Source organism: Synchiropus splendidus, chromosome 6, assembly GCF_027744825.2.
Source record: "Synchiropus splendidus isolate RoL2022-P1 chromosome 6, RoL_Sspl_1.0, whole genome shotgun sequence".
Classification (NCBI taxonomy): domain Eukaryota; kingdom Metazoa; phylum Chordata; class Actinopteri; order Syngnathiformes; family Callionymidae; genus Synchiropus; species Synchiropus splendidus.
Genome location: NC_071339.1, coordinates 4,930,996 through 5,187,500, shown reverse-complemented (window position 1 = coordinate 5,187,500; position 256,505 = coordinate 4,930,996). Strand labels below are relative to the sequence as shown.

Below are 256,505 nucleotides of genomic sequence, written 5' to 3'. Positions count from 1 at the left end.
CCCTTGTTTTCCTCCTCTTCAGACTGACAAAACCAGGGTTACCACCAGTGTGTGATGTGACCCCGGCGCACGGGGGCGGAGAAAGAAGTCGAAGGGCTGAATCTGCCACAGCGCATGTGATTCATAACTCCAAGAAGCATTTTGGTTCCAATTCATCCGGCGTCGCTTCGGCTGTGTCTGTTTCAATGACCGATATTTATAGAGAGCGTGGTAAATAATTCATTCGACTCTCGAATTAGCCGACTGCAAACGTCACGAGGCTGCGAAAGAAAAGCCCGATCAGACAGACGAAGGTACTGGAGCAGAAGTTTCTGACAAAGACGGATGCGGGCGAGAGCACGGTCGTCCCTGGAAGTCTGGAACCGTTCACCCCTCATTCCTCTTCCCAGTCGCCTGAAATCCACCGATGTTGGTCACACAGTCCCAAATATTTGCTCAGGTTCATTCAGGCCTGGATGAAAGCGCCGCTCTGATATTTTGTGTTGGACATGGAAAGTCTCAAAAACGCCACATAAATATTCCGTCTGTCTGAGATGGACAACAACAGCTGCTCCCTCACATCTCCATCCTCTCACATCCTCCTAATTCTGGCAATATGTTAATTGGGCATCTGTTGCCTGGAGAGGAATTCACCATCTCCTCTCGCCCCGCCTCCTCATCTCTCACGCTTGCTCCCTCTGACTGGCTGAACTGTCTCCGGGGTGGAATAATGCCTGTCCAGGCACCATCAGCAACACAGAGCACGAGTGCCATACGCTCCCCTCATGCATGTTAAGTCTCCCCACGTCTCCGCCGAGACGCCCAAGTCCAGCTGAGGAGGCTGGTCGGACATGTTTGCGATGAGGAAAACCTCATGTGACGTCCCCACTGCTGGCGGAAAAACACAATTCTCTGACAATGAAACTCGATGCTCAAACCGCTCCTCCATGTGTTTCATTTAACAAGTGCCCAGACCGTCGTCCACGCTCAAGTCCGGAGATACTTCCTCACGATTTGCTCAGGATCAATCTCATGTTTAACATGATGATCATGTCCATATTTGATGCAATGGAAGAAGCACAAATTCTTGTCTGTTTTGGATTTTGCAATAACCTCTTCTTACACATTTACTGGCATGTTGAAAACTTCTGTCTCATATTGGGGCTCATCTCTAAGGTTGGGGTGACTTCAATTGCATGCAGTAATAACAATAATAATAATAAAGCTTTATTTATATTGCAATTTTCAGTGTGCTTTACAGGCAAAACAGCATGTTTGCACTTGCTTGACCCTGACAGTGGATGACTGGCAAAAAAAAAGTTAGGAGGTTATTACAGCTGGTAAAAGTGAGGTTTTTAGCAACGATTTAAAGGTAAATAATAAAAAAAATATTTGGGTCATTTCTTTTGAATTGTTTTTTTAAATGTGAAACATGGTCCGTAGTGAGAGCAACTACTCTCCATATCCAACTCTCCCCACTCCTTCGACTCAGGTGTCGAAGTCCTCTCCATGACGCAGTGATTCCCTCATCATGAAGATGCTTTGTTTTGAAGTCACTGCTCAATAAAGTTCTCTCCCGTGAAGCCAAGGCTCCAGTCACGCCACATTGGGTTCCATCATTTAACCAGGATTAAACTCAAAAGCGGTGAAACTGATTTTGGAGACAGACTCCATTCCAAGTGTATTTTCAGACCGGGGACAAGCCAGTGACATCATTGTTCTTCGGGCTTTTTCAGTGAGAGATTTCAGCTTCCAAGTGTGGAGTTTTTGTGACGTTAATAAGCAGAGGTGGCTGACAGTTTCCTCCTGACCAATCATAGCAAAGTGGGCGTGGCTGGGAAACCTTGTCTAATACTGAAGTGTTCAACAAGGGTCCTATGCCATTTTAAAAGACAGTAAAATTGTCACATTAGTTCCTCTGTTCAGTGAAGTTCCTTTTTTTTAGTGGCAGTTTGACATTCTACTTTTCTCCGGGGCCAGACATGCCGTTTGTTGCCAGGCTGGTCTGCATGTGGCTTCCCCAGCTCTTCCTGGGCTCCAGTTATCTTTTCATAAAAACAGCCCAAATGGACTTCCAAGCTCTAATTTGTTGTGTATAAATAGCAAAAATGCTCACGTTGCTCCAGCGCGCACAAAAAAAAAATTGTCCTACTTTCCTTCATTCTGAAACAGAATCTTCTGCCTTCTTTCACGTTGTTGCATCACAACAAAGACGTTTTTGTTTACAGATGCCTCTGTCGGAGACGCACTTTGTAGCGTTCTGAGTAAAACCATCCGGTTCTGTCATGAGACGTTTGGCAGACAGACGGAGAAATGAATGTGCTGAGAACAAAGGCGCTGTTCCGACACTCTGTGTCAAAAAGGAAGACACTGGTGCCGTAGCAAGTCTGCTGACGTGACCCCAGGTTTAGGATGAACCAAGGTGCCCTCTGTGAGGAGTCAAAAGATTCTCTTTGTGTTTGCTCTGTCTTCCTCGCTCTCGGGTTTTGTCCTATTGTCAGCAAACCTCCTGAGAGAAATCTCAGAGTTGTCTGGAGGAGTGAGTACATGACTATATTTTTAATTTTTCCCTCATTTCTGGCCCTCTGACCGGATCCTGGCACTGGACTGGGAGCTGGGCTCAGTTTTTGACATTGCAGAAACAAAGAAATTCTTGAAATAAAAGACACTTCTAGCGATGATGACTGTCAAGAGAAGGTCTTGGTGAGTAGTACAGGAAGGTTCGTCTCTGGTACTCTATAACCGGTCCCTTTTCCCCAGGCTAGTCATGTGAAGACCAGTGACCAGTGATGTATTATTATTATTTTTTTGTCTAACAACGTGCCTTGAGTTTTTGTTTGTCTTTCTGTTGTGGCGAATGATCACAATGAACATGGCGTGAAAGACAGAATGACCCCGAAACAGCAGAGTCTCCTTGGTGCTCTGCTCGTGCTACGGATGAGTGCTCATTGTGTAAATGAATGGCAGAAGACAACAACACGTTATTACAAGACTTGTGTTCATCTAACTGGCAAACAAGACAATGAAAGTCAATTAATTTGCCCGGCTGTCTGTCCTCAACATGCGTGACTCAGGACACGTGTCGCACATCAGCTAGACAGGAAGTCGGTGCAATGAGCTCAAGAAATGTCTTCACCTCCTCATTGGTCCTGTTTTGTTGATGTCTCTATTTGTCATGAATTGAGTCTGACTTGAGTTAGATTTTGCTCACTCACTCCCGCCCAATCCAACACATTCTCAGTCTTCAGCATAAAATGTTTTTTCAATGGACTGAAAGAATGTTTTCCTTCCGTAGCATTCCAGTTGGTGCGGCGCGGATTGTGCGTTGCGAGAGGTGGCATGGAGCATCAAATCCAGGTGCGGGTGTGGATCACGAGCAGCACCCGCCGAGGCGCAGGGAGACGCTGAAAGAGACCAGATGTCACTTGCTATTTATAACCCCTTAGGTGGCCCTCGTCCTGCGTGACGATACGAGTCAGTTTGAGTGGAACGCCATCCACAGCTTATCCTAACGCCAACCTTCATGTCGCACAGCCAACGCTTCAACATGCGACGCTATAGGCAGCCTTTATCGCCAGCATAGGACGCAAAAAGGCAGCTTTCCCAATGTCAATATATATATATGACGCCATGGGAGGGAGGATGGGTTCAACACCGCCTTATCGGTGGCGCCATTGGGCAGGTCAGATGTAGCTGTACTCATACTGGCCATGTTTACTGGTGTTTAAGAGTATAACCATAAAGAAATGTTTCGTAACCTTGCACGAGTTAAGGTCGATACCAAGGTCACATGGCTGCCATAGTGAAACTGTGAAGGCCTCTTCTTCAGGTGCTGCAGTTGGAGAATCTTCTTACACTTTTGCCTATGCAGTCGGTTAGCGACTGGCGCCCCCTACAGGCGACCACCATCCCTCTTCTTGTGCTTGGATCCAGTTCTTTATGTTAGGAGTGCCTTTGTTCTGAGTTGTAGACAGCTCATTCTTTTCATTATGCACCAGCTTAAATCCTCCTCCTGATGCTTGATTGAAAACTCTCGTGCTGCAGATCACTGTCGAGCCTTCAGACATCGATGCTGGTTATTAAATCATCCGGCTGGTGAGTCCTCTCCCGGCGTTTGAAAACATCATTAGCCATTCCTTTGACTCCCACTGACTCAGACAGAGGAAGACCCCGCCTGTCTGAACCTCTTCCGTGGATTCCTCTTTCCCCCTTTCTGAAAACTCAAAACTCCAATTTGCGTTGAAGAGCATCGCTGTAGGGAGCTGGGTGGGAAGCCTCCTCCCTTTCAGAGTCTGCATATATCAGGGGGCAGACCAGGGTTTTTAGAGTAGCTTTGTTGACAGTTTTATTTTTTACCACCGCCGTTTTTCAAAGTGTTGCTTTTTTTTTCCTGCTGTCGACTCTTTACATCATCTCTCTTCCGGAGCCTTTGAAAGATTCTCTCTCTCCTCCTGCTTTTCAGTGAAAGCCCACACTTCCCCGTGCCTCGTGCCACATCCCCCTGAGCTCTCAGCTGTGTGCCCTATTTTTAGAGAAGCACTCTGGCGATTTAGCTGAACAATGTGCCAGAGTCTTACATCCACTGCCATGTGATCTGGTGGGATGTCGACTCGCAGCCATGGCAGGATTGTGAATAGCTCATGTTTATATGGAATTCTAAACAATGTGAGTATGTTCTCTGAGCAGGCAGCGACAAAATATTGGACGCATGAACAAAAAAAAAATGAAAAAAGACACTAATTGTTTAGAGCATGTGATTTTATTTCGATGAAGAGCTCAGTCACCGGCTCATATCTTCATCAGTCTGGAAGCAGATTCAGGAGGTGGTGAGATGAAATCTTGGCTTGCACCATCGGCAAGAATAGTTTTACAATGACAAAAAAAAAGCGACATAAAAAGGTCTTCTTCAAAAAGTAAGTATAGTGGTACCTCAGTTCTCGACCACAGTCCATTCCAGACGGCCGTTCGAGAAGTGATTTGTTCAAAATCTAAAATCGATTTTTCCCATTACAATGAATGGAAAAAGAAACAATGCGTTCCAAGCCTTAAAACAGACTTTTGTAGGAGTGAATGTAGAGTGTCTGCTGCAGGTGGCTGTTCCTCTATGTGTGTGGCCGCTGCATGTGGGAGGGGTTGCCGAGTGAGTGAGGTCTCTCCAGAAGTGAAGAGGTGCCCGGTGCGTGTCCAGCTCTGAATGTGCGCTTCTGTGCAGTTTGGCTGTGACAAAGTCATAAACCAAGTCACGCTCTGTCCCAGACTCGCCTCATCCCTGTCCCAGCTCCAGCCCACAACAGGACATCAAACCCTGGAGTGGAGGGAGAGCGAGCACCTCCCCTGTGACACTCTACCACGGTCCAGTGCGGAGACAGGAAAGGTTTTACACCTCAATATGAAGAAAAAACAGTCAGTAAATGGAGCTAACGGGACACGTCTGCATACAGAGGCTGCGTTATACACAATAACAACGCGCGTCGTGGGTCAGCTGATCGGTCCGCGCACGTTATGTTTTTTCTGGCTTTTTTTGGGGGCGTTTGAGTTCTGGATTTTTGTTCGAAATCAGAAGCAAAAAAATCTCGAAATTTTTGTTTGAACTCCGAGCCGTTCGAAAACCGAGGTACCACTGTAATTGCCTATTTTAACCTCAACCTCAAATACCGTCTTCTGAAGATCAACTGCTTCATAGTCATTATGAACTGTGTGTAACAGGGGTCAAAAACAGTTCAGATCTTCAAAATCTTAACACCCCACACAGTAAAAAAGTCTGCCGTTGCACCACTTGTCTCACAGTATTCACATAAAGATTCTGGTTCACCGCTGACCAAGGATCCTCCAAGCCACGAATCTTGCAAGATCATGAGTGATAGAAGGAGTGAATATCTGAAAAACACAACTACTATATAAAAGCGCATTGGGTGATTTGTTTTTTTACAGTAAGAATCCCTGAGGATCATAACTAAATTACTGTATCACATTTGGTCCTTGGGGAACTAAAATCTGTAAACATTTTTCAGAGCCAGTTATCTTGAAAAATTCACTCCAAACACACCTCAGACATGAGGAGTCTTTCATCGGATAATGCTATAAGACTTCGGGTAATCGCGGGTTTACCATCCTGGGCCGGGAAAGAGGAGTCAATACTTTCCAGATCAAGAGAGAGGAGCATAAGGTGACTTACAGAAGTGGAGGTAGGAGCACATCTTATGTAGACAATGTCACCTGAAGGAGATTAGTGCTTGTAAAGTAGTAGTGGGTGGGAGTGTGGCCAGACAACACGGGATGGTGAAGAGGGCAAAGGCAGAGAAGGAGACAAAGTGGCGGAAGCTGAAAGAGGAAGAGTCTTGTGTTGCTTTCAGGGAGGGATTGAAGCTGGCTTGGGGTGGCCAAGAAGGACTTCCGGATGACTGGACAAATACGACTGAGGTGGTCAGGGAGACAGGTAGAAGAGTTCTAGGTGTCTCACCTGGAAGAAAGGTGTGTACAAAGGCCCAGCAAAGGACCAAGGAAGCGGTGTCAATAGCCAAACAGAGGGCCTATGAGGACTTGTATGCGAGGTTGGACAGTAAGGAGTGAGTGAGAGGATTCTTGAAGAATGGAGGAGAAGTTTGCTGGTACCCATCTTCAAGAACACTATAGAGGGATAAAGTTCATGAGCCATACAGTGAGGGTGTGGGAAAGAGTAGTGGAAAGTAGACGGGCAGAAGTTAGCATATGTGAGCCACAGTTTGGCTTCATGCCAAAAAAGAGCACCACAGATGCAGTGTTTGCTTTGAGGATGAGAGAAGGTCAGAAGGAGCTCCATTGTGTCTTTGTGGATCTGAAGAAAGTGTACGACAGAGTGCCAAGAGAGGAGTTGTGGTATTGTATGAGGAAGTCTAGAGTGGCAGAGAAGTTTGTTGGAGTGGTGCAGGACATATATGCCAGGTGTAAGACGGTGGTGATGTTTGCAGATGACATTGTGATCTTTGGTGAGAGCAGGGAGCATGTGGAAGATCAGCTAGAGAGGTGGAGGTTTGCCTTAGAAAGGAGAGGAATGAAGGTAAGACAGAATACATGTGTGTGAATGAGAGGGAGCCAAGTGGACAGGTGAAGTTACAGGATGTAGAGATAAAGAAGGTGGTGGAGTTTAAGTACTTTGGCTCAACTGTCCAGGGCAATGAAGAGTGTGAGAAAGAGGTGAAGAAGCGGGTGCAGGCAGGATGGAATCATTGGAGAAAAGTGTCAGGTGTGATGTGTGACAAAAGGGTGCCAGCAAGGATGAAAGAGAAAGTGTCCAAAAGGGTGGTGAGGCCAGCAATGTTGTATGGTTTGGAAACAGTGGCGCTGAGGAAAAGATAGGAGGCAGAGCTGGAGGTAGCAGAGATGAAGATGCTGCGCTTCTCTCTGGGAGTGAGCAGGATGATGATAGGGTCAGAGGGACAGCACATGTGCTCAGGTGTTTAGGAGACAAAGTCAGAGAGGCTTGATGGAGATGGTTTGGACATGTACAGAGGAGAGAGAGAGAGCCAGTACATTGGTAGATGAAGATGTTGAGGTTGGAACTGCCAGGCAGAAGGTGGAGAGGAAGGTCACAGAGGAGAGTTATGGAGGTGGTGAAGGAGGACATGAGGTTTGTAGGTTTGAGAGAAGAGGAAGCAGAGGACAGGGGGAGAGGAGGTTGCATGGATGAAATGATGATGTCACTGAGCTGTACAATCTCCCGTCAATGTCCGTTCAGTGAATCAAGTCCGACTCAGTCCACAAGCTCTTGTGCGACTTCAGGTGAATCATTCATGAACAATCAGGATGGGTTAATGAAACGGAAGCCCTGTCGAGTCCCATAACTCGAGCTCAATTAACCAGCCAATTAGTGAGAAAGCCTGAATAAAACATGCGACGCTGCTTCGCGCCCCATTTCCTCTCTGGGTTTAGGTCCTAATACGCCTAATAGAAGTGCACAAAATTCATGAAACACAAAACTTGTTTCTGCCTCGGACCAAAAGCAATTCAGTCATGTACACGGTGGCGTCTTGAAGCATGTCCTCCGCCTGTACGTAAATAAAGCCGACGCGGAAGGACTGAGGCTCTGAGGGGAGAAGAGCGTGATGGGGGTCGCACAAGTGGCAATGACAAAATGGCAGGAAGTGGGATGATTATCAGGAGAAAAGACAACGTGTTGGAGGTGATGGCTTTGCCCTCCAGCAGGTGAAATGCAGAGCGGTGGGAGGAGTTGACTGCAGATGGGGTCTTTTATCATCGCGCCGCAGTCACGTGTCACGAGGACCAATGAGACTGGAGGAGAGTGGGCTTCTTTATGTCCTTCAGCATCACACCATGTTACATCAGGCAATGTTAGAGACCTGGGTTGAAGATTTCCTCTTGTCATTACAATCCACATGCGCACCACACAGATGCTTTTACTCAACTTGTAGACTTGACTTGTACAGCAGTCAATGGCCTCCAGCCGTTCTATGATAACCACACCAAAGATGCAGCCATAGCATTTACATTTGAAGAAGAGTTCATATTTGTTACTGCAGCTTGCTTCATAAGAGTACGTTTTTTTTTGCGTGTTTCCATTTTGGAGTTCATTTATTTAGTAGTGCCTTTGATGGGAACGCTTCATCATTCTGCCTTGACGGTGAGGTTTTATGACACAGTACTGAAGTTTCGACAAAGTTTCATGAAACAGTGTCCTGGTTTTCAGAGGCCACTAGATGGCGCTGCCTGCTGTATCATGTTTGGACTTGAACAACTAATTCATTGAGACCTCACGTCGTATCTAAACCAAGAGCGCCATCTAGTGGCCTCACAAAAGGCCACTGTTTCACCAACCCTGCAATACTGTTTCATGATACCTCATCTACCTATCACTAGTGGATGCGCGAGAGGAACAAAGAAGCTACACTTTTGACCTTGAGTGCGGCAAAATGATGTGATCACATGACAAGTGCGCAGAGTGGCTCTGTAATTCATCGTATGTGACCGACATAAAAGACAGCGGTTGTGGCTTGGGTCGAGCTCTGTCCAAACCCCAACCCTTCCTTTTGGAACATCGCACCTGAGAGGAAACATTTGACTCTCTAGTGGATGTTACGGAGCCATTTCATCTTGCTAACACTGAACACTCTTCAAATATGGAAAGGCTTAACAGGTCCCCTTTAAATCAGAACTTTACTTTGTGACTCTGGAGGGATGCTGCAGTGTGTTGGAGCTTCCTGCGGGGTTGGCACGAGGTGCCGTTTACTCAATTCATACTGATCTGCTCTGGGACACTGTGGTTAAGGATAAGGCTTTAAACTTTCAAGCGCTTTACAGATGTCAATATCTGCCCAAATCCTCGGCTTCAAATTGAAGTGTGTTTGTCACAATGTCAGAAAAAGATTACCCAGCAGTGTTCTGCTGATAATAATGATGACAGAGACGTATAGAAGTGGAGAAGCTCGTGAGCAGCGTGGCATGCGCCGAAGTGTCCGTGTCTAACGTGACACTTGAACAGCAGAACGTGTCCTGCCATGTCAGTTCCACTGGTGTCAGTCAAGCCAAATGAAGTCCACTCCTATCCTACGATCCATTCCCATGACAGATGAAGGCCAGTCGTAACTCCAACACAAGCACAACAAAACATCGGGAGTTATCTTTCATAACATTTCTTCTGTCTGGCTGAATATTCTTTCCTGTCAGTCTGTGATGGCGAGTGAGAGTCGGACCACGAATCTGCTCCCTGAAGGCGTAACACGGGCTTGGTGACACAAAGAGCTGTGTGTGTGCGTGGTGGGCTGGGTGGGTTTCAGGGGGGAGAATTAGCCTTTGGAAAATGTTTTTGATCTCCCTTGTGCTGCTGTCAATGTCCATCCATCCTGTCTGATTCAGGCTCCTCAAAGAAAAAGCTTCACTGAAGGCCAAAATGACACGGAGGAAGGTGTATCAATCATGTCCATTCTGATGGCTCCCTGCCTCCGTTCACAGATCTCATGAGGTGACGGATGCTGAAACGTAGACACCAGAGCAGTTCAGGAACGTTGCCGATCAGTTCGCCAAGTCTGTCGTTCAGCTGGTGAGAGCAGTGAAAACACATACCTGTCAATAACTCCCCCTATAAAGCCGTGCAATTCCCCTTGTAAATAGAAAAGAAACCTTACAAACACAATCGCGGCGCATTTTAATCTTTTATTATTACTATTTACATCACCGCAAGATAGAAAATGTACCGGAAAATGATAACATATATAAAAGCTCTTGCATTACATTGACCATGTGGAGCATGTTTTAAAATAAATCATTCTTCCTTGTGCTCTTCTCTTTTTACTAGGTGGTAATTCCGATTCTTTCATGCTTACTTCTATGATTTTTCTCTGAAGGATTCCTGTGCGATTGAAGATAACTTTTGCTAGTATGATGTGCCGACCGTTGTCACCTACCAGCGAGACAAGACGATCCGTTTTGGATCCGAAATTGGCGGGTCGATATCGATGTGGCCTGAAACTTCAGTGGGAATTTTTTTGTTCTAATGTATTTTTCCCCGTATAAAAGTTGTTATACGCCGTACATGATTTGAAATTGTAAAAAAAAAAAAAGTATAGAGTACGGGGAAAACGTACAAGTTGACAGGTATGGAAAACATAGTATAAAGACAACAGACTCCCAGACTGTGAAGGAAAGTTTTGCCTTTAGAAGATGCTGAACAAGAGAGGACGTTGTGGAGGAAGTGAGCGCCGTCCAAGGACATCCGTCGCACCGTGGCGTGAGCAGACGCAGTCGTCTCATCACAGTGTATTTTCGTCAGTGTGTGAGAACTGTCGCGCTGGAACACTTCTGCGAGTAGACTGAGAGATGGGACTGCACTAATATGACAAGTACAAACTGCCCATCAGGTAGAATTACAACGTTGTTCTCAAAGCTCCCCATCCAAAAAGCTTTACTCTCATTGAGGCCAATATGGATCTGTGGTTCACTGTCACTTTAATTTTCAGTGCAAACAAAGTTGCTTAGGTATTCTACTGGTCTGATTTCTGTAGCAAGATGAGCAATAATAAATTGTCTGGGAGCTTGTGTGCACGGAACCCAAGTGCGAGCGGTGACCGCCAGCACAGAAACTCCATCACAAGAACAAGAACGATTCATTAATCCACGCAACACAAATGAACAGACAGAAGGAAGAACCGAGGGCGTCACTGAACCGGGAGCAAACACAAACACAACCAAGAAATAAATCTGGGAACAGAGAGAACAATCAGAACACAGCGTCACACGGCAGTCAGGAACACAAAATACACAACAGTCAGACACTCATGGTGAAATACAAAGTCCAGTAAAATACAACAGAAAGTTACATGGTGGTCAATAACACAATAGGTGCAAACAAAAATAAGCTTGTGGTGGAAACACACACGCTGAGAAAACAGCGAGAACAAAGGGAGAGAAAGTAGAACTGACTTAACGGAGAAATGTAACTATAAAAGCTCCAGGATGAGGACTCAAACATGAAGGGAAAACGGACAAAGAATAATCGGGAAAGAGCCAAGTTACCTGCATGGAAGCACTGAGGATGGAAGCAGGTGAGCTGATCAGTCCCAGGTGTGTGCCATTTGCAGAGAATAAAAGCGGATCATGGCACAAATGAATCTACTTGTTCTTTTCCCAATACAAAGACCTCTTCCCTTTTCAAGGGAATAATCTAAAAGGCTGTTCAGTACTATAGTTTTAGCACTGTCCTTGATCCTTGTTGTGCTGGGTGACTAAAGGTGGCCCAATGAAACATCATGTGTGCCAGTACGGCACTTTTTTTTGCACCGCATCAAGCAGCATCGACTGAACTGGAACATCTGGGCGCATGTGAAAGAAAGGGACTGTTCATCCCTGCAGTAGTTGACACACAACGACACACCTCTCAGCTGTCATGGGCACAATACTGCGATGGGTTTTAAGTCTTCTGACATGAAGCTCGAGACCCGTGACAGTCAAACAGCGTGACAGAGCTCCATTCACCATGGTGAAGGTTGCATGTGTCGCCGGCATGCAAAGGCGACCGTCCACCGCCTTCACCAAGTCATCCGGCATCTGTCGTGACGTGGTTCCATCTTGGACATGACAAAGAATTCTTTTCCCCTGAAAATGATAATTGCATTTTGCCGCAGATATAAAAGGTGAAAGGCAGCCGACCGTCGCTTGCATAATACATGTGACGTCCTTGAACAGGCAGGAAATGGTCTTTCTAAAAATATTGGCTGCATAAAGGGAGACGGTTTGAACAGGTGGTGCGGGATAATTGCGTGTCCTTGATGACTGATAGCGGTTTTTATTTTCTACTATTCCTCTCGTATTTTGAAATGTGCAACTGGCAAAATGATCCAGAAAAGGTCAGGAATATTTGGAGGATGTTTTACATATGAATTATGGTGTGAAACAGTGGAAGATGTTGCTCATTCAAAGGAGTGAGTTCGCAGCAGCAGAAAGTGACACAAGCCAGTCCGACACCATTTGTAAGGCTTTGTTTTAACCTTTTAAGCTAAGTTTTTGTCCCCATTTTGCTCCTTCCTGATCAACAATGCTAACCCCCCAATCATCGTAGCTGTTACACGACTAACCCATGAGAGAATCCTTCTGTCTGGGGTGTGTTGAGAGGGAAATCATGCCGCTAATCCCATCTGACAACTGGGTAAGTTTGGACATTTATGCAAGTGATGACATTAAAAACCCTAGTTTTTAAATCATGGAAAGTCAATCTGACTCCAGTCTCAAAAGTGAGAATGGTATGTGTTGCCTTGGGAGCGAGAATGTGTTGGATTTATCAAGGTTTTATTAATCTAATTCCAAAGGTCTGTTCTTGCTGTCTCAGAAAGATGGAAACACACAGACACAGACGTTGTATTTCTATCTCTGTGAGGACCGCTCATTGCATTCCCCAGCCTCTCACGCTTAACCTGACCATCCAAAACACATGGCTAACTTTAACCAGGACTCTGAACCAAACTTAAACCCAAATAAAATGGCCGCCTTATTTTGATGTTTTCATCCTCACACTGAGGCTGGTTCAGGCAAAAGGTCCTCACAAGGAAGTGTTTTGTCAAGAATTGGTCCCCACAAGTAAACTAAGTACACACACATACTTGGATCTCTGTCCTGACATCATACTTTGCCCAGCCTCTCCTCCGAAACCTAACCATCCAAAACGCATTTAGAATGTTATTTTGGTGTCTTCACCCTCAAAATGAGGCTGATGACAAACAGCATTTTGTCAAGAATTGGTCCCCACAAGTGAGGATCAACCAGATCCAGCACGCGCACACACAAATGTGTGGGCCTGTTTAGACTTAGCGATTTGGAAGATAATTCTCGGTTCCAGAAAAGAATGAAAAGAAACACATAGATAGAAAAAGCAAGACAATGCTGACGTGTCTTTATTGAACACATTTACTGACAGTGGAACAGTTTCCCATCTAGAAGTGAAAGCTTGAGTCCTTCAAATTCAGGCTGAAGTCACACCTCCTGGCTCTGGCTTTTAATGCACCCTTGCATTTTTTTTATTTATTTTATCCCTGTTTTCTGTCCTATTTGTAATTGAATACGTGTTTTGTCATTGTTTGGTCGGCACTTGCCATGGAAATGTCCTACATAAATAAAATTGATGTTGACCTTGACCATTTACGATGAAACCTCATGGTTAACAGTCAAGATGCACCCAAAAAAATGGATCTCAACTGCAGCAACTGATGTAAAGACAGGGGATATGGTTCTGCATGTGGGCTGGTGGCTTGTACTAGTTCTTTTGACTCCTTAGTTTCAGAGTTTGCTGCTCCATGTTAGGCCACTGCGCCCAACACTTTCACCCAGCTCAATGGCATTGTCAGTGTGTTCCAATGAAGGTGAATGGTGAACTGCTGTAATGTCAGGGTCACGCGCAGACACACACATCTGTTGACTGTGACTGCTCCAACAATGGAAAATGGAAAACGCCATTCATCAGCAGAGACAGCCTTCATTTCTGATGCTCATTGTTGAGATATTAGAATCCAGCCTGGCTGCTCTGCCAGTCTAAGTCAACAATTGCGGGCACAGTCCTGGATCCGCCGTGCTTCAGAATCAAGAGCAAGCTGCTGGGGCTGCGCTCATTAGCATCCCACGAAACGATCCGCCGTGTTTACCCACCCTGCGTGTTTGACATGCTCTGCAGCCTCTCAGGATCCACGTTTTGATCTTTGCTCAAGCATTCTTCTGTGAAGAGACACAAGTGCACGCACTTAAGACCTGATCCCATTTTAAGATGTGACAGCGACAGAGGGCAATAAAACAAAAAAAAACGTAAAGTTTTGTTACCTGCATACATTACACAGCGTTCCTCACAATCTAAGAGACGAGGAGGGAGAGGAGAGGGGGAGGAGGATTGTCTTCAACATACAGGAAGTGGAGAGGATTCACCAGGCTTGGCATCTACGGAGCAGAAAATATGTGCGTTTCCAATAGGCGGGAACACTGACCTTCATTTTTTTATTTTGAAAATAAGACACCATTTACTGTTTACTGAAACCACCAGGTCTCTGTGCATCCATTTCCATCCATGTATCAGATGCTCCAAACACTTCAGAGAAGTGGGTGAATACAGAACAGGGAGCGATGAGCCAGTGTTGCCTCGCAGGAAAGGAGGATACGTGGAGTGCGATGCAACAGTGACGGCTGCTTGACGTTGGAGGACACAAAACTAACAGAAGGTTCATCAGAAAACAACGCTGTGTTGAGGAGGTACCGCGTCTTTGGAGTACATGTGTATCATTAACTTCTTTTTAATGAGATCGGTTTGCATCTGTAATGAAGTAAACATCCTGAACAACCTCTGCTTAAAAGTTTTTGTTGTTGTTGTTGAATTTATTACAGCGGCTCCACTCTTTCATCCTGCAGCGAAGCATGCAGATCAGTCTGCTGGACAAGAGCGTCCAAACCAGGCGCTGGGAAGCGGGAAGACAGCTGTGTGGACTTGGGTGGGTTCCGTGCAGGCACTCTGGTTTCCTCCCTCTGTGCAAAACAGAGGTTAATGGAGGACTGTAGTGTCAAAATCTGCTTTTATTCTGGCTCATTCTGTTTGTCCCCCTCCGTCTATATCTCTGTGAAGTTAGTAGGCAATGGCACACAGCTGGAACCAACCTACAGTCAACATGGCAGCTCTCCTCTGTTTCCAAAGCTCTCTTGTCTCACATTATTCATTTCTCAGTGCTTGAGCTTCTTATTTGTATTTCAACTGAGAGCAAGTGACTTCCTCTACTGTGTCTCTGGTGGGCTTTTGTCCTTCCTTGAGCTGACCTCCACCTTGGTTTCTCTTCTTATCTCTCGCTGTTACTCTTTATTCTTCACCTTCATGTGTGTTTTCAGATGTTTGTTTGTGACTGCTTGTACTATCCCTGAGTGCCTGTTGACGGCTGTGTGCATATGTGCCTTTGGAGCTGTGTTTTGTCTCTCGTGTGTTCGTCTCCCAGCTCGCGGTCATCCTCCACTCTCCTTCCTGCCCGTGGATATTTCTTGATGAATAAATGATCAGAACTGTCGTTGTCTGGCTCTGACCACCACACGTTCACCACAGCTGTAGCTGTGAGTCTTCCTTGCTTGTATCTTTGAACTAAGGGCGATGGCTCAACTCTTGTTTTCTTCAGCTCTGTCCAGATGTTGGAGAAAAAACTGACAGCAACATGGAGAACAATGATGAAAAGTCAATATTTTAGATGCGACCTCATGAAAACAAATAGGGTTTTAAAATGAATAACCTGTGTGAGGAAGACAGAACATTTTTGTGCTTTTTTTAAATTATCCATCCATCCTCACCTCCACCATCTCCTTCATTGGGGATGTTTTAGTCATGACACCACAGTGCGTAACGCTCAAATTGTGCTGTAAAAAGTTAGCCTTCAAATATCTAAATCTTGACTGTAGATGCCCCTAAATATTTTTCTGGATTTTCTAAGCGTCAGATCAGGAGTTGCAGCCATGACTTCTTCATGATATCCAAGCGCTCTGGAGCATCAGCAAGGTCTCACGTATGTGGAGACGCCTGAGAGCCATTAGTGACCATTACCTGGCCTTGTGTCTGCAAGGCTTGAATGTGACATGCGTTTGTGTAGTGGTGCATTTATGAGAAACTGTATAATACAGAGATGTGACCTTGAATGGGGGTGTGTTGGTTGTCCTCCTCTGTTACAGGGTTAATGGATGAAGAGACTTTGATATTGGTGAAATGTTTTCGCCCATGAACCACTGGACAGTCAAAGCAATTGAAGATGAAAAAGTATAGAAGTTGATCTGATATTTAATAGTTGCAACAGCTTTATTTTCTGTAAGTGGCTGCGTTGACACCAAGACAAGACCTAGAGAGACCTATATAAACGTCTCAAAAAATGGACCTCAACTGCAGCAACTGATGTAAAGTCAGGGGATCTTGTTCTGCATGTGGGCTGGTGGCTTGTACAAATTCTTTTGAGTCCTTAGTTTCAGAGATTGCCTCTCCATGTTGGGTCACTGCACCCAATACTTCCGCCGTGCTCAAATGAAGGTGAATGGTGAACCACAAACTGACCCAGAAATGAGTCTTCAGACACCTGGAGTCTGGGTATCCTCCTGATCAGTTGCACCCACTGTGGCTCCTTTGCGGATCCGTTTGGGATCCCTGATGAATATAAAAGGAAAACCACAACAAACCTGAACAAACCTGAGTAAAAATGACCCTAAAAATGTCGTCTTGAGAACGGTCTCGAGACCAAGACCAATCTGGAGTAGTAGGACACCACACTTGCCAGAGGTTTGGCCTCTGTCTCCGTTATGCAGACTGTTTTTTTCAGAAGTGCTTCATCATCATCACCCGAGTGAAAACAAAAAACCATTTAAAGCATTCATCGGTGAGGTCTGACTGATAGGATTTTAAAACAAGTCAGTTATGCAACAAAAGTGCTTCAAAGGACAAAAATACAATGTTTTTGTTTCTTTTTTGGTACATATTTTCCTGTCTCACTCATAGCTATTGATAGTCAAATTGTCAAGTCTTTCTAAAGTATAATAATTTCACGGGATTCCTTGTTCCTCAGAATAAATTACTGAAATAAGTATTAAAAAAGAACAAAAACAAAAGGCAGGGTGATGTAGATCAGCGACGATGGCAGCATGGAAGCAGACGACACCGGATTTATCTATATATTTCCAATGTTTCTATGTACTTTCCTCAACAATACAGTGCTTACTAGAGAAACTGACCAACCTTCATCTCAGGGAGGAACATTGAACTTCCTCTGGACAAAAAAAGGAAGACGAACGCCGCAGCTGCTACTCCATCTTTTCTTTCTACAGTTATCTCCAAGGCTGTTTGGAGTGTTACGTAAAGAAGGTTTGGGCTTGTGTTTTGGGATGGAACTTTAGATGGAAGCCATTATTCGTCACTGCCAACCAAAGACCTTGCGACTGCTGATTTTCTTGTGTCATCTTGCAAAGTGAAACAATTCAAGGAGAATGTTTCTCTTTACAGACAGGAGGTTGTTGTCATAGCGATGTTGCGCACAATCCTCTGGTGACTTGTTGCCGCAGTGCCAGGCGACTTCAAAATGGCTGCAGAAAATCCCCAAAATCCAACATTCCTTTATTTGTAGCTGAAAGCAGAGAACAAGGCTGCAGTGGGTCGAATGAAAAGCTTTATGAATATTGCAGTGCAGTGATGCAAATTCAGGATATATTTTCCTCCCGCTCACTTACGCAGGGTGTTTCATTACTATATTCATGTCGAACCTATAAATCTCTCTTAACAGGGTGGAGCCTGCTCTGGAGCAAAGTTTCAATGAAATGTTGCATCTGCAGGTCACGTCACATGATGGATCCTCATCCTACTGAGCGACACCCCCCCCACACACTTGTCACCCGTCGCGCTCGCAGGGAGACGGATCTACCCACGGCTGGGTTGATTGATGATGTCACTCCGCAGCTTGTGACACGTCAAGCATCTTTTTTTTTTTGTTACGACAGCAGTGTGCGTAGATGTAAGTCAACTTCATCACACAGGGTAAGCTGACTGGCAAAAACGCTCCATTCAAACTGCGCAATAAAACACCTTTTCTTGATCATGAATCTACTGTACAGTCTGTACGGCTCAAGACTCTTGGCACCAATGTGACCCGGCATTATGAGGCTGTGACATGTCACTCAATATTAAAGTTTAACGTTACAAATTTGGAGAAATATGGTTTCACATTTCACTATATTTACATCCTAAATCTGCATTTAAAAATGTAAATTTTAACTCAGTCAGGAGGCGCTGTATTGGTTTGTATCTGTTTACTTTCATGACTTACATATTGAAAGAGTTTCAATGGTAAATACGACCAGCACATGAACAAAACACTGTATTTCTGCAGCCTGTGAATAATGCAATTCCTCAAATAAATAAAAAAAAAATCTGACCCACAAAAACAACAATTGAGCCGTTGTTGATGTTTGACACAGAATAAGCAGTTGGATCTGTCCTCCTACCATCCCACCTCTACTGTCTCCTATCGCTGGGGTAACACAGGTGTGTTCCCAGTCCAGCTGAGAGACATGGTCTCTCCAAAGACAGCTCACCAGAGAGGCATCCAGGACGCCCAAGTCATCTCACACCAAGCGCGAAGGTGGTAGTTGGACAAAAGCGTCAGCTTCCCAAATTTAATGCATTTTTTATTTGACATTTTCATGACTGACTGTTTTTGTGATCTATTTCAATAGTTCCAATACCCCATACTGAACGAAAACCAACACTGAAACCAAGCATTTTTCAAAAAGTGAAACTAATGAAAACTGACCAACCCACACTAAAAACGGATTGAAACTAACTGAATTTGAATTTGAATTTATCGGTGGCCGTAGCTGTGTCATATTTGTGTGGATGTGTGTCAAGTTTCCAAAGTGTTGGAGGATGGTCCTCACTGGAAACAAGCGCAGCCCATGGTGGACCTGACTCTGACACCTGTCGCCTGGTTTGCTCTGGAGGGCTCATGTAGCTTCGTGACCAAAGTATTCGCTTTAAACCTTGCATGGATCAAGAACTACTGCTGAAGAGCGCGACAAAACTTTTTTGCTGTTCTTACCTTTGGCACAGTTGAAGTTGAAGAGGCGTGAATAAAACATCACTTCATATGATCAAGTCCTTTTTGATCTCATAATAATAGACCTCGACAGGCACTCAACGTCGCTATTGTTGCTCCTTCATGAAAAAGCCTGGAGTCACTCCATAGAGAGGAAGACTGAAAAGAAAACGTGGCCTTCGAGGCGGAGGATGGAGACCTCCGGAATAAAATGTTTACCATCAACAATGATGGAAGTACGAGCCGTCAAATGATACGTCACTGGCATTGTGGGGAAAGTTACATCTTCACGGACAGAGGGGTGATGCTGGTGTGAGTGAGTCACAGGGTTGGTGAATGGCGAGCTGCCTTTATAAACCAGTGGCAGGCGGAAAAGAATGAGTTTGAAGGCCACGTGTCTCGGCACTCTGTCACATATGCAATTGCAGCAGAGCCCTGCATCCTCACTGTTCGCCCTGAGGGACGCGGGAATACAAAGACAAATCATCAATATGAGGTCCTGTTTGCTTCTGCTCTTCTCGCTGCTTCTGGTGTCCCGCGGCTCTTCGGCAGTCATCACTGGGGTAAGTGCAGTCAGGATATTATATCATTAAAATGCAGCTCATTTCCATTATTTCAATCCAGATTTAAATAAAAGTATAGCTATAGTCAGTGAAAATAAAATGAATCAGTCTTTCTTTCTGTATATATTTTTATTAGAGGACAACAAAGAAAAACAACAACGTTAATATGTCATTCTTCCATTTTTTTTAACCTAAAATAGAACACACAAACTAAATAAATAGTGACGACAATAAAATAAACAATGATACATAGAATTAAAATAAATATATAAAAAATGGAGGCAGAGGTTGAAACTGGAGAAGGAAATCTTGCGCATCAAAAACAGTGAAATAAAAATCTCTGACCAGGAATTAGTCTAAGAAGAGGGAGTCAAGTGAGCTGAAGTAGGAAAGAAACTTTCCAGTATTACTCTTAATTGTATAGGCTTTTTTTTTCAACTTGAATGGAGAAGAAGGAAAAGCTATGACATCCTGTTGATCAGATGTAAAGTGCCTCAGGAAGACCAAATATAGTTACTTGAGGTGGAAATCCAAGTGTTATGGAAAATATGTTGGACATCGTTTCAAAGTAATTTTCCCAAAAGCGACACAGTGATGGACAGGAATGAAACACATGAGTTACATTACAAGGAGAGGTACTGCACTTATCACAGTGATGTGAGATGGTCTGTGGAAAAATTTGAGGTAACCGTGCTTTAGAGAAATACAAGTCATACTTAGTTTTAAGTTGTGTTTTCAATATTCCGTCTTGTTATTAATAACACAAGCAAAAAAACAATATAAATAATTAAATAATTCATATGAATAATGGAGACAAAATCATATTCCTGGATAGATGGAGCGAAATCATATCACACATTTTTAGCCTAAATGAAAGGCAAAAAATATTATTTTGAAATAATTTGGTGTCTTTTTAAAAAGCTGAAATGGGACTAAAGTGATTTTTTTTAATACTTAAAAAACAACGACATTGTATTGTACATTAATTTCAGATATTTATTTATTTATCATTCTGTTTTGTTGGTTATTATTATTTTTACTATTATTTATCTTGATAACTCTAACTATCGTGAGATGACACCAATGATGATGATCAAATAAAAAGCGTAAGGTGAAGCAGTATATCTCAAATAGACAGAACTTCATGGCTGAACTGGACTCTTGTTTGACTGACCGCCAGGCTTTCCTTGAAAAAGCGAAATAAAAATCATTTCAAACCTGTTCCAAGGGTGTGAATGATTTGTACTGTAGGTGCTTATATGGTGAAAATACTTCTGCAGGTGTCTACAACAGTGTGTGTGTGTGTGTGTTTTTGATCAAGGCCTGTGAGAAGGACACGCAGTGTGGAGGAGGGATGTGTTGTGCGGTGAGTCTGTGGATCCGCAGCCTGCACATGTGCACTCCGATGGGACAGGAAGGCGACGACTGTCACCCGCTGAGCCATAAAGTGAGAGATGTTCACACATCTTTTACCATCAACACGTTAAATGCAGATAAATATTCCCTTCTAATATTCTATATTTTATTACTATTTATTATTATGTAACCTAATCTCTTGTGTGCTTCAAATACTTCTTGTATGTGACTTATGTCAAGTCATTGCGTGTTTATAACTAATAACCTTTGGCTGAGGAATGATAATAAGCAACATTTTCATAACAAAACTAGGAAGTGTTTTGTTCATTGATAATTCAGGTCAGTGTTATGGAAACATTGATAAAGTTAACATGATACACTTAAGTCATAAATAAATCAAATCTAGTTCAGAAAAGTGGTAGCTATAACTACACAGAATGGAAATATTAACTTGAGTACATGTCACAGACAGAATCCAGTAAATATTTGTCGGTTAAGAAAGCACTCGCCTTGTTTGATGCCGTCATCACGCAGCAGCTCTTGCTCTCTCCAGATCCCCTTCTTTGGGAAACGACTCCATCACACCTGCCCGTGTCTGCCCAACCTGGAGTGCATCACCGTGGAGGAGGGACGATCCAAGTGCGTGTCACCACAGCAGTACCCAGACTATTTCCTTTGAGGACACGCTGGCCTTCCAAAGCTTGTTTCAACTTAGGTTCAAATGTATTTTGATTAAAAATATCTATATTTCATCGTGTTTGACGTTTGTCATTTGTTAGGCTGCGTCGAAGAGGAATGCCACGCCGGTCACTGAGATCTAGGAAGGAAGTCTGAATCAAAATGAGCTGGATTTTAAATATCAATATCTTACAGTCCTTCCACTTCATCCTGTAAAACTATAGCTGAATGGATCACGTTGTAGCTCATGGTGTTTCTCCACAGTCAACAAATAGCCAAAGTTTGATGCTCAGTGAACATGTGATGTCGTTGCTCCAAAAGGAATCTGATCATGGCAACCTGAGTAGATGAAAAAAAAAAAAAAAGGACGTGGTGTTTTATCATCTCAAGGTCAATGATCAGGCTACGTTGTCATTTGTGACCCTTCACTTGGTGACTAAAGACATGAACCGGTTGTATGTCGTAGATATTGTGATCGTATTGGATTTCTGATCCATTATTTTTCCATTGAATATTGTTTGTTATTTGGACTATTTCACTTTTGTTTTGAAAATATCCACCTGAGATTGGTTTTGACTTGAATGTCTTCAACTCACATTCTGATAAAGCATGTCAGACACCCAATCCCACGGTTGATGAAATTTGAATTCCATTTTTGAGTAGAATCCCTGAAATGACGATTAAACCTCACATTCCTCATTGACTACCTTCCTCACTGAAGTAAAAAAAAAAAGGACATTTTGGAGCAGACGACGGAGACTCACCTTGGCAGCGTCTGAACTCTTCATCAGCGCAGGAGCAGCAGTGAAGCAGCCATGAAATTAATCGCTGTCAGACGATGATTTAGAGGATTTGTTCTGAGCTCAAGGCGATAATTAGATTTGTCCAACGTGTAAAACAATAGCTCCCATCAATTTTATGCTTTAGCGATGGTTGCCGCCAGTTCTCTGGCTTCAATGTCAATTCATTCTCGATGGATGAACATTTTCCCGAAAGTTAAATCTTTTATGGGATATAAATAAAGTGGCCAATTTCAAACATTATATATAATATTATATTAAATATAATGCTTCGACCTAGCTGAAAAATAGAGCAAAATATGTGTTTTTGTTTTTTCAGAGACCTTTATTTGTGCATTTTGTCATCGTATTATTTCTATAAGTTCATTGGAGAATTGCAGCAGGCAGTGCAGACAGGAACGGTCCAAAAGGTTGAGCCCTGATGCACTTCACCCTGTGGCCTTCCAGTGAATTACATCGCATGTGACGCACCCTCTGAAACAATGGCGCAATACATTGCCGATGTCAAAGTCGACATTTGCAACCTATGATGACCACAAAGGAGGCCGTCTGTGTTGCATGTTGACGCATAGGTGTTTCAATGGAGTAAAAAACCTGTCCATCGTTCCATGGTCGGAGACAGAACATGCTCCAAGTGAAAACCTGATGTATCAACATGTGACGCTGAGTCAGAATAGAGCACATAAAAGTCCATGGGGGTGAGGACGGTTTGAAGCAATTTACCGATACCCCACCGTAGTTATGGGTTTTCATGAAATAACGTCCTCATTTTCAGAGGCCACCGGTTGGTGCTGTATGCTTTATAAACTTAACATTTTAGACGTGAACTTGCATCATTTTTTTAAACCAAGAGCTCCACCTTCTGAAACTAATGACACTGTTTCATGAAACCTCATCGACCCGTCACAATTTCATAGAGAGATATGATTATTTATAGAACACGGCTCGCGACACAGGTGAGTTGTTTTCTCTTACAAACTATACCACTCTAAAATAGACACATGACAGTTACTGTTTTCACAACTCTTGAAAAGGCGTCAAGTAAAGACACAATTTCTTTCGCTCCTCCTCACTCACACTAGAAGAAAAATCGCAAATTCACTGAAGAAAAAGTGTGAACTTGGGGCCCCTTTCTCCCCTTACATTTCTCCTTATTGTGTCCTCATTTTCAGGAACTAAAACAGATCTGACATGACAACTCACTAAATGACTTGAATACAGATCAAAGTAGCTCTTCCCTGCACATTATATATTATTTAGAAACGTGCCACACTGAAGTCCCTTCATCGTTTGGATCCCATACTCGAACCGTGGAACATGACACACACCACTGACTTGTCAAATTCTGTAAGGAAATGCAACTTTCAGTGAGGAAGAGCGTCTAGATCCTCACTTTAAGTTCTTGAGATCAACTGAAAGGGTCAATGAAAGTCACCACTCCACGGCATCACAATGAAGCCCTGGAGTGATGCACCAAAAACACTGGCCCTGTGTTCACGTGGCAGGAGGAACACGTGCCGTTGGGGCAGCTCCAGCAGCCGAGGAGCATGGTGAGACCTCACCGGCACGCAGCCAGCTGTCAGGAACATGGAGGCATGTTGGGATCAAATGGTTATGGACACATTGAGGAGCAACAGCACTCGGGAGACGGAGTTGTACAACAGAGCTCATTAATATTTAACTGGAGAAACATATCCGGTTAGAAACACTGCACGCTTGCCAGCGTCTGTGTATCACCGACTGGGGCTGAAATGGACTCACCTGTTGGTTCTTGGGGAACAGTTTTCATTTAAGGTATTATGGAGTTGTCAGTATTTGTTTTCGCTTCATGAAAAAGGCAAAAAAAGCCCAAACTTTCCAGTGTGGAAACACATCTAAAGGCATCCTGAATGTCACATACCTAGAATTTGGACCTTCATTCTCTCATTCTACAAGTAATGAGACAGCTTGACAGCACCAGTGGAGCTGACACTCACTTGTCGTCCTCCATGGTGTCCAGGTAACTCAACATCCACCTACTGAATATAGTGTCCTTATGGAATCCTTCCGTCCAGCTCATTCCAGGAACGTGCGAACGATGCATCGACTATACTAGTGTTGCGCCGGCGTCAGGCTAATGTTTGTCAACTGCACTGTTTTAAATGATATCGAACCATGTATTGCATGACATCATCCACAAGCAACAGCACGGACACATTTCCTCATTCGTCATTGAAAAGGTTCATCTTTTTTATGGATATAAAACTAAACGTGTAAAAGCTGTATTGTTTAAAAAAGTTGTTCCAGACACATTTTAAATTTCTACAGAAATATAATCAACATTAATAGCAATAACTTTTAGTTTATTTGCCTTTATGGATTATGCCACGATAACAGTATATGTTCTACATAACTGTATTTAAATTAATATTCCGGTCTGTTTTGATATTCCACCATTTGTTTTCAGCTTATGCTAGTGACTGACAAAACAAGATGGAGGCTCAAGTGGTTGAGTTTTCTTCACAGGGTGGTTGGAATCTTATAGAGCTGAAGAACCACCACTCTTCCACATTGAAAGAAGAAAGTTGCGGAGGCAAGAGCATCTTTGCTCCTCAGGACAGAAACAGGTCATGGTGGAGGGAATGGTGGGGAGTCTGGGCTTCTTTGTGCCGGAGGCTGCTTCTGCAACCTGACCTTGGAAATTGGGTGGAAGATGAATGGTGACTTGAACGATTCTTCAAACACATTTTTCCATGAGAAATCTAATATAAAAAGTATTGTCCGATACGATGAAAAAATGTAGGTTGTGTTGCGAATCATAATATATCTGCAGATATGACATTCAGACATAAAGGGAAAAATGTTATTTAACAAAATACATTACATTATAGAAGACAAAAATCTAAACCAAAAAAACTCGTCATCCATTTCTCATTTATTTGCTTAGAAATATAAACAATCCAAGACGACTGGTTCCCAAATTCCCCACATGTCCAGCACTCCTGGACAAGATCGCAAACTGTTCCTCTCTTCACCACGACTGATAGCATTAGCAAAATAGTTCTTAAAGTGAATGCATCAGCTAACACAGCTCTGTAATCAACAATCATAAAAAGTGAAAAATGTTGAAAAGTACCTGTGTTGTTTGTGGGATTCAAGTGCGTTTCAGTCATCCAACCTTTAAAACACCACTGCAATATAGTCGCCATGATAAAGAGAAGTAAAGCGATACTAAACAGATGTTTCTTAAATACACAAATGTCAGACCAACATTGACTGTCAAAAGGTTTCCACCCACAAACGTCCATGGCATTTCAGAATATTGAGGAACATAAATGAGCCACAGATTTGGAGTAAATATACCGACATGCAGAGTGAAAAACAGGTCCGCGGCTGCGCTCACATGGACAGTAACAACCTGGGAATCAAACCGTTTCTCCTTCTACGTCCAGTTTACTCATGAAGGAAATAAATAATTGACCCACTCCCAGGGTTAAATTGGTCCACCATATGTTTCACCATATGTTCGTAACACTTATTAAAAGATTCCTGTTGTTTTATGTAGCTTTCCAACGAGTTACAAGCACAGCAGCTTGATTTTATCATCAGACTTTCACATATTAGAGGTGGATATTTGTGGTGTGTCTCTCGTATTGAGGTGAGCTACTTGAAAGAAGTGGCCAGAATATACATTAGCAACAAGCATAAGAAACTGTGACACCATATGGTGTCATTCTCATGGTGTTGTGCGCATCGAGACAAAAAACAAATGTAGTGTTTTTGCTGTGGGGGATGTGTGTGTGGTCATCAATGAACTGGTAGGAAAATAACTGGACATAAAAGTGAATATATGTATTGCCATTCATATTCATGAACGTCTGTGCGTCCATCGTGCCCCAGCCATCCACCATATGTTGGAGGAGGGATTACTGTCATCGCTCACGCAGAACATTAATCCTATATAATGGTGTTAATGTACATTAGTCTAAGAAGGATTTCGACTGCACTGTAATCGCTGCTGTTTGTTTCCGGGTCTATTTTGTTTGACATGGTGCCACTTTTCACACATGGGCTTGTCAAGTGCGTCATGTACACGCCTACAGCACTCCTCTCAGAAAACACCAGAAACACGGACGCTGCACATGGACAGGCTAAAACAACTCAAGCTCAACTTCACATCTCACTTCTTTTCTCAGGTATAATAGAGACTGGCGAGACATACGCTTGAAAAGCTCGAAATGTGTGAAGTACTTTCGGGTCGAGTGAGACCTTGATGATGGATCAGAACTTAAAATGCAGTCTGGAGCTACTATAACGCGGTTTTCCATGAACCCTTTGGGTTGGTTTAAACCTTCATTTCACCATTTCAAGAGGCTATAGCTAGAAAATATTTAGAGATGATGGCATGCGGTAAAAAGAAAACTCTTCAGTGTGACCTAAAGTGGGGCATGGAACTTTTTGCGGCAGGACCGTGAACTTGGACCGTGCAGCCTCTGCTACGATTCGCAGTGTGTTTTCACCCGCACCTGCCACTATTCACTCTTTCTTTTTTCTACATTACACATCAGCTTTGACCGCTGTAATGCTAAATTTTAGCTTAATCTGTAGTTTACCATCTGCTCTGTTTCATTCAAAACAATCTTCTATTACAATGATGTTGAAGATTATTTGTTGATATTTGAAAAACTGACTGTCGAATGGCATTTTTGGTTCACTGTAAATCAGCACTGAATTTAAGTGGCATCCACTTTGCATAGTTAAATTTGCGGGCCACTTAAAAGGGCCTGGTGGCCGGGATTTGGCCCGTGGGCCTTGTGTTTAACACATGTGCGGTCATAGTAAGTGTTATCTGATGTGAAAAAAAATAGGTTATATATAGGTTACATATAGGTTTCCATGTGAACGCAGCCACTGACACCTCAACAAAGAGTGACAACCTCCGATGACACTCAACGTCCTTTCGTAGAAACTATTTTGAATATGCCAGTCTGGTATGAATAGTATTTTTGGGTCGACACACATGGTATGTGCAAGTTAGTGTACATTCTAACATGAGATTTCCTGGCAGTGTGTGGCGCTAAATGACACAGTACGGCTCCATGGGAGTCTGTGTCCCGGGGCAGCAGGGGAAACCGGCTCTCAGGCGCCGCCTCAGCTCCTTGTTGAAAAGGAAACTGATGATGGGGTTCACTCCCGCTTGGACGAAACTCATCCACACCGCTGCGGTCAGGTAGAGCTGCGGGACCGGGGCCCCGCGCACGAATATCCTCAGGTAGCAGGCGATTATATACGGGGCCCAGAGCAGCAGGAAGCTCAGCGTGATCATGTAGAACATCTTGCCGATCCGCTTCTCCATTTTAAACTCATCCAGCACCAGCAGCCTGCGGTTGCCGGGGTGCGCGGCCTGTCTGATGCCCACCAGGGTCGGCGGGGTGGGCCCTCGCCCGAAGCCAGCGATCCAGTTCGCCGCGGCTTGTCCCGTGGCCCCGGGTCCGTGGAAGGTCCAGTTTTGGCTGACAGCAGGAACCAGCTGCGCCGGCTTCATTTTGCGGTGATCGTAAACAAAACACAGCATCTTGATGTAGACCACGTGGGTGGCGCCCACCACGACCACCAGCATCAGCATGAAGCCCAGCGTGTCGTTGGACTTGATGAAGCGGTGCTCGAAGATGCACTGCTCCTCCTCCGCGATGAACTTGTAGGTGCCCACGTCGAAGACGGGCGGGAAAGCCATCGCCGCGGAGAGAGTCCACGCCACGCAGATGACCGCCGCGCACGTGCACGCGCTCATCCTCTTGGAGTAGAAGCGGTGGTGGGCGATGGCCATGTAGCGGGACACGCTGACGCACAGCAGCAGGAAGGCGCCGTGGAAGCTCAGCAGCACCGACACGAAGGCCACCAGCCTGCAGCCCAGGGAGCCGAGGGGCCACGCCGAGCCGCCGCCGACGGACGCCATCACAAACGGGAAGCAGACGGTTGCGCGCAGCGCGTCGGCCGCGCACAGGTCCAGCAGGAAGAAGTAGGGAGGCTTGCGGAGGGAGCGGTCTCTCAGCAGCAGCACGGACAGCAGCACGTTCCCCAGCAGGCTGACGCCCGTGATCAGAGCCAGCGAGGCCAGCTTCACCGCCGAGGCCGCGGGCGCCAGGTTCTGCAAGGACGGGATGCTCTCCCGGAACCCGCCGCTGCTGCTGTTCGCCATGGTGCGTGTCGCCACATCAACGCGTCCGCGCTCGGTGCGCTCCTACCGAGACTGGAGCCGCCGGTCCGTCCGCGCCAGACGACAGATCCGCCCCCACCGATCCGCTGGCGGCCGCGTCCATGACCCGTCGAGAGAAAACGTACCTCAGCTGGAGTCCGTGATGCGTTCACGTACCGTCGGAATCTCACCCATCCCGCGGGGTAAATGAAGGGAGGGAGGGAGGAGATGGGACGTTGACTGGGGCGGGGGGTGGGGGTGGGGGGGCTATGCGTGGACTCACCAGTGGATCTGGATTCAAATGGGAAAAGTTGATTCGAGGTCGAAGTCTAAAGAGGCACAAACACCAAACATCACGGTATATTTAAACAGCTATGGAAAAACAGAAATGTGTTTGAAATCATCACAAACATGTTGAGGTTTTACGGTCAATGTTAGGGTTCAGACTAAAACTATCCACACACGTTGTTTTGGCTTTAAATATTCTTTGACGACGATAATTGACGATAATTTATAAAAGTACAAATTGGAAAAAAATGTGAGCCACAACGTGGAAAGGAGAAAAAAAGCAACGTAAAATCAATTTTTAGATTTAACGAGGAAAACTCAAACTGAAGTCCAGGATATGTTGAAAAATACTTTTTTTATGATCTACTCACGGTGTCGGTGTGATATAATTACAGGCAGGAATATGGAAAAAAAAGTCTCTGAAAAAAGGATACGAAACATTACAACGATATGACAAATTTGGAGAATAAAGTAGCAGTAGGTTAGTAATTACAACGGGTTTGTGTGTCGTCTGAGCTGCAGTAATGTAGTTATAGTCCCATCTAGCGGCCAAAGTTGAAATCGCCCGAGGTTTTGAGCTGTAAAACTTGAAATAAACAAACCCGATATATATATATATATATATATATATATATATATATATATATATATATATATATATATATATATATATATATATATATATATATATATATATATATATATATATATATATATATATATATATATACTGTACTCTCATTATAATTCGTTCGTTATTCTGACTCCTGTCGTGCGTTTTCAGCCTCGATCGACATGGCAAAATGTATCTTTGGAAAATCTGGCCGTTGATTTCTGTGAATAGAACGTTTTCCATAGTTTGAGATCAGGTATAGTTTGAGATCAGGTGCCTTTCCTGTAGTGATTCGACAGCACCCCCTGCTGTCAGCTTTGTATAGCGTCATGGTCGAGAGCGTAAAAGGCCTCCTCACTCCGACACAAATGCATGACGCCTCTCATCACTTTTGTCTTGCCCCTCCTGAAGATTCATGACGTCAACCCTCACTCAAGCCACATTGCCTTTAAAGAGAAAGGTAAGAGTGTCATGTGAAATCTTGTGTTTCGCGATGTCATAATGCAGTAGGCGAACACAGTCATATTATCTCTCCAGAGAGCTGCAGCCGAGGGTCATGCTTTTATGACTAATCCAGTGGTGAGGCTTCATGATACAGTGCATTCTTTTTCACTGGCCAGTAGATGGCACCCTCTGCTCTAAAGCCTTTGGATTTGAATGACTATTTCAATGAAACCTGCAGCAGACACTCTACATTCACTCCTACAAAAGACTATTTTAAGGCTTGGAACACATTATTGCTTTTTCCATTCATTGTAATGGGAAAAATCGATTCAGATTTCGAACAAATCGCTTCTCGAACAGCCATCTGGAACGGTTTGTGGTGGAGAACTGAGGTACCACTGCATATGTTGTTCGACTTGGATTGCGATTTTTCCTCATTTTCAGAATCAGAATCAGAATCAAATTTATTGCCATGGTCAGTGGGGATCCCACCAACTAGGAAAGTGCTTTGGAATAAAGTGCTGACAAAAATATATATATAAATAAAATAAAATAAAGACTGATCACAGGTTTAGTTAGTCAACATGGACTGCTCAGTGTAATCAGTGAGAAAATAAAATGAACAGGTGACAAATATGGATTCATACTAACATATTGTGCCGTTTTTCTGTTCTGCTCATGGGCCTCCTCAGCAATGACTGATGTATTTCGCTTTTTATGACAGGTGACGCGCTTGACAGACGCGGTTTGACAGTCCTTCCTCAGAAATCTGTCAGAGTGATGCCTCTTCTTTCCTCTTCTCCTTTGGCCCATCGGCGGCGTCGACTCTGCCCACTGACGCAAAGACGTCAGCAGTCGGGAGGCGGAAAAACGGTTTCTGTGTGTGGCGATAAAACACTAACCGGGTAGTTTTGACTGCGGAAGCTCGCGCTGGCTCCCTTGGCCACAACATAGCCGCCTGTTCCCTGCTGAAATGTCCGGTTCCGCCGGTCAGGCGGAGCTGCAGATGGACCGCGGCGCCCTGAGCAGCCCGAACCTTCCCCCACCAAACATTGATATCGACGAGGAAGAGTTGGAGAACATCACGAAGAAACACCGGGAGGAAGACTCCGAGACCCTGCCGCTGCACTCACCCTGGACCTTTTGGTTAGACAGGTAAAGCCTCCTCCAGCTGCTCTTGACGGAGCATGGCATTCAGGGCCGTCGCTTTTCAACAAGCCTGTCGTCACCGTCATGTTTACTTCAAGCACATCGAGGTGTCAGAAACCCCCCCAAAAAAGACTCAGACTTTTGTTTTCAAGCCAAACTCCCTGGCGCTGTCTGCGTCTGCCAGAAATCGTTTGTGGGTAATTTTAGCCTTCCTGTTATAAAACACTGACACAATTTCTGGCTCATACAACACAAACTAGTTTTGTTTCTCCAAACGTGAAACTAAGTTTGGATGTTCAGTCTGCGCCCGAGCTTCTATGGAACAAACAAAAAGTCAAAACAATTGACTCTTGTTCGTTTTGCGAACAGCACCAGGTTGATCAAACCACATGAATCAAAAGTTGCACTGCTTTTATTTCATGGGTTCAATTCGCTGTGACCTTTAAAGGCTCCTCTACCCTGGAGAAATAGGTTGAGTACAGACGCTCGGGCTTACGTTCCCTTCTTAGACCACATTCAATTGCATACGGTGGGAAATGTTTTTATGTATGAAGCTGCAATGAACAGATCTTTACAGGTCATGATCTCCCCCACAGATCATTACCGGGCACAACAGCTGCACAATGTGAGTCAAATCTCAAGAAGATCTACACAGTCCAGACAGTCCAGGTGAGTGTCCTTGACCAGCCACAAGTGAAGAATGCAGCAAAACCCAATCGCCTGTCGGTCATACATCTACTGATGGGCCAGTCCACATTTTCCATTTACTGCCCCAGTCCAATGAGAAATCACGCACATGTACTGTCATTTAAACTTATGTTATTAACCTGGTTTGTTGTTCCAGATTGTAAAACAAACAATGCTTGATGGTTCATGAAAACAGTTGTGAGCGTTGCATGTTAAGGTGAGGTGTTTTAAAACAGTGTGTGCTACCAACACCTGGGACAGTGATCATGTTTGTTCATGCCAATATATTTAACGCCCTTGTATTTGCACACCACTTTCAACACCTGCCGCCACACTTCTTTTGTTGCATGCAGCATTGACACTGAAACAGCTTTGCCTCCATGTAGCAAATGTCAAGATAAACTTACTGTTTACTGGAACATGTGTAGTTCTTCATTTGCTTAAAATTTCCTGTCCATTTTAGTGGCCTATGGAACATCATGCTTTAAAAACAATTTCCAGTCGTTTTGAACCGGTTGGATAAATAAATTGGACATTGTTTTGAAAGCAAGTATCAATGCATTGAAATTAATCAATATTAAAACAAGTAGAGTTGGACTCCAGTTGAAATTAAATGGCTTAGTGCTGACCTTTACCATTGAGGAGCATACATTGAAGAAGACAGAGTCACACATGACAGAGCAAGTATCGGCGCGGGTCACTCATGTCGAAGCATGCATGCTTTTCTTTCCTGAACAGACAGTGCCGTATGGGACCGTTGTGGCCTTGCTTTCTTTTTTGTTCTTTTTCATTGACTTCCCCAAAAATGTTTGCATAAGTACAACATTTCAGCCCTTTACATCCAATATCCCAATGAAGCAGTGAATATATGTATAACCTTGGCCAGACTGCTAACTTACTCACATAATGTTGGTTTTTTTTTTTAATCTACGGTATGTAATTTGATACATTTTTGAAATATCATTGAATGCAATGAGCCAAATGGGCGGCAAGTGGCGGCAGCTTTACTTGCACATGAATATTTCACTGGTAGCCATTGACTTGCAGTGTTTCTCCCCAGTAATTTTACTGAACTAGGCCAAAATTTGCCAATTGTCATGCCATCATAGACCCACGGCTTCTTGCACTTGTCCACATCTTGTGGGTCATGAGACTTGCATTTGATTGGTCGACGAGGCATGGAGGGTCACTGTTATTGGTGAGATGTCTGACGCGCCTTCTGCACAGATATAGTCACCAAATACAAACTTGGGGCACCCTTTCTCAACATCCTTGCTAAAGTCGCAGACTGCTGAGGCTCTGGACCGTCGGCACAACCACATTTTGAGCAATTTTAGTGTTTCAGAACAGCACTTAACACTGTTTGTCTTTAACATTTGCAGCACTACGATCAGATGAGTCGTGTTTTGTAACCTGCACATGTCGTCGGCTGATATGTTGACTAATCATTAAGACGTGACAAATTCTCTGTCAATAGAGTTGTAATTCAACACATAACAATTTACATACATTTCCATTTCCTCATGACTATTTACGACACAAATATCCAACAGCTTTGTGTGTTTGTGAACCTGTACACGCCAGTCGCTATTTTGACATCATTTGGCTCCGGCGGCGACGTGGGCAGACGCATTTTGTTTACTTTAACTTTAAATAATACCAACATTTAAAGTTGTGTTTTGATGTGAACTCCCTTTATTCACATCCCCTACCCTGCTTTTCCAACCCTTTTTTATACACCAACTTTGTCGCTAGTTCGAATGGCTATGCTAATATAGCACGTCTTGCTCTGCCATCAGGTCCGGTACAAAAAGAACCCTGAGTGAGACAGACAGATAACAGTCACAACCATGACCAGGCATGATCAAAGGGCTAACAGCTTCGGACACCAAGCCTCTTCACCTCTTCAAATCTGAGCAACTGGCCATTTAGCTAACTGACTCGAAAGGAAGTCAGGATACAGACAGAATCCACTTTTTAATTAGTCGAGGAAACTGACCTTTACCATGCGAACCGATGACATTTCCTTTATGCTCTCGCTCTTTGGCAGTAAAACCTGTTTTACAGTGGCAGTAAAATCTGCCACCATAGACATAAACTGGACAAAACTGTGAGGAGGCACGTAAGCGATGCTGTCATCCATAAACATCCATAAATCACAACAGCAGGTCACACAGAGCAAATAACCGATCGGAACGCTGCCACCAAAAATGAGCGCAAACAACAGACTAAGTCGCACTGATGGATTGATAAGAAGAGGAGTCTTCAGCTCCTTCGGTTTGTCAGATAGAAACTGCTGGTGATCAGCAGATGGAACACAGTATGCTGCTTTTTTATGAAATGGTTTGATATTAATTTGGAAGTTAATTGTTTTCCAGAGCGACCATATGTGCCAGACGATTACAATATGACAGCAGCATTTATAACAACAATTAACTAAAAACTATTAAATCTGAGCTGCAATCCGTCTCGATAGGACCCAGACATTCACGGGGTCGCATCGGTGCATTTATTTATTTTCTTGTTTTGATTCTGAACTGTGATATTTTACCTTAGTGAACGAATTTTAAGTAACTTAATTTATGATCACATTATTAGTGATTTTCAGAGGTCAGTAGGTGGCGCTCTTGGTTTAGTACACAGTGTGTGTTATAGTGTTTCATGAAACCTCATCTCTGTGTCACTACTTGCCTCAAGAGCAATACTAATGCGTTTCTCGTTGTGCAGCTCTTCTGGAGTGTCTACAACAACATCCCTCCGGTGTCTGCCCTGCCCCTAAGATGTAGCTACCACTTAATGCGCGGGGAGCGACGGCCGCTCTGGTGAGACTCTGCTGAACTTGGCACACTAATGTTCTGACTCTATAAGAGCCATCATTAAAAGGAGGAAAATCCGATAATGGCCTACAGTATTATGTGAAACAGTGTTTTACTTCACACTCGCCAACAGAGAAATGAACAAAATGACTCCAGTATACAGAAGTAAAACATAAGTGTTAAACACGTCACAAATGCAACAGTATCTATGTATTAAATATTCATATAGCCAGCATAAATATCAAGACAATATTACACAAATATCAAGACAATATTGTGCAATCAAGTATCGAAATAACTGAGCATATTGACATGATCTTAAACCGCTAACAATAATAGTACTCGTAATAGTACTAGTAAGTTTCAACGCTGAACCCTCTGCATTTGCATCCACATTTAGAATAGAATAGAATAGCCTTTATTGTCCTTGTACAGTGTACAACGAGATTTGTATTCTATTCTCGAAGTACTAAAGCGCATGAGTAATGATGATTCCACGAATTGTATAAGCCTGTTTCCATGAAACACATCCTTATACTTTCTATACAGAGCAAGTCACTTGGCCTGGCAGAGCTTTACAATGCGCTCTGAAAGTTTATAAGGGTCCTAAAATGCACCACTAAAATTTGTGCCGCTGTTTCGCGCCAGTGGTGACAGGTACCACTGTGGGACACCCAGTCTTTTATTGTACTGTTTGGTGAGGAAAGTGAATGTTATTTATGCAGCCGTTTAAACACCAAAGGTTTGATACTGGATTTGTATCAAATTTAACACACTCTCAAAGCCCACATTGTTTTTGCCTTTTGCACCAAGACTAGATTATCAATGCAACGATAAGCAGTTGGAAAAAGTTGGCAACTACAACCTTCATGCTGTCATGTGACCGCAGCCCTCAGAAACGCCACCTCAGTGAGTGATGTGTGAAACTGACCCCCACAACACAGATTTAAACTTCAAATGATACTGATACTGATACTTTCAATTGTTCTTCCTTGTTGAAGAGATTTGCTTGTTGAAATTTAGGCAGTTAAGAATTTGAAATTTGATGTTTGAGGGACCAAATCAGCGTGCTATGCCATGACATTGGTGAAGAAAATAAGTTAGAATCTTTGCAGATGTGACGTTTTTGCTGACGCCAGAAAGCGGAGTGATGGAGAGACCAAGAAGATCTTCTTTTTAAATTGAAAAGTATCACCCTGTCATGTTCTTGTGTCTGTTGCTGCGACAGGGAGGAGGAAAGCAATGCAAAAGGAGGAGTGTGGAAGATGAAAATACCAAAGGAAAGCACAGTAGGTGTTTCTTTGATCCTTGTTTTTTGGTTAACTGATTGCATTTAAATGTTTTAGCTCTGAATAGAGGAGATGATCATTATTATTATGGGGAATTATTGTGTGTATTATATGTGCAATGTCATTAATAACAATACCTGTAAATGATCGGGGAAGTGTGTTCAGTCGTCTTCTACAAGGATGCAACAAAATGCAACATAAATATACTATAGATATTACCACTAGTGTCATGCAGGGTTTTATATATTCATAATTTAAGAGGGAAAAAAAGTCTGCCAGACTTCCATTATATCAAGATTCATTATTTTATAGCAGATTATTGTAGGATGTACATTGTGTCTCAGAAGTATTAAGAGCCATAAATAAAGGCTAAGCTGCTAATTTTATGACGCCTTTTAAGGTGTAACGGGAACTAGTGCACATAAAAACTCGGATCAATCACGATGTGTCACCTCAAACTTGGGACATATTTATAAGCTCGACATTCTTATTGCCGTGTGAGTTTTTCCTAGAAGAATGCTTGAATGGAGCTCAGTGGAAATGAAGGAATGAATCATGGAAAAATGTTTTATTATAGGTAGTTTAGTGATGCAAAAAGTTCACTTTAACATGCACTGTTTTGGTCAAATTGTTAATTCTCAGTTAATTCAGTTATATTTTCAACACGTTGAAAGTCTTTTTGGAAGCTGAAGATTATTATTAAGTGTCATTTAGAAAATTGGATTAATAAGTTTTAACCCAATTTTCTGGGCTCTGAGTGTATTTGAGTTATGAAGCAAGGCATTTATGTTTCAGTTAAGTTGCCCATGTTTCTCATCATATACAAACATTTTCGTTGCAAATGTACTTCATGTTTTTACTTGGGGTTGGTCTTGATTTAAAAAAAAAAATAATAAAAAGAACAATAAGAATCTCATTGCATTTTCATATCTGGCACCACAATGATCAAAATGAAGTTGAATCTGTTTGCAAACTTTGATCTCTTTGAGGCATAAGATACTTGTTTTTATGCTTCCGTCTTTGTTTTTTTTAACTTGCATTCTACATCCATCAATTGGAATTGATGTTCCGAAAAATTTCCCAGTGAAAGAAACTTTCTACGTGATTAATCTCTGTCCTTTAGATGGGTTTGGTTTTGGCTGTGATAAATTCATCTCAGTTAATCTCTTAATGTGCCATCCCTGAATCTGAGTTGGATTTTCTGTGACGGGTACATTGTTGTTGAATTCTTCACGCCGCTGTGGTGTCTTTGGCGCCATTCTCGGCTAGACACCCTGTCCTCGAAACCACTTCAGGATTCTTAAATATTGCATTTTTAAGCAACGTTTCTTGCAGCATTAATGGCTCTGATGTGTGCTCTCCATTATTTATATCATTAACTGTTGGATAAAAAGGGCTAACTCTTGCACCTCTCCTCCTCCAGCCTGCAGTTTGGAAAGAATTGTTACTTGCCACCATCGGGGAGCAGTTTGCAGATTACTGTGCCGCAGGTAAATATAGATGTTTCTGCCGATGGAGTTATATTTACAGCTCTGTGAGCTCTATTTGTTTTAACCCCCTAGACGACGAGGTTGTCGGTGTCAGCGTTAGCGTTCGAGATCGGGAGGATGTTGTTCAAGTGTGGAATAGAGACGCCTCTCTGGCTAATGAAGCGACTATCTTGGGAAAGGTCCATGAACTCCTGCCGTGTATTTCCTTTAAAGCTGTATTTTATAAATGTAAGTATGCTCTCTGTCCCACATCCATGTGTGCTGCATGTAGTTGCTTTCTTGTATCAGCCCTCTTAGGAATAATTGTGCATGAATGTGTGGAAAAGGAGTTTGTTTTATGGAACTGGAAGCTAGTTCAGTGAGCGCAGGGCGACCGGAGTGATGAAATGCCCCAGAAATAGACTGGTCTTGCCCCTACCTGCTCAATATTCCTCATCCACTGTGGATTCTTCTGCAGCAGATGAGGGGGAGCCTGAAGTTTGAGCTCCTGTGAAGCGTGACAAATGGATTTTAAACTATTTAAAAAAAAAAGTGTTCAGCCAAGCCCTCCAACAATGACAGCAATTATGCAACTTATCTGTTGGAATTCTTCGTTGTTGTCATCGTACATTGAGTTATGCATTTCAATAAATGAAACTAGAAAAACACTCAGAGAGTTCAGACCGCTGCCAAGAGCAGAGTCATGAATCCTGCGTCGGTCACACAAGCTCCTTAGTGGACACTAAAGGAAGTCAGCAACTGAAAACTCTTGTTGTAAAGTAAATTTCAGTTATGGCTTCCGAATTTTAATCTCAGTTAATCGCACTACAGCTGAGTTGACTCACGATTAATGGCAAATTAATCACACATTTTGTATCTGTTCTAAATGTAACTCAAAGGAACATGTTATCAATTCAATTCATGCTAAATGTTATTTATATTTTTTTCCTCTTTTGATGATGAATTGTGTGCAAATTACTTGCCGCCAACTACCAGTAGTAGTACGACTACAATGTGTTCATGCAGCAGTGGATAATTAACAGATATTATTACATTTACATTGAAATATTATCATTTTAATACTGTCATTGTTGGTAGTAATAGTGTACAGCGACAGCCTTAGTATACGCCAAAAAGAAGTTCACCTTTAAATCATAATACTTTTATCTGGCTGAAAGTACTGAAAATTGTTACATTGTTGAAGGGAAAGTATTTTAACTTTCTACCTATGGGATTTACTGATGATATAATAGCAGTAAATACTCTTTTTAAATGTTGTTAACACTGGGGCTAGCAGTGTGTTGTCGCTGACAATTGTTTCTACTGAGATGTAGAAAAGGTCACCACAGATGCATATGGTCCTCAAAAGTTGGTGTTTTTCCAAGAATTTGTCCCCACAGGTATAGCAATACAAGGACCACGGACACACGGACACACGGACACACACCCACACACCCACACACACACCCACACCCACACACACACACACACACACACACACACACACACACACACACACACACACACACACACACACACACACTCTTGGCATAAGGTCCTCATAAGGAAGTGTTTTGTCAAGAATTGGTCCCCACACCTGAGGATCAACCGGACACATACACTCTCATACGACCATAACTCCTGAAAGAAAACAGACCAGAGTAGAAAATTCTTTTGAAATGTTGAGAATGAATCCATGTTTGTGTTAATGGGTTGCTGTCATTTTTCAGGTTGATCCTCACCATGAATCACTCCTTTTTTTTTCAGCACACATGGAACATCATGCCTTCGAGGGAGGCCGCTCAAGACATTAGATAATGCACTTTAAAACAAAGAGAAACCTTGACCTCTCCACGACCTTCACAAGGGTATTATTTTATATTCAATTTTAAAAAAAGTTATCAATATATTTTTATAGTTATGACAGACTTGATGCCTTGTTTTATTTTCACCTGGGTCCTTTTAGAAAGCCTGTTCAGCACAAATCCATTTCATTTAGCGTTATCATAAATGTAGATTTAAGGGGTAGCCATTCTTTTAGTTTTCAATATGCTACTGTTCTTTGGCACTAGTTCTGCTGATTATGTTCTTTATGTATTGAGAACTGAGGAATAAAATGTCAGATTTGTGTTGCTTGACAGCACAGAGTTCTCTAGAAATGGTGCCTCAATGAATGTTCACAGGTTTTCAATAAACTTCTGAAAGGATGTATCTGCTTTTCCACTTGTTATGTTATGTTCTGTGGTATTTCAGTGACATGAAAATGCAGATTCGTCTGGTGAACTGATTCAAAGTAATTGAATGGGGAGAAAAGGAGAGGGAAAAAAACACTTGACATCAGATGGCATGTTTTCTAAGGGATGAGGTGCACTTATGTGGGTCGATTAAATAGTTGCTGCTAACTCCGGATTCTTCTTTGACTGACTTGAATAACTCTGATGTGAACCCAGGCAGTGAGAGTGTTCAATTCATGAACATTTTGAGTTTATTTTTTTCTGCACTGTGTATATTGCTCATGATTTCATTCACAGGTAAAAGTCCACAAAAATCCATAAAAATCAAGTGGTGTATTTGCCCAATTCCAACTTGCTTGTTCTCCCATCTTCGGAAACAGTAATGTCGATTCTGGACTATAAGCAAACAACGTGGCTAGTAAATGGATTTTTATGGTGAAATGAGCTCCATGTCGTCAAAATATTGAGCCTGGTCACATCAAACCAGTGAAATCACTGGCATTTTATTTAGCTCAAAATACGTTTTTGCCCACATGTCCTTCGTGACTGCCTGTGGTGCCGGAACTTTGGACTCGTGAGCGAAAACCGTGCATTTTGAGCACTATTATTTTTACTATTGCCGAGTTTGTGTCAAGAATCGGTCTCGATGCTGGACCCCGTTTTCAAAACGGAGCATTTTTAAACCGGGATCGTGGAAAATCATCATCCGTTTTCCTTCTTAAATTTAGTGCGCCATATAGTCAGCATTTTACGGTACTTCTTATAAGTACCGTATATTCCGGGCTATAAGCCACTACTTTTTTCTCGCGGCTTATACAACGCTGCTGATATATGGATTTTTACTAGGGATGCTCCAAACGATCGGCCACCGATTATGAAAGGCTGATCTCTGCGTGATCGGTGAATGCGATCACTGCCTGTCATTGCCGATCACAAAATCCGATCACACGTGACAGCCGGCGGTCTGATGAAGCACCGCCCGCGGTTTGTGATGCGTCGGCTCCTCCTTGCCGACTCACCACTCGCTTGGCATCAGCATGTCTACTGTGGAGGTTTTTTCTGTCTGTCATGTAAAGTTTGGGTCCAGCAGCACATGCACGTTAAAAGGCTATATTACAGTTTATTTTACAAAAAAATATATATTTTACTTAAAATCTTTTCGAAACATAAAAAAGTACGGATCCATATTAGATTCATTGAATTACAGCAGGATTTGTTTATTTAAGTCCCTTCTTCACTTTCAGTGTTTCTTTTTTTTTTGCATATATTTGAAAACAATGCTTGTGTAATTGTCCCTTTCAAAATATTAATAATTCATTTTTATTATTTTCTTTGGTTCTAATAGTATAGGATAAAGTTTAGATGACGGTTTACTTTTGAATTAATTGTTGCACAACAATGTGTATTTCCAGTCATTTTTCTCGTAGTTTTCTCTGCCAGTGAGAATCAATTTCACTTGAAATGAATTCCTGCTCTCTAAAAACAGAGTTGCTTCACCAGACGTTAAAGTTCTAATGCCTCATCTTTCATGTTTTCCTACCAACATCTCCACAGGTATCGCGCCACCCCTGTCTCATGAGAAACTAGTGAGTGGCCACTTGCCGCCAGTTTGGTTCTCCTGAGGTTTCTGCCTCACTACCACGCTCCCTGTCAGGCTCGCTGCAGTACTGGACGGCTGCTCTGGTACCAATGCATCTGCTGTGTGCATCTGAACAGGTTTTTCAATTGAATTTCATGGGAGCCTTAAATGGATAAACCTAAATAGACTCTCCTCACCTACGTGTCGAAGGCTTCGGCCTCCAGCCTCGGGGGGGAAACACCACAAATCACTTCATCCCCTTTCGAACATGAAGAGGCGCTGCTGTTCAATTGCTTAATTACCTAATTAACAAGGCGCTAATGACTTTGTTGTACACATGCTGAGTGTGGAGAGGCTATCACATAGCTGATAGGGATCCTCAATTAATTTGCGGCTACACTCAATCAAGTCGCCGCCCTTAATCCGCACCACACAACAGCATCAGACAAAACATGCTAATAAATTCAGAGCGACACACTGAGATGTTGGGCTCGGCTGAGCTGAGAGATCCTGTGTTGACATGCAGATCAGGCCGCCCAGGAATTAGACGGCTCACATGATGTACTACATTGACTTCATAAATGCCTCCATATTCTCAGATTAATCGCAGGAGACTTTTGGGTTTACAAGCGTGCGTAAACACGGGGGTGATGACTTTCATTCAGTTGCTTTTCTGCACCGAAACACAGATATGTGTTGTGCTTTGAAAGTCTTGCGCTGTGGCTTCAGGCTGGGGAATTGAAGGTCTCTGAGGACTGGTGTGTTTCTTGGCACTTGGCACGCAGCAATTGTGGTAATGTAACTCATAGTTCTGCAGCGTATACGCTAAGAGAATTTGTCATTTTAACTCACTGCAGGGTTTATACTATCCTTTAAAAAATGGAACGAAAATACATCTTAAATGACCTTAGCTTGACACTGTGTCTGTGTAATTACAGTCAGTGGTGCAGCCATCCTTTCCTTGCTGTAATGCCTATTTTGGGACGACGTTACATGGTTCTTACTCAAATGTTTACAAACTCTAAAACTGAGTTTGGTCGACTAGTCTAAAAAAAAAAAGTAACATAAAAAGAAAACAGTCACTGTGCTTTAACATTCAACTCTTAACGTGTGCCTGACACTTTCATTCAAATAAAGAACCTGTTAACAGAGCAGATGCTTTACGATTGACCTTCATCATTTCCCATCAGGGGTTGCTACGGCCAGTCAGTATCCTCCACTTGAACCTGCCCTCCCTTGTTGCATCGATCCTCTTCGTGTCCTCATTTACCACATCCATGAAGCTCATTAGTCGTCTTCCTCTTCTCCTTTTTCACGGCATTTTTCGTCCAACCCGTCTCTCCTCTCCGGGTGTCCAAGACAGTTTGACCTCCAAACGTCTCCACATGACCTTCTGCCTCTGACGCCATGAAATGGCATGCAAATCTTTTGTTTTGTTTTGTTCTTTTTGGATTTGAAAACCACAGATGAAGCACTTCTCCGTGGGGAAAAACATGATCTTTGATTTCTCACTAGCAAACACTTGTGAATGTTTTAGTTTAGTTTATGAACATCAAACAATGATACACTGAAGGTATTCTGGCAATAGTTACCATGTTGTTCAGGTGTGTGCAGTCCATTATGTCAACATCCACTGCTCTGTTCTAGATTGCGTGACATAGAAATGATTATAATGGAATTTCACTCAACAAAACAAAGACTGTCCAACATGTTTTGTTTGACAACAGGGAATGTTGTATTAAAGGTATAATGCATTTGGTAAGATAAATATTGAGACTCGCCCTGTGTCAACATCTTCCAGTCCACTAGTTAAAAGCACAAGTGAAAAAGGGATTCAAATATGTACGTGTTTAGTGTGAAAATAAATAATAAATACACAATTTATGGATAATAAGAATAAGAAGTGGGTGATAATGTAAGCATGTGGGAAACAAAACAAGGGAAATGTGAAGCTTTTGATACAAAGATTGAGGCTCATTGCTGTTTATTGATTCTAATAATATGAAACATGCATTACTGTCAAATAAAAAAAAAGTTTGAGAGAAGGAAAACGTTGACTACGTTGTATCTTTTTATTATGCTGGGTTTTGGTCAGATGGTGGCGCTGTCTACCAAGAGAAAGGTTCATCTCGATTTCACCGGTACATTTATCACAGACGCCGAGTCGTAAAACAAACCCAACTTACTTTTATTTTTGTCGCAAATGAAGGTTTTGTTTGAATGAGATGGAAACATAAACAGTCAGATTTGATGTGTTCATTTAATATGCTGGAAGAAAACGGTTATAGTCTTAAATTGAATGACTTTATTTCCCCGGTTAGTGCCCCTTAAAATTAGACTATGTGGTCTATGATCGCGCTGCATGGTTACTAATCTCCATGTCACGGATTTGCAGCACAGTTGGAGCAAAAGAATGAGGAGGAAAAGAGTGAAATATTCGTCCGGGCTGTAATTAGTCAGCTCCTACATGAGTGTTCCTGACAGCGCCCCTCTCTGCTGTCACATTTGGGCCAAAAGTAAACGCGCGTCGCCAGATTTCCCCGCAGAAAGCCGCTCCTAAAGTGCTTCATCTCGACTCCGGACTTTTCTCGGAACACGACGAGCGCGACGTCTACCCCAGCAGGTGGATATGACGTCACGGACTTCAGAAAACAACAACAAATCCGCGAGTTTTCCTACTTTGCTCTCCAACTACTTTTCCCTGTTTAAAGTTTAACACAAAAAAAATCGCGCACTTTGGTGAGGAAGCGAGGGAGAGACCCGTTTTTTTCTCGTCTTTTTCCGCTCCCCTTGGGTGAGTCAAGTTAGTTACAGTGCCCCCACCTCAGCGGCCAGCGCGGGCGGAGTGATACCGTCGCTGTTTACGGTTGTGATTTGTGGTCGCATGATTCCGGTAAGTTGAACTTTTCACGTTATAACGTCCTCACTCACGCCTTTCTTCCGTGGTTGCACTCGTCATAACCGCGGTGTTCCGACACCGACTCGCGCGTTTGGGTCGGTAACTTTTCCTAAAACGACACACAAGCACCTGTGTTGCCGTCCACCAGCTCACCGGCGCGGGACGAGCCGCTAACGTTTGCACACAAACCTGTCATGAAACCACATTGCTAGCGACGCAGAACCGCTGAAGAACTTAGGAACGGCGGTTCCAAAGTGGACTTAGCTGTGATTTGAGCAGGGAAGAGCACGGCTCCTGTCCACGTGTTTACCGGCCCCACTGACTTCCCAAGTCGGCAGCAAGGTACAACACACATTTGGCTCAGTTTTCAGGCTTTGAAATGGACGTCTTTGCCTTTTGAAGCCCTCTCTCACTCTTGAGTGTGTTCAACCTTAGTTTCTAAATTACTGCTCACATTTGTCGTTATTCCTTAAACCTAGGTAAAAAGTATATCAAGCGTCAGCACATAGTATGAGCCCAGAAATATACTCTTGCAGTGCCATGGTTGAGGAGTGTTTAAAAGGGATGCAAACATGCACTTATTCATCTGCTTAACCGTTCTAGAAGTTGCTGACGGTTTAATATTCTACCTTTCATTCACTAGTTACGATGTAGCCCCTCACAAAAATGTTAGTATATATGTATATTGAACTGTCATTACCACCACATCTCTAAATAGAATGAAAGAATGTATCAATGCTCAGTTCAATGTTAAGTTTTTAATGTTATGTCATTTAGAAGCATCACTATACTTTGACAAATGTAACATTGGGACGTTTCAAATGTGTTTTTTTCTATTTAAATTGAAATGAAAACTGCTATTTATAGATACATTGAAAATAAAACGAATGTGCTTCGTATTAGAGCACAAAAATCTATTATTTTAAATGGCATGTCATTGTACAGGTAGGTTGTATGTTTCAGAATGCATTTCACCTTGTTTATATGGATTCAACTGACACCACATTTATATTAGCAGGACTGTGTGTTAGTAGGAGTGAGTGTGTGTGTGTTTGGATCAACGTTAAAGCCTTATTTATTGCACATTAAGCGGATAAACAGCTGAAAATTAACTTGAGTAACGCTAAGGCTTTGCGGATTATCTAACAAAACACATATTCAGCGGTCAAATGAAAAAGGTTTATTTTATTTGGCTGATATGATTATTTTCCGGGCTTTGCTTGTGTTCATGTTTTGAGTTGTGAACAGGGGTAAATGTTGAAAGAGTGACATTACCTCACATCACAAAACACACTAAATGACTAAAACAAGAAAAGTGTGATGCAAACAATTCCAGGTGGAAAATCATATGTGTGGGACGGAAACCTTTAAAAATCAAGTGTGTGATCCACAACAGGTCTCCTTTGCTCACTGGATACATTCCTCTGCTGAGTAATGCCCCAGACCTATTGTAGGCTGGAGATCTGTCCTCCAAATTACATTTCAGTCAATGATGATCTGTTGCATAAGATTTACTAATGAAACACGCCGATGTTGAGATGCCACCGAGCATTTAAGATTTAATTTCACGTACAATAGAGTGTTTACTGCCCATAACGGTGGAAAGAAAAAAGCAGCTCTAACAACACTATTACTCCTCCTGGGTCCCAGGATTAGTCATTGTCTGATGGGGAGGAAGAAAACACTTTTTTTGTGGGAAAAGTAAAGTAAACAGCCTCCAACAAGCGAACCTTGACAACCCAGATTAAGGAAAACATTGGAGATCAAACAGTGCTGCTGCCGGGCTGTTGTCATGAGCTGCCTGCCTGAGAGAGAAAGCTGTGGACTATTTGAACAGGCGTCCGTGTGCTCACTTATGCAGAAATGGACCTTCGCAACTGCTGACCAAGGTTTTAAAATGAACTTTTCTTTCGGGCTGCAGTTTGACACGGTGATTGCATTCGACCACATTCTTCATCTGCCTGTTAACACACACACACACACACACACACACATCTGGGTTGGGTTTTTGTCGGGGAGCAATTGTTTGTAGTTCAGTCTTGTGTTGTGAGGTTCAACTGGTAAGAAAGTAATCAGTCACTCATGCATTCACTGCGAGGACTCCTGGTCCCTGAGTGGAGCCGCCGTCTCTTTCATGTGATGGCTCAGAATTTGTGAACACACACTGAAATGCCCTGTAGTGGGAACAGAGAGGCTGTAAACTGCCGGTGCACTCCTGCTCACAGCTGAATGATAAGAAGTTATTTTCAGTCCAGTGTGGGAATGAGCCAGGGCATTCGCTTTATTGTCCAATTCAGTTGAATTTCATTTTGGTTTGGTGATGCCAGGAACCCACTTCCATTACGGCGAGTGAGAGAATAAAGAAAGCCACCAAGATGTTTGGTGATATTTGTTGCAAAAACACCCCTATTAGCATGCTAGCTAATATTGACTCACTAAAAGAGAAGATGGGGAAGATATTTACCTGAAGTTTGACTTTTTTTTCTATTATTATTTCTGCAGTTAAGGGTTTCACATGTGGCTGGTGGGTGAAGTTTACTGGCTGTCCCTGAAATAAACAGTGCAGAGGTGTGGAACATGATGACCTTGAGGGGCCAACATGTAAAAATACAGGTTTTATTTGGGGATGGCAAATTCCTTTTTATTGACCACAGTACTCCATTGGCATGCTCTTTTAAACATATTCTAGTGACGCTAGAACTACGTTTTAAAGTTGAAACAAGTCCACTCCTACAAAACAGAGAGACGTGCTGCTAACCAAAACACAAGAGCAGCACAACCAATTGTAATCACAGAAAAACCCTGTCGTTCTCAGTTGTTGTTTCTCGATTACACAAGAATGTCAGAGCGCTTTAGCTTAAAGAGCGGAATTCTCCATCGACTCTTGACGACAACACTGAACAATGACTGAACACTCAATCTTGGTGTAGGGGGTCTAAATCCCTGCTGAAGAACTGGGATGAAGCCTGCTCTTGCTCCTCTGACATGCACTGTCCTTAGTCTGATATTTCATTTCAAACCTTTATTGAAACTTCAAGGGTTTGCCTCATTGTTTGCTAGTTGGCTTCAAACTAAATGCAGCACCAAATAAATGCAGCCGAGATTGTAGTCCAAAGATGGTAACTATCAAAGAGTGAGCTGAGATCATGAATGGAAACTCCCCGATGCTAGAACCCAGTGATGCGCTGGAAGGTAACCCAGAAAATGCCTGCAAACTTCAACGTTTCCTTTTTTAAAATCGCTAGTCAGACCCTGACCCCCAACTATTAAAATCTGTTGTCTGGCCTTATTTGTCTTTTTAAGCTACCAAAATGTCCAACGTTTTTTTTTTAGGAGTGCTAAATGTAGCGTCAGCCAATTATGGAATGTAAAACAAATGCGCAACAGCGATGTGCTGCCCAACATTTTGCCGGCTTGTAACGGCCCCGTGTGACTGGACAGACTGTTGGTCAGAGCTGGGTCAGGGTCAGGTGTGCTCTGTGCTGCTCCATAGTCTCTTCTGAGATGGCGAAAAGGGCTCTGAGCAGCAATTGCCTCATGCAGCCATTAATTACTGTCTTCTGTTGTCATCTGTCATCAATAAACTCCGAGATGTTCTCATAAATTATCTTTCCTCAGCGCAGAGGGAGGGGACACTGTGTAATTACTATAAATAAAGTTGGACATCTCTGTATTTATACGAGAAGGTTTGATTTTTTTTTTGCCGGCGGCGCGGGGGTTAGAGGACGGAGGGGTATTCTGGGTGTAAAGTTGAGATGTGATCAGGGATGTCCTGATAGCAAGTACTGAAATTCGAGTACTTGCTGATACCAATACAAGAAATGAATACTGTAACAGCCATTTTGTTGCCACACGCGATGGTGAAAGCAGGGTAGCGCAGATCATCAAATAAAACCAGAATCTCTGTAACCGCTAAGTCATTGTAGAGCGTTTTTGTGAATTAAACACTTTTAAAATTATGATCATGAAAATAAAAGCCTCCATTGTGAGTCATTTCTTTCACAGCAGCTGGAGCAGATCATAAATCAGCTGATCAAAGACGCCGCGTCTGTAGTCTCATCGCGGCAGACACTCGGGTGGATCTCATCCAATCAGCAGTGTAAACTGTTGAGTTCCTTGTGTTAAAAGCACAGTGAAAACTATGTTCATGAACTCTTGCACACCACAATGTTCCAGTTGCTCTTTTACAGTAAAAATAATCTTCAAATTTTAATTTTCTCAGATTCATATCACTTTTTACAGGCTGATTTCCTGTCTGTACAGTCCCCGGGGGATGCGCCAAATCCGTCCTCTAGTGGACTGCGTCCTGGCGATTGAGTTAATGGAACTTCAAATGAAGGATTTAGATAACACTTTCAACATTTTTATCAGCAAAAGACTATATGTTCAACCAGGTCCCTTGCTTTGCAAATTCTACTTCCTGATCTGACGATGAATGCATCGTGATTGGCTGTCATGTACCACGTCGGCATCCGACCAGGAAGTCGCCTGGGCTCATTCCATACGTGAAGTATATTCATTGACATTGACATTTTTCACTATTAAGTAATAAATGCAGGGGTGAATAATTAAGAAGTAGATTCCGATTTTTTGTGCAGTGACAAATGCAATGTAACATATATATTTTTCTTCATTAAAAAAAAAAAAAGTGCGATATGCGCAAGTAAAATAAATGACATTGTTTGAGTGTAATGTTAACAAACCATTAATCAATTATTGCTGCCTTTTTCATGATGTTTAACATAAAAATAGATGTATTTTTGCGACTGTCTTCGTAGTCACAATCACAAGTCAACTTGCCGCTTCCAAACCGATGCTGTTCTCTTTCTGATCTTGTCCTTCCTATATCCTGCCTGTGTATCAGTGCTTCTGTCCTCCCAAGCTTCTCTGTCACTCTTGCTGCATTTCAGTCCTGTCTCCACCTGTTCCACCCTGCCTACACTTCTTTCTACACCTCCTTTGATGTCTTTCCAATAAGATGGATAATTGACCACACACACTAGACTTTCTTCTTGCATCTTCACTCTTCCTCCTTTCTCTCTTTCACACACATCTGCTGTGTTCCTTTACTGACTTTCATTCTTCATCTCTGGCTTCTCCTCCTTCCTCCCATTCCAAATTACTGTGTCATCTGCAAACACCATCGTCCATGGAGACCCCACGGACTCGCAATGTGTCCTAAAATGACGTATTCTTGTGCATCTGTTGCTGTGGAACTCCCTGGACATCAAACTCATCTTATAAAATTTGACCAAATGAAGTGCTAAGTGACATATTCAGGCTTGTTTATGTTTTTAATTCTTGAAAAATACCTAGAGGATGCACAGTTTGGGGAGCGAAGCAGGTATGCTCCAGTCATTTTGATTCAGACATGAGCAGCTGAGCCATATGCTGGAAGCTGCGCTCAGCTGCCAGGCGAAACCTCCACACCTGTTTCTATCAGCTGTCCAGTCGGTATATTTGTCTACACATGTTCCCCTTGCATCTTTATTGAATTCTTGAGACATATTTTATGAAACATGTATCTTTTTGGTGTGTGTGTGGTCTCATACACCTGTGTGTTTCCAGGACAACATGGAACAGAAGTGACGTTTGCTGCTCCGGGAAAGCCACGAGTCATCAGAATTGTAAGTGTCTGGTCTCACTTCTGTGTTAAACTTAAGTCTGTAGCATCTCTCTGCTTCTAGGGAACGGTCATTCTTGGCTGTTTTCTCTAGTATTTGCAAGTAGAAGGGAGAGGTTTTTATTTCTTGCCTCCTTCGTAATGGTTTGAATTTTGGTGGTGCAGCTCCTTTTCTGAATTAGCCACCTCATCTCCCCTGGAACCCTGGTTTACCTGGACAACGTTAATGAATTAATGAAAGAAATATGTTCAGCTGTGCTACAGTGATTGTTTTGTATGTAAACATACCATCAACATGTTCACTACAGCTTACTCAAGGATATATCTCCAGCAACAAAATGCTCAACATAGTTTAGGTCCATCCTCCAATGAGCACAAGATATTACTGTACTGTATGTCCAAATGAGAATCAACTTTATATGGTGATGTACAGGCATGTCCCGATCTTTTCACTTGCAGTTGTGGACAAACTGTTCAATATTTTTACCCCCTTGATAATCTTCATGACTTATGACTCCAATCTCCTTCCAATCTCGCTCTCGTATTCTTATGGAGCTAATGGAATCACTGTGCACTGGAGTCTATCCCTGCTGCTTGGGGGTGAGGCTGGCTACACCTCAAGGTCTGTACTTTTATTGGTAACAACAGAATTCTGTGGGCATTAACAAGTGACAAGTAACAGGCGATTTTCCGTGCCGGACCTGAACTTTGTAGCGCAGCTTGTCTGGTCCTCACTGTGCAGCTTTTCAGCACGCTAGCATTTAGCCTCAAAACCTTTTACACACTTGTCCACTTGTGTGGGATTACTTCACACTTGCGGGGCGCAGTATGTATAGTATGGTGTATGTCACTCAGTTGGAACCCAAACTACATGTACTTTGTTCCTATGAAGTGCGATGTCTGGTGACGGCCCTGGAGAAAAGGGGAAACAAGTGAGTGCATGTTGGAGTGACAATGCAAGTGAGACAATATCGCGTCACCTGCATGAGAATGAGATTTTATTATTCAGTAAATAAGCATTTATTACCCATACCTCTCAAAAGGTGACGTTACCAGTAAAAGTAGTTTGCCGTCCTCACTCGGTCCGTCTCTTCATTTTGCCGGTCAGATGCTCAACAGAGTTCCGCGAGCAACAGACTTCAGTCACAATATTTCTTTCAGGGTTTTTCTGTTAAAAACATGCAGAAAATGTTAGGTTTTATCTGTGTTTCCACTTCGTTTTAATACCTTTGACCCTGTCAGATTTCATCATTAAAAAGAGTTTTTTTTTCTGACGGCATAGAGCCACAATTGAAACCCTGAACATGTCTCTGCCGTTTGCCACGTGAAACAAAACCTGTTGGTTCAAACCTTATGATAATCTGTCAGCTTGAGAATTAGCGTGACAAACTTCCTCACACTTGTAGGAAACTGCCATGGAGCATTAGATAAACTGCTCTTAGTCGTAACAGTAGTAGTGTGTCTGATGTAGGAGAAGGTTCTGGAAGCACTTTTTTGAGGGCCTTGTCTTTGACTTGTTGGCAGTGGCAGCCTAATAAGAAACGTAACATGGCAGGGCCTGCTCTTCCATCATCATAGCCGGTTGAAAAGTTGCTGCTCTTTGATCATGTCTTTTGGGTGCATCACTCCAGCTTAGCCTGCTGCTCGCGATGTGATAAGCCATCGGAGCACTCAGATTCGAGCCGGCAGCGCCGAGAGCTCCGAGAGACAGGAGTAATGGAGATGAGGAGAGTGCAGCAATGCAAATTTTGTTGACAGACTGTTGCTGCAGCTGTTCTACTTCCCTTTGATTTCTGCTTCACTTTAAAAAAAAGCCCATATTTCATTTTTAAAAGGGCTTTCTTGTGGTTTTCATGTTGCACTCCTCACTTGGTGGCAATTAAAACAGCCTTTTTTTTTAAACAAATGTGCTCATTATTTGTCTCTAAACGCTTGTTATTTTACAAACAGTTATGTTCATATGCACTCTGAAGTTCACTTTGAAGCTGAAGGCTCCGCTTTCATACCTGTCTGCCTGTGTCTGTACATAAAGCATCATTTTGAACCCCTCGGTATAAAGGCTGCTCCTAATTGACGGGTTTGTTGCTTGTTTATTTGATATATATTTACCTGCTGGGTGGTAATTGGAATGCCGTAATTACCCAAGATGCTTCGGCGGAGGCGCTGCCACGCTGATGAGTCTACAGCGCAGATGAAAGTATACAAGCTACTATCATCGTCCAAGCGTGCTGTTTAAACAGCTGACAGCAGATAGAAGGCATCGCTAACTGGGCCAACCCAGTGCTGCTTTTATCCTTGTGCTTTTAACACATGTATAATTGTAGGCATCAGTGAAACACATTTTGTCCCCACCATCGACACAAATTAGTCACTTTTTCTCACACAAATTATACTAAACCTGCGGTCATTTACTGTATGAGTGAATGTAAGTCTCAACCTATGGCTGCCCTGCGTTATAACTGCATGCAAGAATAATAGCGCATGCAGCTTTGGGAATTTTTGTAGACCTGTATTTTTGCATTTTTTTTTCTGTTAGTTTCATGTGACCCATGATTTTAAATTTGAGTACACGCGCCCCAAACCTTTCCTGGGCCCACGGTTGGGGAAAGGTTAACATTTAGCTACAGCATGTAAACAAAACCACATTGAAACTTAATGTTTTCAGATGTGCATTTTCAGATGTGGTATTGTGGGATACTTTTCTCAGCCTTGGTCGTGCACTAGATTTTTATGCACCGTTTTTCTGCTCAGTAGAGATGGCCCACCCCATTTTTTCGTTTTCCATTTTGTATTTCTTCCTTTTTTCAAAAATTTAGTGAAACTTTATGTATAATATAAACACAGGTCACTTGACATGCATAAATCAGTGGAATGAACTAGTGTTCCTGAACTACAAATACTTGTTTTGAGCTCAGCTCTGCATTCACAGCAAATCGAGGAAACCTGCTGCGACTCCCTCCCTCATAAAAGTCCTGTGCCCACCCTTTGTGTGTGTGTGCCGGCAGTTGTCCCTGTAGATCCCTCGACATTGTTGTTTTTGTTTGCATGTGTTGGTTTGAGTCTGCGCTTGCAGTGGCACCAACTCCTTAGAGAGGGTTTGTTCCTAACGTTAACAGGCTCGGTCTTCATTCCCAAACCACATTGTTGATGTTCTCAGCATGTTATACAGTTGATAATCTATGTTGTATGTTAATCTACGTTTTATATGATAAAACAATGGAGTGATTCATTTTACTTTCAATGATTAACTATTGTTAACAGAGTTTTCAAGATCATAAAAATTACGGACATATTGCATTTTTAAAATGCATATTTATGTTGCATGCTTATTTCACATATATTGTCATTTTCATTCTCATTTAAGGTAATCCGATCTTGGGCTTACTTTTTAGGAAGTCTGTCTATCACAACACACATAGAAGGTTTAGAGAAAGAAAACACAGTTTAATATTGAAGTCATTTTGACCACAGAATCTCACCTCATGATTCACTTTATTGTCGTTATTAATTCAACACAGTCTGTATTATTAGGTATTGAAATATACTAGGTAAATAAATAAACATAAAGAAGTCATCTTAAATATACTTTTTATTGTTTCTTTTTCCCCAATGATAAACATTGCAATGCCAAATAATGCAAACTCTGTTCTGGCTCCATCGACTCCACTTGCGAGCTGCGCTAGCATGAAGCACAGTTTCTGTTTTACACAGCCTCTGTACAGCGACATCAAGATGTGAAAGTTCCAACTGGCTGTTGCCCTCTTTTTGTCAGCTCAGTATTTCGATGCTCCTCCTATGACCACATCTGTTCTCCATCTTTGCAGGTAATTAAAACATAGCTGCCGCACTTGTTTCCCTCCCAGCACATTGGCATTTACCGGCGAGTTATTACGCCGTTTTGTTTGTAAATGACGTCCATTTTGTGAGCCATTTCCTGTTGGCTGTTGAGGGAGAGACAGAATTTGTCTTTCAGTAATCGATGCCTGGCTGAATATACAGCGAGATATGAGTAGGTCACTCATTTCTCACCAGGTAGCAAAGCTTTTATGGACCTTAACATAATTTTATCAGGTGATTACGGCTGCAAAAGCTTCAGTCACTCTGACCAACTCTGACCATGAAAACTATGACAATGTAATGGTTGATTTAGAAGACAAGATAGATTGGGGTCTTAAACCTGCGGCCTGCAGGCCATTTGCAGCCTGTGGTGCTCCACCACTAGGTATCCAATTGTAGCGTAGGTGTGGCCCCAACAGCACCATCCCTCTTTGTCCAGTGTGAGACACACTCCCTGTATTCTGTGTTAAAGAATAACACGTGTTAACACCGGGACCTGCCTGTATTCATTGCAACTCTTTGAGTAACATCCAACTTTTTAAACCCATATTTTCCTGCATTAAAGTTCTAATGTGCTTTTAAGTGGTGCAGCCTCACGGCAAGAGTTTTTGAATCCAGCCGGAGGAAACTCTGGGTTTGCAGTGGACCTGGGTCCCTTCTGTGTGGCGCTCATCCGTTCTTCCCATGCCTAAGTGGATTTCCTCTGGGCACTCTGGTTTCCTTCCACAGTCCAAAAACAGGCAGAGGTTTATTGGTGACTGCAAATTGACAGTTGATGTGAGCGGTTGTCTATATTTTCCTCTCGAGATGGGCCCAAGTAGCTGAGATGTGCTATGCTGCCACATGACCTATAATGGGAATAAGCGGTTGGAAATCTGATAGTGATAGCTCTGATAGTGTCGTATGTTTTCACCCACTCTTGCTCTGAGCCAGGCCAATTCGTTGCTACCTTTGTCAGCATCATACTGGTCCCAATTTAATTTTGTTCAACAGCCTCTTCTCAAACATATATGTTTGAGTTTGCGAGGTTCAGGTCTTACTCAATATTCTGCCTTCCAGCCACGGTAGTAATTGTTGCAGGACTAGAAGAGACACATCATCGTGTGCTGAAGGGACAGCCAACAAGCCGGAACAGACAACTTATTTGCATGTTATATGCCAACATGGAAGTGTTTACTCTCCATATGCCTGCTGTTCAAAATGAAACAAGGGCGTGACTTTTTGTGTAACTTGGTGTAACCATACAAATACTGTAGGTCAAGTCAACCCTGTTTTGAAAGCATGCAATCAAACTCCACTGACTGAACAGGTTGTACAAAATTGAAAAGTGAGTTGCAAAAACAGATCTTCCTCTTCCACTTCCTCTAACAATGTGAAATCTTATTCGAAACTGACTTTTAACTGGCATTCAGGCTGTTGTTGTGGATTGTATACAGACGATTAAATAAAGCTGTTTTTAGAGTTAGACACAGTTCCGGTGACCACCCAGCCAAGAAGCTGGGATTGTGCCGTTGAGAGTGTTTCTGCCGTGAAAGGTCAGGACGCCCCACTTCCGTCCCCACGTCTATCAGCAAAAATGTAGAGTAACTCTTGAACCAACGTTTTTTTTGAGTAAAATCGTTCGATTTAAATATAATTTGGGTTCCAACTGACTCGTATTTGCATCAGTTCCGAATTTAGTCACTCACTTTGTCATGCTGTGATGTGTTTCCCCACTTCCTTGTTAAACTTTGTTCCTTTGACCAATGACAACAAAGGGGTGTGCTCAGGGTGATGCAAATGCAAATCAGAGTCAATTGAGGTACCGCGAGGAGCATTTGCGGCTGCTCATAGGTTTATGCACTATTTTATGAAACAGAACTTAGTATTGTTTTCTACTGGGAGCTAATTGATAGTATCACAGAGTAGGAAATTTAAGTCATTTGGAACAATTGGAAACGGGTCTGTATCCACTTTGTTGTCCTGGTAACTTCCTATAACATCAGTGACAATGTGTACTCTTGGTGGTGATGTTAACCTAGCTGCCCGGTGCTCCCCAAATGTTCAAGGAGAAATACATTTTATGCAATTCTGTTGAGCATCCACACCTCGCAATCTTCAGGGATATCCATAGCAGCAGATTTGAGCCGTGTTGGGAAGACTTTAGTTATGACCTGTGCCATGATCCACAGCTAGCATTCTCATCCTTGCCCCCTGTTCAACGATGAGTTTGGCTTGGTCCTTTGATTGAAGCTGAAGTGCAGTTTGCTACTGACTCTAAATATCTTTGAACAACTGCAGCAAAGTGGGGTCCGCAGTTCGCTGGGTTCAGTCAAAGGTTTCCTCCCACAGGAAGACTGCATTGTTGAGCTACTTTAGGCATAAATTAGTCAAGATGCAACAGTTCTGAGAACGTTAAACATGTATGACACCCCACACGCTTGTGTGTATTGGAAAAATAAAATTGTCTTTACTCAACTTTACTTCTTTAATACAATAGAGATGAAGACATTTGTTGTATTTCTTTAGCATCTCCTATCTTTATAAAATCTTCCTTAGATTCGACCTCTGTCAAAACTAGGTGAACAACAACGCTTAGGTACGTTTGATCATTATTTGTTAAAAACATAACGGAACTCAACATTGCAGCGCCTGTTTTATTTCCAAAGCATTTAACAGTGACACACTTAAAATGAGGAACATGTGAAACTTGCTTTGAAGTTGAGGCAAGTATGCATCCTGGAATAGTTTAATTTAGGCACCACAGCCTTGTTAGAAAGATTTTCTGGACGGCAGTAAACAAGTGTTTTGAATTAAAGCAGTTGACAGATTTGGATTCTGGCAACTTTCTCCTCCGACTGCAGTCATTTGGCATGACGCGGCAATGGTGAGGTGTGATCCAGCTGCTCATAGAGGCCATGTCGAAGTGTTTTTTTTTTTTTTTACCCTTCATATTTGTGATTGTTGTGAGTAGTTAAGTCAAATATTCACTGTGTTTTTGTTGCAGATTGGGCTGCTTACTGATGAAAGTGTCATGCAATGTTGTGACCTGCCCTTCAACTCTGTAGAGCACAGCGACAATTCAAGTCACTTAAGTCAAATTTATATTGCACCATTTGCCAAAAAGACTCACACCAATTGTTTTAAAACGCTTGAGTAAAGAATGACCCCAAAATGGAATGCATTTAAAAAAGACGTATGACAGCACAAAGTAAGAATTATTTTCTCATGAAATGGATATTTGCCATAGGTGTGACGTGTTAAAAGCAAGTTAAGAAATGCACATTAGCTACAAATGGATTTTTTTTCTACTTCTACTGTTTAACTAGATATTGTGGTTAAGTATTGAGATATTTTGTGCATATCAATGAACACTTCCCTTTCTAATTGAAAGTGATTATGTATAAACAACATAAACAGATTTAGTTTTTACTATTGTTACTTGATTTGGCTGGGTTGCAAACAAAGAACACACATCTGCAGCTTTAAGAAGTGGCCCTGACTGTTGCCAAAAAATGCAGGTCAAGTTTATCTGGTTGCTGTTCCCGAATGTTTGGTTTAGAACAGTTGCTTGTTTGTGCTGTCATTTAGGTTGTAAACGGTGACGCGCTCTGACACTGTGACTTGTGGAACCCACCTCATGAATTGCTCATGTCCTCGCCTTCACATGGAGGTGTAGGCTTTTGGTTGACTGGTCTATTACTCAGCCTGCCCGTCACAAGCTGTTCCGCTTGTCACAATAAATGTCTGCCTGCTCATTTGTTTTATTATGAAATGACAATTATGGCTTTGTTTTGGGGTGTTTTGGAGCCGGGGTGAGCTGCCAAAGTGGAGCTGAAGTGTGTGAATAATGTAATCGGTGGGTGACTGCCCGTCATTTGTATGTCCAAAAAATTATACAGTCCAGATGGGTACATTTGTTTCCACTGGAGGTACACATTTACTCTTGGTGTTTGTGACACATTTAGATGGAAGGTTTTTATTTATTTTTCTACTTAATTGTGACTCACCATTTTCAAGTGGTTTTGAGAAAGTAATTCGATTTGCTGCAGGGTTGTCACAGTAATAAACAGTAGTCATATCCAGGAATATATTTGATACTTGACAACAAATTTTCTATCCTATGGAGACAAATAAAAAGACGCATGCTTAACTGGCAAAAAAAAACAAAAACATGACCGCATGATGAGTAGTCTCACATTTCCACTTACAAATAATGACTTTCGATCAGATTTTTACAGTTTTTCAAACAGAGAAGTTGGCTGTAATTTCGAGTTATGTCAGAGCTCCCCCAGATTGTGAACTCTTGCATCAAATTCAGTGTTTTACACTTTTGACTGAATAGTTGCTGCGCTCTGTGATGTTTCTTTATTTATTAATAAAGTATATAAAAACGGGGATGAGGTCTCATCATAACTACGTTTTATCACAAATAGATGGTGATTGAGTCTCTGGTTGATCTCAATGAAAAAAACCTGATCAGAACATCCTTATTTTATTGATATTAAAGCACTCAATGTTTATTTCTGGTCGGCACTTTCCACTACAGCGCCGGGAACACATTTGGGCGAACATTCAGCACTTAAATGGAAATAATACGCCTGTCATTTCAATGGTCTGATGTGATGGGTCTATTTATATTGGCGACATGATGTGGATTCAGAACATCGCTGAGTTTATTTTTATTGTCACTGTCGATGCTGGACCCTTTTCTCAAAACTTTTTCAGAAGTTATGTCATACGGCACAGACTGCACCACTGCACCTGCAGCTTATAGACCGCCGCAGGTTGTGTGTATGGTGCGCATAATACCAAATCAACCACTGTTCATTGTGCAGCAAGCTAAATGCAGCGAGCACAGGCTACTATAGCGCCAGCCACAGCTAATGCAGCCAACGCCACCATCCAAACTAGCTTCACTAAGCTGTCGGAATTTGCCATTAAAGCCAAGAAGCTGTTGTTAGTGTTTGGCTGCTACGCTGCTTGCAGAGTGTGTACCATACCAGTATTTCATAGTATACGTCATACTTTCTGTAGAATCAGTCTTTTCTACAATGTCAACTGAACAGAAAGTAGGAAACGATTTGTGTGTGTAGTTGGTTTCCAATTCCAAGGTTGACTCTGCTGCTGAACACAGGACGCTCAAAAGTGCTGGTAACATTATAATGAAATGTATGACAGTTGCTTAGGCAGCTGGGAACAACTATTGAATGATAGTTTTATGGCAAAGTCGTATGTATTGCTGAGGTGAGGGATGTTTGAGAGACGACTGTGACAAGTTGCGTCACTACCCATGATGTGCAATTTCTGACAGTTTGTTTCAGTGCATCAAGGTAATAGATATGAATGGATGTGAACTCGAAATGATCTGGAATTGTGACTTAAATATTTAATTCTTATTTAACTCAGGTGTAATTGTTTGAGTAATAATGATGATGTAAGATAGAGTAAGGCGATGATGACATTGCTGTTTTCAAACATCTCATCTCTTCTTTTGCAGCGTTCAATAGCCTCAAGTTCATAAAAATCTTCTGAAACGCTTGACTTTGCTCACTAATGCCCTGAGTAAGCTCCAACTGCTACTGCTGGTGTTTGTGAAAATACTAATAAATTTTTTGCGTTCTGCACGTGGGCGCACCCCAATGATTTGTGTGGAATTTGTCCCTTTGCGATTGCGCCTGTTTGGATTCATTGTTGGATCCAAGCCAATTGAATTTTCTGCTCCTAACATGCTTTGAGAGCGTGGAACCTGCTTATTGGGCCTACGGCTTCATTCCTTACTTACAGCCCTCGATCAGGTTGCATTGCTGAGAACTTTTCTGGGGGATCCATAAATGATGACATGAAGATTTCATTATGATTATTATATGTTTCCCGTCATGGTGTGAGGATGGATGGCGGGTACTGCGTTATGGTACTGGCTGTGCATGATTTCAGTCTCATTTGGATGAGAAGATGTAAAGTCATGAATCTATTGTGCACAAAGGTGAATGCATGTTAAGTAAACGTTGCATTTCATCCCTCCTTCCCTGCTGTGTAACATTGGTGTCTTGGGAGTTTGGCTTGCCTTGGATAGGTAGTAGCCAGATGGTGTTCATGGTTACACAATGATCCAGGGGAATAGAACGCGCAGCTACAACAACCAATGGGTCAACTGTGGGGCTTGTTGCTGTAGTCGCCTGATTGGTGAAATTGGTCCGTGTTGTGCCACACTTGTGGAATTCTGTGGAAGGTCAGCTTTCCCGAATGGACTGTCGAGGATCTCTGCTAGTAAGCGAATGGCTAGTGTTGAGCGAGGTGAGTGACAACCTCTCAAGTGTTGATGGCCTAGTGATTTCTTTCATAATAATAAAAAAAAAAAGGCTCCCTTGTCCTGCTTTGCAGCTGTGCATGCTGTCTGCTGGAGAAGTGGCGAGCTGTGTCATCTCCAGCCTCTAACAAGCAGCAGCTGTAGCACCAGCCGCTGCTGCGGATCCAGGGACAAAGTGGAACTGATTTTCTAGCAGTGAACAAATAAACAAAGTGAAAAAAGAGAAGCAATGCTGCAAACAACACAGAGCTTATGTAAATGGGACTGAAATGTGTTCACGTATTGATAAGCGTTATTTGTGTACACTGTGGGTTATACTGTTGGACAATAGTGACCATTGACTGTATTATCTGCTGCCATATCACAGAACATCTGGTTCTTGTCGACCGCAGATTAAAGCCATAAATTATCTTCCATACCATATAGTGTTTATTGTCACGAGACAGCCCAGATCTTATGAGCATGTTTGTTTCTGGAAATCCATAAAGCATCCAGATGTTCAAAACAAAGTTTCCGTCACTGCAGCAGGAAAGAGGTCAAACTGTCAGTGGGTTAAAGGTTGAACTGCAGTAGTGCAGTGGCTGACAGCATTTGTGGAGGAAAGCATGTTTTTGTCATCTGATCCTGTATTTTGTTTTAGGCAAAGTCTGTTGCAGGATAGCCGGCCATGTGTCAGGGAAAAAAGTCTTTCACAGAATGGTTCTCATTTAAGGCAGAACAAATTCACTTTAGAAGCTTAACTGCTGATCAAATAATTATTGAATCATTTTCATGTTGTCTCCTGTGTTCACATTTTCAAAAGTAAAAGTTTTATTTTATTTAAGATAAACGTTCTGCGACTGACAATCATAAAATAGATATTGATACCTTGTTGACTGGTGGTCCCAAAAAAAAAAAAAAAAAAAAAAAAAAAAAAAGGAAAGGCTTAATGCGATAGGCTCATGAGACTCCATGAAACAGTGTCTTCATTTGCTAAGGCCAGTAGGTGGCACTGTCACTGCCCTATTTGCTTCTTCATCCCGTTTCATCAAGAGAAGCAGAATTTGAATTACTAAAGTACTACGCCGACGTATTAACTGTATTTTAACCTTATTTTATATATATATCACTACATTTGACTTGTATTCAACAATTCGGATATTTTAACAAGATTTCAGATAAAATAATTGGATCAAAGAAGAAATTACGTCTTGAAATACCAATGTGCGCATGCGGACAGGAAATGACGTCATAAGCCTGAGCCCTGGAAGCAAAACGGGATGAAGAAGCAAATAGGTCAGTGACAGGCACTATGTGCTCTAAAATATTTGGATTTGAATTACTATTTCAATGAAATCTCACACAGGTGCTGCCTACGGACCCTTGAAAATCTTTAGTGAAACCCCGTCATCCTGCCATTACTTGTTGGTTAAAGCTGATAAAGTAATGGAGAATAGGGAAAACATTAATCTACAGTTTCACCAAATACAGCCGGGTTTCTTCATATTTCCATAATGATACCAACTAGTTATACGATTATGGAGATTTGTTAAACAGTGTACCTCATTTTTAGAGGCAATATGCAGCACTCTGTCTTCTAAAATATTTGGAACTCAACAGCTATTTAAATATATATATATATATGTATATATGTATATATAATTATGATGTTGAAGTTGAACAAATCATCTAATTGTTTTTGTTTTATAGTTATTTATTGGCAGCCCCAGTATACATTGACTGTTCACACAAAATGACTAGCTTGTATTTTATAGATTCCGACTCATTTTGGATACCTTGTCACAAATGACAATGTCTTATATGTCTTTTTTAATGTTTAATTCTTGAAAAATGTTAACTAACAGTGTGCCACCAAAGTGTCAGAATGACACAGCTTTGACAGCTTTATTCTGGACAAAACAATTCCAAAAGCCCTTGCATTACATCCTGTTGCTGCTAACACGCTTTCTTTTGCATCCGAGAGCGAGAAAAATGAAACAATAGCTTGACCAGTGTTTGGCATTTCCTCCCAGTCACCTTGTAAATGTTTCTGTGTCATAAGCAGCTATTACTATTGCTAGAAAATGGAAATGCTTCGAGAGACTCATCCCTCTCAGAGTATGGCTCTCTATCACACTCTCACATTCTTTTAAAAGGGAAAAGGAAGATGAATTTTGCCCATAAAGGCTGTATCACAAGAGCTTTTTATCCTAAATGGCTCTGGGGATTGTTATCTGTGGGAAGTGTGTCCTGCCTCCGTCGTGTTCAATCAAGTGTCCACTTAGCTGTGACTGGGAGTAATTGTTCCCAAGTGGGCCACACACTGACCTGTTAATGTCTGCGTTGACCCTCTAACCTTGTCAGCACATCTTGGGGAGGAGTTTAAATCATGTGGATCTCCGTCGTGTCTTTACGCTACCGGGTCAAGTGGGCGTCGGCCCTGAAAGACCACTCTCTTGTAATTGTCCCGAGCATCATGGGTCAGCTCAGGGTGTTTCCGAAGACCACCTCTTATAAGATGAGCTACTGGGAGTGCTGTGGCTTAATGGGTCAAGCCATTGATCTGGTGGGAGAGCCGTGTCCCTCGAACACCCTCACTTTCTCTTTCTATCTCATCCCATATTGGAATTGGAATTTGAATCAAGACTCATAGTGGGTTTTTCCAGTCGGCTATGGGTCCATTTCACAGGCCGATTGTTTTCGGTTGCTTGTTTTACGAGTCCAACCACAAGTGCAACAATTGAAAAGAGCATTTATATTCCTAAGCAATAATATATATATATATATATATATATATATATATATATATATATATATATATATATATATATACCTTTAACCCTTATGAAAAAGTTCAAGTTTGGTTAGATGCACTTTGTCACCATGAGCCAATACAATTCTTGAGTCTTGGAACTCAGGAATGTTTCAGATTCCTTTCATCCACCATTGCTACTTCTATGAAGAGAGAAAGAAAACAACCGATGAAATGCAACCGGCAAAGACACTCATTCAACTCTGAAGAAGAATGGATTGAAGATGGATTATCTCTTCATTACTTTCCTGAAATGTGGCAGTTGCTGTCCTCCTGTTCCATAATTGAGTTCTAAAATGTGGAACACTTTTTTGATTTTGTTGAACGGTCTAGTCGTCAACTGAGAACATGTTGCATGTCTATATTTTGATACTCCATACTCCAGATTTAGTGGTTCATTATTGGGTCTTTGTATCAAGCGTGTTCTTATGGTGCAACATTGTCATGGGACATGTGACCGACGCAGCAGGGAAGCTCTTCTTGGGTCAGTGTCTTCTGTAGTTTCTTTGTGCCTGTTTGTTAAAGTAAGTCTTCTTTTGGAGAGACACAATGGTGCAGCCATAAATCCATGTGGGGAAAGCTGTCGGTTGGGATCAGCATATTTTTGGGAGCAATGACAAGCATGCAACCAAGTAATCAGAGGGGTCTTATCTGAGGCCAATGGCGGGCCCTGGAATGTGGGCAGGCTGTGGAAACAACGGCTGCACTAATAGGAATGGTTGGCTTCTGCGATAGTAAATGATGAGGAGTTTGGATGTCGCAGCTGCGGTTTGTTGTGTCTGGTTTGCAGACCGACACCACCACCACCACCGCCAGCCAAGCCCGAGTCTTACATTTGATTTGTGACACGCTTTCATAAAGCAGGCCAATTATCGGGGACATGGATATGTTTGCTGTGCTGCAGCCATATTAAGCGGTACACAAATACATCACAAGACAGCCGCAGTCACACACGCGGCTGGTGTCAGCGCAGTGACGGGGAAGCGTTACCGTAAGCCATCAATACTGCGACCTCATTTGCATGATCTGAACTGAATCTAGAAGTCATTAGCGTCTTTCCACTTGTGTATCTGTCAACAAATTAATACTTTTCAGCTTCGTGCCGTCTTCCCTGACAAAGTGTTGCGTGGCGATGCGTTTCTCACCACGTATGCATCGCTTATGTAAATTCCGCGTGGGAAAACTATATGGAGGTGTTTTAAAATATTTGGGTTATTACTTAGACACAGGGTTTTTAGGTCAGCCTTTTCTTGTGCTTGAAGAATTCCTGTTTTATTTTTATAGTTTGTGTCCAACGATTATCTATTATAGGTTTGTTTATGCGCACTCCAGCGGGTATTTAGTTCACTGAAAATAAGTCGTTTCTGATGGATATTCTTTCCAAAAGCGACCTACTTGGGGAGTTGAGTGACTTATGATGTAAAAAAGTGAGTATTCTCATAAGAGAAATTTTAGACACCTGTACCTGGGGTAATATTTTTAATGTGTTTTTTGCTCCATTTTGGAGTCTTTGAGGTAGAATCCATTTCAATTTCAATTATATATCTATCTATATCTATATATATATATATTTGAGAGAAGCTCCAAAATTTTGGCAGAATCTCAGATGAGCTGGGTGTTTTTGTGGTACAAACAAAACCACAGAAACATGAGCATGATGCTAATCTAGAATAAATTCCTGCCGTAAATATCTAAGAACTCAGCTGGAATCATTGAGTCATAACGCCTCAAAACGTCGTGGCCCAGAATGGTCACATTTACAACCTGTGTGTCATTTCTGTACTTGTCTTCGTGGATTGCTGTTGGGGACTTTCCCAACCTTTCACTTCCTGTTTGTAATCGTCGTATCTTTCCGCTTCCTTCTCTCTTTCTCTCTCCCTCTTGCTCGCACGTCCTCTTTACTCTCTCCGTCTGGCTCCCTCCCTCTCAGACTGAAAACTGACTTCTGATTGGAGGAATGAGGTGCCAGCCAGTCCAACGCGAGTGATCCGGTATGTCAAAATCCCTTTTAATTAATCATTGTCTGCATGATTTAAAATCATTTACTTTATAGGGAATAGCAAACCAAATCATTCCCTTTTTGCTCTTTGAATTATTTAATTTGGAGCGGCATGTAATTTAAACAACTTTTGTTTCATAACTTTCTTGCATTCCATGGTTGTCTTTTTACCTGAAGCAGTGTGAAGCTATATAACGTAACATAATCTGCACACTTGTGACGACACTGTGTGGGATCTCATTTGCATCGATTGTTAAATGAGTAATGTCATTGTCTTATGCTGCGCATGGAGTATTATGCAGCTGCATCTGGCTGCATGTGCAGGTATTGTTTCAATTCACGACAGTTCAGTGAGATTTTATTTCTTAAAATGAATGAACAAATCTGACATTAAAACCAAGCAACACCCTATTTCTGGATGAATAAAGTTTCAGTCCTAGAAATCAGAAACAGTTCTTAATAATGTGCTTCTGGATCTCTCCGTCCTCTTCCTCACCTTTTGTAGCGTGAGTGGCACAAGACTGGGCTCGGCAGTCTGGCCACCGGCCAGTCATGCAGCCGATAGCTGCTGCGCCCTCTGATCAGATGTGAATGTGACATTTGTGCAGAGGTAATGGAATCTGCGTGCAATTAAATCTCTGACTGTGAAAAGGGGTCTATGTCCTCCTCGCTCCTTTATTCGTAGCAGCAAGGGCCCGGAGGGTGGGCTTGATGATGAAACTATCCCAGCATGCCCCTCACTGCACTCTCTTCTATAATATTCATGTCAGGTTGTGTTTTTTTCATCCACTCATTTTGGAAATGAATTTCAGAAAATATCTTTGAGGACATTCTGGTACTGTTGTGGCGTGGTTCTGCTAAACAAAAGTGAAAAGCATAGAATGCACGCTATGAACTTTAAGTAGTCAGTTCAGGCATGTACCTTACCCTGTCCTGAAAAAGGTACAGTAGCAGGCAGAAGGTTTCCCATAGTTGAACTCCTGTCTGTATTGTTCTTTCTTACCGAATGTTGACTGTGGGTCACAAAGTTTTGAAACATGAGGAGCACATGTTGGTTGGGAGGAAAAAGCTGTCTTTTTAAAAAAAATTGAAATCCAGGTTTTTTTTATTTGGACCATGAGGAAAAACATGAAATCAATTTTCCATCTTCCTATGGTATTTACGGCACCCTCTCTTGTGTGCTGCCATAGTTGCTCCCCCATCGCACTTGCCAGAGAACCTCCAGTGACAACACTGAATAACAGTAGCATGCCACACAAACCAATGATTTTGTTGTTAAAAGAGGTGAGACAAATCAGCGTGCACTAAATTTCTGCGGTCCAACAAGCTGCCATCAAGCTGGACCAAAAGCCTGGTGTGCCAATACGCCTGTTTACGCGGTAGACTGGTGACTTCACGGTCGATCCAGACCAGAACCTCCGGTCACAGGAACAGCGGCCGTCCGACTGTTGAATTCGTGAACAGCCTTGTTGTTATTTTATTTTATTTTACTTTACTTTACTTTACTTTACTTTACTTTACTTTACTTATTTATTTTTTATTTTATTTTATTTTATTTTATTTACTTTTTGACTGCACGTTATTCAAAACACTTTCCTAGTTAGTGGGCTCCCTACTGACCATGGCAATAAATTTGATTCTGATTCTGATTCTGAAAAGACAGTGCTAACTCTGGCTGTCTTTGTCCAAACTGCAGGATTGTAAACACACTTTTGTCATGACATGGAAGTGTGACGAGACAGGACCAGGTCCGGGTGACCGGCTCTTTCAACCAAGCAAACTTCATTCAAATGATAGGAAAACTGAAAGTGCAACACGTCAAACATCTTGATGATCTTCCACTCATTTGATCTTCTTCTGTCAGCACCAGTCAGACCTGCAGCACCGGGCACCTCTGCATGAAGCACAGAGCCGTCATCAATTTGAGCACCTTGTTAAGTACGACATGCCACGGTGTCTGCAGCAGGCAACACTGACCTGCTGTGCTTGGTAAAAGCACTAAAAATCTAAAATTAATGGAAAATTGACCTTTCAAGGGGAAGAAACTGGGATGTTGTTTTCAGGCAAAATGGCCCAGTCCTACTGTCAACTTGAAGTAGAGCCACCAATGTGGTCTCATAGCTTCGCCTCAGAGCAGCGTTGTCGCACTCGGGTCACTCAAGGGTTTTAAAGTTAAAACTCAGCCCAAAGGTCATTGTTATTTTGGCTGCACTTATTCATTTGAGACACTTGCAGGCCTCATAAAATGACTTGGAGGGCTGGATCTGGCCCACAAGCCAAGGCAGGCCGGGAAGTCCCAGATCAGGTCCTACAAAGTCCTAAACATGAATTCACAGTCAAATCTTTTTTTAAGGCTTGGCAATATGAGGAAGTTTGCTAGACCTTAAACAAATTCTGCCATTAAGTTATGATAGTATTTCTTACTTCCAACACGCCTTGACTAGAATGTGTTCTGAGTGGCCCGAGCAGTTGCAGGGATGGTCAGTTGTCTCTCATGTTCCATCCCCACTGCCTGCTGCTACACTTAACGCCTCATTTGTGGTTTTTGTGGCCAGTGGCTTGAGTCTCTGAACAGTCGCCATAAAAGGAAGATTTTTTTCCTGTCTGCTGATGAGGCACTCAACTGTGCTGGCACATCACCCATCCAGAGGCAGAATCTCGCTGAATGGAAATGAGTATGACGTGCGATTGCTCGTAAGCAATATTGTTTTGTCGACAATTTTGAGGAACAAACATGTATTTTAGTTTTAATCGAGCTCATGTCTGTGCGTCAGAACTGGAGTGGCTTTATGGTGCTGCAGGACGTCTGGATGATTTGATGTTCACAGCCGTCTAAACATTCGTCGGAGAGTGTTGTTTCTGATAATAAGAGGCTGACTGTGACTCCTCTTTTCTCCGTCCAAGGGTTAAATGGATGGACATTCTAATAACAAGCCATCCTCCCCAATTCCTTTTTGCACTGTGGGTCAAAACAATATCTTCTTGCTCTTTCACTTTATTCACCAACATCCCGCTAAACAAATAAAACACTTCTGCCCTGGGCCGCGTCTGTTGCCGATGACTTTTCCTCTGTGTCACACAAAGACTGCTCGGGGAAGGAAAGAGAGAAGGAGGCTCAGTCCATTAGTGTCATTCGAATGGCAAATTAGATCAGCCTGACAGATAGATGCGGAAAATTGTTTTAATTGTATAATTATGTGTGGTTAGCCACTTGTGCAGAAAAGTGCTGTGATGTGGGTGAAAGCCGGGGATGAGCACATTTTGGCTGCCATGCGCTTATTTTGTCTTTGCGCAGGAAATGAACAACAATCGGGGATCCTGAGGATAAAACATAAACACACCCAAACTCACAGACACATGTCCCCCAGGCAGATGATCTCAGCGAGATGCTGCCCTTTAAATCATGTGTCTGGCCAGTGAGCTTTTTCTCCTCTGGCAAAGAGGACGACGTCTTAAATGGCTTTATCAAGACAGCGAAGCTTAACACCGATCGAGCTGCGGCGCTCAACTCGCACTGAAATCTTCCATGTGGCTGCTTCATGTGCTAATGTGTCGCAAAATGCAATCGTAAAGGTACAACTCAAATTATATATATATATATATATATATATATATATACCAGATATATATATCAGATTTAAGTGAATTTATTCGCATAGGCTTGAACGTCGGGATGAAAGTGCTCCTGTGATGTGCAAACTCTTCGCTCATTGAAGTGCACAGAGCAACATTTTCTGATTCTCTCCGGATTTTAATTTCCATCTGGTCATCATCTTATTTAGTCTCCATCGTGGATGTTTTGGTTGTGACATTACATACAGTATAATATGGTGCACCTGGAATCGGAGCACTGGAAAATATTCCCTGTGGAAGAGAGCGTCATTTGCATCAATATTATTATTTTGTTCAGAAATAAAAAAAAGGAATAGAACACAACCAAACAAGAAGTGATAGAGAAACAGTGACGCAGAGGGGAATGTTTTGACATTTACCGAATTAGCGACAATGAAAGTGCTAGTTATTAATAATGAGAAGTAAATCTCATCGTCCTCAAACGGTCCGTCTCTTTATATGTCCAGCCAGAATGCGCGACTTCAGTTCCGCCATTAACTTACTTCAATCATAATGATGTTTCTTTCGGGATTTTTCTGTGAAAAACAAGTCATGATCGATGATGTGTTATTCGTTTATACGTTTGATCATGTGAGTTCATCTTTAAAAAGAGATCATTTTCTTAAGCCGTGGCAGTGCACCATGCCTGTTTCCATGAACTGAAACACTGGAATATATTACTGTTCCATGATACTTTTAACTCGAGTCAATGATTGTCCATGTCTGGTAGTCTAAGTATACTTGATTTCATTTTATTTTAATTTGAATCGAATAATTTTAAATTTGATAGTGAAATTGTTGCCAAAATGAATTACCATCTACAAAAAAATTGACCAGCTTCACTTGCAGGGTCGTGTCACAACAGTCACAGTGTACTGGACATTTAATATTCAATAGATTTTAAAGCTTCAAAAATTTTCTTTAGCCATGAAATGGAATCTTGAATTTGAGCGCGACCGCTTTGATGTGATGTGATCACTGCTTTGGTGATGTGTGTCCAGCACGTGTGCGGTGGCAAGTATTAATGCACAACTTTGTCCGCTTTCATATTGCATGGATTTTGATGGATGAAGTGTGTGGGATTCACAGGCTTTCCGTGTCGCGCTAATGTGAGTCAAATATTCTTTCTTTATTGCTAAACAACAGAACATATGTTTCTTTATTAGTCCAGCGCTGCAAAGGTAAATACACATACTGTACTTATTTATTCATAGTGTATTGTCTTCTTACAGAGCAGTCTTTCACACAGTAGGTCTGCTGATGGGACTTCCAGTCCCGTCTTGACAGATCAGTTACTGAATGAATTTTCAAGCCTGGTGGGCAAAGCGGAGCTCAGGCTGATGCGCCGCAGTCAGCAGCTGCATGCAATTTCCAGCTCAAATCATTCAAGTGTAATAAAACAAAGCAAGAAGCGCTGGAGGCCTGGATGCGCTCTTGAAAGAGAAGTTGAAATGGGAAACAGAACAATTATATTTAAGTGGCATATTTTTCGGCACGGTTGCTAAATTTCACTTGTCGTCCTTTAAACAAAATCATCGATCACAACAGTGCGGTCTAAACGCTGTTTTTTTTTTTTTTTTTTCACCCCGTCTTGCAACGATGTGTGATTTATAGCAAAGAGCTTGTCATGTCTTTGTTGTTTTGGTGTTGTTCTGCTATTCACTCGTGGCGTCTGTGAAAATGCTCTGGAGATTAGCATGTAACAAGGCAGCAGCGCTCCACTGAGGGTGTTGCACGTGGCCTTGAACGCCTCGCTCTGTACCACATAAATGGAGGAGGGCTACCACCAAATGGTGTTTTCCCCGTCCCTCTGGGAGCCTCCTTCTGGATAATGTGGTCATCAAAGGTGACAGGAAGGACTGCGAGTCTGGAACCAAGCCGGGGCAGCTGGTCAGAGCAAGAGAATAGGAAGCCGCGCGCAGCCGGGCTAGAGTGCAGTGAGAGGCAAATTAAAGCTCATATCTGCCGCCTCCCTCGCCTCCATGCACTTTCCTGTTTGGACTTGAAGGTGATTGGGAGCCAAGGCGGTGACAGTTGACGGAAGTTGTGCGGAGGAGAGAGTATTTATTTACAGTCAGCTTCTGCGATGCTTGTTCAGGATGCGGTTTCACGCAGGATGTGCTTTTACCCCCCCCCCCCCACCCGCCAACACATTCACGTACATGCACGCCTCTTCCCATCTTCTCTCCCGTCTCCACCCTCTGACTTCAATCGCCAGGTTTGATCAAGACTGGGAAGTAGGTTGTTGGGAGGGAGGGACTGTTTGTGTTGTGTAACGGTGGACACCACTGGCTCAGGCCTCACTCAGCACACCTTCCTGCCTGACTCAGAGTTGGGTACTGAAACCAGGACAGGTCACAGAGGGAACAGAACATGGAAGAAACAGCATGTTCCGTCCAGACGATTGCAAAAGGGTTGGTGCCCTGTTTTGATGTCAACGATGATGATCCTGTCAGTCATAATCAATATCAAAATATGTGTTAAATGTGACAAGATGAAAATCAATAGAGATGCACAACATTAAGCTGAAATGCAATGAAAAGAATGGTGTTTAGTGGAGCTTGCCTCCTTAACAGTTCTCAACTGACGGTAAGGGAGGGCTGTAAATGCAAGTGACACTTCACTACATGTTGACAAACAGCAGAAAACCTCCTGTGCCTTGTCTCCCTTGTCTCTTCACATGTTTACCTCTATTATATATTTATCAGCATAGATTTTGATTTATTTTATCTATTTGTTTTTTTTTACCAAGTCAGCGAATAGATATTTTGCGATGATAGTGTATGAAGTATGTGAAAGTACCTTTGAAGTTGATCCAAAACGGTGTGTGCAGTCTGCCAGGAATTCCACCCTCTCCACTAATGCTCCAGCTTTGTAAAAGTCAATAATTACAGAGTAGACTCCAGTCGCAGTACAATTACAATTTGCCGTTACCCTGCAATACATTATCCCCATTGTTGTAAAGTCTGCATTCATAAAAGGTGCAAGTGTGGACAGCATAATTTCATACCACCCACGTGCAAGTCTGCCATCACCGCTCAGATGCGTTCCATGAATGTTGGGCGTGAAAAGGTAAAAGCTCTTACCTGGCCAAGTCTCCCAATCATCAGAAAACACACGCGTGAAATACTACATTAATAAAAGTGAGCTTGGCCGCACTGTCATGTTGGCAATAATTTGCCCAAAGTTTCAAAGGCAGGTTTTATGGCCTGCCTTACGGCCTCATCTATGTGGACAGCGGCATTTAAACTCTGGAGAACCTGCCACATAAAAAGCACATCTGTTAAAGCCTAAATAGTAAAACAGGCCCGCGTGTCCGGGCAGCGCTGAGTTAATAATACACTCAAAGTACAGTTTTAAACACAGCCAGAGTGTAGCAGATGACAATGCCAATACACACACTCAGGCAAGGTGGCCAGTCTTGTCTAGGTCTATACACACAAAGAAAAAACTGTCCACTGTGCTTCGCCACTTAATGCTGAAGAGCGTCCGACGCATCGGTGGATCACGCCCAAGCTGACTGAATATACTTAAATGTCCAGTCAATGTGGCCATTTTTACTTTTGTAGACCCACTTCCCTCCCTCAACCTGCTCCTTTCCTCCGCGCCCTCCAGAGGCCACCCACCCTACTTAACAGAACTGACCATCATTTTCATCAAGCTTCGAAATTGCTTTATATTCCCTGTTATTCTATGGCTTAAAACAGATGTTTTTCTCATGAAGTATAAATCTTCCCTTTTTGTTATTTATAACCATGAGGATGTAATGAATGACAATGTCAAAGTCAGAGACTTCTATGACGTTAGCGAGTTGCCTGTCTTGAGATGTCATATGTGCCATGCCATATCTGTTTAATATCATGACTGGCTTCCTGCCTCTAGCCAATGACCGCTGGGAGAGGCTCCTGCATTCCCTGCAACTCTGTACTGGACTGAGCCCTGGTTTGCTGAAGCCGAATGGCAGGATAGTTAACGTCATATGTGTCTTGAATTAACTTGTTGCTTTTGACACATAGAGGTTATAAAACACATAAGAGAAGTTTCTATTGTTGTTTCCTAGTGTGTCTTTGTGATCAAAGCTTTGAACCTTGAAGCTAAAATGGAGCAGAGCAACAAAAACACAATGTAAATCACTGGCCTGACAGGAGGTTTGTCCCAAGGTTAACTACTTTTTTGACGCGCTGAGGTGTCAGTACGCCGTTAAATAACAGGTTTTTTCAGTGTATTGCTCAAAGAAGTCTCGGGGGGTAATTTGAATACAGAATTCCCACCTGAAATAAACAGTCAGAAAACATCTTGAGCTGATTGAAAAGTTCAAACCATCTTTCAGTTTCAGTTTGAGTGAAGCAAATGGTGACAATGATTTTGGTAGAAATTTACCCACAAACTTTAATCTATCTAAATTTTCATCCAGAAGGAAAGTATGGAAATACATTTATTGAACGTGTATTTCATCATAGCAAGTAAAACATGTTTTGAAACCCAACACTTTTGCCACTCCATTTTCCACACACGTATGCACCGACAAATCAAACGTCTTCCCCCTTAAATAACCCAAGCTGAATTGTTTAAAAGGCTGATAATATATGTGCAAGATTGATCAGTGGTGACCGGCGATCCCATTATCTCCTGAGATGGTAATTACACGATGCTCTGCTCTCACGTACGAAAGCAGATAATTGAAGGAGGCAAACGATGTGTCACATTTTTATTTATGCTTCACTTGTTGTAGGTTTTTCTGTCATGTATCTTTGAACGTCCATCGCTCCTCTATTTTGATGTTGGCATGCAGTATATAGATTTGTTTCACTATTAGTCATTGATGCATTTTTTATGTGTACACATTTGGGTTTTAATTTGACTGTATTATTATTGTTATTATTGTTTATAGTAACAATTTTGCAAGTGTGTGAAATCAATTTCAGATTATTTAATTTCAGATTGTTTTCTAAATTAATACAATCCAGAATTTTTTAAGTTTTATAAAATTTTATTTTTATTTTATTTATTTATTTTTCATTCTGAAAGCTGATTTGTGGCAATTCAACAAACGACAAAACTACAAAGCTGTCAACACATCGAGTAGATGATGTACTGTATAGACCTGAGCCTTACTAGTGGATTATGTGTTGAAAAAATATGTTGGATACTGTAATTTTGCTTTTATGAAGGCACCTTTTAGCTTGCTTATTGTTCGAGCCTCCATCATCCAGGACTCATATTTGCACAGGAGCGTCGAACTGAAATGTCAGTTTCGTTTTAAGGGGTATGAAACTAGCAAGGAAAAGTTTAGGGTCAAACACTTTTGAGAATGAAGTGCCTGATGTCACCTTTTGCTTACTCATCTCAATTCTTTGCGCCACTGAAGCATCTTTTCTGCTAGAATCAAAGCACAAGATAAGCCTTTGTGGGTTGGCTGCAGGGATGTAGCCAACAAATAATGTCGCATTTTAATGTAAAGTTGCTGCTTGGAAACAGGAGGATTGTTGGCTGGTGACTCATTTCGTTCTGTATGTGAACGCCTGAAACATGTTACCGAAAATCCCTGTCATTCAGATTAATAGATTTACCGTAATGGGATATTAGTGGGATCCAAAAAGGGATCCCGTCACTACCGAAGAGGGCGATTGTACCATTGAATTTGTCATCACCTGAAGCCACCGCACATGAATCACACATTTCCACAGTATTGAAACTGCCGTGTGAGAAGGGGTAAAGTGTGTGATGTGTCACTTATGACTTTGGAGGGACTTGCTAACTGACTCTCTGTGGTATGAAGGGGTGGACATCTACGATTCTGTGATCAACCAAGCAAGTGTGCCTGAGGTTAGGCGCGCTGGGTTTTTTTTTTTGTTCTACTGTTCTTTAAGCTCACTTGACTGAGTTCTCTGTAAACTTCCTGTTGATGGTGTTGCTGAGAAGAACACTATGTGCTTGAAAATAAACATTTTTTTTATTTCTTGAGAAGGCGTCACTCGTGTTTCCTGTGGTTTGTCTTGGAGATCTGTTATGCTGCATTGGGCGGCTAAATACTCAAAAGCGCACGCACTTACATGCTCATTCCGACCTTGAAGTATAGGTTGAAGCGTATTGTGGCGCAAACTAGCAGATAAAGAAAATAAATGAAAGACTTTGTTGGTGTGGAATCTGGTCTCTGAGATCACCACTTTGCCCACAAGATGTCCCTTTTAAGACATTAATATCTGGCCACCAGTTTCTCTGTATTGCAAGTAAATCTGTGGATTCTTTAACTCAGACATTCACCATTTTTATTGAGTGTTTTTCTCATTTTGTCTTTGTTCGCCAGACACACAGCCCTGATGGTGAAGATGCCATGCAGCGGTATTTTGCTGTGGTAGTCGCCTTATCTGCACTTGAGGTCTCTGCTTTAATGGGCTTTATTGATCTAAACAACATCAGAGGTTGCGGTGATGTTATTAAGGATGAGATAACTTCTGTGTAATTCCACTCCAACAATATATTAGCCTTTTATTGGTCTAAATAACTTTGCCTTTTAGACAGTAATGCACCAGTAAGTCACGGCAGCTTCTCGCGTCTGCATGATCTTAATAAAGCATTTCCTCTGGACATCCTGCTCCAGAGAGAGTGGAAAAAAAACGACAGGTTAAAAGGCATGCTGGGAAGTTTCCCTGCCACCGCTTGAATTTATCTTTTGAATACATAAGGAGGACAAGAATGCAGCTGTGAATTGAGTCGTTGGTTCACAGATATTAATGACTGATCATGTTTAGTCCGAAAATAAATTTGAAAGCGAGGTGGTCTGTGGTTCACCGTGTGGGTATGAGTGAGAGAAGGTGAGAAACACCAGCCAGACGTCAGTGATACTATTAGACTAATAGAACTACATTGCTGCCCATGATCAAGTGTAATTATGGCAGCGCAGGATGTGTGACAGGTTTATGTATGTGTGTATATGTCACAAACTATGAAATCACAATTGAAATTTTATCATTAGGTCATAATTATTCCAGCTCCAGCACTTTTGGAACATATTACTATTACATCTATTTTCTTCTTCTACAAAGTAGACATCATGACAGATTCCTAACACATATTGTGCGCCAGGAAAAATACGTTTTGGCAACATGCTTTGACTGATCTTGCTGTTCCCAATAGACTACTGTGATTTTGTTTTTCTTCCTCTTATGGTTTTTGGCGGAGCCGCATTACTGCCCGGCAGGTCACACACAGACATTTGGCTTAGACACTGTAGGTTATGTATCAATAAATCGCATGATCATTGCCAGCTGCCCCACCCAGATAGAGAAAGGTTGTATAACTGACAAGACGGTTTGCTCCGTACACCGGTCTCAAGCCCTTGGGTGCATTCGATCCATAGCAGAATGAACACTGTGAAACCTCCTGTCAGTCGTCTCTTCGTCTTGCTAGCAGCACGAGACTCCTGAAAAGCAACGCAAGATGGTTTTGCAAAGCCACAGGCCCCTAGTGGGGACCTATTGTGCGAATTTGTTCATAAGTCGTGACCACACGAAAAAGCAGTCCTGCATGTGCATCAACTTTTGCAAAGGGGTTTCAAAACTATGTTGCTGTTCGCGCGGAAGCATTACCTTCAGATATCATGGCCCCTTCTCACTTTCCATTGGAGGCCATGTTCCATGCTGGTGGATTTCACCCTATTATTGTGTAATTACAACACACGTACTTATGATTGTCCAGTCTCAACAAAAGCAGCGCCTAGAATGTGGAGTCAATTTGTTATACCCTCCTCCCAAAAATAATGATGTTTGATGAAGTGTTCTGGTATGTGCCTCTGCTGAAGCTCCCAAAATTCTGACTCAGCAGTTGCATGATCAGTCTGGCATGGGAACATCTTGGAAGCCCCAGAACTTGCTGGCTGGCCTTGGGTTTTCAAGTCCCAAACTTAATGGGGCAGTGGATGCTTTGATCTGTGAGGATTGATCATAAACAGATTTCAATTCATGACGTGCGAATACAATCTGAAGGCCAGTGTTAATATGCTGTATTTCTCATCGTCTTGTGTGGGTGAGATGTTCTTTCCCCAAACTCTATCCCTGGTAATTGAGATATTTCTGTCCTCCGAAGGACGGCGCATGTCAAATATTTATAAGAAATAAAGAGCCCATTTTCACATTGGTGGAGGCGGGGGGGGGCGGGGGTGGGTAGGTCTTCATAATTTGCAGCTATTTAAAGCCCCGGATTTAGTAATGAATTATTTTGTCATCTCGCCAGTGATGAGATTCATCTTTAATAACTGTAACAATTATTTTATTAAAAAGAGAAGCCATGCATTACGGCTATCTCGCCGAGGTCTCAAGCTGGAAGGAATTCTCATTAAGAGCATTATATTACCCCGGTGTGCTTTCACTTGGATGTCCCGCTGAAATTACATTAGGTGTCAACAATGTTTGTGTTGGAAGTAAGCAGTCATATTTACAGGGGCCAGCTTTTTCATTTGTGGCTGACACTGGGAGATGTATTAAAAAAGATACCAATGTTCTGGATCTGATTAGGCTCTTACAGAGCAACTTGACTTTTAATAAGCTCCGTGCGCTCTCCTGTCATCGCCCAGGCCTAATTCTTTATTCACAGACACAAAAGTTCTTATTAAGCTTGAGGTATTTTATGTAACTTTTATTGAATTATCTTTTTTTTTTTTTGGGTCTCGATTAATCGGCCACATCAAACACGATCCAAACTTGAGCATGTGTATCTGTCGTGATTGATTTGTGGTCGGATTTTCATCTCCAGCCTGTTTTTCGTCTAATGGTTAGCGTGGAGCGCCGCGTTGTGTTTTGCTAATGGTTTCAGGCCCAGGGTTGCTGCTAATGACATGGTTGTAATTGTTTGTCAGTGTGATAATGTGCGATTTCCTATTTCCATGTGAAGTTGGGCATTTGATGAAAGGGGGATCTTGTCAGGAAGACAAAGTGCTGCCATTTGTCACCAGTGAAATGAGCTTCTTTCCAGTTACCCTCTTGGCTTTCACTGCCTCTCACTCAGTTTTTCATATAATGATATTAAAACGAGTTTTTTTTTTTTTTCGCTTCCCCTTGTGTGTATTCTTTTTCAGTCAAAAGCGGCATGGACACTCTTCAAAGTTACTCTGTGATGGTGAAATCTGCTGTTGCAGAAAGACAGAAGTGAAAGTTTTTTTTGATGTTAAGGTCCTCACTTCCTTAAAAAGTCTTGAATAGAAAGCGTTTCATCATTCTCTGCGGAAAGGCTGCTTGATTTCCTGCTGTTTGGTAAACAGAGATGTGTGATTAAGTTGTTGAACGTCACAATAACGTTCGCCGTTGGGCAAGAGACAGACGTTTGCAGAAAAAATGCTGCTTAACTTCTGCCATTTTTTATGCAACACCTCAGCCCACATACGTGGTCATTGAAATGGCAAGCCAACTCTTATATGTCACCCTGCCTCTTATATGAAGTTTGAGTGATCATTCTTTTTTTTTTTGCCCCTGACAAGCGCAATATTTGACCAGTGTTCTTTCTGTTATGCCTGATAGCTGTGTGGCCAATAATCTTTTTTTTTGATAACTGTTGACTTTTTTGAAAGTAAATCTACATCCTGTTAGCTGAAGGTGTATTTCATTGAGATGTATTTGGCCTAAATTAAAGATCAATAAGAGCAGCTGATACATTCTTCAGGCCCATATTACCACAAATATACATAGCCGGCTAATATTAGCATATCAAAAAACCTGTAGAAGTAATCTATAGTCAGAGAATATATCATTATGTTACCTGAAGTGCCGTTAAACATGATTTGAAAGTCAGTTACGACTCATTTAAGACTAAATTAATCGTACATAATCATGATTTGCATTGTTGAAGGAGCAAAGATGATGCCCAGGTATGACCAGGTATTGACCTGGAATTCCCCTTTTAAGTGATTGTTCTTTTGTTCTTCTTGTGAATCATACCGTTTAGTCATGTTTGAGTAATTTAAATCATTTATCATCAAGATCTCGAGCGTTCACCAGATCAATATTTTTTTACTATTAAATCTCTTTGTAAAGGGTGTCGCCCCGTACTTAAATATAAAACTTACGCATTCATTTTTCTCACCATCATCATCTCAAAATGGGGCCATTTGACTAAATAAATATGTATTCAGGGAGATATTATTTCAACATTATCCTGTTACAATGTACAAAAACAGCACTGTTGTAACTGTCTTACACATTCACTTCGAAGAGGAAAATATTTTTGCCTGGAAAAAGTAGAGTTAAATAAAGACATTGTCAAACCGAGGGAAAGTACTTCATATTAATGTGGAGTTTGATAGATGAATTGTGTTAGTATGGCACATCACCCTTTATTTTTGTGGTGTTTACGTCCTGGATTTTTTTGTCAAGTAATCATGAGAAGTAATCTTCAGATGTTTGAGCGGGGTGCGCACACTTCTTTTCCGCGAGCAGCAGTTCCATTCCAATTTTCCATTAAAGACTTAGCCTTAAACCATAAGCATGCCTCCATGTAGCGTGTTGTGTTTTCTCATGTAGCGCTGCGACAGAATCTTCGTATGTGGTGGGCGATCAGATGTTATCGGGATGCACCACGGGTGTAATGACAAAACACCAGAATTTTCTTGTGCCTCACCAGGAAGGTGTGACTCAAGTGAATCTAATTTGAATGTTCCGTACATGTTCAGCGACAGCAACTTTATATTTAAATGAATGATTCATATCATTTGCAACTTCTAAAGTCTTATATTTGTGGAAAGGAAACCCTGCATTCTTTGTTTATTTTCTCATGACAGAACTATTATTGATCTCTTCTGCCGGTCAGTGGGTTATAGTTGTCAGGTATTTATGACTCCATGGGGGAGGAATTTATTCGGACACAAGCTGTGCCGATTGATTTAAATCTGAATTAGGTGCTTGATCAAGTAAATGTGGCTTTTCATTCTTCTACTACCTGGATGCTTAACACTGATTTTTCCTTCAAGGACAAATGCTTTAGGAGAAGGCCGATCCTGTGTGAAGTCCCTGAGCTCTGGCAGAGTAGCAGATCCCTTTTCAGCACCAGCTGTTCTCTCAGATACACCAGGCCGTGCTGAAATTCTTTTAATATAATCCCGTGGACTCAAGAGAATAGTGCAAAACAAGCGTGCCAGCGAGGAGAATGTTGAATTTTTCATCAGTGGGCCTCAACTCGCTGAGTTAGTGGGCAGCTCCCTCATTCATGAGCAGATGTTCAGCGCAGTAACACTCTGCAGTTAATGTGAACTTCCTGGCCTCTTCGCCATTGGCTGCAAGGACGTTGGCAGCGACCTGGCATCGGAGAATTACTCCCCGTAAAAGAAGCGGGCTTGGAGAGCACTGCCTTTGCCTTTTTTTAGCCACTTCCCGACGCAGGAGCTGGATCCTGAATCGGGGAAGGTTCTGACAGCTCATCCGTCTTCAGCCCGACAGTGATGAAACGCTCGCCGCTCAAATTCCTGTGATAATTTCCAAGTTCTGTGTTGAATCTTTATGACCAGTAAAACAGCTCTGAATAGCTTTGAAATGCTTCGATAGGAAGTTACCTGTAGCGGCTTGATGCTTGGTCCCTAACTGAAACCAACTGGAGCCGTGGTCAGCCCAGACGATGGTTTCCTCTCCTGAGACACACTGTATGTGGCTGCGTTGCCGAACTTGGATGTGGCAAAACTGGTCTGTAATAATTTCCTTCAAACCGAGCGGAAGGCTGTCTGATGTGTAGCGCCGCTCGCTGATGGAGAGTGTATGTGACATGGAGTTTAAGCGACAGCTTGCCAATCTCCGCGTACGTGCTTGAAAGTCACATCGGAGTGAAGCCGTGCATCTGGGACCGGAGCTGGTGAGACGACGATCCCGTCGTCCCTCCGCACGTCTCATTTCCACTTTGTAATTGGTCGTTTTCAGGTTGACTTTACCAGAGCAAAACTAATTAGTGTTTCTAAATTCAGAAGGAAGAAAAAGTCTGCTAGCTTGATTGTTCTGGTTTCCTCTCCAGTGTCAGGCGCTCAACAATCAAATAAGGGCCAAATCGTTTTCAAAATTGCTTGTATGTTTAAACCTCGGAGCTGAATGTCACTCCCGGTCCCCTGGCATTTTGTTTGGCAGGAGCAGGGAACAGCGGTTGCCCTCTCTTTGTGATTTGTAGGAAGTTTGGACTTGGGGCCGGTGGAAACAAAAACAATGTGTTGTGTTTTAGGTGGAGTTGTTTCTGCTTTGATTGGGAATGTCCTGCTGACAGCAAGTTTACAGTAGCTGTGACATTGCTGTTACCTTTATTCAAAGCGCTCCAGCTGCAGCGAGCCCTCAGGAAGACCATCACAGGCCCGCTCGGGCCGCCGGCGGCCCACAGAGAGGAGGAGAGCCCTGTTTGAGTTGGCTGTTGAGCGCTCGCTGGGAGCTTTTGCTGTCTCTGCAGAAAGGCCAGCGACGTCTCCACTTGTAGGCCGGCGGTGATTCTAGGGACAGGATGGGCCTTTTCCACCTCTGCTGTCTCTCAGGAAACACATTTTGCCGTTTGCTCCCTCTGTGTTTGAAAATGGGGGGAAGGAGTTAGGTGAAAGGGCATGGAGCGGTGGGAATGAACTTCAGCGCCATTAAAGGACTGGTGGCGATTGAAGATAGACGTAAAAAAGAGAAAGGGAAAACATGACTTGAATGACCTCAAATCACAAGTTTATTCTCTCTATTTTATTGTTTTATTCACTTCTAGATTGTCACGACTCTGAAAGTGCTAACTCAATACTCCAATACTACACCATTTTTAATACCGTTTGGATAAAAAATATTATTTTTTGAACATGAAAAACCATAGAGTCAATTCTAAAATTGTGACATCATCAGAAAATTGGCGGGCGAAACAAACAAAATAAAACAATACTTTCACTCAGTGAAATGAATACAGAATAAATAACCAATATATAAGTTATGGCTACTGGTTCCTCCCACGGACAGCTGTGTTTATGTTCAAAGTTTCATACAGTAAAGTAAATGATGGGAGCTTCACTAATGTTTGCGAGAATGTCGACTTATTATGGGTAGTATCACAATGGCGATGAAATCGAATCGCACAAAGAAACGCAATATTAACCAGAATCTCAATATAAATCGAATTGTCACGCAAGCATCAGGAAAATATCGAATCGGGCCAAATGCATATCTTCTCAATGTGTATAGAGACGCTGTCCATATCTTTCCGAAATTGCTTTGACACGTTTTTGCACCATTTTACAGCCAGAGATGACATGGAAGAGTGTTGTCATTGATGGATCAATTTCAATGCAGATGATGCCAGGGTTGACCATGCCATCCATCCAGACTACCATGGAAATGTCCAATATCAGAGAATGAAACTTCAGGCAGGTTAGTGAGCCAGGAAGTCCCTGCAAAAAACATCTGATATCTGCCATGGAATCCAAATGATGGAATGCTTGAAAAGTGAGTTAAAGGCTGCTTTTCATTGGACCAAAGAAGTTTTCTTTTGACATTTTATCATTAGATCGAAACTTCAAAAAGAGCCCTTGCTCAATCCATACAGTTTTGATAGCTTCAAACATCTGTGTGTTTAGCGAGTATTGTATTTGTTTGGTTTCGACTCTGCAGGGATTCAGTTCACAGTCCAGTAATTAACGAATCCATGATCTACTTAGAGCCACAAATTATTTGTGGTACCAAGGGAGTTCAATGTATCTACATTTATAGATAACCCATTTAGTTCTATCTATAGACAGTCAGTTTAAAATGACCTGTTTTTTTTCCACAATTATTTTCACTACCGCTTCCCATGTGACACACACACAGAGGAGACTTTAATGCTGATAATTAATTTGCTTTATGAAAGGTGTCCGTCCATGTTTATGTTACCAAGCATTTTTATTGTTTCCCGCCCCGTGTTTTTTCCTCTCCCTGCTTCTGCTCAATCTGCTGTGTATCAAAGCATCCGAGAGTTACATCCTGTGCATCTACAGGTCAAAGTGGGACCTCTTTGCTTCTGCCAAAAATGTACTTTTATTAGTCGCAGGTTTCGCAGTGCTATAACACATCCCACTAGATAACAATGGCGAGAGTCCAAGTCTGTATGAGTACTCATATTCTGGACCCTGTCTAAACAGCTACTTACGTAGAAAGTAAATAAAAGTCCACATAGTGTGCTGGATCATGTCTGGATCTATCCTAGAAGTCATTACTCCCTGTATGGTGTATAAACACGTCAAAAACAAACTATGACCCTGACTCCCTGGTGCAAAACAACTTCAAAGCTTTGCAGTGTGGTGTAAACACAATACATGACTTTGTTTCATGCAGGAGACTTCACCTTAAACATGCTCCGAGTTTTATTGACCCACAACAGCTCAAAGATTTCTTTACATCACAGTCCTAACCCTTAACGTCTGTTTTAGGACTATATGTTGATTCATCAGTGGGACTTTTATTGTTCGTCCGGAACCATTTAATGGCTTACCATGCAGAAACTATTTATTACAATGCATATGTTTAATGCACTCATTTGTATAATATGTTGTGACATGTTGAATTTGCTGATAAATTACTTTTATGATGAATGTTAATTGGAAAATAAGCAATAAGCAAAAAACTTCTGTCTGTCTGTCGGTTGGTCGGTCGATTGTACGTATATCATCTCATGTCTCTAGGCAGTTTATTTTTACTACGGACTAGTCTGGACACATTTCCTAGATGCTATAAAAGAAATGGTCATTTAGTCTGATGCTATTCTCGAAATATTTATACTAACTGTCTGTCCTTTGTCTTGTGTGATGAAAAACCTTTTCACAATTCTCTCTCCTAAATGGTTGCTTTTCATTTTATTATTGAAGATTTCACTAATACTTTGACCGCTTTAGAATTTGTTGATGGTCCCTAACTGATGCTGGGTTGTACCATTGGAGCTTCCTGTGAGAGTGTGTCCGCGATCAGTGAACCCTAATGGAGACGCGGAAGAGGATGCCAAAACCGGAGCGGATTTCCGTCCAATATTCAACTATTTTCACCGAGCTGGTGCCTCGGCGGGAGACCTGCATGTGTTCATATGAACTAAGGCAGACGACCGCGTCAGAGAACCTATGAGGACCACTCCCTCTCATAACATAAACACAAATCCAGAGACTCAGAGCCGACCAATATCATGATCAAAGATTCCCTGTGTTAAAAATAAGTTTAAAACTATGATCCAGAACCAGAGTCCACCACACTCTCCGCAGCTGTCACACGCTGGTGCAGTGAACGAGCCGCGTGTTTATCGTGAGATGCAGAATTGTCATCATGGAGATTGTGTTTGGCGGTATATTGTGTACGATAAATTATTGCCCATCCCTACTATCCATCTATCTTATCTTATCCAAAATTGATCAAAATGTAAATGACTTTAGAGATGAATAATGCCAAGATTAGCGAAGAGACTCTGTGCCTTTGTATATGATTTAGAGTACTTAACATTTGACAAAGCTTTAGAGTTTTATCTTCTCAAGACTGGCCATTTCAACCAAAATTAAATCCTAACTTTCAGGACCAACAATGGATTATGTGTACTTTGTTTGATGTACAGTGTATTGTGTTGTAGAGTGCAGGTTTGTATTGGTCATTTTGATTGAAATTTGATCTGGAAAAAAAAATGTAAATGCCGTATTTACATGGCTTCAAAGCTGTTTAAGACTCATATGCAGCCTTCACCTATAATCATATGAAAATGTCTTTTTATTTCTGATCGCAGAAAATGACAAACATAAAATGAGACTTTAATTTTCATTTCAACTCTTGCATTTGTTTATAAATAACTCAAAACATTTACTGTCGCAACCAAATGCAACTCTCTCGGTAGCCAAATGTGACTTTCCCTTTGATCTTCCTTAGCTAGTCCTCTCCTATATCTGGAGATAGATTTAGGCGGTAACACACATGTATCTAGAAGCACTGACACACAAGTTTCACTTCATTGTTTTGTAATTGCCAACTGTCAAAAAGAGAAATATGTCGACAACGAAAAAAGATGCCTGACTGCTTGAAGGCGAATGATTATGGTAAAATGTGTCATTTCGCTTGAGTTCTCTGTTTCAACCTCTCAACCCTGTGAATGCTCAGAATCTGTTTGTAGTCTCTGAGGCAGAGAGAATAATGACACCCAATATACTGTATTTTTCAAGAGTAACATCGTGAAAAGGTCGTATATCACTTCCATCACTTGCTGTGTTTCTTTGCAGAGCAAGTTCCAAATATGTTTTAGGTCGTGGGTGATTTAGAAAGCTAACTTGCGTCCTAAATAGCAAACACTTGAGTCGATTGAAAAAAATTGCTTCATGTCCTGAAATAATAGTAACTTAGTTATCAGAGCAATGTCTTGAAAATGCTCAGGGAAAGGTGTTGGACTTAATTCATGCCACTTCTACTTCCAGGAGCATTCAAATGAGGCCATTATTACTAATGACTGAAGAAGCCATTGTCATCTCCATGGCAGTTATTCATCAACGTTACAGTGGTGAACTATTTTCTGGCACAACTCAGTGAATTTAATTACGCGGTTATTTTTCAAGGCTGTTCCATCTGTAGGTTCCGCCTTCAACCGTCACTGACACTGAACACACCCACCATGAGAACCATGAGACATCAGCAAATGTGTTGGAAAACACAACCATATTCTCCAGAACAATATCGCTAGTTTTCTGCCAGAAAACATGTCATTTCTCACAGTATGATGCATATAAAAAGATACTTTGCTTTGTTGCCGAATGAACCCTTTAGTGGCAGAATAAAGTATGGTTACATGCAGTCTGTAAATATTGATGGCTCACATCATGAGCACAAGGTCCACACATAAAAAATACATAATCAAGTTCTTATTCAATAAACAGAGCTTTCGCACACTGCCCGGGGTGACTGTACACCAATGTGAACTCTATTTTTTAATAAAGCCCAGCTGCTGAATGATCAAATAGAGCCTCTAATTAAGGCCTAAGTGTAGACCCATGTAAAATTCTCTCTGGAATGCTAACAACCTGTGATATTTCCAGAGGAATTTACTGTGCAGGTCTCAGAGTAGGGCAAGGGGAGCTGAGAGTCTTTGGGCTCTGCAGGAAGGAGGGGCGGTGTTCATATGGCGGGCCAACATGTTGTTCTCATCCATGTCAGATTGAGGCTAATGAAGGCCAGGCTGATCCTTGGATGCGAGCCTTAAGTAAATGATCCCTCTTTGAATATATTAACGCCTCAGTAGCAGCGCCTCGATCTCCCCGTAGTGCCAGCGATGCTTGGTGTTGTCTTGTGGTGAGTGAGCCGCTCCAAAATGGCAGCGTCGACTCCGGTTCGCTGTCTTACAATTGATCAGACACATGAAGTGGTGAGACCCTCCGCTCACCATGTGTTTCCAAGTTAGTGATTCTGCAAAATACATTGGTTGGGAGCGGAAAGTATGAGCTTCACGTCATTTGACAATGTAAATGAGGCATTGACGTGTTTCCCCACCCTGCTGAAAGAGGTCACATTTACATAAAAGGGCTCTGGATGGAAAGCTATTGTGGAAACTTTCATTGGTTAGAAGTCATCTTAATTATAAATAATAGCTTCTTATTTCCTTGTCTCTTGCAGGCAACACTGTAGCTTTGGTTGGGTGTTTTTGGTTTCAAAGATTTTCCTGTGGTTTAATCTGACATAAGAGCCATCATCTCCCTTTTTAGATCGTTCACGCTCACCATATCTATCTAAATGTTATACACATGGCCATAGTGTTTTGTATGAGACAATAAAGATTTAAGTACTGTCGAAGCCAATAACTATCCTGAATTAATTCAGTCACATGAAACATTACAGTAAATTCCAGACTATAAAGCACACTGGAATATTTGCCGCACCCACTAAATTTAAGAAGGAAAATAGATCATGTTCATACATGAGACGCACCGGTCTATAAGCCGCAGGTGCAGTGGTGCTGTCTACGCTGTAGAAAGGTGCACCCAGCTTAAAAATGCACGAGGATGGGTTCTAAGATAGTTTTGAAAATGGGGTCCAGCATGGAGACTGACTCATGAAACAAATGTTTTGAACTTGAATCTGAACTTGAAGCTGCAAAAAGAGTGTTTTAAGGGCTCAATATTTTGTTGCCATCAAGTTTGTTTGCCTTCACTAATGTAATCGATATATTACCTGCGTCATTGTCGTTCACAATGGGAGAAAAAAGTTAGTTGCTTATCGTCTGGAATTTACGGTGTATCTCATCTAAAAAAACTGCATGACAACACTCTTGCTAGTTCATTTAATTGAACCACCAGAAATGAAGGCTTGAAAAAGGAAGGAAACTAAACTAAGGAGATGGTCCTGTTAAAATGGCAACTAAAAAAATGAGCACCACATCCTAAGAGTAGAAGCCATGTTTGTTATTTAGTAGAAGCAAGTTTTTTTTTTCTTATTTGATTAAATACACTGCACTGACCCTTTTATTCACTTTTGACCTGCGTGTAAGTTACGTGGGTATAGTGCAAATATTTTTAGAAAATGCGGGGTGCGGAACACTAAAGTAAGTAAAGATGAATACATTTTGCCGACTGCAATTTACAACCATGATGGTACTTATCTTGTAACTGAATCCTAAACATGTAATTACCAGGCACTTTTGAATATTGATTGGAAAGACAAGGACATGGAAATGAAGCACTTGTAAATGCAGCGCTCTTACGCCACTGTATCATCCCATTAATAAATACCTTTCTGGCTCTTTAGTGCCGGTCTTTCCTTCTCGCAGTGAAACAATGTCGTTTGCTTTCCGCTGATGTAGCATATGCACTTCATAGATGGATGGATTAGATGGATCCAATTAGCCGTGGTCATCTCTCATATATTTAAGCTGACAGTGGGAGTCTTGCATAGAATAGCGTTAATTTTTGTAGTTTTGTGAAACGCTCTCAGAGAGTACTTTGAAAGGCCATAAAGAGCGTGCTGTGCAGAATGCGTCCTTGATGGATATTTGATTTACGGCCCGAGTAAATTTACTCAATTAAACATAGAAGGGGAGTAATTGATTTCCAATAAGCAATGTACAGTGAGGAGGAGTCCTGAAAAGATGGGAAAGTAACCAAATTCATGACATTTTTCTTCTTTATTGCAACCAATCATAATTAGCTTTGATTTGTGTCGGAGAGCTTCAGAGGCCACAGAACTGTGTGGTGAAGTCGCTGTCGCTGTAGTAAACCGACTGCTGCGGATCCGGATCACGCTACCTTCTAGTATCAAGTGAGGTTGAAGACCACACGTCTGAGATGACCAGATCAGTCCTAAACGCCTGGAATGAGGTGAGTCCACATGTATTTTGTAGAGCTGTTGCTTCTTCTAGCCTAAGACTCTACATCTTAAAACCCATTCAACGCCCACTCGGGAAACAGAATGATCAAGTGTCTGTTCATCTAACTTAGTACGACTAAGAATGCAAGTAACCATGCCGCTTGACTTGGAAGGCGCATGGGTCAACTTCTATTGTGCCACTGAAATCTCAATTCCTCAGGAAGAACTGAAGTAGGTTTAATAAAATGCTATACTAAACGCTGCATTGGCCCCACAAAGACTTGTAGCTTGTTTCTTTCAAGTCGAGACCCTGCCAGGAGCACACTATCCCTTGGACCCAACTCCTCATTGGGGTGCTGAAAGTAAAGACAAAAGATATTTCTGTTTGTTTCCCACAAGGTCATCTGACCCTGCCGACCGTCTCCCATGCCTGTCTGTTTGTTAGCGCAGACAGCCGAATGAAGAACACATTTGCCGGGTCGCGTTCTGTTCTCAGACAGGCACAACATAACGTGACATGCAACAGATGTGTCACAGGCGCAGAAATCAAAACAGCCGTCGCGCGAGGAGTTGTGCACAACATCAGACATGGATGCCATGATGAGGCAGTGAGCGCTGCCGGCAGATGAGACAAGCGTCTCTGCTGCTCCCAGCTTCCTGTCTGGAAGAGGACAGGCCTGTTTGTTGGCTGCCTTGACACTTTTAGTCACTTCGTCATCTGGGGTGCTCACTACTGCTCTGATCACATGTGCGCGTTGCATTCAAAGAATGTCACATCAGCAGCCTGACAGGTAGACTCCCAATGAGACAACAGCCGTGGGGAATGTCCTTTTCAGTGCACTTTGTGAGTACATATGCTATGAAGAAATGGAAAAATAACGCAGTGTCATTCACCAGTCTTTTTTATCTTTCATCCGTATGATCATTCTGGTTTAGAAAGCTGCCCAGCGTGAAGGCACGAAGGCTGGCTCTGAAACTAAGGCCAAGTCTGAGCCATAGGAACCGGGCTCATTTAAATACTAACAAAAGACAAGTGAGTCCTGTATTGGGGAATAGTATGCACTGTATGGCACTTAGTACACAAGTAGAAGTCAGTGTGCCTGCTAGATATTGATTCTAGAAATCAAATCTCAAATTTTGTGGGAAATATGGCGAGCTCCGAGTTGCTACCCCTTGACTTCAGTCTGATGTGTTTATTTATCCTTCTGCACACCACAACTTTACACTTCATGATTCAAATGCAATGCTTCGATACTGCTACAGTATATCACGATATTGAATTGGACTCAACTCTATAACTGATACAACTCTCTTTACTGATACTGAAGCAGTCGGCAGCCATCCTAATAACATTCACTGCTCGAATGCCCTTATTCCGGATTATTCAGCATGGTCGCAGTGTACCGATCAGAACGTCTCTTTGATGCCTATCAGCACCGTGTTCTCATTCCGTTAACAGTTCTGTTGAACCAGAAGGACGAGAGGCACCTCCTCTCGTCGTGGAGTTGACATTAGTCACTATATGGCTCAATATGGCTTTATCGAGCCTACATTAGTGAGATGGATTCTGGGCAGTTTTTTTCTGATTTTCTCTGAATAATATATTTTTTAAATTGTGTTTTTTGTTTTATTTTGTATTTGTTTGCTCTACATTGATTATCACAGAATCTTTATCAAGATTTTATATAAATGTTGGTATCGTATCGTGAGGGACCTGGGCCTCAAGGAATTACTATTCAAGTCTGCACTTTGATTGTCTCTTGTAATTTCAGTGCAAAAAAATGAATGTCAAGTGTTCGAAATCCAGATGCACATCGATTTTTTTTTTCATTCCAAATTCGTAGCATGAACAGTCATGTACCCAGAGGTTTAATTGTTTGGCAACAATTCAGCATAAATTGATCATTTCATTCAGGAAACATCATTAGGTACAAATGACTTGTTTGTTTTTTATGAACACCACATTATTTAACTAGACAGATACCCAGTACAAAGCGGGGGAGAAAACAGGAAATGCAACTCATGACTTCTCAATGTATTTTAAATGTGATAAACAACTTTTGACAAGTGGACTTGAATCAAGGAACTTGGTCGTCTCTCACAACACAATGACTCGGTAAAATATTGAGAACTATGCTTTCTTTATATTGTTTAACCAATTATTTTATTAAAAAAATTGAATTATTGCAATCCAGTTATTCAAATTCAATTTTTAGACTATAGCTAATTCCCCCAAAAAGAAAAAAAACACATACAAACAAAAACAACAAAACAGCTTCATTATTATTCGGTGGAAGTAGTGTTTACTTTGCGAAATATCTGACAGAGAATAAATGTTCTTTATAGTAGTTTGGTTGACAAGAGTCCCTGAGCAAAGTCATCAGTACTGCATTTTTTGGCATGCTGATCTATGATCTATGTTGTGTCTTGTGGAAGACCCCAACAGGCCACAAGTTGCATTGGAGCGCACAACAAATCAAGAACTGGAGCTGGAAGACCGCTGGTGATGTGTCCTCTCTGTCGAGACTTCAATGTGTGTAGCGAGTAATCTGGCAAGTGCGAACTGAGGCATGCTCCAAGGACATCACTGTTGACATTTGAAGCCTCGCTGAAGCCTCATCTGTACCACTTTGACCGGTTGAAGAACTGCATCACACTGACACATAACATGCTTATAATAGTGAGAGAGGAGGCAGCAATTCTCTGATTTCCTGGAATGTATCCTCAAAATAAGTAATCAGTCCATAATTCTTCAGAACTGAAACTTCAAAAATTCAGCAGCCCCTATCGTGGGGCTTCATTTGGAGCTGTGAGTGGAGAAATCGCATTCCGTTCTCTTAGTGTGACTATGAATGACGGCACTAAGATAGCCACACACTGTGACCCCACATCTGTTTACTACCCCGGCAGTGCCATGACTGTTTATATCTACGAGTGTAATTGAACAATTTGCGTACGGCCAACGGTACATTTTTGATCCGAAATTTTCATGAAAGCATGGGGCAAATTGAACGGCTAGCAATAACGCCCTGCTACAGTGCTATGTAAATACGGCTTATCAGCTTTGTCAAGTGGCAGGTATGTGAGTGATTCACCAAATGCGTTTTTACCTCTCTTTGACACGGGCCACGCACAGAAGACTGGCCACTTAATAAACAGTCTGCAACTTGCATTGTTAACAAGTATGTATGTATCAAAAGTAATCATGAAAATGGTGGCATGTCGGGGAGAAAAAATGCAAATAGACTCACACTGTCTTCAACTTGGGTATACACAGCGTGGATGTGCATTTTATGTAAATCAAATCATGGCTATCGAGATCTAAAACACAGCGTTTAAATATTCAAACGTTAACACCCAACAATATAACGCATTATGGCTTTTAGTATTTGCATAGAATAGTGTGTTTGCTGCTCTGAGCAAAGTGGGATAATAACACGGAAAGCGATAGGAGAAACACTCTCTAGGCTATAATACACACCGCAAATATAATCTTTGTCATTTTGGAATGGTATCTAAAATACAGCAAAAGTTGAGAGTTAATATATGCTAAGCCTGTTTTTTTTTTTTTTACATGGAAGCAAACAGTAAACAACTGTCCCTCCCTCACACTGAAAACCCACGATTCACTCCTGAAAATATTTCATTTTTCAGGTCCACTTAAATGAATAAAAAGTGCTGCTCAAATCCAACAAGTAGTGCAGATTAGCTTGGTACATTTTTACAAGTTTAAATTTAGGTGGTGGGACAATGTTACCCTGTGATTAATAGTTATTCATTTTTCTACATTTCCATGAAATATTTCCGTATATCATCGGTGTTAAACTTCAGTTTTTGTTTGCCTCTACTCTCTCAGCATCTGCAACAAGGTCTGTTTTTCAGATATAATTCAATCAAGACCTCCTGGGTATTTCAAATTTGCTTGTTATAATCCTGAAGTGTGTAGCTGTGAAATGGAGTTGTACGAAGGGGCCTACAGCAAGGGGTTGACCAGTGAGCCAAAGATTGGCTTCCCTGTCAAATAAAGATTAGCCCTTTATTTCACCATCTAATCCCCGTAAATCTCCCATGAAGGAACTTGTGCCGTGAAGAGCTTTTAATGACTCTGAAGCTTCACAGTCTGGGTCTTCTTTATCTCTGAAGTGGAGACAGTAACCCGTGGTCCTGACTCATCCTGTGTACTTAGGACGACATTGAGAAGCAGTTGAGGGACAGCTGTGTGATGAGAAAGTTGTTTAAGATCATGTTTAATGGTGTACGAAAAGAATGAAAGCCTGGTTGTTGTTGTGTTAGAATGTTAGAACTATTGATGAAAGGAAGCTGCTAAACAAGAGCCAGATTTCACTTTTGTCATTTCAAGTTTCGCCTTGGCAATCTCTGCTGATATCTAATACATAAGATTACTACTGGTTTACCTATACAGTGTTCCTTTGTTTATTGCGAGGGTTACGTTCCAGGACCACACGCTATGGAAGGAATTGGCAGCACCACAATGTGAAGTTAGTGCGGGATAGATCAGATCAAAAGTGTTGACTGTTGTGTTGAAAGTGTTGAAGTACAATTAGAAATACGATCATGAACTCTAGCATGCTCAGCTTTGGTGTCGGGTTTCAGACACGTCGCATGTCTTTCCCAGCAAAAGCTCTTCTACTTGCTGTCCGTTCCATTGTGTATGTAGCGGCACTGGTTGGTGGTTGGCCAAGCCCACTGAGCTAGCTAGCAGTTGCCGATCCCCGGTCATGATTCCCTGGCCTCAAGTCTGTTCTGGGCTCACTTGTGACAGGCACTTACCTCTGCAGAAAGGGATGTAGTAGTTCTTAATTCGGCTCGTGTGGACGTCTCTCAGAAACTCACGATGTGCTGATGCATGCTTTCTCTTAAGATGCCATACCATTGGATGTTTCCATCACGTTCAGTTCCGCCTCCGTGTTGTAGATTTTGCTGTCTTCGGTACGTTCAATTCTCAGCTTCGTTTTCTTGGTCTGCAGTTTTCCCTCAACTTGACTGAACATTCTTTTTCATTGCATTATTAATGCCCGTATTGCATTATTGAAAGATGATAATTTCGGTTCAGATTAATATTCACACCCTGTTAAATATTCATGGCTGATGTTAAAAATGTTGAACTATTAATCAAATCGTAAACAGACACTGGAAATTGTGGCAGACTGTCAAATCTTTCCGGACCAGTCCCATTCTTTTCAATGTACTTTGCCCGGAGATGAGTGGAGAAGGGATTGTTCAAGTGCTTGGGGCCAGACACTCGACTACAGACGTGGACGGTTCTGTGCCCTGAGGTGAGGGGTCGGTGGCATATGGCGAAATGAAGTGGTTTGTGTCGTTCTTTCTTCTTCACTCCTAAACTAAACTGCGGCTGGAGATGTTTTGATTTACTCTCTTGCTCGTAACTGCCACATATTGGCTGAAAATCACTCGTAGTCTTCCTGTTCAGGAACACTGGTGTCCTCTTCTTTTTTAATCACCAGTGCTGCCAAAATCTTCCTCAAGAGAACACGAAACCGAGTCTTTTGTCTGCCTTGATTAATATTCCCTGTAGATTAATAACACTCTTGATTCATCATTTGGCATTCATTGCTTGGGTATTTCCACTATTGTAGTCAGAAAATATGGAAATCAGACAGAAATAAATCAGCATTGTGACATAATGGTAACCACCTTGAAAATATTGTCAAATTAATTATGTTTTAAATGCTAATGGAAATCACAATGAGGGCCTATTGAATATCTGACAGCCAGAGAGCCGCACATTATTTCAAATATTTGATATTGAAATGATTTTCAAATGAGCGGAGGCGTGAGAAGAGCAGGGGCGAGTCGGCTCCCCTGGTGATCCTCCGGGCTGCTTTGTTTCCTTGGTGCGTCTCCAGCTCATTTATGTTCCAAGCATGTGAGAGAACCAGACCGTACCCAACCCAGAGGGTGCGAGAGGATGGTGACACCTCAGGCCCCACACACACACACACACAGCCTTTTGAAGTCCTCTGGCTCTTTCAGGATGTGATGGACGCCGAGCCGCCCTGATTAAAATGACAATAGTCTAATTAACTCGACCTTAATGTCAGTGTACTAAAATGGCGTGTGGCCCATCAGTTGCTGTTTGAAAACCTTTTGTCTCCTCATCGACCAAAAATAAGATTCCTTCCCCCCCCTCCCCCGCCTCACAACCCAACTTGAGGAGATACGCTAATGGCAATTATTTCTTATAAGCTAATTAAATCTTGGATACATTTTCCATTATTGTTTTTTTGCTCCTCTTGTGTGAAATTCTCGGTGGATTTCTTGCCGTCATACCGCGCCATTATATAACCTAAGTACAAAATGTTAAAGTGCAGCAATGCAATTCCACTTATTTAATATGTATTTTCATGAAATGTCATGAAGTGACAATCGCTTAAGTTTGCGTTTTTGTCATCGGGATCCTTTACTAGCAACACCCCATCATCTGGATCAGGAGGTGTCATTATGTGGTCTGGAGGTTAAAACGGACAGATTCCGTTTTGGACCTATTTTCCAAAAAGCCACTTCTGATACTTTAACTATCCCTTTTAGATTAAATAATCATCAGTATCCAAATCCTCGGCCAAACTACGCTCCAAACTTACTGTACACGCTAACATGGCAAAAAAAAGTGACTGTGGAAAATACTACTGTGTGGATGGAATCCACATCTTTAGATAGTCAAATTAGTGTGTGCAGTTCATCTGGAATATGAAATATGTGTTAATATTTGCTAGCTAGTTATAGCCATACGTGATAATGTGTATACATATATGATGAAGAATTAGCCTACAGAGTGAACTATCTTTTCTTTCATGTACTGAAGGGTAAAGAAAAGCGAGAGGACGGACTTTCTTTTGAACTTTTTTTTTCAAATCATAATTTGCTCAGAATTTTAAATAGTAACTGTATGGCGGGTGTGGAACAAAGAGATGTCAGGTGAGAGGAAAGTTTTCATCTGAATATGCCTTTACTGGATTCTTCATTTGGTGCCCTCAAGTCAGGCGTTGCTTTTTACTATTGATGGTCTGTAGCATCCAAGTAAAACCAAGACAAGAAACAAAGATTGATATGATATTTACTAGCATTATAAGCACGGCTCTCTTCCAAAAAAGGTGTTTTACACCCCTGTTGATTCATTTTAGGGGTGTCTCTGAGGAGGGGTACCTCATGGTCCTCCGTAACTGTTGACCTTAAAGTCATGTATATCGTTCTCTACTTTTTTAGCACTTGAAATCGAGGGCTGTTCTGGATGTGTATTTCCTAAAACTTTAATTCAAATTTGAGTGACTTCGCTAATGGACTGGCACATAAACTCAGACAATCACAGGACCTCCTTCCTGATCTGTAATGTTCGACCTCACGCGGCTTATTGGATGGAACCGCGAAAAGATGCCTCGTCGAGAGTCCACTGTTATGATGCACATTCTTACGCCAGTATTAAAGTAAAAGAGTGTAAAAGAGAAAGTTTAACCCTCCGCATCATTTGATAGTCCAGTTGTCTCCTCAAGTATGGAAGCGAGCACAACAACAGAAAACCCTAAACTGACTGAAGTAGAAGCTGTTTTTTGTTCTAATATCCTTCTGTTGGTGATTTAGGCCTTTGGGAGACAATTACGCTTTAGACCCGAGTTAATGAAATGAAAACCTTCCTTTTTCATGCTTTAAGAAAGGGCAGATCTTTTGTACTCGTATCTGCCGACATCTCCCACCCTTGACAATGGCAAAGAGAATTCGTTTTGTTTCAAGACCGTGGCCCCTGAGCTGCCTGTCAGTCTGTGGCTGATATGAGGGATCTGTGGGTGAAGCAAGAGTCAGTGAGGTCTGCTTCTGTCCTACTTCCACTTGGCCGCCTGTGAACGGGAGGCTCTCTGGAAAACATCAAATGGAAACATCGCGGCAGGTCATTAGGGATAAGTGCTGATTTGAATAACAGAAATTCCAAAGGAGAAAAATGGCCATTCTAATGACTAGATGTGATGTTTTGATGTCTTTTACCCATCTTCAGCATTTGATGGATGAAAGAATGACCACTCTGTTTCTCTCTGTTTTAGATAGACGCAGTTATCCGGCCAACAGTTTAGAATGATGTGTAGAAATGACATTTTTGGTGAGGGGCCTCTATTCTGTCGTATAGATTAATGGCAGTTAGTATTTTTATGAATTTGTTTATGGTCCTGGATGAGAGGGGCCGCGAGGTGAAGTGTGGAAGTGTTTGATTCAATGAAGAAGAATAGGTTGTGCCTCTGGAATCAAAGTGTTTTTTTGTCCAAACTGCTCCATTTGTCGCTTTCATCAGCGCAGGGAACGAATCCAACAATGTATTCATTTGTTTCTTAAACAATAAAACATGGCTGGGAGCAAAGCCCGTCTCCAATTAGACCACCTCCCTCCCCCCAACGCTGATATTTGTAAGATGATTAATTCCATCTGATCGTTGAGGTCAGTGTTTAGCCCAACTTTATTTGTTGCCCATATGACGAATGCATCAAATTGACTCCATCACAGACCAACATGGGAACCATATGTGTCATTTGACATCAGATGACCCCAGAACTGCGGACCTCTTCTCTGAAGCCACGAAGGTGTTGATCACTATGGTCTGGAGATTCCAAGCCACGTGGCATAAGTTGTGGCCAAAGAGCACATATTATACTGTCCTTGTGGAAGTTCACATCTGGTGTGTGAAGCTGCGTTACTGTCGCACCACCACCCTCCCCTCTTACACACAAATGCACACGCACACACACACACACACACACCCCTCAACAGCACTCTCACATTTCATCATCTGTTCTCCGGCTCCAGGGTGCTCCGGCACAAGTTGGCCGCTCTGGATCCATCTGTTGTTATTATTTTCCACTGATAATTGGCTTGAACAATGGAATGCCTGTGTCCCCCCCTTTCCTTTGAAACCATATACTCTGTTTATTTTCCTGTGCTCTATGTCATAGCACTCCGTTTTTTGCCTCTCCACGTCCCTCACCACTGCCCGACTCGTGCCCTTCACCATTCTGTTTGAGAGGACTTCATGAAAATGTCTTTTTTTTTTTCTGGACAGATCTGTTCATGTCACTCAGCACAAGACGTCAACCCCCTGATTATCTGGCCAGGTTCGGCTGATGGGGCTCTTTCTTTCGCGTTTAGCTTTTTTAATCCCAACTGCCCGGTAGCTTTCATCAGGAGTCTAACCCCCTCACCACTTGCTTCTGCATTCCTTTCTTGAAAATGATGGGGAACTTCATCGTATTACCTTCTCTTTGCCGCGTTTTCTCTTATTGGAATTTGAGATTCATTGTTTCCATGCAATGGGATATACATTCATATTCTTACTTACCAGATGAGCATTTTTCCTCTGAACATTCCACTTGTTACTTCTTTTTTTTTTTCGAACCTGCTGTTTCTCAATGCTAGCCAGTACATCCGCAATGTTATTTCAATGAGCGAAATTGCGGCTTTTATTTTTTTTCCAGATTATTCTTGTTTTTTTCCGATATTTTTCGCTTGGGTTGAACACACATCTGAGTAATCGACACGCTCGCTGTTGACTTATCACATACCGAAACATTCCGCTGGATTGGGGTCAAATGCAAGCACCCGGTCCTTTACGACAAGACACATAAAAACTACAAAGACAACGATTATATTAGCTATATAGATTATAATAGCTGCGAGATTGAATATGATGACGGCGTGTGTATGATAAAGCCGGTATCGTACAGAGGACCGGGTCGGCATTGAAAGGTGGATAAATAGAAGCGTCCAGCCAACAGGCGGTGTAGCCCCCCAGGCTATCTATGCCTCCAGAGTAGCTTCCCTCCTGACTATTTTCGCAAAACACACTCATCTTCCACACAGAAAAAAATCAGTCATTTCCACGATTGTTTCTGTGATTCCGTAATGGTGGCAATTCATCCGGCTCTATTATTCGCTGTGACTTGCATGCTGCGAATGTTATGTGTTTACTCGCGTCTATCCCGAAGTGCATCAACAGCCGCCTCAATATTCACCTCCGAATTTCGTGCCATTGGTGTTCAAGAACCTTTAATCTGTAAAAGGAAGACGACATGCCAAAGTATAATCAGGGGATGTAAAATTTGATGAGCCAACTCCTAAAATGACCCACTTATCCTAATTAATGTGATATTATAAAGTGTAATTAATGTTTAACTCGTATTTGAAAGTCGTCAGTTGGTAAGATTGTCCCTTTATTAAATGTCCAATATAGAATTAACAGTGAAGGTGCAAAATTAGCACCAGACTTTAGACTCTTCAAAGGCAGAGAAGACCGAAAAAAAGTTAAACTTTGCCTGCAAAAATTTAAAGATATATATGAATTAGTCGTGGAAAACACAATTCCGGAAACATTTAAACTTTAAATAGGAATGAAATAATAAATAAATAAAAGTACACATGTATTTTCAGAACGAAACAATTCCAGTTCTCAAGTTTCGAAATTGTGATCATGATAAAAATGCAATTGACAGTGCAGCCCTCATTGTCACCAAAGCGCTTTCAAATATTACTATACTTACTGTAAGAATGCCATGTACACGACAGAAAGCCCAGGGATAAAAAAGTCTATTTTTTAGACTATTTTTTTTACAGTCTCTCAATGAAAATGCCAACAACCAATCGCTGATAGGTAATTCGGTGTGAAGCAATAAACTAATGATTTGCTTTTTTTAAATACTTGAAACATGTGAAACAAGGATTCCAAAATGAAATGAGTTGAAAGTACTGTATGAGTTGGTTTTGGCAGTCCTCGGCATGCGTCATCAAAAGGAAAGCATCCCGCCGCACCGCATTGTGACTGGTGGATCAAGTGTCTTTGGTTCTTTGGTTGTGTCTCTGAGTTCAATTTTAAAACCACGTGAAGGTCCCACAATGCACTGCAGCGGTCAATACAGTTCTCATTATAAAACGATCCAACACGAGCTTATAAAATCTGTCATCATAATTTTTCCTCTTCTATTATTAGATTAGCGTCGTTTTTAGCCTCTTCATTTGTTTTTCTCATTAAGTTCATTCCGTCAGCATGAGCCAGTGTTTTTCCTTTTTTCTCTTGGCTTTTGTTGGGCTCTGAATGTGACCGTGTTGTTGTTCATTTGTTCTGCCTGCTCTTGTCTAATTAAAAGAGGCCAGGACAGGTACGGCTCTCAGCAGGCATCTGCTCTGTGCCACTTCTTCATTTGCTGAGTGTTTGTGTTTATGCAAAGGGGCCTCTTCCTGCATATTTAATCTAGAGCAAGGCACCAGCTTTTGTCGAGTTTCCACCACATACCTCTAGTTGCTCTTAACACTGCTGCTGCTCTGGTGTGTGTGTGTCTCTCCCTCTCTCACTTTCTCTCGCTCCCTCTCTCTCTCCACCTCACACACACAATCAAGCAAATACACTCAAATACCACACGCTACTTCAACTACTTCAAACCTGATACTTTCAGTGGCAGATTTCTCCTCTTCAGGAGTGGATTTGAAAACACACTCACAGCGCGTGTTTGGAGCCTGCATCGATTCGCAGTTCTCTGACCATGGTGAAAGTCTGTTTCACTGTTAGCGGGTAAGTCTGTAAAGATTTCATTATCTTCCCCTGCTGCCGCGCTGTCTGTCTCTCCTCCTTCCTCTCCTTTTATGGAATGCCGGCGGAGACGGTTGTGTGTGTGTGTGTGTGTGTGTGTGTGCACGCATGTCACATGGCTGATAGTAGGTGTGTTCACCTGGTGAGTGACGGCTCACATGCTTGAGGTAACTTTCCCTAGGTTTTATGTTCTCCTTCATGAGCTGAAGGTGAAACTGTAAATCACTTTGTAAATTCTGTAGTGGTCTTTCTAGTTTATATGTGTTGTAACAAAAACAACAATGAGGAAGCACAGCTTGACAGATGTTTTACTATTGTTGCACAATCATGTGTCATTGTGTGGCGAGTTAATGAGTTGCTGGAACTTTGTTGTTTTAAAATATTTTTTCTTTAATTGGTTGTCAATCTCTGTTCTTTCAGTAAGTTTTATGTCAGTTCAGTATATTAAATACCTATTATTTATTTGTCAAATACTCTGTGAAAAGTTGTTCATGAAAATATATAGAAAAAAAAAGATTATTTTTATGTCTCTCAGCTCTTGTAATTAAAATCACAAAGTTGAAAACCACGGCTGAAAGTTGATGGTTAACATTCAGCTTGTAGAGGGAAGAATTGATCAACATCCATCACTGAAGAACAACACTGTCAGACATTTCCTGTGTCTGACTGTGACACCACAAAGTGTTAGTGCTCGCATCATTCGTAAACTTCAACAATCCTCACTCCATTTGTGCATATCTTTCCTAGACTTCTGCACCCTCAACACAACCTCTCACTGGAGCAAAGGAAATGTGATTCATCCCTAGTCATGTGACCTGTAAATTCTACACTTTAGGACAACATTGTCTTACATGTCTATAATTTTGAAGCGATTCAGCTGATTATTTGTGGCACTGTGTTTACTATGTTTATTTCACATTTTATAAATGCCCATCTGCCCTTTGACTGACATTATTCATTAAACAAATTAAAACAATTTAAGAAAAAAAGAAAAAAATAGAATCAAAACAAACAAAAAAAGAGTTTTTTAATCTCAACTTCCTTTCTTCTCTCTGGACCACATTGAAAAGCCCCTGGTGGTTTTGAGTAGTTGTCGATCCATCAAATGAGTGTGTTTAGCTGTTTGTGTGTTGCATATTAAGAGCAATGAAGTTGAAAGTCAATCTGTGCGTGAGGTTGCCGATGCGTGTCACAACAGAATCTTTTGTGGTGGCGAGGACGTCGGCAGCACCTCTCACTTGTTGTTCCCTCTCGTTCTCCTCCGTCTTTGTCTGGGGAAGTGGAATCTGCAGCTTATTGGTATTAATAGCAGACAGGATCTGCGGTTGGAGTGCAGCAGGGATCTGGGTGCGAGCAGGAATGTGAAGCAGACTGACAGTGTGTCTGCTGCACATGGCCAGTTGCATAATCTTCACTTGCGTTTGTGTACAATAATGCATGTGTCTGATCAGGCTTGAACTTTTCGACTGCTCTGATCAAATTTCACAGGAGGTGGGTGTGTTTCTTTTTTAAGTGTGTGTGCGTTTAAGCTGCCACAGCTGTGACTTCTAGCAGAAAAAAAAAACAAAATCAGTTTTTATTTTAAAGATCAATGCAATGCAAACTCCGAGGAGACAGGCAAAGTGGGTTCTGGTGATTTACTTTATTGGACGTTTGGTGGCTATTAACTTATTAAAATGCACAAAAATGCGTCTCCTTTGTTCCAGGCCTGGAATGAAATGCTGCCTCCTTGGTATTAAAGAAGCAAAGCAATGTGCTCTGTGTATACTTTGTTCTTAGCTCAGCAAAACGTGAAAGCAGGTCCAAAGAATCTGGGGGATCAGACAGGCCTGACATTGGCCAGACTACACTGTTGCTTTTAAGCTCAGGAAAAAAAGAGCGGCTGGATTGAAGTCAGGTTTAATTGGTGAGTTTTCAGTGTGTTTGCGTGTCAGAAAGCGGCGTTGTTTACCGTCCAAGTGGGTGTAGGATTATAATGCCAGTATCCTGCCAATCAAATAAAAAAAGAAAACAATGGCTGTTGTTTTTCACTCTTTTTTTTTTTTCCTCTTTCAAGACATTGCAGTGTTTGTTTTCATTGCAACTGCCCTGATTTTAGGGCAAGTTGAAGAGATGAGGGAGGAAATATTGTGTAGTCAGCCTTTTCTCTCTGGCAGACCAGATCATACAGTAAGCAGCTGCATTGGTTTAGAAGTGAGTCATGCTTTAGATTTCCCCACGTTTCAGGAGAGTCACTCGCAAAATCTCCTGCACACGCCCGAAAAATAAACAGCAGTGACCGTGTATATAGATATCACTGACTCTGCACAAATAAAACTCCTCTACGCCCTTTTTCTTGTGCACACAATGCACCTCATACAGATCCAGCACCTTGACAGAAAGAAACCAGTGTCGCAACTCTTTTTTTTTTTTTAATGTTGAACATTCCGAGAATTATCTGAAAAGGCGGCTTCAACCAGACAATGGTCATGACTATCCAGAAAGGTCTCTGATAGTATTGCATAAATAGAGAAGCATGTAGGTCACTTTTTCGACTCCTCTATTGTTTGAACCCTTGTTTATCTTTGTGTAAATCACAAGAAACATGGCTATATTTTTTAACTAATACATAAATGAAATAGAAAAAAAGCCTTTGGAGCACAGACCTCACTCAATGTTGTTGCCCTACATGCATTTTATCTCCATAACTAGATCGTTTTAAGTATTTGAAATATATATTATATATTAGTGAATAGTTTTATATGACCTCAGGTAGCAGGTGGCAGTAGCATTGTGAAACGACAAATGAGTGAATGAAAAGTGAATTTTTGCTGACAGACTGATGAGCGGTGATGGTCTCTTAACCTCTGTAATCTAGGTAATAATATTATTATTACAGATGCTATTATAATGTTACTGTACTCTATGTGCTGTCAGTTGTATCCACAATCGAGGTTCCATCTATAAACATGATGACTGTGTAAATACGGAGCTTCGTGCTTCAACTTTCACACTCCCAACAACAGGAAACCAACGAAGTTCTGCAATTTCTGCTGCTCAAGTTTCTGCTCTCAAAACTTGTTAGATTGATTTGCTGTTTATTAGAACAATGTGTTGAATCCTCTTCTTCCCATTTTACTTTTATAAATAAGTGGTGCAGTTAATACTTACCGTCTACTGAAGAGGATCTACTGTTAGTAACGGTTCAAAACAGAAGTGTTATTGCTGCTAAATGTTCACTAAAAGTGAGTTTTATCACATTTAGACTAGTTTATTTATTTGTTTGTTTTTTTTTTCTCAATAATGTACGGCTCTTGTTGAATAGAGCTATTGACAGCAGGAGCTCAAAGCTTGGGATGTTTGGGATATTTCAAAGCTGATACCTGTCTATTGACAGCTTTCAAAAGCAATGTTAATTAATATGGTAATGCTGTGGGAAGTTTCGTAACAGGAGCAGTTACAGTTGTAAGTGTGCTCAGAGTAATTAATGGAATAACTTTACTTCGTGGTAAATATTCATAGACCCACTTCTTTTTGTCTGAGCTGAGTGAAGAGAGGCGAACGCGTCCATTAGACGAGCTGAAGAGCTGTCCAGCCTTTTGTTGGGATTGGGAACCTTTCAGTGGAGGGGTATTAATTCATATTTTCAACATGCAATCTTACAACAAAGCCAGTGGCAGTGATAACATACCTGGGGATAGAGAGCATATTGTGAAGCTGTGACCCCCCTCCCTCACAAATAGGGAAGTCCACTTCAGAGGTTTGTGGACGGAATGAAATGAGTCTTTGTTCATGCTCATGTGTAACGCAGCGGTTCATTATCATAGTTGGAAAAAAAAGTCTGCTTCCTGTGAAAATGGCTGTTTTCATGTTTCGTCTTCCCCTGGCTGCCACAATAGCAGCATTTGCTTTTGGCTTAATAACGATGGAAATACTCGCGGAGTAAATATTATTGTGTGTTTTCCTGTCAAAGGAAAGTCTTTGTTGTTTTATTTTCCACTTATTTTTAACACAACACTCCCACAACATCCTTTCAAGACTTCACAAGTGAACCTCGCAAAAACATTCTTTGGTTTCCTTTGTCTTTTGAAATTCTTGCATTTGGATTCATATTCTCCGCCGCGGCGTCTCACTGAGCTCGCGCATAACCCACCCAGGTGGGTAATTATCTCAACGAGGAGTTGTTCGAGTCCCTAAAATCACAATGTGGGAGTGTGTGATGGGCTCGCGTTTCCTAACCGAGTGAAGCAGCATGCGCTTGTTTATCCGCGCCCTATGTTCTCCGCACCCCCACTGTTCTAAATGGCAATATTACAGACTTGTACCGTTTGGAATGGAGACAATTATCTGTTTAGGTATTAGGAGTCAGGCATTACATTTCATGCGTTTGGCTTTTACAAGAAAGCATTTGTTGCTTCCCACCGTCCCCCCCTCCTCCCCCCTCCAAACAAATGTTCCGTCATTAAGATGATGGAACATTTCTCCAAATGGATGTCATGCATTCAGTCAACTCATTGAGCTCCTGGGGCTCTTCCAGGTGATGGGAACTGATGATGTTTAGTAGTTTGAAACTCAAAATATCTGTCCATTGTCACCGCAAACCATCGATTTAGGGATCCATCCACGATGAGTTGATTGATGTGCAATGAATCAGTGTAATGAGCCCATTGCACGGGAATGGACAGAGTGATCACAGTTTCAACAAGGCCGCTTAACAGGTAATTCATGACGAGACTAAAGAATGGACTGTTGTTTTTCTCTGTGCTGGATGTTGCTCAGCTTAACACTTGCTGGACTGGTGCTTGACTGTGTTGTGACAGGGATATCCGAACATGTCTTGGAGAGTTGTTCCCCTTCATATTTGGCTACACTTTCATTCAGGTTGACTTTTGAAGTTTTGAAAGTTTGAAGGCATTTGTCAAATGCAGGTCCCCGGGGGCCAAAACCGACACCCCAGGACATTTTTGTGTCCTGCAGCATTGTCTTCAACTAAACTTCAACCAGAAAACAATGAATATCTTTCAGTTTTTTAGATAAAGGGATCACGATAAATCACATTTTAATAGTTGGCGTCTCAATGATGAAATTTTAGATGACTCCCTACTCATAAGCTATACACCAGGGTGGAAGCGCTCCAGTCATGAGACAACTTTTTTGTGCTTCTTTTTTGAATTTCAGCAAAATGTCATTCATTATGACATCATGTTTTATAATGTAGTACACCTGGAACTGGAACACTGACAAAATTCAAAATCTACTATACTCTAACAACAACAACAAACTAATGAATTGCAGACAAACTTAATAATAATAATAATAATAATAATTATTATTATTATTATTACTATTATTATTATTATGTTTGTCTGCAATTCATTAGTGAACATTAATCTCCTAAAACATTAACCCTAGTGCTCCACAAACTACTAGGTGTCATACAGTACGTATCCCGATACAGGAGTGGTGACGCGATACATTGCAATGTACTGTGATTGTGTAAATTCTGCTTCTGTATATATTGTAATACCAACCATAATTTTAAGGGGGAAAATTTGATAACGCAGCACAATATTTTGAGCATGAAAGTGAGTTTATGTTTTGATGTCAGACCAGCTAGACTTAGTTAAAGGAAAGGAAAGGAATGAATCACTCCTTTAATCAACAAAACAACTCCAGTGTACCAAAAGAAAATGTTAGTATAAAGCACATATCACGAGCACGTGACTTTAAATGAGCGATATACTGAAGAAGTGCTTGGCTGCAGTTGACTTGGACTATGTTTGCCATTTCAGCAGCTTTAGCTGCTCATGATTTTCAGTCTTTGATACCATTTATACTTGGTGTTATTCTTAATTTTTCTTTTGTCTTTTGCTTACAGGCAGCGAGGAGACGGTTCTGCTGGACCCCAGAGTTGCTTCAAATAAACAAGTCCCTCAAGAAGGTGAATGCACAGTCAGTCCATTTTTTTTTTTACCGTCCACATTTAATGATTGACAGAATCCTGCATTGTTGACTGTTCTTTTTTTCTTGAATGTGAAGAAGAATGAGACCTTTGAAAGGTCTCTCTGTTTTTTGAACCTGCTGACCTGAAAAGGTTTTGGTCGTAAAAGCAGTCCTTATTGATAAAATATTGGTCAGGGAAATTCGACTGTGAACAGATTTTGTTTACACGTGCTGCACGAGTGCCACGCGGTCGCAGTCAGGTGTGTTGAAGGAGCACTGGATACACTTTCCCTTCTTTGTTGTCCAGAGCCTTGCTTGCTTTCATTTTTACTACTGAAGTGTCATCTATGTAACGTTGCAGTTTATTTTTCACTGCAACATTTTTTTTTTGACCAGCATATGATGGGTATGGGTTGATCAACACCCCAGCACATCTGATCATAGCTTTTTTTTTTAACGCAGTGACAGGTATATTTTAATTTTCCTCGGTATTCAAAAACATGTTTATACATAATGTTTCTGAAATGAATGGCTTAAACAACGTATACTATATATATATATATATATATATATATATATATATATATATATATATATATATATATATATATATATATATATATATATATATATATATATATTGTCTTCACTTCTGCCAGCTCATTCATGAACATGTGCTTCACTAAGACACTTTACTGCCCAAAGGATCTCGACCTTGTTTGGACTATGCACAACCACTATAGCGGTGTATGAAAAGTTCATAATAATCACCAGTTTTTGGAATGAAACTGGTGTACTGTACAGTCCTGGTACTTCAAGTAGGTCACTTAAGAACAGCGCATTACACCATACGACTGGGGATGTTCAGCCATTGGCGTATGCTCACAATACATTGTTGCCTCATTGTAATCTATTCCACAAACAACTCACCTCCGTCCGCCGTCCAAATCAGCTCATTTGAATATGACTCATGCTATAATTGCTATTTCAAATGGTTCAACAAAGCGTCTATTTGAGGGCTATGTTGGGTGGAAATGAGCGAAGGTCTGGGCTTTCTGAGTACTTTGCTAGTTTATGTTTTGTGAAGGGCCCGATAGGTGTTGTGATCAATTGACTTGTAATAGTTACAGTATTATGTATGTGCGTTTTATGTAGCGCAACTGTTGTATTTGATTCTCTTAGATCTTTTGTAAATTCAAAAGTAACATCTGTCTGTAGATCATTACATGTTATTTCACATCAGTTTAATTTGTTTCTTGAATTTCTATTCAAGAGGACCGACATTATCCAAAACAAATTCCACTCTTGTCATTGTCCCTTTGTTGTGGGCACGATGGTTGACACTGTCTGTCTACTGCTTTAAGACGTTGCTTGACTTAATCTATTTTATCGTTTGTGTTAAGAATAAACAAGTATATTCATGAATCGCACCCATCCAAAAGTCGCTTGTAGATTTATGCTGTGAGGGAAAAAAAAAAGAAAGAAAGCTTCTGTTACGGTTCCCCTGACTGCATTTATTGCTTACTTAAAAAAGTAATTTCTTTATATCAGCATCAAGCTGAAAATTGCCATGTATTAGTGTTAGCTTTGGTAAGCTTCTAATTCTCTGGCATTTACAGCCGGCTGTGTTTCCATGCATTTATAGCACTTTGATTCTTAAGAGCTCTTTAATCGCTTATGCCTAGCTTGGAACATAATAAACAACTCGCTGCAGCGGAAAGTGCCACATGGGGGAGATTTCTAGCAGCAAAGTTAAACGCTTCTGTCACTAGCAGTTGTGTTGTGGTGTTTTTTATGCACTGTAAGTACCGTAATCTACTCTCTGAGCGTGGCTGCTGTACTTAAAAACACTGACAGGCGGAATAGATGCAAGGCAAGTGTGGAAGTGAGAAATTATGCTCCTCCACAGACATCACAGTGGAGACAAAAGCAGAACCGGGAGGAAATGGCATCCTCGCGTCTTTTCCTGTCGGAGATCAGAGGATGTGTTGAAGCTTTGTGAACGCCTTCACCTGCTCGGTTATCTGAGTGCCGCTGCTGCACCGGCTGCTATCAGCACCAGAGATCTTCTCTCTTTATTGTCTGGATACACAAGGAGTTGAGTGGATGCCAGGAGTCACAAACCTCTTGAAAACTCCGAGCAGGACATTTCGATAGTTACTTCGGGACTTATATTGCTTTATTCCTACAGTTTCAATTATGGAGATTTTTGGAATGGACAAGGCAAAAGTGTGCCTATCCTTTTCATGTACAGAGACATGAATAAAAGTCATAGTTTATATAGAAATGTTGATTTATGACAGAATTTTAGTGAGAGAGGACCTTTTTTTACGTCCATTTAGGAGGTTGTGATCCTTAGTCTATCTGTATTTTTGTTTGCGAAATAAGTCAATAGGGGATGAACAGATTTAAAGGAAATTTCCATGATGTGTTAATCTTGGGACGAGGAACTGTATTATCATCTGAATCTGTGGCTCTTTTGAAATATTTGTCTCTCTCTGTTGAGTGCTGTAGCTAAGTTAAGGAACGCTGTTGTCACTTGCTGTCTCAATAAGCTAAGTGCTAATGTGGGATGGGGTTCTCTGCAACGCGGACCCTGACACTGAGGTTTTTCCGCTGTTTTTGCCAGCGTGTCTGACCCCATTTTACTGCAGAATCTTGGTCAAAATCAAAGGTGAAGGGTTGTTCTTTGTTCTTTAGAGATCGTTTTTTAGTGGTTTATTTCCCATTCTGCATAGTGAGTTAGCCAAAATTCCCACGCAGCACTATAAAAGTTGTCTCAACATTAAGTATGATCAAGTACGTGTTGCTGCAAAGGGTGGCCCAATCATTTACAGCAGTACCTCGGTTCTTGACCACAATCCGTTCTAGACGGCCGTTCGAGAAGCAATTTGTTCGAAATCTGAATGGATTTTTCCCATTACAATGAATGGAAAAAGAAATAATGCGTTCCAAGCCTTAAAATAGGCTTTTGTAGGAGTGAATGTAGAGTGTCTGCTGCAGGTGGCTGTTCCTCTATGTGTGTGGCCGCTGCATGTAGGAGGGGTTGCCGAGTGAGTGACGTCTCTCCAGAAGTGAAGAGGTGCCCGGTGCGTGTCCAGCTCTGAATGTGCGCTTCTGTGCAGTTTGGCTGTGACAAAGTCATAAACCAAGTCACGCTCTGTCCCAGACTCGCCTCATCCCTGTCCCAGCTCCAGCCCACAACAGGACATCAAACCCTGGCTCCAGCCTCGGAGGTGTGGAGAGCGAGCACCTCCCCTGTGACACTCTACCACGGCTTTTTCGGGGGTGTTCGAGTTCTGGATTTTCATTTGAAATCAGAAGCAAAAAAATATTTTTTTGTTCGAACTCCGATTGGTTCGAAGTCCGGAACGTTCGAAAACCGAGGTACCACTGTATTAGGTCTATGGGGAAATCGCTTCTTCACACAGGGCTACAAAGGGTCAGTTAATGCTTTTCCTTGTTAGTAACTGCCATTTAAAAACTGTTTGTGTTTACCTCATGTACATTTGTTTGATGGTGTGAAACATTAAAGGGTGGCAAACGTGATGAAATTTCATATCAAACTTTTTCACTGCATGTGTCAGTGAAGGGCTATCGGACATTTGTAGTTCCAAGTGGTATTTGGTCAAGAGACTCGTAATGTTGCGCTGTTAAATACAGCTAAAAAAAATACCTCAACCCTTTGATGTGTCATTCGTACCCAAGTTTGAGGGTGAGGGTGATCAGATTTTTGTCAGACCTCCGCAAAAGTCCAGAGACAATTGTCATCATTTGTCCTCATTACTTCAACCTGACTCATCATGAATTGCAGAAGGAGTTCATGCAAGATCCTCGGTCCACCATGAAATCCCATCACAGTGGCGTTTTTCCACACTATTCAGAATTCCAATCTTGTTTTCTATCAGCATCAAACAGGGCACGGTGCTCTCCCTCGGACAAGTGTGCGTGTGAGGGCTTTGATAGCATGGTCCAGCTGGCCAACATGATTTTGTGTGAGATTGAGTGAGATGACCGCCGTACCCTGAACTCATCCACAGCCGAGCTTTGTCTTTCGAAAAAGTGTGTTTTCGGACTCTTCATCAGATTCAGATGTGGTGCCGTTCACCGCAGAAAAACCAATAACTGATTTGTTGTCTTCTGAGCGAAATGATTTTCCTGAGAGGCCACCAGTTCTGCGTCTTCTGGACCTTCACACCCTTCCTCTTCTCCAAAAATAATCAAATCTAACTTGCACAATGGGAGAAAAAGTGCTTCTGACAAACACTGTTTCACACAAAGGAGGAGAAATATAAACAAGAAACGCGCCGGAGACATTTGATGACTAAGTCAGGAATTTCACCCAAACTGCTTACAAGTCACAACAAATTCTTATTTGGAAAGTTTTGATTTCTTGCAATCACTTCCTGTCATGCTATCACTTTGCCAGTTCTTTGCTCCTGCCGTTTATTTTAGAAAACAAATGCCTTTTAGGGATAAAGCACCTGGTGGGGCCTGCTGGGATGCTTTCAGGCCTGCGTAAATAAACAGTGTGCATTTTTGGGCGAGATTAAGAAGGAGGCTGAGAAATGTGAGCCACAACTAGGTGAGGGAAAGATAAACAAAGTCATCACGCGTTCTGGGGCGTGTAGTTGTCATGTCCACGATTGTTTAAATGTGAGAAAAAAAAATATTATTTCAGACGAAATATCAAACAGCTATTGGGACGTAACTGCTAAAATGCTAGATGTGGTTTCCACAATTGAGTTTGAGAGATAAGTGTTATTTTTTCTTAGTTTATGAAGTTTACTTGTGGTAATTAAATTGCCAGTCCTCTACATTTGTCACTTGCAAATCCTTATTTTATGGATTGTTTTTAGTGTTTTGTGTGGTGATGTTTTTGTTTTACCTTTACCCTACTCTTGCCTAAACCTTTGCGTCAGACGTTACACATGTCCTACTCCTCAGACCAATGTTCAAACTGTCTATGCATTGCCCTTATGGACACTGTGTTTGCTGTATAATGTACTGTGTGTACCATGACTCTCATTGTCTGTAGGAGTACCAGTAGTACACTCAGTGTACTCCATTTCATTCAGCTGAATTTAAATTGAAATGAAATAATTATGAATCGTGAATATTACTATGTGCTTTTTGCTACGTTTATTCAGAAGTCTCTTGATTTTGGACGTCTGATTTATTCCATTTCTGTCTTCTATTTTCTGTCTATATCATGAGCAAAAATTTCATCTTTCTATGTTCAGTATTTAGAGCCTCTCACTAGTCAGTAACATTTGTGACCTAAGTGGTCTCTCATTTCTCGATTTCCTTTAGTTTTTGCCTTATGTATGGCATTTAAAAAGTTTCATTCAAAATTGCTCACAGTAAATTATGATCTGACAACGTAGTTCAGATTGATTTACGCCAGAGAAGCATCTTTTCCAATCAGAGTTGTGCAGCCTGGTCATGATGACCATGTAGCACCTTCTTCTAATGCGTTTTTTAAGGGTGTTTTGGGCCCAGCTTGCTGCTGTATCAAAGTCATTTTTCCAGGTCTTTTTACCAACTCAGAGGTTGTTTTTATGTTGTGGTCACTGGCAGCATTTATTCATCAACTGCGTTGTTGGGGCGTCCCAGGCGGGTTCACCTCAATAGAACCAGGCTCCTCCTTGCTGAGGGCTGTCACCTGGCCGTTTTCATACCGTCGGATATGCTGTTGACCTCAGTTCAATTATTCTACGAGCCCTTTAAGTGCTCTTGCTTCTTATTGAATGTGTGAGTTGGCCATACATGGAGTTCTGGGGGGACGACAGTGTGTAGCAGATGCCATTCCTACCGCAGTCTGGCTTTATTTGTGTAATCAAAAGAAAGAGGCCGGGAATTCTTTTTTAGGCTGATATTTATTTACAGCCTTCACTTTAAGCGCGGGTCTGAGCCTTGGCTTGCGAGTTGTTTTTATAAACAAAGTCTCTTTGGTCGGCCAGCGAACGCGCTGAGCTGCTCCGTGCACTAAAAACGGGAATGACAAACACCATTAGCTGAAAAATTTCCATCTCGTTGCAACTATGTTATTGTTTACTTTACCATGTACGTCCTAATATGGTTACCTCCCCGTCAAAGCCGGGAGTAGAGGGGCCCTCGCGGGGGGACGCTTTTAGCTGCCACTCAGACAATAAGAAACAAATGTCACAGCTCGGCTAAATACCGGGCTCACTTCTTTGCCCTCAAAGCTGCATGGCTTACTTGTAGCCCCTCTCCCCCCCCCTTGTCTTTCTTTGTTTGTCTGCATCTCCCCATCGATCTCCGTCCCCATCCTGGTGTTAGCGATGTGTTGGTTGACTGATGGGGCTCTGTTTGCCGTGTTAAGTTATTTATCTGGGGGGTGTTGGAGGGGCTGCGGCCGTCCTCCCAGATCTCCGCTCAGTTCAGCTGCGGGTCACGCCCTGGTCATGCTGATGATCAGATGCTGAGTGAACTTGGAGCGGGGGGGGGATTCACACCCTTATCCCACCCAACAATGTCATTTATCTGATGTAGCCTGAGAAATACAGTGTCTCTCATGTTCGCAAGCCGTGAACGCCTATCAAGCAACTTCTTTTCATGGCGACTGACCAAAATGAAAATAAATATGTCTTTATTTTAACCACGTATCACTCCAGATCAGTCGGGTGGTAGCCAGTTTAGTCAGTGATTAATAAGAATACTCTAACAAGGAATAGAAAACTTCTTGGTATGCAATTGTTTGCCAACTGTCTAATTCACTTTATAATAATATGAATAACAGTAATATATCATTTTCATTTTTATTTTTTTACAGCTAAATATTTAAAAAAGATAGTACAAACTTCCAAGCCCTACTTTTTGTTAGGGATTTGGACCAACCCGATCTACTGTCGGTGTCTGGCTTTCATGCCGTAAGCATTTTTGACTGATCGGAAATAACTGATGAACCTGAAGAGATTTCCAACACATGAGCCGAGTCTGAGCTTCATGTTCTCCGCTGAAATTTCTTCCTGCTGTGCTCTTCATTGAACCTGTGGAATGGATTTCCAGAACGTTGGCAGTAACACACGTCTCTCTTCAGGATCTTCATGCTACAGTTTGCATCCATTTGTCCACTGCGTGGAATTACTTCTCTCCAGGGATGTGTGCTATTCACTACTTACTTTATAGTGTATACAGAGTGTGGCATAAGCTGACGGCCCGTGCAGGAGAGCGAGGTGCAAGGCTCCCGTTTATCTACAATAAACAAACAGTGCAGCTGGATCTTTATATGAATGTTGTTGGACCTCAGACACAGGTCCCATGCAACTCATTTTCAGCTCTTTTATTTCAAACAAACAATTTTTCCTTCTACATTTATCTGTAACAGATTTGATAACTAGTAACTGCCAGTGTGAAACCTTCAAAGTTGTTTCTTGATAGGATTTTTCCTGCTGACACTTGTTTTTCAGACTTTCTTGTCTGGTCTTATGCTTGCCTCAAAATCCTAAAAATCTCCATATTCAGGGATCTGATTGGAATTTTCAAAGGCGGATCGGTGCATCCGTTATTTTTGCTCAGAAGCAGTTGGGACAACCTTCATAAAAATAATTATTTTTAGGCTCAAGTCAATGTCCATTGTGACATAAGTGTATTTTATGACAATTAAAATACTTTTTTTCCCCACAGAGTCGGACTGATGCTGATAACTGCATGCAGCATTTACTTATTTAACTTCATTTAAATGAGTCGGTCATCAAAACTTTGTCTATTTGTTTATTTAAGTAGGAAAGCAGAAACCTTTTTTGACAAGAAGTAGTGCTGTGGAAGTGTGATGGGAGGTACTATGTCACTACTGTAGTTGTGTGCAAGGCCCAGACCCATACGTTAGTGTAGATAGAAAAAGGATTGTTCTGTGCTGGCATGTGGAAGGCTATGTCAGTCTCTTTAAAATAGTCTGCTTTTTTTAAAAAAAAGGACTTGGAAGTTGTCAAGATCAAGGCCTTTTGGAGGTAATGCCAGAGAACTTCTCTTGAGGTTAGTCCAGCCGGTGGAAATCAGGTGCTTTGAGATGCATGGGCTTTCTTTTCCCCTGTTGTTGAAGAGAGATGGCAGCCTCACCTCAATCCTAAAATCCTCACGTTTATGATATTTGCCCAGTATTATCGGTGCCTGTGGATGAATGAGAGGATGGAGCATGAGGAATGTAGAAGGTCATACTGCGTGATTTACACAGAACAGAGCCACAGAATCCCTGGGAAAATACTTGGGCTGGGATCAAACAGACGGCATGTGATATGTTCTTAACACTGACCTTTAGATTCAGCCATTACACTTAAGGTGGATGGAAAATGCTTCAAGGGTCAGTCATTTTTTAACGTTGTTGGAGTCTACATTTATGTACATTTAAATCTTAGCATTTTTCATGATGTTTTTGTTGCTCCTGCAATATCTACCTATCTTCCTGTCAAACGCAAAACATAAGATTTATGATGAAATCCTTGTTTCTGACATGAACTGCTCCAAGTTAAATTGTTTTTGGATCTCCACTTAAGGGGAAGAAAAAAAATATTCTGATACTAGAGCAGTGCTCAGAGAGAGCTTACACCAACCAAGCAACTCATTTCTATCCATTATGTGATCTTTCCTCATGCCATACCTGAGACTGTTGGTCCCCACTGAGATTGTTTTGCGAATGTGTTCAATTCTGCTGTGTGTCGTCTGGTCCTGATCCCATTGCAGATGAGCTACTCATTATATGAGGCTTGGTTCATTTTGTTTTTAAAGAATTAAATCTATGAAAATATACCACTGTACAAACACTACTGTTTTGGGGCAGTGAAACCCCTGACCTGTCCATTTCGCGCCACTGAATGCCTTCATTCACACTCTGTCTCTTCGTCACTCTGGTCTGTGTTGTGGTTGATCTGTGTTTGGGAGGAGGGGTGTGGAATAGATGAGTTGCTGAACCAAAGTCACTTTTTAGAATTTGCGGACATCATTTTCGCAGCGCTCGGCTGCTACTACTTTCCTTCTTCTTGTCTTATTTTGGGCGGAGCCAGTGTTGCAAAATGCTTGTTACTCACTTGTTACTCAAAAAGATGTCTAGACAATTCAGTATGATAGGGTTCTTCCAGTGTAACACGAATATCACAATTCAATCTTGCTAGACATCAGAGCAGAAGATCTCGTCACATACCGAGCTTCCACATGGTTGAGTTCAGCTTTTGTTGATTACGTTTTATGAATGTAATTGTTTTTGTTGCAATACATTTGAGATTAAATCTTTACAGAAAGGTTGTGATTGCGGTTGTAAAATGAACTGATTTCCTGGAAGACCGGAGACAAGAAGCAGTAGCTGAGACCGGCTGTGGTGTCGGAACTTGGGACACACTGGTGAAAACAATGTATGTTTAGTGCTTTAATGTCAATAAAAGATGTCGATGATTCAAGACTAGTTTAGAAGTGACCCTCATGAATTTTTAAGCCAGGTGCAGCACTGACCTTTCTACGGCGCAGACGGCACCACTGCACCCGTGGTATATAGAACGTTGCGGCTTATTCTATCGTCTTAAATTTAGTGGTGGGTGGGGCTAATATTCTGGGGTGCTCTATTGTCACCGTACTTTTAGTACGAATGGCAGTGATTACAGGGAGAAACTGCGCTTTGTAGTCCCTTAAAAAACACTGAAAGTGAACAAAAAGAATTTGGAAAATGACTTGCAAATGCTCATGAACTTGTCTTCTTGGTCAGCCCATGTTAATAAATCACTCGCGCTTCCATTTTTCCACCAACAGGAAGACTTTGATGATTGGCTTTGTTTCCGAGACGCGCAGCAGGTTTTTTTGAAAACACATTTTGTCCTAAATGTAAACAGGGCCACTGCATGGCATATTTCCTCCGTTGTTCATTCATTCCTTTATCTCCCCACTATGACATGTTTAAAGGCTCTTTTGTACATTTGATGTTCACCAACAAAAGACGCATAAAAGTCGTCCTAGAAAGCGTAATGATGTGACTGCTTCAAAATACGAAGCTGGAAGAGAAGAGAGGCAGATTGCACAGCAGACACGGCCCTAGTGGGGGTATTAAATATGAATTAATGGAATGCTGCTGAGGCACATCTTTAGGTGTAGTGTAGTGTTGGAAAATAAAATTTATGTTGCCGGCGACTACCCGTGAAGGTGCATTTGGACCTAGCATCCTTTAATTAGAAGTGAGATATTAGCATTTCACGGCGCTTTCTGCTGGGTGAGGGGATCGGCTGGCCACCGCACCTTCATTAGCCGGCTTCTCTGTGTAATGAGTGCCGTCATTAGCTGATGGAGTGGATTTGCCTCAGCTCTACCTTGAAAGGCACGTCTTTGACGCACTCACAAGGAAGCATGAGGTCTTTCGATGGATTTTTTAATGAATGAAAAAAGATGTCACTTGTTTAAACTTTGATGAGCGCAGGCCTGATAATGTAAATCAGAGGCAGGGATTAGATTCTGTTCAAAATGAAAGGTGAGTGAGGAAAGTGGAGGTAGAGCGAAGAAGAAAGAAGCTGTCTGTCTTAAAAGTGATCTTCAGTCTTTCTACTTTTATCATCAACTATTTGGATTCCGAAGCAAAGGAACATCTGGGAATGATGAGTGAAACTACCCCTCAATCTGAATCACACATATGACTTGATAGGTTTTATAACAAATACTAAACAGGCAGCAAAGGCCTGAATGAGTTCTTTAAGTAAACATTGCGATGTAATAGAATCCGATTTTTGTATCGCAAAGGCTGCAATTTGAAGACCAAGGCAACCCACTCCGCCTGTCAGAGGCGCTGCAGTGTGACTTCAGCAGTGACACCACTTTTTGATGATCAAGCCAACCCATCCTCACGCCTTTGGCGTAAGATATTGACGTTGGGAAAGTGGTTTTCTGTGCCCTGTACGTTGCTTTCTGACACATAAGCATTTCAATGGACTTAAAAAAACGTTCAATTCATTGAGACTTTTGGAAATTCTCTTCATTGAATTATATTGGACGTCAGTGACAGAAAGTCGCTGTGAATGAAACGCACCACTGTTTGAGGTGCTTTAAATAGCAATTGATACATTTTACCGTGTTGAACAAAAGGAGCGCCATCCCATGCCTTACCTTGCCCCAACCTTGCTTTTACTGTACGTGTCGCATGGTGTTACATGTGCCTCAATTGAAAACCTCATGCGTCAACACGCAACGCTGCCTTCTGCGTCAATATAGGACGCAAAAGTCCACTTTCCCAATGACAATACATTACACCACCGGTTTGAAGATGTGTTCACCAAGCAGTAGCGGTACAACAACACCTCGTGCTGTCCATGTTCACACATAGGTGTTTCAATTGAGTGCTACATTTCCTCCTGTTAGATGTTCCAAGAGGCAGGAGTTAAGTCACCATGACTGGTCATTTAAGGCGTTTTACGTACCGAGTGCTACAAGGACGCAGGCAGAACGGAAGAAGCATGGAGCTACCCCTAACCCTAGCCGCCATCTTTCTTCTACGTGACCTGCAGCCCACAGTGTCGGGACAAGACGCAGCATGTGTACACGTGCAACGTGAGAGGCTGAGTTTGGATGCAAAAGTCCACTTGAAAATAGTTGCCATTTGACACCATAGTAATGACAATGTGTTGATATACTCCTACTGTCTCCTATCAAAATGCTGTGCCATGGAGACAAAACCTGAGAAGTCCATTCTCCAAGTTTTCCAATTCATATGCTTCCCGTCTTTAACATTGAAAAAATGTTCTGTGCTGTCCATTGTTAGGTCAGAGCAAGTTTCTGTTGGTGCCAGTGCCGTGGCTCCACATCACAAAAGCACCACATGAACTTGACTGTGAGTGGGCACGTTCAAACAGTCGTCAAAGCTGAGGTGTTTTAACACGATGTGGAAGTCTCTCTAAGCCCTTGGCTGCGGCACCATCCTCAGAATCATGCGTGACGTGATTAGTGTTTTATTGATGAGCTCCTGAAGTGGCAAGTGTGGGAAATTGGATCTTTGATCTCCTGGAGTTTTGGAAATGCGTCCTGAATGTCTCGCGGGCTTGCCAGGTAAAATACTCCCTCCAATGACGGTGATTCATCCGCGCACATCCAAAGCCCGACAGACAGAGCCCACCCCACCCCCTCCCCAAAACACATATTTGTTTAGGATGTTTTCACTTGGAGTCTCGGCAGCGATTACAGATGTTCATTAACAGAATTGGGTATTTGTTTTCAACTTTAACCAATCACTTTGATATGCTAATTACCAGGTAATTTAATTTGAGGCCTGTAATGATGATGCTGTTATTATGGACATAAATGATGCAGTTAAGCTGAGAGTAATCTCATTTGCATACTGTACATGCCAGTAAATTAAGCCCTTCCCTGCTTTGCTTCAGCTTCAATTTTCCACCTCTTTTCACACAGCATCCCTCAGCCCATAACAGGCCGGCGTGTTTGATGTGGAGAGCTGCTTCCTCGCACTAAATCTGCTCACAATATCTCATGCCTAAAGCTTCTAATTATAACTCTCCAAGTGCTCTTTGGAGAAGTTGTCGCTAATAACCAATCCAGGTTTTCACTCTCATCAACAACAAGCCTTTATCCTTAAGTGTGATGAGGGGATAATTGTTCAACATGTTATTTTTACACGCTGAAGCCGTTGCTGCTTAAAGGTTGATAGACGTGTTGGACCAGTGGTGACTTCTGTTAAAAAAAAGCCTTTTTCTTGATCTCAATTTCATCCTCATACCCAAAACTTACTACCTTATCGACAAAATTATTATTATTAATACTATTGTTATTATCTCTGAAGAACCCTGTGTTGCTCAGATTGGACAAATCCATGATGCGAACTCTACACAACAATACGGGTATCAGTCTATGACGTCCCGAGATCCCAGTGAAAGCTTCCAGGGAACTTGCGGAGGAGTTTCACTGTCTCACTGAAGTGTCTTCCTCTGGTGTTTAGATTTATTGGCTGAAAAAAACAATGAAAAAAAACTTACAAACAAAACAACAACAATAATATAGAACACAAAAAATATTATGTATTTAATCTGCCATATAATTTTATTTATAATGTAATTGTAATTTATAATTTTAAAATATTTTGTATATACTGCTGATAGAATTGTGGCATGATTTATTTTATAAATAAACTTTTTTTTACTTTTGCATTTTAAAGCAGAACTGCATTCCAACCGCTGTGTTCCGATGGTGTAATGACAGCCCTATGAAGGTAAACGCGTGTGCCGTTGAGTTGTGTATTTGTGCTGATCAAACATGCCAGATAGGCAGTGATGAATATTAAAGGCCCTCTCTCTCAGTCACCGAAGACCTCAAAACTGTGTGAACACACAAGCCTCATAATAGTCTGGACTTGACCTGCTCACAAACGCAGCCTGACTCGTCCCTGCATCCTGAAGGTGGCTCTGGAGGTTGTTTTATGGACTTCAAGGCAGACAATACAATTGCCCTTCACTGATGCGCCGCCATTTTGGGCCATAAAGAATATTATTTTTCTGCCAGCCAATTTTCTCTGTTAGCCTCTAATTGGCTACATAAATCTCAGGCGTGGAGGGTGAGAAATGTTGCAGTGTCACACAGTGTAATCTTCACCCTTATTTACCAATTCATTAAGATTCATTGATGCAGGATCGGTGAGAGGAAATGACAACATAAATCAGGCCTCCAACATAATGACCCTAATCAGTTGGGAATTGCAGAAAATGTCACCATGAACTATGTCCTTGTATTAGTGCCACTGTACATTGTCATGGTGTTGCTTTACGAGTGGTGCACTTCCTCCTGACAAGGGTTGTATTTAACCAAAAAGAGTTGTTAAAAGCTGAATCCATTAAGATACACAAGTCAGGCCGTTGGGTTTTTAGCCCCTCGCCTTTTATTTTCAGCACAAACACTTGTCTTATTTACACCCCCTCTTTTCTTCCGTCTGCATGGCTGGAGCTTTTAGAATAATGACATGCGTCTAAGGTCGCAATGGTGTCTCTAACAGAGAAGCAGTGGGAGGGCCACACGGGGAAGAAAATTGTCAGAGCTGCTTGAATAAAGTCACATTGTGTTTTGTTGATTGCTGTGTTTTTTGTTTCCTTGCACTTGGTCTTACTGTTGTTACTGACTGGAGCTAAGAATATGTCATTCAAACTATGATGCAGATGCCTTAGCCATCACATGTCCAGTCAGTGTCGGAACTGTAGGGTACACAGTAGAGACACATAACATTTTGAGCTGCTTAGTGACTTTGAAAAACTGTAAAAAAGGATGGGGCTGGGAATAATATTTTGAGATGTTGTAAACCACAGAACCACATTCATACATGTTTCTCTGATTTTTAACATTTATTCAATTTTTTTTTTTTTTTTTTTATCAATTAGCCACTTTTTTTTGTCATGGTGGAGATATTCTTGCACTTCGAAAAACCAAAACTGAGGTAGTTTGCAAACACAAACACAGAAGTCTTTTAAAAAATACAATTATTGCGATGCTATAAACTAAGGCTGTGTCCCCTATCTCACAACACAACACTCGTTTTTGACCCTGTAAGTGCGGTGTGTCCCAATACTCCAAAGACTGAGGGCACTGGCTGTTCACCACTTGAAATGATCTCTTCAAACTGAGGGAGCTCCGGGGCTGACTTGAGACGATGTGGGAATATGGAGTGTGGATAGATTTCCAGGACGCCATCGTACTTTATTTACAATGTTGGACAGGACAACAGGGACATTTTAGTGCCCAGGACTACTCTTCCGTTTACTTTCTCCGGTATCACGTTAGCGACCCAAATGGTCGACCATGTCCGACAACATGAACAATACAACATGTATGTACAAACAACAGTCGCTAGCATCCAGGCTAACGCTAACATCGTCGTACCTCTAACTGATCTATCACCGCAACATGGCGGTGAAGCCGGCTTCGGCTCCGCCCATTTCTTCTCAGCTGGCTCACTAAACCAAGTGAGATTATCAGCGCTGGTGCAGGAGGTTGCAAAAATGTTGGTGCTAGCATTTCCAAGACGTCTCCTACACCGGATATGCAGGAAACCAATGACACGTGGCGAAAACCCCAAACCAAGTGCTAGCGTGAAGTATTAGTGTACGGGTGAGAAGTGGGACCCAGCCTAAATTCCTGTAAATTTAAAACTAGTGTTAAAAGAAGTTAAGATGTTTCAAAACCACAGGTACAGGATGCATATCTAACGTCACACAGTGATGTGTGAAATAAGTTGACCTCTTATGCAAATTTTTATCACCAACACGGCTGTGCCATTCATAAATATGCAGTGTATAAAACTGAAAATTCAGTGCAGTGTTGCACAAATCGAGAATTAGGACAAGAGTCAGACCATGTGGACGTATCATTAGCTGCATTAGCTCTTAGTTTGCATGAACCTGCTCTCCATCCTCAAAAAAGGCTTACAAATCACTCATTATTTGCTGATATTTCCGCAACTTCCTCCGTTTCAGTGCATACTTTGTTTGTTTACATTTTGTTCCTCCAGTCACAAGATGGCGGCGGCGATCGTTCCACTTACGAATCACAACTCATCGTTTAGAGTGACGTCTTTTGATGATGTCACTCTTTTGACAAGTCTAACCCTGCAAATCTGATGGTGTTTGGTACAAACATAAGAATCATAAAACAGCCATACTGTCCTTTGGCCACGAACTTGTATAATGCTAAAGCTAATGAATAAATGAATGCATTTGTTCTTAGACACACCTCAGATTGGAAAGGATGCAACAACCGTTGTTCTGCTGTGAATAGAGGCGGTTTTCCATTTCACTGGTGCTGGAAATATTTACAAATTTGCATTGACAAAACAAGTCAATTCAACTTGTCATCAAAGTGGTTCGTTTTCCCAGACACTAGCGGTCGATTCTAAATGTTGCTGAACGTCAAAAGTTGACTTTTTTATCATTATTTTTAGACGACTTTGCTGAGGAAGGTCTTCTAAACTGTCCAGAATGTTGTCGACGTCCTTACCCAGGGGTTTACATCCACCCAAAAGACCACAGTTCTCACAGTTCTAATAATATTGACCTCTCTTGACATTTGCGTACATTTTTAATTAGACAAGTTCATTAAGGCTAACCTTGGTTTTCCCATGAAAGAGCATCTGACACAGTTTCTCTCAACAAACTCGCACCCCCCTTCACACCCGTGGGAAGATGCCTTGCATGAAGGCAAGTAAGAATGATTAAGTATACGTTAATCTTTAAATAATGTGGCGGACTTTAGTCTTCAGCAGATCCCAGGCGATGCCGGTTGACTGAAAATATGTTGTGTGAGGTGACTGCATGAAAAGCAGTGCAGTGACAGTGGTCACCAAAGAAGTCCGTTACGGCTGTGTATCCTTGTGCTTCCTTGTTAGTGGGTGTGAACCACAAGTGAGCTGGATTATCAAAGTCAAATGAAGGAGAGCGCCTGACAAAGTGAGTGGTAAACTGCTGCTAGATCTCACAATTACTATTCCATTCATGTACAAGCAGATTTCAACTCATTAGTCTTTTCTATTTACTCAGTCTCAATCGGCCCGAGTTGCGCTAAAAATACCGTGGCCTGCCTTACTTTGGCACATTCTGTCATTCTCAGGGCACAGCAGGCCTTCACACAGAGCTGAGTCTCACGTGGCTTCCAGCGCGGGAGGAGAACTGATTTGTATGTTTCTGGAACTACAAATACACTCACCTTCCGTCCTCTGCGGTTATTGATGTTGTTGTTGTTTTAAAGCTTAAGCAGGTGTTTAAGAGCGGTTGGTTTTTTGAGACATCTGTGCAACAGCTTGTTTGGATAGCTTGATTGGATCCTGGTCCTCTCTCACTCTCAGACTGGTTTCTGGTAATTGGTTTCCATGCTGTAGGTACTCAACGAATATTTGGGAGAACTATTGCTTTCTTTAACTGCAGATGATGTGGCACTCACTCATGAGATTATGGTAAAACTCTGGATATTAATGCACTCATCAACAACTAATGTACAAAACTAGGTGCCAAAGCGTTCACGTTGGAATAGTGTGTCTTTTCTTAGTTGCCCAAGATGGACAGATTTCCGCACGATAAACAGTGCAATGCATTTGTTAGCGGATGAAGGAGGCAAAGAATCAGCACGTAACAGAAAGACAAAAGTTGGGCATAGTGTTAAGCCATGAGGTGGCGCTCCTTCCGCTGTCACTTGGTGTACATAGCACTTTATAGATGGTGCCTTTCACTCATGGTCACAATGCCTATATTACAGCACACTCCGTGCTTTAGGCGTTGAGCCACTTAAGGTACTATTCTGTATATACCAAGTAGCAACTCATGACCCTGAACTTGTCCCTTCGGAACGTCACACAAGAGCGGAAAGAAATTGGCTCCATCCAAACACCTGCGACACAGATGCTGACTGTGACGTTCACATCGAATGTGAACTTTTAAAGTTTTTAAATAGTCAGTCATAGTCAGTTATCCTTTTCCCAACAAACAATCGTACAATGCCACCAGCAGAAGGAAATGTGAGCAATCCCCTGGATTTTATTGATAACTCTTAAAGCCGGCTGCAATGTAGAACTGCTGACCACCAACCACGACCCTCAGGTCCTCAGGTGGGTCCTGGCTAGTGGCCCTAAGTCTAGGCTTAGATTTAGAGGTGACAGCTATAACTCTGCTAGCAGACGTTGATGACTTGAAAATGAATTTAAGGCTCACAAAATCAAACTCACAAAAATGTTTATATCCCCAAGCCTCAGGCTAAAACATCTTTTAAAAGAATCCTTCTTTGAGTGAATATTTCCAATGTTTGATTTAAATTCCGGTGAAAATCCATGGAATATATACAAATACATTATTCCACTCATCCATGTGGAGTCATGGACAGATTTTCCTTCTTGCGCAGACATGTGTGCTGTCCTCATGTGATACGACAATAGCTTCATCAGATATTTCTTTGCTGTTCATATGAGAAGTTTCTCACCAGTGAGTATCTTGCACATCACAATCACGCCAACATTGAGAGTCTCCAAACAACTTCCATAGCGGCTGAGATTTTTTTACTTTTTAGCTCAATAACCGTTGTTTTTTTTTGGCCTCACACAATCCTGAACATAGTAAAAGAGATTTTGTCATCGCTGATTCTTCGATTTTGTCTTTGAAGCCATTGTTGCACTCTCACTGTCTGTGATTTGCGCTGTCAGAGACTTAACTTTGGCTCCTCTGGCCAAAGAATGCTAAAAGTCATCAGGACCAGATACAAACAGTGGGGCTGTTCTTTGGCTTTTACAGCTCCACGTTGCCAAGTGGCTCCCAGACATTGACATTCTTCCCAATCTTGTTTTGTGTTTTTTAGATCTCAGGGCCGACTTCTTTGGACTGACTTTTTATCCCACCAAATGTAGTGACACTCTTCAGTTTATGCGCTGCTTGTAGAAAGATTTGTGTCTGTGTGTCTTTCCCTGCTGCTCGTGTAAAGCTCTTTAGGTACCTGTGGATTTTGGAGGCAAAAAAAAAAAAAAGTGTTGACTGAAGTGAAACCTTCTCCTGGGCTGGACAAACAGTACCGAACCATCAAAACACATCAAGTGTGTAACTATGACGATAGTAAAGTAAGGGATAACATTAAGATCTGATTATTACAGTGGTTAAAGTAAGGGTTTTGTGAAATGAAAATGTGTTCTATTCCAAATGAAGGGTGGCAGGGAACGTCATTAAAATGAACAGTGAAGCTCTATCAATATTTCATTCGGTATGGGTAAAGTAGCGTCTGTTTCACCTTGAGTCTTTGTTGTTTGTGTCACAGCATGTTGGGATGATTGCAAGTGCTACATCCCGAAGGCCTCTGACATCTTTATTTCATTTTCCACTAAGCCAGTTAGTGAATAATTGAACCAGGTAAATGTTTAACATGTTTCTACTAGTTTCCTACAATGATGCTGCAAACAGCGGCTGTTTGTAACAGACACATGGTTTCTTTGCTTAGACAATGGCCCGTTTCCATTGGCGACCGCCCTGTCCGCCACCTATCCCACCGAAGCCCATCTTGTTCGCATTCACGGTTGCTTGCTAGCAGCTGCAACACAGCAGCCTAATGCATCTTCAAATGTCAGAAGACTGACTTCTTGTTTATCTTGAGGCCTGTCTGCTTGTTTACTCAAGCTCAAGCTGCTTTTGCATCGACCTTGATTCAGTAAAGCTAAGCCCCCATTCTTCCTCCTCCTAAAACCTGTTTACACTCAGCCTGCCCGAGTGTCACCTAGGAAATCGGACGATCATTCCACCTGGTTAATATTAAATGGCTCTTGCAAGGAGATGTGTTTGTTCATAAATACATACCCCTGTTCCTCCTGTTTACTGTAGCCATGGCAGCAATCGCTTATTAAACAAACAGCTGCTCTGTTTGCCCGTGTGAGTGGTCCGCTCTGCCCTTCTGCTTCTGTCTCTCATGAAGCACTTGGCTGTTCAAAGTAGCAGCTTTAACTTATCTGTGTCTGACCCACGCTGTTACTGAGGATGCCTCAGTAAATCAAAGGAAGAATGACTCACCTACCGGCAGACTTGTTGGAGGTAGTTGTAACCTAAACATCTGTCTGCTTCCTTTGTTAATATATACAGAATGTCCTCATGGAGGAGGGCGTACTTTAGTTAGAAATAAAAATACATATTACCACGTGATGTGCACCAGCTCTTTGCTTTTATATTGCCAGAGTCTGTTGAGAAGTTTTGGAATGCCTTATAGCAAAATCACTCATTGGAATGGAGTGAATTATATTTTCAAGAAACACAACACGACACATACAGAGACCATGACCAATGGGGGGGTGAGACCAAGTTCGAGACAAAACCGAACCCAGAACTGTAGTTTGTACCAATGAAAGCATTTCAGCGCTTGATTTATTTGGAAAAAAAGAGACTGCCATTGCGGTAATAAATTGATATGTTTGTCTGTATGATGAATAGACTTCTGTATTCAGTTTGGGTTTGATCTTGCTCCCTGTATGCCCTGCTCTCAACATGGTCTTGACACAGTCTTGGGACAAACAACTTAAGATTCAGTTTTAGTGATGTCTGGCATAACCTTCTGTATCCATAAATGCTCCTGAACGCTACTGATGTGATCGATGTGATCCAGTGTCGTATCAGGTTCCGATACCATCGTAATTGTGTCAGCCATCTGCCCTGTGACGAGACACCTAATATACTGGTACTTTGGTTTCAAAATGACTCACATATACCGTACATACCTGCTCCCTTAGAGAGAACTACGAAGCATGTGCAGCAGCTTGTTTGTGAAAACCGGCTGTAAAGATTTGCGGCTACCGTCATCATTATTCAATGGTGTGTTCAGGTCTGGCTTGGAAAACCACCTAGTCTTCCGCTCCCTCACAGTTATAAGGATGCGTTCAAGTACCAAAACACGGTACCGTTTGAAGTGAATCAGCACTTGGTAAATAAAGTCATCCATGACACCTTTTTTGTTTTATTCTTACCCTACGTGTCTAATACCCAATCATCAATATTGAGGATGACAGTAAAGCAGAGCTCTGGTGTCGCATATATAGAAAATGGAATAACCGTACTAACATTGGGATATACCAGCCGTCCCACTGAGCTAGTTGGTGATTGTGATATTTCCCGTGTTAAAGTGGTGTGGGATTGTAAAGATGAATGAGAGTAAACCCATAATTTTGGTTTTAAAAAAATCAGTGTGGGTGAAATAAACTGTTAGGTTGCGCTCTCTTTAACGTTTAATCCGACACCAGACTCCATGGGGTTGCTCGCACTCCTACTACATCTTGGTTGTTTACATAAATTCTCCAACTTCCTCAGCAAGAACGCTGTGGCATTATTGTTAGAACTCCTAGCTTGGGTTTGTCTTTTGACACACAAGTCAAAATATAGCAAAACATCTGACCCCTCTGAAACCTTGAGAAGTTTCTGTTTTTGCACCTCCACTGAGAGACATGTTGTCTAGTCTATCGATGGTGCCGCACCTAAACACATCCAAAGTGAAGATCCTGGACTGCTTTGTGTGGCTTTATCTCATGCAAGATATGTTGCGAGTTTGTTGTGTGCTTGTGTAAACACAGGCAGTGTGAGAACTTGGTAAATCGAAGCAGGTGGTTGCTGAGGCTTTACTGTCATGAGCATTAAAGAAAAACAGAACGCGGAGAAGGGTCAGCGCACAGCTGTGCAGGCCGACCTACCTTGAATCCACTGCTGGCTTGTGTGAGCTGTTGAATTCCAGGCAACCATGACAGTGGGACAGGCATTAGATTTCTCGTGTGGGGGGAAGAGACGCAGGAGCGGCGGGGATGAGGATGAGCTCTGGCCGCCGGCTGTTCTTAACCTTCAACCTGTCTAGTCAGGTGGGAAACACATGTGACTGTTGTTTGTACTGTACTGCCCATATGTGAGGCAGAGAAAATAAAAACTGTAAACAAACACAGACTCTGACCTTAGTTTATTGTCCCGTGTCGGCTCCAAGCTCTCACAGCACAGGCAGATCTATCAACAGATGTTCTGTTGCTTTAGTCTGGGTTGGATGTTTTCCCATTTTCTTTGTGAAAGATCATCATAAGCTCGCCGATATCGCATTTCAAAAACAAAATGCAGGTGCACTTTATGAGGTCCTGAATTCAAATTTTGTTCTCCTGGTTTCAACTTGTTGGTCTTCGATTCATTCATTTTGTACCGCTAACCCTGGTGCGCCAGGATCATGAGAAGCCGGAGTCGTGTGTAGGGCATAGGGAGGGGGTCACACAGGACAGTCGAGGGGCGAATGGTCGGGTTTACTTTGGCTGTTGCTCTGTAAATACAATATGTAAACCTCCATTTAAAGAATTTAAATGAGTTTGACTGAGTGTGAAAGTAATTGAGGACGGCATGGTAAGCAGCTAGAACATGGGCAGTGTTTCCATGGACAATACTGTTTAAACAGAACAGAGGCGGAGATGCAGAAATAATATTTTGGTCCTGTGTGAAATATTTCAGATATTCCAGCTTTACTGTTTGTGTTACCATACAGACAATTGTGGAATTTTATTATCTGACTTTGTTTGTTTCTGGACTTCAGGAGCTGCTTTAGCTCTTGGCTAGTGCTGAACTTTCTGGCTGGGTTTTGACCTTTCATGGGCATCTGCAAAAGGAGAAGGCTGTTTGAGCAGCGAAAACAAGACAAGGGCCAAGTCACATGATAGCGTTGTCCAAGGCTGCGCTGATGAAGGTGCCCGCCTCACTGCCTCACAGATTAACATTGTTATCAGCACAACTCTCTAATAAGACTCTGTCCTATCTGCTTGATATTTTTGATGGATAATGCCCATTTTCCATTTTCCTTTTTTCTTCCCGATTTTTTTGTCGGCGCTTTGAACGATTCTCTTGCAAAATTAATGAGAAAGTAGATTTATGGCTTTCATTTGTTTGTCAATTCGAAAATTAATTGGGTGTTAATTTTCGCTATCCCCCCATCAGTGCCGGTTCTGAGCACTCACACATTACTTTGTATTCATCCGAGCCGTTCCTCTTTTATTGTGGGTCAGTAGTTTTGCATACATTAAAATTTCCCCCGGCTCATTCTCTTGATTACTTTTGGAGATGCAATGCATTTGAAAATTTGCAGCTTTTCTGTACTAATTATGAGAATTATCTGTGAAGTGATGGAGGATGAATAATGGCAGTAAGACACTGGGTTGTGAGGGGATGTGAAATGAAAGTGTTTCCTCTCTCAGTGTTTTATCAATGATAAGCAGCAGGCAGATTTTCTGTATGACATAAACGTGCTGTACCACTCTTCTCTTTTAAAGTGTGATGCTTAGTGCGACGTCATGTGAAGGATTAGTTCAAGTTTCCTGAGAACAAAATGTCTGCTTTGTAGATCATTGAGAGCGGCTTTGCAATTTGAAATTCCTGAAATATTGCAAGCACAAATTTGTGTTGTAATTGGTCTCTCAGGAAGAGAAGCGGTTCATGCCGTGGCCTGTAGATGGAGATGTGTCTGGCTGCAGCCCATCCCAGTTACTCAGTCTGTTTAGAAAATCCCATTATGGAAGGAGCCCGTGCCAGACTGGAAGGGTGAGCCAGGTCAACATCTGTCTGGCGGGCGGGGGGCAGCCTGCACCCAAACCCGGTGAGCTGGGCCTATGAGCTGAGCCTAGACTGCTCTGACAGGCCCCTCGGTGCGGGGGTTGTATGACACACAACTGAACCGGCACAGGCCACAGTGTCGGATGACTCACTTAGTTGGATATGCTTCACGCGAGGAGGACTTCTGGAGGAGAGTAGATGTAAACCGCAGTGCACGGTGGGTTCTGGTTCTGGTTCTGGTTAAGATCTCCACAACTGCAACTGATGAAGTGGCTCATAATGGCTGGAATCCAAGAGCTATGAAGTGTATTTCAGGCTGAAGTTCAGCTTTATTTTTATTATTATTATTTCAATCATTTGGTGTCCGGAACATTATCTCACCTGCTCTCTGTAAATACTCTGTGTGACAAGTTGTCAAGCTCAATTTCCTCTCTGTCAGTCTGAGCGTGTCCCTCTGGTGTCTGCCTGCGTCTGCGTCTTGTTTAGATGTGTGTCTCTGGAGACGCAGTGGCCGTGCAGTTGCCCCCCCCCCGCCCACTTCCATCACACGCCTTAAACGCAACACCATAAATCTGCATTTAGCTCCATTCTCACCTTCCTTCATGATGAGGCCCTGTGTTTTAAAGGCATTTATTCTGCTTCATATAAATAATTAATCAGGCAAGTTAATTTGCTTCTGCTTGACTTGGTCAGCTTCATTAACTGCTCCGGTATTGGGCACCCAGACGCCAGTGAGGCCTGCAACCGACGCACAATAGCTGTAAATCATTCCACTGATTTGAGGAACACAGGGAGAGATTTCCACTGGGGTCATTGCCACCGGTCTCCTGAGAGCCCGTGCTGGGTGGGTGGGCGACACTTGTCTGTCTGGCTTTTTATGGAGCATAAAAGAATTCCTGCAGCACAAAATGGATGACTGTCACTGTCAAAATGGAACTATGGTCTATATCTTAATACATAATATGAATTTATTATATTGTCTCGGTCTTTCCGCTGCACATTTCTGTGCACCAGATCTTTATTTTGGTGTTAATTGAGGAGCCCTGAAGGATTTAGCTGTTTTTCCTCAGACTGGGATTGGAGGTTTCTCATGGAGATCCTTTGGCCGGCCTCACACAGTTGCCCTGTTTCCCATTAAAAAGCCATTCAGTAGTGGTTCTTCTGGGAGCCACGCAAGTAAATATATCCATTTCCATAGAACGTGTTTTGTTATAGAGGTCCAGTGTTTTCTTGGGCTCCTCTGCTCTCACTCCAGCCAGGTCGGGTTCCTTTTCCACAGTGCCCTCCACCGTCACACCTGACCGTGGCCTGTTGGGTCCTCCAGCTTTATTTTGTTCCTGAGTGTCGACTGCTAAGGTGGGGATCGGTAACGAAAAAAAACAACAACAAAAAAAAACAAAGTTCAATACGTAATGTGCAGTGAGACATGTTTATTCGCCGAGGATTACTGCGCGTTCATTGTGTGTGCTCCAATCAAACAAACACGAAGGGGAAAATCGAGTGAAGCCCTCCGAATTTTTTCTTGTGGGAAGGATGTGACAGATGTTTACAGTTTGGCTCGCAGTTGAAATGCAACCTTTTTGTTTTAACAGCTGCTCCATCTAGTCTTTCTCACTCTCGCTGCCCCCGTTTTCTCTCAGGTTTTCAAGTCATGATGCAAGAATCTGGAACAGAGGCGACGAGCAACGGAGCGGCTAATCAAAATGGTGGAACAAACGCGGAACCCGGGTCGAGGGAGGGACGAGCGGACAGCGCCACACCATCAGCGGAGGCGACCCCGGCCGATCTGCTTCATCTCCAGCAGCACCAGGTAATTCACAGTCCCTCTCTTCGCACCTGTCTCGGCTTCATTAAGACATGTCAACAGCAGGCCCACTTAAAGTGCTGCTAAATATTTAATTCCTGCCTAAAGTACATCGAGTACATAAACACATTATTATGATTATTTATGTATATTGAAAGTCTGTGAATATTTAACGAAGGGGAAGTGCTCTTCGTGTGATTGTGTTTGCTTGCTGATGTGTTTATCCTCGCACAGGGCATCTCAGTTTTAGTAAAATATTCATCCTGATGTTCTGACATATTTTAAGTGTCGAGGTGCTGCCTGATTTTTTTGGCAGTTAAGAGACGATGACATCCAATAGGCTGACAGCGTTTCCCCGGGACCATTGTAAACACACCTCACACTCCCAACTAATGCCACACTCTCCCACGTTAGCCAATGAGGTGCTGCAATCCGCACGTCATGCTGCGTGTCGGCGAAGCCCAAAACATTTTCACCATTTCGTTCCAGAGGCAAACAGACACGCTCTTTCTGTTGGTGTCAGTGTTATGCACGTCACATGACAGCGTGTTTGAGGACGCAACGATGAAAAGATCAGCGTGTCTTCTGCTATCTTGGTCAGTCCGACAGCACGACTTGGGTTGCTGTCAGGAGCTGTTTGGTGATGATGCACAGGCTCACTGTTGTCACAGCACATCCATCATTGTTTGTACGCCGAGCGCAACAATGCAGCGGCAGTCTAGAGCTGAGCAATAATTCAAAATTATCATTCATCATCTTGTAGTAGAGTCAGATTGATGATGGGAAACAATGCGGTGACACTGCGAAACACAGATCCGTCGTCAGCATTGGTTATAAGCAGCGTGTACAAGGCCTAACAGTGGTGTACATGAAGTGAAAAAATAGCTTTCAAATAAATCTGCATATGTCCATAAATTATTCCACTCTAGATGTAGCAACTCAATATGTATATATGATTTTTGTAGACTTTAAGTCTTTACCAATCGGACCATTCCCATTCCTCCTTTCCTTTAACATAGAGGTGTCCTGTCCGGTCCTCGAGGGCCGCAAACCTGCGAAAACCTGCACCCACTGTGGCACTGAGGGTGGATTTGGACAGTCACAGCATCCAAGATGCAGAGCGATGCCTGTCATTAGGCTTGAAACAGATGAATAATATCACACAAAATTCCCAAATTTAGAACACTGTACAGAAAGACTATGCCAGCGTTCACCTTTCCCTTTTACCAAAGGTCAGGTTCAGTTGACCTCCAGACTTTGGTAAGCGCTTCATATCAAGGAAGTAACACAATTTTGATTCAACACTTTGAGTGAATGCCAGCTTTTCAAAGCAAGTAAATTTAAGAAGCATTTCTTTTTTTTTTTTTTCATTATTGTTTTTTTTTTGTCACAATCATACACAAAAAAAACTTTTTTTGTCTAAAACAAATCTTTTCAGTATGTTTCAGACTGGGATGTGCGGGACATTTAATGATCTGACGATTAAAGCCTGGAAATATGAAAAAAAAAATCCATCTCGTCATCAGATTATCCATCTGAGTTCTCTTCTTTGTGACTGTTAGGTCAAACCATAACCATAAGCATCGGAATGAACTAGATTTCAGCCCAAACTTCAAAATGTTTCCAGTGAAATATGATGCTCTGTGGTTGGATGCGGATCTTTTCACACTTAAAACGAAATTCAGAAAAATGTCCAAATGTATCCTAAACAAAAGGGGCATGCATCTCCCGCCTCAACACGCCCAAGTGTTAAGACCTCTCCAGCGTGATTTTCCTCCCTTCCCCCCTCTTGTGCCACATCAGACTCCACCTCCTAATCATCGTCCCTTTCCAGGCCAAAATGAGCATGTCGTCAGTGAGAAAATCATAGCCATACTGAATTCATTACTGCAGTAGTCACACAAAACCATGGATAAAATTTCAATAACTGCAGGCCACAGTTGAGTAAACAGTTGCACTGAAACTTAATTCCTGTTGACTTTCCCTTCATTCTTTGCCAAGGGGACATTTTGATTCCCTCCGCAAAGACAACAGGGTTACAACTTTGAATGTGAGGCGGGGGCGAGGGGGGGGGGAGGGAGAGGAAAGTGTCAGGGATGTGCACTTACCACCAAGCAGAGGATGGAAATAAAGCTTCCCTAAATAGAGCCAAGCGTGGTCACTGCATCTACTGGCAGTTGGAGGAAGGAAAACAGTTACTTTAATCCAATGTTCTGCCGTTCTCTTTGTACACTACTCTACCCCTTTTTCAGTTACCCTGCGATAGTGGATTAAAAACGCTACATTAATTACCTGTGATAAATTACATATGACTTGAAGAAAAGGTGGGGCGCTGCATTCTCCACTCTTGATCTAATAGAGATGTGGAAATAGTCCGCCACCTGCTTTATTCCCCCATTAGTCCTGTCCGCCGTTTCCTATTGGCTGTATACTTCTCCAGATGAAAACGTAATCCCTCCAAACATGAGAAAACATTCTTTCATGGTCTACTTGTCCCAGGAGGTCCACATTCTTTGTTCCCTGAGCACATCTAGGCTCCTATTAGACAACAAAAATCAATGTGAAATAGTCCCCAACTCAGAGTTTCCTGAATAGAGGTACAACAAACCTGGCAGTGGCATATCATTTATTCCTATTAGGGAGCGTAATAGTGAAGGACAGTCCTCATTAATAAAGATGGGGGCGGTGAAATAATTGTATTCTGTTTGATCATCTTGGTGCTGACAGGCAAATTCATCTTGTGGACGAGTCAGATTTGGGTGAAGTGGACCATAAGCTTGATTTAAGCATCTCTATTAGGAAGTCAAACACAGGGCGGTGAGGTAGAAACAGGGCTTCAACGCTGAGAGGATGTTGGAGCCACGGTTGTTGATAACTGAAGGATTCAGAATGTGTTTGAGACAGAGGCGTATTGTGTGTCCTATTGTGGTGGACGTTCCCAGCTTGCCACCAAATCAGACAGCAGACGTGCACACGAGACCTCTGAAGGTGCTGTGGTATCTGGCACTGAGACGTTAGAAGCAGATCCTTCAAGTCAGGTCTTTCTTGAGGCCAATTTGCTATTTTCAACACCTTAATTTTGTCCCACAAAAGTTGACTTTTAACCCTCATTTAACCCTCTAATATCGGGATGTTTCACAGCTTGTTTTGGTTCTTTCTTTTAACATTGTAGAAGTGAGGTTCTGTAGTCCTGATATAGTACCAGTGTACTGATGAAATTTTCTGTACTTTTGCGTGTGTTTATGTTGCAGTTAAAATTAGACCTAACTGGGAATGATTGCTCTAACGCAGGTTTAAATGTCAAGCTAACATTGTCTTAAACCCATTTGCCTGGAGTAGACAAAGATGATGACCGTAGCCAACATGCTAAATACTGAACATGTACTTTTTCTGTAAATAGCGCAACACTAGAGTAACTAATTCCGGACATGCTTGTAAAACAAGCTACTCAATTCTCGCACGCTAAATGACTGTACACAGTGGAATGGACAAGTCGCCGCTACCAACATCACTGGTACGGGGTTCTTGTATTCTGGACCAAATTTAGCCGTTTTACTTCACTTGGTTAGATTAAAAATATCAGCTGTCTGGCGATGAAGGTTTGGTTTTAAAGTATTGTTATGAAAGACAACATTTTTTTTTTTTTTTTTATGCACATCTATAGCACGACTCATCACCTGCACCGGTGTAGCAACTCAGAGGCAAATTTTGGACCCCATGGAACAGTTGCCTATTCAAGGAAAAAGACTCTCCAAGCCAATGAATGCAAGTGCTGTTTGAGTTTGTTGCATGTCTGGCCAAATGATGTGTCCTTTTCTCTGAGCTTGACCAAAGTGTCTGTGGTGTTGCGTGTACTGAGGGAAGAGAGTGACACGCATAACGTAGGCTGCAGAAAAAGCTGAGCGGGCACAGCTATCTGCTTTGCATTATTAAGGCATGACATGCTCCCTCGTGGCTCCAGAAGGTGGAAACGCAAGACCTTGGGTTTGCTTTTCAGCGGTGTCCTGTCAACTTCAGTGGGAAGGGTTTGCAGTCACAGTTCAAACAGGAATAATATGATTGAGTCGAGGTCCACATAGCAGTCTTTTGGGGCTTGCGCTGAGACTGGAGATTATTTGTTGCCAAAAGTTGGTCATTTGATGGTGGTGAGTCAATGTAGGGTTGACTGAAAATGAGGGGGAGTTTTTGGAACCTGATAAAACTTGAGGTTTTGGAAGGGATGCCTCGGATCAGAGGTGCCTCTTGATGGGGTCAATTGAAAGCATGATAATGGAGCAGAAAAGTGCTTTGACAGATGTAAACACCACATTTAATATTCATATTGATCTCAGGGTGAAGTATTTATTCAACCATTGTCGCCAAAGTAAACTCCAAGTGAACACACCCCTGTCAACAATTTGAAAGACACAACCTTTTATTTTCACTTGCTCACATATTCACACCGCTCTTAAATAACAAGAAAATCTGGTTTAAAATGTTTGCTATGAATATTGACTCTGTGGAACTAGAAAGGACCAAGGTACATGACCAGTCCCTTGGTGAACACATCTATTCAGATGAAGCATCCTGAACAGGTAAACCAAAAGAAAAAAAAGAGCTGCACTCAGTCCTACGCTCAGTGTTTAAACATGCTGCTGTCTCATGCCGCCTCTAAATGAGATTCCCTTGGAAGAGATTCTCATTGTTCCTCTCTCCTTTTCTTCTTCTGGCTCTGAGAGCTCAGGTATCTCCGTGCGCTCAGCTATATTGTCAGAGGAGGCCACAGCATGGGCTCCAACTTATTGGAAAATCTGTGAAAGAGGATAACATCAGTGTTATGACACTGCATATTGCCCTAAATTGCTTTATTGGTAAAATGATAGTGCTCTGCCAATTTAAATAATTTTATGGAATCCCTCACCGAACAGTTTAATTATGTTATCACACAACTGGCAACATCTGTCTTTATACCACAGCACATGACAGTTTTATTGCAGGCTAATTTTTTTTTTTCGCTGGTGCTGGTTCTCTTGATGTGTGAGCTGATTAATAATGGCACAGACGGAGGTGAAAATTGAACAGTGATGATGTCAGAGAGGGAATGTACAAGTGATAATTGTGATGAAAGGAAAACACATGCATTTTGTGGGGAAGTAAACAGGTTTCAGTCACTTGTGTGAGATTGTTCTGGGCTTACTGTAGTTAAGTATTATACACAATTCATTGATCAAATTTGTTGTCAATAGCCACCACTCCATTGATGTCTTGTGACAAAACTGTTAAAAAAATGCCGATCATGAATGTCAGTCATCACAATAAATATTTGGATTTTTTTGGTGAAGTCACGTTCCTCTTAAATTTGGATTTAGTGTATGGAGTCGAACAAACTGGAACTCCGCCCCTCATTGTTACTGTGTACTGTGCAAGGGGCCTAAAATCTGTGGTGCCCTTCGTGCTGTTGGGTGGACAGACAAGTCTCGGTTTTCTTGTTTTGGTGCTCCATTGGCTTTACTCACGTTTGACGAAGTGGTCCAAGGCCCACACGTGACCCTCTGCCTACATCATGAGGTCCTTTTATTTCTTCTTTATTTTACGTATGTCTTCTACTACTGTTTAACCACATCAACTGAGTTATTTATGGTCCTTCTGTTACTTACTTACATTCACAATTATAAAGTAAAATTACATTTTCTCTATTTACTACTTGGTTTCCCGGTCATAATGAATAGCAATAACAATAAGCGCTTACATTTGTAACGTGCTTTTCAAGAGCCTAGAGCGATTTGCAGAAACCATTATCCATTCATGCCACAGTCACACCGTAGGTGGTAAGCGACTGCAGCCAGCGCTGCCCTGGGGCAGACTGATGGAAGCGTGGCGGCCATTGTGAGCCGAACGGCCCCACTGACCACCACCATGATCATTCATGCACATTCACACGAGGCATGAAGCATAGTTATGGTGTCTTTCCCAAGGACACTACGACTGGGAGCGTAATGGCATTGTTTTCTCAAACGTTCTCTTAATCTTTTGTGGTGAAATATTTTAAATTGTGTAATTTGTTGTATTTCTTTTTTTTATTTTTAATAATTAATAAATAAATAATTTTAAATAAATTATTTATCTGACTCACCACCAGGCTGTGACGTGGCATTCTGGAAGTCCAGTTGCCCCTCCTTTATCCCAGTATATCACTTTTACTTTGAGCTTTGCAGCAGATTTGCGTTGCAAGGAGCCTTGGAGGAAGTGTGTGTACAACTTTCTTGTAAGTGACGTGAGAGTATGCTGGTATCATTAGGAGGAAGAAGAAGGAGTGGATCGCAGTGTGTGGCTCCCGGATGGTGTTTGATGTAAGCGACCGGTGTGTGTGTGTGTGTAGCTGAACCTCAAGCAGGTGTCATCAGTATTGAGTCTCACAGATAGCTGCCTGCACTATTGCATCCTCTATGTTTTATTTAAAGTAAAGACAACAGCCGCTCTTGAATGCTCCATGTCGACAAACACGGACTCTCACACGTGAACGCTCGCACAGCTTGAAGAGTAATCCTGCGCGGTTTAACCAAACAACTTGCGTGTTTAGTGTTGTAAATAAATAAGCGTGTAAACGCAGCCTCGGGAGACTGTGGTTGGGAAAGGACGCGCTCAGACTTGTCTGGCTTTAATGACTATTGTCAAAGCACTTTTAACAAAAGCCCTTCTTCACTCTGCAGGAATGTTTACATTAAGTTGAGTAATAATGTCATTTGAGGGCGCCGTCATAATTCAAAAAACCCTCTTTGACCCAATTTATTAAGCACAGACTTGAGGATGCGCAAATCCTCTTGGGAACACATTCCAGCGCAGGGCCTGTTCATTTTTAATGAGAGCGCTACTTAAAAAAAAAAACTTCATAGAATTAATACATATAAGTGAAGTCTTTCCTGTGCACAAAACTTTAGGGTAATTAATATTCATAGGCTGTGCTTGTTAACACCCGAATGCCAGTGCTATGTAGATCCAATTAACGTAGAATGGACCCAAAGGATTTGGGCAGATAAGGGTTAAATGAGCCATTGAAATTGAAACCAGGACGCTTTCTTTTTAAAACACTTGTTTGTTTCAGTGAGCTCAAAACCACGTCGCAGATTAACGCCTCTTTCGCGCGAACTGCGAGTTAAGTGTGTGTTTATGGTGAGCCGTGCGCACTGACGGCGATGGCATGCGCGCTCTTGTATACAAGTGAAATCACCCACACAGCCAGGCTAATGTGAAAGTCCTGTACCTAGGCTGGCTTTTATATCTTATTCATAATCTCTTGACACAATGTGCGAAGTAGACATCAGTGTTCATCCATGGTGTCAGCTTGCAAGCCCTGGCCGTAACGGTGGCGGAGATGGTGGGGGGTGGAAGCCGCCGGAGTATCAAGGAAATAAGCTGCCACATGCTACTATGTATTAGAGCATGGTGTGTAGCTTCGGCTCTCAAGGACAAATGAAACTAGGGGAATCTGTTTTAGTGACAGAAGAGAACATTTAGGTCATTATACGGAGTTTTCAATGACCTGTTTTTATTTGTTACATGGCTATGTTATCAGCATCAGCTCATCAGCCGCATGTCCTTCGCCCTACAACGTCCTACTGGCTCATATTCTCAGACTCTCCATTTGGTCTCACATCAGACTTAAGTGCTCCTTGCTCACTCTGTCCATAAAGCCCGAATATAGGTGGATAAAGGAGGTGTCCTCACCTGAGCTAGCACTGGAGTGAAGTTAAAATCGAGTAACAATTTGATTTATTAGATCACCCGTGTCAACATTAAGGCCTGGGGGACAAATCCACCCTGGTAAGTTGTTTTGTGCGACTAACAATAGCTTTAAATTATTTTATTTGGAACCAGAGGAAAAGCTGCAGTAATGTCGATCCCCACAAAAGCATGTTGATATTGCCACCTACAAGGATTGTTGGGTTAGCGTAGCGCTGCAGCAGGCTAACAAGTGGCGACAGTAGACAAGATACGAGACTAGACTGGAAAATTCCTCAAAGTAATTAACAGTAAGTAACAGAAATTTGAAGAGCAACCCATTGTCACTCTTCATGGCATAATATATTGATGTTTGCACGTGGACTTTAGCGTCCTATGCAGACGCCAAAGTCAACCTTCCGCATTATATGACGCATAGGTGTTTCGATGGATCGTCATCCTTCCTCATGTAACGTTGGTAGATGGTGCCGCCGGAGTCGCCATGACTGAAACACATGTTGTTTGAGGGGCTTTATACAGCAATGACACAATGTGCTATACAGACTGAAAGGCGCGCCATCCCATGGCTAACGCTACACGACCGATATGCTGTGAAACATGTGCTTCAATGGAAAGCCTAATGCATGAACATGTAAAGCTATCAAGTCCTCCTGCAAATGTCAATATGTTGTACCATGGAGTGAGATTGTGTTGTGAAGAAGGAGGGGAATGCAGAAAAATGTTAGGTTGTGTTGTGATTCAATGATTAAGGAGGTGAATTATGTATTCTATTAAAACTGCTTTTCAAAGAATACCATTATAAAAAGAAATTGTTTGGCCCACATCTCAGTCAGTGTTTAGGCGTGATTGCGCCATGAGCAACAAGCACAGACCACTGACCATTCCACTTGTTAGCGTAAGTGAGTCTTCGGAAACACAAAAGTTGAGTAATGAATTTCTGTCCTCATGTAAAACATGAGGTTAAGCGACACCGTTTCACACGCTGGTATATTGTTTTTGAGTGAAAGGCAACGCTGTAAATACAAATGGACGGCCATAACCTGAGCAGGTCTTTCCGAGTGAATGTGATTGTTTGACACGTGTTTACTCGTGACAGAATGTACCAGTGATTTATATGACCTTAGACATTCAGCGGTGACATGGCCTCTATTTGAGAGAAAAATGACACGAGTCCGTATCCACTGGTGAATAGCTGTGTACCATTTAGGGAATGATGTGCCATGATGGGACGCCTTGCCATAAATAAAAGTGATAGCCCCTCCGCATCCTGTGAATGACACGTGCCATAAATACTTAGACAGGCTGGAGACAATGGTTCATAGAAAACCTCCTGCATCCATTTCTCTGTGTGGAAGATATGCATTATTTAAAGGGACAATAAAAAACAAATGTTTCCTCTCTCCTCCTCAGTTGTGGACGGCGAGAGCTGCACATGCCCCTCACTGAGTCTCTGTTGTTATTTGCTTGTTTACAATCTTTGACATGATGTAATGGGATGGCTGTGAAAGTACTAGCCGGGAAATGGCACAGAAAATAAGACAGTCCTTTATGTCCTCCCCCTCCTCTTCTCGCCCTGTTCCCTCCTGCTCGACTTGTTTTTTTTTTTTCCCTGCAAACAGGGATATGTTCTGCATTTGACTGAAGGAACATGAGCCTTGAATATAAGAAACTGTTTTTTGCATTAGGTGCTCCCTGGAGGTAGGGGGGGAAATATCATGTCCCCGCGTGAAATGCGAATGTGAAATCTAGCAGAAAGAAATATTTATGACCATTTTCTGCTTGATTAGAGCTGGATGACATGCCTTAGGAGACATTGAGTGGACAAACGGCAGCAGGACTGCTGCTTGGCGGATGTAAAAGACTTGTTTGGAGCGGCATTCTTTTTCCCGAGCCTGTGTGAATGTGGATGGATGGTATGGGAAATGTGGATGGGTGATGAAAAATTGAGGAGCCTGTGCACTGTTTGAGAACTCTCCGCTGATTCTATAAATCTTCCAGAAATGCCGCACTTAAATGGTTGTTATTTTTACACAACATTCCTCACTTTTTTAAGCAATTGAACATGTCGTACTGTCGTGCAAGGAGTTTTCAATTGTGCTGATATTTGCAGGCTTCTCACCAATATGGTGGAGCAGGAGACTGTACCATATTGATGCGATTGTCTTCCCTCAACAAGACACTGATTCTGCCAACAGACTGTATGTGAACGGAGGCGGCGGCAGCGGCAAAGGATGAGCAGCTGCAGCTCTCACAGCTATTTCCAATGAATCCGAGTAGTACAAAATTGAGGCTGATTAATTTTTCAATTTCTCTCCGCGGATATCTAATAATTGTGCCCATAATTTGCCAAGGGCTCCTATTAAACATTAACATGAAAAAAAGCTAAAATCAGAAAGATGGTATTTTGCATTAAATAATGTAAAATGTCTGTGGGGCTAACAGGGAGAGAAGCAAACTATTCCAAGTTTATTCTTCAAATGTCTTCCACCAGCCCAAATGCCAGCTCCTAATTATCTGCAAACTCAACATTATATTTATTTTCCTTCTTTGCTGAATGATAATTTCTCTTAACCTTTTAATTACATGAAATGTAGGTAATTTTTTTAAGTGATTCATAACAAATGTCACTGGAGCTCTTGCAGGATTGTGCTTTTAATAGTATTAGTATAATTTGGACAGTGGACAGATGAGGATCAATTTTATTTTAGTTTAACCTTTGATAATTACTGTTCAACTGTCTCTCATATAAAAAAATACAATGAATTAATTTGTAATAACCTTTGCAGTTAGCATTTATTGAAGGGCAACAAGAGAACAGAACGCCTTAGTATGGTGTACATACTATACATTTGTGGAGCCCAAAGGAAGCCTTGAGGACGGATGGTGCAAACACTGAGTTGCACTGTTGGATGTGTATATCATCTTCCACTTATTCCCTTCTGGAGATGTGGCGGCTGCCTGCGCGAGAGGCAAACATTCTCTCACATCTGCAGATCTGTTTTTGGACTGTGGGAGGAAACCGAAGTGCCAGTGACTCCGTACAGAAAAGACACAGGTTCACTCCTGTGAAGTCGAACCTACAACCTACTTGCTGTGAGGCTGCAGCACAGACCCACTAAACCATTGTGTATTCACAGATATTGTTGTGAACTATGGCTTATTTGAAGACTGATAGTACAGGTCTTTGAGTATCAAAGTAGCGACAATAGTGTCAAGAATTACACTGAAATATAATGACGCCCAAACCACATAAAAAATAAATAAATAAATGTAAATGTCAAGCATGTTACTGAACTTTGACTTGGACATTCTTTTGGCCCTTTGTGTGATTGACGTTGTGTGATGTCTTTGTTGTACCGGCTAGTTGAGTGATCCTGCATATCAAAGGACAAGGAAAACACCAGTTGAAACACCACCAGTACAACCACTGGCCTTGGTGTTTTATCGCGGTTATATTTCTTCATTCAACTGTTGGCCCTCCAGCTCTTTCCCAAACAAAGCCGGCTTCATTTCTAATAGATCAACAACTGTGGCTTCAGAACATCACTGGCCTCCAAGATGGATTGAATGAGTGATTTGCAGAGCATTATCTTGACTGAAGTGTAATACGGAGTGCTCTGTCTTAGCACTGTAGCTCAATGAAAACAATAAATGTGTTCTTATCTCCAGAAGTGGAATCAAGATAGGAGAAGGAGGCTGTGAGTTATATGCGTCTGATTCGGAGGTAAAGTAGACTCAGGAAATGGACCCCCACTTCACGTTGGCTAACACTGCAGCAGGAGGGAGGGAAGAGAAGAAGCAGGAAGAAGTGCTTTCAATGTAAACATGTCAAAGACTTGTCGTGGCAGTGCAATGGGCGAAATACTGTGTTAAATTGAAAACTGGACCGGCGGGATTTGGAGGTGAGGGCACGGTGTGGTGGCAGCATCTTGATCAATTATCTCTTGTTCACTCTCCAGGCCTCTTCTCCTCTTGCTGCCCAGTGTGCACAGGAAGAAGTGACCTGAGCAGATCATATAAATGCCTCCTCTTGTGTTTGTTGTGGATTTAAATTCATATATTTTCTGTCTAAATCATTGAAATCGTATTATTGCAGACAACAATTTCCCACATCTGTCATGTGTTATAAAATGGTCGTCTTTTTTATGTTAAGTGATATTGTGTGGCACAGTCTGTTTTACTAGTGTAAGAAGCTCTCCATTTGCAAAAATGAACGTAGGGTACAAGAATCATTTTATGCTCATGATTTCTTTCACAAATATATGCACAAATGTTGGCTGAAACCTTTTGATTTTGTGCATATAGATTATTATTATTATTGTTGTTGTTTTTTATTATTATTATTGACAACAACAACAATAATAACAATAATAATAGAAAAATCTGTTTTTAACCCAAATGCAGTTATGTTATATTAGTTAAGCCATACTCTGCCAGTAGTCTTTAGTTGCTGGAGCGACAACACAATTGGCACCTTTGTCCCAAAGAAAAGCACTCTCTGGTGGTCTTCATTTTACATCCTTAGTTGGCCCATGATGTCTGTTGTTTACATGGCATGATTTGCCTCCTGCTGGGTTACTTTTGTCCGTGATTTATGCATTTATGCGCGTGGTGTGATGACATCATCACAGTATGTGCTGGAAAATCTCACATAGAAAAAGTGGATCTATTTACTGCGGGCCGATCTAAGTCCATGTCCCTGAGACCTTTCTAGACTGCAGCGTGATAGTTACTTACCTGGAATAGCTCCTGTTCATTGACTTTACATGAAAATCAGTCGCTTTCAACGTACACATCGCGTTTGCAGCACTACTCGTTCAAATATTCACCAGCTTGGATGCAAACTGACAAAATCGGTATTGTCAAAACCCTTCTCACAGAGACCAATATGGTGGATGGTTCAAAGTATGATGGAAAATTTAAGAGGACTCTTGAGTGTAGATCCTTGAGGACATAACCATATAAAGAAGTCGACCCTCTAGTTCAAGCAAAACCAATTGTTTTCAAGGGGCAACTCTTTTTGAGTGCCACTCTCCTCAAATAAGTACCAACAGGCTTGTTTTGGAGGAGGGAAGAGCCTTTCTAGAGCTCCGTACAGTTCAGGTTATAACTGTACAACAACCTTAGTGACAATTTGATGGGAATTTTCAGATGGTTTTGGAGGTGAGCCAACAGGCACTTATCTTCATATTCTGATGTCCTATCTTACTGTATCCAATCCTCAGAAATGGGTCCAAGTATTTCCCTATTCATTTAAAAAAGAAAAAGGTATTGATGGTAATATGTTAAGTTTCAGGTGAAGAAATTGCAGAGCATGAAAATGCACCACTTTCCATGTTTACTCAAATAGGCTACAAGGTAACAGGTGTTAATGGTTTGAAAATGCTGACAAAGTCTGAAAGAATCTGGATTTGTTGGTGCTTGTAACACAGTTTATTAAGCCGCACGGCTAAATGCAACATCAGACAATTTCTCTTTGTATCTCGTAGTTCAAAAGTATTGCTCGCAGTTTGACAGTCAAATGTTCCACCTTGAAGTCTAGCCTCCATCCACATGTTCTGACAAGCCTGAGCTCCCTCTTTGGACCAGAACTCTTCTCGCAGGTGCATTGTGGGGAGCCACAGCTTCTGCCCTTTTGCTGACGTCGAGTTAAAAACAACAAAACGTAAACTAGAAAGATACAATTACTCACCGCTCTATTTATACGTGCATGTGTGCAGTCTAGTTCAACCGCCCCGGCGGCAAGCCAAAAAGGCCAGGCCATATTTGAACCAGATGTTGAGGAGGGAAAGAAAAGCCCCACAAGATTCTCGCAATCAACATAATTACCTTTATGGGTGAATGTTTACAAAGTGCTAATGTGATACTCTGCTGCCAGATAAACTTGGTGTTTAATGCACTTTTGTCTATTTAAAGATCACTTTTTTCCCCTTGTACTTTGTTCAAGAGCTATTTGGGCTATAAATGTCCTCACAGCTGTCTTCCAGTGGAATACAGGTCTATAGCTGACTGTGATCCTCCGCCTGTCGATGAATCATAGCCGACAGGACCGACAGGAGTGGATGCAGTCTTTTTCTTTTTGACAGACAGTCAACGAAATACCAACAGTGATTTGTAGCCGCGGGGAAACGGCGCTGCTGTAACCTGTCTTCCTGCCAAACAATCTCTGCTAACAAAGGCATAGGTTCGGTATGGAGAGTGTTTTCGCTGGTATTTCAGCGGATCATTTCGGAATCCTCTCATTCTATACTCCACTTGTTTATCGTTTCATGCTCACTTAAACAATTCAAGATGACAATTAATAGTATGTGGGCTGACGTGTAATTGATCGTCCCCCGTTTGGCTCGAGGGGAGTTTGTTTTTGGAGCACATTAGCGTTGCGGCATTCTAGTCTGACAAAGGTTTTCTCTCAGGAGTCTGTGTTTAATTTGAATAATCTAAAAAAGTGTGTTCCCTTGGCTTGTGGGAACATCAGTGTCCCAGAAGAATAAAGAAGTAAATGAGAGAGAGAAAAAAAAAAACAGGTAATTATGCTGTTCTAGTAAATGGATGATCCACCACACCCAACTTGTAATTGATTTTCCACTGGCAAATATTTAATAACCCATTTTGCTGTCCGTTTTTTTTTTTTTTTCTCCTGGAGTTTTCATATTGTGGTATGAAATTCACTTGCTGTGACTCATAGGGGAAGCAGTGCGAAAATAGCCGAACCTTCTGGAGAGTTATTTCTTGTTCCAGACAAGCTGGAGAAAGTGAATGTAATGTGGTGACCATTCAAACATAAGTAGGTAATTGTCAAAAAAAAAAAAAAAAATGAACTGAGCTAAGAGGGTGTTTTCTAAATTGTAAAACTACTGTTGTCTCCGGTGACTCCAAATTGGTTTACCTCAAACGTACTGTAGGTCAGTGGTTGAGGACAGCTGCACAGATTTATAGGCAATTGGTGGCTATTAAAAAATAAGTTTTAAAATGCTTAAAATTGCTACAATATTTCCACTAACTAACTAGCAATTAATATGAAAATGGTACCCTGAATAGTAGGTTCAGCATTTCCCCCCACAGTGCTACAGACATTGCGCACCACCATCGCAATGGAATGTCATTTTTATTTGTTTATTTTTTTGTTTATTTGTCAAAATGCACGTGGGCAGTGAGTCTGTCGGGGATGGAGAAGGTGCAGGTTTCAGAGGCTTCTTGTTGGTCAGGTGTAGAACTGGAGAAACTGTCACAGTGTAGTTTGTTTGTAACTGTTTTAGCTTGATCCATATACACACACTTCTCCGCCAGTGCTCTCAGAGTACAGTGGTCTCAAGTGGACAAAATGTAGGTCTCGCAAAAGACAGATTCACGAACTTCTTCAATCAGTTTGACTAAGCATAAATATTTGTGAAAGTTTCTTTAGGTTCTTTGACATCTTGCAACTTTGTAACTTCAATATCAAGATGGAACACTCTCAGTTTACTGACAGTATGTGAAGATTCTAGACATATATTTTGTATATTATTATTGTTGTTGTGGGTGGTGGTGGCATTGTTTGCAATTATTATTATTATTATTATTATTATTATTCACATAGACATATATTTAATAATTTCATTTGAGAGATTCAATAGACAATTAAAAGAGTTTTATTTCTCCTTTATCATTATTATTATTATTATTAACGTCTTCAATGTGAATTATGCAAAATTCCAACCACTGTGTCTAAACTATTAGAGTGGGCTCCACAGCCGTCTTCTGAATGCCACTAATATAATTCCTTATTGCTGATTTATAGTTAGTGTGTGTTTCACCATGTAAACCATTTGTTACACAAAGATGACTGAAATTCAGTTGTTTTTTTAGGCGCCCTACTAATTTCGATATGGATAGACATGAAGATGATTCAACCCAGAAGCGTTCAAGCACTTGTGTGGTCTGTTTTCTTGCTAGTGGGGATTATTAAAGAGGATTTGAGGAGGTTTGAGAAAGCACACAATGAGAAGTACACGACTTAGACTGGCCTTACTTGTGTCCTGTCACACACTGCAGAGAAAGTGAAAATGAAAAAACTTGGAGAGGCACTTGGCAGCATTTGTTTTAAAAAGCCTCACACTTTGAACATAACCAGACTCGTGACTTGTGGTGCTGCTTTAACTCGTTGTGTCAGGCGCGCAATTCTCCTCGTACAACTTCAACAAAAATGTAGTTGTCAATAATAAAGTTTTTTGGAAGAGAAAAAACGAGCTGTACTTAGCGCAAAAGTGATCCTGCTGGAAGTCGTGCGCCTTGGGAAGATGTCATATCCAGGAAGATGAGCAGGAGGCTTCCCGTCCCACTAGAGTCATAAAACCCACACAGATACATTCCTTTGTTTATCAAAAAGTTTTGTAGGCTAAACAAGACAGAGAGCTCTGCGATGTAGAAATGAGGGTGAAGTTGTGCATTTATTTTCTGGAGAGCGTCTGGGTCAGGAAGTCAACCTCACAAACTGATGCAAATATGTGGTGGTCAGCAAGTGTTTGCCAAGTTACAGTCCAACACGGCTTGTGCAAGCGCACAGTCTGGGTGATGACATGTGCTATTTTGCATGCAAATTCTTCAGTGATTCACCTCCAGGTGAACCCAGTGTGTGCGATCCCAGTACTGGCTTGAAGACAGAGGTGTGTTTTTATGACTAGGTGAGGCACGTCCTCTCCAAGGCCCTCAAGCGCTGTATCCCACTGCCTTCCCCTTTAATCACTGTATCAACTGCTCTCATAAACTCCATGAGCTGTGTATGAGTGTGCGTGTATGAGTGTGTGTGTGTGTGTGTGTGTGTGCGCAAAAGTGTCATGTAGGTGGTTTTGTGAGGATGTGCTCGCCCTTGTTTCCCCAGTTTTAAACTTAATCAGCAAAAATAAAAGCCGTTGTAAGCTAGCGCATAATAAAGAGGTGATTATTGGTAATAAATAGTTTTTTATACATACTTATTACAGAGGCAGTTTTCTTCTCCTGCTTAATGAGAGTAATTTGATTTGCTTGAGAGATTACAGTTTCCCAGAATTAATGCAGCAATCCCCATTCCAAGATAGAGTGAGATCTAAGATTCTTCACAGGTCGTGTGCTGCTAGATGCACCCCTCTCACATAGCAGCTAATGGAGTTGAACAGCAGTCTGTCATCCCCCCTCCCCGCCCACCTTCCCAGCAGCTCTATAGCCCGCATGCCCTTGGTTCCTGCAGTGCTTGTTGTTTGGGCTACTTCTGCTGCCTGCATTTTACTTTGGGTTTCACTCACTGCACCCATTCTGCCACACAAAAAGGGGGTGTCGGGTGATTTATTGTACGTAGTCAATGTTCACTCATGAAGGACGACTCAACATCTGGACAAGTTCTGTCACCCGATTGCATGCTCATTTGAATGGTGCTTAAGCTGCGTCGAAGTCTTTGTTTTTCTTTGAAACCCTTGTCTCCGAGCGGTCATCGACTATTTGGAAGTCCTATTTTACTGTGAAAATGAGCAAGAAACAACTAGTTTCTTCATCATACTGTGAAAAAATATTGACAAGAAGTATCAACAATATGTAGTGTCCAACTCTGCTACGTGTGAAATCTCCCAACAATGACATATGCAGGTACTGAGATTCTGAGTCGGGCTTTTAACTGGGATTTCCCCAGTGTCCATCGACCCTAAACGTCTTTTTCCTTGTTCCCCACAGTTATTATCACCAAAGAAGCTCCTTTACCGAAATACTCCTAGGATCAAAAGCCTTTGAGCAAGTTCTGTAAAACTTGTTTTACAAAGAAGTTGAAAGTTTCAAACTTATCAGCGTTTCTTCCCATCAACAGCGTCTGACGTCCCATCGATAACAGCACTTTTCCATCCCGCGCCCACCAATCAAATGCAAGTGTCAACTGACTCACGAGATGTGGATAAGAGACTTTGCACGAAAATAAATATGGCACCGGCATTAGCAAAGGACGACGAAGGCATGCAAATCTGTGAATGTCAACGGATTCAGCAAATTTACAGGGGACAAACACCCTTCACATGGAAGCCTGTTTGACGGCATTATGACTAGGGCACTATGCAGGCACTAATGATCGGAAATTCAGGGCGTCCTGCTGGAAAAATAGCACGTTCAATTTCTTTTGTTTTTCAGCCTGCACGTCCTTTAGCTAAAGGCCTGTCTGCGTCCATCTTTAGGTTTTCTTAGATCAAACCAAATGCAAGGCCAGATGAGTTTTCAGCCGCCTGTCTTGGATCAGCTTTGCGATTACCCCAGGATTTAGGCTAGTTAAGTGTTATGGAATTTGTTTGTTATTGTTGCCCTATCTGAACTTTTCCCTTCCTTCCCACTGATTCTGTGTTTCGTGGAACATAGCTAGCCTCCAGTAATATCTGAGTCTTAGCAGTGATGGGTAGACAAGGTGTCATGAAACCGTGTTGCAGGGTGGATGAAACAGTGTCCTAATTTTTCATAGGTCACTAGGTGGTGCTGTTGGTTTAGCAATGATGTGAATTTTCATTGAATTAGTTGTTCAAGTCCAAACATTCGACAGCAGATAGCGCCATCTTGTGGCCTCTGAAAATCAAGACACTGTTTCATGAAACCTCATCTACCTATTACTAATTTTGAGGAGTGTGAAAAGACTTGAAGCGTTTTTCCCGAGATTCTTTTTGTATAAGTTGACTCATATGAGAAGGGTATGGATCACACTAGTGGCCCAAGTCTGAAGGGTCCAATTCCTTGTGTTGTGCCACATCACACCTGGCCAAGTGACTGACTTTTCTTAACTCACTCTGGCCAGCTGCGGGTGGTTTGGCCAGAGCAGTGGTTGTTGTACTAGTTCTACTACAAATAAGATGCTGACTCAGTCGTCGCTATTACAACATGGTGAGGTGTCACAATACCTCAGCACTGAAACCCATTAGTCACAACGTCATCATTTTGGTTCCACTGTTTGCGTCATTCCCTGCGTGTTACAGCAAGTTGCCCTGTTGTGCATCTGCTAGAAAAGCTCACTTCAGATACACATCTGGGATTGTTTAGGAAAACAGACTCTGGCCCAGGACATTGAGTGACACCCTGAATGCTCCATGGTTTTCATCTGGCCACAACATGCATCCTTGGTCAACAAGGTAACATTTTTTGAGTCCAACACGCAGAGATATGCTGCTGAATAAATACGGTCAATTTACCGCCACCATCCAACTTATTAGCTGTGTTTGCCTTTTTTTTTTCTTCGCTATCTCCATCATATGTTTATGTAAGCCCTTCAGGCTTAGTCTGACTCAATTTAAGTTGTGATCATCTTCTCCTGCGACGTTTATTGAAGCCTGCAGGTCTCAGGGCCTAAAGCTGAAGGTGGCTCAGGCAGATTGAGGGCAGCAAATTCTCCCACCACATTGCACTTTGCATGTTAATTAAGGTCTACGTGGCTTGAAAAAGTGCTTACACACTGGACACTTTTTTTCTTGCTCCTCCACTTGGAAATGCTCGAGAAATAGTCTGATTTTGAGCGCTGTCATATTAACTATGATTTCCCTGAAGGGGAAGTTAAACCCTCCTTTAAACACCATCCACAGATGTGGACAGAAGCCAGAGAGATTTTAGCGATGCAGATCAAAAACTTCACTCAGCACTCGTGCACAGTAGCCGTGTTTTTTCTAAGAATAATCTCTAAAGTAAATAGATATTAACCATTTACTTCTGCTAATAACTGATGGCAAAGATGTTCTGTTCTAATGATACCGTTTTGAAAATGAGTTGAGTTTTGTTAAACTGCCTGCAATCTCAAGTTAAATGATCAGTAAATGTTAAGCGATTGATGACAAGACTGTTGGTTGTTTACACTGTAAATGGATTGTAAATTTCAGTTGTTTTTCAATGAATAATAGTGAATATCCAATGTGGTTAAATATTTTGCAATATTTAAATATTGCATAAATATGTTTGTCGAGGAAATGTAATGTTTAGGTTTGTGAAATGACATTTGACATTCTTCTATATATTTCATATTTTCTAATAATAAGCATAACAATAAAGTAGTATTTCCATTATGTCACAATACTCCAGATACTTTGATAGAACACTCATTGCAAACTGATATTCTGGTGTTACTCTCCAATGCTTTAAAAGAACGGAAAACCTCAACACTGTATGCAGACTTTGGATCACACTTGGCATGGACGCATCGCCATGACGACGGATAGCATGGACAACAAAGAAATCATCAAATTAGGAGGATTTTCATGGCACTTCGAAAATGGTGGAGTCGATTGCCAGAATTCCGTCAGCTGTCTTTTCACCTCTGTGGCACATTTTTGTATTTAAAAAAAATAACCACATTACATTGCGTTGTCGACTTGAAGCGAAAGTCATTGTTTAGGCTGTTCATTGTTGGCTGTTCTTCATGGTGTAGATGGCATCATAATGTTGCATTTTTTTGCACTATTCAGCTGAGCATATTTGGCCACGGAATGGTCGGTGTATCCCTAGTTGCTTCTTTATTTATTTCGGATTGAGCTTATTATTATTAATAATATTATAGAGAATTAATTCATTGTACTCACTAATGCAATCTTATTTGGATGTTATGAGGGTGCAGTGATGGCTCACTACTGAGCTTCAGAAGTTGAGAAAAGCACGATCATATAGAATGGACTATTTGGCAATTTGTTGAAGACTTCTTGGTTGTAAGTCTTTGTTTATCTAAAACCTTGACCACAATGAGATCGTGAGCTCGCTGTAGAGGTGGGCATAGAGGTTTAAAACCTGTTCTCCTTCGAGAAAGTCATGGGTCTGCATAAGAACTGTAAGAGACATTTTAATTTGTCTGACATATTTGTCAGTTCCTCGAACAGTAAAGTGATTGGAGACGGTTTCCCGCTGCAGTGTTGTTAAGTTACAGGAAACCTTGCTTTGTACCTGAAACCCCCAAAATAATCTTACCATATGTCATGTCACCTGCATGAGAGGCTGCATTACCGTCCAGCGTGACAGGTGATGTGTCTAGACCCTGTCAGAGATTGCCTCGCTTATAGTTGAAGCAATCGTATTTTTTTTCCATTCTTCCTCTCTTCCCTGCCATTATTCCTGGCGGTATAGGATTATATTACCCGCTCTGGAATGACTTCTGCAGAGACAGTGCTATTCCCAGGGAGCTGTCTGTCCCTGCTGCAACTCAATCCATGGCCAATTGCAGCGCCTTGTGATTTATAAGAAGTCCACTCCTCCAAAAGGAACTTTGGTCCTGCTCACTGGGAATTGTCCCTCAGTAGCACATGATGTGTCGGGTCTCGGGTCAGCGCAGTTCAAGGCATCTGAAGCCCCTGACTTAGGAGAAATCTGGAATTTAATTCCTGTTCTTAATGAGTCAACAAGATGCTTATAACAAGCCTTGGAAAAAATGAGCGTCAGCTTTGTGGACAAATGTCATGAGTAATCCGTCTTCCTGCGGGCAGTGTTATGCTTGTTATCCTCTGTACTGATCAGTCATATTATTCATCGAGATGAACTGCTTTCGCTCGCACGAAGTTAAAAGACACACCCTGGAGGCCGTTGATTTTTCAGCCAACACGGTCCATCAGTTCAGGCTTGAGTGCAACCTAACTGTCTGGTCGCTGTATCTGGGGCTCAATAAACATCACGCATTCCCTCGTAAATGTCCACTGTAAGGTTTAGCGGCTTATATTGTCCGCCTGCGACATAAATCACCGCAGTTCTTTATCAAATTTTCTTGAGAGGAAGTACTCTGAGTGGACGAGTATGCCCCGTGTCTTTTGGTACATTAATACAAATCATAGCTAAACCTGACTCAACGTCTCGCTGTATTGTCCAAAAGAGCTTCCGCACAGAAAGTTCCCAACTAATGAAGTATGTGTGAAAGCACTCGCCGTTGCTTCTTTATTCATTTATATTCACCGCAAATAAATGGAAAGATTTCTGAGTTTTACCGTCCATATCCTGCGGGCCTCAAGTGTATCAGAAGAGTTGAGTCCTCCGTCTCTGAGACCAGTGAAGAAAGATCTTCCCATTCTAAACAATATCATTCACGCATGATAAAAAATCTCCTCACCTTATTCGGGGTCTCACGCTGGGTTTTGGAAGCACCCGTTTTCCCAAGCACAACACGCAGCACTCGATAGTGATGCAACACTTCCTGCAAAGATGCAATCCAGAGGAGTGTGTGTTTAAAAACTGTGCGTCTAAGTATCCTGCACCGTTAGCACGGCTCCTTTCTTCTCAGCATTTCATTCAGCGGGCGTCTGGCTGCAGAAAGGAAAGATGAGGTCAAGGAAGAAGGGCCGGCAGAGAATGGGCTTAGCGCTTGGGTCACTTGTGCGTTTGCCTCATTGAGCTTTCTTTAACCGTCCATATTTATTCCACATCTAAATGAAGGCAAATGAAGACTAGCCGCCCGTCTGACTGATATGGATCTGGGACCCCTCCTTGTTTTCCGCAGCTAGTCCAATTCTTAAGTTGCAGGGCTTGACTCATGGCGCGCACACAAAAGAGAGAAACTGCCCGCCTGAGTGACACGCGGCTGTGCGCTGATAGACTTTCCACTGGAGTGGATTAAATCAGCATCAGCCGAGTGGAGCTGATTACCCCAATATGAAAACGCAGTATCTTAATGGTACATATTTTCATGAGCCAGCCCAGTTGCCTTCCATTTTGTGGCTAATACGTCTATTCTTATGAGTCATTTACTTCTTTAATTACCTTTAGCAGCAGATGCACAATGGTGTATTAATGTGAATGATTTTTACTGCCACTTTATCACACTGAGCCTGTGAAGTTGAAAGGCGTAATTGAGCTGGAAGAGCGACTCGTGAGAGAAACAATATTTAGTTGACAGCTTCCCTTGTACTCCGGGAGGGTGTTTATGAGTTTACACCGCACTAAAGCTGCAATAAACATACTATTCATTTAATAAAGGCGGGGTGCGGAAATGCTTTCACCGAGATCCGCTCGGTTATTGAATCATGCAGGAAGTAGTTTGGCATAATCAGACAACAGCATCCTTGTGTTCCCTTGCTTGTCGTTGCATGTGTTCCCTGCAAGTGTTTCATCCCGCTGTGTTTTGCATGCGTTTCTGCGGGCAATGAAATAAGTGTTAGCGGCGCGCTTATTCGCCGTGACCCCCGTTTGCTGCCTGTGCAATTCTGACAATCCATGTCATTTGCATGTGTGTGCTGTTGGAGGGATTGTGTGTTTTGTCTGCAGCTTGTGTACTTTCCTTCATGTGATTTTGGAAACAGAGGAGCCGCCTGAATAGAGGCCTCCTCTAGCCATCTGTTGTGAAGCTGCTGGCTAAGCAAGGCTGGGGAATCCAAACAAATGCTGAGAACACAGCAAGCGGAAGCTGTCAGACCCACTTCGCTGAGCTAACCACGCCGGGTAAAAGGGGTGCAAGTGTGGGGGTGAGGCCTCAGTACCAGGCTCTGAGAGTCCCGAATGACTGCTGGGGGAAACGCTCACCCTCCCTTTACCCACCTTTTTCTCATCTCTTGTCTGTCCTTGTATCTCAGCTCACTCTGTTACCTCTACTCAGTTCACACTCTTGTTCGTCCACCCTCCCAGCTTCCCTGTCCCCTTTTGTACTCTTCACCTTTACCCCTAAGACCTTAAATTCCATCCTTTTTTCTATACGGTGTTTTTCTTTCCAGAGGCATTTGTCATGGAACTGTAATATCTGTTTAACAGCCCTGAGAATGGAAATCTAGGCGTAATAAGGAGTCTCTGGCACATAAAAATGTGGAAAACGTGCTATGTATATTTAGATATATCCACATTATTGCACTGTTTTTTGCGTATGTTCTGCACACATGGATAGCATCAGAGATTTAAGCATTTCCAATTTAAAGATTAACTGAAACAGTTGTATATCAACATTAGCAGTTTGCCAAAACTGTTTGGTCCAAACCATAAAAAAAAGCAACAAATGAAGAAAGTGTGGGACGCTTTCCATTTTTCATGAGCGGTCTCTTAGAAAACTTGTTAAGTTCGTGTTCATTCTTGTCGTGGACAACATCAAGTTGGCTAGAGTATTGTATTTGGCAAAATCACGTGTCAACTTCGCTGACAGCAGCTCCAGCGAAGTCGGATTCAGAGATTCTGTCGGACGTGAAAGGCACTTCTAGGACTAGTCTTTGAAAAAGTGAACTGGTTCTCCACAAATGCGTAGAGCAGGGCTGCCCATTTTACTGCACGTCGATCGCGATCTACTGAGTCAAGTCAAGTCAGAGTTGGTAGATTAATTTGATATGGATCTTTATGGCAGGCGGATCATTGTGACTGTACATGGAAGACCATAGCAGGTCCCAGTCACAGACATTCATCGTGTTACCAATAGACTCAAAAATGTGTTGCTAGTGTTGTCGATGTTTCTTTTTTCACAGTTGAATGTCAGTCAGAACCAGTACACACAGTATTGAAGTATGCTGCAAATGGAGATGTGGATTTATTGCACTCATATGAGTTTTTCCCTTGAAGACAAGCCAATGGGGGTAAATGATGCCACTAGAAAAACGTGTCTTTATTAAAGTAAGTTTTATTTATTTATTTTTCCTCGATGCCAGTGCATGGGTCTCTTTGTTGTTTAATGTGGCCATTTGTGGTGTTTAAAATTGTCATAAATATTAATAGATTGGTCGGAAAGTGCAGCAAAGGACTCCACCGAAATGGCTGAAAGTGGAATAAAACATTGATTTATTTATGTATTCGTCATGAATTAGTTTGGACAACTAAACACAGAGTGGTGAGTGTTGTTGCAAGGACCACATAATGCGCGAGGGTTTGCGCATCAGGGCCTGTTTTCCATTTGAAGAGGCTTTTTGGAAACTGCATTAATTATATACTTAGTGGCAAAGTACACGTTTCTCTGCTTTGCATTGCAGATAAAAGAAAAAAAAAGATTTGTAAGTGGAGATAGAAAGGTAAGAAAATCCAATTAATATAATTTTTATTGAATATTTTCTGTTAAATTGAGTTGGTAGTAGATCACTGAATGCTCACAGCCATAACCTTGTAGATTCCACTCAGACAGCTGAAAACAGAAGCATCAGACTCAGGCTTGATATTTCGCAAAATATCATCATATTAACATTTATTTATCAACGTTGTTGTTCATTGATTACAGCAGAACAACACGTGAGGTCGCCAACACCTTCTTCTGTTACTCTTTATCAGCAACAAATTTGGGTTTTTTTTCACTTCTAGCTTGTCTTTTTTCTGGCATTTCAGCCCATCCAAAGTTCACACCCTCTACCGCTGCTTTTAAAGAACTTCCTCAATAAACAACGGCTGCTTTATCTGCATCTACTTTCACACCGCATTAGTGAATAAAGGCAGGAGCGTCTCTTATGTCCCTGGGCTATCAAGCTGCGATAAGGGAACTGCTAAGTACTGCGTGTCTTTATGTGCAGTCTGCACATGTGGATTATTTACAGGCTTTGGGGTTTCCTGCTGCTAAAGCCAGCTCAGGGTGTCTTACAAATCCCAGCTCAGAGCATTGCCACACAGTCAAGTCTGCTCTTTTGCTCGATCCCCAACCGCACCTTTACGCTACTACAACAAATGCCGACATATTTTAGAAATCCAACCTTTACCATCTCTACACGCCCTTGGCTCAGCTTTGCGACTGACAATATCATTCCACGAAGAACTTTTTAAAGGTGGTGCGAGTGTTGTCACAGCAGGGATGGACCTTGAACGTGAAATGGTTTGAGGCAGATTGTTCTTAATTGCTGGAAGATGTGCACGCAGGTGTAAGAGCGTCCCCACGGCCAGGAAGAGAAAACCCCAAAGAATGAGATGTGCCAGCGTTTCTGCTTTCATCCTCATGAGCATGTTCTTTGGTGTATTTACTTGACCACAAGCAATCACCTGTGGTTATTGGGCCAGAGGGTGTGCTGGGCCGCGGCTTGCAATAACACAGCTAATAGCTGAGGGCTCAATGTAGTCCAGCTCAGAAGAATCCAGGCCCTTTGGCTTCCCTGTGCACCCCCAGCTGGGCTTCAGCAGCACGGGTGTAAATGTCAAGGTTATCTGCTGGACTTCCTGACTGATCGCAGAGCTCCGCTCACCTGACATTCATCACTACTGTTGTTTCCTTTCCAAAGGCGAGGCCCTCTGCTCCTCAGTGGTGAATTCATCACGCAAAGACTACAGCTCTCCATCGCACCAGCTCCTTCACATGAGTGTGGTATGCAAGCTCAGGACTTCAGGCACACACGTGTGTGAACAAGGACATGATGTCTATCTCATTGCGTGTGATATAGGAGGTATTCTAAGAAGACCTTTGTGAGCGTTCCGAATGCAATTGCAAGGGGAAAGATACAGTCCCCAAGATAGATGGATGGATGGATGGATGGATGGATGGATGGATGGATGGATGGATGGATGGATGGATGGATGGATGGATGGATGGATGGATGATAGATAGATAGATAGATAGATAGATAGATAGATAGATAGATAGATAGATAGATAGATAGATAGATAGATAGATAGATAGATAGATAGATAGATAGATAGATAGATAGATAGATGGATGGATGGACGTACGGATGGACAGATAATTGGTGGAAGATTAATGCAGTCAACTTCCCTTCTAATGAAATAAGGAAGCTCTCATGTATTGTGACCAGTTTGATGCCCTTCCAGCTGAGCTCGGCCTCCCTGACTTTGTCACCTAACTTTTCTCCATGAGCTGTCCCACTGATATGCTTGTTTCCAGTCGTGTGCTTCCAGTCCGAATATAAACCTAAGTATCTTTACCACAGCCACTGTGCAGGTTGTATTTTGGCTTTTCGTCTGATCGTGGATATGTGTCAGCAGTTGGTGTGTGTGTGTGTACCTGGCTTATCCTCACTCGTGGAGACCAATTCTTGACAAGTGGCTGGGTCATTAGTTACTTTGTTTGTTAAGTTTGACCATTTGTTTTGGATGGTCAGGTTCAGGGTGAGAAGCTAGCAAAGCAGAAGAAAACAAAAACATGATAAACCAGCTTGAATTGTTACATTTTCTACACACACTACAAGTGTCCAGTACTTTCAGGGAGATCAAAGGCATGTAAATGCAAGACCAGATGGAGACGCCTAGATTGTAACTGGGGTGATGCTGCTGTGTAAACATTACCAAGCCACTTAACAATCCTTTTTTTTGTCTTCTCATGTTATCATTAGGCCTCTTGAAAGGTTTTTAAAAACTCGTACGAAAGCAACATTCCCAAAACTGTGAACAGTGTTTTCCCTCTGCAGGGTAATGAGATCAACTCCTGAGTGCTGTTGAAAAAAAAAATCCACTCCGAGAACATCTCTTTGTATCAAGGGCATTATAATTATTTCTATTTGCACGGCATTTTAATTTTCAGAAATATTTGTCAGGATGTTGACTTTGACTCAAAAGAGGTAAGCTGGTTGTGTTTGACTGTATTTGTATGTAAAACAAAGTTACTTAAGTAAATGGGTGTGTGACTGTTTTGATGGACCCAGTGATATTTTTATTGCTTTTGGATGAATGCATGTCATAACTACCTGTTAATGATAACGGTGGCCATAAAGTGTTTGCGGTGCCCACTCTTAACTGACAGGATGTGTGGCCTGTCAGAGTTTCCACTGTATTTGCTTGTAACATGCTTGCAGTGATCATTTTGTTGATACTTATTCTATTCAAATGAAGTTGGTGGTGAGGTCAGGATTCCCAGAAAAGTACCTTTTTTATCCATGACTGTCTAAACTTCCTGTCACATCCTGTTGACTCAACTCCTTTTGTTCCTACACCCTCAGTTGTAAACGCACACATTTTACTGCGTGTGTCATCGTACACAGGGAAGCAGAAAACAGAAATGTCTGTTTACTCTTGGTTGTGCAGACACACACCCCTGAGTGTTGTGAAATAGTTCGTAATAACTGCTTTTTTATGGTTTCCTTGTAAACCCTCACTTTATCATACACCAGAACAGTGACATCTTTCCAGGTTGTGAAGATCAGTGGCATGATTGAGCTCATTTCTTGTGTCACCAACATGTTTAAAAACATCATTGGATGAAAATTGATAACTTCAAATGACCATAAACCTGGCTCAAGTTTAACCTTGTGGTGCTCTGGCTGACTTGCTGCTGCATTTGTGGGTAGTATAAGTTGGATGTTATGGAAGGACGGTGACATTTTACATCACTTTTCTTCCCCACTTGTGACTAAGTGTAGGGGCATCAGTCGCAGGTCAGATACTCAGAGTAGAGCTGATCCTTTGGCGCTGTGCAGGGTTTCCCTAGATAGTCAAGCCAGTCGGAGACTGATGAAAGTGATGAAGTGGCTCTGTATTTCCTCGCACAACAACCAAGAAGAAGGATTGCTCATTGTCAAGATGGGGCTCTTAGACCATTGTTGTGTTTATAAGGTCATAGACTGTGTTCTGTCCCATTTAGTTTGGCTGGTGAGTGTGAGGAACAGGAATGAATCAAAGCATCACAATCTATTAGACTGAATTTGAGGTTGTTGTTTGTGGCACTGGGATGCCTCCACCATAAAGCACTGCAGGAAACCCCACTGTGGAACATGTGAGTTCTGATGCTTATGATGAGGATGAGTTTTGACTTTTTTTCTAACATTATTTTTATCGTGTCATTTTCCAAAATGAATTATGAAATGGTGAAACTTGTTCCTAGCATTACTCCCTGCGGTGCTTCGTATGGCAGGTTATAATTTCTAGTTCTATATGTTTCAAGCCTGTCCCAGGGTATGACTTATACCAAAAAGCCATGCGTGTCAAACACAAGACCTTTGGGCCAAATGTGACCTGTGAGGGGGGAAATTTTGTGTGGCTTTGTTTGGTCTTTTTATCTGTTAAATGCCAGTAAACCACAGTTACCCCAGAGTGCCCTGCAATAGTTGAAGGACTTGAAAAAGTTCTAAGGGGAAATGTTTAAACAAAATGTATCTTCCTGGTTAAAAATGATCTCCTGCTTCTGTAGATGGTAATAAGAATGTACAGCAGAAGTGGGTTTCTTCCCCTCATGCACATTGAGTACAGGTGCTCTTGGACTTTTTTCAGCTTGAGACACATTCTTACTAGGTTCACAACAACACTGTCCTGTGCAAATGTATGTGATTTGGTGTGGACCTGCCACTGCAGATATTCATATTAGCCACTAAGATTTGTTGCAGATCTGATACATTGGAAAACACTTTGAGTTAGGGTCAATGATGGCTAGAGAAAAAGCTACCTAAGTGGGTAGCTGTTTTGTCAGTGATATGAGGCGTCTCTTTTTGAAACTCAGTATTGTTTAACTGTCTGTTTTGGAGTTAGGGTTAGGGTCATTTTTGAAATGAGATTTTGCTTCTGAGTTTTGGTTATGGTTTCAAAAGTCAAACATAGACATTGCCTGCGTAGGAGGATCGGACCTGTACTTTAGTAGTTTCTCCCTGAGTGAACTTGCAGGAGGAAGGGAGTGGCGAGGGGGGGCTTTCCCCGTCTCCAAGCACGTTGCAGTCTGATGTAAAGATTGAGATTAGTTGCTTTGGCGTTATTTAAGTTCACATTTAAAGCCAGCGCGAGATCATTTATGATGGTTAAATGTGGAGTGTGGGGAAAATGCCAGCGTTGTGGCCTCTTTGTAGACTGTGGTCATATTTATGTTGCATGATGTCATCCGACAACCCTGCGTCTGGGAGCGTCACTGCTTAAACACCCACACACAAACCATCATACAGCTGTTCCCTTACTGTCTCTTGTTTTAGTCCCGAACTTCATCACAATAGGTCCTCTCCGTATCACCTCTCCCAGAAAGACGTCTCACTTTCACAGTGTCTCGTACGTCATTGCTGTAACAAACCCTTCACACTGCTACTTTGTCTAACCTTTTTTCCCCCCAGAGCGGCTCCTCTCCTACTATTAAGTGAGGAGCTTTTCAGTGTCAGAGATGAGCTGGATGTGTTTGTTTAATTGTGGGAGCAATCGTCTGTGGAACATGGAAAGAATGAAGGCAGATATTTACCCAGATGGTTTACTGGTGGAGGTGTGAGGCTAGCCAGCTCACTGTGGGAACACATCGCTTGCTTTTCTTGGTATCGCTGACCGTTTTCAAGACCACTGTGTTTTTTCCCCACGAGCTCTCTCCAGCTTTGTTTACTCTGGATGCCATGTTTGATTATTTATTGTAAGGGAAAAGGGAGTCGCAAGAGCAATAAACATGTGACTGCACTGTATTTTGTTTTCCACTGAGAAAGCTGTGTCGTTTACTTGAAGCAGCGGTCAGGCCTTTTCATTTTCTCTTGAGATGGGAGCGCTTACCAGGAATCGAATGCTCCGATCAGTATCTTTGGAAGTGTCTGTTTGCTGTTATTTACTGTGTCTGGTAAATAAGCATTCTATTCTGTTGTGCTGGAGCTCCACTTGCTTGACACCAAGGGCTTATTGTTGTGGAATATGTTACTGGATATTTGTTTGTTATCTCTTGAAAGGTCAAGGAAGTGTTGCTGCATGGTGATACATTTTCGCTGATAGTGGTCTCTAAATTGTTCTCGTTGGACTTTTCACTCAGTCCGGTTCTTTTTTTCATGAGGCTCACTCGTGTCTTTCAGGCTCTTCAGGTTGCCCGGCAGATTCTCCTCCAGCAGCAGCAGCACCATCAGCTGAACGCCGACTGCAAATCCCCCAAAGCCAATGACAAGCAACAAGGCCTGCAGGTACTGTAAACACGCCATTCTACCATATTCATCGACTTGCTTGTCAATTATTTGACTTTGTGGCTTCACTAACATTGAAATGATACGCACTTAAGGCATTAGAATCCATTGTCTTTCATTGGAATTAAGCTTTTTTGTATTCCTTTTGTTTTTGAACATTTGGTCATTGCTTTGGTGGACTGTGGATTGAATGAATTCCATCTATCTGGAATGCATGGGAGTAGTATTCCGAGTGCCAACATTCCCATACATCTGGTGCCTTTATCGCTGTCTTCTATGATTTTGGTACCAATGGCAAAACTTATTTACTCAACTCAAAGCAAATCTTCAGTGTTGATAACTTGGTATTTGCTCTTAATCCTGCTTGTGGCTGTTCCGTGTTGACTTTGCATGCCCTGACATTGAATTTAACATATATTTAAAGTGGTCCAATTACTGCGACACTGGAACACACCACATCCTAACAGCAAAATCCCTTGAACAGACTGGCTGCTTGTTCTGTATTGGTACACTCATACTGAAAAACCTTCCTGATACAAACTGCTTTGTTTCAAGATTTCTACATCAAAGTGTCGTTGAAGCCCACATTTCTCAGGATTTGGCCCGGGGGTCCTTGTCCCAACACAATTCAGTAGCCGTGCACCGATTGTGAAAAGCTTGACCAACCCATTCCGATTATGAGTCATACTTTATTTTTTGACTGCGTCCAAGTTCAACATTTGAACCTTGTTTTATTGGAAAAACAGTATCAGTTGGCTTTATAAAGGAATAATAAAGCAAGCACTGTAAATTGTTAGATAAACTGCAACGACTTGCAAGACAAACTAACAAAACATCGGCAACGTTAAGAAGGTGTCCTGAGTCTCTGGTTTGCTCATGGTACAAAAACAAAAGGAAAATGCAAAAGTGTAGCAGCATTATTTAAAAAGTGCTGATTTAAAAATAGACTAAAGCTTGCAGTGCAAAAGCAAGTGAAGGAGGTTTGTTGTATGGAACAATTTGATTTCAGCCCTTCCTTATCTAGGACTTAATATATATAGATAAATTACAAACTGGGATTAACATGCTTGCATTACTCACTTGTGTATTCCCATTAGATGAAAATGCCAGGTAGATGAGCTGTGACTGAAAGGTCTACTCACATTGACATTGCTCCTACAGCAGGATGCCGTTTGAACTTGTGAAGAACTTGTGAACTCATTCGATTGTATTGGAAGGGTTGAAACTCTGAGATTTGAGGTTGTGAATCAGATATTTTACATTCACATTATGGCTATTGTTGTGTCTGGTCAGGGGGAAGAGTCTCAGAAATAGCAGAAAAACAAACGAGTGGACTTCCCGGTGTAAAGCCGCCGACTTTACGGTGTGGTCATAGTAGCCTAGTAGTCCTGGAATTGCTAAAGGCAAACTCTTTCTGGAACTAGGAAGTGAGGATAAATCGAAGATTAAGGTTTCAGTGAGCTGGCCATCCTCACTGTTTTGCAACTCCATTGCTCTTCCTGTCCCCTCGCTGCAGTGGTTGTTTTTCTCCGGCCTTCAGCCGTCTTTCAACTCAAACAAATGTTTTAGCCTTGTCCTGTCCTTATCTTGATCTAGTCTTTACAAGTCTCTACAACTAGAGGTTCTTCAACTCTCTGATGACTAAAGTCTTTGCAGATTCGATTTTTGGTTGAGACGCAGCAACCGATACTTTGAACTGAAAAGTGTTGGCTGTTCACTTTGGAACCAAGTGTCAACATGCTGTACATATCACGGCGGAACTACATCAACAAGAAAATTCCCACCTCTAACAGCAGGAGGTGCTTTAGCACAGCTGCCGGAGGGGTCGACGTGTCAGGTCTCAGTATTGTCTGTACTGTTGAAAAACCTTCCAAGCAGTGTCACAGTTAAAGAATCGGCTTATTGTTGGCAGCGTCTCTGATATTCCAAAAAAGAATAAATAATGAATAAAAAAACGTGTGTTAGTATGAAAATGATTGTGTATCTGATGCAATATTTATATTAACTTCAGATCAGCTTCCTCTGAGAGACGTACCCCTGTTTGAACAAGGAGCGGTTGTTTGTGTCAGTGTGAAATGAAATTGCTAACGACTTCAGGGCATATTTGGTAATTAATACAGAGGCCTAGTTGTGTGTGTGTGTGTGTGTATATGTGTATATATATATAATATTTAATACCCCGACTATCCCATTGGGGCCCCTTTTAATGAGCTTCTGTAGCAGCTAGGTCTGATGTCAGGTTGCGAAAAGGCCTCTTTGTTGTGCAGATGTCTTCAGAATAGCTCCGGAGGATGAAATATGACTGTGATGACCTTTCGCTTGTGTGCATATTTGTCAGGATTCAAATAAGTTGAAAGGATCAAACCAAACAGTTTCCCCAGCTTGGCGGGAATTGTTCCGCAGAGGTCAACAGAGGGGACCCCAGTGGCAGATTCCAGCATACGGCCAGTTGTTGGTACACAGTGAAGTACGAGCCCATCTCCAGCAGACAAAGACAAAATTAAAATTCTAATTTATTAATGTATACAGAGAGCTTGGCCAAGCTGTCACTCAGCTATTGAAAAGAGGGCCCTTTCCCCTCCTCTCCCTTGCTCTCCCCTCTCCAGCCAAGCTCTTGTGAAAGAAGCCCAGGTTTGTCCTAGAATCCTCACTTGTGCTGTAAATTGTCATCCCTCTGATGTTGCGTGTAACATTGTGCTCATGTGAAACCGCTGTTATGAAACAAAGCCACAGGTCTGGACACGTGTTTATCTCTGACTTACGTTTAGTTAAACGCGGCACCGCTGCTTTAGAGGTGGAAATCACTGGTTGACACAAAATAAATAAACACAACAAGCAACATAAGAGTCGGTGAAAGTGAAGGATTAGTTTATTCACTGTCTTAAAGCCCGGAAAAATATACTTGAAGACATTCAACAGTTTTTATAGCCTTAAGCTCCTTGTCATTGAATGCAAAGTAGATATGCTTTTAGCACAGGGATGACTCCTATTGTAGCCGAAAAATAACACCAGTTTCTACTGTATGTCATCCATTTTTAGCTGGACAGCGCTCACTGCCATTTGAAAATAGACCCAATAAAAATACAATGTGTTCATATTATTGCATTTTTTTCTTCATTTTAATGCTCCCTTAAATGGTCTTTGGTGTGTCCCAAATAATTGCTCTTGAACATGATTCTACAGTGAGCTGCACTAAGCCATCTAAAGACATGATGCGACAATTACAAGCCTCAGATTCAGTCCGTTAATACTTCTGACCTGTGGACAAGCATCTGTCATGAAAACCACAGTATATTAGGAAACATTTCTTGCCATAAATATAGTTCTCATTGATATGTGCATTTTATATTAACCTTACCGATGAGTGTCTTGTTCAGAGTTACCACATTTTACCCAAGAACAGTCATAGAAAGTTCAGTATTGTCTGTAAATGAGCAGGAAATTACTTTATTAATAGTTATGAGATGGAGTCCGGCACTAGGTAGCAATGTCGCTATCTGTTAGCTTGGTGGCTAATGCTAGAAACACATTCTATGATCCTCTGCAAAAGTCGCCGGTCTGATAGGTAAGTTGAATAAATGTACTCAATAGTCTCAGACATTACATGACAGCTCATTTGTGCGACAACAGAATGCTACATTTTGAACTGGCAGATTTCCCAGTCTTTGCCGTCATCAGTCGGAGTCAGAAAACTGCGACCCCTGCTGGTCGCGGATGTGATGTGTAGCCAAGTCCGTGTTCAACGGCCTCAGGATTATTGATTGTGAACGCGTCGCCGCCAGATGGAATTTCTCTCACTTAGAATGTAAAGACAAAAAGCATGAGAGGCGAGATATGTGAGTAAAGTGAGCAACCATTAAACGGCGCTTCACCATTGGTGCAGTAGGCGTCTTCCTCACCGTGCCACCCAGCCGCCTGCAGCCCCTTAATCTGAGAGCATATCTACAAACATCTGCTGCACTGGCTGCATCGCAGCAACAACATACTTGACTGGTCAAAAAGCTGCTACATTACAGTGACAGAATGACACGCCTAATTAAAAGTATCCGGGCGGCTTTCACCGTCAGCGCCTACAGTCGCGCGGCAGTGAGAGCCGCCAACACCCACCCGGCTAATTACCATTATCAGTGAAATGGTAGGGTTTGACTCATTAGTTCCATGTGCATTTAATTAGAGGCAGGCTGAAATTGGATTTAACTTATTACTTTTTCATGGATCACTTTCTTGTCATCACTTCAAATTGGATTGGAGCCCCAGGTAACTAATTATGCCAGCCACAGGATCAGGAGCAGAGAAATAGGTAATTAGGAACAACACTGTCGGACCCTCACCGATAGTCCACTCGCATCCAGGTGGGGGCAGGGGGGCGGGAGGGAGGGGGGGGACACAGGGATGCGGCTTTGCTCGGCGGAAAAACCCGGCTGAGGCACGAGGAGAAGCCGCCGACCGGGAAGTATGAAGCTTTCTCATGGGCTGGAGACGGTTTGGCTTCACAAGTTTCGCGGTGTGGCTTGTGCAAGCAGAGATGTGGCTGTAGGTGTTTTTCACTGTGCAAGATTGACGTCATTGTCAGAGGGAAGTGATGAGAGTCAAAATCATTTATATAAATGAATTTTTGTGTGCTTGAAGTTGTTGCCCATTAAGCTGCCGTCTTTGAAAGTTCCTGTGTTCCCTTTTTTCCCCTCCTTCTACAGGCTCACAAGGTCATGAGGTCAAAAAATAATGTCTTTTCAGTTTACAGGATGAAAGCCTTTTAAGTAGTCCCTACTTCTGTTTCGCTCAAAAGCCCAACCTGCTTGCATTTGCTTTTCCCATCCTTCATCCGCGGAGGGAGGAGGGGTGCAGGAGGTGAACCTCTCGCTGACATGGCAAGCGAAAGCCGTGGGGCTCTCTTCCTCAGCCTCTCCTACTGTTCCCTCAGTAGGCCCGTGGCATTGTCCTGACACATGTACACCACAGAGTTCCAATCTGTAAGTCATTAGAGCACTCGGCCCAGGCCTGTCAGCTGGAGCTCAGCCAGTGCTGCGGGGTGTTGCAGCGTTCTGAGGTGCACTTGCAGCCATCCAGTCTCGCAAGGTGACACAGCAGTGGTGGCCTGTGGACCAGGTGACGACGCAGGACTCAGCTAGCTCTCTAGGGGAGCAGCTTTAGTTTTGTGCTGGGGAACCTCATATGTGCCTGCATATCTTTCATTGATCTCCACTTCAATGCATGTTTTCAGTGATTTTAAATCAGAGGTAGCAAGAAATAGACACATTTTCACCCTGAAACACTGATGGCCATTAATCAAACTTTATTTATAAAGTACATTTCACGCCAGTGGGCATAAAACCAGAGCGCAGGTGCCTTTGCTCTGATGGCTGAATCCTGAGGGGATGATAAATAAGGGAAATCATTTTGCAAGAAGTCAAATAAATAGATGCATGTAGTTAATAAAAGCACAAATACTGCGTATGGTTTGAAAAAAGACTAAGTCATATAGTTATAATAAAAGGCATTAAAGTAAATAAAGCAGAAAAACACCCAAAAGTGAGTGCAAAGCTTGGCCATTTTTTTAATTGTAATTTTTATTTATTTATTATCCAGTATTATTGCCCTACATATTTTTTGTATATAGTGTAAGTCAATACCTTTTTGGCATTTAAAATATTGTTGAGGGCAATGAGTTTAATGGTACTGCAGGTGGCAGTAGTGTTCTGTAACCTAGTGCGCAACACGGCAAGAAATAAATGTTGCCTGTTAATTTATCGGTGAATGATGTCTATTGTCAAGTAGAGATACTGGAAAAGCTCCACTTTAAATGCATTTATGCATCCACCTATCAGCGTCAAATGTCCAGTTCGGAAGACAGAAGTGGTGTCCATCAAAGTTTGCATCAAAAGCCCAGAAAGGTTTGCACCTCTGAATTGATTTAGTTGCTATACTGCTCTACATACAATATGTCTGTCAACAGCAAAAGTATCCTGCTAGCGTTTCGGAAAGGAGTCATAGTGAACAAATTTGGATGACATTTCTTGGAGGTGAAACAATCTGTCAGGCGATATCAAAACAAGACCGGGGTTCAGATGGAACCTCAGGACCAGGATGTCTGTTTCATCGCTTGTTTTCCTTGTCATATTGTAAAAATGTATTATGTGTACTGTATAGATTAGAACCAGGTTTGGGATAATCCTGTCAGAATGAAGTCATCCATCCCATTTCCACACAGCCCAGCAAGCACTCGGGTGTGGAGGGGGTGGGAGTCTCTCTCTCTCTCTCTCTCTCTCTCTCGGCTGAGATGATGAGTGTCGAATTGACTCCAATCACACTGCCAGGAGCTACTTTACCATTTTCAGGACGCTCTTCCCGTTTTGAGGCCTGATGTTTTCCCTCCCAGCGGTGCGCCCTCTCACCTTTCCACCGCTGCTCAGTCATCCGCCCACATACATACTTTCCCCTTAAAATTTGTTTGCAAATTATGTCATCCCCCGGCCCTGTATCATGATGTCAAGCATGCGTTCGGGGTGATTCACAGCGCATTTGGAGAAGGGTGGGAGGACTGATGCAGTCAGACCAACTGTATATCTAAGGAAGAAAGGTGCATTCATCTGTGCTTTTTCTCATGATGAGGATTTTCTTTGTCTTGATGATGTGTCATGTATATTTAGAGAGAAGGCCTTGTCTTCTGTATGAAATTTGGAAGGCGTTTCAGAGGAATTCTCCCACACAAAAACATAGTATTAATGGTGGTTTGCTGAAGTTTAGCTACTCTTGATGAACTTGGGTTTAAGCTGAGGCATTCGCCTGCTTGTTTTTTAATCTCTTAAAATCACAATTTTGCTTTGCACTTTACATTTTTTCATTTCTCAGTTTCTTGGATCTATGGTTGTTCAACTTGTCTTATTCTGATTGAATTAAAAACAATCCTCGTATTGATCTGCGCAATTCAACCGTTGAGAATAAGAGCCATTTCCTTTTGAAGGACTCTCATGAAGTAGCACTTCAGAAGTCTCGAGAGTAGCAACAAAATCCACTCACTGTGGCAGAAAATTCTTCCAAGGTTTCCTCAGCTCCCATCACCAATACTAGCTCACAGTTAGTTAGTTAGTCAGTTCTAACACTCTTTGTTGACTATTCCATTCAGAGACGATGCCACTTTAGTGATGGTCACTTGCCTCCCGTAGGATATATCCTTTTGTATCATTTGTGAGGACAACTAGGAATTTCTGCACTTGAGGCAAGAGTTGTTTCTGCCTTTTGTGGTCCAGTGTGTTATTTTGTTGACTAAGAAGAATTACATGAAATAATGTGTGTCAATAGCTGATTCATCACTGGCCTCAGGGAGGGAACCAAAAAGAGAAATGCCTTTAGTCACATGCTCTACCCAAGTTGCAGCCCCTTCATGGACTATTTTTATGTATTTCACTCTTGTATTTCCAAACCTAATAGGTTTTGTTGTTATTAAAATGTTTTGGTCGACCTCTGTCTATAATAGATTATTACTACATTCATAAGACTTTTTTTCTTGCTTTAAGATGAAGATAATCCTGTTGATAAAGGTGTACTTGCTCAGTATGCAGTCATAGAATAATAAACTTGAAAACATAAAACATGAATGAAATATTGTATCGTCGGTTTGTGGCACCACTTGGTTCCCCATGTCCTGTTTTCTAACAGAACCTCTGTTACTGTATTGCGACACTACTGTGTATTAATTTTGTTTCCGATTTAAATTACAGTGATATGAATCAAGCAACAAAAATCCCCCACCTCCTCAAATCGACGTTGCTCAAACCCCAAAGTGCTCTTGTTTTGACTAACCACACGCACACACACACACACACAGACCCCCCCACACACACACACTGAAACACAAGCTCCATTATACGCTTGCTGGAACATCACCTCAGGAAATATTTTGCACCTCAACTCATGAGCTGACTAAACAATTTCTGAATTCTTAAATTAAAAGTAAATAAAAAAAGCCTTTATATCTAATAGACCCAGTGACAGAATACAAATCAAGCGTGACTTACAGTAACTCCCCTGCGCTTGGGGTCATAACCGTGTTCACTGTTATTCAGTGAGTCAGAGGTAGAAGACCACAGTTGACTAGTAATGTCAAAGGAGGAGGTCACGTGATATATGTTTTATTCAGGTTATTATGTGTGTGGAAAAAAGCTGCTTGACAAAATGTTGGTTGTTGAGTAGATATTCTTCAGTTCTTGGGTGTGTCACTTTTTTCCATCGAATGTCAATCATTGTGGTGTGGGGGCGGGTCTGTAATTACCTCTGACAGCACCGACTGAACTGTCTTAAGTTGCTTCCTCAGTGCAGTGGAGAGGCCACCTCCTAGCTGGACATGTACCCCAAACTCTCCTCTGGACTACTGAGTGGAATCGCATTCGCCCCAAAACAATACACCACCTGTCCTTGGACTGGCATATTGGTCTCAAGACTAGTGAGCTGAATGTATTTGTTTAATTTATGATCAGATAACAGTGAACATAATATTCATGTTCGGTGTCCAAAGGCTTTCTGCACGTCTTGTGGCTTGGTTTTGAGTTTGATGCCTGGGTCATGCATGTTGGAGTCCTGTGAATAAGGAAACCCATTGGTGGTTGGTCTCCAGTCAATGAGGCCTCGCTGTCATTGCTGTTCCCATAGGATGTGCAGAAGGGGTCGCTGCCCCCCTCACGATCTGAAACCCCCCCGGTTAAATCCCTCTGAATGGGTAAAAACCGATACCCTGAGATCTATCTTTGTGTGTTTTGCTGGGCAAGGATGTCATGGGAAGTCTCTTCTGTACAGTGGACCACTGGTAAAGGCCTGAACAAAGTGAGAATGGTGGTGACTGCTCTTATTAATATAGTGCACCACTATATCCTTATTTGCAAACAACACCTCAAGTGTTCCCCTTCAGACTGTTTAATACTATTTCATCATCACATACAATTTGATGTAGATGATCCTTATCCTTTTGAGTAATAATGTTCGCAATATGGATATAAGGCTATTTATCTAAGTTTGGGTCGCATGCTGCCCTCCATGTCTCTTACTCCTATAAAGGTTGTGCATGACCCAAGATGGCAATTCCACTGGTAATTTTGCAGATTATTATCAGGAAAGAAAAGGAAGAAATGGTTTGACTTGTTCTTAAGACAAAGTTGTTTATTTAATAATAGGAGAATTTAAAAAACGATTGGCCCATGTTAGCTGAATGTGGGAATGATATGTAGATTTCACACCTTGTGTTTGTTCTGAATACTTTTTGGAATTTAGAGAATGACACGCTGAATGTTATTAGCTTGAATTTGAATGTCAATCAACCAAAAGTTGTCAACATTACCTTCATAGTATCGTCGACAACAGAATGATGCTGTTCATGATTGTGTTTCTGTCTTTTTTTACATTTGACATTTTTTTGCTTCCCCATGATAAGTGTCTGCCTCTGACCCCGGGTAGCTGGGATAAACTCCAGAGTTATTTTTTATACATTTAAACAGACATAATGACTTCTGGTTCTGAGTTTTGATAATGAGAGTAAGATAAACATTTCATAGTTGTAGTATTTAAATTGAATGTGTTAACCAACCCCTCCTGTGTGTAGATTTAAAAAAGCACTGACTCACTGTTTTCCTGAAGCCTTATTTAGAAATATGATGCATATTTTTCTCCGTCTGAAGCAGCTTGTTTCGAGAGGAAGTGTATTTTTAGGTCCACACCAGTTCTGATAATCCTACCGTCAATAAACAATGATTTACCTGTCTTTAAACACACACGCACGGAACACAACACCAAATGTTTGTTTTTCACACGACTGTTGTCCAGGTGACTGGTGCCTTCCAACAAATTAACAACTGCCTTTTCGCTTTTTTTTTTTTTTTTTTTTTCTTACGCCCCTTATTTCTGCTTCTCTTCTGCCTCACCCACACACACACACACACACACACCCACACACACACACTGGCCGATGCTGCTTCTGCACAGCGATGTTCACCTTCTGTAAAGGCTTTGTAATTGGAGCCGTGTCGTTATCTTCAGCCAACGCGGTGCAAGGCCCGGGCCAGACCAGACGTTAACTCATACTTTCACTCTAACTCCAGCAGGAAATGGGAGTATTTTATAATGTCATCCCTCCTGTCATGCGTACAATCGCTCAGGACTTTCCTGTAAACTATCACCGGGGACGCCGGCGCGGGGCTCAAGGTTAGCGCCGCTTCTTTGTGTGACCCCGAAACACATCTGTACACACTTATACATGCGTAATTATTTCACATGACGCAGGCACAGAGGCAACGGTTTAGAAAGACAAGTGTGTGAGAGAAGAAGCTTGAACTGTGTGTCTGCTAAATTTATCATGAGGCCTTTGGGAGCATTGAAATGAGAACAGTGGCCTATTACTGCTAAGAAGGTGTTTTATTGAGAATACGCCGACATGCCGCCCCAGGGAGAGCGCCAGGGGAGAGAAGTGCGGCGAAAGCCCAAACCACTGTGTGTTTGTGTGTGTGTTTGCGAGTGTGTGCTTGCAGTTAAGAGCACATGCCTGCGTGGCTGTCTTTTTGTGTGAAGCGTCGCTGTCAGGGAGGAAATAAAAGCACCTTCGCGCCACTTCATTATTCACTCTGATATGTATTGGAATTGTCATTTATGACACTTGAGGCGTCGCAGTCAATAATTTATATAGGTCAGGCCAGATTAGCTCAGCTCATTGTTAGTTATTAGCAGAGGAGAGCAGTGGCTTGTTGTGCAGGTCCTCTGTTTATTTTACCAGTGTGTTTGCGGACTGGAATGTATCCCGTGAACATTCCTTCATCCTCCGCCAAGACTTTATAGCTCTTGATACGAGCTGTTTGAGGGCGCTGCGATGCAGCTTTGTGTTTATTGTCTGGGTAATTGCTAAGCCCAGTGTCAGTCTTCGTCAGTCAAGTTCCGCAACTAGCTCCAGCCAGAAAATTGTAATTGTAATTGTAAAATATAGAACAGGCACATTCCTCTGAGTCAGGATTTAGTCATGAGATGATTCATTATCGGCTTTATTAATGATTAATAATTATTAGGAGCTGAGGTGTGTCATGTCTTATTTGCCTTCAGACAGTTCTGCCAAGTCGCCAGTAGGTGGCAGACTCCTGTTCCACTCCTTTGTCTTTTCTCCTGACTGAGTGCACGGGGGTGTTAAAGAGTGTATGATGATATCATGACAGCTAATTGCTCTCATTGGGATGGTGTTGGATGGATTGCCGGGTGGCTCCAGTAATGTTGGCTATTAATGTAAGTGGTTTTAGCTTTTCGGGGGCCAAATTATAGGATAAGTGTTTAAACAGTGAAGGGGGAAAAAAAACTTTATTCGGCTGGTTTATGGCACACTTTTATCCTGTGGAATAATAAAAAAAACGCACTTCTTTAAGTTGTTCTGAGCATGTGGAGTGAAAGAGGAGGACACAGTGGTTTGTTTATTGTTTGCGGGATTTGAAATGACCCTTTATCCCGCTGCGGTAAACAGGTCTTTTTCTGCGGAACAATAAAGTGCCTGATAGGTGGGCCGCTTTTCTTCCTTTCCGCAGGATAGCTGTGTTTACTTATCTGTTGTTTAATTAAAGGGGCTCTTTTCTTCAGGCCGCCATTGTTTCAAAAGCACGGCCAGAGTCCCGGCAGGGGTCAAAGGGTTAACAGCCGTCAACTGTGTCTTTTTTTTTTTTTTTTTTTTTTTTCCTCCTTAAGGGGCCCCCATACAAAGGCACGGGTTCACCTGCAGCCCAGCCCACGGCTCCCTATTGTGTCGCCTCATTTGAATTGATTATGTTTAGAAGGCTGGTTGTGATTGGTCGAGGAGGGTGTGGTTGATTGGATAGTTTTGTATCTTGTCAGCAAGGGAGCAACCTTGCGCGTGCAATCTGTCTGTATCCTGAGGAAGGCTGGAGACTCGACAGCACAACAGCGTTTGTTCTCAGCCCGTCTGCCTGTGGTGCCTCAGCCTCGTCCTACCTCCCTCTCGCTCTCCCACTCTCTCACTCTCTCCACATCTCCCTCTCTCTCTCCTCCGCTCAGTGATCAGCTCTTCGCTCTGCTTCACTCCACACCGCGTGGCCGGCACTCTGTTTACCCTGCCAGCTAAATGGAGTTTGTCAGGTTTGTCAATATGATTGATTTCTGTGATTTTTGCCAGCTTTCTTCTCTGACATTTTGTGACAGTCCAATTTGACGGGAGGAGGACGGGAGCAGGGCTTTTATTGTCCATTTGTTGTTGTAGTTGTTGTTGTTGTCCTGTGCTTGCCGTGCGTTTTGTGTGTGAGAAGTCGGATTTACTTTGCTGCTCTGGGACTTTCTTTTCCGTCGGCTGTCAAGTGATCGCCACTTTGTTCATTCTTTCATTCGAAATGTCACTCAGGATGTGTGTTAACCGAGCTGTTGCGGTTAGAAGGAAAAGGAAGTCCAGTGCTACTTTCACCTTCCGAGGGCATGTGTGTCAGCATCAGATTCCAGGGTGTTTGAGGAGTTTTTGACTGGCATTTCTCTCTGTTTAAGTTTTGTTTACTTTGATGACAGTAAGCTAACCAGTCAAGCAGGATCTCACGCCGTTCTCTGTGCTGTTTATAAGTTGAGGAAAAAAAAAAAAGGAGAGAAAGGCTTGCCTCTGTTTTCCTTCTCACCCCCCAAAAAATAGTCTATTTGCTCAGTAAAGTGTTTAAACTCTTCTTTAAAGCTTTTTGTTTATTGTTGTACATGATTTTGTTGTCTGGTTATGTGCTCAGTGTTGTTTGTTCTTTTTCCTTAATGAGTGTCGGTGTGACTTTTTGCACTCGGGGCCATGGTCTCCGCTCTCCTCGCCTTGTCACTGTGAATTAAGACAGGTCCGGCTCAGGTCTATATTTGACCGTCACCACAGACCACGCTGGCGACTCGCTGTCACTCCAAATGTCATACGCGCCTCTGAAAAGTTAGTGCGGGAACGGTACGGAGTTTTAAGTGGCTTTGGCAAGCGAAGCGATTCACACTGGGATCGTATTGATTCGCTGTTGTTTCGCGCACTGCTGAACCCGTGGCACAGTTCCTCCCTTTCATTCTTAAGCCGTCCAGTGCTGCGTTTCAACACCTTGCGTCAGAGTTAGAAAAGCAACAGATGAGCTTCTGAGATTGTTGAGAAGGAGAGGGAAAGCCTCAACCTTCAGCGTAATGCTGTGCAGCTGTGCCGAGACGCGCAGTTTGGGAGAGCTGGAGTGCGAGCTGATTGGGTTGACAGTTTGTAATCAAAGTTGATTTATTGTTCATTAGTAGTGCATTAGCCCTTTCAGGCAGGGGCGTTATTTGTGCAGTGGCCTGTCAAGGCAAGGGGCTGCCAGCACCTGTCATTTCTAAACCATGACATAGGCGACCAGATATTAGCTGTGTTCAGGGAGAGGGGCAAACGGGGGGCAGCTCACTGGGATATCCTTTACACGGATGGCCCTTCCTTGGTGCCAGAGCAGGCGGGCAAAAAAGAGGAGATTCCGAGGGGAAAGTTTACTTGTGACACACCAGCTGCTCTGCTTCTGTGTGAGGCTGAAAGTTCTACTTGCGAGATGTGTATTTGTATCTGAAAGGGAGAGCGGCTCCACTCTTGAGATGCCATATGTTTCACAGGCAGTTTCAGTAGTTGCGGGAGAAGAGGACTTGCTGAGGAGTAATATTTAAATGCATTGAGTCACCGATGGTTTTGAAACGTAGAGTCATTTCGTCATGGCGATAGCGTCGATGTGTCATTCGAATTTTTGTGTTTGTTGTCACAACAGCGACGTGTCAATAAGCAACACAAATACGTGTCCCTCTTGTCTGCCGTCATGGAAACGAGGATTAGCTTTGCTGCTGGAGAATAGAAACAATCTTCACACGGATGTGGCAGACGTTGTCTTTTGACTACAGTTTCATTTGAAAGGGATTTAAAGGCTGTGATCTTAATTAAATCTCAACCGACTCTAATAATTTGTCTGTATTCGGGCAGCGTTGCATAACCGTGCCGAGTTGGTCCACCGTAGATCACACTGCGAAACTGTTGAGGTGCCAAGATGCTTAATATAGTAGTCTAGCATTGGTTTTGGAAATATTTTGAATACACAGCAGTGTCTTATATTTGCCTTATTTTATCCTGTATCTTCTAACTTGCCATGGGAAATATGAGTATACATTTAAAAAGTTGTTTTGCGTGTGTGTGTGTGTGTGTGTGTGTCTCAGTGAAGAGGTCAACTCCCTTTATCGCCTGTCACCTGCAGTTGTGGGAAATGGGGTCCAGGCCGCTGCTCAGTTGTTATTTTTGTGATGAGAGCTCACGCTTTTCGCCGCACAGTTTGTTTGTTTAAGCTCGACACTTGCCTCTTGTAGGGAAGGGAGAAAAAAAATAACCTGTTTGTTTGGAGTCCAGAAGTTAATCAAAATGCAATCTTGAGTTTTGTTTTTACAGTTGCTGCAAATAATGTCGAGACCAGAACCCCCCGGTTGACCCCTGCTCCCCTCACTGTTATTTGTTGTGTATGGAAAAAGCAGAAACTCTGGGATCGAGAGCGCATGTGATCTTTTTTAAAAACTTCTCATACTCCATATTATTATTGTTATTATTATTATTATTATTGTGCGACTGTCCGCTGCAGACTTGCAGTCAGAGAGCAGAACACTCCGTCACTGCAAAGTAAAACAGCCTGGAGCGTAATGGACGTGTCATTTCTGCGAGGCTTCCTCTTTTTCCTCCACTTCCACACTCCATTTGATCCTCTCCTAAACAAGCTGACCTCAGGGAGCACATATTTAAATGTGTATCCCCCCCCCCCTTTTTTTTCTTGCACCTTGGATTTTTACAGCAAGTGTTTCTCTCTGATGTTGACCTTCTTGTCTTCAGTTCGCGATCTTCATTTGCAGTCTCAACTTCTCCTTTTCACCAGCCCTTGACCTCTGACCTATTGGTCAGGCTTTATCTCCATTCACTCTTCATTCTGGCTTATATTTTTGCTGTTTACCTGGAGAGTGTTTGCTGTGTTTTATTTTACTTGGAAGTCATTGGTATTCATAACAGCTGTCAATAATTGACTCTTTCCTTATTTAGTTTTGATGTTTGCACGCCACAGTTTGGACAAGCACACGTGTTGAAGTGTGTGAAGCCGGAAGGCCTGTTCAGTACAGTGTTTTGCCTCCAGTCATGCTGCAGCTGTGAGAACGAAAAAATGTTTATGTACAGGAGGCACCTGGAATATGGCGCACCTTCATGATATTCGTAAACGTCAGCTATTTCTGGCATCCTCAGAATGTCCTCCTTTTTGTTAAACCTTCGTATTGCTGGTGGAGATTAGCGCTGGCCTCAGCAGATCACTCCTCTTATTAGTGGAGTGTGAGGCGCCTCTTAAACCGTCTTTAGATGGTGATATATTTTTGCACATCATCTGGAGTCATGATGTTATCTGAGAGATAAGGGAGCGGACCATATGGGAGTACTCTTAAATGGCGGCTGGCGTCCTGGGTTTGCGTTAAATGGGCACGATGCAGCGGCCAGTGCAATATTTCTCAGTTAAAGTGCTCCCTCCCGCCCTCCCTCTTAGGAGGACCCAGTCTTAGGCAGATTTTCACTCCTTCAGCGCAGGATTAAATGGTAGTAGTTACACTGATCAATAGGTTAAGAAGCATACAATCCCTCTTGCTGCTAATGACCTCAGTAGTAATGGGTAATAAAGCGCAGGCCTGTAATAGCCTCTCGCTGAGGCTTCGCTCAGAGGAAGCAGCAGTTGCTGTGAGTCAGACAAGTGTAAAGCAAGAACAGGATAAGTGAAAGTGGTGCGATGTGAAATGCAAAACATCAGGCTGATATTTCAGGAGAAAGGAAAGTTACGTGTGGAAAAAAGCGTCTCATCTGACGCTCTCGTGTCGGCCGTACCCCGCCGCTGCTCCGTTGACCTACAAAATAATTCATCAAAATTAGCAATGCCTGGAGAAAAAAAAAGGCTGCAGCGGATAATGACCATGAAATTAGGCAATGGGAGGCGGGCGCTATGCAAATAACGGGACAAGTCATGAGCAAAAGTCAAGACGAGCTGCATATTAAAATGTAACACACGAGGGAATTAATGTAATATATAGATATATACCGTCTCGCACTCCGGTGCTCAGCTTGAAACATCAGCAGGCGATGGGTGAGGATGATTCACCTTCTCTGTTGACATATGTCAGAGCACAAGAGCGCCTCATCTCCCTGACATCACTGGCCTCTGGTTTGTAGTGCATGTGGATCATTATATTTTTGTTTAAGGCAACAAACACAGAATGAATAATGTGCATGCAAAGCGCGCGTGTCAGGAGAGGGTCTTAGTTAGGAGGCGATTTAAACAGCGGCCGTTTCGGAAGAGCATGAAAAATTCAAAAGAAAGTCATTAGTTATAACATGTCCTTGGTGGAGCCTGATTGTCATCACGCCACGTATCACCCCGTTTCATTTGCACATTTTTAATCCGGCGCCGGAAAACAACGTAGTTAGAAGAGAGGCGAAAACAGAGAACGCCGTGCGCTGTCTTGTCTGATGATTCGAATGTCAAGTCAAGGACTTTATTGGTATCGTGACGGTGAGTGGCAGCATCCAGACGTGCGGCGTGACTCCGACGCACCGTGAGCAATTAAAGCACCGTGACAACGGAGGGGGCTTTCGTGTGTCAAAGCAAATCACTTGTTTTGAGGAATCATGCACTCACACCTTTTCTGTTGAGAGTTAGTTAAAGGTCCGTGAGCGGGCGCCTCCTCCAGGCACTGTGTATCTGCTCTGTAATAGATCGCTGTTGACAGCGATTCTAATGAAATGTTCTCACATGACATGTCGCACACGTACAATGAGGGGCCGCCAATTTTTTTAAGGCCCTCTCACGTCCCCAGGTGTGACGTTTTCCATAAGCGCCGCTCTCTGAGAGGCAGATCACATTCAATTTGGGTATCGGAGGACAAGGGTGCTGCTGATGCTGGCTGTCTCCTCCCCTGGCTCTCCTCAGTCTGGTTTGATTTGATGCTGAATGTTTGACACAGGATTCAATGTAGAGTGAGCTCCATTTTGGCCTTTATACTTGAACGTACGGATGCTTTTCTTTCTCTCTAAACCATCTCCCTCTTTCAGGTCCCAGTGTCAGTGGCTATGATGACACCCCAGGTGATAACTCCTCAGCAGATGCAGCAAATCCTTCAGCAGCAAGTCCTGAGCCCTCAGCAGCTCCAGGTTCTTCTCCAACAGCAGCAGGCCCTCATGTTACAACAGGTAAAGTAGAAGCGTCTCAAACAGCTGATCAACATAGTTTAGCCCCCCCCCCTCCCCTCGCTGTATCTTTCGAGCACCATCACACCTCACCTTCCTCTTTTTCCTGTAGCAGCAACTCCAAGAGTTCTACAAGAAGCAGCAGGAACAGCTCCACCTCCAGCTCATCCAGCAGCAACATGCAAGCAGCAAGCAGAATAAAGAGGTGGGTGACATCACTCCAGCCGCCTGCCATTAGCCGGCCCATTGGCCAGACAGAGCATGGAAGGCATGTGTGCCCCCTCCCTCAACCCCATCTGCTTCCAGACTGTAGTCGCTCTGCAAGAAAGGGGAAAGGGAGGGCTCAAATGCACTCATGCTTCTGATCGCAGTGTCAGATATGCTGGTAAAGGCTAACAATGACGCTCACACCGCTGTGATTTCACTCACAGTAAATGCAGAAAATGCCTAAATGCCTTTACACTTTCAGGTTTAAAAGTTGGGACTTTGCGTTATGAATAATTGCTCTTGTTTGGTTTGGTGAAAAAAAAAACAATATATATGTGTGTGTGTGTGTGTGTGTGTGTGTGTGTGTGTGTGTGTGTGTCATATATAATGTAATAAGAATTGATTTAAAAAATAGTTTTATATTAAATTTGTTTTCTGACTTCTTATTTATTTGGATCTGGGCATCTAGGAAGTTAGTAAAAGAGGAGCTTGTGAATAAAATGTCTTATCTTTACACGGTATTTCTTAAATCACTTGCCCTTACTTTCAATAACTGCCTGTAGGAACCACGGAGAAATATAATTTGTGTTTTGAAAAAGTGCCATTGTTAATATTCTATACAATATGTTTGTAATCCCCACAAATACATTCTGAATAGCAAACAGTTTGTGCAGATTCACTCTGGATACTGGGTGTCTGCAAAAGGTCAAAACATTATTTGTCTTTAAAATGGCTGAAAAGAAGGAGTTGCTCATCTTAATATTTCTGCCAAATTTATTGTGTGAATTCGCTTGTTGGTGAACCACAGAGGGCTTTACAACAGAGGTAGGTGCACACGGCGGGACACGTGTGGCACCACAAAAGTTTGTTTATCATCAGTACTTTTCAAGTTTTAAATAGAGACTTCTATTCTTTTTGGGGGTTTTTTTCCACAATATTCACCCCTTATAAGGTATTCTAATGTTCATGATTTATAATGCTAGTATAAAATCCAAGAATATACTGTATGTATAATAAAGTAACATATTAGTCTAGAATGTTCATGTCTGTCACGGTGCAGGTGTATTTTGCCAACATCTCGGACTGCGCCACTTTTCCCTTCATGTAAACAAGTGTTTTATGCAAGAAGGCGACGACCGCTCCTGCCAGCCTCGTGTAGGACATAATGAAAAGGAGAAAGGCAAGAACATGGAGCGTATAAATCTGAGGCTTTTCTTGGTAATTAACATGGAAATGGCGGAGGACGAGGAGGCATGTAATTGTGAGATATCAGTGCAGAGGGAGCTCCCAGCTTTGTTGCCTGCGTTTTGGGTTTTTTTTCTCTCTCTCTCTCTTCCCTCCGCATTTTTCCCGCTCCGTCTCCTTTGCTCCCTCCAGTACAGAAGGGCACGCTCCTAGGCAGCAGCTTAATGCGTGTTAATGACTGAAGGATACGTGCATCAATGTGGACAAAGCAAATTACGATTGTCCGGTCAGAAGAAGTTCAAAGACGATTTCTCTCCTGCCCCTGTTGAGTTCTCTGTTTTGGAGCGTCGGGGAAGCGAAGGAGATGTAGCCCAGTGATAGAAGACGACGCACAAGTCCACGCAATAGTCCGACCCTTGTCGAAGTGCCCGACTTCAAAGTCCTGGCTCCCTAATTAATGAACTGCGGGCTTCAGTTTGGACAAGTTGTGGCGTGATGCGCCCATAAATCAACATGACAGCGCAGCTCCGCGGCCTCAGATAGGGCCTGTCACCGAGTCACATCTGATGTAAACACAAGAGGCGCATGCTGGAATCAAAAGGAGGGGCGGCGGGGGCAGACAAGGAGGTGCAATCGATCAGTTGAATGGAGCATGAGAATAAAAGAAAAAACAACTTTTGAAGCATATTATGTATGATCACAGGAAATGGATGCAGCCTCGAGAGGCTTTCCCCCTCTGCCGATGTTTTCTTTCTCTCGCTCCCTCTTTTTTCTCCGGCGCATTGCGAGCAGCCATCAAAAGACAGAATAAGAATTATGCTGCGACTCCCCTGTGGCTGCCAGACAATAACCCCCTGTTGTTGCTTTGTGCCTCTTTTATTTTAAAGACATCCAAATTTAGTTTTTCAAAGATCTTTAACTTTATATTTGAAGCTTGACAATAAAGGCCTGCCACTGCCACTCTCTGTCATTTGTCAGGGACTGTATTTTTCTCTCTCTCGTGCCACTTCTTGTTAACCTCTTATTTGGTCTATTGGGTCTGGGGTGCGGAGGGGGTTTAATGTGTCTACATGCTGCGAGTGCACAGGAGCTCCTGTCAGCTGATGGGACCCGCAGAAAAAAAAAATTAGAGGGGGAGAGTTTAATTCATTTGCAATAGTCGATTTATCTTTGTATTTCCAGAGCATTGGGATAAAAGACCCCTGTGAACTCCCGCCCCCGTGGCACTATTATATTTGTCTCAGCCAAATTCTGGTGAGACTTGAAAGGGGGGGGGGACTCAAAAAACGCTCAAATGGAGTGAACCAACAGTTAATACCAGGGACGTAAGGTCTGTCAAGGTTCTGCATTAATCCAGGTCTCACTGTTTAGAATGTGAATGAAGGATTTTATCTCAAACAACCTCAAGTTAGCTTCATTTACAGTGTTGATTCTTATGAACCCAGTTTGTTCAACAGTCACCATGTGTTTTGCAAATTTCATACGACTCATTTACCAATTTCTGATACAGCTGTGACCGGCTTTTGCAAAAAATTTGATGCTGTATTTCATCTCGCTGTGACTTTGACGTTGGAGCAAGCGTTGCCTTGCACCCTCTGACCTCAGTATAACATGACCAGGAGCGTGATTTAGATTAAACAGCACTGGGCAGAGAACATATAGAACCGGCGGGAGAGAGTTTCTGACAAGCTCCGTGGGGCGGGGGGGTTGTGACGGGGGACACAGTTTATCAGACATCTTCAGTGGTTTTATTGCTGCCAGTAACTGACCTGACATCCAGCACAAAGACCTTTTTTTTGTCTGCACTCAATTGTGAGAAGTAAACAAAGTGGTGTATCCTGTGTTTGGTAACAGGGTGCGGCGCTCTGCTTGGCAGACCCGGCTGTGCTTTTAGTGCCCCCTTCACCGTCCCGCCCGCTGCACAACCGCCTGTGTGTGTACTCATAAACAAGCCCAGTATCCTGCACTGTAACAGGCGTGTTTGTAAACATCCTGATCCACCTGCTTTTGATTTGACAGGCTGGGAAAACACAGGTGAAAGGTTGGGAAAGTACATGTCCCTCAATCTTAACTGCTGCGCTGCATCACGTAAATAAGCCAGTTAAGTTAAAATAAATAAATAATTTCATCATACAGTCGAATCAGGAATGAAGGGATTAACAGAACTAGTTGTCGAGACTCCTGTTTTGGTGTCACTTAAATAAACAGAGAGCTCGAAAAATAAGCTTCAACTAGACTATAAGACTCACCTCCTCCTGAAGGCTTTGAATACGATACACACTATTATACTGTGTTTGTTATTCTGCATATTCTTATTCCAACACCGCATACTCATAAATATCGAACTTTTAAACAGGTAAGGAAAGATTTGTGGTAATGCCATCATTGTTTGAGCTCACTAAGCTGGTCCCGACAGGTGTGAAATGCAGCAGGAAATGTTCATGTGGCGAATCCAAGCCGACGTAGCTCAGTTTTATTTTGAACAAGCCTCATTAATATAGGTTCAACTGACATTCCCCTGTGAAAAAACACAGTGGTGTGATGCTGAAAGAGTCCAACAGACTTGTTTGTAAACCGTGGAGTAAGCAATGGCAGCGATGTTTTCACCGGCGTGGAATTGAACACAGTCTTTCAGCGTTGTTTCGGGGTGTCATTGTGTCCCCCTTGACTCGGCACCAGAGAGCTTCAGTGGTTACTAAGCGCTTTGATTTAGTCACACGTTGTTTGCTGAATTATAAATGGCCGTAATTAAATTCCTGTTGCTCTTATTATGAATGATTAACTGTGTTGTTTCATTGTTTGTCGTTCGCCTGGCGACTCCCCGTTAATTAAGCCGACGCCAGAGACGTGTGCAGGAATATTACACTTGTTTTAAGTGCAGAGAACGTTTCATCAACCCCGTTTGTTGAGCGTGTTTTGGTCTGACGTTGTGCCCGGTCATGTGTCCTGCCAGGCTCAGGTCTCGGCGCAGCAGTTGGCCTTCCAGCAGCAGCTTCTTCAGGTGCAGCAGGTCCAGCAGCAGCATCTGCTCAACCTTCAGAGACAAGGGCTGCTCTCCATCCAGCCTGGACAGACGAGTCTGCCGCTGCACTCCCTCTCTCAGGGTCAGTATGGAATCAACTCAAACATCCTGTCCTTCACACCTCAGCTACACAGATGAGCTTTCTAGCCACCTTTTTGAAGGGCTCCATTTTGTCTTGCATCATTACTAGGGATGGGACTTTTACATTTTTACGTTTTTAGAAAGTTTCTTTCACATGGGACAGTTTCTGTGCACCACGTTTATAAAGTGACGTCCCAACAAGCAGAGAGCAAAGAGCTCCCTCCTCATTCTGATGTTAAAGCAAAACTGAATCATTCTGCCATCAAATATTTTTTTTAACCCACCCCTGATTATTATCCCTTTATTTACTTGGTAACATGGTCCATTTATTTTGTTTGTTTTGTTTTATGAAACTATTTGGTTGAACGAGTTTTCTAAACCGAATAAAGTGAAGTGTTGGTTCTGGTCTGTAGGAGATCACTCAGCAGAATGGTACAGTTTAGATCAACATGTTTCTGTTGTCAATAAAATAATTGAGTGCTTTAGATTTAAATCCGGTTGCACAGGCACACAGCTTGGCCATTATACAAATTCATTAAAAGTCAGTGAAGAACTAGCGACATGGCGTGAGCACTTTCAGCCACTTCGAGGGGAATATTTAAATGGTTTATTTAAAACAGTCCTCACAAAAAGTGATGTGCATCATTTCAAAAATATTTACATTGTGATACTGAATTTGAATTATTTAAATCTATTTGGAAATGCATAACAGAATTTCCCAACGATATTTGTTAGCGTTGTAGCTTGTGTGTGTTTCCATGCATATGTTATTTGCTGGTATCAGCCAATTATAATGTGAATACAAATTTGCTTAGTCAAAATGAGCAATTCAGTACATAAGCCTGTAAACAGTGCCATTGGCTGTGGACAAACCAACTTTCCGTCATAACTCAGTATAACATAAACTTAAGCGCGATCTAGCGCAGGAGGATGAAGTTATTACTAGTGTTTCTGTCTTGTTTTGGACAAAGACTTGTTCTTAAACTGTCAGCCGATTTATCTGATGGGAAATCGGTGGCTTATTTGACCAGGAAGTTTACTTCTTTATTTATCAACTTGTTGTCCAGGAGTGGTCCCTCTATGGGACAAAAGACGCTGTCATGCGGGTTTGAGGAGCATGACATTCGCCATTCTTTCCCGGCTAAAACAAACAGTTTTGAAATAACAAGATAAGGGCGATTAAAAAAGGGGAGGGCGCTTAGGTAATAGGCAAACACAAACACGTTTGTACAGTGGTGTTATTGTTTGGACTGGGTATGGAATCACTCATCCGGTTGCAGTCGATTGCCATAGGCACAGGCGTGGAGTGGCGTGTTGTGAGTGTGCTTTGTATATCTGTATGTCTCACAAACACACACCCCTTTAGTAAAGCATTACCCATCTGATGTGACTCAGTACCGCTGTTTTGATATGTTTAGTCCCATGACTTCCTGTTCCTATCTAATACTGATTAACCAGGAAGTTTGAGCTTCGCCCTCAGAGTTTAGGTGGTCTGACTTCACCTGCAAAAAGCAGAATTTGCTATTAAGGATGCACAGGAACCAGCAAGTGTAGAGGGCCGGAAAATTCTTGGATTCAGAAGCTGCAGCTGTTCGAGGGAGAAGGGATTGATTTTTGACCACACTTCACAACCTGCTTAGCGCCTTCTCTCAATACACTCATCGGCACCTCTGACAGCTGTTACAACACTTAGCCCCCCCTTCTAGTCTTCCTAGTATTCTACACATTTTCTGCTTGGCTGTTTGAGGTTATTGATGACCTTTCTCTTTTCCACATCACTAAACTCTTTCATGCATCAGCAGGCCAACCAGGTCTAATCTGCAACACTCAGCCAGCAGTGAGTGGTCAGTAGTGATGATCTGCTCTTTTCTAGTTCTTGTCATTATGGAGGCAGGGAATTACTATCCTCTCTACATATCATAATTTAGCCGCGGAGTTACTGTCTTCCTGTTTCCCTTCTCTAGAAACATATCAGTGTCAAAAAAATTATTAAAAAAAAACTGTTTTGATTCTGAATTGGCCTCTGAATGTGTCAAGTATGACAAAAAGTGAAATAGTAGTTGAGCAAGTATGGAATTAGATGATTATTATTGATATTATTTCTGCTAAGATAAAGCTAAAACAGCACCATTCGTTTGATTATAAAAGCACACAGAGAGTGCTGCCCTCATCCAAGCAGGTCAGTCACATCCCATATTGTGATCTCTACTCAGTACTATTCATTTCATCTTCACAACTCAGTGTTTTAGCATGTGATGCAGGCACGTGCACAGGCATTGTGATCAAGCCGCAGAAAAAGGCCAGTCAAATAATCAAACTTGAGAGCTCCTTTGAATGTGACTTTACGGTGGCATCGTGGTCAGAGCATGTCCCTGTGCAACACTATCGTCAGTTTGAAATATCAAATTAACATCAAGCCCGTTCAGTATGTTTTTAACAACCAACCAACAATCCAAAAAATACCTGCACCCTGTTTTCACCCTGTATGATGCTGCTGGTGGGAGGAGCCACTTAGTGGGAGGAGCTTGCAAGGTTCGTGGTCCAGTCAGGAAATCATTCTCACTCAAACTTCAAGAAATTCCCCCTCTGATATCAAAATACATTTGGGCGGTACTAACTTTCTCAAGATCTAAGAATGAAGGAGAAAAGAAGGGGCGCTTTTCTCTTGCAGGGAAAAAGGGGTGCTGCGGAAGCAAAAATGAACCAAAATTGGCGCTACAGCTTTAGCCTCGACAAGTTAGGAACCAAAAAAAAAGTGTTTACCAAGCTGGGAATTTGGAACACCACCGAAATATTGCTAATTCCCTGTGAATGGTATCGACATTCATTCAGTGATTTTCCTAACAGACAGACAAAGCATCACCTCGCCTCCTTTCCAGAAGCAGTTCATCCCTAAAACGGCCATTACGCGTTCAAGATTGGGCGGCTGGTCGTGTCTTTGATATGGTGTTTATTGTTATGCTGAGCAAATACAATGAGCAGTAAAGGATTTAAGACAACAGAAGACAGCTGCCCCTTGTGCCCTGTAAATTTGAAAAAACATCTGCGTGACCTCACTTTGTCCCCTTTAATTTATGCGCTTGTGTTTTATTGGCCATGTCAGCGACAAAGAATTATTCAGTGTACTTGCTTGTATACATCCCAACTCCAACGGCCCCATCTCCCTCTGGGAGAGAGAGAGAGTTTTGGCGCGGCACAACATCATTTAAGTTGTCCGGAGGAGGCCGGTGGGACAGTGACAAGACAAATTTGTTGGTAATATGAAAGCAAAGAATGTTGCTAGCCATGAAGTGTTCACAGAACAGCAGCAGATCGGGGACAGTGGCGGGCGGTGCGCCTGACCTGTCAGTGATTGATACATCCAGCGGTGGGTTTCTGGTCCGACAGCATTAGGACGGGACATATTTCAGGCCGGGGGTGGTGGGCCGAGGGAGGCGGGGGGGGGCGAGGGTGGCGGCACATCAGCAGGCCAGTGATTACTTCAACATAAACAGAGGGGCAGCAAAGGTCCCAGTCTGACGGAACAATGAACTAATAGCAATGTCACTGTCCCCCCATGGCACCGGCGCTGTGTGTGAGAAGTAACAGCTCGGTTTAAAGAGCCCCGAGCACCGGGGGCCATTTTTTATGTGGGGGGATGATGGCCCGCAACTGATGTCATTATGAACCTTAAATCAACTTTCTGCTTGCTTGAACATGGTCACCTGGGTGCGGGGGACAAGGACAGGAAAAGGTTGAAGAGCCTGGCCTGTCTCGGTGCCAGAACTACCTGCAGAGGTAAAATTGAGTTGGGAAGCCGGTGATCAATCAAGTGTCCCAACAACATACATTTTTTAAAGTGCTTGTCTGGATTTCCCCGTTGTTAAGAGCGGAACAGTTGTGTTGAAAAATGGAAAGAGGAGAGATAAACCAATCCGGCATTTAAAGGATGGACAAACCCGAGACCAATGGAAGGGGATTTACAGATCAATGTCATTATGTGTCTCCCAGTAATCAGATGGAGACCTCTGCTGGAGAAGCCCAATGTGTTTTGTTCCAACAACAATGCCTCGGACGCATTTGTGTAATGCTGTTTTATTGTCATTTATTTGGAACCATGAGCCATCGCCAACGCTGAACTTGCAAAGGTTAGGGTTAGACTGGGGCGGCGGCGGCGCTAGCAGAGAGCAATAAAACTACAGACTGGACACAGAAAGAGACACCTCGGTCCCAGTCCGTTACCTCTCTCATCTGAGCGCTCCATCCGTCGCTGTTTCGTCTGAGTAAACAGCGGTGTTGGGGTCACCGGGACTGCTGGGTAATTGAGCCAGTGTGGGCCACCCTGTCAAGCACATCGGCTAAAAATACATCGCCTACTGTCACTGGGCACCAAGTGGGGGGAAAATGATTGTTCATGCTGTTGGACACCGGTGACCTTCCCCTTCCATTCTGGACAAAATAAAATACACACACAAAAAAGAAACAGGTCGTTGAGATGAGGACTCTTGTGCGTAGTCTGAAATATTTATGATCAAATATACCCACCAAGTCCATCTTTTCTTGCTTGTACGAGATCATGGTCATCATCTGCCGTCTTTCGTTTTAGCTGGCTCCTCCAGTTCCCTGAGTTACTCCAGGACTGGACATTCTCTCAGTAGCATTTGTACTCTAGAGTTGTGAGTGACAGTTACATTGTTGGACCGAGGCAGAAGGAGCTCCCGGGCCCAGCTCTTGTCCACGTCGAGCCGTGGTCCTGGCGCCATTCAACTCTAGGATCCAACCATTCACCAGGGTCTTCTTTAATTATTTGCATTTAATGAGTTTTACGGTTATTATTTTGTCATCTAAGCGTAGCAAAGGCACCTCACACCATGTGACCCCAGCTACTGTAACTCTTAATTCAATGGCCTGCGATTATGCACGTGAAAAAAGGTGCGAGTCAATGATCATGCCAACGCGCTGACTGCAGTATTGGACATGTTTAGCTTGTCAGGGATGTGCTTTTCCATTAGAACCCATCAAAGCACTGAATGGAATGTGCGAGGAGAGCCGGGGACAGAAAGAGCCGGTCCGGCAGTTGGAAATATTTGAATGAGAAACAACGCTCCTCGGAACGTGAAAGGATTATTGATTTGTCCCGCTATCATTTCCTGCTCTTTGATATGCAAAGGATCTGGTGTGAATTTACAGCAACCTATCAGACTCATTTCACAGCCCTCAGTCCGCCCGTCTCTCTGGAGTCCTCCGCCTCATTAGGCCAATGTTCTCCATTACAGGCGTAATTAAAATCTTTAGCAGCTTATCAAATTAAAAAAAAAAAAAAAACATTTTCACTGATGGTATTGAGATCTTCGCTGCGCCGTTATTTTCCACAACAGGAAGGGATGGAGACGGAACGGTTTGGCACACAATGTGTGACAATCTGGTGCTCGGAAAAGAGCACTTGTGCTATCTGTGAAGCTGATGATGAGAAAGAGGGAGGTGGGGGGGGGTCTGGAGAATATGAACTCAAGTAGATAAGCATGTGCAAATCATCTTTCATTTGCCGAAGCTTTTTCTGAGACAGGATTTAATTAATTGTAATGTTAAACGTCGCTTTGTGCTTGAATTCCGCACGTGTCTGAAAGCTTTCGACTCCACTCAAACCCGCCCAAATACAAACCTGCGTCTGAGAGTAATACGCTGTTTTAGACCTTAAATCAGACCAGGCTTCCTTTTAAAAATGGATCTGCAAAATTGAAAGTGTGTGTTTGTCACTCCCCACAGCTGATAACATGTATGTTAGGTTCAATGTTTTTGGACTGAAATATGTGCACTCCTTAAAGTCAATTGAATTTGAAGATTAGTTTTCACTTTTTGCCCACAGTCTTTTTATAAATGTGTTCACCACTTAAATTATTAATAAAAACGTGTTAAAACAATTTAAATAAGTAACGTGAGATATTGTTCCGAGACCAGTTACACTCTTCTGCCTTTCAGAGTATCTTTCCCATCCTCCAAAGGCTGCATTTTATTCATTCATTTTAGTATTTTAGAAAATGTAATTGCCCACCTTGTCAAATGCTCCTTTCCAGAACATCCTCAGGCTACTACTCTCACATTCCTAGGCACTAACACTTTTTAAGACTCCAACCTGGATGTCACTCAGAACCCCACAACAACCCCTAGATGTGCTTGCAGTTCACAGAAATACATCTTCAAGGGATTTTTTTTTTTTTTTTTTCAAAGAGCTGCGTGAGCTGCAGCGTGCTTGACTTGTTAAATGAGGTTTAAGTCTTCTGTGTCAATTGGAGGCGGCGCAGAGCTTTAAGTATTTTGCACATTAATGCGCTTTTGAGAATATTACCCCGGGGTCCTGTTTCTCAAGGAGGCAGGGGTGGGATGTTTTCTTGTGTAGCTATTGTAAACTTTTTGTTGTGTGTGTTCTGCTCCTGTCGGCGGTTGAAAGAACACGCGGGTGATTATTCAGATTTCATGCCTTGTCTGGATGTTAATTATTTACTCTGGGCATGAAATGTGTGTGAATGCCAGGGATTTGTGTGTGTACAAACACGCTTCAGATCCCAGGAAAAAAAAAAAAGAAGAAGAGAGCGGATCGAGTCGGATGCTCAGGCTTTGAGTGTTTCACCCTGTAGCGGAATGTTTTCTAGTTAATAGGCACTTTTGTTTACAGATGCGTGATTTAATTAAGTGGTGAAGTGGAGAGTTGGATTAGCTGTTAATTGATTTAATTATCCAATTTGTTTGGGGCAGGCATGATTCCAGCGGAGCTGCAGCAGTTGTGGAAGGAGGTGACGAACGTGAAGGAGGAGCACAACAGTACCGCCAACAATAACAACAACAACGGCAGCAGTAACAACAACAACAACGGCCACCGGGGCCTCGACCTGTCGTCCCCGGCCACGCCAAAGAACCCACTCCTCAACCAGCACGCCTCCACCAATGGGCAGTACATGAGTCACAAGCGGGAAATGTAAGTTCTTCGTCGCTACCAGCCGACAGCTAGCTTGATCCCGACCGGATGTGTCTCTTGGCAGGATTGTGGTGCTTTGTAAATCCACTGCCACACTGCGACGTCACTAAAACACCACTGCTCATTCCCACCTGATCAGGAGCCGAGTTTGCGCTGGCTTCAGCATTACGCGATAGACTAAACGCCCGGTGTAGCGCATTTTCCCAAACAGGATGAATCATCCATTACAGCTCCGAGCGCTGCGTGTCTGCATACATGCATGCATGTTTGTGTTTGTCTGAAAGGAAAGAATTAATTTGGCATCTTGCACATTTCTTGCACCAAAGCCTGATCTTTGAACTGCTCGCGAGGAGCCTCCAGGCACCATGAGCTCACTGCATAGCATCTGACTTGTGTTTCAGTGATCAAAAAAAACCCACGCATCATTATGGAAGCAAAGCCCATGAAAACATGTTTTACACAGTAAACTTGAAGGCTTTTGGAGGTGAACGGCGTGGCTCCAGGGCGGGGCTAGCTGACGGTGATGGGGAGTGATATGGCATTGAAGAGATGGAAAAGATGCGTTTCCTTATGATTGTTTATGGATATCATCTCACGAAAATGCCTCATGTCTTATAACCCAAACCTATTTGTGACTCCTTTGACTGCTGGTTTGCTGCGTTATTTATTGATTTACTTGTCAGATCTAAGGACATTAGTGTTGTCCAATGCCATCACTGTTTTTGACGGAGTATCGGCGCTACTTTTCTCCAAGGCCGGTGGTGCGGTCCAGGCGTGCGTCAACTTGTTTAGCAAAAACAAACCCAAATTAAACTCCAGTAGTGCTTCACACCTTGTGATGTTCCTCCCCCCTGAGGGGATCAGAGCGAAGAGTTGAGGTCATGTTTCGGGAATAAACCCCTGAGCTTTAATTTTCAAAATTACCGGTTCAATCACCTGAGGAGAGAAGAGGGATGCAGCGCAGAGCGTCACAAACAAGGTGAGCGGAGTCAGTGGCAGCAGAAGCCCTGAACCAGCCTCTCGCTGAGGGCTGCATGAAACATTGGAGAAGACATAATGTAGGCGCTGGCAGCTTTCGCCTTGCGCTGACTGTCAGAGATTAAAGAAGATGTCAACAGCAGTTTAACACAAGCTTAAGTGAAGACGGCAGCTCCGCTCTGAATATTCTCGCAGTATCTTAGATCTGTCAGAAAAGCAAGCAGGTGATTTCCATCCACCCCGTCTGCTCGGCAGTGTCATGGATTACCTCGCCGTGGACGGCTGATACAAAGGGAAGGGAGAGCATTCCCCTTCTAAACGTTGGACCCTGCTAATGTCGCCGGGCCTTTTTCTTGTGTTAATTTAGAGACACTTTAATCGCCAATCTATCCAGAGCGTTGTTCCTCGGCTTTTGATGATGCGGGCGCCATTCTGATTGGACGGCGTGGAACGTGAAATAATATTAAGTATGATTATTCTAAGCAAAGCTCTGAGAAAACGTCTGCATTATAATCCAGGGATTTGAATAATCAGGTTGAAGATAATGGCCTGGGCCGACCCGGGCGTAAATAGAGAGCATCCACTCGCGCCCCCTCGCCCTCCCCCCACCCGGGGCCCAACTTAATGAACTTTTAATTGATGCGCTTTCGCGAGTCCTTTTGTCATGCCACCGAAACAAGCCTCTCTCCTGATGGGTCTGTATTTCTGACCGGCTTCAGATTGGTTTACAGAAGTGCCCAAGTACCATGTAGTTAGTTTCATGTGTCATATAAAATCTGCCCAGGCACAACGACGCCTGCAACTAAAACCTTAAGTGCCTCCACAGGAATCACTCACCAGCTTTGCACTTCCGTCTTAAGGAAGGAGGAGAAATTCAATCACTGCCAGATTGACACAGCGAAGATGAGGCATGTGTTCCTGCTTTTAGTTGTCTCACCGAACACCGTGGCAATCAGTCTAAGATTTCTGTTATTCCGAACAACATCCCCGGTACGGCCGGCATCTAACTCACTCAAGCTGTCAGCCATCGCCGTTTTTCCAGCCAAGGAGCCGTGATGCAGCGAAAGCGATATACCCCTGTGAGCCGGGTCATCTTTATTCAATGATTTGCTTATTTAAATGAAATGTGTCTGATCTGTATCTGACACAAATTCCCACCGCGTTCAGCGATGTACAGGGAAGCATCCTCACAAAGCACTTGGCCCACTTTACTTCCCAACAACAATCAGTAACCGCAGCTCAGGGACACGGCAATCTGTTGAGCAGATAAATAATCAGATTTGACTCGCCGCTACTGTCTCGCTCGTCTTTCATTAGTTTGAGAAAATAAAAATCAGCAACACAAACATGGGTCTCATCGTTGAAGAGCCACAAATACAAGGAGCGCAGTGATCAGTGGCAGCATCGGAACATAGCTCCACAGTCTGGAAAACAATGATACGTATTCGTCTCTATTGATTCTGATCTTCAATCGAATGCAAAAATGAAATAACTCCTCTAGAGTTTTGAGATCCTTCAGATCAGGTGTGGGCATTTTACATTTCCAAAGGGAAAAGACTAGTACACAGCGAAGGGATCCAACAGAGAAACTTAAAGAGCAGAGGGAGTTTTAATATCTGTTGAATTGGTGACAATAAAAATGCTAGTTTTTCTCTCCAACCTGCTGCCGTCCGCCTCTTCATATGACTGGCCAGATGCGTGACCTCAGATTTTTTTTTTCTGTTAAAAAACACGCCCTAAGCCACAATAGTCTTTTGACCACCATGATGCCTTATGTGTTATCTGCATGCTTCTTCCTCGATTTAATACATTTGATCATGTGAGATTTCTTCTTTAAAAAGAGACCATTATTCTGAAGGCGTGGCAGCTTGCATTTAAGCCGTGACGGTGCGTCATGATTGTTTACATGGCAAGGAAACCTTGTTACCTGCTGTGATGGTTGTGAGGGGCTGTCAAAGAAAACCACAGAAGGGTCTTGAATTTGACTTCAATTTTGTTGCTTTCATAATATAAAACAAGGCAAAATTGGAACAATTCTGATCTTTCATAAATATCGCACTGTGGATAACACATTTAAATAGAGAACAGAAAGGCTCTGTTGGCTCTGTTTTATTCTGTAGTTTTGGGCGGACCTCATGAGGGCCACATAAATACATCCAAAGGGCTGCATGTGGCCCCTGAACCGCACTTTGCCCACTTCTGCATTTGAATCTTTTAATACTAATCAGTTTCTCGAAGAAAAAAACGCAACTCAGAAGGGTTTTTTCAGTCCACCTTTCATTGAAAAGCCTCCTGTAACGCCACTGTTGCGCATACTGGGGGAAATATTGCAGTCAATATTTGAAGCAGCTCTTTTTTGTCTTTCTGTGAAATGTGAACAGTCAGGCTAAGCAACATACCAGATGTAATAGCTGTTAACTGTAAATGCAGCAGTTGTAGTCAGTGCTCCGACCCTTATCTCACTGTTTTCATTCCGACTGCAGTCAATTTTTCGGTTCCTCTGCGAGTTGTGTGCTATCACTCAAATATTTTATGATCATATCTTAGATCTCCAAAATAGGTTTGTTGAGTTTCAGGTGTTTCCTCCTCTCAACTCAACACATAATTTAGTGGAAGAGCGAGTTCTGATCCAGGACGGATGAATGTCCTGCTCCTGTCATACAAGCCCCATTGTCCTGTTTCTTTGTCCTGATTATTATCTATTAACAGAAACCTGCAGTTGTTTGTTTAGTGGGCGAATGTTTGGTAAATAAAGAAGATCCTTTAAAGGTCAGGCGTCCTGGCTTTTAAATCAATTCCACTGTAAAAGTTTGGTCACTTTCACAGTCCTTTAAAGCATTTCAATATCATATTGATACAGAGTACCTTAACAGTTTGGCTTGGAAGGATTTTTTTTTTAATAACCAGCGTTACCTTCAGCGGTCTGCTCATTTCCATGCTAAAAACTCGCCTATTAAAGACGCCTACTTATTGGCCGATTGAAAACAGAGGTCTTCTTGCGGATGCATAATTCATAATTGAATTATAAAGCAGACGTTTAAAGAGTGGGGGATGAAAAAAGCCCCTTCCCTGAATGCTTGACTGCATCTTAATTGCGATATAATTATCACGTGTGATGAACATTTTGATCTTTTTAATCAGCATTTATAGTGCAGTGGAGATCTTGAAATGTCTGGCTTGAGTGTCAGCTTCACCGACGTTGACGTGAATGAGTGGCCACGTTTCTTCTGAAAAGATTTGCGTTGCATTGACGAGAATGTTTGACCAAACCTGCTGTCGTGGAGAGCAGCACTTAGACGATAGTAGACGCTGCAGCACAGGTGGCAGCGATATAGGCCAGTCCCCGAGGCTCTTGTAGCAGAAAGTTGTGTGTCTTGTATACTGCCTGTGACCATATGGCTGCCTGTCTCGCTCCCACAGCAGTCACTTGCCTCCGCGGCCGCCACTTTCCCTCCGATTGTGGCTTCGCCATATGGAACATTTTCTGGAGTTTGTTTTCCAGAGACATTCCCACTGTTTGAACTAAGTCTTGAGCTCCCTGTAGATGTTGGGTTGTCAGTCCCTCGTGGCACGCAGTGGTCAGTAGATAAATGGATGCCAGGTGGGAATGTTTACACGTCTGAACAATGGCTGATTTTGATGGCGCGGCGTGTGCACCTCCAGGTGGGCGCCTGAAACCCACTGAAGGAGGGAAACCTATAGCTCCTCTGGTCGGGGAGGAGTGAGTAACATTCAGAGCCGTGTGATGAGTCATTCATCATAGTTGGGCTTCAAAAGGTGCTACACCGCAACAAAATCCTTTTAAACACCGTGAAACACGTGTCAAACTCAAGGTTGGGGAGCCAAATCTGGCCCTCCAAGATATTTTGTGTGGCTTGCTGTCCATATATTTAATACCTGAAGGCACACAAAACTAGATGACCAAGGTTCTTCCTGTGTCATGAGTCGGTGGTGAAACACAGGGATCATTTACTCTGAAATTGGTGTCTAGATGTGTCTGGCCCCTTGTCCATCTCTTCTCAAATGATCCCTCAATGACGAGCATATGCATGTCAGATCCACTGAAGTGGAAGTAGATGTTGTTTCTCTGTTAACAAACTTCAAGACAGAAATTGTGACAACAAACAACTTGCATCATTTTCCATGGACAGAGTTTGACTCAACAGGGTTTGCTGAGAATTCATCCGCTCACAAGCTTTGACTGTGTGCTTGTCCCCTCCAGATCCTCCTTGGACGAGCCCTCCCCTCACTGCCACCCCCTCTACGGTCACGGCGTCTGCAAGTGGCCCGGATGTGAAGCCGTCTTCGATGATTTCCAGTCATTCCTCAAGTGAGTCAAAGTCACGCTTGCCGTCCGTGTCCCGATGTCACGGCTGATTACATATGTAGTGACCTCCGGCAACCCGGAGACGTTCTGACCGGCGTTATTCCCCGGCGTGTGTTCGGATTCGGCCCGTCTTCTGACAAGGGTATTGTGGCGGGTCTCCTTTAGAGAACTGCATGGGCCTCTAATTCCTGTGATAAGTGCAGTTCCCATGGTGACTCGGGCCATTTTTCCCAAACAAACAACGGTGGGATGTTTATCTGTGGCAGCCCACACTTAGGGCGCGCTGCATGTTTGCCCTTGTCACTGGACAGGGGGATTGCTCTTCGCCTCTGACTGCCTCCTGTTTTTCTTGTCTTTGTGCCTTTGCTTCTTCTGTCTGTTCCTCCACATCCTACTTTTTGTCCTCCAGCCGAGCCCCCTGACTGCTTCGTTCTGCTCTTATCCATGCAGCTGTGCTGCAGCATCTTTTCATCTGACCCTGTCCAGACTGACGCTGACCTTTGTTTGCACCACGCTTCTCCATGAGTCAGACCCCTGGTTTACTAATCAACCCTGTGTGCAGTTATGCTCCGTGTAATCCAACTCATAACAGCGCCATGGTTACGGAGGGGATGAAAACATCTGTGCTGTGGCAGCAGATCAATGGTTCACTGTCACCATGGATTAGTTGCACTTTCAACAAGATATGACACAATTGCATTATCCTAAAGCAAGCACGGCGCAAACGCACTGTGTTCCCAGCGAGACAGGTGGAAGTTGTGCCTGTTTATCACAAACCTTCTCCATCAAGATCGGGGACCAAGCCGCTACCCTTAAAACAGTTCCCTGTCAAATACAAAGGAGCAGTTGCGTTTGTCATCACACGCCGCAGCTTAATCACACATTACGCAGACACTTTCTCCCACAGACACCAGCGTCTGGGCTTTGGGAGGCGTCTTTTAAATCCATCACTATTTATTGTATTCTGACATTGCCTCACCCTTTGTTTATAGAAGTGAGGGGAATTAAAGTCTGCGCGCCCGGCGGAGCGCTGCCTTCAAAAGTCACTAAGTGCACTCTGCTATGTTTTTACAAGTGTTTTTATCATGGCAACATCTTGTTTACTTTAGTTGCCTGCTCAAACCGCTCGGAACATGTTAAGAAAACATTTGGGGAGAGTCTCCACAAAGCCGTCTTTGTTTAACAGCGGGCCAGAGAGCGAGCAGCGCACCAAGGTGTTAACTCTCAAACCCTTAAGCACTTCCACATGAAACCCAGCGACTGATGCTGCACTCATCGAGGAAGAATCAAAAATAAAACAAAAGACTCGCCGAGCGTCTTACATATTGATGTTTTCAAAAAGTCTCCGAAGGTTGGAGGAAATAAAAGTTTGTGTGTGTGTGTGTGTCAGCAGAACATAGTGTACCGAAGAGAAGGAAAGGTGAGGAGGACTCTAACATCAACCAGATTTCTGCTGCTCATGCCAACAGTAACAACTGACACAGGACAGAAATGTTGTTTTAAACCACATGTGTATTTATTCTGTCTTCAATAGAAAACATTACATACCAGCGCTCACTATCTTCATAAATACAACCAGCCCCCCCCAAACCCTCCATTCCTGTTTTTTTTGGGTTCAGCACACAGAGGGGTGTGGACCTGCGTGATGAAGCACAGCGTTTTTAATGGAGGTCAAAGCCCATCTCCTCTGTCCCGTGTGAGGTCAGAGCCAACGAAACACTGTGGTGCCCTCTAGTGCCTCCTCCAAAACCACAGAAAGCTCTTCCAATTGTTTTCTGGAAGAGTCAGCCGTTTAAATGAAGATGCTGGTCCTTAATACCAATGATGATAATTGGGAGTTTTCCTCCGAGATTTCCAATGAATTTTAAGCGTAAACACTCCAGCAGATATGTCAGTGTTTCATTTGAAATTCCCAGAAGTGTTAGAGATAAACTCTCCATGGGGACCGCCTTCTGCACACAGTCCTGTCAAAATAAGCAAAAAAAAAAAGCAACTGTGAGGTGTAAACTGGACTTAAACTTGTTTTAGTGCGGCAGTTTAAATTAGAGCGCCGCTGCTTTTAAATAGTGGCAGCATGTGAAGTCCAGAAAGTGACACATGCCAACGTTCATAGTCTCTCTCCATGTCAATTCCCCCGCCGCTCCCCCTGCTCCCATGTCCAGACACTCCTCTCAAGACTGCATTAGGGCCATTTGAATATTTCATTTCCTATTAATTATGCACTGTGACTCTCCATGTCATTAGAAGAAATAAAGTGGAATGTAACAAAGGATGAAAAGAAGCAGGGCACATGTCTCCTATGAACAGGGAGATTTCAAAGCAGCTCACGTAGACCGCCCCTTCATTGAGAATTCAGTCTATGCCTGTTAAATTGAAGTTGAAACGTCTTTACCTATTATTTTTTGTTCTTTGAAATTCCCCAAGATGTCTGAGATGTTTACCAGCTTCATTTCCAACCACCTGCTTCATTTAAAAGTCCATCTATGGAAGCGAAACAAACGCGCTTTTTTTGTCGAATCCTCGCTCCTACGTGTGGAGGAGAGTCGGATTTTCCAACATGAGCTAAATCATAAAACCTCAAGGTTGAAAACACGCCAGCCAAACAGGAAGCGTCACATTTCAAGCGGAGAGCCATTAATTTGGCCACGTCCGTTTCGGCGTGCGTGCGCGGCGTTTAATGCTCAAACGTGTTGTCTGTACGTAAAGAAATGGCCCCGAAATTTATTGGGCCATCAGAGGACCGGCGCTGCCACCGCGCCTTCACCGGTTGCCCGTTTTTTGATTTGCAGTAAATGACAGAAAAAGTGCATTTAGAGAGTCACACACACACACACACACCTCTCTCCCCACCCGGGCGGCGCCACGCAGACATGCCTGCTGACAGTGACCTACATGGTCAGTGAAGATGTGATATAATTTATGATATATATAATATATTGGATCCATTAGTGAGCATAATGAAGTAGTGAAATGAAAGGTATTTGTGAAATCAGTTCAAACATCCTGCTTGGATTATGATTAAATGATTAATGAAATGCCCCTGCATAAGCATTTTCAAATAGTAATTCATGCGGCGGCTGATAAAATTCCTCCAATCACATTTCCTTCACTGGTGAACCTTATCTCCACTGTTTTATATAAATCACTGGGAAAAAGAGGCTGCCTGCTGCCGGCCGAGCTACTTATTTAGATGAGTTATAAGGCAAAAGAGGAGATCTTTGCTGAATAAAATAATCCTGTGTAATTAGATCCATAATTCAAGTCGGTGACAGACTCCATCTCCTTGTCTCCACCTTCACGTGAATTCACTTCATTTTAATGAAACACCGGCTCGCCAACTCTGGCTGACGTCACTCTCAATGCTGCTTCTCTTTTTCTGTTTTTGCAGGCATCTCAACAACGAGCACGCCCTGGACGACCGGAGCACCGCCCAGTGTCGGGTGCAAATGCAGGTCGTGCAACAGCTGGAGCTGCAGGTATTGTTTTGGCCCAAATATTTATGTGTCGTCTTCTCCGGACGCTTCCGCTGCTGCTGGCCTCTCCCTCTAAGTCACCGCACAGTAGCTCCTCACATCTTAAAGTGAACCTGTTTATTTGTCACCAAAGTTTGAATGCAGTTTATTGGATTATTGGAAGTAAAAAAAATATAAATATAGATATTAAATAATTTGTGCTGCACTCTAAATGGAAATTTGAATCATAAATGTTTGTATTTATGGATTTAAATTATATCAGTTCTATTTTTTTGCATCATAATTTTTTTTCTTAATAATTTTCTTAATAATTACGTTTTGGTTTTTTTTTGCTTTTACTTTTTTTAAGTCTTTTTTTAAAATGAAGACGAAAAAATATAATAAAAATAAAACTTGCATAATAAAACAAAAAATGTATTTATTTATTAATTTTTTTTCACTGAGAAACACCACTTTTTGCCCACAATATGGATTATACCATCCAATTTTAATCCATGCTTGAGACTGGTGGAAGGCCTGAGGTTACCGGAGCGTCACTCCCTGTTGACCAGAAGTGAACGGGAAAGACTTCAGATGAAACCGCCACGTGTCTTTCTCTTTACAGCTGGCTAAAGACAAAGAGCGTCTGCAAGCCATGATGACGCACCTTCATGTCAAATCCACGGAGCCCAAAGCCACGCCACAGCCGGTGAGCAGCCCCGTCACTCGCCTCGCTCCCCTCCTCCCCGATGTCCCTCCCCCGTTCTTTTGTTTGTCCTAATTGGCACACATGTATTCATTAATCCATTCCTCCATCTTCTTATTTATCCGCCGGATCCAAACAGCTGTTCTCCCCGGGGAGACTGTAAACATTGTTTGGACCACATCTGCTGACATGCTAGATTTAATTTGGCGACTGTGATGAACTGGATGCTTGGTGGTTTTGGCGGGATATTTGAGCTTCAGTCAGAAAGTCGTGAGGTCGCCTCGGTGGTAAATTATTAAGACTTTAATTTTAACCTGACTTTCAAATGAAAATGAAAAATAATGCTGCATTATGTTTGTGTGACACCTAATAAATCAAAATGAACCGTGTTCTTTTAACCCTGCGCTCGACTGAGTGAAGATAAATATCTCAATTTAAACAAGTCGTGGATTTTTTTTTTTCCAGGAATGGCAGGTTTAGGAAGCTTAAATTTGTAGTAAATAAAACTCCCAGACCATTTACCTCCATGACACATTCTTATCTGGCTTATTACTTCAATGTGTTCCACAACATAAAACCTAATCCTAATCCCACAGGGGGATGGTGTTATATCTTTGCCTGCTTGACTGGTTAAAAAAAAGAAAGGCCTCAACATCCCTTGTCATGACAGGCGCGATCATACTTCCACTCACACATACAAAGATGTTACATGCAGCATCTGTGTCCTCACAGATCCTTCAGTCACAATCAGACACAGCGATTGATGTAGAGAAGCTGCGCGCTGGCTACACTCCGTTCACATAAAGCGCCGAGCGATGTCACGCGGCAACGCCACCTTCTGTGTGTGTGTGTGTGTGTGTGTGTGTGTGTGTGTGTGTGTGTGTGTGTGTGTGTGTGTCTCTTGCACTCGCTCTGATTGCGTGGATTGTCAACGGGACGTTTGTGCATGAAAAGCCTGAGAGGTGGCAGATCGCATCTTGAGCCGGGGTAGCTTTCTTTTTCTGCCGCGGGCCTCTGAGGATGGCGATGTCGGAGCTCAGCAATCACACTCACCCGAGGCCAAGCCGCCTTTTTTTTTTTTTTTTGGTACATTTGAGCCAAGATGTTGGTGATGGATGTGTCACTGACTGCGCCCCTCTGACACCAGCGAGGCCTTGGTCAGATATCCTGAAAACCTGAACCATGGCACTTTCTCAAACAGAATATAAGGCACTTCACTGCATTCACAGGGCGACTCTAAAGTACAAAAAAAATACAAGTGTGTGAAACCAAAATATAGTTTTCCTGCCTATAAAAAGTTGTTGTATTGATATATATAATGTTCAATAAATTGCAGTAATTTCTCTAGAATTAGATGCGTATAAATCGATCTTGTTTAATCCCTTTAATTCTGCAGCAGTTCTTTTTTTTTTTTATTTGAAGCAAAGTAGCGTCACATTTAGTTTTATAATCAAAGACTGCAAAAAAAAAAAACAAAAGGAAACAAGGGTTTTATCCGTCCGAGGTAGACGATTGGGGGTGGGGGTCAAAATAAATGTGCCACATTACTGATGCATGTTTCTTTGTGTTGCTGCCTTTGTGTGTGTTTGTTTTTGCATGCGTGATCCCGTGTGTGTGTGTGTGTGTGTCTGCTCTCGGTGTCACTAAGCATTCTTGTCAGAAATCTGACCTTTTACGCCATACATAATTGAGGAGGGACTTTTTGTTTATTTTCTTTAGCGGCTTGCCGAGTCAAAGCCAGTATAATTAGATCACCAATTACCATTTAATTAATTTCAGTCTGAAGTCTCATTTTGTCTCCACACTGGAGTGAGTCCAAATGGCGGGGCAAACAAAAGGCGAGGCTATTACCAGCCTGTCTGGCCCATTGTTGAAGCCTCTGTGTGTTTATGGCCCTGGAATACGGATGAAACATGAAACAAAGGCCGCTAATACACAGGAAGAGGAGTCAACACGGCAGCCGCTGCAGCGATAGCTTTGTGGCAAAGAGAAAGAAAAAAAAAACAGAGTGATTTATTTTCTCCATCATTTAGGATGCGAGAAAAAGTCGGACAAATCTGACGGTGAATCAGGCTTCAAAGGCTAAAACTGAAACAAAGCAGTTTGGCGCTGGTCTTCGGCTGAAGCCACGTTTGAGCGAAACGTCTCCTTCAGTGAGAGAACAATTAGAACCTTTTCATGAGGATATGTGTTTGTGTCATTAGTGGGTCTGGCGCAGGGGTCAGGGGGGAATTTTCCACTCCAGCGACGCTCCAGCACGGAGACTTCGCCACGGCAGCTGGAAGCCTCGCCGCACCTTCGCAGCGTTTGACATCATTAGTTTACCTTGTAGCCATGATGACTTCAATGGCTCTTCCTCCCCAGTCTAACAGAGCTCGGCCTGAAAATTCTGTTTACTCACCGGCTCGGTGGTGCTTCTCATGACCCAGGTCAGCGATGGACGGGAGTTGAGCTTCAGATCACTTCTGTCCGCTGCTTCTTATTCGTTCTCTCGACGCAGTTTTGGCGTGTAATGAGCGTATATTGGCTTCACTGGCCGCTCAACAGCAGAGCACAACTAAGCGCTTCCTTCAGTTCGGTTGTATCATTCCATATCTGGAGAGTGGACTCTCTGGAATCAGGTCTGGACATTTAGTCCTTTAGTTACCCTTTTAACTCAGTAGGATTTGTTTCAAGTATTCAAGTATTTTCCCCCAAATCCAAAAGGAGAGCTCAGCACCAGAAATGTGCTCATCCAACTGTCTGCTCTCCCATCAGCTGAACCTGGTGTCCAGCGTCACGTTGTCCAAGTCAGTCCCCGCGACGTCGCCTCCTCTGAGCCTCCCGCAGACCCCCACCACGCCAACGACGCCGCTCACGCCGCTGTCCCAGACCCACTCCGTCATCACGGCCAACAGCCTGCACAGCATGGGCCCCATGAGGCGCCGTTACTCGGAAAAGTACAACATGCCAATATCACCAGGTGCGACGCCTCGCTCCGCGGAGGACAATGACCAGTCGGATGCCACATTCACTTCAATGCTGTTTTCATCTTCAGATATCAGCCAGAACAAGGAGTTTTACATGAACGCAGACGTGCGACCGCCATTTACGTACGCCTCTCTGATAAGACAGGTAAGTCTGTGTTTCAAATGGTGTACATCCCTGCCACAAGTAGATTCTACTCCGAGCCCCTCACAGATCACAAGGCAATAATCATCATCATCCGTGATGAAGAAATACAAGCCGTAAAGTTGGGATTTAAGGAGTCAGCACCTAGTTTGGTGGACCGGCTGCAGATCACTTGAATAACACACAGAATATCTCTGATAACCTGCTGGTGTTGATCATAGACCGTCTTTCATCCCAGTGTGTTGGGAGAGTTTGTCTCTAAATGACAGATTTAGTGTGTTTCAAGGGTGTCACTGAAAGGCAAACTCAAGAAGAGATGCTTAAATACAAAGGTTAAACATGAAACGGCTCAAACAAATACGTATGTCTAAACACAAATGGAAAATAGGACACACTCCCAAGAGGCTGATATTACAGCACTATTCATGGCGTGATCGAGCTGGAGGTGAGCGAGTCTCGACCGGAGAGGCGGTTCCTTCCCTCCGCTCGGCTTCTCATCCAAAGACCAGTGGTACACTTATTGACGCGGACACTCAGTTACCCAAATCCACTTTTCCTTTCCCTGCTTTAATTTCCAACACAATTTGCGGCGCGGCAGATTAAGCATCTTCAAATGAGTGCAAGAATGCGCTGGCCATTCAAAGAAAACAGCCCCGTCCGCCAATTGCATTTGATTAAATGTTATTACCAAATTCATTTCACACAACAGTAGGGACGGACCTGTTTTAAGATGGCCACTCAATTATCGTTTCCGCCGCAATAATCTGGGATCTCAGGAATTAATCTGAGCTGGCCATAATTGCCGCCCTGTAATCTGCCTGAGAAGTGTTTGGCCTCGTCCTTCATTTACACCCACAAAGGAAAATATATTCAAAGCTGCGGCTGGAAATGAAAAAGTGCTTCTCTAAACAGAGTTGGTGGAAGGTTTAGCCTGGACAGTCTTTGTGTTCTCCCTGAGAGGACACACACACACACACACACACACACACGAGCCTCTGAATTATGTATCGCCTCTGAAGTTTTCAATGTTTGTTTCTGTCACTGTTCTTCACGCAGGCGATCCTGGAGTCTCCAGAAAAGCAGCTAACACTAAATGAAATCTACAACTGGTTCACACGAATGTTTGCATATTTTAGGCGGAACGCAGCTACGTGGAAGGTAATTCTGCTTCTTTGCTGTCGCTGTTGCTACAAAACACACCGTTGTTTCATCAATGAACTTTTGTGGTACGATAAAAAGCATGTGGACCAAGAGTAAAACAGTTTCTCAAGTCGGCTGACTGTCATTAAAAACCTTAAAAGACTGTGGCCTCAGCTTTCCAGGTGATCAACGAATAGCACTTTTAACTGGTGAATTTCATGATTATTGAATTCTTGAGTTCAAATTTCGAGTCACTCTGGACTCAAGCTTTAATAAGGACATTGTATCTTCTGTCTGGCCTTACATTCTAAAGGCCGAGGAGGATCACCTCCTTCCAATAATCTGTGTATTGTTCAGATATTTCTGATGAATTGTCTGCATGCAGATGTGAACACTGATAGCAACCTCTCTCTCTCTCTCTCTCTTGTCTTTACGCCGACTGCAGAACGCAGTCCGACATAATCTTAGTCTTCACAAGTGTTTTGTGCGAGTAGAAAACGTAAAAGGGGCTGTGTGGACAGTCGACGAAATAGAGTTCCAAAAGAGACGGCCTCAGAAGATCAGTGGGTAGGTTTGGTGTGTCAGTGCTGACGGGTGGAGGCGCCCTCTCCGTCTCATTCTCTGTGTGGCGTCATCGTGTCCGCGGCCCCCCGCTTGCTCTGCTGTGCGTCTCCCCTTCATGCTCTCGCAGGCTTTTGTGGTGTTGCTCCATAGCGCTTGTTGTCATTTTGATCCTCACCATTTGCCCCTCCCTCCCTCCCTGTGTCTGTCCTCTGTCCTGTCCGTCACCGCATCTGCATTTGGCTGTCTCCCTCCTGCTGCTTCCCAGAGTGCCATTCGCACCAACCTTTCCCTGCATAAGTGCTTTGTGAGAGTAGAGGATGAGTTTGGGTCCTTTTGGACCCTTGACGTTGCGGAGTTTGAGCGTGGCCGCCGCGTGCAGCGAGGTCGCCCTCGGAAAGACGTCGCTGATGAGACGCTCGTACAGTAAGAACTTCCGCCTGCTCCCCCTGCCAGCTGCGAGGCCCACCTGCATGCCCCCCTCCTTCATCATGCTTTTGGTGTTTAGGCCTTCATCCATCATCCTTTCACCATCAAGCTTTTGTTTCCTCCGATGTGTGGTCTTGTCGAGCGATTCCTAATTTCCGCACCACTGCACCGGTAAATGTGTTTAGTGCGAACACAAAGTGCAGTTTTAGAAATGTGAGTGTGTCTGAGGAAGTGTGTGAGATGAGTCTGCGGTTCTAATCGAATCTGTGTCTTTGCAGAAGTCCAGCCTTAGTGAAGAACATTCAGACCAGCTTGGGCTACGGCCCGACCCTCTCTGCCGCCTTCCAGGTAGCTTCCTCCGCTGAAGTCATACTTTCTTTGGGCTGGGGAGGGCTTCCTGACAGATGAGCAAGAAGTGCTGACAACCCTTCTGCTTTTCACGCTCGGCTCTCTGCTTCTCAGGCGTCGATGGCAGAAAACAACATACCTCTATACACTACTGCTTCCATTGGAAGCCCAACGCTCAACTCGCTGGCCAATGCCATCCGAGAAGAGATGAACGGAGCGATGGACCATGGAAACAGCAACGGCAGTGACAGCAGCCCGGGACGCTCGCCACTGTCAGCTATGTGAGTGCTGCACACGACTCCTCTGAATTTAGGATGTGGTCCAAATTTATTCACCAAAATATTGATGGCAAGGAAAACAAAATCCTCACACAACTGAAGTGCATTATGCCTTTTCAGAGGTGCATTTTAGTCACATACTGGTCTCTCAGGGACCTTCAAACCAACTGCTTTACGCGAAGGAGAGCGAACCACTCACAAACGGCGCTGAGATAAGAGTTAGCTACAGTCATAACTGACTACACAACACACAACTATAGCTGACTATAATAGTTTTCAAGTTATGACATCACATCACTGTTAAAACCTTCATACTCACTGGAGGATTTGGCCATATAGACTGTAAAAACTCATAATCTTACCAGGTTTGTCAAGCCTTATTTTCAGTCAAGATATATGATGCATTCACTTGTATGTGAGACTTCAGCAAGATGGAGGGACTTCTTCAAATCTTGTTTTTCACTTGTTCTATTATTCAATTTTTTTCACTTATTTCGCTGTATTTTTACCTCGAAGATTTTGAGTTTTCACAGTCTAAGGAAGCGTGCTCTTCTTTCCCGATATACAAGGCCCGAATTTAATATCTGCCCTGTCGACTTTTCACATCCACGTATTAGCACGTCCATGCATCGAAGCATCTACTGCGATCTCTAAGGCAAACGTACTCGCACAAAGGGCTAAATGAAATCCATATTTATTGTTGTTTATTGGACATAAAAGTTGAAACAGGATGCAGTGACTTGGAGACGAACGTTGGCGTCCCCGTGCCTCGTGTCCTTTGTTGAATTCCCCTCTATCTGAATCCATTTTTTTAAAGGTTTTAGATACTTTTGAGGTGACTATATCAGCAGATGACACTGTTATTATGTAGTTCACGTGTCACCTTCATGCTGCCTGCGTTATATCCATGATATACCGTGATTTCTGAAGTGTGTGCTGAACCGATGGAAGCCCTTCGGAATCCACAGTGCCCTTGGTGCCATTAGGCCCCAGAGCCTTGAGTTCAACACTGATCCCTGAAAGTGATGACTGCAGCTTGATATGTGAACAATGGTCTGACAACAGATCAGATCCATTCAGGTCAAGATCCAAGTTCCTCCCCTTATTGGCTTGAGAAAATGTTGTTGTTCGTGTGGATTCTTGGGTCGGGTGTGGACAGGTTCCCGCTGTGACAGAGGCCAGTTGGACAAGTGGCCAGTTGAACCGCTGGACCTAGTTGACAACATTAAATTGTCTCATGTTTAACAGCAGAAACAACCTAATGAAAAGGTTTCAGAAGTGGTAGTGCAGCTGTGTCACATGTGGACAATGAAAAGAGAGGTTTTGGGTCATTGCGTGTGTAACCGTTCTTTGGAAAAGGAAACTCCACCTTTAAAAAAACAAAAAAGCTGGATATTTTTCTAACAAAAGTTAGTGAACCTCCATCGTTCCATCTATCCAGCGGCAGTTACCATTCCAATTGGTTTAAATATTGACGAAATACCTGAGCACGAGATGACACAGCTGTTGGCAGCCACTTGGAGAGTCCAGCCACCACACACCGGTTCTCGCCTCAGAGGCGCTGAAAGACAAACAGCACCAAGGCGTAATTGGTCTGGGCGACATCATTGAAGATTCCTGCGCAGCAAAGTTGCGGTCGACCTGGAAACGGCAGCCCCACGTTCACTTGTTGTATCAGAGTGTCTGCTAACTTGTTTGAAGCCTAAAATAATACCGCACACGCTCCATCGTTTCCAGATGCGGAGGGTGGCGGGGAAGGGGGGGTGGGTGCTCCTGAACCTGAGCCTGAGCTCTGGGGGTGTAGGGGGATTCTGCCTGAAAACAAAAAAGCGTCAGTACTGAGCTCGTGGCCAAGTGGAGGAGAGTGCCATCTCTAATCACTGAGAACATAGCTGTGAGCGAGGCTGTGGAGCAGGAAAGGCAGAGACAGGATGGGTGTGCTGGCCCGGAGGCAGCCTGCGTCTCTCTGTGCCCCTGCGCTTCTATCTTTAGGCGGGTAGAACTCTTTCTCCATAATTGCCTGCTCGGGCTTTATGCAAGTACAACACAGGTTAAGTCTGTTTTCTTTGCTTTTAAAGAACTTTATTCTTTTATTAACAAAACCTACCCGGCGTTTAAATGCTATAGGTTTATGTGGAACTATGTGGAAGCTTTTGATCCCGAGTGGACTCTGTTAGAATACACAAAGTTTCATCCAAGTCAAACATTGTTATGATATAAAAAATAAAACTTCCTCCTGAAATAATTGTTTGTTTTGCTCTTGCAAAAATCAGTTAAGGCAGATTATTGCTGGGTATTTAATGTTTTGACTTGCACATTGTCCATTTTTTTGTTTTTTTTTTAACTTTTCCAACATCTTCCATTCAGATAATAACCTTGGCCTTAAAATCATTTTTTTTCTTGAAGCAAAAAAAAAGAGCTTTAAATAAATAATTACGTCCGGCATCCATTCCAGAGCACAGTTGAATACACAGGAGTGATGTATAGAATGGGTGTTTTAGACAGTGACTGCAGAAACGTACATTTCCAGGAAGGGTCCAGGAGAAGTTAGTCCAAAGTACATTTATATTTTTACAAATATTTGAGAGGAATTTGACAAGCTAGGAGTAAGACTTAATTCCAGCTTGTCCCTTCACAGAAAAGAGCCTTTTTGTGTTCTATTTGTGACTGAAATGTTTGGGTTAACCCCCCTGTAAAATATGGCTGACATTTTCTCACGATGGCACGAGGTGTGCAGCCAAAATACCGTGGGAGTCTTTGACAACCACATCAAGGGGTGAGGCACCTGTCAAGGCCAAGGCGTTCCAGTGTTTCAGGGCTGTCACAAATTTCATGTCAGTCCGGGACAAGAAAGCAACTTTATCAATGACGGACCTGAAATTCCCAAGCAGCAGGTCATTTGACAGAGATCATCTGGACCTGCAGATGGAGCTTCTTCCGTCCGTGCAGCCAGTTTTTTTTCTCTCCAACAGCCAGTGGAGAATTAAAGACCCAGCAAAATCTAATTATAAGCAAAGTGTGGAATCAGCATGCAGTTCAGAAGCATAATAATAACAATTTCATGTCTGCCCTGCAGCGCCAGACTCAGACCCGAGGCAACGGCACTTGTGGAGTTACTTTGATGTGAAAAGCGATAGAAGAGCTGACTTTACTTTCCCCCCTTCTTCATAATTTACATCAAAATATGTCAGCTCATTAGCATGCCGGCGTCTCCGTCACAATAGTTGCGGATCACACGAGACGCGCCGCCATCAATAAACCTGACGCGGCTTTGTGGATGAAGACGGTGCCAGTTGTCCCCGGTTGTTGCGGTAAATGAGCGTGGCGCTCCATCCTGACACCGCTCTTCCTGCGCGGCGGCGGAGAGCTGGCACGGCAGGTTCGCGCAGCTCATCGCCTGCAGCTGCTCAGGATGTTTTTTTTCTCCTCCGTACTGCCACCGCCAGTCCCCCCCCCCCGCGCTCTCCTCCTGCTCCGTGTCTGTAATGAGAAATTTGGCAGATCCCATCTCTTTAGCGGCTCTTTTGCCCAGACTGCGAGCTGAGGGGGGCTCATGTTTTCGCCTTGTTTACAAGTGACAGCGTTATTATTCTCATAAGGGCTCTGTTTCTTATCACCGTGTTGAGCCGGGCTGCTGCCGCTGCTGTCGCCCCGCGCCTCTGCTGCCAGGGCTTTTCTTCTCTTATTGACACTCGCCGGAGAATCTGCATTAATTCAGGAGTTTAAAGCGCCTTCGACGGTGTCTGGTCGCTGTGTTTGCTTGAAGTTGATTAATGATAGAAGCCGGCTCGGGGTCGTCCTCTGGAGACCGGCCTGGTAGGCTGTGCATGTTAACTAGCGAGAAGGGGAACACACAGCGCGCCGCTGATCCTCCGCCACCAGGAGGCTGACAACGCCGTCCTCCTCTCTCCGCCGAGTCCATTCTCTCTCGTCCTCGTCTCATGTTGTTAATCTTCCTCATTTATCAATTTGTAGAGAATGCGCTGTTGTCGGCGCCGTGAAAATGAAAAGCCTTGGAAAAGCTCCGACGACCTGGGAAATTATCGGCAGCGCCATGAGGCTCCACGAGCTCCTCAGAAGAGCTGTGATTTGTTCTCCTGTCACAGGTCGGTGTCTTCAGCGACCACACTGTGGTGAACAAATCAAAGTGACATCCACTTGGGTTCACCTGCTCGTGGAGTCACGACTCGAAGACTGGGGTCATTGCTAACTATTAGCATGGGAAAAGCCTCTGACGCTGCGCGAAACGCGTCACAAAAAAGTATGAGCTGGAGTCAAAGTTGGGATGAGTCTCCCGGAACTTTTCTGGAATGTTCTGTCAGAAATGTGTTTAAAGGCCGACGTACAGTCAGGTGTGAAGAAAACCAAGTTTCAAGTATTAAAGACGCTGAAGTCGTCAAAATGTAAAGAACAAAGCTAGTTTCCTTTATGAAACGCACCACTCCACGTGGCCTGTGACAGCAGGCGTGACGCCTTGTAACCATGGCAACCCAGAAGCGCTTGCGACTCGCACTGAAGACTCTGAGCTGACTTTTCAGACCACGTTCTAAACTCCATCTGCCCTTCCAGGCATCACATCAGCGTGAAGGAGGAACCACTGGACCCCGAGGACCACGACGGGCCCCTCTCCCTGGTCACGACTGCCAACCACAGTCCGGACTTCGACCACCACAGAGATTACGACGACGACCAGGGCCACGACGACATGCTGTAGTGCCGGTGCCGCCCGGGCCCAGCCCGGCCCACTCGCAGTCCGGGCCGCCTGTGAGAACGAACAGTGAACTGCAGCCTCGGCTTGTTTCCAAGTAACTTTCAGTGCCATTACTACACACGCGACCACACGTGGACTCGGATGGGATTCAGACACGTGTGGGATGGTACCGTGTGGTACGCAACGACGTGGTCATGCAGCCAGGACTGCCGCCGGGGGGGTCACACCCCCCCCCACCACCCGCCCCCACCCACACTCTTCTTCTATCTCCCTCTCCTCAAGACACAACTGGAGAGACAGACAGGATGCGTGTGTGTTTTTGTTTGTGTGTGAGAGGGTGATCATCGTCACTGCCTTCGACACTTCATATTTAATATCTCAAAGGTGAGAGGGATTTTTTGAGGGTGGGGTTAAGCGGGTCAGCTGTTTTTTTGTCTCACTTTTTTTTTTTTTTTTTTTTCGGTTCTGTGACCTCGTGAGGCTTCATGGCCCAAATTCCGTGTGTTCAGCACTTGATGATGAATGTTTCCCGGAGCACACACATGAAGCCGAATGTTCGATACAAAGTAGCAGTTTTCTCTCACTTATTTCCCCCCGGAAAAAAAAAAAAAAAGCAACCGTCGACCCCTCTGGCATGTAGCCCGGCCCCTCGCCGCCGCCCTGCAGCTCATGAAGTCCACTGCACTGCTGGTGGTGAAGGTTCTGTCTGCTCGCATCAATGAAGTTTCATTTAAGACGCCGACGAATCACCCCGCTCCTGATAGATCCTGATGAAATCACGCGTTCAGATCCCAGCTCGCGCCCCAGCCGGGCCGGCCGCAGCACAATTCCCGATCACTTCCGAGCGCTGGCGTCTTCGCGGGGACCACAAATGGAAACGTCAGGATCGCAGCGGAGATAATGGTTTAGACGAACTAATTGTGATTCCTGGACGCAGGAGTTCAGCCCGGCCCCACACGCGCCGTCGATTCCATCCAGTCCAGGCCAGCGTGACGATTAAGGGTGGCCGTATGCGAATCACGCACGTGGCTGGTTTGACTTCAGATGAGAACAGAGTGGAGGGAATGAGCATTCCAGTGCTTCCTGACTGGAGCGGCTGCGTTTACATGGACGTGATAGTCGTCGCTCACCGTCTCATCTGATATGGGTTTAGTCTGCGTTTCCTCTCCTAATGTCTGTGAACAGAAACAGCACTTCTTTCGCTAACGTAGTCCAAAAGTTTCCCAGTGATACATTCTCTACATGATAAAACCATTAAATGTCTCAGGTTTAAATTAAACTCAAATTCTATCCGTCTACATCGAGCTAGCTAGCTGGTGAAAAAGAAACAAATTGAAAAAATGTCTACTCTGAGGACATTTTTTTAACATAGAGATCCTTGCATTTCAGTCCTGACATTCAACTGTTCTTAAATTTAAAGATTTTTTAATAGTTTGTTCCCTCAAGTCTGCAGTGTTCAGAAGAAGGGAAAACATAAACATGTGCCCTCGACATGAGAAAACAAGTGCGGCACATCATTTTAAAAGACTCCATGCCTTTTGTTTTGTTGTCAGTGAGGATGAACTAACTTTAAACCAAGTCTTTTTATAGCTACGGCCAATGAAAATGATGACTTTGTTGTCAATATCCTGAGAAAACGCTGCAGTTCCAAATCCCGGTGTCCTCACTCGTCATTGTAGCGTAATTTTTTTTTTCACTGTAGCGTAAATAATTGTATTTTAAGATTATATCCCTCCATGTGAACGCAGCCACCGAAGCTCAGTCGTCCCTCCGCAGCAGAACACCAGCATCAGTTTCAAACTTCACGAAAAAAAAAAAAAAAAAGCAAGGACCACAACCAACCACTTGTCTATTTATTTGTTGTATTATTTTGGCTTCTCTGTTTTTCATCGTGTTTCGATTTTGCTTTGCTCTGTGACTACCAAAGATTAATATCAAATATGTGCTCATGCAATAGCAGACGCGGCCAAATATCGCTTCCTGTCGGAGGGATGGATCGTTGACAAGCGCCCGAGTTTGATGGTTGCTTTTAAAACCAAAGGGCCGGTGGGAGGAGTGGTGTTTTTTTTTTTTTTTTTTTTTCGTTTCATTTGGGTTTTTTTCTTATCCTCCAAAACCCTGCAGCGACCAAAAGTGAGCAGGAGGTGCTGGAGCAATATGACCAAATTAGGGATCAGTTTGGCGGCAGGTTGAAGGGAGCAAGATTATTTAAAGAGAAACAGCAGAAACAATGTGACACATTGGACTGGACCACAACCCTCTGTTCTTCTACTTTGAAAAGATTGTATGCCACTTTGTCGACAGGATTCCGGTGTTCAGGCGAGACAGACGTTGTGATTGTGTGTTTTTGGATTTATAAAAAAAAAAAAAAAAAAAAAAAAGCACTCCTGTCTACTATGACGCTGGGTACAAGGCACTTCAGAGCTTTTTTATGTTGCTTCAGATTTTTTTTTTTTTTGCCCAAAGCTCATGTAAGAAAGGAAAAGGGGGGCAATCTGTGGTTTTTCCAGGAGATGTATTAAATATCCAGGCAGCTGTGGGATGGGTCAGTAGCGAGACCGTGAGAACAGGGCCATCCACAAACGTTTCGAGCGCTGGTAGACTATGACATTCTCAGCATGTGTAGCTTGACGTTACTAAAGATAACAGCATGAGAAATCCATACCTCAATCCAAACCTGTAGGGAATGATCCCAACCAACGTCCCACTCTTAGCATGACACGGAAAATCCAATAGAGCTTGTTTATCTTCCAACATCCAAACAAAACCTCAGGCTTTCTTTGGTTATCATTTGTGCTTTCACCGCTTCATCCTGTCTGTCCTCCGCTAGGTTGTACATACGTGTTAGCGTAGCCGCTTTTCATTTTAGGGTTTACTGTTTTATTGATGCTTTAAGGCTTTGTATGAAACGTGAAATAGCTACGAGAGAAAAAAAAAAACACACCTGCTGTATGTATCGGAATAGCAAACTGTGCCGCAAATGTATTTTACTTAGTAATATTTGCTTTAAAAAATGACAAAAAAAAAGGCTGTGGTTGAACGGGGCCGGTGGAGGGGGGCGTCCCAGATTTTAAAACTGTAAAATAGACGGCAGACTTTTCTCTGTTTTCAGTGACCGAAGCGTTTTTTTGTACAGATTTCTTTTTTTTTGTGTAAAGCTGTTTTTTTTTTTTTTTTTTTTATACTTCCTCCTGATGGTCCAACCACTGCCGCCTGTGGCTCCACCTTCTAAAGTTCCTGCTCGGAGAAACAAAAAAAAAAAAAAACACAAAAAAAAGGGCAGACAGGTATTTTTGCTCGAGGAGACGGAGATATCGTGCATGATTCATCCCAGGGTTGCAGGTTGTTTTTTGGGAGGTGTGGGGGAAGTGGTCAGTAATAATAATTAAAGGGGAGTATTACTCTAAGGATATTTTATATGAAGTTAATAGGAAAAAGAAGAAAAATATGCAGTGCCAAGATGTAAAGAATATTGTCAAATGCTGTTTCTCCCTCTCTGTGTGTCCACCGTTGTTAAGTTTGAAGATATTTATATTTTTATCTCAAAGGTCGTCGCTCAATCACAGTAGAGATCACTGCAAGAGAAGCCATCCTTTCATTCATCGCTGTCATTCCGTCCCCCTCTTTCTTCTCATCACTTTTTTTTTTCCCCTGAAGTCAGAAGGGGGGGGTTAGCAGGAGGGAGGGTGGTGGGTTCTGTCACGGCGCTCTCATCCTGCAGCAGCTTCTTTTTTTTTTTTCATTCCATTTTTTTTTTTGTTTCTTTGAAGTTGTACGCTGTGGTTTCTTTGAGAGAGAAATGTCGCTCTTCACTTCCATCAGTGTGTAATGTCCTCTTCTTCGTCATCGCCATCATCATTCCTCGTCTGTCTGAAGCAGACCACTCTGTAAGTCAGTGACGCTGACTGACCTGAGCATTCTCAACATGCAATAAAGATGCTGGTTGTTCAGAATGTTGCTCTCCGTTGTTTTGATTTGATGTGCTTTTTCGCGTTAGAATGGTTCGACGGCCTTTATGTCGGGGACTTGCAAGAGCGGCCCAAGAAAAATTGGATCGGCGGCAATAGATGAAAGTCTGGCGCCATCGCGTCACAAAAAGGAAAACATTCGGAAGTTAACAGATGGTTCAAAATGATCTTCATAGAGGAAAAAAAATAGAGCTCCTCAATGCTTCTATCATTTGGTACGGGCGTTTCCATGGACAGCTGGGTCCAGTTGGAGCCAAACTCCTGACTCTCCCTCGTCGTCATATGGCACCAAAGGTCACTTTTCCTAGTTTATGGGAAATGACAAACAAGATTTACCAAAAACATCGAAGCCTCGTACACCATCCATATCTGCTGCCTCACTGCTGGATGGCTTCCAGGGCCAGTCGAACCCACCTGTGATGCTTTTTGTCAGTGCTAGTTTGGGTTTAAAAAACTTTTTCAAGGTGTTTTTAAACTTGTTTTACTCTGTTCTCACAGTCTTGTTGCTGATAAATATTCACTATCAAAAGCAGGCGACGCGTCAGTCACCCACTCTCTGGCCATCTTGGTTCAACAGCTCCAACTTAACCGCTTTACTTTTGAGGGTTTTTTTCAGTCCGTCTTTAGATTTTGCATTTTTACAGATGACAAACAAGCAAGGCACATCAACAATAGAAGAACACACAAACAATAAAGCCCCCCCGCCTCACCCTCCCTTCTCACAGGACCTTTTAAACTCAGTTTCCTGCCTGTCACAGGGAGCACAAAATGTCAAGCTCAAATGTGGTTATTCAAATGAACTAGTGTTTTAATGGGGAGTGAGAATTCACATGTGATGCGATGAAACTACACGAAACAGAATCAGAATTTCAGTATACACTCTGGCTACGGTCGGTCCAGACCAGAACCTCCCGTCACAGGAGCAGCTTCTTTATTTTATTTTATTTTATTTTATTTTATTTTATTTTATTTTATTTCAGCACATTATTCCAAAGCACTTTCCTAGTTGGTGTGACCACTTTTTATTTTCCACTTCATGAGGGCGCTGTTTTTGTTGTTGTTTGGTCCCGCTGTTCCTGCTCCAACTGCAACAACAGCAAGTCTCTCAACAAAGTACTGCCCAAGTACTTTTGATTTTTGGTGCTTGGTCCCACACATATATTTTCTTGCCCATATTTATATTTATGCTCTAATGTCCTTCCATTCCACTTCATGATCCTGAAGTCAAACCGCTGAATGAACATTTGGACACCTTCACTGAACCTCTCTGCAGTAGGCGAACCAAGCGCTGAGCCAAAAACAAGCTCTGGGTTGAGACTGAAAACTGATTCTGAAAGTGACTGGTGCCAGGACCCAGCCATCATGGTTCCACCTCTGCGAGTGTCAACAAGATCAAACATGGCCTCCTGAATCCAGCGACGCGTCCGGTCCTCCACCGTTGTTTTCCTCCCCGCAGCAGACTTTATCATCGTCTGCCGGACCCTCGTCTCCGCCGGCACATTAAATTATATCGTAATTAAAAAGAGACAGTTAAACTGTCTTTTTCCTTACAGCAATTTAGGTAACTGCATTTGATCGGCCATAAATTCTGCCGGCATTAAAAATCCGTGAAAGAACCGCGGCGTGGATTTGGTGACGGGAGCGAGCGCTGACGGCGACGACGGGTGTTTTTACGAGGGGAGGCGCGGGTCACGTTGGCCACTAAACAGGAGGCAGGGATCAAGTCTAAGCACTTTTAATCTTGTGAAACAAGCAATTACAAATAGTTGCATTGATTTGTTAAAAAGCTTTCGCCGACATAAATCCTTTCTTCCCGGGCCTGTGGCCGCCAAACATAAACGTCAGGCCTGTTATTAATTAAGGCCTCGGAAAGACAAGATTTAATGGAAACCGTATAAAATCACAAGCTACGTATCTCGGCGCCGGCAGTATTTCACCACGCGCCCGACATTGCGCTGTTTTGCGCCTTGTTTTGGGCGTCAGATAACAGGAAGTTTGTGCAGGACGGAGGAAGGGGACTCGGCGCTCATCACTCACAATAGCTTTTTTAGAGGCGCATTAACATATGATGTTATTATGGGCCGTAAAGAGGCATGAAATATGATGAGGAGAGTCGAGTGTAGATCTATTGGTGCTCCGACGCGATCCGTCAACAGCCGACACACACACACACTCGTCGCTCTGGCAGCATACAAATGTGACGCGACTTGATGTTTGATTGTAATTTCTTACTAATGGCTCTAATGTCCTTGACGCCAAAATCACAGTCCAATGTTTCATCTCGGCCTCTCTTCCCTGTGGAGACAACTTTCACTGACGCCTCTGACTGGGTTAAGTCCGAGTTGTTAAACTCATTTTTGTTGCGGTTCAGCAGCTTTCAACTGGAAGGAGAAGAGCTGCCATGTTTGCTGCACTGCTTGGTCCTGGCTCTGCTGTTGACACTTTCAGTGGGAGAGAGATTTTATTGTAGAGTGTTTTCCTCTTTGACCACACGTCCACGATGAACCCCGCAGCTCACACCTCCTCGACTGGTTTGCCTGCTAAAAACCGTTTTTTTTATTGGCAAGACATGATGAGAATGAAAAATACCGGTCCACTCTTTAGGTCACAGATGCTTCCACATACAACTTTATGGACTATGACACTAAATGTGATCTTTGAAGGTGTATAATGTGATTTGTTTGTGCATGTTTTTCTGTGTTCCAGTTGTCCAATGATGTCACCCGGGTTCACCCCATTCCAACAATGGGAATATTCTCAGCACCCTGAGTTCACAATCCAAGATGGCTGCTCAGAGTAACAGAGAACAGTGAGTTAGGCCTCCAGTAATATTGTGCATATTTTTTCTTCACCATATCCATAATATTGTATGACAAAATGATTTTGTGATGTCATTTTAAATACTCCTGATCTATATGCTGGACTGGTCGATTGTAGAATTGCTGTGCTCGGCAGTGACGTCACTTCCCAGCCCCGAGCTCCGACTACCAAGGTAACTGATTCCAGTTACCTTGGTAGTGTAAAGCTCATTGTGTGCTTCTTTGCTTTATTTTTAATTTATTATTATTGTATTATATATATATATATTTATTTTTTTTGAAAATGTATTATTGAAATCTGCAGCTTTTCAGATTTTCTTTTTCAGTTGTATTACTATATTTGTGTTTCTTTTATGTTTATACTGCAATAATTAAATTACTATATATATATATATAGTATACTGTATTTTTGAGCACTGCTTTTTGTCCATTTAAACTAGAAAAACTGGATAGCTTATTGCGATTATAGATCATTTATTATTATTATTATTATTATTATTATTATTATTGTTTTAATAAATATGGAATTAAAAAGTAAATATATACATGACAGGGGGGTCCATCACAGGCCACATCGACAGGCTGCCACTCACACACCCAATTTTGTTGTCATCAACTGACCTTTTTGGACTGGTTTTTGGTTTTGGTTTTTGGACTGCAGCAATAAGAAACCCTTCCGTGCACCGGCCGGACCGTGATCCACTCCTGCTGGTCCAAAATGCTACATCATATCCTCAGTATCAGTCCTCATTCTCACTCTCAGATGATGCTGCTTCAGAATCTGAATCAGAAAAACTTAATTAACCAGGAGCTGATGGCTGATGTTGTCCAGGATGCTCCTTAGTTTCAGGAGCATCCTTCTCTCCATAGCCGTCTCCAAGGAGTCCAGTTTCACCCCCACCACATCACCAGCTTTGATGATGAGTCTGTTGAGTCTGTTAGTGTCCGCCACCGTTCATCTGCTGCCCCAGCAAACCACAGCCAACAGAATTGCACTGGACACCACCGACTCATGGTTCTGGTGCCACTTCCATCCCATGGGCACAAAGTGTCTCAGATCCCAAAACTGATTCAGAATGTCAAAGGTCAGTGTTGCTTGTGCAGCACCATCCTGGGCCTCACATCTCTATGCGACCCTCCTCACTTCCATCCACCCACTGTCCCTCTGCACCTGCTGAACCCCACCTCCGGCCTCATTGCTCCCTCCGGCCTGTGCCACGGCGGCGCCGGCTGCCACCTCCTCATCTAACTCCGCCGGATTGCGCAAAAGCAGCGCACACCGCCGCTGTTCACCTCATTGTAATTACAGCGAAGTGGTGCGAGGCGGAGCGCTGGCAAACTCCCACCGTGGCAGCCAGGCACTTCGCAGCCGAGCAGTGTTTGTTCTCCATGGCTGGACGTAAAAATGTGTTGATGAAGATGAGCTGCAGGCGCCAATAGACCTGCCTGTAATTACACCGCCGTTATTTGTCTGTTTGTGATACTGCAAACTGGCGCTGAGCACATCAGTCCAATTGAGTGGCGGCGCTGCTCTGTTGGCTGGGTAATTAAAACCTGTTCCGTTAATTGGACGATGACCACTTTATTCCAGGGCTCTTGTGTGTCGGGCTCCTCGGCAGCGTCGGATCATGTGACGCCAGCCGCTTCCCTAATCAGCCCTTGTTTTCTTTCAATTACCACCTGCTGTTCAAAAGCCACGCGTGGCTGCTCCCCCCCCTACCCCCCACCCCCCCAGCTCCACAACAACACCAGCCTTGTTGCGGCTCCAGCAACAATCTGCGATGCTCCGCTTTCTTCTTTATTAGACGGCAGCGCTGCCTTTCAAAGAGTCGGGGCAATTAAAGAGGAACTGAAGGCAGATGAAAGTATCAAGGTACTTATCCGCCATCAGTTAGGCCCGGCGTAATTACAGCTGAGATGCTGCCGCGTCTCCTTCTCTTAGTAACGGAGGGTGAGAGGTGGGGAGATGCTGGACTGGTTAACTGCAGATGATTCGTGATGAAATCCCACGATTGGAGCTTTGTGCAGGCACCTGTTGGCGTGTCAAGACTCACTTGTGATGTTGTTGTTCACCGCCGTTTCTGCCTTTGATCACTGTGGACAATGCGGTGGAATGAAGGGAAGGTCAACTCTGGGACCGGTGCTACGGCCAAAGTCGGCGTTTGAAGGACGTGTTTGTCTTGTGTCACGTCTGCGGAGGAACTGACTCCTTTAGTTTGGGCAAAGTTATTGAGCCAAGGTGCTGAAACTGTGTGTAGATGAAGGGGTTACGAGTGAGAGGAAGTGTTTCAGGCAAGAGTTTAAGGCCGTCACATGTTTTGTTATAATATTCTCTGTAGGTCAAGAGGAAAGCAAAGAAAAGGAGACCAACCCATTAGAGGGTATGTTTATGTCATGCCATATTCTGGTTTTGTTCTTTTGTGGCTTTGATTTTCTGCTACTTTGTCAATGATTTTTCAGTAGTTTAGACTTTAGACTTTCTTTGTCATTGCTCAAGAACATATCACGATTATGGCAACGAAATTTCAGTCTGAGGCCTCCGGTTTCCAAAAACAAAAGTTAAATAAATATGACATAAATACTTATCAGAAAGATGTACAACAACAAAATAAAAAATATACATACTAAATATAAACAAATAAACAGTATTGCAGCTATTATCTAGAAGTTAAGTGTCTAACCTTGTTGGGTCGCAGGATGGTGCTACATGACGGCCACTTTTAGGGAGGTGACATGAGCTATGTAAAAGAAAAAATGATCATCTGCGCAGCACCGGTGTTGGTCGGGCAAACGCTGAGCCAGCAGATGCAGCCTGCTTACAGGTACGATGTGACGGTGTGTGGAAAATGGTGCGCTAGACATCTCTGGATCACCCCATCCTCACGTCCATGCCGTAATATATTGATGTTTTGCGTCCTGTACTGAGGCTGAAGGCAGCCTTCATCGTTGCATGTTGACACATTACGTTTTCAATCGAGGCTTGTTCGGCCTTCTCCATCATGTTAAAAAGCCATGGGATGGCGCTCCATTTGCTCTTTAAAGCCCGTCAAACAGCTTCCGTACATCTCCCTCTCCCTCGCGCTCGCCCCCTCCTCACGGTCACACGGACAAAGTACTTCTGGTTCTGCCTCTGACAGAGTGGATTTTAGCTGTTGCAGAGAAGGTAACTGGTCGCCCTGCTCCATCCCTTCATGGCCTGAGCCTCTCTCGGTTTCCTAACTACGTGCAGTGGCAAGACAGATGGATCAGACTTGGTCGGAAGCTGTTGGAAAGTTATTTGGAAATGGACCTCAACTTGACATTTTGAAGGATGAAGATTCTCTTCTAGAGAGGCTCATTTGGCTGTGAAGAGACCAAGACAGCTGGACTTCTGCTTTCACCCCAAAACCTATTTCGTAACAACAGAACTAAGCAAGAAAATAAAATCGAATTCTTAGTCAAAATGACCTGCCTTTTATATTGAATGTGCAGCCAGTTGTGATTTTCTTTCTTTTTATTTAATCATTTTGAAGTGTCACGACCCAAAAAGAAACGTTTACGTTCTCCTTTAGTTTGTTTTACTTCACCTCTGCGAGCATGTATTTGTGCTAATGATTTCAAAGCGACGACTGACTGCACTTAAACAAAACACACAGAAGGCGTGCAAACTATTACAATGGTAGCTTCTAGTAACGCTTAACATTTTCCTGTGACTCATTGTTTGGGGAGGATTTGTTTTGGCTGAAGACGTATCCACCACTGAGCGCTGATAAATAGAACTGCTCTCGGCAGTATTCACTCAACTCAACAACAAATGTCTTGAGAAGTGGAGAGGAAAGACGGAAGTGCGACTCCTCACCCCGCGTCTGACCGGAGCCGCCGGAAACATTAGCCGTGTTTACCGTGAATAATGAATGAGATGCAAAAAAGAGATGGCAACATGAATAATTAGGTGTTTGTATCGCACTTTGTGTCACTTTGAATTAGCAGAAACAGTGGAGAACACCCATCAGCGATGGATTGGTGATGAAATTAATGCAACCTTTTATATATTTATTGAAGTAATAATCTGCATATTTTATCGTCACGGCGACTTAAGTCAGCCAATAGCTGCTTTTATGTTGCGTCTATTCACGGGAGCCTCAGCTCTCGCGTTCCTCTTCCATTTTTAAGAAAACACTGCAGCATGTGGATGTGAGTCTCCCAATGTTCAGCGGTCCTCGTGTTCAGGTGTGTGTCGAGGGTTAAGTGTTGCTTAAACAGAAGCGCGTCTTGTTGAGTCATTGACTGAGCCACAGAAAAAGTGTTTTCGGACACTTTTGGAAACAGATTGTGGCGGTTTTCTAGATGTATGCAGGGTGTTGATCTGGACATGTGAATGTGTGAGTGGGTGAAGCAGTGAACAAGCATCTCAGGTATGAAAACTCTTCTTCTTCTTCTGGCTTCTCCCTTCACGGTCTCCACAGTGGATCATCCTCCTCCATCTCACCTTGTCTTCTGCTTCCTCTTCTCTCAAACCTACAAACCTCATGTCCTCCTTCACCACCTCCATAACTCTCCTCTGTGACCTTCCTCTCCACCTTCTGCCTGGCAGTTCCAACCTCAACATCTTCATCTACCAATGTACTGGCTCTCTCTCTCTCCTCTGTACATGTCCAAACCATCTCCATCCAGCCTCTCTGACTTGGTCTCCTAAACACCTGAGCACATGTGCTGTCCCTCTGATCTACTGACATATCTCAGGTACAAAAACTGCATCAGAACTTGTACAGTAGTCAGATGTGGAACAGCTTCTCTGTATACGAAGAGTCGAGTGAATGTGCCAGAAGCAAGTCAGTCTCGCTTAATCAACAAAACAAATAGGAACAGTTGTTGGGTCCAGAGGCATCGAGCACTGTTTTCACACATAATGGGAGGGTTGACGCTTTGTTCTAGGACACTTTCAAAGCAGCTAAGTTCACGACTTTTCTGCTGGGGATCTATTGTTTTAAGAGATTAACCCGACTGTCTTAGAGTCTCACAAACACCACAGTGGATGGAAACAGCAGATGAACAGAGCACATTACTTCAGAGCAGCTCAGAAACCCGAGTGTTTTCGGTTCTGGCTGCTCAGCTTGACCTCCCAGAGTAATGTACCGTCATCAAGACACATGAGACATTTATTTATTTTTTAATAAGATACTGCTTATATAATGATGAATGTTATTGCTCCTATAAAATGTGCATCACGATGTAACAAGACAATACGCCTGAGTGTGACAGCGACCGTGAACCAGGCAGCTGTCATTTGACAACACTTCTCTGTCAAGTAAAATGAGGACCATCAGTCAGTCACAGAGGTAACCACCAAAAACCTTCAATGCCACGAATTTGGCAACAGAGCAAAAGGTAACTGGAGTGACCGCAGGTGAAAACCAATGCTAATGGAGCCGAGTTCTGTGGTCGATGACCGGAGCTTTCAGCAGCCAACAGCACACCTGGACCCCAGATACTCTCCGGACATGTCATCGATAAAAAGAGGAGCGGTCACTTTTAACAAGTGACGCGTGAAGTTTACAGTATGGGTTTTACCTGTTCACAGCGGAGAGGGAATAAAGGTTATTTCTATATATATTTATTGTATTGCATTGTTGTTTATTTTTGCTTTAAATGTTACAATGTTTTATACATTGTTGTTCAGTCTTATTGTTATTTAATTGGTCTGTGTCAAACCAAAAAAATAAAAAATCAATAATAATATCGGCATCAAAAATCGGTATCAGCTCCTTGGGGGCTTCAAAAAAATCGGTATCGGTCACAAAAATGACTCTAACTTTGAGTCGGAAAGAGTTCAGGAGCACCACAGGAGCTCAACCAATCGCAGGCACGAAATGGTCCCATTAAGACAGATGTTTGTCCAATGATCATCCTGCAATGTTTTGCCTGTGAGGCAACTGATGTAGCGCCCCCTGTGAAGAGGGTGGAGATCAGACATGGTCGGCATGAGAATCATACCACACCAGACCCAACATCACTTCTTCTGCTTCGGTTTGAGGAGACGCTCAGGACAGGCCACGGTGTCCTGCGATGCCCCCCTCTCCCTTTGGCCCTGTGTAGCTGGGACAGGCTTCCGCCTCCTGCGACTGTGAAGGAATAAGTGAAAGACACTAGTGGATGTGTTTCCGCGACACAGTTGCTCATTCTAAATCTACGTCCTGGATTCCTTTCATCACCTCACACTTCCGAACTAGACGTGTCACGTGTGGACAGTTTTCTGCCGCAGTATAATATTGCGGCTTTCCCTGCTCCAACGCCTTCCGCATGTCTTTCCCCTCTTTTGAAAATAAGCGATCATTGGGCAGGTCACGCTCGGTGTTTACCTGCTGATTGAGGAGGCGCGTGACTTTCCACTGATGCCCTCCTAATCTGTGTGACTGGCATGTTCATTTCTCTGACGCTGCCATTCAAAACACAAACAGCAAATGTTGGTTTTAGACCCGGGAGGCCTGCTACACTGACTTCCAAGTGCTTATTCAAATATTTCATTAAAATGTAAATTTTTTACAGCACGCCACGTCTTGCTGTGCACAAGGCATGACTTAAGAAGTTATGAAGTTACAACGGCGTTGATGCCAATTACCTGGCGTGCGTGTGTGGGGGGTGGAGGGGGGGGGGGGCAGCCAGCGAGAAAATGACAAGGATGGACCTCAGTGACAGAGAGTCACCGCTCCGCTTATCACCGCAAGCCATCTCCCTCAAATAGACACTGATATTTATCGTAGCCATGTAAACTGTCTGTTGCCATTGTTCATGTTAATCCCTTCTGAGCAGTAGCTGTGTTTGTCTAATTCAGCAACAGAGAACAAACCAACACTCATTAGTCGAGTTATAAGCAAAGTTAAACACTTAAGCCTTTAAGTCAATTATCGTGCCGCGCTCATAATAAATCACAAATAGCTGCAGAACTTTGGGATTTGAATATGTGTTGCGTGAACAATGGGAAAAGACAATAACAGGTGTCGAGCCTTTAGCAATGAAGGAAATGGAAGAAACTCACTTGATCTTTGTTTCCTCACCTCAAACCTTATGACCTCATGGCCCTGTACTGAAAATAAATACAGCAAAATAAAGTAAAGTTTTCTTAGTTTGTGGTGGTTTTAAAAATATATTTTATTTTTTCCACACTGTGTGTTACTCTTCTGTTTTTCTTCATAATACAGCTTTTTTGCAGATATTTATATATATATTTCTGAGTCATTTTCACTGGGAAAAACTGAGATAGTGAGTGTGTGGTTTATATATGTCTGTGTGTAATGTAGGAATTTGTATAGCTATACTCAGAAAACACACCTCCTTGTGGGGACCTGTTGTCAGACCCCCAGACAAGGTTAAACCTTCAAGATCACTGGGTCACCATTACTGAATTTAGCTTTGGTTTAGGTCCATATCATCATCATCATCATTCATATATATATATATATATATATATATATATAGCAATGAAGGAAATGGAAGAAACTCACTTGATCTTTCCGTCTCTAGAGTTTGTTGGTTTCCTCACCACAAACTTTATGACCTCATGGCCTTGTACTGAAAATAAATACAACAAAATAAAATAAAGTTTTCTTAGTTTGTGATGGTTTTAAAAATATATTTTATTTTTTCCACACTGTGTGTTACTCTTCTGTTTTTCTTCATAATACAGCTTTTTTGCAGATATTTATATATATATATTTCTGAGTCATTTTCACTGGGAAAAACTGAGATAGTGAGTGTGTGGTTCATATATGTCTGTGTGTAATGTAGGAATTTGTATAGCTATACTCAGAAAACACACCTCCTGTTGTCAGACCCCACAAGGTTAAACCTTCAAGATCACTGGGTCACCATTACTGAATTTAGCTTTGGTTTAGGTCCATATCATCATCATCATTCATACATATATATATATATACAGAGTCCTCCTTGTCATTTGTCACGTCCACGAACATCTTCGGGTTGTCTTCCTCTCATTCTTTTACCTGGTATCTTCACCTCTACACTGTCCCTCCTCTCCTTGTCTCCAAATTTCCCAACATTGCTGTGCCAACACTGATCCAGCATTTGGAGCAAAGCTGCTTGGGTTCTGCCATGAGCGGAGTCTGCTCCCAGGGGTCAAAGGTCGCGGCGCCCGGTGACGTCGGCCTGTCATGCAGCGCTGTGAGCAGGTGCCACCCAGTGTTGACGGAAAAGGCATCTGCAAATCACTAATTTACCTGCCTCCGTTTGTTTTTGCCGAAAGACGAATCAACAGTAGTGTGTTGACTTTCAGGGCGTGATCCTCCTGTGCACGCAGCCTTCCCGCTGGGATCAAGGCGACGACGGTTAACAAGAGAAGAACCTCCGGCTGCAGCGCCGCTCCAGGTTCTTCTCCCCGCTTTATTTCTTTATTTATTCTCTCATTTTTAACTGCGGGCGGAAGAGGGAGCGGGGGCACGATGGTTGCAGGTGCTGATGAAAATAAGAGCCATCCATCATTATTTATTAGGCATGAAAAAGATACACAATAATGTAATTTAATCTCGGAGCAGACAATTATTCCCACATATTGATAACGCCACGCGAAAAGTGCCATGAATCCTAATATGATGTTTGCTTTTATTGGTGTATGATACAAGCCGAACAAATAATGTAATAGTATCAGCCCGACAATGAGATTATTTGCACATGCTAACATTATAATAGCAATCGAGCGCAGACAATGGGATCATATTATTTTGCTTTGCTTAACTAGTTACAATTTGCATTAAGTTATTATGTCTCGACGGCAATAAAAGAGCCGCCGTCTCTCTCTCCCGCTGCTCGGCGTTTTCTCATTTTAAAACAGGGATTTTTTTTTTTTGTCACCAGCATCATTTGTGCTTTCAAACTTTTGCGAGAGTTGAAAGGTAATCCGATTTCCTCCCCTGACTGCGCCCCGCGCTGCTCTTTTGAGTGAAATAAATGGCAGAGATCCAGACTCAGGTTAAAGGAAGACGGCGCAACACGCGTAACTGCCATGCTAATGCGAGCCTCGGAAACAAAAACACTTTTTCCATTAAAAAAAAAAAAGGGAGGTATTTGCATATAGGTGCGCTGATTTGCAATTTGGAAGTGATTAACATTAATGAAGACGCGGCTGGATTGCGGCGACCGTCACGACGCCTCTGTCACCTCCGGTGCGTTGGTTTGGCGCCGGCGAGGAATTCACGGCGCACTGAACTAATGACCAGTCAGAGAGTGTAAAATTAGAGCGCGATGACTCCCTGACATTAGCGGCATGTTTTATTGATGAGTCATTACCAGCAGTCCAGCAGTGAGGTGAGTCTGATCCGCCCAGAAGATGCTAAGTGTCATCATAATAATGCCTCCTTAATTATTAATATCTCAAAGCTAATCCATCTCCCTGCAGAATATCTACATATTTTAGCGTCTCATTTGAATTTCTGCAACAAACACGCAGCTAAAAACCACGAGAGGCGCGCGGTAATGACAGGTTTGCATGGGCTGACGGTGGAGAGTGAACCGGCTGAAAGACAAGGGCTCTTCCTGTTTATTCTCTTTGATTGCAACAGTCTCCACGGTGCGAGAGGAGGCCCAGTGACGCTCGGTGTGAAGCCAGTCGTTTGGCACCAGAGGCGAGGAGGGGTGTTTGCAAGTCATTAGCCGTCTGTAAATGATATTTGTTCCCTGGTGACACATCACGCCAAACGCTCCTCCTCATAACCAGGGGCTCTTAAGATCACGCTTTGCTTTTTAAAAATTCCGCTAAAAATATTTTCTCCTCTTTCGCCGCCACCAGTTTAAAGCAAACTGCCAGTAAATATCAAGAAAACACGGAAGTGACTTCATCCATTTTAGTCATATGAGACTAAGACTTTCACCTGAACCGTGGTGATTCTTTGGAAGCTGAATGTGTCTCTGAAATGGTGGTGGAAAGGCGAACTAGAGTGTTGACCAAAGAGCAATGTGTATCTCTGAAATATATCTATGAATATACATTGCGACTATCACACACAACGTCCTTATGAACCAGTTTTTAAGATCGATGAGGAGTTATGATGATGTACTTTTTGGATTGGATATGACCTTCAGCTATTGCAAAATATGTCTTGGGCAAATATCAGAAGGAGAGTTCAAAGACAGCGTCCCGTCACTCTCCATTATTATTATTAGAGGCCCATTTTAGATTGTGTGGTTAGTGTCAATACACAAAAACTATAATTCTGTCCTTGAGGCACAAACGTCTACCAACAAGTTCCCTGGCATCGACGTTTTCAGGGTTAGTTGTTGACATTTATCAGCTCTTGCTTCACAGTGCTGTATGTGAGCAGCTCATCGCTCCGGAGGGCCGCATGACATGGGCCTGGAATTGGCCCCTGGGCCTGGAGTTTGCTGCCTGGGGAGCAGACTGGTGAGAAAGTGAGCAGCGCTCCGCTTTACGCTGCACGACGTCGGAGTCTAGTTTGTGGAGCGGCAGGGACTTTTGTCTTATCGCCGCCGTGACAAAAACAGAGTCTGACAAATGCAGCATCAGCATGATCGTGCTCTCATGGTTCTTTGACTCCTCTTTTTGTGGACTCTTGACAAATGTCGCCTCCGCCGCCGAGGCAGTTTGGCAGAGAGCGCGGCGCGTCTGTTGAATAGGGACAGCAGGCGTTTCATGAACTGAACCAGCGACCCGCACATGGACGCGCCACGGCGGTGAACGCAAACAACACACGCGGCTCCTTATCAGGAGGCCGCCGCCAATCTGTGGCAAGCGAAGCCTGCACCTTCCCTGGATACACCATTGGTCTTTGAAATTAAAGTTGACGCCGGTAATCCAGGGAAATGGTCCCTCTCCTCTCGCTTAGCAGCGGTTTAGTTTCAGCCCAGCTGATGATAAAGCATGACAGAAATACAGAGCGCTATCTGCTCGCCGGGGTTGATGGCTTCTGCCAGCTTATCGGCAGGCAGGCGGCGAACCTCCTTGTGCGCCGCCCGTGAACTAAACTGAGGAGTCAATTTACAATAGATGCCGAGGCGGGCGGCCCGTAAATAAAATCATTCTTTTCGGTCACAACACAAGTCGAAAGAAAGTAATTTCATAACCTCCCCAAAAAGAGTGAATGGATGACACAGGAGGCTAAGCGCTAGTGATAGAGTGTATTCATGTAAATCCGCCGGCGCACAGCTGCAGGAAATTGACAGGGATCTACTGAAGCGCTTTGCCTGTAAAGGGTGGGATTTACATGCCTAACTAGGGCTTAGCCCCCCTCCCCAGAGTTTACCTGTTACTCTCTGGCCTCCGAGCGAGCGCCTGCTCGGGCTGAGGCTGGGCTTCTTACTCTTCAACGCCGTTTCATCCTCCTCATATCTGTCATTCTTCCAGGAACCAAAACACGGATCCTCTCGCCGTGACCACCTCGTGTTTTCGGGTTGCCTTCCTGTTGGTTCCCGGAGCAGATGTGTCCAGAGTCTTCTGAAAATCTCCTCATTTATTTCAGAGTAGAAGCACCTGCTGTGCTCAATTACAGCACATTTAAAATGGAAGAAGCAGTAACTCTTGGTATGCGATCTATCTGCCGATAAGATGCTGAGCCTGCGCCGTTCGTGGCCAAGGCTCGTCTGCCTGAGAGCGAAACTACTGCAGATGGATTTCTATTAAAAATCTGCATGTTGCATATGTTGACAGGGGTCAACAGAACGGATAGTGACATGTAAGGGTAGTACCATCGCTGACTGTCACTTCACAGCTTTCTTTAACTGCTGCGTGTGTGATGTGCGAGCGAGTCCCGTCCAACTGACCTCACTGCTATCGATGATGTATTTCTGTTTTGAGTTATATTGATCAAATACATCTGGCAAATGATGGCTGGCAGCGTGACAGTCGTACTTGCTTGTTAGCAACACTCAGATTTCACTTCATGTTGCCTTTGAAGGTTATATTGCAATTTATCTAATGGTTTATAATAAGTAAACGCACATACATATATACACATGTAAATCATACTTGTATAACTCATATATATGCTGGATATATATGGAGGAGGATTTTTTTTAATGAAAAAAATATTTTTCACATTTTTGTCTCATTTTAATGAATATGTTTCAACTGTTGCAGTGCATTATGGGAACTGGAATTTAGGCCCACAGTCAGAAACAAAGTCTTTCAACTTATCCTTCACCTTATTAAATCAATAAAAAATAAATGTAATTGAATGTTGCATTATTGTTTAGAATGAAGAATACATTTATTGCATGCACATCAGTCCTACATACTAACTTTATTTATTTATTTATTAATTTATGTCCCTGGGTTTATGTCATTCATTGTGTCTTATTGAACTGAAACGAAGAAGGGGAAGCATTCTTTGTTGTTGCCTGTGAAAAAGTGTGTTGTTAAATATGAAAGAACTCAGTGCTTCACATTCTTAAACAACACACTTTGTTTAAGAGAGAGCACCACGACTGAAGGATCCCGTCAGTGTTCTGTTACCTAGAAAACAAATGCTATTTAAAAATTAATAAATAAATACAATAATGAAAACAATATTTGATTGTTATTTTGGGAATGTTAGGAAGACAAACATGTCATAATTTACTGCAATATTCTGGTAATGTAGGGAAAAAAAAAGGTTCACTTCAAACATTTAGTACTACATGTAAACAGGGACGGTGATGTCTGAGGGAACCTTTCAGGGCTGCTGGGAGTGCGCTCGCCGCTGCAGGACTGATGCTTTCTGGGTAAATGAGCTCGCATTAATGCTGCTCCTCAAGAGAAAGTGCAAGTCTTTTCCTTTTGGACAGGATGTGGCTTTGGGCAGTTTGGTGATGTGGGCGTCGCTCCCGGGCTGCACAGCCCTCAGCTGAATCTCACCCCCGGCGAGCACATTCTGTAAAGCGCTCGTGGCACTTTAAAATAAGCAGAAATACCTTTTTCTTCTCCACGCACATCTGGTGAGCGAAGCAGCCTCAACAAAAACAACAAAAAGTTTCCTGGTGGGCTTCCAAATGAAGTTCCATTAAAGCACCCAGATCTATGACGGACTATCACACAGGAAGTGAGCAGTGGTGGAAAGTGTTTCTCGTGTCTTTTTTCCCTTCGTCCGAACAATGTTTTTTTTTCCTTGTTTTTTTTTTTTTCAGACGCCGCCAATGAAACTAATGGGAGTCTTACTCAGTCCATACAGGAAGTGTCCTGTTTAAATAAACACATTGTTTCCAAACTAATCCACACCCTTATTGTTTACAGAACTGGGCTGGGTGCAGACTGGACCGGTCCAGCGCCGCCCCTCCCGCTATTTCCATTTCACCCTTCCACCTTTCTTCTGTCAAGGCCAGTGCCTTTCTAAACACAGGAAGAAAAAGCCAAGATAAAACTGTCAGGGCAAATTCCACTTTGATGTTATTTATGTGCTTTACAGTCCCACTTGTGTTCGCCTCCGTCTGACACATGACGCTGGGCTTTTTGACTTCAAATAAAAACAGAGTACTATTGAATATAAATGAATATACATGTTATTGAAATATACAAGTCCATTTTCATCAAGGATGAATCACATGAGATTTGGACTGCAGGTTGCTCTTGTTTAATAGTTAACTCAGAACATTCTGATGACCATGAAATTAGAAGCACATTCAACTACAGTGTACTACTGTAGCATTTTTCTGTGAGCATCTGAGGGTGTGGTCTCCATGTGGCAGTTCCTTCTGTGTGGTTCACAGGAAGAGGGAACCTGGTCCTGCCTCCTCAGAGAGCTTCCTCAAGGACAAAATGTCATCCAGCGCAGGCTCAGGTGTGCGGACACAAGTGGAGAGAATGGAGGCGGGTCAGGCCTCACTACTGGATCACACGCTCTGATGTCCCGCCTATAACATCAACTCCTGAAACTTTTCTTCACTGCTCATTGTTCAGTTTCTTTCAAGGTATGGTTGATATCATTTTAGTATAAGCAGTATGCTGTGTATTTTGTGGTTTTCGACTCCACCATTCCCACGGCCAAACATTGATAGGAAGGTGTAACGGGCCCGGATATGGGCTTCACCCATTTTGGATCGGGCAAGTGGATCCGTACCGGCCTGGTTAATATATTAAGATCCAGTCCACATCCACATCTGATTGGGAGATCCACGTCTGGTCCCGGGGCGTTTAGTGCGTCTGATGCCTCAGAGGATCTGACAACTTGTACCCGGATCCTGCTCGGTTCCGGCCATCCTGCAACATGCATCTAGGCCGGATGTGGGCTTGATGTACTATGGGAGCTCTTCTGGATCCGGGCCTCACGCTGTTTGAACAATGGGTCACGTCTGGTACGGATCCAACTGGGTCCAATAGGGTCCCAGATCAGGGCCACATCTGAGCTAACTCAGGTAGTTAGCGCTTCTGATTTCATTTGGTTCTGTCCCCTGGTTCGGCAACAATCTGGGCCCACCTTTATTTACCGGTTATCGGTAAACAGATTGACCCCCCCTTAAAAAAAAAGGGCTCGGGTGAGGATGAAATTGATGCTGTCTGAGAGTGATTCATTTGAAAAATGTAGATTGTATGAATTTAAATGAATGATTTAAACATCCAGCTCAGATGTACATGCAAATCCATGTCTACATTCCACCCAAGAAACAGTTTTGAACAAGTGTCAATATTAACTTCTTCCATGAGCATGCAGAGAGCCTTCTGTAATGAATATATTTTGCATGATCAAATGATCACAACTGGATGTGAATTATCCAGAACAACCACTTATCACATCCTGCATCACCTTTTTTTTTTGTGCGCCTACCGGTCACTTACACCACCATTTACATAATGTCCAATGAGAAAAATTTGTTGGGCCAATTGTAATTCATATCTCCACTCGGAGCGCTCAGCAGTTCCTAATACTTCAGTTAGCGTCCCTCCATTTACATTTCAATCAGCGATTATCGCCTCTCCTCCGCTCGCCGCGCCGAAAGTAAATACAGGACTGCAATCTGAGACTGAAAGTGCATTTGGTGAGACCTGGAGGGATCCGCATGAATATTCCGGCTCAGGCTTATTTACTGTGTGGCAGAGAGTCGCATGCTGCAAGTGCGTCTGTTAATATCGCGGCGCTGTGCGTCCAGGTGATTTATCCACAAAACATCGCTGGAAATATTTCATCCGCTGTGCTGTCCTCATGCACGTTTTAGAAATGGAGCAGTTTTAACTACCCTTGAGTCGCTGAGGACGGAAATGTGTCTCTGAAACTGTGTGGCTTGTTTGCTTGCTGCACCAACACACATTCCTCACTGGCGAAACACTTGCGATTGTGATGATATTTGGGTCATAGTACTTTAAAACATGCGCTTGATTCTTCATTGTCTTTGGTTGCCACACCTCCTATCTAGTTTTCCATATAATCCTTTGCTCCTTTCCGTTCTAAATTCACCCATTTCGCGCCTCACCGTCCTTCACAGCAGTGTCCCATTATTTCTGGACTCCTTCTGGCAGGCCAGGGTTGGTACTGGCAACAAGGAAGACGCTGTCGCAGCCGCAAGAGTCCGCGTCAAACGCTGTTGGTACGAGTGAAAACATCAGTCCATGGAGTGTCCGCCGGTCACGTCATTTTCTGCATGTTGAGCCGTGTGTCCTCAGTCCAAATCCAACACTCCTGGCGGACTCAAACATGCAGCCAAAGCCCGGTTCGTTTGACACGGATTCGACACGGAAAACTGACTTTGTCCGGGGTGTGAAAGCCCCCTCACTTTGTTGATGGTTGGACTTAAAATACTATTTTTTGTACAAGAACAGAAGCCAAAGCCTGTGAATCGTTCTCTAGATTCTATATGGTAAATGCAGATTCTGTATCGCAGCATTGTTCTTTCAGTCACAATGCAAATCTTGCGAATGCGGGTAAAAGTGCTTGGTAAATCTAAAGCATTGCCTTGTGGCTCAGCTCTTTCATCTGTGACAGAGTGGTCTCTCACACATTCTGTCTCAGGCCATCTGGCTCAAAAATCTCAGATGTGAACACAAGCGAACCAGGCTTCGGTCCTGCACTGGAGTCTGCCTGGGGAGGCGGACTTTGTCCTGGACTTCTACAGCAATGGCACAGCAGGGACGTGTGAGATTTCACCCTACGCCCGACAAGAAACACCGAAGCAAAGTGTGAAAGCCCACTGAGTCCTGTGACTGTGCGTGTACATGTCGTCACCCGTGCTTCCCTTGCTTGTGAACATCAGCCCAACTTCTTCCCACTGAGAATAACTTTGTCGCCAACAGTCAGAACATTCTTCCTCCAGAGAACAATATCCCTCACATTCAGCAGCAAAAAAGCCCAATGTGTAACAAAGTTCTCTGCCTGACGCCGCCAACGTCATGAGCAAAAGCCTGTTTCCTGGTGCTGGATGAGTGGAACATGTTTCATCTTTTTCATACACAGGAGGCACAAATAACAGTAATAATAGTCAGTAATAATACAGTGATAATCCACCAAATAGAGCGAGTTGTAGTTGCACTCATGAGCATCTCTTTAACTCTATAAAGGCAACTCTGTCTGTGTTGGCAAACCACAGCCTCCCTGTCCCCTGACATTTGTACTGACTCTTCCGTCAGCATGAACAGTGAATCCACCTTCAAGGGAAAACTCTGACTCTCTGAACAAGGTACCGTTTGGGTTTTATTGCTTTTTAATGGCGTGTCAAGTGGCACGAGGTGAACGGGCAAGTGGCTGTTTGCGTGTTTTCTTATTTTGGATCAGCTGTGTCATTTATCTTCAGACGTAAAGAGAAACAAAAGAGAACAAATCATAACAATCGCACGTCGCCACAAGCTGCCCTCAGTTTTCCAAGTCTGCATGTACACACGTTGGTTCTTGCAGGATATTCAACCGACATTTATGGGAAATAAATTAGGAGATGGATGCAAACCATATGGCATTAGAGCTTCGATTTGTAAAGACCTTGCATCAAAGCCTTTTTCCAGATCACACCATATTAGCTATATTTTTCCAGCGCAGCAACATCAGGAAGTTGACCGCAGACTTCCCTGATGGGAAACACATGATGGCGGTCCGCGGAGATGAGAGGCCGCTCGCCTGCGTGCAGCATTGTCTGGGCGCGTCACTGAAAACCGTTACGCCCCACATGCCTTCATGTCACCCTTGTGTGACTGAAACAGGGCGGCGCTTCGTGACACCTCTCCAGTCACAATGTCTGCCTCACATGTGAGTCGGCTGTGACCGAGGCGACAGACTGGGAGGGCAGCCAAGAGGAAACGGCAGTGCCCACCGTGTCAGCGGGTTTACAGCGCGTCTAAGTGCGACGGCAGCGAGCGAGGCTGCGTGCGACGGGCCGACTCGCAGGGTGGTTTTCTCCTCTGCTGTTGATCTTGGGCTGGTGCTGCACACAGGCACAGGCCTCGCCAGTGTGGAGCGCCACGCCGGCGAGCTGTTATTTCTGCTGCGGACACACATCCTCTGCGAGATGTCACAGCCAGGCTGCGGTTGCTTTCTTCAGTGACTGCCTGTCGGCCCTCCAGCTTTATTCTCCTCTGCGCCACACATGTCCACACTGACAAACCCACTGCAGATGCCACCAGGCAGTCGAGCTCAGGAGCGACAGAGAAGCACTTCCAGGAAAAAGGAAAGCCAGGGATTCCTGCTGAGGGAAAAGGCATCAAAGAGCCTGACTTAAGGCTATAATTAGCTGCTGTTGTTTGAAAGGTGGAAAACTGGAGTCTGGCGAGGGATTGAATAGTTTATTTCTGTTTGTTGTTTCCATTTTCACTCCCGCTGAGCACAATGGTGCGAGTGAGTTAATTCACTGTTTTCAGCAGTTCCACTGTTTGTTGACAAAAGCTGTTTCGTTTCGTCACTTGCGGAATTGAAGACAGAATCAGTCAGTCAGGCTCAGTTCCAACAGCGACACACACTGTGTTGTGCTGGTGGATCCTCTGCACATACGCGCTTAGGTTGTATGTCCTGACCTTTCCAGGGTGTCCCCTTTCTTCAGCTCCGCCACAGCGGCACTAAACAAATGGCATGACTGAATGAAGGATAATTTCCACGCTCTGTTTTGGCCAGGACTGAATATAGATAGATAATAAAAATGAAAACATGTTTGAGATGGTGAAGAATATTTTCTGTCGACGTGCTTCAGTGTCTACATCTTAATGTTCTCCCAGCTGGGTGGCAGATGAGAAATTAAAGCTCAAACAGATGAAGTTCAGCCTTTAAAGTGTTTCTGATTAGCACAGTCTCTGTTGTAGTTTTTTTCTTTTCTTTTTTTTTTTGTACAAAATATTACTGAAATTTCAGGCAGTTTCACGTTTCCACTGAAGCTTGTTCCGAGGAAGGAGCATAGACTTCGCAGCAGGACGATGGTGCGCCAAACCTCCTTGGTCACGTAATGATGACATCTTTGGCACTTGACAGTTTCCGACTAAAGATTACAGACGGTTGTTCCGATGCAGAGTAACTACATGAGCCATGGAATGTTCAGAGTTGGTTACTGAGCGAGACTCCTGTCATGAGGCTCCTTGAAAAATATCATCTTCCATCCAGGCCAGTCAGTCCTGTGACATGTTTAATGATCTCAAGCGCAAACATGATAAAAATAAATAAATGCATTATTTAATTCTTTAAAAGTGACTGTATGTTCGAGGGAGCACATTATATTTACTGCGTTGGTAAAAAACAAATCATCATTTCAAACGTATCCGGCCCACGGTATTGCTACTACTATAGCAACTATAGTTTACAATGTGCTGAATAGTCAAAACAACAGGGGCAAGATTTCATAATAAAAACATGCACCAGAGCTGCTTTGTCTTTCAGCCCTCCTCCCAAACAACACCAGCCATCCTTTCGCTTTAACATGTCACCAATGTAACGGCTATTGACGCGCGGGATCAAAACAATATCTTAATGTCAGCTGCGTGACAAAGCCATGCATACAGATTCATTCATCATGTCGCCTTGCATTAGCTGCTCTACGGAAAAGTCGCGTTGATAAACGCCTGTAAATAAGGAGACTGTAATATTTCACTCTGTGGGCGTCGATGCTCTGAACCTCTGGCGCTTTTGTCAGGATGATTGGCATAAGCTAATATCATAACTGATGCATGTTCTTTTGACTCCGCGCCAAAGGAAGCAGCATAAAGTTCTGCAAACACTTATTCACGCAGTAACAACATGATGTGTCATGGACTGTAAATCAAATCTGAATAATGATCCACAGTCAAAGGGAACCTTAGACCAGCTTCTGTTTCAGCTTCAGTTATTATGGTTGCTAGTTCATGTAACTATGACGCTTTCATCGCCCTTCTTCTTATTCTAATCTCATCTGATCTGTCATTTCGGATTTAACAAGCAAACATACAAAACCTTTATGTTGTTTATTGATTATGACTATGAAAGTGGTTTGTTTTGAAGTGAAGAGGTCATGAATTTATGAAAATTGAAAAGCTGAAATGAGTATGTTTCAAAACAACAGAAAACAACGGCATGACAAGAAAGGTGGATCATAAACATTTGATTCTTTATCTCAACTTTAGGAGTTTCTCCCCCGACACAAACAAACTTCTGCAGATCACAAGATATAATTTCATGTTTTTTATATGAGAAGCAGTGACAAAAGTTTCTGCCTGGACATACATTTGTATTTCAGCCTTTTTCTGTAACATAATTCGAAACTTCCTTCAATAATCTTGTTTTCTTGTTGCGTTACTCACACCAAGTGCGATTCAAGCGACAAGAGCGACAACTCATTTATACAGTTTCCTGCGACATAAAGTAGCGCTACCATACAGGTGCGCCAGATGCGACAGGTTTTGGGGGACATTGACGCAGCTTCAGCGTGTTTCAGCCAACATTTTTTGTGAGGGAAATTTCATCAACAAGATAAAGAAATGGAAGACGCTCCCTTACAGCATTGAGCTGAAGGCTCTGATGGATGGTTTCGTCCAAAATCTTTTTTTTTAACTTTCAAATTTCTGCCCCTCATGTTGACTCTCCTGTAGCTTTAGAACCGCCCCCAACAGATTGACCTCTTCTTTAACACAACTTGAAGCTGAACCTACTAAAACCTACTTTCTTTAGCACAGTTCTAAATCTCTTTTTGTCTTGGAGACATTATTGTCCCATAATATTGGCCTTCATAGGCTCCAGTCATTCATGGACTCACTACTCGTAAAAGTAACTCTTGAAATCATCACTGTGTTTTTGGAGGCCAACAAAAGTCGCAGGTCACAGCTGTTTTAATATGGGAGAGGTGCAATGTAATTAAACATATATGAACGCAAAGTTTACCAATCTTCCTTTTCTTTTATATAAATAAATATCATGTGCTGTGGTGGGTTTATGTCCTATTGACTCCCCTGGTTTATCTCCAACATTAGTTAAACGTCTGTCTTGTGTTCACGTTTCCAATTCATTTCCATTTAAAAAATTTCCAAGAAATATTCCTGAGCTCATGAAAATAAACTCAACATCGGGATATAAATGCGTGTATTTCCTTCACACCTTATTTAACTCCTTTAAATATTCTTTGTCGATGCTACAAGTCATTTTATATTTTATATTTATAGAAAAGTTTTAGCTAAGTTTGTCATTATTCTGGCACTAGTTTGTGTTGAAGATAAGATCGATCTTCTGAATGAAATGGTTTTAGAGTTTAGTTTAGGAGTTACCTCCCAGTATTTGAAAAATGTTTTGTTTCTGAAAAGGCACGTGAATGTTGGTGGAGTTTCATGTCGTCTGTCGGCCCCTTCGCATTCTTTTGACACTGCCAGGTGCAAAGACGGTCAACTTCTGCTCACTAGAGGCAAAAGCCAGTATTGTAACTCGTGTGTCTGAATTGACTCGACGCCCGTCTTCGGGCATAACAGCCCCACAAGGCGACAACTCTCGTTCGCAATCGCTCAATGTACAGTTGGACAACGGTTTTTGACAAATGAATGTACACACCATGACGGATTAGTACCAGGAAATGATGAGCTCAAGGGCGTTTTCATTGGTTCCACTGAAAGACGCCTGTGCTGACAGCGTTACGCAGAAGTGGAAAAACAATTCCCTGCGAAGGTTCCCAGGAAATTCATGCTTCATTTGCGGAACTGTTTGCTGACAACAACCCTGAAACTCAAGCGCGGTAAACTGCTGCCACGCTCATATTCCTCGCGTACAATTACAAACTCCATTAATGCTCTACAACCTTCCGACATGAATGATATTTGGTCCTCATTACCTCCACGCTGCTGAACAGCAACTCTCCACAGATACGATCAGGAATTCCGCACTGTTTTATTTCACCAGAGATAAAAGTCCTTCCTTTAAACTCCTCTCCGACTCATCACTAATCCTTTTGTTCGCCCACTCCAATATCCTTGACACATGGTCTTCAAAAGTGAGCGACGGCTCGCGCTCTTCGTCCAACAGCTGCCAGTCTTTCAAAGTCGACGGCTTCAATAATTAACGCCGCTTGTATTTCAAATGGAATATTTCATTTACTTAAAGCTGCAGCCGGGCGATGGACACCCCTCGCAAAGACCATCACAGTTCATGATTAAAGGGGAAAATATGATAACACAGCAGAAAAAAAAACACATCTTAAATATTAATTTTTCTCGCCTTTTTTGTTGCCAACAATACACCGAGTTATGTTGTTGTATTGGCGAGATCAAAAGCAGCTTTAAAAAGTCCATTACCTATTAAATACATCTGAAAATTCACTCTGATATACAGCAAACAAATCAATACAGGAAGTGCAACGTTCATTGGTCTTTTATGGAAGCGCTGTGGGCCGCGGCTGAGGCAGCAGAATATAATGAAGGGAAACAGTGCAGGGCTCCTGCACCCTGCTAGGTTCAAAGTGAATCCTATGCATCTGGTCTGATAACTGAAATAAAGGTAAAGCTGGCGTCCCTCCGTGCCGCGCGCTGGATCCCTCTACTTTTCTGCTGTTTAAAGTCGACACATGTGAGGACCAGGGGAGAGCAGCTGGAGTTTAACAAATAAAGGTTTTGCCCCGCTGCTGTCCGGCCGACGCTGATGTTATTTGCCATGTGCTTCAGGACGCCACAGAGCTGGTGTTTCACCAAACCTTCAGATCAGGTCTGCTGCAGCACCTCCGTCCCTCACCAGCCGCCCACTTTATACTTGTGCAATATTGATGACCTGCGGGTCTTTAGCAGACTTTAAGAGCTCAGACACACGGACCCCAGAGCTGCCAAGCAAGCAGGGTGGCTGCTAAACACCCCCCCCTCCGGGACACCGCACAGAATAGGAGAAAACCTCCAGCGCCTGCATGACGTCTGTCGATTGTAGCAGAGAATCTCACTTGAATTTTACCCATGAAAACAAAGTGTCACCTACTGATGACTGATATTTTGGAATCCAAAACGTTCATCCATTCATTTACAGAAACCACTTTGTTCCATGTGATGAACTGCTTTTCAGAAGTATAAAAAAAAAAAAAAAAAGTCATAATTGTTTAGAATAAATAGATAAATAAATGACATGTTACCACCTGGCTTTCATTTGGAAATGTATAAAGTACGTTTTGTCCCATTTTATTCTCACTGCAAGAATTCTGGAGTTAATTTATTTTTGTTTGTTTATTTTAATTAATATATATTTTTTATTTTCAGGTGGCACAATGTTTATTTTCCATTTTATTTAATTATTTCTATTTATTTTACTTTTTTAGGTTTTCTTCTTTTTTTAAAAAAATTTACTTAATTTACTGTTTTTCAATGTGACCAGAGCAACCACTGCCTTGTGTCCACAGTCTGGTTTGGGGGCCAATTGCAGCCATTGAGCACACTCCATACAGACCACAGCCTCCGACTTTGTAATGATTCAAACCTAAGACTCTTCTGAAATAGTTCAAAAGCATGTTTAAAAAGTCAACTCAGCTCTTTGTGACATGATAATGTGACTAAAATGAAAACACAAAGTTGAGCTGCTAAACGTCAAACTCTGTAGTACTGAAGTACTGAAACCTTTTCTTCTTGGAATTTTTAAATCTATTAAAAGACCAAACTCCTTTCATTCACTACACAAATGCAAATAACCAATGTGCTTTTATTTATTTAATTTTTTTCAATAACATACTGAAGTCTTCCAGGCTGTGCATTCCATCTCCAAATATCATCACTTTAGTCAAAACAAAATAAAATGTCCATCTAGGACTGGTGCTGCTGCCTTGTTCTCTCTAGGTCTCTTTAGACCGCAACACAGAAAAGGTGGAGATTCTGACCTCCTTGTTTTCTCTCTCTTAAAAGCTGGGCCTGATGAAAATCCTTTTATTCCACAGACTAACTGGGCTGTTGTTTCTCAGGCATATTTTCCCCACAAAAGCTGAGTCAGACCACTTCTTCTTCCTCCCTCACCCGCAGCACACGACCGCGACACTCCTCAGCTCACTATTGTGCAGGGCAGAAAATAATAAACCTTATTTGAAGTACATTAACCTGGTGCACAACAATGGTAATGTGCACCCTGAGGGGATACCAGCACGACCGACTTCCTGCTCCGTGGATGTTTTTTCCCCTGGACTGTTCAAGCACACAGGGGTTTGTGAAGAAAATAAAAACTGATTTGAAGAACACACACCAAACAACACCATGTTTATTGAGACTCTGTTTGTTGTTTTGCTGTGAAGGGTAACAGCCAAATCTGACAAGGAGCCTTCCATGTAAACAAAAGTCCTGCAGTCTAGAAACCTTTGACATGAGCACAGGCTCACTCCTGTTCCCACCTGCTGATCTATCATGGGCGACGCTATACTTCAGAAGACTCACAGGCTGCCACCTACAGACGGAGTCAGATCCATAAAAAATGTTAGGCATGTGAAAGACATAGATAAAGGGAGTCTGAAACAAGCCACTTGTTCTGTGAACAGATAGTTTTACTATACTCTATACTCTAAATATCGACATGAGGAAGAAACACATTCTATAACTCCTACCTGAGGCTGAATTTTGATACTCAGATAATCTTTATTCACGTCTGACCGATGAGAGATCCTCAAAAAAAGGGGTTAAATTGACCTCAATATACAATTTATAAACAAGATTTAAGCATTAAATAACACTTTCCAAACCTGCTCTCATAGAAACTTACAACCCTCAAGATTGATTTTGAATTTCTTTCCCCATTGGAGTCATTATTCAAATGAACCAATAGATGGTTTTTGTTTAAAGAAAAAAAAAATTATAAGAATTAAAACTACAAGTGATTTTGATGACAGACAGTGACGTTAGCAGCTAATCCAAAAACAACATAAAAAACGTCACTTGGAAAACTGTGATGGGTTCAAGGGTGATTTTTTTTCATGACTTTATCATGGAAATATTTTAAGCTGCATTAACGCGTATACAAACGAATTAAATGGAGGACTTATCTGTGGACCAGAGTAACATCTAGCAGATGCCTCAGCAAGTATTTTACACCTTCACATTGATACACAGAATCAGATTAAACTAACAATTGGGGTAACATTTGACTAAACATGAGTTCAGGAGAAAAAGATGGAAGTAGCTCCAGATTACTTTTAATGTGCTTGCTCAGACATCAGTGCTCACATACGCCCGCGGGCGACTTACAGACTCTGTTTGCTAAAGTCATGTTTTCCAATAACTGTTAAATGAACTTGTTTTATATTTGCATAGAAAATTCAGGCAAATGGCAGCAACAAAGGCTGCTGCTCCCACAAAACAAAGCTACAGGTCGAATGATAGTCCCAAAGCCTCGTGTAAGCAACAGATCGCTCGACCGTGCAAATCACCATGAACACATAAGAACACAAACTTGATACTTTGACGGACTTGAGTCTCTTTTGATGACGAGGGAAAGGGAGACGACAATAAGTCCACATGGATGCCTCAACAGAGAAACTTTCCACCCTTGAAATGTAAAAACAAAAGAAGAGAAATACGCAGAAAAGTGGACTTTCCGCAGATTCTATAAGGTCACGACCTTGAGGCATCCGTTCTCCTCGACAAAGTAGATGATGTCTTGTTCTTGTTAGTATTTACTGCATCGGTTCAACGTCCTCTTTCGTGCCTTGCTGAGCTCCAGGAAGAGGTTTCAATAAAATCAAAATAAAGGGCTTATGCTGTTGCAGTGCATCATGGGGCTGCTTTCTGCTGACTAGACATTAGGTAAGTTGAATTGATGTGCTGTGGCATGAGGCTCACTGAGATCTAACACATGAGTGAAGCTTAAGGCTCACAGACACGGAGCCTTCTTATAGATACAGACCAAACGGAGCAATACCACTGGAAACCATGGGAGGCAGTGTTGCTGTTACTGGCCGATACATAGCTTTAATAAGACACAAAGAAGACAAAACAATGGTGGAAATTCTCCATCCTCCAGTCACAATATATTTAAAGGCCTCACTGACCAGTGCCTCGTACAACACCTTTGTGCACCTTTTGAATCAACATTTTTTTGAACACACAACACAATCTGTATGTATGTATCTGGTTTATTTTTTAATTCTGAATTTTAGCCAACACAGAGTCAATGTTGGAGGCACGAGACATATTTGCTGTTCCCCTTGTGATTTCTTGTGTACTGGTCACGATCTAAATCTGGGGGATTGAAGCCACTAATATGCCAGTTTTTAATGCTAAAAATGCACCTGATGTTCTTGTCAGTGTTGTTGGCAAACAGCTCATTCCTTCAGTGGCCCTCGTGTTTTTTTTTTTTTTTTTTTTTTCTTGGCCTTGGAAAGCTCACCCTCTTTTGTCCAGAGTCTGGCCAAAAACAAAGTGACTACCTGGATCAACCCAAACAAATAGGTACAAACCTCCTGTTGGGTTTGAGTCCAGCAACATTATCTGCCCAAAAGATGAGGTCAACTATAAAGCTGGACGACTATGGTGGCTGAGAGGTGCCAAACAAAACACAAAACAAAATACACCATTGTTAAAACAAAACACACTCGCTAAAGCTAAACACACATCCACAGAACAAAACAATCGATCGCTGAAACAAACAGAACTAAACACAATGAGACGACGAATGTCACCCGGAAGTGGTTGTGTGAGCGTTGGAAAAACTACAAACCGTGTTTCTCATGGCTTATACCTTTCATTATGTGATAGTGTGTTTGGTTTTGTCAGCGTCTGTGTTGTTTTGCTCCTCTCAGCCACCATAGACTCCCACATCTTCAACACACGAGGTCAGTGTGTTTACGTCAAACAGCATCACATTTTTGTTTGGCTTCTAATTTTCTACAGGCAGTAACTTTGAATCTACTTTGATATTTTTTTCAGGCATTTGAACTCGGAAAAGCGACGAATCCTTCCGTAGAGAGACATTTAGGATGGTAAGCAATTCAGACATATCACTCGACCTCGTAGGCCTTAAACTTGACCTGAAAACAGTCCTGTGCAGAGACTCCTTTACTCTGCCAAAATGTCCCACTTGTCTTAGTTTCAGTGATGAAACTTGAATATATCAGCATGAGAGTTTCAGTTTTAAAAGTCACTCTATTTTGCTGTGCCTGGAATAACAGGGGGAAAAAAAGGATTGTTGTTCGACTCTGGATGCTTCGCCCAGCATCACAGCCGATCAGGTTCCCGGCTTGCAGCAAGCTGTCGGGGTCACGCCTGGCCTCCGGCCTGATGACCCCCCCCACCACCATGACCCTGCAGTTGAGGACGAAGCCGGAAAAAAAGGATGGATGTCGGAAACCGTGATGAATCTTGTGTGCAACTCACAAAGAGAAGTCGGACTCAACGCCTCACAGAAATAATAGTTGTCAGTGATGATGGAAAGATGTTTCAAAATTCATCAGGGAGCCTTCTGCGGATGATAAAAATCACCATTTGGTGTCAAATGCTGTAAAAGTGTTGCATTAATGGCTGTGTATCTTAGCTGTTGACTTGGCAGTCTTCCAGACCTTCCAAGCATAATGATTCGCGTTTGATAACCATTTTCTGTCCACCATAGTTTTGCTTGTAGGCATCATCTTTTACCTGCAATGGGCTGCTGGTGTTCAAATCCCTTGTAGTATAATATTTACCTGCCAATTTCCTTGTCTTTTTTTCTGAGCAGACATCAATAAGCCAACATGGCGGCCGGATGACGTGCGTACATGTTTTCACAGACTCGATGGCGGTTAACTGTACCATGTTAAATTCAGAACTGTTTACAGTTTTGTGAAAGGTTGACATTGGAGAATTTGAGGCAGTTTACAGCCCCAAGGAATATTTCTTGCCACATGAGCTAGGAGGCTAGCTAATTCTGATAGCTATTATCGTCGTGCATGGCTTGTCGGAAACATTGTCCCTGTGCATAAACAAGAGTGAGGATGTGCCCAGCAGCAGAAATGGCTTCCTTTGCTTTGGTACTTTCTGACTTGAGGATTGGACTTCACCATCGGTCATGTTTTTGGACCTTTTTGCCCTTTTTGGCACTTTTCGGGGGGTGTTATTTTTATTTTGCTGCGGTGAGGAAAACAGATCCAAACTTGACTGGAATGCGAGTGCACCACTTGCTGAAGGTAAGACTGCCACTTCTAAATGTCTTCATTGGAAAACACGGCTTTGCTTTGTTCACTCCAACTCAGATATACTTTGCATTTGCACCTTACCTTTGCCTGTGTTTCCCTTGACTCACGTGGCTGCTGGACTTTGCTAACTACTGAGTGCACACAAAAGGAATCCACCTGCGGGTGTGATTCTATTCAAATAGTCACGGGTGATATATTATGCTAAATTGTTCCTTCATATCATTTACATGCCTGAAAAAATGAAAATAAACATCTGCGATGAATATGCCGAGTTTGATTTGGAATTAAACTTCACGTGCGATGCATTTCCAGTCTGAAACTCGACATATGTGTCCAGATGCTTTCACGGCCGAATTCATCCTGTCTGGACTCTCCTTTTTTTTCTTTTTTTTTTTTTTTATAAACACATTTATCTAAATATTCTTTTAAATTTTCCACTATATTTTCAAACGTCGGACGCAGCCATGCACTATCTGATGTCAAGCTTAATTTAAATTCAGATCCAAATTGACTGCTGAACTACAGTTCAGACGATCGAGTGCATTTCTAACAAACAGGCCTGCTCTCTTAACACATGCTGCATTTTAAAAGCGTCACAGTTGCTGTTTCTATCCAGGCCGGTTTCTTTTACGAGACCAGCGTCCCGTCGCTCCTATAAACACATTTGTGGAGTAGTTATTTGAAAAAATCTCAGCATATAAAAACTTCCGATAGCAGTATTCAACAACTTCAGCGTCATTTTTTTGTTTGACTGTTTTGAATCATCGCTGATCAGAATCAGTTTTCACGGATCGCCTTCATGCTAATTCCGCATCAGTAAGAAAAAAAAAAAAAAAAAAAAGAAGAAAATGTCATCGCTGAAGGCTTCAGAAAACACATGAGGTGCTGTTAGCGTAAAAAAGAAGAAAAAACAGAGAAGGGGGAACACATATTAACTTGCTTATTTATGGTTAATACTTGGTAATTATGGTATTAATACTTGGTATAGTTTATAGTTTTGCACTTCCACCCTTTTGCCTGTGTTTCCCGAGACTCATGTGGCTGAAGGATATAGTGGATTGAAATACATCCACTATATCTGAACATACAAACCCTCACTGAAAAAGTTGTGATCATGGAATACACTCGTTAGTTGTTGTAATCCCACTTGTTCAATGTTGAAAAAAGCTGCTGCTCTTTACACACTCACCACCATACTGTTCACTACAGTCAAGGAGGATGAATTGAGAAAGTAAATGAAGCTACTCTTTACTCCGAATTGTGCTGTGCTAAAAATATGATCCCTGAAATCATTGTTTTGGTGTAAAAGTTGAGCACAAATCACTGTGCAACACAAATAAATGATTTATTTGTTCATGGTTTAACCCGAACCCAATGCTGCATCAAGTATTAAGAGTCACTTTTTTTTTTTTTCTTTTTAATATACGCATGCATGTGAACCGAAGCACTGTCATCTGTCAGTTATTAGATACATATTTGTGTAAACATGAAGTCTGAGATGCTGATATTGACTTTCCCCCCGAGGATGGCGCCGCATCTAGCGTCACGACAGTGCGACTGATCTTCTCATCAGATAAAGATGACAAACAAACTGACGTGAAACTGACAAAGTCCTCGTCGCTCCTTCTGGTGCGTGGATTGAAAATGGCATTTAAATATAACAGACATGAGTTGCTTATTTGCTCCTTGTGTGCAGTATTGTATCAGCACATCAGTTATGGGGGAAATATTTCAGTGGTGAGCAGCGGGGTGGTTCTCAGGAGTGTTTGCACCAGATGTGGCCCACAGCTCAGTCATATCCATCGATAATAAACGGTGTGTATTTTTAATGCTGTTAATGCAACATTAGTTGCACAGCCTTGGAGGGTTTTCGTGACGCTGTTTAAAATTTTAAGGTGGAATTTTCATTCATCTCTGAGGGGAAAATGAGGTGACACACGCCAAACATCATGGGGATCAGTGAAAAATGACACAAGAAAGGCATGGCAAATAAAAGAGAAATGTATTTCATGATGGTGCAATGAAACAGATTAAGATTCATTTTGAAAAATATTGCCAAGTTGAGAGACTGGAGCTGGTGAATGTAATGCCTTGAGGTCAGTTTGATGAAAGAACATGTACTGCGTGTTTTAGTGTTTTACAGTCATCTTTTGTGTTTTCATATTTTCATGACTGAATGTTTAATCCTAGCCATGTGACCATGTTGGGGCAAAGAGGAGCCATATGTTGCTATTTAAATGTGTTTAAATCAAGTCAGTTACTGTGAGGACAAGACAGGACTGTTGTATGTCTCAATATTGGGAATGAACTGTATCACATGATGGTGAGTCGCAAGAAAAACGTTTGATTGTCGATAAAAAAATATGATAGATAATAGAAATTGCAAAAAATATATATATAAAAAAAGGTGATCTCGGGCCCCCAGGAAGGACAAATCTGCCAGGTGATGTTTTCTGGTCGTTCGACCTGCTGTTGCCCTGGTTTTGAATGAACTGTGTGCTCATTTTTTTTGGAACCATAACTGCTTCTTTGCATTGTTTTAATATTTAAGCAGCCATTTAAAATGATTCCATGAACAGAGCAGTTCCAAAGACAAATAGACAAAGGTGTCCCCGCAGGTTCCCCCCGCACCGTTGCCATCTCACACGCTGCCAGAGTGGCTGAACGCATTACTGAGTTCGAAAATAAAAGTGAAAATAAAACGTTTGGCTGCGCGTCTCATGCGAAAAGCATCTTTCTGTTCCTCTTCGGTGGTGTTGACTGGGGCTGCAGCCCTATTCCCCAGAAGCCCTCGACAAGCACATTTGCGCCATGTTAACAGAGAAAACTCATTTGCCATGTATTGTTAAAATTTTTATTAATAACAATTTATGCCACTCACAGAGGGCCTCTGCAGAAAAGGAAAACATTTGGGCCTTGTACAAATCTATCACTCAACTTGTCAGAAAAATTTGTTCTCATGCAATATAAATAGGCCCCGAGTCTGTGGGTAGAGAGCCGGGATCTGTTTCTGTAAAGGCAACGTGCCGACTGTTTGGAGACTCCCAGTAAAACAGGTCATGCTGTTCACATCATGAAGCCTCAATCACAAACAAATGTTTTATTTAAGACGCCAAAGTGTTGTTTACTCCAGTCTGCACACTCTCTGCCCCCCCCGCCGCCCCCGCTCTTCCTCCTGTGCCCGGGCGCTCTCTGTGCTCAGCACATTTAAGCGCTGGAAGCAAACCGAGAGGAAACCGAAACGCTCCTGACAGGAAGCGCTACCCTGTCATGTAAGAGAACAAATAGGAAGGCGCGTGGCTAAGTGAACAAATTGCACCGACACACTTGAATAAATGGAGCATTTGGGGAGCGCAAGTGTGGTAACTGCGGCGTCTAAACAACAGCAAGTGTTGTTCCACTGAATACATCAGGGGTTTAATGACAGGTGAAGAGGTGGCGTTTTCAGACCCCAGCGATAAAGTGTGTTGTAAAACCTGTTAGTGCACGTGCAAGATGGAGGCATGGGTGGAGGCAGAATGTTGGAGATGAACAGGAACCGATGGATGGGGCTGACATGCTGAGGCGCAGCCCCGGGTGGGAATCGCTGACGGAGGATTTCGGTGTGACTCATCCCTTCATTCTTTTGTCATTGGTCCTTCCTTCATGCCCTGACGTGAGAGAACAAACTAACAGGAACACCAAACTGCTCACAATGTTTCTTCATTTTCTGTCCAGTCAAGTCAACAAAGTGGTCCTTCCTTCCATCCGAGATCCACAGTCTCAGTCTGGCCTTGGTCCCTGAGCTTCTCCATAGGCTTCAGCTGGAGTCGGTGGAACCTCTCAGTAGAATGAGTAGAGTAAAATATCTACTTTTACATTTGCCCAAATATGAACGTTCACATTCTTCTTGAATGTTTACTAAACAACAGTTTTAGCTCAGGTGTGTCTTGAAATTGATAGGTTTAACTAAAAATATAATGATAAAGATGCAGGAAATATTAAATATTATTATTTGAAAAAAAAAAGAATAAAAAATATGCTTTCACAAATAAAAGACTAGTTTCAGTCAATGATCAATAGATGTCAAAAGTGTTTATTCACTCAAATTTTTAAATCCATTTAAAGAGGTTGAAGTGGTGCTTGACTTGATAACAAATTCAGAGCCGTCTGTACGCCCTGTTACCGCAGAAGCATGCAAGATGCTACCGAATTCACCCGAGGGAATTAATTGGTTAAACAAAAACTTCAAAAGTATAAAAGTTAATATCACAAGTCAAACAGAGAAACACTCGAGTGTTGCAAACATTCCTATTAAAGCTGTTTGTAACCTGAGGCGGGCAGAGTTTGAACTTTGAAGCACCAAGTTCAACACTTATTGTAAATATCGATTACTGTTGGAGTCCTCAAGTCAAACTGATATTAGCGTTCGTGTTTACTAAGGGTGCCTTCGGAAACGCGCCAAATTCGGAGGGAAATTTTGGATTCCATGAGTGAAAAACAAAAATGAGAGCAGACCAAATATTAGAATCATTTTCTAGAGGGGTGAGTGTGGTTGAACCAGCTCTTTTGAAAGGATGAATTGATGTTGTTTCAACTTTCATATAACTTTATTTTATGTGATTTTGTCACATAAAATAAAAACGGTCAGATTGCTTTTCTTGGGTGCGTTCAGATTTCTGGTGATATATTTCTCATATTTTCTAGTTTTTCTGTAACATTTTTTTCATGACAGGGACCTATCTTTGTGCTGAAAAAATACTGTTCTTTCACAACAATTACAATGTATGTTCTTGTTATAAATGGTTGTGAGGTTTTATATCATGATGCCTTTTGAAACAAGAGACCTATTGAACATACTGACAAGTCCTGTGAAATTAAGCGTTCTTTTTTATTTGTCATAGTAGTTAAATAACTGTGTAGTGGTGGGCAGTGTGATATTTGGAGCTGAGGTCAAAGAGGTTCACACTGCTGAGAGGCAACAAATGCATGTCCTTGTCTCAGGAATTCATCATGGTAAGACTGGATCAACTGTTTGTTCGTCATCAATCTTCCATTTTAATATTACTATTGTTAATCTGTTATTTCTAACATTTTCTTTCTTTTCAATTTGAGTGGTTTTAAGCATCCTATTTATTTTAGTATTATTTTAATGTCATGTTTGTGGGTGTTTGTTTGATTATTTTATCAAAACCCCAGAGGCAATAAAACACATTTGTCTTCCAGTTTTCTGGGAGCCCCTCATTGACATAGAAACACAGAACCTAACCATCCAAAAGAAAGGGCTTAACTAAACCGGGGCCTAAAATCAAACCTAAACTCAATTGTATTGACCCAGATATTTTGAGGTTCTAACCCTCAAACTGAGGGTTCTGCCAGAAAGGTCCCCACAAGGAGGTGTGTTTCCAGGAATTGGTCCCCACAAATATAACAACACGAGGTATACACACACACATTTGTATTTCTTTCATTGTGGGGACATTGTAAGGTTTCTCACTGCCATAACCCTTTCCCCAGCCTCTCACATGTTACTTCACCGTCCAAAGCAAAATGGCTGAACTTCACCAGGGCTCTGAACCAAACTTACCCCCAGTTATTATGAAGTCTTCATCCTCAAATTGAAACTCACAGTAACCTTGTGGGGCCCAGCAAAAGGCACCCACAAACAAAATTGGACCTCCCCAATATATGTTTTGATACATCCCTCTAACAGCCACGTTACTTCTCATTGTCCAGCTCCCATTCCTCGCCTGTCATCCGTCACGTCTGCTCTCTCTCTGGCGTCCCCTCCTCATCCTGTCCAGGCCGCCAGGCCCCATCACTCACTCAATCCTACCTTCATAGCCCCATCGTTGTGTTCAACTGATCCCCACAAGTTGTACTTCCAAATTTTACAAACAGCTGAGAAAAGACTACGATCAGACTTGTACATAGCAACGGCAAGTATGGACGCAGCAGTTGGGGATGATGACGACGACTTCACCAATACAATGAGGGTCTCACAGAGTAACTGTTAGCTTGGCAGCATTTAGGGAGGTATCGCACCACATACTGAATTTTGTGCAACGTCTGTTCATCGAAAGACATTTTGATCTATGATTGTAAGACACGACTGCTTCGAATAAGAGCAACTTTCAACTTGCTGGAGTTCACATCATGCAACCACACAACTGACAAGTGATGGAACATCCCCATAGTGGTCATAACTGTAACTCCACTTGGTGGAAAGGTCACCTGACAATAATGATTTATAATGAAATACAAGCTTAAGAAGAGGAAAAAACATTCGTGAGAAGACAGAAAAGTTAGAGTTGCCCCCTTTCTTCTGGTTACTGACGTCGGCATCACACAAAGAATGTGACGTGCCAGTCATCCTTGCAGATGAGTGTTCTTTTGAAAATCCTGCAAAGGCATCGCTCTTAGCCGTCTTTCATTGGAGCAAAGGTGTAGCACTGGGTCGAGCAATCGATTCCGCGCTCTGGCACCAACAACAGCCACAGAAACAAAGGCAAAGACATAAAAAAAAGTCTCATCAGAACAGCACTAATAAATAAGAACAGAGTCATAATGGTGCTAAATGTACTGCAGAGTTAAGCAGTGGGCTGCCAGAGGGTTTGAAGGAAAACTTGTAATGTGGTTGTCTGAGGCGGGAACTGCAGGGTAGGCACTAAAGCTGAGAATTCAGGGGGTGAGTGCCTGTCCCTACTGAGGTGGTGGGCGTTGCATATATTGTATTGTAATATAATGACTTTGGGAAAGTGTTTGTTTGTGTTCTATGCTGACACCAAAGACGCGTGAGGTTTTCAGTTGAAGCACATGCTCGGCCTACCGCGGCAGATCCTGACGCCGTGGGCAGCGCGACACGTAAAAGAGAGATGGAGGTTGGGGTTAAGCATTGGGATGGTGCTCCTGACTTCACCGTCAGAGTATCCGAATGTGTCCGCCGCAGGTGATGCTCCAACACTCTCTGTTGAAACACCTGCAGTGTGCCTCGACATCCAATGTCAGTAAAGGACGCAGAAGTCCACTTGCCAACGTCCATCTATTACACCCTGGGAGTGAGGATGGGTTATTGTGGTGGACACCGAAAGCGGACGTATGGCCTTCCCAGTACTATTACTGCATCACCAAAGCAACCAAGATGAGACTTTTTTGTGATACATGCTCATTACCAAAGGATCTTTGAAACCGCAGGGAGCTGTGCAACCTGCGCTTTAATGTGTGTTGGACGTCCAGTCCTCACTTCTCAGATGAATCCATTAAAAGGCAACATCTCTTGCTAAATGACTACTTGGAGGCACATTAAAAGCGAGGGGCCACATTAACGCTCCTGTTGTTGTTTTCCACTCTGGGAGGCATCGGTTTTGCATATGATCAGCTTGCTGCCCTGAGAGGCGCTTAATGTGGTGGCCAGTGATCGGCGGCGCCCCCACCACACACGCACACGCACACACACAGCAGGACCACAGGGCATCTCATTTACATTCCCCCACATTTGGAGATGGCGCGGACCTCGAATGACTGCAGTCTCGCCTGCAGCAGCAAGTCAAATTGTCCCTCTGCCAAGGAAAACTTGAAACAGGTTAAAGAGCTAAATGAACGCAGCTATGAACGGCTGATGAGATGCATATTTATGGATAGATTTAAGTTAAGCGACATGAAAATAAGATGATTGAGAGTCAATGTGGGAACACCACTCGCCGTTCCGGAGCTTTTGATGCGCCCGCATCCCTGGTGTTTTCCCTTCGACATGAAAATATGCTTTTAGCTGCGGGCCAGAGTGATGGAGTGATGGAGGAAAAGGAGGCTGTGAAAACGCAGACAGGGGCCCGGTGCTGGCGAGAGCTGGCCTCTTCATGTGCCTCCTCCGTCAGCACCACGTGGTGAGACAAAAGGTGAAGGGTAGGCAGGTCGTCGAATACCCACTCATTTCACTCACCGTCCCACCGGCTCCCTTCTCTGGGCCCCTCTCTTTCACAGCTCACTCCGAATTTACTTGGGTTAAAATGCACTGGATCATCTCTCTGTCCTGCCATCGATAACATCACACTTTGTCGAGCTGCATTTGAGATAAAACACAGAATTAAAGTGACGTCTCTGGCGGCAGGGTTTACATGTTATGAGCAAAAACAACGACAACAAGAAAGACGCATCAAGAGTCAGAAAAATAAACAACTCATCTGAGAGAAAAGCGGAGTTGGCTTTGTTCTTAACTTTGTTTAAGTCAGGCAGCGGCTTGATGTCGATGCCGACACTGCGACCTTGAGTTGCAACCAGTTGACACAGATCCAGTCTGAAGCCGTACTTGTCACTCAAGAAGTTGCCAATAACATTTATGGATGAGTACTGTGAAATACTACACCTGAAAACACCACACCACTAACACAACACACCACAAAAAAAAGTGCAATATGGGAAAAATATTGAAATAAGTGACAATACAAAGCAGAAATACTAGACTATAGATCTTGTTTGTTGCAACATCATAAAATTAAAAAGACATTACAGCATGTCACGCAAAGTGACATTGAGTATATTTGTACTTAAGGAAAAATAACAAATGATGCCTGGTCGAGTGAATTCGGCCTGTCAGAGACGATAATGATAACCGGGATCACGACTCAGCTTCTTTAGGAGTAGAGAATTCAGTTCTGTAAACTGGACTTGCCTTGTATTTATAGGAAAGGAAACATGGCGTCAGGCTCCTTTCAAATAAAACATGATTTTTTGGGGGGTAAATCAAAGTCTGTCTGAAGACTCCTGTATAAATTTAAAGGACATAATACAGTACCCTCAAAAAAATGTTCTTTCAGTATTCATGACAAGCTTCTCACGCTATATCTATGAGCTATATATCTATCTATATCTCAGTCTGTCCGTGGTCCGCGTTCATTTCGCCCGTTCCGACGAAACTGAGCAGTGCCACCAGAAACCATGGGGGGGAGATACATATCTCTAAAGAGACCTGAAGAAAACTGAAATTCTGGCAATATATTAAACAACCTCACCGACCACCACCTCCGACAATGCTGCTGCTGTTACGTCTTTTGTGCAAGAGGTACATTGACCCTTCAACTACATCCGCCATGTTGGTTTTAGCAGAAAGTACAACTTGAACATTCAGTTTTCTTCTGTCTTTTTTAAGAAATAACTGTACTTCTCAGTCTTTTCAATCCTGAAATGGTGTGCTGTCTGGACATGATGATTCCTGTATCACACCCATGAATATTACCCCGCATATCGGCCAGAAATAAAGTAGAAGGCAGGAGAAATTTTTTACATATTTGCCATTGCATCTGAGACATTTTTTTTTTTTTGCCTGAGGGCTCATTGATACGAAGGTACAAAAAGACGTTTGCGTGAGACAAACATTGAAATATATGACTTTTATTTGAGCAATATCAAAGAGTCATGTGTTACATTTCCCCTTGTCCTTAATATTTGCTGCTTATCAAACATATTGTAACTGAATTCCAGTTTCTCACATCACTCCTCGGGGCATAAACCTACATTAACATTATTATTGTTTGAGTATTGCTTGCCGTCATTTTTTTTTTTTCCGTTTCTTCAAAGCAGTTTTTGAAAAGTGAGAGATTGTCAATATTGACAGATCATCATCAGTGTCAATATGCTAACGGCTTCTCCGATGTGAAAAACACCTTTTTGATCGGCAGGTTTATTAGCAGCCCTTGATTCGGTTCAAGGCGTAAGGATGTCCAGACTGTGGACACAGTGAGTCGGAGAAAAAGCCCCCCCGAGTGGATGTCTGAAGCAGACTGACCTCAGCACCACGACACGGAAAGTGAAGCGCCGCGCGGGCGTCTATACATCTGTCCTCCTTGGCGCTCTCCTCTCCATCTCACACACCTCCGAGTCTGAATAAAACCCCACACTAAATCAAACACATCATTTAATTCGCCACCTTATATTCAAATAAAGCACAGTGACATTAAAATGAAATTAAAAAAGAAGACTGATGAGGCAAATAACGGCAGAAAGGGAAGAGTTTCATAGTCGGGCACCCTCAGGCGCCATTGTTTCAATAGTTCAGGCAACATCTGAAAACAAGCTCTTGAAAATTCCCCCAAAATTTACGGAGGGAATAAGGCTAGGTCATTGCGCGGATGGATTTCAATAAGAAGTGACGTGAAAAATGTACACAAAATGGTGGGAACACATGGTTCTGGTTTGACTTTTGACCCATGCATGACCTGCAATCACTAATACTGTGCTTGTTTTCATGTGGAGACAGGCTGCAGGATTGAAGGCGACAAGGAAAAACCGAACATGTGCATCGTTGGTCTTAATGTTATGGATGCTCAGGAACTGGCTGCCTTGCCATTTTTAGACTTCGTACCTCAACATCCACTCCGTCCATACATTCATTCAGACCCTTCAGGGGTCAAGCAGAGGTTGTGTGAATGTTTCCAAGTCGATTTCAAGATTCCGAAACTTGAATCACGCCTCACCACCAAAGCCACCTGCAAACCTCTTACCACCACAGGAAGTCTGGAAAACTATCTGCTCCGTATATTCATTCATTCACCAACTTCATTTCCTTCCTAGGAGGATTTTAAAGCATTCCGATGAATATGAAGGAAAAATAAATCAAGGAAACAAACTTTCAGTTTGCACTAATGGCTCGGGATTTCTGAACCGAGAAGACCATCTAGTGGCCACTGTTTCGTCAACCCTTGCAATACTGTTTCACGATACCTCATCAACCCATCGCAAGATTTGACACCAATGAGAATTGTCATTTGAACTTTGTGACACCAAAGAGTGAATGTTGTTGTAGAAGACTAAGACATTTTGTCTGTTTGTTTCAGCGACATGTGAAAGCAAATATTATTCGTTTTTTTTGCTTTAAAATCCTGCCATGATTTATCTCTGCACTGTAAACTTTGCTCAAGTGACAGAAATGTCCACACAAAGTCTGTTTGCATCGGGAGGCTTGTGTTTCTTGGAGGCAGTGCCTCTGGTCATCTGGGACGGAGGCAAGTTTTCAAGCCCCAACTTTTTAAATTTCTTCTTTTTGAGAGAGACCTGACCAAAACACTGGCTTAACAAATACCATGGACTGGAAATGGAATCTACAAAATCAGTCACTGTTTCACCTAAAAATGATATTTAATGATTTAATGCTAAAATATTTGCAGAAAGGTAGAAATTGTTACGGAAGCTTGGCCTGCACCCAAGCCTGTACCGGTGTTGAAAAATATTGCTATTTAAAGTCCCTCAAACATGGAGGGATATCTCTGCCATCGAATTTTGAATATGAAAAAATAATTGAATTAAAATAAATAAATGACTTTCGAAAAAAATAAGACGTAATTTCAGTCACTGTGACAGTAAGGAGGAGAGCCACATACGGGGTTATAAACAGCACCTGACCTGGGATGCTAACCAAAGAGGAGAGTTTCCAAGTGTCCTATGACATCACTATCGGATGCAAAAGTCCACTGCCCATTGTCAATATATTATGGCATGGGAGTGAAGGATGGGGTGGGGCATCCTCACTCTTCCACACACTCATATTATGACTCTAATAACCATAATATAAGCAGGTCATTTCAATGTTTCCATTCATCACGGCGCATGTTCTTACATCATGAACAGGATTTTGTTCCAAGGCACCATTAAACTACAGCCATGCTTCGGACAATTACGTGACAATTGGATTAAAGCAAATAACTAGTATTAAAATATGCATACAATAGAGGACGGTTATAGAACCTTGTTAACTACACAGTTTTCTTTTTTTCAGCTCTGTTGACGTTCAGGAAGTAGTTTGAGGTTGACAATTGATGTCTGACATCTTATATCGGACTTTCACGTTTTAAAGTCAAAACATATCACGTCATCTACGTCGTAAATCAAGAACCTGCCATAGAACAAAACACATGAGGAGAGGTTTCTGAGTTTGGTCTCCGTTTCCAATAATGTTTTCTAGAAAGCTCAAAGTTAAATTTTCACTTTTTATAAGGCCTTTTATGTATGTTTATAGTCACATTTTTGCAGATGTCTTTTATTGTTGAGAGCGTGCAGGAAGCTCATAAACACGGACTCTTCCCCTTGTTGGCAAATGCATTTCCCTGAGTCGTCCCTGTGCGTCGATTCCTCCTGAAATACTCGGCGTGCTGCGTGTTTGGGTAAACTGCGTAACAAATGAGCGAAAAGAGGCTGCAGCCGGAGACACAGAGTAAACTCCCTCCCGGACAATACCACCCTGTATTATTAATCAGGCAGCACAGGTCCCAGAGTTGTAACCTGCTAAGATGAGGAAACATGCTCATCGATGATATCAAGGTGACTGAACACACACGGCGCAGCAGGCCAGATGCTGTTCCGGCTGCACGGAGCGGCTCACGCTGTGGACTAGGTGCCTGGCTGCATAATTGGAAATTATTAAACATGGCTCTCGCAGCGAGGTGATCATGAAATTGTATTTTCAGTCTTGGGGGATGAAAGCAAGAATTAAAATCTTACCATTTGCGCAGAAAAGGTGGTGGTGGGGGGGGGGTCTATAGTCTTGTCATAAACCTCCCATGATTTCATTTCTTTTAAGAAACAAAGGAAATGCATTTGGACAAGCGCGAAGATGGATGATGCTGACTGCTGTTGTAAATTGTGGATTCTTGTAAATTGATAAATATTTCAGCAGCGACTGGACCAACACGATGAAAAGCAGGTTGAGCTGTTCGCCATCCATCTGCCAGTCTCACACACAAACACCAAGAAGGCTTTGTCAGTAGCTACCAACACACGAGAAGCCGGAAATAAATGGCTATTTTCACTTGGTTCCTGCAGACCTTGGCCACAGCCTACACACCCTGATGTTTATGGTTCAGGGTGGGGATTAATAAATACAGAAAAAATAAATATAATAAATACTCTCTTTACATATCAACTCCATAAGTAATAGCACAAAACAAAACCTTGATGTTGATGTAATTCGTACTGAAAACAAAGGGGGGCCTTAAACGTGTCATTCAAAACAGGGAACAACAAAATAAAAGTATGGGCAAAAAACACGGAACATGACAAAATGTGTCGATTTTCGATTCATTAACAACAACCCAAACAAAACAATTGCTCCAATTTGGAGCGCAGCATATTGACTAATGTGATGTCACAAACAAAACATTCATGATGAAGTTAACTAAATTAAAAAACTTCAGGATAGAAGCACAAAAAAGCATTGTTCCATGAACCTTACTGGCTGTCATACATTAGGTGGATTCTTCTCAGTCAGGAGCGTCAAACTCAAATATACAGGTGCAAAACTATAAACACAGTACAAGTTTAAGTTTTAAATTTGCTTACAAACCAGGAAAT

General features: G+C 42.7%; 4 protein-coding genes across 15 annotated transcripts; 3 read left to right on the top strand and 1 right to left on the bottom strand.

The window, feature by feature from the left end:
* The first annotated feature begins 19,528 nt into the window (after window positions 1–19,528).
* On the top strand, window positions 19,529–21,635 carry prok2 (prokineticin 2). Its single transcript, XM_053868843.1, has 3 exons — window positions 19,529–19,600; window positions 20,922–21,047; window positions 21,510–21,635. The coding sequence occupies exons 1-3, from the start codon at window positions 19,529–19,531 to the stop codon at window positions 21,633–21,635; spliced, it is 324 nt and encodes a 107-aa protein (XP_053724818.1).
* A 3,261-nt stretch (window positions 21,636–24,896) lies between these two features.
* On the bottom strand, window positions 24,897–28,745 carry gpr27 (G protein-coupled receptor 27). Its single transcript, XM_053868280.1, has one exon. It carries the CDS (start codon window positions 28,610–28,612, stop codon window positions 27,491–27,493), a length of 1,122 nt encoding a protein of 373 aa, XP_053724255.1. The 5' UTR covers window positions 28,613–28,745; the 3' UTR covers window positions 24,897–27,490.
* Window positions 28,746–30,746: 2,001 nt separating this feature from the next.
* On the top strand, window positions 30,747–40,429 carry LOC128760657 (eukaryotic translation initiation factor 4E type 3-like). The gene is made up of 7 exons (XM_053868234.1): window positions 30,747–31,109; window positions 31,700–31,772; window positions 34,518–34,612; window positions 35,835–35,895; window positions 37,319–37,385; window positions 37,458–37,613; window positions 39,132–40,429. Exons 1-7 carry the CDS (start codon window positions 30,928–30,930, stop codon window positions 39,176–39,178), a joined length of 681 nt encoding a protein of 226 aa, XP_053724209.1. The 5' UTR covers window positions 30,747–30,927; the 3' UTR covers window positions 39,179–40,429.
* A 3,330-nt stretch (window positions 40,430–43,759) lies between these two features.
* On the top strand, window positions 43,760–212,890 carry foxp1b (forkhead box P1b). 12 transcript variants are annotated; one of them, XM_053866985.1, is made up of 19 exons: window positions 43,760–44,070; window positions 49,645–49,703; window positions 64,547–64,607; window positions 104,949–105,011; window positions 129,702–129,871; window positions 160,138–160,242; window positions 177,335–177,472; window positions 177,582–177,674; window positions 181,815–181,965; window positions 188,697–188,916; window positions 194,117–194,224; window positions 197,610–197,697; window positions 198,299–198,382; window positions 201,137–201,493; window positions 202,547–202,648; window positions 203,076–203,197; window positions 203,899–203,968; window positions 204,083–204,249; window positions 208,816–212,890. In XM_053866985.1, exons 5-19 carry the CDS (start codon window positions 129,713–129,715, stop codon window positions 208,958–208,960), a joined length of 2,109 nt encoding a protein of 702 aa, XP_053722960.1. In that variant the 5' UTR covers window positions 43,760–44,070; window positions 49,645–49,703; window positions 64,547–64,607; window positions 104,949–105,011; window positions 129,702–129,712; the 3' UTR covers window positions 208,961–212,890. The 12 variants fall into 12 exon arrangements, with proteins under 12 accessions (XP_053722960.1, XP_053722955.1, XP_053722959.1 ...); XM_053866980.1 differs by having other exon boundaries at window positions 104,949–105,022; XM_053866982.1 differs by lacking the exon at window positions 43,760–44,070 and adding an exon at window positions 44,263–44,418 and having other exon boundaries at window positions 104,949–105,022.
* Window positions 212,891–256,505: the final 43,615 nt, after the last annotated feature.

Coding starts and splice junctions, on each gene's coding strand:
- prok2 (XM_053868843.1), top strand. CDS start 19,529: ATGAGGTCCTGTTTGCTTCTGCTCTTCTCGCTGCTTCTGGTGTCCCGC. Junction 19,601..20,921: donor CTTCGGCAGTCATCACTGGG/GTAAGTGCAGTC, acceptor TTTTTGATCAAG/GCCTGTGAGAAGGACACGCA. Junction 21,048..21,509: donor GTCACCCGCTGAGCCATAAA/GTGAGAGATGTT, acceptor TGCTCTCTCCAG/ATCCCCTTCTTTGGGAAACG.
- gpr27 (XM_053868280.1), bottom strand. CDS start 28,612: ATGGCGAACAGCAGCAGCGGCGGGTTCCGGGAGAGCATCCCGTCCTTG.
- LOC128760657 (XM_053868234.1), top strand. CDS start 30,928: ATGTCCGGTTCCGCCGGTCAGGCGGAGCTGCAGATGGACCGCGGCGCC. Junction 31,773..34,517: donor ACACAGTCCAGACAGTCCAG/GTGAGTGTCCTT, acceptor CTCGTTGTGCAG/CTCTTCTGGAGTGTCTACAA. Junction 35,896..37,318: donor AAATACCAAAGGAAAGCACA/GTAGGTGTTTCT, acceptor CTCCTCCTCCAG/CCTGCAGTTTGGAAAGAATT.
- foxp1b (XM_053866978.1), top strand. Junction 201,494..202,546: donor ACGCCTCTCTGATAAGACAG/GTAAGTCTGTGT, acceptor TTCTTCACGCAG/GCGATCCTGGAGTCTCCAGA. Junction 203,198..203,898: donor CGGCCTCAGAAGATCAGTGG/GTAGGTTTGGTG, acceptor GTGTCTTTGCAG/AAGTCCAGCCTTAGTGAAGA.